At 42.6% G+C, this 208,160-nt stretch overlaps 4 protein-coding genes across 7 annotated transcripts; all 4 read left to right on the top strand.

The window, feature by feature from the left end:
- The first annotated feature begins 6,488 nt into the window (after positions 1 to 6,488).
- LOC102231473 (nck-associated protein 5-like) lies at positions 6,489 to 133,003 on the top strand. Of its 4 annotated transcripts, XM_023329190.1 has the most exons (20): positions 6,489 to 6,621; positions 14,812 to 14,902; positions 48,873 to 48,946; positions 73,823 to 73,886; positions 83,978 to 84,111; positions 97,826 to 97,919; positions 100,300 to 100,416; positions 101,578 to 101,646; positions 104,194 to 104,232; positions 105,209 to 105,328; positions 112,543 to 112,647; positions 113,809 to 113,997; positions 114,301 to 117,794; positions 118,090 to 118,195; positions 119,471 to 119,558; positions 122,461 to 122,733; positions 123,250 to 123,341; positions 123,489 to 123,582; positions 123,667 to 123,779; positions 130,806 to 133,003. In XM_023329190.1, exons 1-20 carry the CDS (start codon positions 6,500 to 6,502, stop codon positions 131,079 to 131,081), a joined length of 5,754 nt encoding a protein of 1,917 aa, XP_023184958.1. In that variant the 5' UTR covers positions 6,489 to 6,499; the 3' UTR covers positions 131,082 to 133,003. The 4 variants fall into 4 exon arrangements, with proteins under 4 accessions (XP_023184958.1, XP_023184959.1, XP_023184960.1 ...); XM_023329191.1 differs by lacking the exon at positions 14,812 to 14,902 and having other exon boundaries at positions 6,499 to 6,621; XM_023329192.1 differs by lacking the exons at positions 6,489 to 6,621; positions 14,812 to 14,902 and adding an exon at positions 26,372 to 26,473.
- Positions 133,004 to 135,347: 2,344 nt separating this feature from the next.
- On the top strand, positions 135,348 to 144,124 carry LOC102230907 (ly6/PLAUR domain-containing protein 1-like). The gene is made up of 3 exons (XM_014470074.2): positions 135,348 to 135,591; positions 138,813 to 138,944; positions 141,263 to 144,124. Exons 1-3 carry the CDS (start codon positions 135,543 to 135,545, stop codon positions 141,487 to 141,489), a joined length of 408 nt encoding a protein of 135 aa, XP_014325560.1. The 5' UTR covers positions 135,348 to 135,542; the 3' UTR covers positions 141,490 to 144,124.
- A 2,357-nt stretch (positions 144,125 to 146,481) lies between these two features.
- On the top strand, positions 146,482 to 150,132 carry LOC102223384 (actin-related protein 3). Its single transcript, XM_005802541.2, has 12 exons — positions 146,482 to 146,668; positions 147,330 to 147,385; positions 147,474 to 147,598; positions 147,669 to 147,779; positions 147,866 to 147,961; positions 148,201 to 148,308; positions 148,383 to 148,526; positions 148,614 to 148,787; positions 148,865 to 148,957; positions 149,048 to 149,173; positions 149,462 to 149,545; positions 149,620 to 150,132. The coding sequence occupies exons 1-12, from the start codon at positions 146,625 to 146,627 to the stop codon at positions 149,713 to 149,715; spliced, it is 1,257 nt and encodes a 418-aa protein (XP_005802598.1). The 5' UTR covers positions 146,482 to 146,624; the 3' UTR covers positions 149,716 to 150,132.
- An 80-nt stretch (positions 150,133 to 150,212) lies between these two features.
- Positions 150,213 to 154,018, top strand: LOC102231167 (transmembrane protein 182-like). Its single transcript, XM_005802574.2, has 5 exons — positions 150,213 to 150,511; positions 151,743 to 151,839; positions 151,934 to 152,047; positions 152,113 to 152,250; positions 153,397 to 154,018. Exons 1-5 carry the CDS (start codon positions 150,344 to 150,346, stop codon positions 153,651 to 153,653), a joined length of 774 nt encoding a protein of 257 aa, XP_005802631.1. The 5' UTR covers positions 150,213 to 150,343; the 3' UTR covers positions 153,654 to 154,018.
- Positions 154,019 to 208,160: the final 54,142 nt, after the last annotated feature.

Raw genomic sequence — 208,160 nt, 5'->3', positions numbered from 1 at the left:
GGTTGATCCCAGCTGTTTAAATGAAGCTCAATGATAAAATAGTAATATGCTTTTAAGTAAAAATGCGTGTTGGCATTACGATAGTTTTTAATTTTCCTTACATTCTGCTTGAAGTTGCAAGTTTGCTTTAAAAACAAAATCCTTGTTTTCTGAGGCCAACAGTAACTGAAACAATTTGTGGGGGGAAAAAAAAAAAAATGTGTTAATGAAATCCCTCTTTTGCATCTAAATAACATCTTGTTCAGGTGGATGAAATAAGAAATATTGCGCAATGACGTCACAATTGACACATGACGTAAGCTCAGCACTCAGGTGGAGCTGTCCCGCATTCTGGAGAATGAGGAACTTTTTCATTATAACGAGATAGATTCTTGTGTTAATCAGATATAAACCTAATAATTGTAGCAAGTTTTACGTAATGAAGAGCTTTATAACTGATTAAAATATGTTTGAGGACCTATTTAGTCAATTATGATGACCCCTGCAGTCAGTCAACCCTTCATTGTCTTCCATTGAACGGCTCTATGAGGCAGATCCCCGTTTCCCTCACCGCTGGCTAACTGTCTCCCCTCTGTGTGGCTGTCTGCAGGCTGAAAGGCCTCCACGGCGACCCACAATGCACCGGGATGGCCCGGCCCGTGTTCCCGTGGGAGAGCCGGGTTCTGCGGGCTCCTCGGTAACGCCACGGCTCCTCTCATCTGAACAGGAACTGTCATCAGGCGGGTCAGAGGCAGCCCGAGAGCCCACAAGCTTCTGTTTCAAAGACGGCGTCCACCTTCAGATGGGACCGGGCTTGAAAGAGGAGCTTAATCACCACGGTAACCTGTCTGTTGGACACACACATGCAGGACAAGGAGGCCTTTTGGATGGGAAAGGCTGTAGATGTGCTCCCCTCCCTTGTTGTTAGCCCCAAACTCAACGTTTCTCCACTGTCAGCCTCATCAAGAAAAAAAAAAAGAAGAAATTTCTATATTTACTTTGAGTTAGTCGATCTCCACCGACACACGTCTGTCAAAGTGGCTAAATCTGGCTGATCATTAACCCGTCGTGTGTGTTATATGTGACGCGGCGAAATATAAAAACGGCAACTTGTGGTTTTGGCGGAACGCCGGCTATGAAGGGAGCCACTTTCTGTGGAAGGGAAAAAGTTCACATGAAAGCTGCTGACGAGGAGAAGAAACATTTAGCTGCTTTACATCCAGAGGACTTAAATCCATCCGTCCATTTGTGTGTCATGAATGTAATTTGCTCTCTAAAAATTACCCACGATGAAACGTTGAAAACTCCCAAAAATTCTGACGTTTTTCTCTTGCTTGCGGATGATTTGTTACCCAAAACCAACTGAAGACCCCCGTTTAGCACACCCTACGTTGGGTCCAGATGGGATTTGTGAGCCAGGCTTTATTCACAGTTGGCTTCTCACACCTGTGTCTCCACGGATAAACGTCTCGGCGGCGAATCCCCGGAGAAACCGAAGGGTGCTGATGATTATTTAAAGATCTGGGCCAGCGCGGGTCAGAGCGACACGCTTTCACACCTTCGCATTTCTGAAGCCGCGAGGCGCTGCGAGGCGGCGCCGAGTTCCCCGGCGTCAAAACAGAACAACGAGGAATCAGAAGGGGGGTTTGGAAAATCAGCAATAAATAATCTCGACAAAAGCATCCACCTTTCACTGTGATCTTTTCCACTTTAAAACTCTGTTTAATATCACTAAAAATGATTGTTTGTCGTTAAAGTGGAGATTTGAGATTCTGTATTTGTGTTTGCATGAGTTTATAAGAAAATGGAGATTTAGGATCCTGTGCATTAGAGTATATCCACATACTCACTTTGACACAATTCTCAAACAACATCTAGTTTTATTAATTTTATTTCCTAATACAATGTTTAATAGTAGTTCAGCCTATATATCAAATATGATGCCGTATTAGGGCCTTTGTACTTAAGGGGGGAATAAAAGGAGCAAGTTTCTGTCCAAAAATGGAGAAAAGTTTAGATTAATTTCAGAAATCTTCTAGAAAAAAATCTGGAAATTCCTGAGCTCCAAAAGTCTAAAATTTGCAAGAAGGAAACTCAGGAAATTTCAGAATAATTTCATGTATTTTCTAAAAAAAAAAACATTGAAATTTTTTGAGTTTGTAGAGTTGAACATTTTTGACTCTCAGAAAAATAATCTCAAAATTTCTGATTGTTTTCTTCCAAATGTACAACGTTTTGAGCTCAGAGAATTCCCCAGTTCTTTGTTAAAGACAATTTCTCAGACTAATCTCAAAATTTCAGAGTTTTTGAGTGAAAACGTACTCCTCTTTTTTTTCCTACCTAAAATGGCTCTAGTACGCCGTCGCAGTAAACACAAATGAACCTCGTGTTCTTCTCGGAAACCGATCCGTTGTGTTTGATCGTATTATTTTTCCAGAGAGCGCAGTGGAAATGTTAAGTTCCCATAAAACCCAGCAAGGCCTGAGTCCGTAGAAAACTGAAACTGTGAATCAAGTTCTCCAACGAGAACAGTAACTGAAAAAAAACCAAAAACGAATTTATCTCCTGGGTGTAAAACATTCCTGACATGTCAAAGAGCTGATGTGGTCCGAGCCGGATGACGCCTCCTCCGTCTGGATCTCCTTCGCTCCGTCTCTCCGAGTCGCTGACATCAGCGTCTCTCTGATTTGTGGAAGCTGAGATCTTCTTCGTGCGATGCGTCCGCGCCTCTCTCGGGCCTCCGCTCCTATAAAGCCGCTTCCTGCGCGCTCTGAGGCGCAGAACCAGCAGCGGTACCTGCTCCCCACTCCGGCCGCAAATAACACGGTGATGGAGGAACAGAGCCACTTCCTGCACAGATCCTCCAGGGGAATCCAAACCATACGCCTCTGCCGCCGTTTCTTGTCTTGTGGCTTCGACATGTTTGTTATGCAAATTAGCATCGGGGCCACTTTGATCACGTCTGAAGATCGTACTTGTTTTCTCCGTATATATCAAATCACGTTCTGTGCTGACAGAGCCGCCGCACATCTGGACCTCTGGGAGCGCCTGGTGCTTTCATTACCACAGTTTGTAGTGGTTTCCATTTCTCAGCATTCCTGCTGATGACGAAACGTGGAGCTGAAGGGACCGCAGCAAACTGGACGGCTTAATGGTCAGTCTGGTGTTCATGGCAGGATGATCGAAACATGGCTGAAAGAAGAATATGCTTCTATGTCTGATTCAAATTATCTACAAATGTATCATTTAGTTCAAATCAGTTACATTTAGGTCCATTCAACACAAATTGTACATCAAATTTATGCTTTTTTTTAAATGACAAAATATTAGCTAGCTCTTCATGCTCCTCTTTGACCCCGGGCCTGACAGCAGCTCGTTTTGATGCCGTCTCTCTAACTGCAGACGAGTGTTTCGTCCGTCGTTCGGCCATTTTTGCAGTTTGGTAGCAGAGTTACAATTCTCCAAAATCAAATCAAAAATCAAATTTTATTTGTATAGCACATTTCAGCAGCAAGGCATTTCAAAGTGCTTTACACCATATCAAACACAAAGTCATGCAACATAGAATCAACAATCAAAACACGACATTAAGTCAGGTTCCATCAATAAATTTGTAATTGATTACGTTTCAAATACAATCCTAAACAGGTGGGTTTTCAGTCGAGATTTAAAGGAAGTCAGTGTTTCAGCTGTTTTACAGTTTTCTGGAAGTTTGTTCCAAATTTGTGGTGCATAGATGCTGAAAGCTGCTTCTCCTCGTTTGGTTCTGGTTCTGGGGATGCAGAGCAGAACCAGAACCGGAAGACCTGAGAGGTCTGGAAGGTTGATACAACAACAGCAGATCTTTAATGTATTGTGGTGCTAAGCCGTTCAGTGATTTGTAAACTAACAACAGTATTTTAAAGTCTATTCTTTGAGCTACAGGGAGCCAGTGGAGGGACTTTAAAACTGGTGTTATGTGCTCTATCCTCCATCTCCAGCTGCGCAGAAACTTTTCATTCCCAAACTGATTAAAAGACACCAACAATGGAGGATTTGTCCGTCCAGCCACGTTGGAGCCAGAAAACGCTGCGACATAAACGAACACGTCTTCAAACAAGGCCTCAACATAGTTAGTTAGCAAGTTAGCTAATGCTAGTACCAAGAACGTCACTGAGAGCATTTGGTTTACGTGTTTCCCAACACAAAACCAACAGAAATGATGCCAAACTATTCACTATGACTGAAGTAATACAGTTTTGTCCTCAAGGAGCTAACAGCTAGCCGACTGCGCCAGCTGCTAGCAAAACAACAGCCGATTAGCTAGTTAGCTGACCACGACCTTGTTTGGCAGCTCTGCAACAATTAACATGACCTATTAGTTAAAAAAATTGTTATGAGGAATAGAGAAACCTGAACGGATTGAAAAATATGATCCACACAACACTGGGAGAGACTGTATTTGAGTTTTCTGCTCTCCTAGAGACTCAAAGTACACAACAAAATAAAAAAATATAATTATTTGCAGACTAAAGAGGTGTATTTTATATGATACATCCCCTTTAGAGGTTGAAAAATAAAACAGCATTTATATGAACATTTATGCACTCTTATCTCCAACATATAACGTGTTTAAATTTAGATAGTTAGACCTAATAAGGAGCTGATAATGGTATAATTTCTGTTGAACCTTTCCTGCAGGGTTCTGACCTCTCAGAGCCTGTTGGATGGATAGGTCCGGGTCAAGATGCTTGTTCTGGACCGTTAGCCATTCCTGCCCCACTGGCACCAAACGCAGCTCACGCACAATGAGAAACTTCAGTCTGCGGCTAGATTGTGACGTAAGGATGGTAGAAATCTGGTTGTCTGGAGCTGATGAGAGTAAATGGAGGGGAGATAATTGAAACCAGGGTGTAGTTTGGGATGGAGACCGAGAATCTAAGTAATGTTTCTGATAAGAGGAGCGTATGCTCACAAGATGTGAATTATTGTCCTGCTGTTCAAAGGTAGCAAACCATGCCAAGGACCTTTAAAGCGACGGTCCCTGTGGTTACCATATGGAAGATATCAGCACCATTTATTGAGTCAATTAAAGGTCATGCATTCTTTGATTAAATTCGGGTCTTTTTCCATTCCGTCTATTGGATTAAGCGCACAAATCGCAAATCTCCAATCTCACAATCAAAGAACTGAGAGCGAGAGAGAAATTATAGGCCGTCTAATCATTTGTTATTACCCTTTTACTTCTGAATGTTTGATCCCAGTGCCGTTTTTATCCAATTAGCTGCTGACATTCATGTTCAGCTGAACCCTTGTGATGGACCCGTGGCTTTCTTTGTCTATCGGATCCTGTGGCAGATTCTCAGCTTCACTCCAACAAAAACACAATAGACAAGATGTCATTTGCAGACATAAGGAGGAATGCATTAGTGCCACGAAAATTATATGCCCCCTTACAAGATTTCTTTGGTTTTTGTTTTTTATGACCAATTTTTAAGAATTCAACCATACCCAACGGTCAAGGTGGCCCTCTCTTCTTTGCAGAATGGCTTTATGTCAGCCATATTGGAGGGTTTCTGAGCATGACCAGCCTGTTTGGGTTAATGCTACAACATCTTTTGTATCCAAAACCTTAAAAATGGTTCTGTAATCCATTCCAGACTAATAGACTTAGCTTCTCATCAGTTCAGCTTGAATGTCTTTAGCCTGCTTCATGTTGTCAGACAGGTTCTATTGTGGTGATTTTCAGTTATTTTTTACCAGGCTTTATTGTAGTGAAGACCTCCTATTGTGAGACCAAGGAGGTCTTCCTTAGCCACTAAAACATTTAGTGGACTGAAGCTAACTCCAAGATGGGATTTGGTCCCTTTCTTCCTGGATGGATGGCAGTGTGGGGTCCCTACAGAGAGGCTGATGAAAAGCAGAGCTGTTGGTGGCTCTAAAGAGAATTCAGCCTGGCAGTAAAACTGAGAGTCATGTGCCTGCATTTAAAGGGAGCAGAGCCAGAGCTTTGGAGGAAGAGCAGGCTGAGCTAGGAGGCTGGAGGACGTGCCAAGCCCCAGACGCTGCAGGAATGTCAGCTTGAGGAGCAGCAGCTCTTTAGTCCAGTCAGCAGCTCTCACTGAGATGACAGCCTAGCATGAAGCCAACCTGGAACTTCTGACTAAGACATTCTGAACAAGAGTTTTAGAAGAAACCTTCAGTGTTTGATTGTTTTGGAGCTCAGTGCGTGTCAGTCAGCTGGATGAGGCTCGTCTTGAGTGCTGCAGGCATGTGCAGCGCCTCTCAGGTCCTGGCAGTTAGCTAGTAAACACAGGCCTGTCAGCAGCTGCTGCTGATGTAATGAGGAACCTCTCCTCCCCTCCACGCCTCCCTCCCTCTCTGTTTACAAGTTTTACTGGGTGTTGCTGCAGACTTCCAGCCTTGGCAGCGCAGATAGTGGGTTAAAGTGTGTTTGCGTGTGGCTCACCTCCCACCTCATCCCCCCCCCCCCCCACCACCACCACCCGGCTGCAGCACTTCCAGGGAAATTTACAACAGCATGTTTTCAGCTGCCATGAACGGAGAGACCACATCATCATCATGCTGTCTTCCCAACCCAAACACTCCAGAGAGTCTGGGAGCTGCAGAGCTGCTGAGCGGAGCGGAACCGGCCGGCACTCAGTAAGTTTCACTCCCTACTTGTTTCTGTAGCCATGTCGTCATGGTGAATCGCTTTCTGCTGCTCATACGACGCGGGGCATGAGTAGATATGCTTGGAAAAGTTTCAAAAGTTCAACATTTAACATTTTACTCACCATAAAGATGCTGGGGTGTTTCTGTAAGACTAGAAAATCTTCCCTTAAAGCCTGAGTTGTGTTTTTTGGGGTTTTTTTATGCAATTCACTTAAATAATAGAGAAAGAAATAAAAATGTTTTCCCTGCAAAATAAGGAACTTGTTCCCCAAGTATGTGGAGTATGTTCAGATCCAATAGTTGCTTCCAATATTTCACCTATTACAGTTAACATCATACACAAAAATTCAATATGAACACATAAATAGCTGCTTAAAAATATGCACATTTAAAGAAAATATTAAAATATTGTCCTTATGGAAGTGCAGTCCATCTCACTAGATATTAAATTAGTTGAAAAAGTAATGATTCCCACTTTGCTAAATCTGTCGAGACTTTGCTGTAGGACATTTGTTGTGAATTGACACTAAATAAATAAGCTGAACTGATTTAAAGTGAATTGATTGCAAAACTGAAAAATAGATTTAAACTCCTTATTTGTGCACGTCTGCAGTGTTTTAGCTAACTTACTTAAAAGGAAGTTTAAATTATTCCCTTAGACTTAGTCATGTTTCCATTGAAAGACAGATTAAGATTTACATAAGGAATAATAGAAAAAGTTAAATAAAACAACAAGCTCATTCCATTAGTTAGGATATCTAAACGGGGTTTTAGGCAGCCATGCCATTCTTTTACCAGAATAAACAAAAACATGGGAATTTAGTGTAGAAATAGGAGAGACTTTGAGGACGTCCACTTTGTGTGACTTTTATGAAGCATGAAATGTCCTGGTCAGAAAAACTGGAGGTAAAACTACTCAAATCTTTACTCGCGTATTAGCCTTAAATTTGCTAATTAGCCAGCTAATTTACTCAGCATTGTAAAATTAGCAAAAAGTAACTGCATAAAAGAGAGAAGTTGAACTTGCAGAGTTAATCTTGTAAAGACGGGCAAACTATAATTCAAACTATCACAATTGAGCCCAGCATCAGTAAAGCTAGCTCACAAACTAGCCAAGTTTTTTTTTTAAATAATGCTCGCTAGTTAGCTGATTGTAAGAAATTAGCTAGGTAGGTCAAGTTAAGTGAAAGAAGCAAAATGTCTGTCCGTAAAATTGATCTTGACAAGTCTGCTGAATTATCTGCCCAAAAACTAAACTAGCTTCCTACACCTATCGGTGTCCCTTGCAAGCTAGTTAATTTATTAAATGTTGTAAATTGGTAAAAAAAGAAACATAATGCAATAGGTAGTAAAATAAATGTTGCTGGGTAGCTCATAAGCTAAAGGTATCCAAACTGCTTTTTATAAAAAGTTGGCAAAACTCACTCAAGCTTCCCAGAAATAATGCTACTTAGCTAAAGTTTGGTGTTAGCTTCGGCCTTCCAAAAACCGAAAACTGCTAAATTATTTTATTATATAAATAAATAAAAAAAATAAAAAACCCATTACAGAGTGGAAAGGCTTTTGAAAGCATAGTGTAACATTAACAAAAAAGTTTAAACTTATAGGTTAAATGAAAAACTATTAAAAAGATTAGCATGCTGGGTTGTCAGTGTAAACGTGTAATGACTAAATATTTAAATGAGCAGTTAGACAACTAGATATCAAAATTTCAGAAAATACAAACATATTTCATAAAACGAATTGCAATTTGTCTAAAAGACAAAATGGTCTAAAGAAATATTTACTCTTCTATTTGAATTAGGCTTGATAAAAACTACTGCATTTAAACTGTGCTCATATGAAGAAACATTGACTGTTTTGAGTAGTTTTATGTATGTGGGAAAGGCACATAAATGAGTTAAGAATGGATTTTAAAGAGTCCTTTGTGATAAATTAGAATCCAGACAAATTATATTGGTTATGTATTCCCATGTTCCTTAAAGATCAACTTTTGCCATCTAATAATGATGTATTTTTATGAAACAAGCCTGGCTTTGTGTGCATTTCTTAACGAAACAAGAAGTTGAGTGTCTCCTGGCGAAGCGGCCCTAATTTGGTGCTTACACTCTGTTGTTGTGGGTGAAAACAATGAGCCAGCGCTCGGGTTCACATCAAACCCGTGTGTACAATCGTTCTCTGTGGGGGGGCGGCGTGGGGGGGAACTCCAGTGGAAAATATTCACCCACATAAACACACTGTTGTTTCTCAAGCTGTCATCGGTCTGCTGATGAAATGCATGTGTTCGGTGTTCTGGTGAGCTGCCATCGCATGATGCTCACATACCTAGCTAACAGTGGTGGTGGAGGGGTTGTTGTATATTTTGATAATGGCTGGAAACATTCCTCTACCCTCTCTCTCTCTCTCTCGGCCTGCTGGGCATTCTCGCTTGTTTTTCTGGCGTTTTTGTCTAAATCCGGCTCTCTCATGAGAGAGTTCAGCAGAGAGTCACGCTGCCGCCCTGAGGAACACCAGCCTTGGGTGTCCCACAACAGGAAGTTAATCAGATCTGTTTTCAGGATGCATATTAAAGCATCCAGTCTCTGTTTTGTCCATATTTTCCACTCACCTTTGACCCCACCCCTCCTCCCCTCCCTGCCGTTTCACCCCCCAACAGCAGCTCTGGTGACTAAACAAGAGCTGCAGTCACTCAGACAAGTTCACGCGTGTCAGAGAAGGGCATCGTCATGCTAGCGGCTCGTTTCCTTTTGTCTTGTTTGACACAGTTGTAGGTCAAGAGGTGATTAAGGTGTTTGCTTAGCGCAACATCACAGAACCGGTCTATTCAGTCTGCCTTTAGCTGTGGTTGAGAGCAGGTTAGATGCAGGTTATAGAAACTAATAAAGGGCTTAGCTTCGCTGTTTCAACCTTAATTTTAAATGTGCAGCGGCTAACAGCTAGCAGTTCAGGCTTATTTCCATACACACAGTAAGATTTAAGGCGGTTTCTGGCAGATTTATGCCAGCAAATCTTCTCTTGATGCAAACCGGATTTTTCTTCAAACATCTGTCTTTGATTGAGACGACTGACAGACTGAGCTTTATGAATTTATTTTGTTTGCATGGCCTCAGTTTGCGATGCTCCGATAATTAACTGCCGCCTCACCAGAAACTCCTAGCCAGGCTAGAAACAGTCTTGTATACTCCATTGTTGAGCTCAGAGAACAGGTGATTGGATTAAAAGCCTCTTTTTGAAAATGCTATGTAATTTCATTTGTAGAAAAAAAAAAAAAATCAAGATAAGAAAGGATTTTATGAGGTTTTATTTTTAAGCAATAATCGCCTTTGAAAAATTAACATTGAAGTTTGTATTTAATTTTCAGCGTGAGATTATGCTTCCAGTAGAATAGGTGAATATATTTTCAGGATTTTACGCTTTTCGAATATATTTTTAAATAATTGAATTTAATATTAAATCCTATAAAAAAAAGTATTCTCTCTGCTATTATTTGTAAATTAATAATAATAATAATAATAAAAATCTTTCACATAAAACAAGTGGTTGCATAAATATTCCCACCCAGTCAGGATTCGCATCCACACTCTTCCAGCTCTGTCAGGTTGGTGGGGATCAGCTGTGAACGGGTCCGGACTTTGACTAGGCCGCTCTAGTCAATCCATGCTGTTGCCGGATGCTGCGGGTCGTTGTCTGGCTGGAAAGTCAATGATTTCATTGTCATCAATTTGTAGGAATCAGTTTTCATACTATTACTGGATATAAAGCCTTTCCTTTTATACACTATGATTGTCCCAGCGGTGCCAGCTGTACTGTTACACCTACAGAGTCAGGATCAGGATCAGGGGGTTTCCAAACATCCGGTGATTGTGAACCATCTGTGCCGCTCTGTCCGCATCATAAACCTCACGTCAAACATGTGCCTGCTTTCATTTTCTCCTCAGTGAATGGAAAGTAATGGCACCCCTCCCTCCCCTCCTCCTGTGCAACCGGGCGGGGGTGTGACCTCTTTTCACAGGGCAGGGGCACTAAATGAACTGGTTTCTGGGGCTAAAAGGGGGTGCACCAATCAATGTCCAATCTCCCCTTCCGTCCGTGTTCTGCTGCCGCCACTTCCTGGATCTTTTTAGGACGATTGATCGGAAACAATCTCTGAATCCTCCCTGTTCAGACCAGTGAGGCTCCTGCAGGATCCAGCTCCTCTGCCAGTCTCGGCCTGCAGCTGTTTGCTTTAATGCGTGTGCTGCATTATTGCTAAAAGCTTAATGTATAACCCGACTCGCAATGAAAGCTCTTCCAGGCTGCAGGTCAGAGGAGAGTCTTTCTCTGATGTTTCTGTTGCTCAGTCAAATGTTTGGTCGATATGAAGAGGGAGCAAAGTTCACGGCGTCCCCTGGCCTAGCTTTTAGTGAGTGATAATAGCAGCATTTCCATTATAAATGTGCTCAAATCTTTGACTATTTTCTGCTAATGTAAAAAAAAAAAAAAAAAAACCCACACACACAATTTCGCAATTGCTGTTTCCATTAAATAAGAAATTAAATTGAATTCACACGTGAATAATGTTGTTCATGTGGTAAGTCATTAAAAATCATGGATATAAACAGTTGCATCCATTCATAATTTATATTCATAAAATTCATAATTCAGCCATGGTGCTAGTGCTCATCCATCAGCCATCACTGGAGACGTCGGTGTATTACTGAGGCGTTGGAGCGACGAGCCCCGCCTACCTGGAAGTGTCGACGTACGCGCCGTTTTGAAGGAGTTGTAGTTTTACAGAAGAGCTACGGATTCCACACATCGGAATGACGCGTAACTTTTTACTGTCGTCTTCGCCTGCGCTTTGGTCAGTAGTAACGTCCAGCTGTCCGTCATGTGACTCGTGACGTGAAAAATGGGTTTTGATATGGCTGAAAAACCAACTCACCCCCAGCTCAAAATCTTTTTAGCGAAAAGCGCGAGTTTATTCGAAATGGTTCCGTTAAGCGAAGTTATTTTCGTAATTTCAAGTTGCGCAGTTTTATGTTTAGTGGGAACGCAGCGACTGACAGGAATCTCTCACTAAACCGTTAGAGATGTGATGAGTGTTTTAGCTCCTGCTGCTCATGTTGGAGTCCAGATAACAAAATGAAAGAATCAAAACTTCAGGTCTTATAATGAAACTGTAAACCTGTCCAGACAGAGGCAACACTTGAGAGTAGCTCAAATGGGTCAAATGTGATGGAGATGGTTAACTGGTTAGGTATTCCCACCCTGGTGTTCTTGTAATCTCCTGTTTAATCTCCACAATCTGTCCAATCTGAGCGTCACACCTTGATGCTCAGCAAGAGTACACTGGAAGAGTCGATATCTAAAACACCGAGATGTTTTAGACCAGTTCAGTCTGTTTTAATCCAACTCTGGTCCGTCTCTAAAGTGAATTCTGGTCCTACAAATGTCAGTCTGGTTCCGGTTGAAATGAACTCTGGTGCGATTTGAATGCATATGTGAACACCAGCTGGACCGCAACCCGCTCCAAAAGCAGGAAGTGGACTAGAGCGCGTGGCATTCTGGGTAAACAAACGTTCTGGTCTAGCGCTAGCAGGAGAAATGGCTTGTGGTTTTTCGCCAAAGTCAAAAGAAAAATCCTCCAACTGCTAAAATCTGATGCTACTCCATTTTTGTTTCCATCTGGTGAAGAAAGAAGTAGCGCTCAGTGTCTTTTTTTAGAGGTTAACGTGTCGTCTCCTTCGGTGGTTCTTGGTGCAGCGCCCCCACAGGCGAGGAGGGGGAGCTGCAGATTGAAGCCGGTGTGTGTCCAGCCTGCATTGGACCAGCAGCAGCTCTGGCTCATATTCATGGAGGATCTGCTGTGATTATCAGCAGTTATTTACACACTGAACCGTGATCCGTCTGTAGCTTTAAGAGTTATCATTAAGCTGTTCCCCCCTCCAGTCTGGGGCTCTGTGACCTCAGCTGGGTCCTCCCTTGTTCCTGGAGCAGATGTTACCCCCACCACCTCCACCACCCAACGTCCTGCCTGGCCTCCTCCCTGCACCCTGCCATCTAATTACGCCGCCACACAAAGACTCCCAGATGTCGGCGTGCTCTGATTCTACTGCCCCCCACCTTCTCCCCATGCTGCTGAGCCGGGCCGGGCCGGGCCGGGTGTCTCTGGTCATCACCACGGCCTCAGCCTCAGTAATGGCTTCTGTTTAAATCAGTGGAGTCTGTGGTGAAAGGACGAGGACCACCATGGTCTCATGGACCGGGTCTGATCCTCAGATCTGTCACCCCATTGGTCCAGCCAGCACTCTCAAGTGTTTCATTTGCCTTCTCATCCATCTGAACTGTCAGCCGTCTGGACCGTCAGGACCACAGCCGTGAGCAGAACCTTCATCAGACAGCCAGAGATCCAGGCGACCAGCGCTGGATCGCCGAGGGTTCTTCTGAATCAGAAACATTAGAAACATGAGACTGATTTGGAGCCAGGTTTTATTTTTAGTAGCTGTGTTTACATCAGGAAATGTCTCTGGATGAACACGACCTCCTCCTTTGGAGTGTCCCTGACCTCTGACCTCAGAACTGTTGGGTTAATCTTTATCACTCCTGATTGATCTCCAAAGATCCAGATCCATAGCCGCATTTGTTTCTGCCTCGTTAGAGACATCGCCGCGTCCCACTTCCTGTCCACTGATTGGTGTCTTCCTCCTGGACGGGAGAGAAACGGGGGCAGATCGAGGTTCAGTGGTCCAACCATCAGCGGCGGCGCCCCGGGCGTCCCGGCTCTTGCCGTTGATAAGCCCGGGACCAGCGGGCCGGCGCCGGGTAAAACACGTCGGCCTGACGTGTGCTTATGTTTGACAAGTGCAGTCATGCTGATGAAGCCTCGGCAGGGCTGTAACGGATCCAGAGACGGCTAACTTCAACAACATGAAGCAATGTGGATCAGAACACTGATCCGTTTAGAAACGGGTTCATGAGCGAAGAACTCCTTTAATTAATCAGATGTTTATCCTGTGAAACTCAATTAAACACACTTTTAGACAGGACTATGTCACAAGTCTGAATGTTAACTGAAAAACATTTAATATCAGTCCATATTGATCATTATTTATCAGTTTTTTGTCTTATTTATTTGAAATCCTGCCAAACTGGTGGAGTGACCTTTCCTGTTTCATCCATAGTTTTCTCTCCACGCCGTTAAAAAAAAAAAAAGTTTTAGCAGGCAGTCATGATGCGCGGTAGAGAAACCTGAAACTGCTGCTGCGCAACTTACTCTATAGGTTGTTTCTAGGTAACCAAAGAGTGACTAGGTTGCCACCAGCCTTGCTCAGCTGGCCATGAGATGTTGGGCAGCTGAAGCCTTTTCTTTGCCTACGTCTCCCAGAATGCTCTGCAGTTCTGGATCAGAGTTCACTGAATATTCTATCACATGTCTTATCTATTGATATTGATCATGTTCCGATATATATATTATTGATTTATTGTCCAGCCCTAATATATATAAGGAAACAAATCATCATCAAATGATCCCACAGATATAGTTCTGTACTTTGACTATAAGGAAAACAAAACGTATAACAAACTCTTTTATGTGGAGAAAAGTAACCCCACAGCATCATGCTGCTACCACCTTCTTTCCATGTCATTTTTGGAATAGCGTTCATCACATCTTCAGCTACGGTGGCTGAGAGGTCCAAACAAAAACATGAACGATGCAAACTCCAAAGCACAAAAGAGACAGAAAAACGCTGCAAACAGAAAGCGTTTTTTATGCGTTTGTTTTTTGTTTTTTTTCCATGTGTTCGTAGCGTGCTTAGCCGTTTGCTGCATGTTTGAACATGTGGGCCATGGCTAAAGGGATTAAAAGGCCTCTGCTCCTGCTTCCTGTAGGAATATCTCAGCCCCCAGTGGGTTCTGTCTGTCCCCAGTGGGTTCAGAAGCCCGGGGTCTTTGTCAAAGCGTAGTCTGCATGAAGCGAAGTGTTTGCTTTCTGCTGTGGGTCCGACTGGTTCCCAGCTCTGTTTAGAAAGGCCTAGAACAACACAGAGGGGTTTGTGTTTGGGTGGAGACGGAGACAGAGAGAGAGAAACAGAGAGAAAAGAGAGGGAGGCATTAGAAAGTGAAACTGGACTCTGCTCTGACCCGGCGGCGGACTCAGGGCGTTCCCTTTTGACTCCTCCCCTCTGTGTCCTGCAGGGCTGCCCAGGTGAGTGGATCGGTGCTGGGTAGAGGGCCGATGAGCGGACGGCTGGAGAGGAGGGAGCAGCTCAAGAGACTGTCTCTGCCGGTAAGTCAACCCGTCTTCTGCCCCTCTCTGTCTGGGTCTGTTGGACCGAACCTCCCACCATGAGCTCTTGGGTCAGCTTTCACTTCCAGCAAGTTAACTTCAGAAAGGTGGTGGAAACCTTCAACACACCTGTTGGATTACAGCTCTGGACCGGGCGGACCGCCCTCCAGGACCAGCCCAGGCACTGAGTGGCTGGTCTTAACGCCGGGTCACTCAGGACCAGCAGTCTGGAAGTTTTTACTCTGACATGCAGCAGGTGAAGAGCTGCACTTCCAGGGCTTATAATCTAGGCTGGACCTTCCTCACTGCCGGGTTCAAAGACTCCGACACAGACCCGCCCGCTTTAACAACCCGACCTGCTTTGTTTGGGCCGCCCGTCCCAGCTCTGACCCGGCGGACATCGACCTTATAACCGTATTGAACTGAGAACCAATGCTGCTCTTTTCTCAGGCTTTCAATGGAGGGTCAGGAGCGGCTTTCAGGTCTCCAGGTTCAGTAGGTGAGGAAGAAACTGTGACAAAATGCACGACTAGAAATATCAAGGAGTGAAGTATTGTTATGTTTATTCCTAACCTCCGTAGCCTGGGTCACGTCTTAACCAGTAGGGGGCAATGCAGGGAAACCTGGTGTCTAAAGTTAGCAATAGAGGAAAATAACGCAAAGCTTGCTTAGAGGTTTGAAACTGTTCAATCCACAACATTGCCATGAGACACCTTCACTCTGTTGCCGCATTGCTCCTCACCCACAATGCAACCTGATGGGAAACTTTAATTTGGAAGTTCAGATTGATCCTACATTTGTCTAGAGACAGTGAACTGAATTTAGTAAAGTATAATTAATTGTCAGTATTCACAGATTATTTATTTATTCATTTTTTCTGTGCAACATACAGTAACTCCAAATTATTCACAGATTTTTCCGATAAAGCATATGTAAACTATTCCAAAGAAAATCCAACGTGGGAGGCAGGAATACCTCACACTAATGCTAGCTGGCATGCTATTGGCTGGTGTTAGCAAAGCAGCCAATCACATAGGGCCATTCATTTTGCTTGTTGCTGATTGGCTGAAGAGATAAAAAAGATTGTAAATGTTAGCTTCTGCTTTAGCGCTAGGACCACTGTGGAGCGCTAGGATAAACTGTGGAGTTTATTAATGGATAAACTCCACTAATGGTTTATTTGGAGTTTTAAACTATTAAATTAAGCAGCTTTGAAGGTTTTAGCTGTTTCTGAACCAAGAGTTTTGCTAAATTCAAATGTTTTGTTTGCCTTTTCTGGACTAAACTCTAGGAGATACAGTCTACATTCTACACTTTCTTCCCTCACGGTTCAGTTTGTCAGACTGAATTGAATTTTTGTCTTTTCCTTTGGAAACTGGATGCATCATGTTAAATTAAAACGTGCATCCTAATCAAAAGCCCCTTATGCTCTGTACATCTAATATTGATGGAGCTTCCTCTCCGATTTGTTTTTCTGCGACTCTTGGCATCAAACAGCGAACGTGTCCATTATTTTCCAGCAGAGAGAGTCCAGAGGAGCGAGACGCATCCTGATTTATTATTAATTCCCCGCAGTTTGACTCCGTACGACGCGTCGCGGGCGACGGCACCGCGTCTGCCGGCTTCTCTTTATCAGGCTCCGCTCCACGCCGCCGCTTTAATTGCTCCAGAAGCCGGAGCTGCCGAAGCTGAAAGTGGGTCACGTTCACAGGAACGGCTTTATGATTCAGCACGCTCACATTTGGACGCTCAACTATCAGTGCACGTCATTTGCAACAAAAAAAAAAGGAAATCTACCATATTATTTTCTCTGATTTTCTCTCTCTGCTTTGATTCGGTGGAGAAGCTGAGTGTTGTGATAGGAGGACGCAGAGGAGCCTTTTGGTCAGCGTCCAGCAGGAGAAACCGAAGACCCAAACATGAAGGATTGGCTTTGAATATGCACATATTTGACACGCAGCAGAGCCGCTCTGTTGGGCTGGAATCACTGGGATTGGCTAAATGTGGATAAATCATGGAAGCCTTAAAGGGGACACACTCTGGCTCTGATAAACCCAGCTGGGCCACAAACACGGAGGACACGAGAATCAGACGTGCACTGCAAAAACACAAAATCTTACCAAGTAGTTTTGGACTAGTTTCTAGTACACTTGAAATAAGACAAACGGAGTTAAAAAGCAACTTCAGCAAGAAATTTGAGCTCATTTTAAGGCAACAATTCCTGAATTTTGATGGGGAAAATGCTAGCTCCATTGCCAGGTAATTTCACTTAATAACAAGATATTTTTCCCATGTTATAAATGAGATAATCCGCCAATAGAACAAGCACATTTTCATCAATACTAAGAAGAACTATCTTGCTGACTAATTAACTTAAGTTAGTTTTGTCTTATTTCAAGTGTACTAAAATATTTACACTAGAAACTGAACCAAAACTACTCGGCAATATTCTGTGTTTTGTGGAGGCGCTGTGGCCAGCAGCCCGAACCTTCAACCCGTTAAAATCAGAGAAACGTTGGCGTCTGAAACGCCAAATGATTTCCGTTTGAAGGAGTCTGTGGAGTGAAGGAGTGATCTGATCCTGCATTACGTTTAGGACTCCTGTAATCTGGATGCAGTGGTCCGGTGCGGCAGTAACTGGGGCAGCCGCCTTACGTAACACGCCGTGTTGCCGGGTTGATTCTGCTGGCCCTGTTTATTTTTATGGTTTGATGGGCGCCTGCAGAGGAAAGTCTCTTCGTCATGCTAGGACGTGCGCGGCGGAGCCGGCGGCCTCGTGGTAAACGCTGCCAGCCGGCTTTAAGTAGGTCAGCTCAGTCAGGGTCCGCTCTGCATGCATCACTTCAGCCGCATCAGGACGGATGCAGGGAAATCAGAGTACTAATGCTGAGATGCAGCTGGATTCTGATTTCAGCAGCTAGCGTATGGAGGATAAGTGGTTCTAAATAAAAAAAATAAACAAAACAAGCTTCAGAAACAATCGGGTCTGGTTCCTAAATCCAAGGCGCTAAATCAGCTAGCTCAGGTTTACTGAATAGAACCCGACACACAGCCTGAAGTACGAAAAAGATGACATTAGAATCAATAACATCCTGTTATGATATCCTGTAGTATATTACTAGTTTGGATCTGATAAACTTTTAGTGAATTTTCTATAAAGAAATGTCCATACCTGGGGTGCTGTGGTGGCGCAGGGACCAAATCAGCTGGTTCTGCAGCTGATTTGGATATTAAATGTATACTTTAACATCCCAGAGCCTTCATAGGTTTTACCCTCACAGTTCATTTGTCATCAGTCTGTAAAACATAGCTAATCCTTTGGGTTAATAATGAGCTGTAGTGGACACTGGGTTCTTCTTCAGTACCAGGAGATTTTAGGTCCAGATCATCATACTGAGCCAATAAAAATAAACTCCAGCAGAGGAAGAGGTGATGAAAGTGCAGAACGTTAACTGGGAGGTGGAATGATTTAGAGAAAGCTTAATGATTGCAAGTTGGAGCGGAGAAACTGAAGTCCAGACCGGTGAAGGTTGTTTCTGTGATCCGCAGCAGTTCAATCATCCTTAGTGATAATTGATAACAAACTCTGCAGGGGAGAGTTAATAATCCAGCTCCCTGAATGACTGATTAATCGCTAGCCGAACGGCTGAGAGTTGTATTGAATAATCAGCATGTGGTTGTGTTTCCTGGCTCTCCTCGTGTAAAACTGTTTCTACGTGCTGATTGGCTGTCACAGTCCTCTTGGAGCTCCTTTCATTGGCTTGTTCGCCCCAAAACAGACAAATTAGTTGGGTCCACGCTAAATTTAAGCACAAGGAACCGAAGTTGTGCGTTCCGGCGTGAAGTCTTGTTCCTTCTCGTTACAACCGGAGACATTAAAACTCAGTGGTGGGATAGCGAGGGGGGGTTGTGGCTGGGATGGGTAGGAATGCTCCCAGTCGTCTGATTGGCTCCAGCGTTGATGTTATTACTGAGCAACTCCAACTAATTGAGTGCAATTGTAGACCACGCCAGCCCCTTTGGGGCCTCCTTCTCACGCATAGCACCCCGGGGTGCCAAGCTTACGGCGCTGGAGGAAGCTGAGTGGACAGTCTGGGTGGGCCTGCGTTATGCAACCATACTGACATCGTCACACATCACTCTGAGGGGCAAATAAAGGCTCTGCTGGGGCAACTGATGGGTCTCTGTGGGCGGGAGTGGAGGGGGAATACCGCGCATACCTGGGGTGGGTACGGGTGTACAGGGCAGACTGGCTCTGAGAGACAGAAGCACTTCCTTGGCTACGCTTCCTGAGCCTCACAGCAAACCATTGGAGCCTCGCTTTTCCCTCCGCTCCCGTCTGAAAGTCGCTCGCAGTCAGCAGAACGCTGCAAGGCCGAGCCGCCGCCGTCCGCTTGTAAATTGGTTTAATAATTCTCGAAGCCGCTCGCTTGTTTTTCCACTCAGTTTCAGCTCAGCTCCTGTTTTTATTAGAGCAATTATGCAGCCATTTATGGATCATTGCATCACATCCTGTTAAATCCTGCCCTACATTTCTGCAACCCAGCACTGCAGCGATCTGAGGTCATCTGTTTATTAGTTTTATGTTTGTTGAATAATTAACTTTCGCACGGGGTTTACTTTGGCCTCAAACGTGCAAAAGGAAATAATGAATAAAGCATTTTAAAGTTTGACTTTTTGAGGCTTTCTAGAAGTTTATCTTTGGACTTGGGGTGGCTGCTCACTCATCTCCACCCTACTTTGTTTAGTAATTGATCATTCAGGCAGAAGTGGCTCCTAAACTCAGCAACGATCTCATTTTAAACTGGATCTTTAGCTTTGAAGCAGGTAATTTTCCCTGAGGAATTTTAATAATCGAGGTACTCGAATCATTCAAGGAATCGTTACAGGAAATCGTTACTGGAATCAGTGTAGAGTTGAAACTGATTTTCTTAATACCAGTATTAGACTTATTGTATTTGGTCAACTGTAGTGATTCCTTTAAAGAACCCAGAGTCTTTGTCCATCTATGTTTATGTTAGTAAAACCAGTACAATGTATTACTTCTCTGGTAATAAAAACTTAACGGGCATAGACTGGCTATGTGTATCAGGAATTTTGTATATTGCCAACTCGATGACAGCATAAAGTAGTTTACTGCTTTGGGGCTGTTAATGATTGGTAAGTAATCAAATTTATGTTGAATTTTACTGATTTCATATGCTGTCCAATTTTAGATGATCAAGAAATCTCATATTCTGGTTATAAAGTGACTGGTCTTCAACTGATAAGCATTTGGTTTGCATGACCCAGCTAAATTTTATGCTGTTTGTCCATCAAGATGGTGGTGGGTTTTTGTTTTGGTGATCTTATGGAAATAATTTGTGATACTTTGAGCATCTTTAGGTTATTTCAGTGATATATTGGTTTTATTTAAAGTAGACATAGTGAAACATTTGTCCTTTGTCCCAAGCTGTTGGTGAGATTAGCTTGAGGCTAATTGCATTTATCTTCATATTCTTGAGGTTTATTGGTCCATCAAAGCCAACAGCAATCAGTGGAAACATAAAAGCGGAATCTTTTGGGTTCGTTCCAGACTCTTACTTTGTAGTGCGTCCCCTCTCGCTCTGGGCCATCGTCCAGCTCATTTAATTGGACATCTATTTTCCTCCGTTCGATGATGCCGCTCTTTTGTCCTTGGAGACGAGGGGCCAATTATGGACTCTGCTCTTCCAATCATGAGTGAGATCAAAGTTGACGCCGCGGTGCCGCGTGCGCTCCGAGTCACATGCATTGTTTTCCTGCAGCGTTCCCTCCGGTCCTGACGGGAACACTGGGCCTTCTGTTGAACCCGCAGTCTGCTGAACGCCCGCTCTCCATCAGCAAGCCTTATCTCCACACACGATCAACTCTTACTCGCCGTCTCTTTAGATTCTCTCCAGGCTCAAGTGGAGGTTTGGTCGAGACAAGGGAGCCACACAGCTGAGGAGGAAATGGTTTGTTGGGGGGCGGACTGGAAGAGGCCTGATAAGAGAGGAGAGATTGTGACGACTTATGTTTTCAAACCACACCGAGAACCCTAATCAGATCCGGTGTTAACCCTTCTCCTGAAGGGATGCTCACGTCCCTTTCTTGTGACTGTAGTTTCTATTTTCAGCTACTTTTCTCCTCAAGGCAAACGCTCATTATGGCAATGAATGACAGATGTATAACTGAAAATCCCTCCTGTCATGAATATGCCATGTTTGACAGTTGGTGTCGTAGTGTAAGGTCTGAAAGCCTCTCCTTGACTCTTACTCTCATTCCTCTGGTCATTGTGGCCAAATAGTTCAATACCATGACGCTTAAACTAGTCTTTAAATGAACTTTATCCTACTACCAACACTACTAAAATCTACCAATACTTGAGACCCCCTCTACCATATAGCAAATCAGTGTTAAGAAAACCAAATGGAGCTCCTGGATTGGCTGCTGTACAAACACCAACCAATAGGGAGTCAAGTAGCATCGCTCCAAGGTATTTCAGTTTTCCAAGCTGCATTTTATTTTGAACATTTTGGCTAGAATAAATCTGCAAATAGGGAGGTTCCCATGGATAATTTAATCACAATCATGCAAAAAAAAAAAAGCAAAAAAAAAAAAATTGTCTTTGAACCATGAGATGGTTCCCAACAAACTATCTCATTGATCCATTATGAGATGGTTCATTGGGAATGATCTGATATACTGAACATGGAACCAGTCATTGACTCATATTTCAGTGGAAAGTGTTCTGCCTGTTTAGAATCGCCTTCAAGTCTTCTCAGCCTTCAGCAATCGATCATTTTATTCCACTCCTTGCTTGTCTTGGCAGAGGATCGGTAACCAAACTGCAGGGTGTTAACCCGTCCACCTGGCTCTGACAGGGGGAGAGGGTGTTTGGGTCCAGCACCGGCACAGCAGGGTCAAGTCTGAAGAAGATGTAACTGGCAGCCAACAGGATCGGATGTGCAGATTATCAACAGATTATCACCCCAAAGCTGAGGGGGAGGGGGCAGCACGCCCTGCGGCCGGGGAGAGGCAGAGGGTGACATATTGGGAGTGTGGGGAAGCCGGCACGGCCCGTTGGATCCATTGATCCATCGTTCTGATCGGCGCTGAGCCAGAACCCCAGCTGGGATCGCCACGCTCCGTTTCCTAAAACAAAAGATTTAAACGTCCAGTTGACAAGACCGACTGTTTGCGTTTTAAAAGCAGCAGCAGCAGCATTAAGCTTTTGTGTTTGTTTTGAAATTGTGTTTCTTTATCTTAATTAACATATTATTGATTAAATGAAAAAGTTTTAAAAGATAACTAAAAAAAACCCATTTCAATTGACTTTAACTTCTATTTTTATTTTTGATATAATTGTACTCATACTTTTTTATTTTTTAATGTATTCAATTTGTTTTTGTTATTAATTATCCCTTTTGTTCCAATTTACTATAATTATTATTATTATTTATTCATAAAAGTAGATATGAAGTTCCACTGACTGAAATAGTTTGAATAATTATAGTAATCATAGTACTGTATATTTCTATTTTTTGATGCTCTAAATAAATATTTCATTAAATTTCACCTGTTTTTTCATTACAGTCCATAAAATGAAACAATTAGATGACTTGATGATGTAACTGCAAAATTATTTTCAAAATATGCAGTGGTATAAATGAGCAAAACACAATTTGAACGTTTGCTTATTTGTTGAAATTGTTTTGTGATGCAGGTAATTTTCCTCTTCAAGTCAAAATGTTCCAATATTAAAAAATCTACAATAAACGTAAAACAACTAAATATAGAGAATACAAGCTAAAAGCAAAAACACTGGACAGAAACATTTCTGACAACATGGCTGAAATGAGTGTTAAAGTTTTTGCACTTCAGGGCTTCCGTAGTTTTAGTCATTTTTCGACTTGCCTGCGATTTTCTGTCCCGGTCTTTAGTTTCGACGCTGCAGTTTGCTTTGGTCAGAGGTCTGGAAACTTTTTAATGACGCCAGAATCAAATATTAACATGTTTCCACATTAACTCCAGTAAAAGCGTGCAGAAAGCCTGTGACTGGTTGATTTATGAGAGCTCGGGGCTGTTCTCGTTTTGGTTCATGTTGTTCTGCCCGGTGAGACTACGCTTGTGCTTTAAACACGTCGTCACAAATCTGTCTGGATTTGCATGCGAGTCTCAAAGCGAGGTCGTCTTGTGTGCGCCTGAGGACGAGGCGGGAGGCATTTCCGACGTGCCTCACCTGTTCCTCACAGGCCTGTCGGATGGCTTCCCAACAGGTGTTCAGATGCTTCCTGCCACCTGGACTTTCCTCTGTTTTAGCCCTTTCTTTTTTGCCGAGAATTTAAAGAGTTCAGATTAAAATCCATCATTTCCATTTGACATAACGGCATCACTCTGGAATCTGCCTGCCTTGCAATTTACCAACCATTTCTGCCCAGATGATGGAAAATATTCCACTCCCAGCTTTTCCAAGCCACAATTATTGCCCTTAATTTATAATATTACATTTCTGTTATTTTTCCATTAATCTTCCATTAAGCTTTGACAAGCGGCCAGTCTCATTTGCTAAAAATAATTTACCCAAACAGACCAGATTAGAGTCATCGTCTCTCTTTTCTGACAAATGAAGCATCCTTAAATTGCCAAAGGATGCATTACTAAAACATAAACTCTTATTACGCAGACATTGTTCCATATATCCAACCTAAATTGCTTGACTTGAATTGTGTAATGGTTTATAATCATAAAACCAGCGGCTTCCGTCCCTCATCGTTAAAACATTAGTCAGAATATTTGCTCGCACAATATTTCAAAACAGTTTTTTATCTCATGACTGAAGCTATGACAGTAAACAATTAGTCAGCGGCAGGAATGCGTTTGGGTTTTCACGCCATTGTCCCTTCGGCGCTCTCCAAACAGCTGATCTGTGGTGAGAAGGCGCTGCCAATGAGCTCATAAATTCCTCGAAGAGGTTGGGCCAGGTGCTTGTTGAAGGATGAGTTTGTAATCTCAGTTTGAGCAAGAACACCACCTGTCAGTCAGCGTCCATAAATTAGTTTCATAGTCATCAGCTGAAAAGCCTGTTGGGGGAGGGGAGGAACTCTCTGATAGGTTGGATGGACGTGGAAGTGTTGGAAGATCCTGATCTTTGTGTTGCTTAATGATCTATATAAATGTAGCATGAACAGGTTGTGACTGGTTAACACTGGGAATGTGCTAAACCCGTGCAGTGCCTACACCATTTGCATGATGGGGATAAGAAAACACAATTTCCTCAAAGTTTCTGGTTTTGCACAGCTAAAGGTAGCGACCTTCCTATACTTAGCAACAAATGGGAGTGTCTACTCAACATGCTGTGGTTCCAGCACACGTATAAAAGCAATATAAGAATTATTCAAGGTAGCAATCACAGATAAATACATAGTTTTAGAAATATACGTTCATTTTGAAACCCCTTTTCTACTGTTTCCCTGGGCTACTGCCCATAAAAACTTAGAACCTCCAGACAAGAAAATAGTCCACATACAACATTCTAACTTAGCAAAAAAATACAAAAAATGTGTCCTTCATAGAATGTTTTGTGCTTTTTGTATTTTGTATGTCACATGAAATATAAAATGGAGAAGGAAACGTTGAAAAATGTATATGCAAACTTTTCATTTTGTCAAATGTCCTGTAGAGATTAACTGAGCCAAGCTGTGCATACCTTCTGTACATTCATTGGAGGAAATGTTGCATTTTTGTCATACAAAACTTGTTCAAATTCAGCCAGATGTCGATCAAATAACAAGTAGTCATTTCTTTCTAATATGATCAAATTGAGTTGATGCCATAATGCCGATGTACCAACATATCTAAGGAACAGATGGCATCGGGTTGCGAGCTTTGCACCAAACCCTCGTCCTGAGTCAGCGTTTGTTCAGACCAGAAGTAAACAATGGTTTTCATGTGGCGTTTTGGGTAATTTCCATTGATTCCACTGGGAAGGCCAACTGTATGGTGTCTGTCTTTCAGAGGTCAAGTTCTCCCCGCTGCATGACTTGGCCTCTGAGGTTCCAAAGAACTTTGTCTCACGTTGTGAGAGTAATTATAAGTCTGCAGGATTGAACTTTGAGAGACATCCTCCGAGGAGAAAAATCTCCACAGTGAAAACAGGAACTTCTCCAATCAAGCAGACAGAAATAAACCCAGATTAGAGGATAGTTGTGGGAGAAACATGGCACAGTTTCCATAACAGCTTCCACGTTTTCCAGTCTGAACGAGAAAACTATCATTATCCATTGTGTTGTCTTGGACAGACCTCAGTGGGAGATAGAAACCCAGCAATCTGACATTCAGATTTAATTCATGGGGTGTTGGCGAGGAAGCTGGTGAACAGAGGTTCTGATTCGACCTGGAGTCAAAGAATCATTCAGGAACTGCTGTGACTTTTTGAAAACGTGGCACACAGAGGTTTAGGTCCTCAGGTTTATTTAAGGACATCCAAATTCCAAATTATCAACGACTAATCCAGGAGGTCAACACAACCAAGATCAACATCAAAAGCTCTTCAAGCTTGAACTGCCTCAGTTATAAAGCCAGAATAACTGCCGAACAAACACAATGACCCATTTCAGGACTTTATGAAAGATCTTCTGTGGACTGACAAAACTGTGTTCATAATGTTACATCTGGCATAGAGCTAACAGTTAAACATAGCGGTGATAGCATGATGGTCTGGTCTACACAGATTACACTTCCTCCTTCTGATTAGCCTGTTAGCTGTTGGTGTTACCAAGCTGAGGAACAGGTGGCATACATGAATCCCTTCTGACCCTGGACTTCTGCTTTGGACTCTCCATGAGAAGCTAGCAGGTGTTTTTGGGTCTTCTGTCCATGTTCCAGACTAGGAAGGACGAGGAAAGTAATAGTTGGGTGGACATGTAGAGTAAGATGCTAGTGACTAATACAAGGCATTTCCTCTAGTTTTTTTCCTTGATTGATCGAACTAAACTCTCTCCAAGCTACTAAATCCTTCCTTTCCTTGAAAAGCATCTGCTAAGAACCTGCCCTTTACTGATTGAAGACAGACAAAAGAAAAACCACCAACAAAGAGTCTACTTCTCAGACGTGTTAATGTTTTATACCTTAAAGTATATGCACAACCGCCACACTGTACACAAACACCTTAGATCTACTACACACAGATGTGGCGACATGCTGTTTGCTCCAGGTGACTTAATGCGACTTGACTCGGTGGTTAAATATTAACAGGAGCTGATGTGGCCCTCAGTCAGGAGAGACACGAATTCATGCAAGGCACTTTGCTGCACTGCTGCATCATCGTTCCAACACACACACGTGTAATGCTGTTGAATGCAAACACATACACACACACACACACACACACACACACACACACACAGCCAGTGGCAGGCAGCAGCTGAGACTCAGCAAGGCAGCTAGGGCAGAAGAGGGGAACCAAGCGGAAGAAGAGGAGGGCAACAGAGCGAAGGATAGAGCATGAGCCAGTTGGCGGAGCACGGCGTTGGTCGGATCCGAAGTGTTCCTCTACTGGAGCTTCTAGCGGTGAGTGTTGGTTTTCAGATCCATCCGTCCATCCCACAGCAACGCCAGGGAGATATCTGGGAGAGCACATCCAGGGCAGGACTCACTGGGGCAACGATGTTCTACGTTAGGACAAAAAGGGTTAGTAGGGAAGGGTTGCAATCCATCAGCTGAAGTTTGATTGATGACGGTGAGATTTCCTTAGAGGAACCAACTGTGTTTTAAACCTGTCACTGGAATCTGGATGGTCTGGTTCTGTTAGTGTGTCAGTGTTTCTCGCTGTTCTGTCACTGTGCATTTCGAGCGTTGCCATCCTATATGTAGGTCACTATCCGACAAGCTGTGGCTGCCTCTAATTAGACATGAGAAAAGATTCGCTTCGTGTTTCCGAAGCAGTTCCAGGCGGTCCGGATCAGGGGTCCAGCCCACCATCTGTACAGGTTTCCCCACCGCTGTGGACGAGACGCTTCGTGACATGTAATGCTTTATGACGAGGTTACCATGCGTGGCAACAGCCAGATCTAAAAATAAAACAGCTGTGGTTGTTGTGCTTTTTCAGCGGCTTCGGTTCAACTTTTCTCTTCGATTTGGATCTTCATTCAGTGGTGTTTTGTGTGTTTTTGCCTTTGCCATCACATGGGCGCAATTAAACAGACAAATGTCTCTGCTGGGCTCCGAAACGCCATCCTTTATGTAATTATATTAACAGGAGCTGGAAAGTGACTAATGGCTCGTGCAGGACGAGAAGGGGCGCGAAACACAACATGCATGGTTGCATTTTTCCATCCAGTTTCACCCTCTCGCTCATCCCAAAGCGCAAATCTCTCCCTCCAAACCAACACAACTTGCTTTTCCTTTTTAATTGTCTACCCAGAGAGAAATTCTGAGGTTTATAACCTTTTGTGTGTCCTAATCTGGGATCAACTGTGGCTTAAGGGTTTGCTTTGTGGCATTGTCCACATTAAACCTGCATTCAAACAGAAGAAAAGGCCTAAACAAACGTTTACTCTCACATTTGATCCACACAAGATCAAAATTATATATTCAGGCTCTACAGCATAAGAGTCTCCAACATCTTTTTATTAAGTTGACGACTCAATAGTGAGGTCGGAGGGGTTCTGGTGCCTATCTTCAGCGAACGTTTCGGGTGAGAGGCAGAATACTCCCTGGACAGGTCGCCAGTCTGTCGCAGGGCTACACAGAGACAGACAGGACAAACAACCATGCACACTAGGGAGGATTTAGAGAGACCAATCTCAACCGAACAGTTATATTTTTGGACTTTGGGAAGAAGCCGGAGTACCCAGAGAGAACTCAAATCCAGTCTGCATGGAGTTTGTATGTTCTCCCTGTGGAGAACATACAAACTCCGGACCGGGAATCGAACCCAGAACCTTCTTGCTGCAAGGCAACAATGCTACCTACTGCGCCACTATGTTCTAACAATTACACCTAAATAAATATAAGTTATTTAGATGTGTCACCACCTTCTAAATGTCTGAAAAAAAGTCAGACCTTTCTCCCTCAGGGTGCATTCCCAGCAGCCCTCTTCAGTCTGCTTTAACCCAACTCCAGTCCTTCCATTTAGAAAGTCTGTTTCATTTGGGGAGGAGTGAATCGAAACAAAAAAAAGGGAACTCCGGACCGGTTTAGTTGAATTGAACTCTGGTGTGATTCGAATGCATATGTGAATTCCACGAAGACTAGATCAAAGGGTAAATACAACCAAGGCAAATGTGTGAGTCTAGCATTGTGGGCGAAATGGCTCGTGAAAAAGAGAAATCCTCCAACCACTAAAATCTCCACTCCATTTTTTTCTCATTTGGTGAAGTAGGAAGTTGTGCTCTGTGGTCTTCAAAAGATTTTGTGTCGTTTCCTTCAGTGGTTATTGGTGCAGTGCCCCCATTGGCGAGGAGGGGAACAGGTTGCTAAAAGTGTTTGGTTGGTTTGAATGAGAATGAGAACCACAGCAGCTGGAAATGGAACAAATGTTTCAGTTTTGGTCTCCAATTAAACTGACTATATGCCATTTTATCTAAATGGCCTAAGATAAAATGAAGTAGTTCAGATACTACCAAGACTCATGAAATTTCTGACGTGGACAATGCTGGAACACCAGTGGGCTCTCACCAGGAGATGGTGGGGTCTGAATTGAAATAACTTTGTCTGTCTTCCCAGAGATGAGGTAAATGTCATTGGGGAGTGTTTATTTTTTATTTTTTGGTTAAATGACACAAAGATCAATCTGTTTCATTTCAACAACTAGAGGAATGTATGGAGGTCTCAAGATTAGGCTTTCAACCCAAAAGAACTGTACCAGCTGCCAAGCATGGCAGTGGAATAGAATAATGAAAAAACGGGACTGTCTTCAAATTCCTTAACGTCTGTTGGAGTTTGGACCCAATTGGTAGTCCAAGACCCACATCCATATTGAATTTGAATCCTATAAAGCAGGCTAACATTAGACTTCTGGAAAGTCCTATCCAAACCCAGACCTCAGCCGTCCTTAAAAGCTGTAAACTTCGCTTAAAATCAAAGACAAACCTTTGGCTTTGTCTGGACAAAAGAAGCCTTCCCTTTTGTCCAGAAGTGGTCCAACATTCAACCAGAACTATGCCAGGAAAAAAAACACATTATAAAATGCTGACTGGATAACTTGCTTTGTTGTGATTTTAAAAGTTTGAATTAAACCTCATAGGCTCACATTTTGCCTTAATTTCCACAGACTGGCATTATAATACCGGCTATGTAATAGAAATGATATGTTGTGTACAAACACAGATCCTCAAGATCTCAGAAAGTATCTCTGAGACAGAACGCCTGTGTCGAATTACTTTTCTCAATAGAGCTCAGTGTCTGAATCAGGAAGAAGGATATGAATTTGGACTGAGCCGCAGAGTTCTGGTGCCACATTGCTTTGGACTCAAAAAGAAGACGAGCGACTTGCCAGCTGCAGAACATTAAAACTAATTATGGATGGTGGCGAGACGACTGGAGGCCGAGCTTAGACAGCAAAGGAAAGCAAGAAATCTCTAGAAAAATATTTTCCTTTTTCTTTGTGAAGTCTAATTACAGTCACAGACTGATTGATGATTATAATTGGTTGTTTGCATAAAACAGAAGTGTTTTGATTTCAACTCCAAAAATGTTGTGTTGAGATATTTAAAGTCTTCTCAGCCTGAATGGTCGGATCAAGTTTTTCAATTTTCCCTTTCATTTCTGGGGAAAGATGAGTTATTATGATGGACAAATCCCAAGATATTAGAATCACTTGCCAAGATACTACAAATGAAGACACATTTATAGCAATAAGAAAACCAGAATGGGAAACATGAAGACAAACAACTACAGAAACAAAAAGACACTGAATTAATGTGACTTTCTACAAAGGTTCCTAACAAAAAAAAAACCCTAACAATGATAATGATATAATGCCTAATATGTCAAATAGACGCTCAAATATTCTGCAACAGCTCAACAGAAGGCTGTCTTTGAGTTTTTTTTGTTTTTTTTTTACCAGAACTGTCTTTAAATATTTGTGAAACTCAGTTATGTTTTTTATTCTGGCTTTCAAAAGTTATAAAGTGTAACAACAATTGGTTGAAGTAGGCAGTAGGCACTAAGACCGTTAAACAAGAAACATAATTTAAAAATATATATTATTCCTATTAAAGACGTTAAATGCCAGGGTTGACTTTCCTAGTGAGCTGTAGCAACCTGTCCTATGTAGCCAGGTCTAGCTTTCCTAGTTGTGGCTAGCTGTCATATCTAGCTAGGGATAGCTTTCCTAGCCATCAGGAGTGAGCTTTCTTAATTAGCCAGGTCTAGATTTCCTAACTAGCAAGAACAAGCTTTACTAGATAGCTAGGGTTGGTTTTTCTAGCTAGCAAGAGTGAATGTTCCTAGCTAGTCGGGACTAGTGTTCCAAGCTAGCAAGCGCAGGTGTTCCTTGCTAGCCAGGGCTTGCTTTCCTAGCTCTGGCTGTTTCATTATATTCCTTTTCTCTCTTATTGCTTATATCTATAAAAGCAATTCTTGTGGAAAATAAACTATAAGGAAAATTTTTCAATGAATTATTTCTCCCTGTCTATTCACCGTTCAGTATTTGGTGTTTGATCTATTAAAATAGTCAGCTATGTTTTTAGAGGAGGTTCCTCAGCCACAGGGGTCCATTGTAATCTTTATTCAATCAACAGTTAAATTTTTTATTAATTTTCTTAAAGTCACGCATTTTTTTATTTAATCAGAAATAGAAATCAATTACTAATCTTCATTGCTTAATGTAGAAAAAATAACAAATGGCTTCTTTGACAGGCAGCATATACGTTTCTAATGAGCCACAATTACAGCTATGAAAATGTAAATGAAGCTAATTGAGTTTCTTTCTTTTAACTGTCACTTTTCATCATTTTCTGGTCACTGAACAGGGCAGGTGTCAGTTATTTCCTGTTTGTCCCAAAGAGGCTTGCAGCAGACGTACAGGAGCTCAGTGGTCTACTGGCTCACATTACAATATGCTAATGCCCCCCCGAGCTGCAACCTGCACCACCCTCCTGCTCCTTCAAATACACACCATGCACACGCATACACACTGGCGCTCGCACATGCCCCCGGGACAGCTGCGGGTGGGGGGGCATGAAAAGGAAGCCGAGATGATTAATTAACTCTGCCCTCGTTTTGATACGGCCTTATTGGCTTTCAACACCTCGCGTTCGGCTCCGGAGCTTTGCATAGATTATCCTCCCACCGCCACAACACACACACAACAAGCGTCCACACAGATTCAGGTCAGCTTTGTTCGTCGTACTGCTTTGGACTAAATCACGTTTCATGACGTTTTGATTTTATTAAGGGAAAATTAGAATCCAGTGGACGCCTAGAATCTAGGAATCACTGAATAGAACCTGTCTGACAACATGAAGTAGGGCAGGAGATCTTAAAAGGCAAAAACAGTTGGTGAACAAAATCTTTCACACACATGGCTCTGGAAAAAGCTGTAAAGTATTTTCTAAGGAACTTCATCAAACTACAGTGGAACAATGGCGATCCTTTCTCACCAAAATTACTTAAAGCCTTCTGGGAAAAGAAGGCTTTGTCAAATGACTTAAGAGTTTCGGATTTTGCCTCGACTCAGGACTCGCATACCTTGACTACAGTCTCGACGTGAAACTTTTATGTTGTTACTTGGGACTTGTAAAGACTTGACACAGTGTGATTGGAAGCAACAATGTAGCTTTGCCATTTCAGTATCTGGACGACTTGCTGTAATTTATGTTGCAAGTGCAACTCTGGCTAAAAAAAACCCCTACAAAAATCAAATGTTTGTGTAGCCTAGTTAAAGTTTCTAGGTCAATCTGATTTGGATGCTGTGGGATGACCTTATACAGATTGTTAAGAATAGGGCTGAATTCTTTAAAGATGAGCCGATATTCTTCCGCAAAGACGTAAAGAACTCAGTTTGGGTTGTTGTATTTGACGGCAGTCATTGCCATCTTGGGATGTTTACATTTGAGTCAGCAATATGTTGTTTTTTTCTTGTTCTGGAAGTAAGCATTCATATGTTTGCACCTGATGGTTCTGGCTGATCCATAAGCAAATACAGTACACTCCTCCATGTGGGCCTTTGTTGTGGCAAGGTCTGCGTGGTTTCTGGACTCCAGGTGCTCCAGCTGGTCGTGTTCGTCCTCTGCTCCCCGGTTCTGATTTCTATTCACGGCCATAAAGTGGCTGTCAGGCGTCAGCGGCGGAGCCAGACAATACAACTGACAGCACTCCTGTATGCGTCCTAGACCTTTCATCTGCTCCCTTTCTCTGCGGGCTGATCCACGGAGCGGCAGTGAGGTTGTGTTTCATTGTCCTCTTCCTCTCTGAACAAAAGATCACCTGCCCGGCTGTGTGATGTGTCACATGGAGCCCTGAGGGGAAGCCCTCAGCATCATGTGCAACGCTGCAACTTGTGCATCATGACAAGAGCGCTGCAGAATGAGTTTTAAGTCCTGTTCTGGTTTAATCCAACGTGACATGCTCTACAGAAACCAGCCGGTGGTTATTTTCCCTTTCCTCTGCCATCTCCCGAGCCAGAACTCTATGCGCTACGCTACGCAAACACCGCAACAGAACGATGCAACAAAAGCAAAGAGATCCATGCAGCCTCAAACCACCGCTCTACAATGAGGCATTGTTTGCAGGGAACCATGATTCTCGCTGATGTGATCTGTGCTCGCCGTCAAAAGTGGAAAATCTGGCAGGGATTAATTTATTCTCTTGAGGTTCATTAGCCATCATGGTGACATTATTGTCATAAGAGTTATTACCATTATAAGAGGGGAACATTCATGTGTGATGGTGCATCATTGGAAACAGTCATCGCTATCCACCAATAAACTGTAGCCATCTTGACAGCCTTCCTCTGTAGAGGGTTACCTTTCAGCTTCTAGGCTAAATACAGACCTGAGTGGTTTCAGACTTCCGTTTGCAACAAATGGAGTTAAACACACCAGACCTGACACCAACGGGACAGTCAGTCATCTAATGCAACAGGACGGTTTTCTTGGAAAACCGTAGGTTTAAAGAGTAACAAAAGCTTTTACATCATTGGAACATAGAAAGAGATAGACATAAGACATACAGTAGCTATTATGTCAAATGACTTTTTTAAGACTGAAAATTAAAAATTAAGGACTTGGCCTTGAGGCTTGACTTGAAACTTGCATAGAAAGACGTGAGACTTTCTTGTCACTTGCTCAACAGTGAGTTCGTCCCACCTCTGAAGTAAATATTGTAAAAGAAAAGCCAAAGTTAGTAAGTGAATTACCTACCTGGATTTTATTACTCATCTTTGTAAACTTGCGTAAAACCCGGACCAAAACATCATGGGAACCTTTTGATTTTATGGTTTATGTAACTTGGACAAGGGACAATGCGCACATTGTGACAGTTGGACTAAAAGCCAGATTTCAGGTGAAACATTTGGAGGGAGGCCAAGACGAGCTGGTTGCAGAGATCAAAGATAGGAAGCAGTTGTTTTAACACCTGCACCTTTTATTACGAAACCTTCCATGCTCCCACAACTTTTATCTGCTGCTGAAAACAACCTTAGTGCAACGTGAGACGAAGTAATTTCAAGACGTTATTAAAAAGAAGGTAATTCATAGCTGAGCTGAAATCCTTGAGAGAATCGGCACCGTCTGAGTCATCTTCTGGGGTGGACATGATTGAGTCTTGGTCATTTTTTCCATAACTCATCTTTACAACGCTGCGCTGCTAGGTTAGTCCCGATTCCCCTCATCTGTTCGGCGACTGAGGGGTTTTTATGAGGCGGCTTGAAGCCTCAGGTGAACTGGACTGAAAGAGTCCACCGTGTGAACGGTCAACAGTTGACCTTTGTGTGTGGCCGGGGGGAGGCCTTTGTGCAGGGGAGCCCAGAGGGCCAATCGAACGGCCCAAACATCCATCTGGCCCCAACAGCTGGAGGAGCCGATGGGCTTCCAGGCAGGAAATTATGCAGGACAAACAAGGCCCCATGATTATTTCATTACCTTCATTTCTTTGGGATTATCATCATTTCGAAGGAAATGGCTGCGATGCGATAACAGCCCAACAAAGCAGTCTATATTTACAATTTGTTCAATATTGCAGAGAGGGGATTTTTATATTTCAGAGGCATTTCCTGACTGGATTTTCCATCTCCTCTGTCATATTCATGGCTGAACAGAAGCAGTCAGGAGTGGGGAAATTGTAGTCTCAATTCAAACCACATGAATTAGTGCATTATTGAGTTTTTTCCACCCCCTGACCCACTTCTCTCACTGCTGCGTGGCTGGGGTCCAGGATGGGCTTTATGAACAACCTGGAACGCTCTCAGGATACTCCTGGCTGGAAAATGGACCTGCTGTGTGCAGAAGAAACTGGTGGAATGAGGAAAGAGGGAAAGCTCTCCAACCATTGCGAGCGTGGTTGCGTAGAAATGGCTTCATGCTTCTGCAACGGAACGATGAAAGATTTAGCATCCCTCTATGCTTTTACAGTGTCAAAACAGAAGTAATAATATCTGTAAAATTCACCCAAATATCAATCAAGTAAGGTGGGTCTGATCGTAAATCAGACCTCTCGTGTTTATGTCTAAAGTTGAAAACTACCGAGACCAACATGGATGAGGATGGCAGCGAGACTCAAGATCCACATCAACACTATCCGTTTACATGTCAACCGATTTTGTTTTTTAAAAGTCCTGTCTCCTACCATCACAAACATAAATGAATTACCTTTAGCTCTTAACTGTAAGCTCTGAACTGATGAGACGGAGATTGAGATTCTGAGTCTGGAATGTGGAAAAATACTACAGAAACATATTTGTGTTTTCAGACTTCTTTCCTTCTTCCATTACCTAAATGGAAGAGTATCCTCCTTTTGTTTCCTTCTGTATGTCTTTTTTTCTTTCTGACCTTCTTTGCTCCCTTGCTTTCTTTATTTCATTCCTTCCTAGCATCCTTTTGGTGCTTTCTTTCCTTCCCTTCATGTGTCCTTTCCTTCATTTGATGTATCCTCTCCTCCTTACCTTCCTCTCTCATGCCATTCTGTCACTTTTATCTGGTTTCCTTCCTATCTTTACTTCCTTGTGTCCTGACTCCCTTCTTTTCATTTCTTGTCTTCTTTTTCCTTTCTTTCTTTATCGTTTCTCTTCTTTCATTGCATTCATTACATCATCATCATCATCTGCATCAACTCTTAGATCTGACCCATCTGAACAAAAAAGTGACCTTTGTTCACTTCACCCAGGTAAATGTGTAGAACACGAGCTAATTCTATATCATTAGCTTTAGCTTTAGCATTAGCTTTACCACCAGCAGTGATAGTGATGTAAAGGTTTGGTGGTTCTCTGGTTATTGTGTGGAGCTCTTTAGGCCTAGCATGCTCCACACAGTCTGACCTACTAGGGGACAAAGCAGGAAGCTTTGTTCAGCATGATGCCATGGTAAACAGTTCATGCTGAAGGTAATGCTTTCATAGTTACTGCAAGGCCTCGTCTCTTCAGTCCGGGCTTGGATGGAGGATTGGGGGTGGGTGGGGTGCCCCAGATACAGAGAGGTAGCTGAGCAAACACTCGGTGATAGAACAGGGTTGTTATTGTAAGATCAGGAGGTCCGGCCATGCCGTGGAAGTTTTCCCACAGTAGAGAACATGTCAGGAAGTAAACACAGAGAGACATGCTAGAACACAAGCTAACGCCTTCAGTCGGGTTCCTGTTAGCACAGATGTTATGGTAGCCATGAAGCTTTAATTTATTTACCATCTGGACTTTTGAACCCTACTATAGGACCCTGTGAAGCCCCTCAAATAGAGCGCTGATGTCACCTCGTCTAATGGGGACCAGCTCTGATGTCAGGGTCTTCCTCACGTCCATCTGGATGGAATAAAACATGCATGGCTGCTGAAAATCCTGATACCAAAGACTTAGAGGCTCTAACAGCCTGGATGAACTCCTACTGTATGCCTTGCCAGGAGCAGGCTCCATGATGAGGCACTTTACTCTTTAATGGATTGAGTTATTGAACCCTCGGTCCGGGTTCAGCTGCTCTGAGAGGACGTTGTTTGCATTAGCTCATAGAGCTGATGCTGCTGTGTGGATATGATCTGTCCAAGGCGAAATCACTGCTTTGACATCGAGACTCAGGGAGACAGAAGCTTTACTTTGCAACTCTGGTTAGCTAGAATGGTTTCGTTTAGTGATGCGGTATGCGTCTGGCTGGTGAAATAGGTGAAAAATGAAAGAATAGCTGATGTTTAGCAGTGAATGAAACCACATGAATTCTTGGACTAGAAGTAATTTGCATTGAATGTTTGGTTCTGCTCAGGAAGAAAGGTACTTGAGCCTCTGGACCTTTCTTAGACCAAGAGATGGATGGATGGATTGATAAATGGATATATTTATAGATAGATCTATTGATGCATGGATGGATCAATAAGTGTCTGGAGATGGGATAGACTGGCAGATGGAAGGAATCACAGATTCCTGATGGATAGTTGATGTCAGGTGGATTCTTGAGTCGGCCTTCTATCACCTGAAGAACATTTCCAGGATTAAAGGACTAATGTCTCAGCCAGATCTAGAGAAACTCATCCATGCATTTATCTTCAGATGCATTGATTACTGCAACAGCGTCTTCACAGGTCTGTCCAACAAATCAATCAAACAGCTGCAGCTGATCCAGAATGCTGCTGCTGGCGTTCTCACTAAAACCAGGAAGATAGAGAACATAACACCAGTTTTAAAGTCCCTCCACTGGCTCCCTGTAGCTCAAAGAATAGACTTTAAAATACTGTTGTTAGTTTATAAATCACTGAACAGCTTAGCACCACAATACATTAAAGATCTGCTGTTGTTGTATCAACCTTCTAGACCTCTCAGGTCTTCTGGTTCTGGGGATGCAGAACCAGAACCAGAACCAAACGAGGAGAAGCTTTCAGCATCTATGCACCACAAATTTGGAACAAACTTCCAGAAAACTGTAAAACAGCTGAAACACTGACTTCTTTTAAATCTCGACTAAAAACCCACCTGTTTAGAATTGTATTTGAAATGTAATCAATTACACATTTAATGATGGAACTTGACTTAATGTTGTGTTTTGATTATTGATTCTATGTTGCATTGTGTTTCTGTGTTTAATATGATGTAAAGCACTTTGAAATGCCTTGCTGCTGAAATGTGCTATACAAATAAAATTTGATTTGATTTGAGGGTAAACAAAAGGATGGATGAACAGATGGATGATTAAATTAAATGATGGATGAAAGATGGATGTGGTAACTGGCTAACGGATGGATGGATGGTTAAATTGAATGACAGATCGATGTGGGATGTTTGAAGGATGGATGAACAGTTGCTTAGTTTGTTGGATGGATGAACAGTTGGATAGATGTTGGTTGGATGTATTAATGATGCATGAACAGTTGGATGGATGGATGGAAAATGGAGAACAGTTGGGTAGATGGTTGTTTGGATGGATGAAGGATGGATGGTTGGTTGGATGGAGGAACAGATAGATGATTGGTTGGTAGGATGGATGAACAGTTGGATGGATGGTTTTGGGTGTCTGTGTTTCATATGATGTTTTTAGCAGCAGTGCTAACTAAAGGCTAACTAGTCACCGTATTCTGCTCTGAGGCTCCGTCAGATGACTGACTGTAACGACTCTGGTGACCTCACAGAGTCACCACTCACAGAGTGACACAGACAGACTGTGTCCTGCATGTCCCACTGTCCTACATGTCCTACATGAGACAGAGCCTGTTCTACATTTTTTATTGATCAGCCTGTTTGCTGACGATATTGTGATTTACATAAACGCCTCCAGCTTGGGGTTTTCCTGGCTCTGCTCCACCCACACCATAGCTGGTCACCTCCAGTGGGCTATACTGTAGGGAAATGCATTCAAAACCCTCACCATCCCCCCACAACCTTTCTGCTGCTTCTTCCCCGTCAACCATTCTGAGAAATAATTTATGACTATGAGAATGATCATCAGAGCCAAGCTTAAATCAAAGGTCAGAGGTCACTGAAGCCTATCTCGTTTCACATTTCCCATCGGTCCTCTGCTGTAGGATTTCCATAAGAAGTAGTAGGACTGTATCTGGGTTTTGTGATATTGGCAGTCTGGATCTGCTGAGGTTGGTGACAGGAACCAAATGGCCTCCTCTCGTCACATCACAAGTTTAGTTTCCAAGCAAGCCTTCAAGGAGACAGGCAGAAAACCGTAAGCTGATATTAATGCGTCTTCTGGCAGGAATGCAGGCGCTTACATGCACATCTGCCCGGCACCTGGCTTGGTCGGCTGGCTCCCCAGCAGACCGTCAGACCATCAGTAAATCACTTCCTGGATTAAAGAAATAGAGCTGCAGTCAGGCAGTTTGATGAAGGGTTTTTGGCTGGAGTATATGTGGAAACAAACACCTATCTGGAGGTCAGGACAAGCTGCTGCTGCAGCAGCAACGTTGAGGGGTGTTGACGTAAGGTTTCTGGTTGAACATCAGGTACTTCCTCAAGTACTTGGCCAGGGGATCAAACTCACACTAACTGGAAACCCCATACCTAGATCCCTTTGGAGTTAGACAAGTTGTTTTTATTGTTTAAAGTCACGGTGATCTTGGCGTATGAAAAAGAAAGTAACAACACAACATTTTAACTCTACTTATTCTGCCATTTAGCAACTAGAAATCATTGTGACAGATGACCTATCAGGAAAAGTGGAAGTTTGCTTTATTGTCAGACAGTGGAGAGCATCATTTGTGTCTTTTTATGTTGTGGATGTAAATAGTTGGTTTCTAATGTTCTTCAGAACAGATCTTCATCGTTCAGGACACTGGAAACAATCGCACCAGCAGACTTCTTCAGTTTCCAGCATCTATTGAGCATCTCTGATACCTTACAACAACTTTCCGTGCATCTTTGCTACCCTTCTGTAATTCCCTGATACTGCGTTAGAGATTTTGTTCTTCGTATTTGTGAAGAAATATGAATTTTCCCGCTTTTCCCCGCTTTTATGGAACGTTTCTTGGTTTTCTCTGTGAGATTTTGGTTATATTGAAGAACAGGAACTGGTTCTGTTCAAGATATTTATTCCTTTATCTTCTTTTTGTGGATCTGTCATCTTTTTTTCCACCTCAGAAATCCAAATGTTACAATTCTGCATCTACTATTGTCCGATACAACGGACTTTCCTTTCTCTGCTGCCATGTTGAGGTTTTTACCTTCAAATACGGTGAAAATCTCATCATTCTTTACTTTTACTCCAGTGAAAGATTCACCTTCATGATGACTGAGATTTATGCAGGCTCCTTATGCGCGGAGGTGATTTAAGCATTTTCCAGCTCTGGAAAGGTTTGGAGAATGAAACTGGAGAGCATTCCTCCAGTTTTGTCAACATGATAAATGCCAGCGTTTCTAAAATATGTCTCTCCATTCCTTTTATGATTTTTTTTTGTAATAACTGATGAGCAATATCTCTATTAAAAAACATTGTCTATTTGTTTTCATCCATCCAAGTTGACTGAAATCTATGGAAATGTACTAATTTACGTGACAAGTCATCAAAGCTATCAGTTTTAGTGGTATTTTGTGCAGCATGTTGATTGTTCTGGTTCTGTCTCTTTTGTCCGCCTGGTTCTCTAGTGGAGCTGCCTGGATTTCGCCTCTCCGTGTTTTTCCTGCCTCCCAGAGGGCTGTCAACTCCAGGCTTCCTCTTCACGTCTGTCATCGCCACGCTCCCTCCCAACCCGACTACACCTGGCTGAATATTGGCCCCCAGATCATAATAAAACCCAGCAACCCTTAGGCCTGTAAAATTCAGACAGTGTCACAACGGCCTGGAAACCCTCCCCCAGACTTTCATAGATTTCCATCTCGCTTGTCAGCACGTTGGATCCTGCTTTGGCGGTTATTCCTAAAGGGTGGATTTCTATCTGGTCCACCCTGGTGCGTTTAAACTGGCTTTAAACAAAAATAGGAAGCCAACTCTAAACAGATTGATATTGGGTATTAGTGCTGAGGGCTCCCAGGTTGATAAAGACCGTGACTTGACTCCGTGAACACACTCGGGTACGGCCGGTCTTCCTGCGTCGGTCCTCCCTCTGCGTAAATGATTGGTGTCAGCTCCGATGAGTTTCATTCCCCCACAAACAGCTTTGCCCTGTTCCCATCAGGCATGAATGGCCCACTCTGTCAACCCAACCTGCAGAGGAGGAGCCCAAACAGAGGGCCTATCTTAATGTTTGGAAAGATAATCTGGAGGGATCTGGATTCCTGTCGATGGCGAGGTGTTGATGTTTGGGCTGGGCCGGGCTGTAGGTGCTGGCTGGACCAGGGACATCAGATAACCCAAGCTGCTATAACTCTCCCTGGATGATGAACAGGGGGCCTTTTGTGGCCTGAACACACCTCGCTGTTGGCCAGGTAGGCAGATGAAGAATATCCTGCTCACTGGAGGCATTGGTTACATGAATGTCCTCAACTCAATGAGGCCCCTGTGTGCCGTTACAGTCAGCCACTGTAGCCCTCTGCTCCTATTCAACGTTATTGGGACACATTATTCTGTTGTCAAGAGTCTTATGTCCTTTCTATTAGAATTCTTTGTTTCAAAGAACAGTTCATCTGAACTGTCCTTAACAACAACTTCAGCGTTGTTAAGGGTTGATGAAAGTTTTTACATCTCTCCAAAGACTCCTTAACTTTGCTAACATGGAGTGAGATTGTGATCTTTTAAACCATCTAAAGTCGGTCCTCGAGGGCCGGCATCCTGCATGTTTTAGTTCTCTCCCTGGTGGTACTAACAACCTTTTCACCATGTCAGTGTTCTTCTTAGGCCTTCTAATGAGCCATCATTGGATCCAGGTGCGTTAAACCAGGGAGAGAACTAAAACACGCAGGATGCCGGCCCTCCAGGACCGACTTTGGGCACCCCTGGTCTAGATGAATGGTTCTTCAATATCGGGCTTTGGACTTTAGCACTAAAGTGCTGACAAATGCAGAGGAAAGAATCCAAATTAAACTCTTTTTGCAACCTTTCTTTTTCATTCACACACTTTTAACTTTAGTCTGCATTAGATTTATCTTAGCATTGCTCGCTTTTGATCAGTTTCTTTACTTGGCTTTGTTTTCTTTAGCTTGGAGCTTATTAAACCTGCTGTTAGCTTAGTTTTTCATGTTCTAATTTTATATTTCTAGGTTTAGTTCACTTTAGCTCAATTTAGCTTTGGTTAACTTCATTTTTAGGCTTAGTTGAACTTTTCTAACCTTTGTTTTGTTTAGTCTTGCTTATCTTACCATGGTGTCTTTTATCACATCTTTCCTTAGCTTAGTTCTTCTTAGCTTCATTTAGCTTATGTTGTTTATATTATTTCAATTTTTAGTTTACTTTACCTTGGTGTCTTTTGAACTATTTAACTTGGTTTATCTTATGTTAGTTCAGCTTACTTTAACTTAGTTTAGTTTGTGGATTTAGCTCGGTTGAAGTTTACACTATTTTGGTTTACTTTGACTTAGTCTAGCTCATATCTAGTGTGTTTCTTTATTTTTTTTATTTTACCATAGCTTAGTTCTCCTTATTTCAGTTTAGCTTACCCTACGTATTAGCGTGTCTTAACCTAGCTTATTTTACTTTAGCTTAGTGTTGTTTTTTTAAATATAATTTAGTTTATGGTGTCTTTTAACTTACTTTATGTTATCTTAGTTTAATGTAGGTTACCTGTTTTTGGTTTATCTTAGCTTACGTTTTATTCTTTTTCCTAGCATAGTTTACCTTAGCTTAGTTCTTTTCAAATACTCATCTAGCTTACCAAGAACTGTTTACTTTAGCCAAGTTTACCTTAGCTTACCTTTTATTCATCTACTTTATTATTAATTTGTTTATTTTAGCCTACCCTAAGTTAACATAAATTTGTAAAGCTTGTCTTGCTTCAGCTTAGCTTACCTAAGGTTAGCTTAGCATGTTTTACTCTATCTTAACTTATATCTTCTTAATTTAAAGGTTTGTATCAATTTCAATTTGAATGATAAATTCAGAGAAGTTTGTTCTCTTATTAAGGTGGTGAAATGAAGAATTATTTGTGTTTTGGACACTCTGGTGGAGAACTCACTGGAAGACCTTTCAGGTTCCTCCCAATGCAGCATTTGTCATTGTGGTAACCATCCCCAGCGTGTCCACTGCACATTTCTAACCAATCGCAATGTTTATTGTGCGAAGAACAAACTGGAGGAACTCCAAAATTAGACATGTGAGACCTTATCAATCTCATTTTGTGTTTACAAAGACAAAAAAAGTCCTTTACAGAAGTCCTTAACAGCGGAGGTGATTTTCCTTCAGTGAGTCCTGAAGCCATAATAGCTGAATACCTGATAAGGTAAATGATCAGCTGAAGACGGTACTATGCCATGTTTTACCTATATTTCATATCATGAAAATAATAATTATATACTGACTGTAGGTAGACAGTAACATGTTTGTTGTAAAATCGGCTTTTAGGTTTCTTTGCAAACTTACAATGTTATCGATTTCAATCATTTTTCTCTAGTAGTCAACTGGAATAGCAGTTGTTAATGTGGAAAAAAATTGTATCTTTCTGGTCAGCTCTGTATATAGATATATTGTTTGGCCTTTCTACTGTATCTAAAATGTCAAGTGCCAGATAAACACGGGTTGAGGCTGCTATCTGATGCTCTAGTGAGGATTAGGGAAGAAAACCAGCTGGGAAGTTGCTGTTTTTTCTAATGTATGCAATACGTCCAGGGATTTTGAAATGACAGATTAAAGATAAATATTATACAAATCAGCCATGTTGTGAAGATGCAGTAGCTGGTGCCTGATATAACCGTCTTGAGTCATATCTGTAATGGACGCCAACACCATGGAGATTGCGGTTTCTTCCCTTATCCAAATGAGAAATGACACGCATTAACCCCAGAGGAAGCCCTGTGCACCGATAAACGCCACATCTAGCATGAGGGGGGTGATGGGTACTATCATGGTCCGAGGATATGAAAGGCAGATCGCTGAGCTGATAGAGCGAGGCCGGGTCATCAGCATGAGAGTGAAGAATGACCAGCAGCCTCAGATAAGACTAATGAATTTAACCAAGGCTGAGCGATATGTCTTGATATGAACAGAGGCAGGAGGCGATTAGTCAGGCTGATTAGTTCATGGCCTCCCTAAAACTGGATCAGTCATGAATTACATTAACGCATGTTTTTTTTTATTATTGCAGCTGATTAAATTAGTTTGCTTCTCATCGGAGACTTGCGTGGCAGCAGCTGTGGCCTGGCAGGAGACCAAAACCAACACTGGCACATCTGCCACACCTCACGGTCCTAATGCATCTTCAAGTAGGCCATAAACATACACCGTGAGAGAAATCTTACAGTCTGTCGGCGTAACCTTTGCCCCGCAGCGGCCCATGTGGGATCTGAGCCTTCTGTCAAACCCGCAGCTCTCGGGTTTTCAATGATGCGGTCCAGGAGGTCAGAGCGCCATGTCGTCGGTCTGCAGGGGAAGCAGAGATAGGCTGGGGAGGATCAAGGTCCTGACCTTGTCTTTGGACGGGGTCTCATTCCCACAACGTGTCTTATCGGCTACCGCCTGCTTGGATCTCTGATCTGCAGACGCGTCGAGGTGGTGGAGGGTGCTCAGCTCCTCTTAAAGAGACAGGACCCGGCTGGTTCACCACCGTTTTTCACTCCAGATCCAAACCAGACGTTCTGCTAGGGTGGGATGACTTGCTCTGACTCATAAATGAATAATGCATCTGATGTTTTATGACTTATAAATCTGGATCATGATTCTTACATGGATGGAGTTCAGTCAATCTCTATGTTTGATTCTGTTCTTTCTTTCCTTAAAACAATCCTCCTGTGAATTAGAGCCAGAGGTTCATTTGGTCTGTTCATATTTCATATTTCCTGAAGGGAGAAGAAGCAGTTGGACCCCTGCAGTGACAGAAGGCAGGGAGGTGTTGACTTATCAGCATAAACATGGTAAACTTTACATTACAAACACATTAACCGTCTGGATGGAACAAGTTCAGCCTCTGAAGTCAACACTAAGCGTTTATAGACGTGAGCTAAACGCTGAATGTTCGCTTCATAGTTGTACCCCATACCTAGAACTTTAGTATCGTCTTGTGTGTTTGGACAACTCAAAGACGGGATCAGCAACGAGCTTAGAGAAGCAACTGTTGATCCTTAGACATCTCCTGAGGGTTTTGGAGGCATTTTAAACAAATCTGTTGTCATACAGTAGAAAAGATTATTCTATAAATTGATAATTTATGAGGAAACTGCCAGTAATCACTGAGGAGATCTAAGCAAGTAAAGCTCAAGGTCAGACCATCCAGTCAGATCTCTGTTAGCATGTTGGTCTCATCTCTCCTTTGGAAAACTTTCAATCATGGTGGTGGAGGACAGTCTACGTTTCACTTCGTCCAGAGGATCTGGAACCTTGGCTACTTAAAAACAATCGCTTCCTAGAGGGGTGGAATCTGTTGAAGTTTGAATCGATTGAACTTGATTTTACCCAGTCGCTAAAGTTTGGCCGTGACTTACGTAATGCTCCAGTTCAACCCAGAAGGAAGCCTAAAGAAAATTGTGTGCACCAAATTGGACAGTCCGTGTCTTAAACATTCCTCTTGCTCCAACTTTAATTGGTTGATATGTGGAAGCCTGGCCAACACGAACTGAATGGCTTCGTTCCTCCACTGCCACATCTAAAACTAAAACAACTTCGCCTTCTGTTCGCTGATCTGCCCAGTTGAAAACCTGAGAAATCGAGATCAATGGAAGAAATCCCAAACAGAGCAGTCTTCGGAGATGAGAATTGAGCAGAAGGTATGAAGGCCATGGTCAGGCTAGGTGGAGTATGGATTGTCTGTTTTTTTTTGCAGCCACAGGTCAAAGACAACAGGCAGTGAACAATAATCTCCTCTGTATCCTGGAAGATTCTAGTCAAACCTAAGGCTAGATCTTTAGCATCTAAAGCCAGTCCCAAGCTAAGTCCTGCAAGCAATAATGCAATGTTGTAAACAGGAGTGGACCTGAATCACAACTTTCTCAACTGAATTCAGGAATGCTGTTCTACATCCAGTTCAGATGACATAAAGCTGTTTTCCAACCTATTCATTAGCTGTGATTACGGTCGGCGCTCTTGGTGCCAAACTGCTTTGTTGCAGTTGTTAGAGAACCGGTCCGAAGAAATATACCTTCCATAAAGTCTCAGGTCAGTGAATTTAGCTCATTGTGGTCTGAGCAGCAGTACCTGTCCTCAGGGGAGCGGTGTGGCTTTCACTGGAGTCATAAAGCCGTCAGAAATAATGCGCGGCTGAAGATATAACGCGCAGCATTACATGCATCTAGTCCTGCCTTAAATCTCCACCTTTAAACGCCCGATGTTCTCACATGACCACAGGCGTGCGGCATTCCCTGCATTCCTCCATGTGTGCTGAGGATTATTTCAGTGCCCTGTCATTAGCAGAGGTCTGCCTGATGACAGCACAGACTTACCCGACTTTGCTGCGCTTTGATGTGGCCTGTAAATATTTCCCTAGACTCGGGGCTTTCGCCCTCAAGGTTCTCTTTCTGGAGTCGCTAAAGGATCACGCTTCCTATAAATGTTTAGGACTTATCTGTCAGAAACACTACGCTATCTATGGAAACAAACAGATTATTTAGATTCAGTTAATTAAATGAGAATAAGTTATGACAAGCTGCGGTTTAGAAAGTGTCCATAATCCAGCCAGTACTTTACTAACAGATTAAGTTCTTGCACTTTCCTGTACGTTACCAGAACTTACCAGAGGCACAAAATGCTGAAACATTTCTAAGTTTAAACCTCTGGCTTTGAGGGGAGGACTCTGTGTGGTCCATGCTAGTTTCTGATCTCTACTTCCTGTTTACCAGACATTACCAGACTGGTAATGTACTGCCTGGTTGATTTGCTCCAAACCAGTACATGGAAACACGCCTAATTTGCATTTTGTTTTTGGTAGAATTTTAAAAGTTTACTCAAAATTGACACAACATTTGATTGGAAACATAGTAGTATCTAGTAGTAGTAGTTTCCCATAGTTATCCCATAATTTTATATGAACCACCTAGATAGTTTTATGGAGCTACCAGAGTACCCTTCTAGTGCTTTCCTTGAACTTGCAAGTAAGTTAAAGGGTACTTTATTGTACTTTATGTCATGTTTGACATACTACAACTTACAGGTTGTACTTCTGAAATCTACAGAGTTTTTTTTTTAGTTTTTTTTTACCTTTGCTGCTTGTAATTGCTGAGTTGTTCATTTTCTGATTGGTTGATTTAGTCCGAATTTCACCGAACCCTTTGGCGGTCTAATAAGAGATGTGTTCATTTAGACGCCATGAGTTTTTTTACCCTGTGTGCGGCAGGGTTTCACCAACCCTGTGTGCCGTTTTACAAGTTGTTTTTTGTGGATGAGTGGTTTCAGTAACTGACGGTCTGACGGGACAACACTTGGCATCCCCACTGCCTGACCATGACATTTTCCATGCTCATTTTGAACATTGCACTAGGAGGGCTAATTTAATAGTGATTTCATTCTCATAATATGTTTTGTTTACTACATTTTCTGCACCATTGATTGTAACTCTTTTCTTATCCTTGTTAACTTAGTTGATGGTCACTGGGCTTACATATAATTTACATTTTGGCACTAAGAGACAACCAGATGGCTTTAGGCTGCTGCTCTGAACTAACATGAATGACTTTTCAGGCTAATGTGTCGCATTAGCCTGAAAAGTCATGATGGATTGCAGTTAACAGCGTTTCATTGTCATTTTTCAGAAGCTATTAGACATATATTGGCAAACTCCGCTCCACGCAGCGAGGCATTGATCTGTTGTTGTGTTTTGGTTAAAAGCCCAGCTGGGCCTTCACTCAGCAGGGGGTCCGGGTCTTTGGCATGTTCCCCTGGCACCGGCTGAAGCTGCTGGGTGATGACTGCGTTGGAGTGGCGGTCTCAGATGGAGCCCTGGAGAAGCAGACAAAACTTACTGTATTTAGAACATCTGGCCTGGTGAGAGTTTGCCTTCAGGGCCACAGGTTAAAAAACGCCCATGGAGTGACAACAGCAGTGCTTTAAGTACAGTCGGGCCTCAGAGGTCAGGATGAGCCCAAACATGACTCCAGGCAAATTATTTACCTTCCACACATCGGCTTTACCTCCCACTTGGATTTTTTATGTGAAAACGCCAGCTACATTCTTGGAGCTTTGCAAAACCCTAACACTCTGAATATTTAGCTACGATTAGGTCATGGTGCATGGGTGGGCATCGTCTTGTTTCCAAAAGGCTCAGTTAATCCAGCTGAAGGGTCACAGATCGGATCGGATAAAATAAATGCCAAGGAGGTGAGGCTGCGAGAAAAGGCTGGGGCTTTTCCCTGTTTTCCAGTAGGATGTGCTTTTTCTAGTTGGCATGATCTGTCGGAAAGCTTGACTACTTCCAACCGCTGTCTGTGGACTGATATGGTACATGTGACAAGAGCATGTGTAGTTTTATGGCTAAAAGGCTTTATTTCTTTTAACCAACTGTAACTTCTTCTGACACACAGCTTTTTCACCTCAAAAATGTTAATATTTGTTTGCTTAATGCTAGTTCTCCTGCTTTACAATACCCAGGCAGATAAGAAAGAGAAAGGGTTGGGCGGTCTTGATCTACGATAAAAGCAGCAGGTTAATGTGGAGCAACATTTTGATATATAGGACTAAATATGAATGATATGAGCTTCCAGGACCTGAAAATTGACAATATCTATAAATGTTGAAAATCTCAACTACTGTCAGTTAAAGTCAAATTCCTTTTCACCTATTTCATTAAAAGTATTTTAAGAATGCATTTAATCTCCCTTCTTCTCAATTCTTCAATTAAAATATGCTTTTCAGAGTAGCTGGAGATTTTACAGCTGATGACCCTTGAGTCCATTCAGCCTGTCAAAGTCCATTTATTTCCTGTAACAATTGGAGAAAATAACTATGTGAAAATATGTTTGCGCCACACCAAAATGGGAATAAAGACAACAGTCTGTGTCAGTATGCTCATCTGAACCCAGTAGCTTATGCACCCTGGTGCCTCTGATGAATTACAACAGGAAAACTCAATATGTGCTGTTGCCATTTGGGTTTTGTTTTCCTGCTGATTCTGTTTCAAAAAATGAGTTCACAGGGAGTTATTTTTTGCCAGTCACTAATTAGGCAGCTGACACTGAAAGCAAGGCGAAGTAGCTGAGGCGCGGGAGCTGCAGGAAATGTAAAAATAAAGGCTTTATGAGTGTTTTCTTTTTCTACTAGAGTGCGATTTCTTTACGGGACTCTCCAGTTTCTCATGAGCTGAAATCAATGGCGAGCATCTGTCCCCCCCGAGATAACCACTCACCCATGGGAGGCGTCAAGCAAACGTCTAATTAATTAGTCCCAAACCTGGGCTGGACGGCTGTGACAGCATCGAGTCACAACTGACTGGATGTGTGAAAAGCCAGATGTTTGAAGTGTGGTGGCCTTTTTCTAACGCTAACAGCCCCAGCGTCTGTTTTATACAGCCAGACCACTAAAAGGCAAATCATTAGGCCAAAGACCAGAAGTCCTCACATCTGTTTTCCCCATTTAGCTCTGAGCTGTAGCTCAGTCCTGTAACTCGGTAGCGCACGGTTTGTAAGTGTGGGCTATTCCCGAATGACATTACACAGCTGGGGTCGACTTTGGACGCTACGCCAAGCTGCTTCTGGATTCGCTCTCTCAAAGAAAGGAACCCTAATGTCACCCCCCTGTTCCAGAAGACTTTCCATTAGCAGCATGATTTAGGAGGATGAATGAAAAGTTACTAATGCGCATAAACCTCTCTCATCTCTTCCTGACAGGAGTACATGGACGCCAACAAATGCATCGACGAGCTCCTGAAGCAGCTTGAGGAGGAGCGGCGAAATGTCCGAAGGTAAGGAGATGTTTTACTGTTGGAAGATGTAATCCATCCCTGACCAGCAGGACAATGTCACCTGCTTCTGAGAGCCAGACAAGCTTTGTAGCTCCGCTTGAGAAATGTGCTTTGTTGCCGGAAGGCCCTGAAAGTGGAAGACAAAGCTGCAGTTGGGTCAAGCGGGACGCTTCTCAGGGAGGAGCTATTGGAGCAGATTTGTCCAGACAATGGGAATGAAGAGCTTATGGAGATGCCAATCCAACGGCCTTGTCCCCTCCGTGCTCCGAGCATCCAGGCTCTTCCAATGACGACAGAAGAAAGAGACGATTTTTTAAACTTCGCCCTCTTTTGTACCAACCTCTCACCATCTCAATGGAGCTGTGTCCCCCAGCTCAAAGTAATTTTCTCCCTGAGTGAGCAGAGAGGGCCGGGGGCTGGACAGAAGGGGATGTAGGTCTCAGGGTAGGTGGCTCGTTGAGGGGGTGGATGACCGCTGACCAGCCCATTTACCAGGCCAGGACAGCCCCCTGAAAAAGGAAGCGATGTGTAAAGGAATGACCCTGAAGTCATTGGTGCCCTGCTTTCTGGACCCCCTTTGTGACCTAATGGCTACTTAGAATGACCAGAATGTTTCTGCATGAGCTGACCTGCGGTTGCACTGCCAGACCAAATGCTTTCATAGCCATGAACTTGTACCAAGCCATTAGACTGAACTACAACATCGCTTGAAGTCCCAAAGACTCCCATCAATAACAACGTTTGAATTTTAAATTTATTAGGTAACGTGAGTCTTTTTAGTATAGTGAAGGACAGATCCATAAATCCCTTAACAGAAGGCAGCAAATGACCCCCAACCGAGGTGCAAATACCATCGTCTGGCACCTCTGAAATTAATTATTCCCTCACTCTAGGGCAACTGGGTGTTCTTGTTTAGTGTGCAGTAAACCCAATGGTTGACTGCAGATGACAGATGTCTACCTCCATCACAACGCCTGATGGAAACGCTCAGATCTTACCCAATGAAATCATACAAATCTCGCTCGGAACTCTTATGTTTTGCATTTTGATTTATTTTTCTCCTTATTTGGGTCTGTTTAGGCACAGGCAACACGTATATCTAAGTTTTCTGAGTTGGTCACAGACAATCCCACACTTGGGCTGCTTTTGGAGAAAAACACAGTTTGAATTAGATTTAATTCAACAGACTAGTTTTTGCCAGTGAATCCGTGTATATTGAGGGGAATGGAACAGTTCACCAGGAATATCCACTGATTCCTGGTCAGTGGAGAGTCCTATAGAGGTACAGGGTTTCCCCCAGTGTGTTAGAAGCCTGGCGGGCCACCAGGCTGTACTTGCACCCCCACCAGGCTAAACATTGTTTGTTTATTTACTGCATATTAGTATAAAACAACTGATGTGCAAATAATTGACTTTTATATTAATTGTCTTTTGATAATGTTTCCCTTTTTTTAAGACTTTATAGTTGGGGTTTAGGTATTGTTAATAAAGTCCTCCAATAACACATAATTAACAAGTGATATTTTCAAATTTTCTGTCCACTTTGAGCATTTTTTTAACTCAATAACACAATAGGCTGCTGGATGCCCTACAGCCCCTGCCACCAGGCTTGGCGGGTTTTCTGGGGGGACACCCTCAGGTAAATTGAGGTAGTAATCTTCATCTAGTTGGCCTTGGTCTTGTGGAAGTTGGCTTCATGGTCCTGTTGATCTAAGCTAACACTAAAGCCAGACTGACTTTAGGTATACAATAGTCCATGCTGCGACTGAGGTTCCTAACCTTCATGACTCTGTGTCTGAAACCTATGGTAGCCTTCACAAAGGCTGGAAAGATTGTGTTGAGGTAAGAGTCCTGCGTCTGGAGTTATTTTCTCTAATGGAAGAAGGTTTCCTCCGGGTAATGTCTGTAACTCAGGCCAAGGAGTTGAGTAGTGTTATGAAAACATTCTTCTTTAGACTAAAGTCTTCTACAACTTTCTCCGTGCCTACTTGTTGCAGACCCCAGGGGTCCAACATGATGGTGCTGTGTGACATAGCATGACTAAACTGGTTTGCCTAAAGGGAAGTGCTATCTACAAAGCTGCTTTTGTCTTTCAGAGTGCGGTGGCAGACACCTCTGTAAGGAGATTCTGCGCTCCTGAGATGCAATCACATCGGAGGTAGTAAACAAACCCACTGTCGTTGCGTTGAAAGCCACGAGTCTTTGATGCGCAGTTTTTAGAAAAAAAGCAGAACATACCAACCACGAAGGGTTTGTTCCCGTTTCTTCTCCGGCGCTGTTTGATTCAGACGGAGTGACGCTGATGAACGACTTCACAAAGGCTTTTGTTCGGCAAAAACACAACGTCGTGTGAAAAAGAAAGCCTCTTCCCTCATTAGGCGGCACTTTGCTCTACGCCGTCCATGTCTCTCTCCACCCCTAGGAATATGGGCCCCATCAATCCGTCAAGGGCTGAAAGAGAAGCCCTCGCATTCCTCCAGTACCCCGCATCCTTCTGCCACAACCTTTTGACCTGGGGCATTCATGTCACTCATTGTGCTGTGTTATTGGCCCCTTTCACACTAGTAGACAACACCTATTAGGTGATTATGACTTTACACAACTTCAGATCTGGGAGAAATCTACATTTTCACGAGAAGTTATGGAGTGAATTCATTTTTATAGTACTCTGGTTTAAGCAACTTTAAATCTAGACTGTAGATTTCTTGGAGAAACTTGAGTCTTTTATTCAGCAAAATTTTAGATGTAAAACAGTTAAAAAAAAAATGTCTGAGTTGGTTTCTTTTTCTGGGGCTTTTTTTCACAACTTCAGATCTAAAAACTCAAGATTTTGTAGAGATATTTTAGAATTGTTTCCATTTTCTGCTAAGTTTGCCTTGATCGATTTCTAGGAGAATTGTTCATTTCCCTTTAGTTTAAGTTCAAAAACATTTCTGAGTTTTTTGTGGTACTTCAGTTTAAGTAATTTTATACCTAAGGAAAACGTATATTTCCAGGAGTTATTGCAGATTAGTTGGCTTTTCTGTAACTTATATTGATGCAAGCATAGATGCTTAGTAAATATAGATTACTAGGAGAAATTGCAAACTTTTCCATGCAGTATTTTAGTATTGGCTCATTTTCTGGAACTTTTGTCCACGTAACTGTAAAACTTTGAAATATTTGGTTCCTTTTTTGTGGTACTTTACCTTGACATCTACAGGAAGTCTGGATTTCCAGGGGAAGTTGCAGTGTTTCTCCTTTTATTTGGTTTGCGCAACTATAGTTCTAGATTTCCAGGAGAGATTTCAGAGTGTGTTCCTTTTCTGGTGCCAATTGTTGATCAACTTTAGGACTAGAAAAAATCATGGAGTTGGTTTAATTTCTGGTTTTAGCAAAGAAATTCCAGATTTCCGGGGAAAGGGACGGTTTGTAGGTGTTATCCCTGTTAGTGTCCCTTCCTTTAGCTCTGACTGAGCATGGAGAACATCTGTGCCATCTCTTCTGCCGTGAAGCCCGTTCAGACGGAGTCTCTGCATCGCTGCTCGACGGAGAACAAAACCCCAGTGGGACCCATCTGGGCCTCTCCCGCCCGCTCCATTCAGTGCCATCACAACCTCATCAGACACACAAAAGCTCCACAGCGACGTGTCAACGTCAGACGGAGCAGATCCAAATTTGGCAACACCAGACAAAAACATCCAAGGAAGGTTGCGCCGGGGATTGTGGGTATTTGTCATGTGTTTGCTCCAGTTAACGGCGAAACGATGACATTTGTCTTTGTTGACTTGAGTTTCTGACGTATGATGATGGTTGGAGACTTGTGCTGAGTGACAAACGCATATGGAAGCGCCAGCATGGCTGAAAAGCATGACGGGCCGGGATGACCTCTTTCTGGCAGGCTGCTGCGTCAAGCCACCGTGACTGTGTAATCTTCAGTGGATTAAAACAATGCAGATTGGATATTTTCCTCCGCTGGTGTGTCCCTGCTTTGAGCTGGCTCCTGATTCTGACCTTGTTTTTAGTGGGTCAGAGGCTCCAGCGCTGCCGGGTCGGGCTCTTCCAGCTCTCACGTGCCCGGTTCGACCTCCTCCACACCTAGCAGAGCAGAACGGATACTTGGCGGACCGGGGCCTCAGCTGGAAATGCAACCAGCTGCAGCCCAAACAACATCTGCTGATCAATAATCTATCTATCATGGTCAGAGCTGCTTCCAACAGGGATTATAGGTAAAACTAGAGACGTTTGGCGTCAAACAGATCAATATTTCAGCTCATTCATCCTGTTCTGGTCAGAACCAGAGCTGGGGCCACTTCTGACCCAAATTTGCACAGAACCTTTAATCTCTTAATCCAGGAGTTTTCAGGCCATAATCGTTTTAATCAACACTAATTACCTCGATCCAGTCTCTACTCGTCTTACTGTGCCACACAAACACATTGAACCTCACATTTTATGTTTTTATTTGAGTGAACACAAAGGAGTGCAGAGTTGAATTTGAAAATAAAAACATGAATTTTTATTCATGTTAGAATTACAAAACATGTTCGTTACATTTTTTTTCCACAAAATCATTCTTAGATAATGAGATTTCAGTCTGCTGAGTTCTGCCCCTGTTGAGCTGTTTAAGGGCCTTCTGCCACTTTAAATCCAATCAATCTGCTCCTGGCCACGCCCCCAACTCATTGTTTACTCTTGTTTGTGAAAAAGGCTGCAAACAGAAACACAATTGTACAAGTACTCATCTTTGAAAAGCAAACGTGGAGCCTCCTGCACAACCAACCAGAATGCAACATGGCAAGTTGACAACAAAACTTGTGTCTTTTCCAGCAGCCATTGTACAGCATATGCAAAACCAGTTCACCAAACGTGTTGCTAGGTAACAGGCAGTGTTTTCTGATTTGTGATATTACACTCTTGAAATTTTTGAAATGTCTTCTTTTCCAGATACCCAAAAAGAAAACATAAACTTATTGCCAAAGATGGCTGTGCTTGGGCTGTTTTTAGAAGCAGCAGAAATCCAAATGTAGGAACATTCAAAATGTAAATTTTGCTTAATAGATCTCCTTTAATGAATAAAAGTCAGAGAATTCAGCTAGAATTTGAGTAAAACATGTATATGTGTGAGCATACAGTATGAATAATGATTCAATGAGCCAGTTTGAGTCAAATGAAAAGTCCATAACCTGGACTCCGTGGCCGGTTCTGATAAAGACCGGGTTCCCCACCAGGACTGGTGCGTTGCCGTGGCGACCGCCGGGCGTTTGCTGCTTTAGCTAGATGAGTTGTCTGATCTGGTTTGGTCCCACTGGGCTGTGAGGAGCAGCCCTGCACCCAGAGCGCCGCGGTGGCCTGGGAAGTGAGTGTAACCCGTCTGCTGGTGGTCGCTTTACGGCCCAGCCCCGGATATCTGACAGGACCAGTCACAGGAAGTCGTTTCCGCTGCTGGATGAACCTCTCTGGGTTTTTCCTAATGAAAAGCTTGATCAAAGCTTGTGGGCGCTAAATTTGAAGCATCGTTCGCCTCCTCTAATTAACACCAGCTACCGTTTAGCTGGCGTTAAACGGTAGCTTAAACGCTTAAACCCCGTTAAAGCTACCGGCAGCTAGCCGGGGGGCAGCTAGCCGGGGGTCTCCTCGCCCTCCGGCCCACTCCTCGGCGGTCCCTTAAATGCCGCCAGCCGAAGATTCATGGGCGCCGTCAGAGTGCCGCTTCGCTTTTACGGCGCTCAGGAGAGACAGAGGTTAATCGAACGGCTTAATGAAGCCTTTTACTGATGCTCCCTCAAGGTCGTCCTCAGAGGCAGGCCTGGCATTCCCATGCATGCTGCTGCTTCTCCCCAACACACAAACACACCACGCTGTTTGGTTTATTAAGGATTTGTTAAATATTCATTTAAAAACAAACAAAAAAAGAAATAAAATCATTTTTATGAACCAAATATACTCAGTCTGTTACCAATATCTACTGTTTTCTCAGTTGTCATTTATATTGGGCTTCATAACACTAATTTTAAAATCAACTCAGTTTCCATACAGTAGCAAACTAACTCAAAAATCATTCTTAAACGTATAACTCATCAAAATAAGGTTAATTTGGCAAAATGGGTTTAGAAATTCTGACTCTCCAGGATCTTATTTTAGTATAATATGACAACCATATTGATTTTTCCTTCAATAAAAGTGAATAAACATCCAGTGTGTGTGGATGTTTCTGCTGGCATTGAGTTTGCAGTCCTTTACATCCTTGTTATTTATTGATACGAACAGCCAGTCAGTGGGAACCAAAGCACTTTGAACAGCACAGTCCAGATAGTTTTTATGAAATACATTTTGAGGAAGTATAAAAGTGAATGGGTGCATTAGCTTTATTAATGATTTTTTTCCTCAGTTAATTATGGAGGCTGAGCCAGGAGTACTTTCTATGGCCCAGAAAATCAACCAGTTTTATGGAGTCTGATTCATAATTAATCGAATAAATGTTTTAGTCGGTTTCTCCAACTAATGTACAAACTTACGGGTTAATTTAGTGGAAATTACAGCAAGTTCTAGAGTAAAGGCAGGTCTGTTAAACTGCAGTCATGTAAAGATGTGTGTGCTCCGTTGTTTCCCAGACAGAAAAAACCCTCTGTGATTAGTGGTTGCGCAGCTTCTATATGTTGGGTTTGAAACAACTTGCGACATGTTTTTCTCGGATTTAGGACTCAATAGAGCATTGTCTGCATTCCTGGAAGAAATTAGCCGTGTTTAAGAGCCGTTTCTTTTCTTTTTTTTATTCCACTGGGCTCTCGTTTAATCCCTGCTGTAATTACAGTTGTTGGGTTTCCTTAAAATGAGTTATCAGCTGCTTGTTTGATGTCTTGTGGGAAGAATTTGCACTTTAATGACACACTGATGGAGAATGGCAAAGTTTTAATCTGATTCCAGCGTGTCTGGCTGAATGCAGGTTTGCCTCAACACTCTATTAACCTGAGATCCTCTGATTTGGGTTCTTGTATTTGAGGCCTATTGAAGCTGAAGCAGCTGTTTGGACCGATGGGTGTTCTGTAAAAACATCCTCAGTGTGTGATAAGCAGGATCCAGCGCGTGTGCTGTTCTTGTTGATAGTTTTGGCTGGTGGGAGTCACAGTGGCTGCATCCTCGCTATTCGGGCTCAGGGCCTCCCCAGGGCCCCCCAGGCTCTCATTGGAAACAGGAAGAGGCTGAAAATGTGTGAAATCAACAACAAAGTGGTTGGGAAAAGGTGAAGAATGAAAACAGGTTTTACTGACTCTTCTTTTGGTAGAATAACTCTAGTTTCTGAAAGTTTGTGGTTCTTGTTTGCTAATTGTTCTGTTGACTTTATTACTTTACGCTTTGAGTCCTTTAATGTACCAGATTACTGGGGGGGTTAGAGAAAGTCATTGGTTCTCTAAGGCAGGGTTTCCCAACCCTGGTCCTCAAGTTACATTGCCCAGCCTGTTTTACGTTTCCCTGCTTCAATCACACAAGCTTCCAATTGATAGCTTTTTAACAGGCTTTTATTGAACTGCAATCATCTGAATCGGGTGTCTCAAACCAGTGAAACTTCTAAAACAGGGCATGTTTGAGCTGCCCTGCATTAAGGACCAGGGTTGGAAAACACTGCTCTAAAGGGGATGACATGTCTATAAGGAAGGTAAGAATTGGCACAAAATTAAGCTGAAACTGGACATGGCTTCAAAAGTTGGGGTACAAAAAAGCCTGAACTACAAAAGTACAACCTGGTGAAGAGGTTTGTGGTATTCCCTGAAAGGTTGACTTTTTTTTTTTTACATCTGATGCTCTTGGTGTTAAATAAAGAGGGACCAATAATTGTATATTAATTGTTTGCGTAGAAATCCAACACAAATCTTTGGAGCTTTAAAAGATACAATGTTTAAGTCATATAAAGTTCAAGTGTCTAACATACTACCACTGTCAGACCTCTTCATAGTCCAGTTCAGACTGTGGTTCCTCTCACTCTCTGTTACATATAACTACAGCAGGAATTAGGAATCCTCAAGATATCTGAGTTTAATTAGAGATTAGCGGTATCCGTGTTAATCCATCTCCTCCCAGCCATTAATGACTCAAGGCATTTCCTGAGATCCAGGCAGAGGAAGACAAAGTCTCGCTGGACCTCCGTCATCCTCTGCCTCATCCCGCCCCCCCATCACCCTGCTTAATGAAACATGACCGGAGCGCATTATCGCCTTTCTCGTACCGCACACTTCATCTTGCCACAAAGAAGTTACCACACACACAAATTCAGCCGCTCATGAACACGCATGCAGTAATCTCTGGAGCGGCTCCACCAGATATCTTGTAATTTGCATCAGTCTGGATGTTTAGCGATTTTCCTTCTGTTGGGTAAACAAACATGCTGCCTCTCCAAAGTTTGGCATTTCCTCCGCTTGTCTTGACGTAGACATAACTCCCACCCCTTTCCCCCCTAAACCCCTCTCTGCCTGACAGCTCCATATCTCCTGGACGGATTGAAAGCACAGGTTACCTCTTCCTTTATCACAAATTCTTGTCAGAATCATCTTTGGGGTGCCAAACAAAGCACTCTGCTCTCCTCTTGAGTGATGAATATCTGAGTGAAAACACACACACATTTGGCAGAGATATCAAATGGGGGGATGCGGAGGGCAGGGAGAATCACTCATCTGTGATCAAGCCGCAGGAGATTAATGCCATTGAGGAAAATACGTCTCAGCCAGCAGGATGTTGGGTGAAAGTTTTACACTTTTCTTCACTTCAAGCAAAAGCAGAATATAACAAGGTTGTGTACCTGCTTAGAAGCAACATATGAACATTTTATTGACAACTCAAATCTTTGGCATAGTTTTGGACATCAACCATGACCCATTTGTCCATGCAGGGTCATGGTACCTATCTCCAGTGGTCATTGGATGAAAGATTGGGTACACTCTGGTTAGGTTGCTAGTCCATCATAGAGACATACTCTCGCCTAAGGACAATGTAGAGACCAACTAAGCTAGCAGTCATGGGAGAACATGCCAGCTACATGCAGAAAGATCGCTTTCACTGGTTCAAAGGTGCTGACACTTGCTTGTTCCCTGCCTACACACAATCACACCCCCCCATGACCAGTGTCTCATTATCTCAGACCACCCTCTGCAACATTCCAAATTCATATCAATCCTCCAGTCGCTGTCCCAGTACCGTCCTGTCTCCTTCCCTGTACCTCCTCCATGTGGAATGCTGGCCTCAGTCTGTGTGTGTGTGTGTGTGTATCTGTGTGACAGTGGTGGAGCCAGGCTGGCTGTGTGGGCGGCCGTGTGTTTCCAAACAGTGGAATATGTCACCGACACCCCTGGCAGAGCAATAAGCGGAGCCTTAATGAGCTCAGCAGATCACTCAGCACATCAGAGACGCTGCAGAATCGATGTGGACTCGTATTGTTACGCCACTTTACTGTTGACTAAACATACCCACAAACAGCACACCAATGCAGTCACTCCATGCCGAGGCTTTAACTGCGCTTATATGCACGGAGCCGTTCATTACTTTAGCATTTCCAGTATAAACCCACACACTCACTCTTAATCCCAACCCTGATCCGTGGAAGTGTCTTTGTTGCTCTGCAGACCGGAGCCATTGCTCAACAACTCTGCTCATTTTTGATCAAATTAGAGCGGAAGACCCCCTTCAATATTTCTTCATTATGATGCATTTATATATGTTAGTGCTGACTCAGTCCTCCATTTGTCTTTCTTACTCCGATGGGACAATGGTGTCAAATTGGTGACCACCTGCTCTGAAAATCACATCATGCTTGCTCTATATTCAGATTTCCCTGCACCAAACCAGCTGTGCGTATGATTTACACAATTACATGGCATCTTTGGTCACGTACGCAATAATCAGGCATCATGAATCTTTGGGTTTTATGATGATGAATGGCTTTATCTGAAAGCAAATGTGACTGAACGTTTTGATCATTTGTCGGTCATTAAAGCTGGTGTACCTTTCCATGGAGGGTTCCCTCCTCCACCCACTCCTTCTCTCATGGTTGGTGTCGTTGTTCATTGAAGACATTAGTGACAGTGAATGTGGGGCTCTAAGTCAGCCCTATCCTTTCATTCTCCCTTTTTAGCCGAGCGCTCCTGTCACCCAGACCCTTTTAATTCCCCCTTTCACCCGTCCGGTGGCCGGCCCCCTCTCTCACTGGTCCTATTGGGGTGCAGACAATGGAAGCCACCCCCTCTACTCCGTTGCCTGACTCACTTGCCTCTTCATCCCTCTCCCCTCCTGTCCCTGGGCTCTTGTAGGCGTCCTGCGTGGTAAAAACTGCTGGCTCCAGGCTGCAGTTTGTCACAGCCGTTCAGCTGAGACTGATTGTGATTGTGGCAGATGGGCCAGAGCTACTCAACCCAGGCAGACCCAAGCACTTCTGTCTGTCCTTTCTGGCCTTCGCTCCCTTGATCTCGACCTCTTCCTCGGTTGTCCCTATCTGTTCCCTCGTCACTCCTTTCTTTTTGTGTGGCGTTGCTCAGCCCAAAACTCAGTGTTTGCTTCAGAGAAGGTGCCTGTCAGATCATTTAACAGCCTGAAGCCGCCTCACCTATCTGACACTGGAATTAGTAAAGCTGGAGCTTTCCGTTGTTTGGAAATGTTCATGTTCTGTGGGCCCTCGAGGCCGCCTCATAACTGGAGACTGATTTGAAACTTGATATTTCTAAGAGCTGTCCTAAAATCATTACTATCTATTTCTTGGCCTGATCCTGTGCTTTTTCTACCAAAATGTTCCCGCGATGTGGTGATAGTTTTATTTGTTATCCCTAGAATTTTAAGGAAATACAAAAAGATCACTGTCCAACTTTGCCCAAATATGTTAGCATTGCTCGTCATAGTATGCAAAAAAAAAACCAAATTTTTCTGAACATTTCCAGTAAATTTTCTTTAACAACAGTAAAACTGTCACATTGTAAGATAGTACTAAGCTGAGACCAAACTCAGATCTAGAGTTGCATCTGACACTCGTATGTCTGCATTTGACCCAGTTAGCAATCACTGGACGTTTCAACCCAAAGTTCAATGCGATATGGTTTCATCAGAAACAGTAAAGCTTAAGAAAATACTGGACTTCTTCCAGATGTGCCGTTGTACAAATTCTTACGTTCAAATCAGCAGTGTCTCTTTGCTGTTCAAGCTATCTTCTTCTATTCCACCTTTAAGCTAATATACTTAAACCCCCAAACCTGTTCAGCCTGAACACTCCTGGAATAAACAAAGGCTTGTGAACTGTATGTTTTGAGTCTTGTCTACACTCATCCTGAGGCCATGAGGCTGGGTGGAGTAGTCAGTACTGTAAACTGTAATAGACATCTAAAGCCTCATCTGCAGTTCTGACCTTTAACCTCCAAATGCCTTTTCACATGACGGCAACACCAGCCATGTTTCCATCGACATTATCTTTATGGGCTTTTTTGAAGCATAACATCAGAAGAGGTTGATGGAAACGGCAAAATTCAAAAATAACATACTCAATTCTGCAAAAAAAAAAAAAAAGTTTTCACATCTGCTTGAGGTAGTTTTTGGTTTTTATATAAGAAGTTCATTGGAAACACATTTGTGTAAGTTCCAATGTTGCAAAGCCTCCTACCTACTGGTGGGTATGTACCTTACCAGAGGCACCAAGCGCTCAGACATTTCTACATTTAAACCTCCAGCTTAGAGCGGAGGACTCTCTCCAAGTTTTGAGATGTGTAGTTCATGCTGTTAAGCAGCCTCTGCTTTCTGTGTATTACAGCCATGTGTAGAGCCAACATCTGACGATGATGCATTTCCTTTTTTTTTTTCTTTCTGACAACATTGAGCAGGACTTCATAAACCACATCTATCTCTGGGTGGGTTAGCGATAGGGGATCTCAATAGGCTACTTGCCAAAGTGCAAAGATCTATTAGTTTCTAGCGTTCTTCTCAAGATAGTTCGGTCTATGCAGTCGATTAGGTCATGGCATACTCGTCCAGGATGGAAACTGGCTTCATCCTGCAAAACTCACAAAGGAAGGAAACCTGATGAACAAAAGAAGAAGTGAAACAATTTGAGTGGAAACAAAAAAACTGATGTACCAAAGTAAAACAGGAATCAGGCAGACTAGAAAGCAGAACAAGAGCATGATCCGAACTACCTGACAACAGGAACTCAACAGATCCCGAGGAACAACCTTCCAAGTTTATTTACACAGACTTGTAGACACATAAAGGCGTATAAAGGTTGGAATAATTAGTAAACGAGGCCAACATTGAGGCTGAGACTCTTGAGTTGAACATTGCAAGCCGGCTGCTGCTTGTCTCTTCATGTCCCCTAGCTGGAGTTTAAGCCCCCCAACCCCTTCACACTGCTGTCACCCCTAAAAAACTCCTCCCTCTGTGTTCAACCCCCACCCCGATCTGGCTTCGCCTCCCCCGAGGACAGAGCCACCTTCGGAGGGGCAGTGGAGCGGTAGCCCTCTCCCTGAACACATGTCAGGCGTCCTGTAAGCCCGGAGAGGAGGGACGCAGTCTCCGCAGTCCGAGGCAGACGCAGAATGAGAGCGGAACAAGAGATGGACTGAGGAGAGAAATATTCAGAGGAAAGATAGAGGCAGCAGGCTGGATGGGCGGGTGGAGGGAAGGCATTCGGCGTTGAAGGGGGAGTGTGTTAGCAGCAGAGAGGAGAGTCGTTTTCCACCGGCAGACTGTGGGAGACGGGGAGGGCAGAGGACATCAGAGGAGAGACGCTGCTTTGTGGATGTAAACTTTATCATCTGTGGATCGGCGGGGAGCAGCTGCAGAGCAGGAGCAGAGCGTGCTGCTGGATTACCATGCGTGTCCTCTGAATGCACCAGGATGCTGCCTCTCCAGCAGGGTAAGGAGCGCGCTGTCATCAGCACACATGGCATGACTGAACTGCGTTACGGGCAGCGCAACAGCTAGAGTATACTGTCATGTAGGTCGATGCTGCACAGTCAGAGGAGCACATGAGTCTCATTCTGCATATTTCACTCAGCATGATCGCCGTTAGCCATTTGCGTGGGGGTGCTGGTTCTGTTGCGACAGTGTGGGGTCAGGTTAAACTCCTTTGCTTCTGATTGATAGCAGAAGGAAGCAGATCTCTTTAAGAAAGACAATCAGTCATTGCAGCGGATTTTAATCTGCAGGAATGCACGTTTCCCTTCCCTCTGCTCCTTTTGTTTCCCTTCCACTCTCTCTGAGGCAGATTAAGTTTTTCAATCCGGCCCACTAATCCCACAGTGAAATGACAGCATCTGAACGGGGTGCGTGTACTGGTAAATGGCTGGGAATGTCCATGATGACGGTCCCTCTGTAATGGTCAGCTCGTGAACTTTTTCCTGAATTAATGTAGCGTGACGTGAAGTCTTCCCTCAGACTCAGCGGGATGGGATGCTCACAGCCAACACACCAAGGATAGCAGAGTAGGATCCTGGACTCCGTCTTGATATTTTTGGCCGACTGTGTTATCTCTAAAAACAGAACTGTGAGGGAGTGTAGAAATAAGGGCATGGGAGAGTATGGGAGGTATCTAGACTCCCAGGCTGGTGTTGAGAACATGCCAGACACAAATGCCATTCTGTGGTGGTTTTTTGAGATGGAGTTTGGTTGTTTTTGTTGCTTGGAACTGGTGCTTCTTTTCACAAGAGGAGCCATGTGTGGGATGCCCTTTACTTGTCGGCGATGATCCCTGTAAACTTCTAGAAAGAATAATTTCGTTTTTATTTGTGTTGAGTTTATTATGTCGAGCAACCAAAATCAAATAAAAACAAAACAAATCAGGCATCCAATAGTAGTGATTAGTGATTAGCAGTCATTGCTTATCAAACCTAACATTTGTTTATAAAGTTAGTAGTATATATAGTAGCCATTGCTAATAGTAGCTAACAAATATTGCTAATAGATGCTAATACCTCCTCAAACTTTGAGTATTTTGATGTCATTCAGAAAAAATCAGCTTAGATTAATAAAAGGTTGAAATGTCTCTCCCAGTCTGTTGGCTGATCCTTTATTGATTAAAACAGAATAAAAACTTAAACGGATGCTAACATCGTGCTAAAGTAACATCACGATCCAGGAGAACATGGTGAACTGCTCTCCATTTATGTCAACGTTTACACTCTAAGAACAGGAGCACATCGAAAGCAACGCCAGCCTCAGAGACGTGACAACAATTAAAGTTCCTCCAAATCGGCTTCCTTTTTCTCAGGTTTAGAGGAATGAATAGCTTTGTCATAGCAGCTTAACAGGACATATTCTAAAATAGTTGCAATCACCTATTGCTAATTGTAGCTATCTGCTTTTGCCAGAAGTAACACTTATAGCTAATAGTAGCTTCAGTTATTAATAATTGTGACCAACACCAACTGTAAATAGTAAGCAACAACTAGTTAGAGCTTTATTGTATAATTGCTAATAGTACCAGCCATCAAAGAATGATCACAACTATATCAGATATTTATATTATTTTGTTATGTTTCATATTATCTCTAGATTCTGACCTCAGGTTTCAACTAATCTGCAGTCTATTACACATCTTTAATGCAAATTATCATTCAAACTGGATAATTCATTCAATATATAAACAGCCACTTCACTCTCTAGTACTCTGGACATCCTGGGCTTGAGTTTGGCATTGGTGGACCAGTTAAAGCCTTTATTTGGAGCAGAGCAGCAGGCCGTCGATATCACCATGCCACCAGGGCAGATGTGTTGGAAGGATGGGCAGTTTGAGCCTGCAGCTCTCTGAAACCTACCTGGGGATTACTGGATAAGAGGATTGCCAAGTGGAGGGATTTGATTTTATAGAATTAAAACTGTAATTCTCTTCATCCCGACTACGCAGACGTGTAGCTGTTTGTCCACAGAAATATTTCCCACCACTCTGCTGATGTCATATGAAAACTGTAGCATGTGTGTAACAGTAATGGCTCCCAAAATTTGGGTCAAGACCTTATTTGACGTTGTACACCGCCAGTAGAGGAACATCTTCGTGAACCGATTATGTACCCCCAAGAATTGTTACACAAAGTGTAAAAAGTGGTCATAAAATTTAAAAAAATAAATAAAAGTGAATCTACTTATACGGGTAGCCATTTAAAACCTTGGTATTTTATGGTTCAGCAAGACCGCAACACTTTCCTTGTAAAGATATAGATGTGAAAAGTTTCAGACTGTGCCTGGAGCGCCCACTGGCAGCACTCAGGAGGTGATTGTCATCAGCCTTGAAAAGAACCCAGATTAAGGCAATCCCAACCCATCATGCGTTCTATTGTATTTACTTCCACCCCTCTAACTCCTGTCCATCACATCGCCTCTCACTCCTTCACATCCGATTTTCCCAACTTTCCCTCCTCCTCCCTCTGGCCCTCTCCCAGTGTGTGGCGCTCCATATTTGGTGGCCCTCAGCCGGCGTATTGGGTCCAGGTCAAACAGAATTATTAAGGAATGTTCCCTTGTTCAATAGCTGGCCCAGTAAGCCCCGGCATGGGAGCATTTCCCCTCCATTGACGGCCAGAGGACTCCAGCTCTGACTGAGAAGGGGAGGACACTCCTTCCAGACAACTTTCCCATATAATTCCTACTGTCTCTGCTGTGTTCACTGGCGCTGTGGAGCCGTAAGCTAGTTTAATGATGTGTACGTGTGAAGCAAATCTCAGGATCTCACCAGCCCAACCGAGCCTTGTTGAGACACTGCTTGTGTGACTGCAGGCCATCCAGCTCAATTAAGGGTGCTTTGAATGCATTCCTCCCTCTCCCCTGCTCGGCATTTATCTCTCCCAGACTAACTGCTTGTGGGATCTCCGAAGGCAGCGCAGTTCTGCTGAGCTCTCTCTTTCCGCAAATGCAGCATCTGAAGACAAAAGCTTGATGAAAAAAAAATGAAAAAAATGCCAGACTACGTTTTTATTATCACTCAGACAGAAGAAATGATCATCCGGATGAAACGTCGTGCTTTGTGTCTCCCTGAACGCTCACAAGTTGGAAAAAGCAGAAGGAAAATAAAAGGCACTACCTCATGACTGCTGTCTTTGTCTCCCGTTAGCTGAATTTAGTGTAAAATCACTCAGCAAAGATGTAAAGTTTAATGGTGCAACACAGTTTATAACCAATAAAAGGCTTTTATTTGCTAGCTATCAATGGCTTATTGCATGCACTGACTGTTTAGCCGGGAGACAAAGCATTGCCCAGGCACCCTCGCTGGATGTTGAGTCATGGCGTCATTAGAGCGTTCTTGTGGTTTCTAAACTACCCCAGTGTTTGCATAAGGTGCTCTTGGACTCATTTTTAAGCAACCTGTTTTCTTGTCAGAATCAGACTAAAATATAGTTTGTTTCACAATAGAGCGCATTCTGAGCACCTCGGCTTGCAGACTTCCAGCTTCTCTTTTTCTTGTTCTAAGGCCTTTTGTTGATGTGTCCCATGGCGTTCCAACTCTTGGAAAAAAAAGAAATAAATCCCCAAACTGGATTTGTTTTTTAGGTCATATACTCACTCGCATGCCAGCAGTTTACAAGATAATATGCTGCTGCCCTTGTTTTAGTACACACAGGCTTCCCATTGACACACTTTCACTCTAGCATGCAAGTTTTTTAGCGTTCCCTCTTGTTTCGGATTACCTCTCCTGCTGCTGTGAGGCTGTCAGCGGAGCGAGCCGTTTACGAGCTTGGAAAAGGAGTCGGCGTTGCGTTCTAGCTTCGCGCAGGGCCGGGAATGTCAACAAGCCTCACCTCTCTGCTATCTCCGCCGTAAATCATCGGATAATAGTCGGAGAAGCCCGTAGGGCCGCATCCAGTGGCTGGAGGTGTTGGCGCAGCTGGAGAGGAAATGGATAGAGGGGCTGCTGGAGAAGCTCACGTTCTGAGCTGTAAAACTCTTTTCCAAACACCTCTCATGTTGTCTTTAAGGTCTTCTGGTGACAGAGTGAATTACAGCGAGAGTACGGACTTTTAACTGCTGGATTACCAGCATGCCAGAGTGGCCAGGACTCTACGGCAACTGAAATAACACGGCAGAGAGGATTCCTTGTACTTTATCTCTCCATCAACACCGAGTTGCCTGCAGGAATGTTGACATCTTTTATCAAAGGGAAAGCAGAAGCCCTTTTATGGTACATCTAAATCAAGTGATGCTACTGAAACTGACCTTTGTGAACCAGCCTGACAAACATCCAGAGATGGCTAACAATAAACGCTAAAGACCTTTGGGCCAACTGCTTCTGTTTACTGTACCTTTGTCTGTATTGTGTGTGAAGCGGCCATTTGTCTGCCTCTGCAAATGGTTACGCTTTTGGCTTTTGTGAAATATTGTAGCTCCTGCACATCCTGCATTAGTCAGCAGATCCTTCTAGCTCTCTGTTACAGCAGTGAATGTGTCCCTGTGCCCTGGTCACCTCATTGCTACAGAAGCTGTGGAGTCGGATCTAGAAGTGTCTGGTTTAGCATTTTCTTTAATGATTTTGAACCTTTGTTTTGTTTGAGGCAGAGGATGTTGGGATGTGTCTCACTGGTAAAGACTTGCTGGTATTTGAAAGTTGGACGTTGTGGAAGTGCTTGCAGTAGTTATTGGTGAGTTTGGGTCATTTCTGAGACCAATCTGGACTTTTCCAGACGCCCAACGACTCTTCATAACGACTTATGAAGAGGTGTAAGCAATAAAGATGTTGCACAGTAGAACGCCTACTTACTGGGCAGTCACCTGCTTGATTTTACTTAAACAGTTGACGACCCATCGAGGTCGGCACACTATCTCTTTGGTGTGTCCAACCTAAATCAGCTATAAATGAAGCAATTTGGGGGACACTTTTAAACAACAGTGTGCATGAGTCTTAACTTTTGTAAATGCCTGCTTCTAGGGGCAACTGGCAAAAAGTCTTTGACAGATGTTATAATCAATTCACTCTGTGTTGTACCATACCAGAATAGCATAGTACAATGCCATGGGGCTTTTTGGGAGGTCACTGATGACATTTTCTTTTATAGGCATCACAAATCAGATTAAATCATATGACAAATGCATGACTTAACTTACTGCTGAATGAGCCAATAGAAAGGGTTTGAACACCTGAAATGATGTGCGCCTGAAAATAAGGGATTTTTACAACCTTATATTGAGGTGTTTATCAGTGCCTGCTGATAAACACCAGTGAGAGATCAGAAATGCAGAAATGCAAGGAGACAAACCATCAAGGTGTTTGTCTGTTTGCGAGAAACCACAACCAGAACCACCTTTCGTTTTTACAGAACCAGCTCTGGTCTGGCGCTCGAGCCTCTTTGAAGTGGTTGAACACTGATTAGGCGTTGGCTCCAAGACATCACTGGCTCCACTCCCACATGAAACGCACATTAATAAGTGTTTCCCACAGGTCATTATGGCGCCATTAACCTAATTCACTTCTTATGACCTGTGTGCTGGCACTCATTTCGAAAACAGTTCAATAATGAAATAAACGCTAGATCTGAATCAGAGATATTGTTGACTAATTGGGCTTCAAGTGCTTAAGAAGGAGATTACTTTGAAAAGTCAGATTATGTAAGAGCATCTAAAACCCTTTTACTCAAACTGATAAAAGTACTCATCTTCTTTATCGAGGTCTCTTCTACAGAAAGTACAACACCGCGAAAGGTGCTGAAGTGAGACATTCCCACCAGCTCGCCCTTAGCGTGGCATCTTGGCTCCTCTTCAAACATTCCTGCCTTCAGACATGACTTGGCGTCACATCTCGTGAGGAGCTTCTCCTTGCGGCGTGCAGCTGCCTTTCTGTACAAATCTGTAGCGACGGGAGCGTCTACCTCAACACAAGTTGTCATGTTTGTTTGACTTTTATTGCCCCTCTTGAAAACGCAGGTAAGCGTCTAAATCACAAGGCAATGATTATCCAACAAGATCGTCACTTAAGCTCAATTATGTGTCATTGTGGGACACGAGTTGACGACTTAGACAAACGAAACCTTGTAGGAATGTGAGTGCGTGGCTTTGAGGGCTGAGGCTGGTGGCTTCCTCCCTCTACTTTCATATCTGTGCAGCTTTAACGCTCACAGTCATCTCTCTTTAATCACTCAGACATGAAAGATTTACAGTTGTGTGCCTGCAAGTATTCGCAGGTCTTTTGCCACCGTGTTTGCACATGTGCGTTCATCCGTGTGCCCCTGGTGCGATCGGGTCTCTCCCGATCTGCTGGTAGGCAAACTGTCTGAGGCGGATCAGCCGGAGGAGGGCGTGGCGGCGCGGTGAGTAGAGGCCATGTTTAAAGCACATCTGCTCCTCCTGGACTGGAATGCATCTGAGGCGTGGAGACAATCGAGGTCAGGCCCCGCTCGGAGAAAGAGAAAACACTCAGACAGAAAGGCAAGGGGTAATCCTCGCTCGGCGCAAGCATTCCTGTGAGTCTCAGAGGGTTCCTCATGAGGGATTTCTGATGCTTCAGATATTTGTGCTGAATTAGTGTTTGACCTACTAAACGGGGCACTTTCGTCTTGCAACCATCAATCTTTGAGAATCTGCGACCAAATCTTGTGAACCAACAACAGCCAAAGTGCTCAGGCATACTCACAAGGATCCCTGACGTTATCAAACTCCAGGCACTCAGCATCTTGTTGACTTTGGAGGAAAATGTCTGTGATTGTGATGATGTCAGCTTGCACTACCGCATTCTGCAGCAAGTCCAAACATACCTCCTGGTATCAAGTTGTGTTAAGTCGGCCCTTGTTGCTGCTGTTCACAAGGATTGCAAGCATTCGAATCAAAGCAGGATCTGGCCCAGAAACTGCTTGTTCTTTTAAGCATGCGTTAAGAACATGACAGTAATTATAAGTGTTTATTTTCACGGAGTAAAGCGTTATTTTGGCACATGGCGTCCTGAGAAGACAGAGTTTCTTTGTTTGCTCACAGCAGAACCTCATCACATTTCAGCTCGTCAATAATTGATGCTCTGCCGCGGTGAGGCAAGGCTCTCTCCGCCTGGTCCTGGCTCAGTCTGTGTGTGTGTGTGTGTGGGTGGGTGTGGGCTGAAGGTGCTGACATGTGGCTTCTGTCTTGCCGCTGGCCCTGCGCTGCAGACGGAGCCCGCTGCAGGAGGCAGGAGGTCAGGAACCAGCTGTGCACTCGGGTCAGGCCGCTGCTCGGCACCTTCTGTGGTGCTCTTCGTGATTAATTGGAGCTGCCTGATGTGCTGGGCCTGACTGAATGGTCACAGATGTGTGAAGGCCCAACCTTTATATGCGTAAAGCACATGAAAGTCTTCACACTGAGGGCTAAAGCTGTTCTTTGCATCCTGAGTGTTTTAACTCTGCTTTCCTGTCAGGCTGGGTTGGATGTCCTAACACATCAAACGCCTCGCTGGACCTTTTGTCCCGTGCTGCGTTCTGGTTTTAGGGTTTGGATCTGAGCACAGCGGTTACATAACAAGGCTGCAGGACGATCAGGGACGGGAATGACTTGTCCAAGCCTAAATCGTAACCTCCGATTTGGCTGGCCTCTCTGACCGTGGGGATGGATTGTGCATCGGGGCCTCTGCAGACACTCAAACTCAACCTGAAACTCCTGCAGGGTTAGAGGCAAACTGTGGAGGTTCATCTGTTAACAGAGCAGAATGGAGCTTATAATTAGATGGTGTTGAGAAGAATCAGAAAACGCATCAGATCCAGCACTTTTCTCCTCTCTCATTATGTGCTTAGCAGCAAATAATGTTTGGATTAAAGCCTCCCTAAACGTCTGCCTCCCACAATACAGTTCCAGAAGAACACGGGTCCAACGTGTCGGCTCAGGTTGGCGAATGCCTCCCACCATGACTGATCGTCCCCCCTTAACCCTGACAGGTCGTGCCTTTGCATGTAGTGAAAGCAAACAGGAGGCAGAGGAGGAGGCAGGTGAAGGTGCTGTGAATGCTGCGAGGTCAGAGCCCTGTTGGCTGGAGTCACGGTTTGATTCAGGAAGAGAGGGACTACATTGGCGTCATTGAACAGTGGACATTGTCTTCACAAGGTGACCAGAGCACGTTCTAACGGATGACTTCCTGTTTGCTTCATGGCTCTGGGTTCACTTTCTGTTGGAACGAAAATAAGAGAACCACAACATCCATATCGTCTGAACCGCTGATACCAGGACACATCTATCCACCCACCCATCCATCCATCCATCCATCCATCCATCCATCCATCCATCCATCCATCCATCCATCCATCCATCCATCCATCCATCCATCCAGCCATCCGACCAATTTGTCTGTCCATCCATCCATTCATTGAACCAATCACTATCTGTCCAACTATCCATTTATTCATCCATCCAACCATCTGTCCATCCATCCATCCATTTATTTGTACATCCATACATCCATCTATCCATCCATGAGTACATCCAACCATCTGTTCATCCATCCGTTCGACCATCCATCCATCTATCTATCCATCTGTCCATCCATCCATCTGACCATCTGTCTGTCCATCCATCCATCCATGAGTACATCCATCCATTCATTGCACCAATCAACTATTTGTCCAACCAACCAACCATCCATCCATCCATCCATCCATCCATCCATTAAAACCATCCATCCATGCACTGGTCCATCCATCCATACATCTATGAGAACATCCAACCATCCATCCATTGAACCAACCATCTGTCCAACCATCCATGTATTTGTCCATCCATCAATCCATCTATTCATTAATCCAGCCATCCTTCCTTCTGTCCTGTCTCCCTCCCCTGCTAGTTGGGCAAACTGTTAAACTTCTAAATGTTGAATCCCAAACTTTTAAAATTTAACATTCTATTATTTCTACACTTAACCTCAACATAAGGGTGTAAACTCTGGCGAACAGAACATCTGACCCCGACGTTCACGTTTCCCTGGTCCTAAAACAAGCTGGTTTACTTGCCCTGTTTTTCATGTCACAACAGAAGCTTTCTCCACATCTGGCAGCATCAAGTGATTCCTCCCTGACGTCAGGTGACTCCAGATCCCTGGGAACTGTTGGAGGTCGGCATCCATCTGCTGGTTGGAAACATGATCACATAATCCACTGTGGGTTCAAGTAAAGCTCACGTTTTCCCAGGCGTTCAACTTTAAGATAAACAGTGTAATGTACATGTTTTTAATTTAACCCGTTGAATCAAAAGCTACACCAAAACAAATAGGACCAAAATTGTAGTATAGCAAAATTATCCCTCATAATGACTCATTTAGTTACTTTGTCCATATGTTCCAACCATTTTAGGTGACATTCGAACAAGTATGTAGTGTTTACAATTTCTCAGACCAACCCCTAACAATAACATGCCAAAGTTCAGCCTTCGACGATGGAGATGACTCAAGATAAACCCCTCCATGTAACAGCCTTGGCGTTGCTCCTTCTGGCTATTTTTGGGGCTGGTTTACACAGCTGGTAGAACTTCACAAAGTGAGTAATTAGCCAAAATGGGGGATTGAAGTTTACATGACATATTCAAAGTAGATTTGTAGTCAACAGAGGATTATTTGCTGGAATATCGCTCCCCTCTGGCGAGCTGGATGTCACTGGTTAAGCATTTTCCACCGGGGCTCTGTTTTGACTACTGCTGGTGCCAATTACTATAATTATGTTTAACACAGAATGTCAAACTGCTCTATATTTGTCGATGATTTTCTCGGCGGTGTAGCTGGCTCTCGCTCTGCTGCTTCTGAAACATGCCTGCTCATAAGTGGGCTGAAATTTAACCCCTTAGAGGGCCGACGCTCAGCCATAACACAGACTGGAGGAATGCCAGGCGGTCCGGTTCTAACAAAGCACTATCTGCTGTGAGAACTTCCAGATATGCCGTGTTTGTCTTCTCCTTTTTAAGGCGGTGTAATGATGCGTAGGGTATGGGACAACTGTGCAACTGGAGCATGAGTGGATGAGTCAATCAGGTGTGTTCACGTTTAGAAATGGTTTTAAGTAAGCAACACTTTCACACACCCAATTAGCTCCATTTCCCCCCACCTCTCCTCTCCACTGCCACTATGTGTTTTTACACAATCCGTTGGGCTCCGCAGTCAGATTTACCTCGAATCCGGGAGTACTGGGAATCTGCAGCACATTTTTCCCGTCCAGACAGTCGACTCATCCATCAACTAAACGTCTGGGGGCTGGGAGTGGGGGGTTCCCGACAGGTAGGCTGCTCCTAAACAGTGATGTCTTGTTGTTAAAGGAGGCCAAGACGTTAGTCATGAGCTATTTGGGGTTGGGGTGTTGGTGATAGTTTCTGGGTGTCTGGTCTGGTTAAAAAAAAATTTGAAAAATGTGCAGGTGAGTGTGATTACTTGTGTCTGTCTGCTAGACGGACTGTTCATTTGGCACAGTGAGTTCAGTATTTGTGGATTTTTCTGCAGAATGTGACTCTTAATTATTCGAGGTAAAACCTCTGTATTGGCTTCTTTTTGTCCCCCGTGCAGCATATCTGAAATATTCCTGATGAAATGCAGCTTGGGAAGCTGAAACACATACATCTTACTTGACAAGCTATTTGCAAAGCAGCCAATCTAGGAACACCATTTATTTTCCTTGGTGCTGATTGGCTGAACCCCTAAAGGCGGAGAAATGAAAAAGTTATGCTTCAGTGATGGGGCTAAAATTGTTTCCACTGTGTGTATTAAAGTATATAACAGTATATTTGCTCTTTGAAACATTAAAACTGACAGTTATAAGGGATTTTGGAAGTTTTGCTAATTTTAACTATTTGCAGCTTGCGTCTTCCATATTACCAATAACATGAATGCTACTTGTGTCTACATTTACAAAAACTGTTTTAATTCAACATGTTTGATGTTTTCTAAGAGTCGTGCAGATTTAATCCCGTTTTCAGTTGACTTCATGCTTTTGTTTCAAAACTATATGCATTTTCATGGTCACTTCTGGTCCGAGAGTCGGTGTCTTTGTTTAGCTCAGAAATATACACATTGAAGACACGTCTTGTCCAAATTCAGACAGAGGACTATTCAAATCCAATGGAGTCAGATGCCATATGTTTTAAATTCACTCTAAAATAAAAACACACTTTTTCTGCATAGTAATATCATTTGTAAGTTGTTAAAATATGCTGACTCAAGTCTCTTCTCATAACCAAAGCAGAGTGAAAACGTGGAGACGTCTTTTCTACGCTTTGCTTGGTGACTCAACGCTTTCAGGTGGAAACCAGATGAGGTGGAAACGTTTTCTCTATACTCCGATGCTTTTTTATTTTATCATAAAGGACGCCCTTTAAGGAATGAAACGGGGGTATTGGTTCTCTTCAGATTAAAAACTTATGTGCCAGATCCATAGCCTCTTTGTTTTGTTGTCAGCAGAATGACGAGCTGGTCTCGGAGCGCCGCTTCTCTCCGGTGATTCCTGACTTTTCTAAAGGGCTGGCTTTAAAACACGGTTCTTTATTATCCCCCGCTAGTTTGCCAAGATTTATCCCATTAAAGTCTGGAATGCCCTCACGTGGGAAAAGGTTTGAGTGTGAACACAGTCGACGTCTTTGTCCCGCCTGCTTCACGCGTAGCGGCGTGTGTATGTATGTGTAAAGTCTGGTGGAGGATGCCCTGCTTTTTGTTTCCTCTTGGGCTATTTCTGTCTGGACAGAACTGGAAGCTCTGTTCTGTGTAGCGAGTGGGACCGAATTGTCTCTGTTGTGTGTGTTTATGTATGCGTGTGTGTGTGTATGCGTGTGGGCGGGTTTATCCCCAGGAAGACGCTGTTTCAGCTGTTTGGTGGAAGAAACTTGACAAGCTATGACACAAATCAAGACGAACTGTGCAACACGATTATGATTTGTGCGACTTTGAGGAGACGTAGATTTGTGGATGTGTGTGCGTGTAAAAGCAGCTGTGTGTGCACAGAAATGATCCGATTCTCTTGTTTTGTTCAGGGAAAAGCTGGCCGTGGCTCGCCTGCAGAGGGAAGTGGCACGGAGCAAGAGTGAAGGAACAATGGTAAAGTACTTCCTCCTCATTCACACTGACATGAAGGCTTTGGGGATTTAAACCACAGAGTAATTGTCAACATTTACTGTGGATCTTTTCTAAAACACACAATGTGAAATATATGCATTTGCTCCAATATATACGAGTTTGACAACAAGTTTCACCTCAGTGACACATAAGAAACTACTGATTGGACATGTGACCAATCTTTGTGTTTTATTGAAACTGCTTGGTTTTATGGCAATAACCTATCTTTAATTGTATTTATCATGTTTCCCATAAAACTAATGTTCAGACTTTGCGTAGACCAATCCCAGCCTGCCGTAATTATTCCACCGGTTTTGGGGAACGGACCAGTTCCAAATCTGAGCGGTTTGGCCACAACCACCACGTTTCTTTGAGGTGTTTGTGCTGACAAGCTCGGTGGGGGCAGCATCATGCTGTGGGACCGTTTCCCTACCAGAATGACTATTCTGACTATAGATGAGAAGAAAACAGCTGAAAAAATGAGGCTAACATTGGAATAGTTTATCTTATCTCCATCTTAAACCTTACTGATGGTTTGAGAAAAACCAAACAATTGAATTTAAGTCAGCCAAGAAGACTTTATAATATCCAGAGGAAACGCACCAGAAGCTCTTTTACTGGTTCAAACACAAACATTAAAACCATTCATACTCATGTTGAGTGAACGTAAACGTAGATGCAGAACTCGCTGTATCAGTTTCTGTAGATCAAAACTTATATTCAGTTTCAGTCATATTATTGTCCAAATATCTGATCAAAATGCTTGTTGGCTGTTAGAGGTTCTTCGGGGTTTAAGTCCTGATTAGTTGGAGTTGAGCAGATGGAACTGTAGGAGCTCATCTTCCTCTTCCTCCCGGTCTGAGCAGCCAGTTTTTCTCTGTGGCAGGTCAGAAAGTCGCAGTATGTGATGGAGCTGCGCTCAGCTGATGCTCCCACCGCAGGCTCAGCTGTTTGGCTTCACCCCGGTGACGCCTCTCGTTCTCTTTATGGCAACAGGCCTGCAGGGCCAGCACATATGCACACACCAGGGAGGGATGATGAACTCTCAGGATGTTCAGACTTGGTGTTGGGATTCTCCCTGATGCCTGGAGCTGAATCTGCTGGTTTTCTCTTCCCGCCTCGCCCTGCTGTGGACGAGGTCAGCAGCGGAGAGGTTTCGGCCGCAGGGCAGATCGTTTCTACCGTTAATGCTCAGCGTTAGAAGCTGCGCAAATAACCACACACTATCCCAGGCACAAATCACCCACCCGCTACATGTTATTGTTTACGTTCGGGAACTTTGAGCACAACGCTGGCGGGCAAAAGGACTGTTCTTTAAGAACCGTTAACTGAATGAAACCTGGAGATGTAGTTGTTATTAATTCAGTGCAGTGCGCCACAGCAAAGGGAAAAACAACGCACAAAAACCGCTAAAGAATAACTCAGAACCACTCGTATTATTTTTTCTTGCTCTCTGTTTCAGCTACGTTATACACAGACCTGTTGCCATAGCAAAACACCAAAAAACAGGCAAACATTTCCCACACAAAGAACAAAATATTCAGTCCATTTCAGTGTTAATGTTTTAGGCTTTATATTTATTTTGCGATTATCAATAAGTGATGGTCTGAACACAGCTGTGGTTGATTAACTAATTTAAAAACCTGCTCTACTGATGATCTGTCAGACTTGGTGTTCAGGTCGCCTTTTTTTTTATTTTGCAACTGAACTGAAACACACCGAATTCCACAGCACGTCTACATGTTGAGGTTTTTATAGTCAAGCTAGCATAACTGAACTACTTCGCTCTCTCTCACTACTTTTTTCGTAACTTTTACTGGACTTTATCTACTTGTTGTAGTGTTGACAATTAGTAGCAAAGCACGGTGTCGCTTTTTCTTTCATATGTTACAAATACTTTTAAGATTTATGTTGAGAATTTAACAGCTAAAACCAATACTCACCGCCAGCCAGCAGCTTTTTTGCCCTCCAGCACTACAACGTGTCTATATACTGGATTGATGCTTCCAGATATTGTTTTGATGAGATAATATCTGGTGAAATTCTGAGTTTTTATTCCTGCCTTGTTCCTGTTTAATTTGCTGAAGCTAAGGTTGACACCTGTGAGTGTCGGCACTCTCTGATCCCGAGGAAACACTCCTCTGAAGTGGACTGGGTGACATGCTAATCACGGCAATGAGCGTCCGCTCAGGCTGAGTTATCTGTGCCAGACAGGAAGGGGGCGAGGACGGAGGGGAATATCGCTAAGCTCCATTTGAAATTAGGATTATCCCCGTTGGATTCCCCTTCGCTGTCTCTCTGCCGCTTCTGGGAGGTTTCAGAGCTTCAGCGCTGCCTGAAGGAGATAATTGCCGAAGCGCTGCTGGCGTGAAGTGGGAGCTGCTAACCAGAGGAAGACCCCCACTCTGTGCCCACCTTCTGCCCCTGCCCCCCATCTATTCACGTCCACTAAACCCTGTGTGATCAGACTGAGCAGTTCTCCTCCGTTTGAGCTAAAAATCTGTCACAGAGATGTCTTCACAGCTCAGTGCAGCAGACCTGAAGCTTAATGGTGTAAATGACAGATTTACCCAGTGAATGTGTGCTTCTACTGGATCTCCTGATGTTTATTCTACAGGAAGTATAGCTCAGTTGAACTGTTTAAGCTAGCATTAATACAATAGATACAGTTCTGAATGTTCAACTGTGTTGGTGTCACTAGAACAAGATGAAATATTGAAAATATTTCAAAGGTTTCACCAGCTAATCTGGTCAAAAAATGACTCTCATTCATAATTGTGAGTTCATTGCATATTTTCTTCAAATACAGTCAAAAACATTGGGTTGAAGTGAATGCTAACTCCTACCCACAAGTAGCAGTAGTTCTTACTTCTACTACACCGCTGATATCGCAAAAGTAATAATCACAAAACAAATCATGAAAACAATGGTGAAATCCTGGGGAACAACTGCTATACATCAATTGTTAGGGAGAACATTTATTTATTGCATTTATAAATAAAATGGAAAACATCTGGCATTACCTTGGATTGCTAATAGCAAGATTCTCACCTAGCTTAGCAGTCCAGCTCAGTTGTGACCAGTTGACGTATTTTTTGAACCCATTAGCTTCCTTGTTAGAAAGCTAAGAAATTAATGTACTAATTTACAGTTTGAGTGTTAACAGAGCAAACGCTAACATTACAGTCATTAGTGGCTAACAGTTAGCCAGTGGCGGTATTGTCTGTGCTAATAAATCGTTAATATCGTCTTTCTGCCGGATTAACCTTTGCGCTAACGTAAACAGATTTCTTTGGCTAGCCCAACAGGAAGTCCTTGTTAGCCAACTCTGTCAACAGACCAACTTGAGAACTACTTTCATACTTCAAACTCAGAGTGCTTAGCATAGATAAGTCAGTATGTTGAGCTTAAAGCACACCTTTATACCCAGGGTCCATAAGCCCAAGGTAAAGTGATACAGGAACCAACATTGTAGAAATCCCTTAAATAGTTCAAATAGTTTGTTGGGGCTCCCCACAAATCCGGCCACACAAGACATATTGTTCATGATGTGGGAAAACAGAGGATTTCGTCCTGAAACAATCCCTCTCTGTCAGTTTTCCAGTCAAGCCCTGTATTGACGGCTTCGCCACGCCGCAGGTTTCCTCTGGAATCCTCCAGGCGTGGCGCGGGGCCGGGCACCTCCCTGTCTCCTGCTCGCCTTTTGATGCCACTCCAAAGTGCAACCCCAGTCCATCGGCGGCAGGATGTAGGGGTTTCCTGAGGCACGCAGCGAGTCTGGGGGGGGGGGCATTTAAGATTACGCCCTGCTGGAAACGCCTGTCTAAACAACACGTGAAAATAAACGAGCCGGCTTTGGAGAAACACTTGGCTTCGTTTTTCCTCTGGGTTTGGTGCGGCCACGCTTGCTCTGACAGAGCCTGTTAGTTGACAGCGACTGATATTCTTCTGTTGAAAATAGCCCTGGATTCAATTGGATAGGGCTACTTTTCCAACATACTTTAGGTTTTGGATTGAAGCCAGACAGTTAACTTAATAAGACCAAATTACAGACAATTTGGCTTCAGAGTAAAGTTTTACTCTTTCTCAGAGTAAAATGGGCGGACCACAAATGCATGTTACACTTAGTTTTCTTTGCGTTGAACTATTTCTTCCCAAATATGTTAGATTTCGTGGTTGTAAGATGGCAGAATGAATAGTTTTGAACAAATATTGTTCCGATAGCGTAGGGCCACATTAAGACCTTAAAGATCTTGAGAAGTCCTGGAGAAAATAGAATTAGGACAGCTGAACTTTGTTACTGGAGACAGACATCAGAGCAGTTGTTCTTCTATGGGTCAGATAATGAGAAATCCTCTGGTGATTAACTGATGTTCTCCTCGTCCCAGTTGATGACCACACAAGAAGAGCTACTGATTAATGTCGCTTTAATGAGCTGGCAGACCCAAGGTATGAAATGTAATCTGACAGTGATTTATGAGTGTTCAAGGCGCAGCATCAGAGCGGATATCTTTTGTGCTTCCAGCAGATAAGGAAGCGTTTTGAGGGTTTGAAAGACGCGGAGGAAGGCTCCGGCCTCGGCTGGCGCTCTGGGCTGGGTTCTGACAGCTGTTTGTTAGAACGGCTGACAGCGTGGAGGTTTGGGGTCTCAGGTGTTGTCTCTGCAGATTGGCCTTATCAGACCAGGCAGGGGCCGGAGCCGAGACGGGGTCCCCGGGCTCCCAGCGCTTGGTGTATTCACCGGGGTGACAAACGCTGACAGCCGGGCCCAAATCACACCTCAACACCGGGCCTTTCTACCTCTATCTGTTGGTTTTCCCTATGAAAGGCTGTGTGGGTGTGGGGGGGGGGTGATAGATGAGCCACTCATATGGCTTAGCATATTCTGTATTATTATTATTATTGGTATTTTTTTCTACAGCGCCGGAGGCTCTCTGAGGGAGAGGTGTTACCCTCTAATGTAGACGCTCTCCGTGATAATTGAATTGATGGAGTCCTGTGGGACACAATGCGCCGACTTTTTACTGAATAAAACACTGTTTAGACTCAAATCCGTTTCAATAGAAAGTCACTTTTACGCTTTTTATTGTATCTCAAATGAAATGGGATTGGAGAGTGTGAAACTGAGCTTCAAATCCCTTCGTGCAGCATGGGTACGGAAGCCCTGAGCTGCAAAACACAAAAGTAGAAAATAAAAATAAAAAAATAAAACTGTCAGGAAATGCTTTATGTTGATTCCATTCAATTAGTATACCACATTTTAAGTATCCATATTTTTTTTATTTCTTGTATAGAATATTTGAAAGGCAAAACACCACCTAACAATAATAATAGAGATGAAGCACAAATAAAAACATATGCCTTACAATTGGAGACAAACGTTAACATAATGCACAAGCAGGGACAATAAGTAACGCTGTTTGTGGATTTTCAGACCTATATTTGGGTTCATTGTTTTCACACAGCTCTATTTATTGTGACTCAAACACGGTTCAGGCTCCATGTTGTTTCAGTGACAAGTCAGTTTTATGCATTTTACTGTGTTTGATGTTAAATGGATGAGAAAAGCATATCCCAACTTCGGATACCAAAATTTTAAACAATTTTAAACAATTGTATATAAAGCCCGAGCTGCAAAACAAACTAAAAACATGTAGGGATGTAAAACACACAATAATTATAGATAACAAAATCTAAAATACAACAGCAAAGGACAATGCTGTTGTCCTTTGCAGCATACAAATGCTGTTGTATAAAAGAATGCTTTTATTTTGTGATATAGATTTTTATAGATTCTACTTTTATTAAAAAATACTTAGGCCAAATGTCTTTTCAAGGGAAATCAAGTTTTGTTTTGCTTTTTATTGTATTTCGGAGTGAAAATGTTTGTTTTAGTACGGAAGCACAAAGCTGCCAAACACTAAAGAATAAGAAATTAGTACAGAAACTCAAAATGCACCATCATTTGTGAAGCAAACTAATATTTTGTACAACAGATCCCATAATAACTGGTTCTGTTTTGTATGTTGCTAAACTACTATTTTGTTGCCAATTGTTTTCCTCCTGTGGGTAGAAATAGGGTTGAAAAGGAACCCATGTGAAACTGGCACAAAGCAAAGATTGAATATCATCGCCTTCCTAAAATAATGGTGTATGTTATTTTTTGCCAGAAGATAATGTAGGCAAAAATAAATTACTTTTGGCAAAACATGATAAGCCATTATTTTAGGAAGGCAGTGATGTGTAGAAAAGCTCCTCATGGCCACTGTTGAGTACTTTACAAGACCTGTGATTTTGTGGGTCTGTTTCTCTCGGAAGGGTTCTGGTGAACCTTTTTAACTGGCAGTGATATAAAATATTTTATTTAAAGCATAAAAAATCTGTTTTGTTCAGCTTGTTTTAGCAGGTTCCATGTTTAAATCCCAACAATTCTAGAAACATTTCTATCTCACAGTGAACTCTTTTATTAATACTTCAACAATGGCTCAAACGTTCTCTTTAGAAATGTGAAATTTTGAAAGTGAAATGGTTAAGAAACCCTGGATATCTTGGTTGCAGGCTTAGCATCTCAAACCAGCTACATTAGCTAGTTTCAGCCAAGGACAACTACTAATTATGTTACAGTTCCTGAATGTAGCGCGCACACACACATGCACACGCCGACACAGAGTGAGTGTTGTATTTGTTTTATTTATGAATGAGGGACCTGCACGCTGCCTTGTGTCCCTGATGTTTGCTTTAGTGGCGAGCCCCTGATCTGCTCCCGGCCCTTTGATTAGGCAAAGAGCTCCAGCAGAAGGAGAAAGGGGGGAGGTTTCAGTGTAATGAAGAGATTATTGAGCCCCCCCCCTCCACAAACTGCGTCCCAAACCCATGTACAGTTACAGATGGACGTCCTCTGCCAGCAGAGACAGAGTCAAGGCTGAGCGCTACATGTACAGCCACTTAATGTGATAAAGCTGGCCTTTTACAGGAGACGGCATGGCAGGGACAAGCAGACGGGGCTCTAATTAATTTAAAGTCCTTGGTGGATCATGCAGGGGTATCATGGGGCTTTGAGTCTTTTAATGATTCAGCTTGGATGAAAGTCATTACTGTCTAATGTTGACCGAATTAAGGCAAGGTTCACTCCTGGAGGATTTCAGACGAGACTTCTTTCTACCTGTCTGATCTCAAAACAACCCCACAGATTCATGGAGATAAACTCTGGAGAAAACCCAAAAGTTTAGATCAGTTTTTTTCTTTTCAGAATAGGTAGAGTTCATTTAGACCAGGGGTGTCAAACTCCAGTCCACAAGGGCCATCTGCTTTTCAGAGCAGATGGTTCCTACTAACCTCCAACTTCTCAGTACATATTGACGTTGAGCTAGCATAACTGTGGATTATGACTATAGTGGTCTAGCATCTTCCAGTAGGAGAGAGAATTGACTTGTAGATGCTCCCTACACATCTTCAGTTTCCTTCCTTAGGAGGGGACAGTTTAGGTCATCGGTTGGGTTTTACTACTCTATCACAATCCGGACCACACACTGAAACTCGTTTTGGAGTAGATAAATCAGGCTAATGTCAGGTTTATGCTAAACCTCAACCTCTGCCCCGTTGAACATGAAAGCCTCTTTGGTGCAAAGAAACCAACCAGACCCACACTGACTCCTTCAAAACTTGTTCTTTCCTTTGGACACGGATGCTGTAAATTCAGCAGCTGCTAGTTTCTGATCTCGTCTCGGTGGTTCCAGGAGAAAGTTTTTGAGAGTCTTTGGTGGGTTGAGTGAGAGGTTGTGTTCCTAACTGTCACTCTGGTTGAATTTTTATGCAATAAAAGAAGCTGATGTTGGCTAGCACACCAGAAGCGGCTCCAAACCCTGAGGTCTTACGTCACGCTTCATCTGGCCCTGCCTGCACGGATACGTTTCTGTGTCAGGCAGAAAATGAAGCTGGTCTCCACGGTGACAGAGGTCACGTTTAATCCTGAAATCCCAGCTCGTTTCAGATATATGGCTCAGCATTCCAGTCCATTTTAAAGATTACTCTCTCTCTCTCTCTGTTCCATTTGCTTTCCCTACCAAGTGTACGGCATTGTTTAAAGGGACAAAGTGAGGTTTTATCACAGGACTGCATTGCCCTCTGCAGGGCAAACCTGGCACTACACTTGGCCATCTTGATGTCAGCCAGTTAAAAAGAGGATTATCTTCCTCAGTGGTTGGATTAAGTAAATAAATTTTCCCACGGGGAGTTTCCAGGCTGGATTTGAGCTGGTTCCCTCCTCGTGGCCACTCTGCTTCTCGCAGAATGTGCTTTCAATTAGCAGCAGCAGCAGCAGCAAACCAGTTCAACAAGAAAAACTGGCTTCATAAAGATACAGTAATGTTTGACTTAATGAGTTTTGGCCTTGTAAAGTAGCTGAAATCATCCATATTTACCACAAAAGGCAGCGGCAGGGCTTTACTGCAGACGCTGACTGTTAATCGTGAGGTTGTTGGCGAGCGACGGGTCAGCGGTTTCTGCCTCGGGCGCTCGAGAATGAAGCTTCTGTGCAGAACAATACCTCGTCTAATGAAAGCATGCTTAGCATTTTTACCTCCTATTAAACCCATTTTTCCATACCAGAACATGTTTGCACTTTATTACCAACACAAATAAAGCAAGTTTCTGGGTTGAAACAAAAAGAGGAGAGTCGCTGGTTTCTGCTGCTGGCAGAAGGAGGGAAGACTTTATGCTTCGGTTTGGCTGAATTTATGGCGGCCATTACCGCCCCCTCCCCCCTTCCATTCCCCTTTTACCCCCCCCAACAGGAGGAAACCCACTGTTGTGTAAAAACTCAGCCGCTCGTTGTAGCCATGAATTTATGAGCTGAGCGAGAAGCAGGAGAGCTTTTAAAAGGTGACTCGGGTTTAATATCCTCTCCCTGACTGCTGACAGCTGCTGCTTCTGACAAAAACACATAGAATGAAAGACAGCTCCTGATTGGCCAGTTAGCACCATCTACAACTCACGGCAATCCTTGAATATTTGTTTCATAGCAGCTGAACAGTTCAAAACCTTTGATTCTCATTGTTCAGCTGCTGTGCTTATTTCAGCCACTAGGTGTCCTCATAATTCTTTTCCTACAGCTGATTCTGCTATAACCAGAGAGCAGGCTCTCTATTCATCAGGATTATGGTCGCCCTCTGTGCAGCTCCAGCTAAACTCTCTGGGCTTTTTACCGGTTTAGTGACTTTACGAGGATTTATTTAAGATGATATTCCTGGCAGGACTTCTCCAGATAGTCAATAAATGTCCAGCTATGAAACAGGCAGCCAGCTTGCAGCAGACGAGGCCAGAGAGCCTGAAAAACATTTCTCTCTCATTTGCTCCGTCAGCTAGAATTACCTCCACCAAGATTGCGGGAAAGAGTTCAGGATTGGTCGCCAGAGGGTTTCTCTTTTCAGATCCTGTGGATAAACTCATAAATGGGGTGGAAATGAAATAAAACTGAAAACTGGACTTTCACTGGCTTTAATTTGCTCAATCTGTTTGCTTATTTTATATTCCATCAGTAGCCAGGTTCGTGTTTCTTCATAAACAGGGTTCGTTGTTGGGCCTGTCACGACACTTTTTTTTGTTCCTAAGTGATAAATTGTCTCTGAAGTTATTGTGATAAACGGTAATTGTTGTTGCGACACCATTTTCCCGTATTATAGTGGCAATGCAAAAGCACGTTCTGAAAGATCATTAAAGTGTAAATTTAACACTGGAACTGTAAGACATTTTAAATATCCAAAATAAATAAACAAAGCAACAAATTAAATGGATTATGAAGTCTCTGTAAACGAAATTGTCCTACTTGACAGGGGGAACTGTGGCTCTACGGGTAGAGTAGTCATCTTGTGATTGGAAGGTTGTAGATTGGATTCCTCCTGCCACATGTTGATGTGCCCCTGGGCAAGGCACTCAACTCCAAACTGCCTTCCGATCTGCACACCGTTGTATAAATGGGTGAATGTGACTCTAGTATAAAGAGGTCGAAATGATTGGAAAAGCGCTATATAAGTTCAATCCATTTACCATTTGGTTACCATCCTGTCTGTCCGCAGCGAGAAAAGCTGATCCACGAGCTAGAGGAAGAGCGCCGCCTGCGACTGGAGAGCGAGAAGCGCCTGCGGGAAGTGACAGAGGAGTCGGAGCTGGGCCGGGAGCAGATGGTCTCGCTGCAGCAGCAGTTCTCCAGGTACGATCCAACGGGGACCTTCAATGCTTCCTCTCTGCTCCTTCTGACTCTAAATTAGAAATAATCAAAGTTCATCAGCTAGCCTCTCGGCGGCGGTTTGTTTCATTTAGACTCCAAACTACATCACGGACAACAACACTCTAAAAGCTAAAACTAGAAACAGTTATGTGTTTTTGGATTTTCCTCTCATTTCTTTCAATTTGACCATTTTGGACAAAAGTTTAATCTCTGCCTTAAACGTTTCCATTTATGCGAGTCAAAGCCTTGCTTCAAGCTGAAGCACGGTGGCGGTAGTGTCATGATTTGGGTGCCTCAGCACCTCAAAGCAACTTTTTATTAAATGGAGTTTTAGAGCAAATGAATTACCAGCATATAAGTGGATCTGAGTCTGATTAATGATTAGAAAGTTCTGGAATAAATGAAAGCAAAGTAGTGGCAGTATTATGGTTTGGTGCAGTTTTCTTATTCTTATTGTAGATGTCACAATCATTGCATTTTCTTATTGCTGGTGTGTTTTCTCTCTTCCTAGCAGCTTTAAAACATTATTTATCCTCAGAAATGGAGAAAACATTCAGTTTTCTGTCTAAGAAATTACCCGTAAATATTCCTTCAATTCCACTTTTTCTTCTGATGCTGTAATATTCCTACCAGCCTGAAGATCTCGTCGGTTTTGCCTGGCCCCTTTAAAGCCAGGTGGTGCTCCAGCCCTCCTCCTGACCTCCACTCCGTGGCTGTCCTCTGCTGCTGGAGTGCGACGGCGAATCAGGAGTCAGACGCCATAATTAGGAGATAGGCACGCACCGCTGTACTTGCGCAGGATTTCACATCGACTGCTTATCTTCTCATTAAGTCGGCTGGGAAAATGCAGTAAATTTTAATGGTCCCGGCGTACTCTGCCAGGGGTCGGATGAAATATTTAGGAGCTATTAGAAAAGACGCGTCACGTGTTTGATGGCGCTGCGTTGGGCTGGTTGCTCCGCAGGCTCTCGTTGCTGGCGTTTCCAGTTGATTCTCCGGGGGAGCGGGCCCGTACACCATGTGATCCTTTTATGAGCTGCTCCCAGCCGCTCCAGCAATTCATTCTCAGGTGTATAAATCATCGCTGAGCTGCCGTCTCAACTTGTTTTTGTGTTTCTAACACAGCTCGCTGCACCTGTCTGCAACCTCCACTTGGGTCTAGTTGATTTCTATCAGAGGAGACTCCCTGTCTGGCCACGTGGAGTTTCTGTGGTTTCCTGCCAAGAAAATGCAATAAAAACAGATTCCCTCAACTCCAAAAGTGAGAGGTCGAATTAGCACATAAGAGATAGTGAACCGTCTCTCTGATTGGGTCTTCCTCAGGTCGTCCATGAGACAGATAAATCTAGCTAGGGTTGCCCAGGCAGATATTTCTCATTGGGTCTTGTGCGGCTCGGCAATTTTGCAGATCAGACATTTCATTATATGTCCTTAAAACCTGCGATCAGAGCGAAGGAGGGGAGCCTATACAGGTATCTATAACGGAACTTAGCCATGAAGTGTCTGGATCTTCTTCGCTTAAGCAGCGTTGACTATTTACTTGATAGTGTACTGAGTGAAAGTGGAGATTGGATATTGACATCACAGAAGTTTCTTTGGTTGGCTCCATCACCACGAACCGTTGCCCCAGCCACTTTCATTCAGTCAACCAACCAACCAATCGTCTATTTGTGTTGCACATTTCAGCAACAATGGAGTTCAAAGTGCTTTACATTATAATAACACAAAAATACAAAGTCATGAAAACAATGACCAATAAACTATTCAGTTCATTTTATTTATATATCGCCAACAAGTGGTGAGCACTGCTAACTTAAAAGCTAGTTGCGCTAACCCTAAAGCGCTAATCATAAACTATTTCCTGTTTTGTGGATCTGCAAAATGTTTGTTGTCAATTCCTAGCAACAAAAATCAGAACTTCATTGGAAAACTCTTCACGTTTTAAGCCGCGTTCAATGCCCGAGTCTGCTTTTGAGTTGAAGGCTGCTGGATGTTCTTGGCCGTACATTCTGCGGCATTAAAATGGAACAAAAGCAAAAGAGCACGGCAAATGAAAAACTATTTTGTGTTGTACCAAACATTTCCCATGAAAGAAGATATAAATACGTCGTCTGCTTTGGCTCTTATTTGCCGAAAGCCCCTGGCCGCAGACTTGAGTACGTGGGTTGGACCCATAAAAAAAAACAAATCTTCTCTTCCAATGCCAAACAGCTCATTCTGCTACTGTTTGGTGGTGACATACTGGGAATTTAACATGTAACTCATTTCACAGTACTTTCTTGCTATAAGAAGCTATACACCTTTGCAGCTATCGTTAACTTCTTGCATATTTCCTGGTTTTGCCACGGCTATTATTACATTAAAGTATTACAAGAAAGTCTTGGGCAGAAAACACAGAGGAAGGAGGGATGACTCAAGACTTCTGCACAGTACTCTCCATCCCAATATAAATCAAACAACAGTTAACTGCATCGCTCCGACATAATATATGTTCTGATCAATTCGGGGCGTGTTATTTGTTGTGCATTAGAGGGAATGGAAACGTCATTCCGTCAATGTGTCTTTGAAACATCCCCGCAAATCACGTCAGACGGACATCCAATCTCTTAAGCAGAGCGGGATCTGTTTGACCTCCGGGCAACAATTGATTTGCGTATTGCTAATTAATTGGTGGTAGTGCTTTGAATGATGAGGAATTAGGCCAGATGGTTAATGGTGAAAGCCCTTCAAGTTTTTTCCAGAGTTCCTACGCAGTCTTGAAAAGATCTTGAATGATGTCAAATTTAAGCTTTTTACGCTATGGGTGAGTCTTTTTTTGTTTCCGTACTTTATTCTCTATTCCACCTAGTAAATAGCTAAATTCCTTAATAAAAGAGTCAAGTTTAAGAGAATATGTTAAGAATTCCCACAGCTAAAAATACCTTTCCTCTGTCACAGGTCGGACCAAAACATTTTCACTCTAACCACTTTGTCTTACACATAGGTATACACTCACTACATCAAGTCCTTACACGCCCTCCCCCAACCAGTTGGGCTCTTATCCTGTTGTGGGTCACATGCCCAGCCCCTCCTGACTTTGGTCAATCCCCCTAAGGCTTTTCCCACTGCTTGCAAGTCCATGCTGTTGTTAAACTCCAATGGATTAGAGGCAGACTCAGCAGCCAGCTCGGGCCCACCCTAAACGCCCCACAACCCAGACATTCAAGAGCCAGAACTGGGCAGGGGAGACTGAAATATGGGGACAGAGCTACATCCTTCAGCGGATAATGACATTAGATGAATTTAAGAGAATTTAAAAGAAATAATTCAGCCGAGCGCACTTGGGTGTCCTTTCTTGCTATGACGGTTAATTGCCTTAATTCATCTTCCTGGACTCACTTAAAGGATGACCAATGAGAATTCAAGCACTAGCAGGCCTATGGAGGTCCTGGTTCTGGCCTGAGGATGAGAGAGGCAGCTCAGAGGTAATGGAAACTTGGACAGTCAAGAGAACTAATTGTTTTGGTCTTTCTTGATGCGTTTGCTGTATCTTCCATACTTATCCTGGTAGAAACTCTATTTTCAAGCTTTTGCTACTTGTAGCAATAATAGGGTACTTTCTAAAATGATCCTAAAGGTAAAAGTTTGATACTTTCTTAGGACATTAAATGTCTCTAAAGAAATTTTTAAAACACTGCGCAAAATTTGGAGACAAGAGCCAAAATTTGGAGACAAGAGAAATGAGATGAGAACATTAAATGGCTTAAAGAGACTTGAATAAAACATTTTTTGGTCTTTAGCATCTTCTGGGATGCTAAAACAGAATGAGCCACTAGGTATCCTGTTTCTGGCCTAATGATGAGATAAGCAACTTTAAGACAATGACAACGGACAAATCTTTCATGCCATAATTGCAGTTTTTGCAAAATGAAGAGTGAATAGATCCGTCTTGGCTCTTTGCAGTGCCTCAGGTTAGGGACATTGACAGCCAGAACACATGCTTGCACATTGTCAAAACTGCGGCCTTTACAGGCGAACCGCTCAGCTTGACGTTGAATGATTACCGTCTTGAAGGGCCCTCTTCTCGACAGGATATGGGAGACTTACGGCCAGACTAATAACAGGCGCAGACGATGACGGCCGCCTGCAGATTTATGCCCCCTGTTTTCCTTCTGTGCAATACTCGGTGTGTGTAGAACGCCGGCACAGATGAAGTAAACAGACGGGAATTGCTTTTCAAGTCTGGACGTGTTGTTTGGACAGTCATGCTCAGGTTGATCCCTCCACGGTCCGCGGCGTGTAGTTCGGGAGGCGTGTACTGTACGCATTCATGTGCTTCTCTCATCATCATCTGGTCGGACTGCGGCGCTTTCAAACGGTGAGCTTTTTGCTGATGAATGCTGCTGGAGTCCAATCACCCAACCATCCAATCAAAGCTTGTCAAAGAGTTTTAATTTGGTGTGTTGGAAATCGCCTTGGCAGCTGTGAGGATTTAGCTTGTATAAATCAGGCCCCTGTTCTAGAAGGCACATCTGGGGTCATTAACAGGAAACGGGGAGGTCTGTCTTTTGAAGTCACTTCCTCATGGAAGCAGAGCTGCTAAATAGATTATAGGTGTCTGGGCTATTTTCAGAAAACCTCATGTTTGGCCATTTTAGACTGGTTTCTACCTTGATTTTGAGCCGGGGATTATATCTTATCAACAGCTTTAACATCAATCCCTAAGTTTTACTTTGAGAGCAATCATTCACTAGGTTTGTGTTGAACTCTTTCTGACATTTAGTTGTGCCACTAATACTTGCTCAAGCGCTCCAACTTCCGCCTTGGATTAAACACACTGGATGTGATGTTTGCAAGGCTGCTGTCAGAGGTCAGATTACAAGCTTCTGTGGAAGTAGGGCAGCCAGCCACATACCAGGGCAATTTGCCTGTTTCATCAAGCTTATATAACTAACTGGTGCTCACAGATTGTTGCCTGAAGCGGAAAAAACATGTTACTGACCTAATGGTCAACATAGATTTGCTTTTCCTAACAGATGCTTAGGTTGGAACATATACAGCAGCTCTTATGAGCTATATTGTATCAACAGAGTAATACTCCACTGGCGTTGTTTGAAAGCTACAGAAAATACGGAGAGTTTGTCATTCGTAATTCAAGGGTCACTTTAACAATGAATCTCCCAAGTTTCTTCTTGTCTCTATTTTTGTCTCATGATGCAGTTTACCAAAGAAAATTGAAAGAGCTATCCTTCATTATGAAGCGTATGAAGCTGTATGCTAGATTTATATGTTTTCCAATCAATAATTATTGGATTTTTGCCTGAATTTTGCATTTACAGTTCTGGTACAAGCATTAATTTTTACAGACTGATTGTGTTTCAGACAAATGCTTTAGTTTCTGTTGGATTTTTAAATTAGTTTAGTATTAGAGCAAATGTCTTTAGCTAAATGTGATTTTTTTTTTTACCTAAAAAAGAAAATATTTAGGTCTAAATAATGTTAATGAAGATCTGTCACAAGGCGGGATAAAAAAAAATGGAGATCAGATTATATATATAAAAAAAAGGCTCCAGAAATCTTGTAAAGTCGATATTATTAATGTTCTAAGAGGTTAAAAATGGCTATATTAACAGTCAAGCTACATGAAACCATGATTAAACAAGGGGGGGTTGTGTCCTTTCTAATAATTTGTTTTGTCTATTAGGCCAGTGGTTCTCAAACTTTTTTCAGTGATGTACCCCCTTAAAAATATATTTTTAGTCAAGTACCCCCTGACACGGGCAAAACATTTTTGGAATAAAAAAGAGGTACAGTGCTGTAAATACCCTGTAAATACTGAATATAAAATTCAGTGCATGAACACACATTTATATTTTATTGAACTTTTTACAAAATAATTTTTCCCAAGACTTATTATGAGGAGCCTACTGATTTTTTAAAGATATTTTGAAAAGCGTCACGTACCCCCTGCAGTACCTCCACGTACCCCCAGGGGTACACGTACCCCCATTTGAGAACCACTGTATTAGGCCAACCTCTCTTTCCTGGACAGTAATATTTTTATTATATTTTCAATGGCATAACTTTAGCTAAGGAAGTAGGACTAGGCTAACAAACTGTTAGCATGGTAGTCAGGCTAAAGTGGTATTATCAAGAGGGGGAACTGGGGCCCAAGACCTTGTTAGCATGTTCTAACTCGCCCCTCCTGAACCAAGAGTCCAAAACTCATACAGGCATAACATGTATTTCAGAATGAATTTAAGAAAGGAAGTAGGAAACATGCTAGTAAAGTGCTAGCTTAATGGTTGGACTGCAGTGGTGTCACCAAGGGGAGGAACTGGAGAGTATTGCTTTCCCCTTAAATTATCTAGCTTTTCTCTGGCCCTTTCAGGCCAGACAGTGTGCTATGTTTATATAAATATGTATATGTATAGGAATGGAAGAGGTAAACTGACATACTACAAGCTGGACAGTCAAGCTAGAATTATGTTACCCGCTACAGACCCTCTTAACCAGGCACATTTATATGCATTCATAAAATTGAATTTAAGAAAGAAGATGAGCTTTGTGAAGCTGCTGTGTTTATACGTTTAGGTGTTTTCTATTATTCAGAGCAAAGCAGTTTGAAAGTCCATCACTTACTCACTGCCTGTCCAGCCAACCCCCTGAATATTAGAATAGTGCAAATAAAAGTTTTGTTAACACGCCTCTTTCTCATCCCAAAGATTATCAGAAGCCCAAGTCTTGGTGCCCCCTGGAGTCAAGCTGGTATATTTTCGTGAAACTGAACTAACGCTGGAAGGCCAACGCTCTTGTAACGTTAGCATCATCTTACAAATGTTGTTAGAATTTGGATGGGAAGACAGCAAAGACTACTCACTCCTGTGACTCAAGTCAGAGTGATGCATATTTTTGATCTGGATTTTGAATGTTGCTAGAAAGCTGCAGCCTTCATGGGCCGGTAGGTGATTTGATCAGACACAGTCATACTGGGTTTTATCAAGTTCCTTCTGCAATTCACAACTAATTATTTGGTTGAGAGTTGCAGATTGACTGTTGGTGTTAATGCCAAGAACCAAATACAGAAAAGAAAATGCATCACATCAAAGCTACCAGTACGTCTGAGTATCCTAATACCTCATGTTCGGGTCCAACCATAATCACCACCTCTGCTCCTCGTCTTGACCCTGCTTTGAAAACCAAGTCTTGGGCTCCTGCTGTCACCATGACTGAAGTTCCTCCCTGGGAAGTGCTGTATATCTTTCTCCCATGTGGGACGCACATGGCTGTTAGTCACTGATGGAAAACTTTACGGGATACTTCTGAGGACCAAAATGCTTCCTTGCCTCTCTAATGCCTTCCTTTAGCCAGAGGTTGAACTCTGACTACTGTAAGTCTCCCCAAATGCTGGAGTCTCTCCATAGTTATTTTGAGAGGAATGTGACATAAAAAAGGTGATTTCCTTATGTTTACTTGAAGACTTTCTGCATGGTATTGTTAAGAAATATGGCTGTCAGAGCATGCTAAATGCTCCTGATCTGTATGTGTGACTTGTTGTGAAGATTAGAGGTCTCCGGCGGGGGTCAGCGGTCACAAGGTCACGGACCTTTTGTAATGCTACTCTGCAGTAACACCCATGACTGATGTGCTTGACTTTTACAGCTCTGGAATGAAGCAAACCTTTCACCGAACGCCTCCGGTCCAGCCCCCGCTGCGTTCGTTGCTCTCATTGATTTAGGTCACGTCTGAGCAAGGGTCTCCAACATGTTTTGCTGCAAAACAGCTCTAAGAGGATAAGAGTGGCTTAGCATTGGGTTAAGCAATCAGCCGGTGGGCGTACATAAGCGATTTGCTGGAAGGGAGTCAGGATAGGAGAATGGAATATTTCTGTGCTGAAACGGACAGTTTGTTGAGTTGGGGTAAGAAGATTGCTGCGGTCATTGGAGCAGTCACGCGAGGTCCCCGGGTTGACCTCGTTTCAACTGGGGGATTGTTCTCCCTATTGCTTCCCCTGCTTAGCAGATTGCAATTGTTCACCTGTCAAATCTGATTAGAAGGTTTTGTTGAACCTGAGCCCCTGACAGAGCAGGGGAAGTGAAGCAAATTCAGGTTTCCTTCAGGAATTTGTGGGCAAAAATTCAAGAAACAGCCGCGTTCTTGGTCCTACATGAAAAATTCATGAGTGACTCCAGAATAAGATGCAGTGCAGAGGTTGCCAAGCAATGATGGGAGCAAGCTGTAAAACTCAACTCAATGCTTACATAAAACTAATTTGATGGAGATACAAAACGATAGCTTGGGCGCTTCCAAACCGACCCTATGCAAAGAAGTACATGGTAATTTAACCACATTTTTTGGATTTCTCGGGGAAATGTCATTAGCCCTACCAGGCCTGATGAGTGTCAAACTTGTGGAAACAGGAAATCAATTAAACAGAACATGTGTGACAACATGAAGTAGGCAAAAAGAATCTCAAAAACAATTGCGAAGTGATTGATGCAAACGGCTCTCTGCCAGTTGTTGCAAATGCTTGATGGCAATTGTTGTAAAGTATCACATTACAAGCCATCGGGTTTATGGAGCAGCTACTTAATCACCTGGTTGCTTTGGTTGGTGTTTTTGCCTCATTTATTGGAATCATCATTTGAAAACTTCACTTTGTGTTTGCTCAAAATAAATGCGAGAAAAGGCACTCTGCCTCTAAACGTCGCACATTTGCAAAGACGAGCCCACAGAGGCCGGCAATCTGTCCATGCTTTCCTTGCACAGAAAGTGTGGATTTCCTCAAAGCCAAAGTCTCTTTAATCACTGGCACACACGCCTGTGCGCACACACACTCCAGCTGACAAAACAAGGGTGGATCTCCTCATCCCGGGTCGTCCCTCGCCCATGCAAGGCTTTTCCATTAGGACTCTAGAGTGCTGGCTTGCCTCCTGGCAGGGGGCCTCTCTCCTTCAGAGAGGGCTTAGCGTGGGCCATGTGGGAAAGTACCTGCCTGCCAGAACGCCGTCTCTGCTCGGCTCGGCGCTGGACAATGACACGCCGAAATGCAGCAAGGAGAAAATGAGAGCAGAGGATCGGACTCGGCAACCTGGCCGTGCTGTCGATTGAGCAGGAAAGCACTCAGGCTTATATGATGACCACACTGGCCTATTTGTTTGCCAGGAGACCCACTTTTCAACAGCAGGGACTAGGTCAGCGTGAGAGCCGGCTGCCTGGCCGCCCGCATGGAGCTCAGGGATGTTTGCGCCGCACTGCTGGCTTTCTTCAAGAGGAACGGAGGATGTAAACGTGGAGGCAAAGTCAAAATGGGGTAAGGATTTTTCAACTTCCCTGGGTTACGTCCAGAACTCTTCGAAAAAAGGAGTTTACCCAAGACCTGTTGCAATTTCCTGAGCAAACTCCAGGTGCCCGGGCGTGTTCCACATTTGCGTTCACCTGCATACGAGATGAAGAGTTTCTCTGAAGATCATCATAGTCCTGCGGCTGGCGATTGATCGGGCCCTTAATTGCATTTTCTGAACTGCTGACGGATGTTTGGAATTCAGCCGGAGTGGCTCAGAGGTCAAAAGAGTGAGAATTGGCTTTCACCTCAACACGCTCTCTCCTACGTCTTTTACTTGCCCTCTTCTTCCCTCAGTGATGCACTCAGTATTTCCTTGGCTCGGTTTGTGATAAATCATCCTTCCACTCCGAGAAAGACTGTTTTAACATTAAGTGATGCTTGTGTCATCCGAGAGTTATTTCCCATCCATCATAAGCATTTAGCACGGGGTGTCGTCCATGTAAATAGGGTTAAATGGAGCTGGATTTACAGTAATGACAAATTACACAGTTTATCTTCAGGGATGTTTTACGGGAGCTCGTCCAGTGGCGGCCTTAATGAGATTTACCTCTCTGGGAACTGGAATTGATGTATTTTTGTGTTTTATAATGAATTTACATCACATTTAAGGGAGTATTTATGCAAATTCACTTGGATTTGCATCGCATCGGGTTTTTCCGAATATCAGGTCCAATTGCCGCCCAAGAACTTTATTTTTCTGACGTTCTCATCCAGCTAGGAAATCAATTTGCTAATATGCTAAGGCATTTATTTAAACTATGAAAAGGATTCCTTTTCTATGACGACGCTGAGCAGAATGCAAAGTGAGTTTTTTTTTCAGTCTCTCCAGTCCATCAACATCACATCTGCGCTTCAGAGTGCCCCTAAGTGCTCTCCCCCAGCCTTCAAATGGACACAAACCGGTCCGCCGAGATCTCGTACATCGGTCGGCAGGAAACTTTGGAGGCAGCGTGAAAGATGAAGCGGATCTTTCGGAGAACAGGAGCTCTTTCAGGGGCGCTGGAACGAAAACACCGGACCATTTCCTCGCGTTCAGCAGGGGTGGAAGTTTCTTCCCGCCCCGCCACTTAGTGACTTGAAGGTCGCCGAGGAAGTTTGTCTGCAGGTAGTCGGGCATGCGCGGGCCACACACATTCACCCACTTAATTCCACATTCATTGCTACTCTGGTGTGTGAGGTGTTTTTACTCCGCAGCATTAGACTCACTCTGACTCCATCTGTTGGCTGGTTTAATGATATTTTCTCTCATCTCGGTTTCATTGGCGCGGCCCCCTTTTTCCACATTAATCATGCACCTATCTCACATTACCCCTGTCGCCAGGTTCTACCTTAATTTCGGCAGATCAGATTATCAGAAATATTAAGCGCTGTAGAAAATGAGCTGTGAGGAAGTACCAGTCGCAACAGGTTGGACTGTTTTCACAATACAGACACAGAGAAAGGGAATTAAAAGTTGGATGGCAGCAGAAGGATCAAGCTGGAGATTTATCTGTGGGCGATCACCTTCCTGTACGCCCTCAGTTTGTCCGCGATTCCTACCCGCAATACTGATCAGGCCTGTCCTCAAAGCCTTGACCTGGGGTCAGAGTCTCAGGCCTTAAAGGCTCTGTATGTCCAGGTCTTCCTTGCGCTATAAGTTGTTCTGATTAAGGCCAGTGTTTAAAGCTCCTTGACGGTGCGGTCAGCAGCTAGAGGCCTGAATACGCCGGCTTTATCGCTCAGCCTGGACAGATGGTGGGCATATCGCTACATCCTGCCTGCCTTCGATGGTTTCGCCCACTAACTCACACCCAGCGTCCACCACCGTTAAACTAAACATTTACATCTATTTGGTATGTTTGTAATGGGGTGGAAAGGGTTAGGGTGATTTGTAAAGTCACATATAATCATTTTTTGCATTGTTTTTCAAGCTGAACAAAATCTGGCCAGTATTTTTACATGTTTCATTTTAAAATGTCTGCTAAGCATTGATAAAAGTTTCATAAACGGTTACATAAAAGCTAGATCGCATATTGCTTAAAGGAAGTGGCTAACGATCGAATTTTCTTTTTTTGTCATTACTATTTCTGTTTATCACGTATGGATTAATCACAATGTGTGTTTTTTTATTTGGTTTTCAGCACCAATGTTAATTGTTAATACGTTTGGATGTCTACTCCCCATCATCTGAAAAACTCAATATCAATAATCTAACATAATTGATAACATTTTAGGGTTTTCTTTGATATTTACCAGGTTTAATTCTAGATTAGCAATAGAGAAACCCTAATAAAATCTATCTCATCTTAAAATGTCAACTCTTGGTCCCCTTTCTTAGGCGCTACGTTTAACTTTAATCCACTTAAAACAACCAGATTGTCCGTGCCAAATGTCACTTTGTTTCAGAAATCATGAGCCTTGGTGTTGTTGAATAATTAAGAAACACCTAAAAACAGAGAAATTAAGATCCCTTTCTTCCGGTAAGGACGTTCCTTCTGCTGTAACGGCCCCCAGAGTGATCCCGTCGTCCCCGTCCGAATGTGTCCAGCTTTATCAAGCGGAGATGATCTGATGCTGCGGCGCTTGGCAGGCGAACGGCGGCGGAGCCACGCGTCTGTTTTGCATGCAGCCCGCAGCGTTAGCAGCAGAGATTGTTTTTGAGCTGATCAGGCCTTGAAGCTCAAGGTTACTCGCTTCGCGTTTGCCACTGTGATTGCCCTTAATTTGAAGCCCATCAGCAGCCACGTATGCGGTGGACTTGCACCTACAAACAATAACAAAAAAAAGGAAAAAAACAAATGGTCCAACAAGCCGTGAAGTGGAGCATATGTGCTCCTCGTGGCAAGCGAAGCGGTCCAAAAGCGGCGCCGTTCTCTGTTTCCACGCTTGCCATGTGCGAGTTGGATGTGGACGCGCTTATGAAAATATAAAAGAGAGAATCCCACCTGAGGGAAGAGCCATTTCAGACAACAAACGCCTGAGAGAGGTTCGATTCTGCTCTCATTTCAGGAGATTTCAGCCCAGAGTTTAGCCTCCACTCTGTCACGCTGGATCTGCTCACGCTTTCATCTTCACATCATATCAGACACTGGATTTCCATCGTAAAGAAAACAACGCAACCAGTTCAAACTCGTTCAAAAGACTCACTGAAAAACAATCGTCTACACAACCTCAAAGAACCTCAAAATATCAACCATAACGTCCACCTTCCTCTGGGCTGAAGTCTGAAACGTTTCAAAAGTTACGCAAGAGCATGAGGACTGAATTATTGACAGTGAAAAATATCTCTAATATGCCATGATTCTGCTTTAATTATTAGTCATGCAAAGGGGGAAAATATACTCCAGCAGTTTGTTAGGGTTAGCAGAGCTCCATATTATGTTAGCTACAGGCTAACTGCAGTGTGATATGGAACGTTTTTGTTTTTTATTCTTACCGCATGCTAATTTCTCTCTTAACACTTTAACACCTGAATTTATATCCAGTTTCACAAAAAAAAATGTACTACTTCTGGTTTTGTTCTCACTATTAAGGGGTTATCATTTTAAACTTTGCATTTCCCATTGGTGTAAATTTAGCTATGATGCTAATTTGATCCAGCAGGCAATTAAGGACTGAAACAGACTGTTCAGCTTTGGTATTCTGATTATTTTGTTGATGGTCAAGCAAGATTTTGAAGCTGAGTCAGAATAAATGGTTTTGAACATTTATTTACTTTTTCTATCTTACAGAATTTCAGCTACAGCTAAAACACTGAAAAATCCCGTTACTGCTCCGTCCTAGAAGCTTTTATCCTTTTATCGGAATTTTGAGAGCATGTTATTTATTTTATTATATCATATCTAGAAAATATTTGTCAACCTGAATATATTTTATTGCACTGCAAAGCTGAGGGTTTGGAATATTCACTTTATTCAGTCGGCCATTTGTACGCTTCATCTTCCATGAACAACGTGTAGTTCTCATCCCGACCAGTAGATGGTATCAAAGCATATATGATATCAATCTTAGTATGAGAGGCAGATGCATCAACCAACACTTTTAGTATTCAGATATATCAGAAGTTCCTGGTATGAAGCTAATTACCACCTTATAAGGGGTTAAATGAAGGAATTGTTATCTGTCTGACTTCGCTCACTTGTTTTGTGACATATCGGATAGCCATGAAGGTCATTGCTGATTGTTTGCCATTCTGACGTTGTGTTAAGTTACCTGAACGCCCCAGGGCGAGCTAGCTGCCAAAAACAAGAGCATTATTTGACATCTCCTGCTTTTCTCCTCACATTTTAAAGCAGTGAACCCCGAGTGACATGAGATATATAAAAAATATATATTTACTGTGTCTAGAAGCTCCTCAGCGAAAAAGCATCCTTTCCTGTGTGCTGTGTGCAGGATGGAAGAGACGGTGCGGTCGCTGCTGCAGAACCAGGGCGGCGTCCTGGAGCAGAGCGCTGTGGACACGGAGGACATCATGAAGGCCTACAAGGTGGGCCACGTTTCTGCTCTGGAAAACCTTCCTGGGAGCTCAAAGTTCTCCTTCAATATGGTTTGAAAACACAAACATCTTTCAAAGGATTTCATTAACAAGTTCTGCCCTGCTGGCTGCAGCATTCTGTAATCGGGCTCACGTCAGAGCCTGTGGTTCCCTGAGTGTGAATAATGTTACCACCCTTTACTTTGAAAAGGGCCAATGTTTTGTTTTGTTTTTTTCATTTTTTGTTGTATAAACCTTCACACATTAAGGTTACCGTTTGAAAAAAGTGTTATATATAAGAAAAAAATAATTAGTTTTGCTAACATTTAATCAAGCCCTCCACTTTTGTTTCGTTTGGGGTTTTTTTTTGGCAGAAATTCACGCAAAATCAACACATTCTTGCATTTTTCATGTCAATGTATAAATGCTAATTTTCCACAAAAACATTGATTTTAATGTGGATTATTTGGGGGCTCAATTTCTAGACAGAAATTGTGATTCTGATTGCAGAAAAGCACATAAACAATCGTGAACTCCTGTTTCGGGACTGTTTAAAGGTGATCAGATATTAATTTTCCATCCGTTTGTGCAGTTTGTTAACAAACTTTCCTCCTGTGATCAAACTGTCAGAGTGAATAAACATGGTCGCCGTTTGTTCTACTCCCAGCGGGTGTTTAGCGCCGGGACGTGTCCCCGCCGCTGCGGCCCTCTGTGTATCCAGCAGACTAACTCAATAAGTGGAAAGGGCAGCGCGCGGCCCCCCTCCACGCGCCGCGACTCGCTGCGGATTATTACCACAGCGTCCGCCGGCGCCGAGCGGACGTCGCCCAACTGAAGACAAATCAAAGCTGTAAAGTATGGCTGCGGATGCGAGCGGCTGATGGAATCGAACAAGATTGAAAAGCTAATGTGCGTTTGGATGAGATTGAATCAGAGCGAAAACAAAGTTCCCATTAAGAGTGAGCAGCGTTTGGATTCAGATGAGCGCAGCCATCTATCAGCGCCGCGAAGCGCGATCCGTCGGCTCTGCAGCACATTAACTAAAGATACCAGACAGCTGACTGGTGGAGCTCAGGTCGGAAGCACCGGTATGAGTCATGGCCACATACCTGCTTTACATCTGACTCAGTAAAGTTAACAAAATGAAAAAAGCTGCACAAATTCATTGTAATTATTGGTATTTGTTTTGATTAAAAAGTTTAAGGGGTGAACTACAGTTTTATTTTTCAAATATTTTATGGTCGAAGACAAGTCATATACAGTATATACACATTATGGATTGAAACGGTTAAAAATTGAAGGAAAAACAATATGTCCTTTATTTACCATATTTGATAGCCATGGGTTTATGGTCTGCTTTAATAATCTGTGACAAACCTTTGATCTCTACGGGGTTGGCTAACAATTAAACATAAAAGAGAAATAAGTGCTTTAAAGAATTAAAATGCAAATGAACACAGCTGAAAGACAGTGGAAATGTATTACTTTTGTTAAGCTCCAGGCTATGTTTTTTGTTGTTGTTGTTTGTGTTTCAACTTTAACCTAAAAATTCCTTTAGTTATAGCTCCAAAACAACAAAAACAAAAACCCTGCAGGCAAATACTTTCCTTTGAAAATGAATGGGAAGCCAAAATCTAAATATTAGACACTCATAATAATGAAGGAGTCAGAAGGAGAAGAAATTAAGCTAACATAGCAAGCATTTAAAAAAATTCCAAGCCACCCATTACGTTCACCTCAAGCCCCGCCCCTCAGACTCTGTGTCCTACCAGGAGACAGACGCGCCAAAAATATGGGGACCAGGGAGGGAGATAAAACGTGTTGTTAGCTGCACCACTAGGTGGCGTCTGCGTTGTTCATACATTGGTGCATCAAGCGACGCCTTAACGAAGCTCTCACTACCAACGTTTCCTTTACAAATGTATATAAAGCTTTTTCCATATTCTGCCAACGTCAAAAAAAAACACAATATTGTAATTGTGGTGTTTATATTAAATGAGAAAGTCACTTAATAAATCATTAAAAATCATGGCGGTGACAGAGGTAAACACATAATCCAGCCATGGCGCTAGCGCTCATCGTCTATCAGCCAATCAGAGGAGACGGCATCTTATTCCGGTGTTGGAGCGACAAGCTCCGCCCACTTGGGAGCGGCTACGTATGCAGCGTTTTGGGGACACTGAAGTCGGCCATTTTACAGAACGACTATGGATTCAGCATGTTAGAACGGCACACACAGTTTTATGAACATAGAAGTGTCTGTCTCATCTTATGTGTTGTTTTAATATTCCGTATTTTCAGATTAACCCGAGAAGAGGTTGACACTGGGGAAACTCTGATGTGTAGATGGAGGAAGTGAGGTCAAACTGCTTCCTGTGTCCCGTCTCTGCAGGACAAACTGTCAGAGGAGGAGCAGAAACGGAGCGACGACCCGGCAGAGAGCGACCCGCCTCCAGTGGACCAGGAGGACGGAACCATTCCTCTTCTGGAGCGGCTCCAGGCCCTGGAGGTGAGATTTTATTCTATGGGGGGTAAAAAAATCAATTTTAATTAAAAAATAGAATTAATTTCAATTTAAATGTAGGACTGAAATATGCTATTTTCATACCTTTCATTTTTGAGAAGGATATTACTGAAACTAAACAATAAAAGAAAAGATTGTTGATCAACAATGAACGCTGATACTGCTCTGGGTTATTTTTAAAGTTTATTTTTATTTATTAATAAGGAAAAAGTCTTTGTTTTAGTTCTGTGAAAATTGTAAAAAAAAAAAAAAAAATGCTGGTATTTCCATGCTAGGCCAGCAGGGGGGCGATAACATCCACATGAAATACATGAGAGGGCAAAAAGGCAGCTTGTGATTGGTCCAAAATACCTCTACTCAGAGTTGTGATGTCATTGTTTATGGAGAACATTTATAGCTGAGAAGCTTTTAGAGCTAACATGTGGCTAAATATCCAAACTAGTGTGACAATTAAAGAGGAAGGTGATTATTTATTTACCGCTGTTGGATATTTCAACCCGTCAACTGGTGGTTCTGGTTCTGGTTGTTCTGGTTGCTCTTTCTGGTGGCGTGTTATCGAAAAGTCGGTGGTGTGTGTGAGCAGCCTGAACAAATCCACTCTCTCTGTTGTTTTAAGATGATCCCTGTTCTAACCGTAACAATGCGGGAGATGTGAGGGGTTTCCTAATAATAGAGGCGCTAACACAACAAGGCGTTGTTTAATTACTCATCAGTCCGCCTCCAGAACCAATCCCCACGCGCCGACGGTTTAATTAGTCAGCGTTTTGGGCCCCAATTACGTTTTCCATGTTTCCGTGCAGGGCCTGGTGGGTTGTGCTGAAAGGGCAGAGGGCGAGCGGAGCGCAGCAGGCTGACAGCTCCTAATGCGCCGCCTGCCTCTGACAAATTGGAAACTCTGGAAGATCAATAGCACGCCGCCTCGCTGCTCGCCAAGCAAAGGAGATATTCTTATTAGATCCAAGCTCTCGCAGCACAAAAGTTCACCATCATAACTTCCGTCCCCTTGACCTTTCTCTCAGTTGCACTTGGTAATGCTTTTTATTGGCCGTCCCGGTTCAAAGTTGACATCTGACCTTTGTTATGGAAGCCGTCCTCTGATTGCTGCCCGCGTTGCTCCGTGTAACTAAAGCGAGCGTGTCGTTTCAGGAGGAGAACTCGACCCTGGCCCTGGAGAACGAGAGCCAGAGGGAGCAGTACGAGCGCTGTCTGGACGAGGTAAGCCACCGCCGGCTCCACCGGCCGGGTTCTGCTGCACGGAGGTCAACACGAGGCCGCCAACGAGGCCCCGCAGAGCACGGCGCTGGCCGTTTACTGCCGCCGCAGGCACCAAACGACAGCCTGAATGCTGAATCCACACGCTGAAACAGACACCGGCCTCATATTTCTCAAATATTATAACAGCAAACGACATGTTTTCAAATCACTTTGACCTTGTGCTGTGTTTAGAACGAGACAAACAGTGTGAAATCTAAATTTAATGAGCAGAATGTGCACCTACAGAATTGACCTGATTCAGTGTTAAAGATGCAGCAAGTGGAATAGACTGCCATCTGCTGCCACCTGAGGGGGAGTTGTGCCTCGATGGCCAACCAGGCGTTGCCATGGAGATTAAAGGATTCCTCAAACGAGAAGGAAAAAGTCAAAGCAACACTCCAGGCATGTTATAAAGGAATATCATTATAACATGATGATAAGCTTAAAAAAAGTTGATTTCACAAGATACTGTCCCTTTACAAGTGGAACATAGTGACATCTAGCTGTAAAACCTGCAAACTGCAACAATTTCACCGTAGTCAATCGTAAAGGACTAAGCAACCTTTATTGGCAGAGTCAATCTTTTTCAGCATGCGAGAAACGTGGCAGAATCTGCCAACGACGACAAACCAAAGAACAATTTATAACAGAGATACGAGCCAGTTTATCGTTCCGTATCTGCAGAGTTGGCAAAGAGTGGCATCTGGTGGCATAAACTGAAAACTACAACGAATCCAAACCACAACCTGGTCTCCTTGAGACTACTGTGCCTACGGAAGACAGGTGGGAACAGTCGGTTCATCTGGAAGGCGCAGCGTTTCTGATGGTGACATCTAGTGGCACAATCTATAAACTGCAGCCAGTGCTTTGATAATAGGAGGGCAGATGGAGGCCGGCATTGTGCGGGTCAAACCAAACCACTAAACTAAACTGAACTTTGCAGTTGGCTTTAAACCACCATTACTGAGAAATAAATCATTTTAAAGATTTTCAAGATTTAGAGAAATCAGAGGCGTCTGCAGGCACAAACTGATATCAGATAAACACCTTCTGTTGATTCTTATGATGTCTCTGTAAAGTTACGAAAAACTATTTCTGAAACTGATTTTAAAGGTGCAACGTACAGAATATAGTGCCATCTAGTGACCCAATCTGCATACTGCACCAAACCCGGTAGTATGCAGTACCACCGGGTCTAAACTTTAGCACCAGGGGGAAAGTAGGCAGAAAGCTCTATCCTGCAGTCAGCATTTAGTTGGACACCTGTAGTTGCCATTGTTTTCAAATACTGAAGCATAATTGTTGATATTTTTCATAGTTGTTTTCACACTGATTTTTTTTGTGTGTTTTAGTTTCAGAAAGTACATTTTAAAAATAAATGTAGGTTTTTCTGGGAACCCTTTCTGGTGCAGATTATGGCATATCGATGGCACCCTTGCTGAGATCCTCGTCCTCCTGGCCTATAAGCAAACACAGTTCAGTCAGAGTAGAGAAGAGACTTTGACTGAAATCTCTTCAGTCAAAGTCATAAGGAATATAGTGCCATCGTGTGCACGTGCGCACACACATGTTGCTTTATGCTTTTTTGCAAGCATAAAGCAACAGAAAACCTGTTCAGCAGACGTCCAACACCTAAGTTATATGTTTTTAATCTTGTGCGCCTCCCATTTCTGATGCTGCTCTGGGTAACTGCCCACACGGTTAGCATCAGAATCGGGCAGCGCCTGGCGGTAAAAACTTTGGTCTAAATTAACCGCACCAACCCTTCCTGTCGTTGTTCCTGCAGCTCATTTGTAACTTTTCGCAGCTCCGGGGAACATGGGGAAGGTTTAATATCCATAAGTGTGTGTCGGTGGAGCAGCTGGAGCCGTCGTTTACATAACAATAGCCCTTCAGAGCCTGCTGGTTATTTGAGAGTGCCTGATAAGCGCAGCTGGGGGAGCCGCAGCAGACTCTGGATCGCTGCGGGACAGCAGGTCCAGCAAGAACGAGTTGAGCGGCTCGTCCTGGAAGCCGCGCAGATTCCCCCGGAGGAAGCGAGGGACTGGGATGAAAGGACGAGGAGGAGGAGGAGGAGGGCTGGGAGTGATACCCGACTGCCTCTGCTAGCCTCTGGCTGCAGAAACGCTTAACACACTGATCTCCATGTTTACCCCGCTCTCTGCTCATTCAATAATCCGGAGTGCGGCTTCACACGCTATTAATGAGCAATCGATGATGGTAATGGGAGCTGCGTCTCCATCGGCCTTGTGGTCTGAGTTACACGAGGGCGTGAGGAACAACAGCACTTGATCCAGTCAGGCCTCTGCCTGTACATCAGCCAGCCTGTCGATACGGTCATCAGGCAGGGAGGGAACACGAAGGCACCCGCTGCACCGGAGCGACGCACCACAAACACATGAACAAAACTAAACATGACGCCTGTGTGGGTCTTACTTTAAATTTAAAGCCAGAGAGTCATTCATGCATAAAGCTAAAGCTGATCTTTCTCTATCTTCTGTCTTTAAGGTTGCCAACCAAGTTGTCCAAGCTCTTCTCACACAAAAGGTCTGTTTCAAATGTTTCTGTTCTTCGTTTCAGTGCAGCTCTCCGCACATTTCAGCTCTCGCTCCGATTTTGACTTATTAAAACGCAAGAAACACAAACCTTCTCAATGAATATTTCTATCATATTTCTAGGTTGGTCAGGCTTGAAATCACATATTCACAGACGAATCATAATACTCAGACACACGGACGTGAAACTTTGTGCACACACAGCCGGGCCTTTGTAAAAACGAATGTCTCTGCCACATTGTTTAAAAGAAGAATAAACAAAAATCAAACCTGAAACATGCAATAGGTAATAGATCCGGTGTAGTAGGATTAGGGTGTGTGTGTGTGTGTCTTTGTTGCTATTCTGTGTTGTTTACACACACAAAAAAAAAAATACAAAAAGACTTTGGTAAGATAATTTTATTCATATAACACATTTTCAGCTACAACTTGTATCAGAAAAAGAAAAATTCCAAGAAGTTTTCATTCCTATCCACCCCGAGCGGGTTTTTTTTTAAAACATGCCTAACCCATAGGGGGCAGTGCAGAGCTAAGCTAAAACCTGTCAGCCAATCAGATTCAAAACAAGTTTGACTTCCTGTTACGAATTAATCATGGCGCCAGGAGGTTCATTCTGTGTGGACACGCAGATACATCAAACTGCGCTTAAATAATGAATTAGAATATGATGTTTAAAAAAAAGTGATGTTGATTGGGAATCGCGTCAAAGACAGTAATATGTGGCTATTGGCGCTTTTATTTGTTACAGGACCTGAAATCTCTGTTTCCCCATGAACACAAATAATTTTTTTTTTTTTTTTTTTTTGTGGTACTAATTTGAGTTTCTGTGTGGATGAAAGGCTAAAACGTGTAAAAATGTCTTAGTTTTTCCATTCCCCTCTTTTTCTGAGAGAAGGTTTTTAGTCTTTGGAAGAGCAGTGATCAGAGTTATGAGCGTTAAAAAACCCGGCTGTTTGTTTGTGTGTCAGGATCTGAGGGAGGAATGTCTGAAGCTCCGGACCAGAGTCTTCGACCTGGAGCAGCAGAATCGAGCGCTGAGCGTTTTGTTCCAGCAGAGGATCAAGCCCGCCTCAGACCTGCTTCTCCAGGTAAAACCAGCTCCTCTTGGCCTGTCACCTTCCACTGCGCACTTAGGAAAATCCATTTTAATAAAACAATCTTTCTAGATTAGAGCTTTTCAGAAAAAATGTTCCCTCGTGTAAATAATCCATTCCACCGACACTTGACGAAAATACAAGTCTCAGAGGTTTTTCTACGTCATCAGATCTGAGTCAGGCCATTTCCTGCGGAACAGGAGGAAAAAAAAAAACATCTCCATGTCCTTTTAGGGAGCTTGTTTTGTTTCTAATTATTTTGTGGTGAAAAGCTCTGGATCTGACTCAGTCTTTGATTCGACACGTTAAAACCAGGACCTAGTTCTGGATGCGTCAGCGTGTTTATTACACAATGTAGGTGGACTAAACCCAGTTGGTGAAACAAGCTGTGTTTTCTGTGTGCATGTAACCCAAGGACAAACCCATGTGGGGCCCATTTTAAACTAATTTACAGCGTATATTGGCTCCTATTGTACCTGAAAACGAGCTCTTGTAACAATCTTTTCAAGAATTTGGAACTGACTATGAACACGTTAAGAAAAACAGTTTTTGGTCATCTACAGACAATCGTCCCACATCGGGCCCATTTTCAGATCATTTTCAAACTATATGGGCCCCATCTGGCTTAGCATTTAACAAAAAATCCGATCCAGCCCAAGGCAAAAGCAAAGTAAGTTGCTTTTTCAGCCCCAGGTTACCCGTCCCAGCCTTTGAATATTCTCACAAAACATCGAACTCAAAAGGTCTTAACTGTTTTAAGACCAGTTTTTAAATTAGAGCTTAAAATTTCTAATAATAAACCGAATACATCAACTTTAGGTTTAATTCACATCTAAAACCAAGTGGGCTCATTACGGATGTGTTCACACCAGACCTGTTCAGTCCACTTTAATCCAAATCCAGTACGCTGTGAGCTGCGTAATCAGACTGTGATGCGGACCAAAAAAAAAAAAAAATCTAACTATGTTCCTCCTACAAACCTCATGTCTCGGTCCGGTTGAAGTGAACTCTGGTGTGTTTTGAACGCACGTATGAACGCTAGGCGGACCGGAGACCGCTCCAAAAACAGGAAGTGAATTACAGCATAGAGCATTCTGGGTAAATACTACCAAAACAAATGCACTAGCCTAGCGCTAGCAGGAGAAATAATTCATATTCTTTAGCCAAAAACAAAAGCGAAATCCTCCAACCACTAAAATCTGATGATACTCCATTTTTGTTTCAATTTGGTGAAGAAGGAAGTTGCGCTCAGTGTCTTCTTCAGAGGCTTTCTTGTCGTTTCCTTCAGTGGTTCTTGGTGCAGCGCCCCCACAGGGAAGGAGGGGAACAGGGCGCTCAAAGGGTTTGGTTAGTTGGACACCGAGCAGCAAGAAAAAACCACAGTGGTTGGAAATGGAACAAATGTTGCTGTCTTGGTCCCAGAAGAACAGAGTCTACTGGACAATAAGGAGGAAAATAGTCAGTTTGTTTGCTTAATCCAGTGGTTATGAGGCAAACACACTGTAGGCCATAGCTGTGATTCAAATGGAACGTGCGCTTACGAAAAAAGACCTGCCACTCTCCGAAGAAAATGACACTTTCAAATGATTGTTGAAATTGCTGCAGGGCAATTTACTGATCATATTAAAAGAACAAAAAAAAGAAAAGCGATAGAAATAAGAGGAGAAAAGAGCTGTCATTCCAGTCAGACAAGAGGAGACGGAGAGAGAGGTGAGGATGGAAACAGGAAGGGAAGATAAGAGAGAGAGGACAGGGGAGTGAAAATGGAGAGAGATGAGATAGCAGAGAGGCTCCGGCTCTGACAAGAAGGTCAAATTATGAAGAGGCAGAAACAGAGTAAATGGAGTAAAGACAAGAGAGAAGAAAGAAATAAAATCTGAGTGCGTTTTAAAGGGATTTGTCAGTTCCTTGCTACCTTCTGTGACTTTATTGAGCAGAGAGGAGCAGCGCTAAGTGAAGCTGTTATATAAAACGGCTCGCAGAGGAATATTGATGATACCACCACGAAGTCCAATCTCTCTGAAAACGCGTGTAGACCCACAGAAACATGATGGAGTGCAGCTCAGACCGCAATTTGTTTTTTTCCCCTTTTCCTTGCGAAGGCAGAGATGCCATCTATAAATTAGCCACGCGTCGTCGTCAGGCAGGTAAAAAGAAAATGAATAACGTTGTTTGTTTACGTGAGTGACTGATCAAAGTTCTCGAGTTCGTGACTGTTTTCTTTTTTCTTTGAATTAGCAGCAACTTTCCCCACAACCGGCCGGGGGATTTATTGTAAGTATTAATCATAATACGGTGACGCTACAGCGGATGTTCGCTGCATTCATTATGAGTTGCGTTGTGCGTGGGAGAACTGTTAAAAACGGCTAAATCTGTCCATGTCGGCGCGGACGGGGACATCCTGCGGAGGATCTATCTGTTCTCCCTTCTATTATTTGACTGGTGTCCCAATTACAGAGCTATAGGGGAGGATGCAACGTCTTTGTTGGACGTCCGTTTAATATGAAGACACAAACAGCCAAAGAAAACAGCTCAGCTTCCAGCCTGGAGGAAGGTCTGCTCACTAAACACGTGGCTAGGCTAAAAGACATAAATATCCCCAAGATAAAATTGTGTTCATCTTTTTCTTGTTGCTGTAAAAAGATCCAAGTTATCAGTGTTTTGGTAAAGAGAATTAATTTGAGGTAAAGATAAAAAAACCAAAAAAACCTTGACATGTGATGAGCTGGCTTATTTTAGCCTAGCTATGTGTATAGTTTAGTGACTAAAATGGTCAAATTGATTAAAAAACTGAAGTGAAACTATTTAATTCCTCTGGTTTAGTATTTTTCTTTTAAAATGAATGCTAGCAGTATAGATTCTACGCTAATTACTAAATAGCTCAGCATTTAATATAAGGACAATAATTTTGTGCTCATGAGTGGTAAAATCATATTTGTGAGAAAAGAAAACCTTTTTGTTAATAGGAAATTGATGAGCTAGATTTTTTTTTTTATATATGTGACATAAAAGCAAACAGCAGATTAGCTTAGCCTTTGCGCAAAGTTTATAATTATAGTATTTCTGAAAAAGTATGCGGGTTTTGTGGTGATGGGTTAAAAAGAAAAAGCTAAAAAGATCGACACTAACATTCTGAGAAAAGTGTATTTGCTCAAAACTATTAGAATTGTTGTTTCTGAAGTGAATGCTAAAAACGAATCATTAGCTTAGCACTAACATGGAGCACAGAACACGTTAGCAACATTGAGAGACACACTACATGTATTTTATGGGGATGAGATGACAGAGTTAAAATATTCACACTATTGTGAACAAAACATATATGGGTAGTGTTCAAAAATGTCCCAAGAAAATTAACTTTCTATTTTTACTTATTACATGTTAGCTACCAGCTGGTTAGCTTAGTTATTACATGGATATTGACGTCTTTACCAACGCTGAGCAAAAAAAAAAGAAGGATTTGTGCTGGACGACATTTTTGTAGGGTATTGTACTTGCTCTCTATTTAACTTTATTTATAAATATTAAGCACATCTCTGATTATTTTTTATTTTCATCCAATGAAAGTTAGCTTATTAGCTTAGCCAAAGACTGACAGGTACGTGAGTGAAACAGGTAACAGCTACTTGATTCAACGTTATTTGGTTTTATTTCTCTGCCTTAAGAGATGTGGGTCTTTTGATTTTTATTTTATTACCACATGCAATGTTTACCCTATTTGTTAGCATTAAGCTTGAGCTAAGACTCAGGTCTGGAACATGGGAGCTGAAACTGTTTACTGTCACTCATTTGAACAAAACAATCTGTCTAATCTGACTCTTATTATTCTTGTAGTTTTAGCTTCTATTTGACAAAAAATTGAGCTTGAATTCAGACATAAGAAGCTCCCCTGTAAAGGATGATCCTTTAAAATGTATATTTTAGCTGTTAGTTTTATATATATATATATATATATATATATATATATATATATATATATATATATATATATATATATATATATATATTATCATTGTAAGTGGAGTGCAATAAAAAAGTATTTTTTCTGAGTATTAACGCTGATAACCTGAGTGAATACAAAAAGCAGCTTTTAAATAAGCTAAGTTTGATGAACTGCAATATTTAGTTGTGATTCGACGCAAAAAGAAATTAAAGTAGCGAGGTGAAAAAAAGAACAATAAAACACACTTTTTGAAACGTTCTTTCTTTCAGTGTTGTTGTCAGATCGTGTGTTTGTGCGCGGCAGCAGAATATTAAGAGAATCAGAAGGAAACCCTTGGTTTATGAGAAGCAGATAGTTGGGTGGAAACAGAGAAACGGCCCACATGAGATTCTCCTCCATTTTGTCCCCAGGAGCCACAGGGAGACCTAATCAGGCGTATGAGCGTTGGGTTTCTGGACCTTTTTGCTTATCGGTAATTAAACATCCCCGGCTCCCCACGGCCTCTCCGGTTCCTCTGATAAAGCAGCGCTAACGCTCTGGGCGGGAACCGCGGCAGAGGAGCCGAAACGCTTCCCTCTGATTCCATAAAGGTGTTTGGTTCTACATGGATGAAACAGAGGTGTGTGTGTGTGTGTGTGTGATTGCAGCGTTATCTGCGTGTCACGTTTGACAGGTGTCACATGAGTGACCCATTGCTGGGGAAAACTGGTGTTTTTTGTTGTTTTTTTCACAGATCACCACAGGGGATGTTCAGCTGAACCTCATTAGGAAGAATAAAATAATAATAATAATAATAATAATAATAAGACAGAATGTTAGCAGGCTGCTTACTTCCACAGGAGTCCTTCAATGCGGCAGCAGAGGATTTTTATGTTGAAGGCTGATTGTAGTAACCAGAACTTAAAGAAAGGCTGTGATGACTGCAACTGTTGATCACACCATGCATCATGCGCTTCCTCTCTTAATGTGTGTGTGCGTGGGCGTGTGCGCGCGTGTGTGTGTGTTGAGACTCTTCCCCCAATGTGAGTTTTTGACAGCGGTTGCCGATACTGACGGATTTGTTTGGAAGCTGCCGATTGCTGCTATTCCGGGCTGATATTCATTATCTTGAAATATGGCTCCTGTCAAAATAAAACAAAACAAAACAAAAAAAAACCCCAACAACAAAAAAAAAAAAACACACACACACACAGCTAACACACAGCAGAGAGCATTTCTTTCTTTTTCTTTTTTTTTGGTTTTGTTCGTCTCCCTCGGAGGAAACCTCTCAGGCTGCAGACGTTCAGAGACGCAACTATTTGCATGATGGATTGCGGGAACTTTGAAAAACAAAATCTGTGACTTTGAGCGTCGGCCTTGAGAAAGAGAAGAAGCGAGCGGCTTCGTCATCTTCCATTTCCTTCAGCCTCCCTGCTCCCCCCCCCCCCCCCCCCCCCCCCCCCCTCCCGGTGACCCGGTGACACTATCGACTGCATGGCTGATGAGGATGCTGAGGAGGTGAAATGGAGCACCGCGCGATAAGATCGTGGGCCTGCGACGCCGCGCCGGCCACTCCCAGCCTGCAGCAAGGCCAAACGCACACGCAGGCCGCTTAGTCCAAACTACGAGGATTTCATCAAAGTGGTGCTTTACTGTAAAGTGGAAGGAAGAAATACACAAAACGTTTCGTCTCCTTTTTATTCTCATTAGCAGAATAATTGTTAGAATAATACATTACCAGAAGAAAGTGGTGAAACGATCAGACTGAAGTTGTTTTAATGAGAGCAGAGCTGGGAGAGCGCTCTCCAGCTCAGTCCGTCCGCTTCTCTCTTCTCAACAGAATCAGTTGTTTACAGAATTATCTCATATTTCTGCTAATTATAAATAATAGTTTGATGCGGATGTGTTAATAGATGAAGCCAGTGCCGAAGCAGAACTTCACAAGATCTCATTACGTTACCGTTTCATTCTCCAAATATAAAACCTTATTCTGGTAATGCTATGAATTTATATTGGTAATATTATCACCTTATTATCACATCATTTTGACTTTTTTTCTACTATTATTTAGACTTTTTTGCCATACAAATTTATTCACATAATATCAATTAGTATGACTTCATTGTCATAATATTATGACTTTATTTTTGACTTTATTCTCTTCATATTATCACTTTATTCTGGCCCTCGTACGCCGTTGTAAACTTCAGAAATCCCTTCATGACAACAAATCCTAATTATTTATTTTATTACTAGTACACGACATCCATGACGCATAAGTTGAGTTTTAATAATTTATGTGTAATAAATGACTCGGATTAGTAATTATTGGGCAGTTCTTCCGTTTTGGTGTAACTTTGTTCTCATGTTTTCAGACAGTAGTTGTTCAGAGGCTGAATGCTCGCAATACAAAACGAGCTTTTCTTTTTAACGTTTTGCAAACACTTGAACAAAAAGAAAGGAAAAAAGAAATAATCAAAGCCCCGATGCTGTCATGCGCCGAGTGAAATAATAATGCAGGGCGTTCAGAGAGAGAAGCATTTGGTAAGGAACAAAGGAAGTCGATATAAACCGAAGCTTTTCTCGCAAATAAAATCGCCTCCCGCCGTTTGTCTGTAGTATTTATGATTTCTAGCAACAACACGAGCGTTTAGTTTTGCGAGCGGATCAGATGAGCAGCGCCGTGTCGGTACATGCGGTCCCTAAGTGAGCGCTGCTGCTGCTGCTGCTGCTGCCAGTGGAAGAGTAGCATAAGATCAAGTGTTCTGCTCCTCCTTATTTCCAGCTTAAGTTAATTTGAGCGTGGGGAATGGAGCGTAATTAAGTTCTGAGACGAATGTGTGGGAACGCATTTGGTTTTGAGTCCTTCCCTCTCATGTGCAAGAGTTAACTAACAGAAGAGAGTTGGACATAAATTTAAAGGAAGCAAATCAAATGAATCCCCAAACCCCCCAATGTAATTATTTCCTATTCACACTGGGTTTTTCTTTTTTTTCTTTTTTTTTTTTTTGGCCAGCTGATGACTGTAATGACTTTGAGAGAAGCGGAATCGGCTCCGGCAAAGGGAATCTGATTTGCAAAACGGCGCTCAACCTTGACCCGAAGTGCTCACCGTTTCATATTTGGACTGCGCTTATAATTCAGTTCGGTTTCTGACTTAAAAAAGAGCAAAGAATCGATAAAAATCCTCACATCTTTCTGCGAGGCTCACTTCAATCTCCCGGGCTCTCTGTAGCTGAAACTCACCGCTCTGTGTCCTTCGCTCTCTTTCTGCTTTGACTTACAGAAGCTGCACTCTCGGATCATGGACCTGTCGGCGGCCGACCTGCTGCTGGAGCCCGAGAGGAGCAAGGCTTTCCTGCTTTCCAGGAACTCCGACTCTCCTTCTGCTGTAAGCCCCAAAATCACATCTGCAAAAACCCAACGATCGGGGGTCGTGACCTCTCCGAGTGGAGCCTCTGGTGTCGCTTGGCACTAAGAGGCATAAATCCTCGTCGTGTTACCAGCAAAGCATCGATTCAGACTCTACGTCAGTTAAAATGACTCCACAAGACGCACTGGAACATTAGTCATCTTATATATTATGCATTAAGGCTTGAAGATGAGTTTTCTCCTCCATTTTTTTTTTTTTTACCTCAGAGAATGCCACCTGATAAACTGAAACCAGGAAAGTGAATTATGAATCCTCTAAATGTCCACATATCCTTCAGACCCAAGTGGGGCTTCTTTTTTTTTCTTTCTTTTTTTAACTGCTCTGTTTCTGAGGTTCTAATTTGATAAACATATGCCTGGGATGTGGCAGCGGTGCATGAAAATTAGATTTCTCTGCAACGACTGCAAGATATTTCTCTGGAAAGATTTGGTCGGTCGGTGACGGTCTATCCTCGCTGAAATACCATCGAGATGGTAATTAGGTATGCAACAGCAACCAGAGCTCAAAAGCGAAGCAGCTCTCTGATTTGTTGGATGTTGAAAAGGAAAACTAGAACTGGATGCTAACGTCTGACTTTCACTTACACAGAGTCTGTGTCATATCTACAATGTGTGATGAAGCTGGACAATTAGGAGGTTTACTTCCCTCATCGTCCCATCGGCACCAGCCAAACTCATGGTGATGACCAGTTTTCAGCCTTCAGTCTTAGCAACTTCAAATTTCTACAAAACTCCTGATCCGGTAAAAGTCTAGCCGTAGTTGTACCCTTTTCTTAGCAGGTTTGGTGGAGCTTCATTGAAGTTGGTTGGTTTCATGGCAGCAATCCCAACGTTGTCGTTGTTGTTGAGGTCAGGCTGTTCCAAAACCAGTTTTGTATACTTGAGGTCACTTTCCAAAGGAGCTCAAGTTTTATCCACCTGAGCAAAATGTTCACCTGAGATGATAGATTAGCTAACGTGGGTCACCAAGGTCTGGCAACTGCTAGTTTTAGCTAGTTTTAGCAAAGAGAAAATGTCAAATTAACACGATATTATAGGCCACGAGGAAAGTTTTCCTCTTGATACAGACCCGTAACGTTCCACCGGTTCTTAAAAAGATTGTCTTTTATGTTTCTTCCAGGAGGTTCAGCTATGTGGAAAGCCGGGTCTCCCTGTGGCCAAGTGTTTGAGCCAGCTGAGCCTGAGCGTGCCCCCGCCCGTCTACCCGCGCAGCAGCTGCAGCAGCAGCGAGATCTCCCTGTCGAGCGCATGCAGCGAGTTCTCCAGCGGCTCGTACACCTGGAATGACGGACACTCCTGCGGGAAAAAGGTAAACCCAAACATCGGTTCCACCAAACAATCACGAGTGGCAGCTCGTCAAAGTTCCCCGCTCATTTGAGGCCCTAATTAATCCCATATCCTCCTGGAAGAGTTTGATGACCGTGAAAAAATACTCCTTAGAAAACTCTTAAAATAGATAATACATTTAAAGTCTATGGTAGTCGGGAGATCTTAAAAAATTGTTTTGTACTTTGAGTAATCTAACAGTTACTATTAATATTATAGTAGTTTGACAAAACTGCTAAAACATGACCTATTACAAGTGTTAACTTTGTTTCTTTGTGCTTTAAAGTCTTCTCTGACATGGGAGAAGAGGCTGAGTTTGGGTTCATCGGCTCCAAGTAACATCTGCACCCCTTCGGAGGAGCAGCGGCCCACGAGATGTAAGGAGAGCCACATCCTGGAGGGACTTAGGAAGCTCCAGAGGAGGAAACACCGGAGCTCCTCCTGTTCTTCGAAGGTCTCCAGATCAGGCTATAAGGACTGTATGAACTCCAACGAGGGCATCTACTCCCTAGGGATCAAGAGCAGCAGCAAAGGGGTTTCCAAGCCCAGCCACTGTGGCAGGACTTTCACCGCTCGCGGCAAGCAGTTCTTCTACGATTCGGATGATGCAGATGATGAACTGGCACAGTCTAGCCGCAGAGATGACATCCCCACTAAGGACTGCTGGTTTCACTGCAAGAGACTTTCTCACAGCATCTCGGACAGCTTGTGCAGCTGGGACGGGACGCAGGAAGGTGACGCCCCTTCAGGGCCGATGGTTGCGAACCCTTGTTCTGGCTGTGACTCCAAAGAGCGTCCGGAGAAGCTTGTAAGTTTCATCAGTTTTCTCTCAGATGGAGAGCACAAGTCAGCTTTTAGTAAACCGACCAAGCTCCACTTCAACCCGCCTGACCCAGAAAGCACCAAGCGCCTCCGCGATGTGGACGGCCGCGAGGAAAAGTGTAGTGAAGTCCGAATGTCCTGTGACCAACCGACAGAGCAAGCAGAGAGGGAGTTCAAAAGATTGTCTAGGGACGCTGCGAAGCTCCTTAAACAAAAATACTTGGGCAGAGACCAGGGGCGCACCCAGTCTGCCGATGGGAGGCCCAAACCTTTAAGTCTGATGAAGGAACCAAAAGCCTCCACGTGTACCCAGTCTGAAGAAAGCATATTGGCTATCTTTGATGCAGAAGGGGAACCTATTGAGCTTTGTCCCCAAAGGCTTCCAGCAGATGCAGATCAAATTCAAGGGAGGAAAATTGCTGCTAACTGTGCAGAATTAGTACCACCAGAGAGACCAACAAGGCAAACATCTGCAAATGCAAGAAATTATAATGTTCTGGAATCTCCAGAGAAACCTTCAGAGTGTGAGAGTAGGACTAGTAAATCAGCCAATAGGAAGGAGGAAAGTACAGAGAGACTGTATTTGCAGCCGACTCCACAAAGAAAGCTAATAAAACCACCAGGCGTCCGAGCAAGTAAGGGTCAGTCCATCCCTCCTTTGAATGATGCTGCCTGTCCCAAGACTAGTGGTTCAAAGATTCCTGGTCGTAACAAACCGTCAGCATCCCCACTGAGGGTGTCTAAAGGTTCAACAGCTGAGCCAAGCAACAGTGGAAACTCAGGATCCTCCACTCAGGAGAAATCCCCTTCCTCTCCTACAGTTAAAATGTCCAGATTCATAAAAACGCAAACTAGCTCTCAGAGCCCAAAGGCTGTGAACTCCAAATGGAGTAGGGGTCCCTCATCCACTTCCCCCCATCTCTCAAGGAGGCTCCTGGAGTTTGGTGACACTAGTGAACAACCAACCAGAGACAAACACTGTGAACCTAGCAAAAATAAACTCAGGTCTCCCTCTCCTCCCCCTCCCCCGGGCCGCACCACCTCCCTACTGATCAGACCAAACTACGAAGGTTCCCCTCAGGCACATAAAACAGGGGTGGCGCCACCATCCACGCTAACCACTGGGAGGGGCCCTCCTCCAAGTTACTACACCTCATTGGCACCAAATATGCAAACCACTTTACCCATCAAGGATAAAGACTGTTTGGATTTGGATGCAGGCTATGGGACTGCACTTGCACCTCAGAAACTGATCGAGAAAACCAGTCAGCACCTTCAGAAGTCCCCCATTGTGACTCAGACTCCTACTAAAGGCACATCCAAACGAACAAAAGACTACCTCCCTTCTGCAAACTCAGGGTCTGTTCGAGAACCTGACCATGCACCTAGAAGCTCAAAGAACGTCCCTCCTCCCTACAGTGCCCTCAGAGGCTCCTCACTACAAAACACATTCGCAATTAAGAAAGGACCCACTCATGAAAATGTCCACCAGACAGTTCAGAAGACCTCTATAAGTTTACCCATATCCCTTCAGGATTCCCCTCAATGTCAGCCAGAGCAGCAAAATGCTAAAGCTATTGTTAGCCCTCCTGCCTCTGCTGTTATGTCACCCAGCCAAGCAGAAAAAGCTGCAAAGACTCGCATCCCAATGGGCTTTAAAGCCTTTTTGAAATCACCTCCAACAAGTAAAAGTAGTCCCACTGTTCCTGGTAAGCAAGAGAAAGACCATATCAACTCAGTCTCCAAAGAGACGGTGACTTCAAATGCCTCGACCCAGTGTGACGGCTCGTTTAGTATCGATTTACCACCCAAGATGTCTTCCACAGAGGGGAAAGGTAAAGGTGAAGTCCAGTGTTGCGTTCCAGAAGAGGACGTACATCCCGCTGTGTTGCCTGAGGAAGCTGATGTGTATGAGAAGGGGAAAAGGACCAGTCAGCTCTTTGGTCGATCCATATCCGTGACAACAAAAACCCATCTAAAGCCCGCTCTGGGAATGAACGGCGCCAAAGCTCGTAGTCAGAGTTTCAGCGCCAACTACATGGAGAAACCAAACATCAATGTGCTGGAAGGACCGGGAAAAGTTCGGACTCAAATCATCACCAATTCGGGCGAGAGGGGAAACTCTCTGTCAAGACAGAGTTCTTTAGATGTACCAGCTGTTGGCTTGGCTGAGAGTCCGCTCCATTCACCCAGGATGAGGCTTAGCCACTATGGAGGCATGACAGTTTCAACCAGTACCAACGGCCTCCCCGACAAGCCCTCAAAGTCAGCCTCTAACAGGGAAGCTGTCACCTCCCCTACACATATAGAGGTTCGCAGTCAGCCGACAGGTGAAAGGACGAGTTTCAACAACACCCGGAAACCAAAAATGGCCTCTCACCCACAGTTTCAGCCTCAGCCATCCTTCTATAGCCCTGAAAACCCTGCCAGAGAGAAGGAGAGCCTGGTAGCCAGCTCCAACGAACCGGGCAAAACCCAGCTGGACTCGCCAACCAAACCAACCGACACAGAGGACAAGAAAATCAGCCCGACAGTTTGCACAATTGAAGAGAAAGTCATGATGGGCATCGAGGAAAACTTGCAAAAATCCCAAGAACAAGAGAAGGTAGCAGCCAGCGAGGCCAAACAAAAAACCGGCCCGTCTCTCGCTAACTGGTTCGGCCTCCGAAAGAGCAAGCTTCCGGCTCTGAGCGGCAAGAAATCCGACTTCCCCAAAGGGAAGGAAGAGAAGAAGGACCTAAAGATCGGGTCTGTCCTCGGAGGGAAACAGGTCAAGCCTGACAAGAAGAAGGACAAGAAGAAGGAGGGCCCGGAAATCCAGAATCTGTCTGAGATGAACAACAAGCTGAGCTCCATCATGGACCACTGCAACAATCAGATGGGTCAGATCGCCAGTCAGATCCAGAGTACCACGGCGTTCATCGGCAAAGACCAGTTTGTGAAAGACCTCCTCGGCAGGTGGGTAGAGAAGTATGATTCTTGTACTGTCCTACAGTAAAACCAGCAGCTTCCAGTCAACTCAGAGTGTGTTTAAGCTAATAAACCCTCCACATCTCCTCTCACAGTTTGTTTTCCTCCCTGAACCCCAGCTGACAGGGTGGAAGGCCTCATGCAGGCTGTTAAACATTATATGAGATCTCTGTGTTTGAGTGTGTGTTTGCCTTCGTGAAAGAGCAGGCTATTTCAGTTTATCAGCTCTCCGGCTTGACGAAGGCACTAGCTGATATATAAACCACATGCCCTTCCCTCTCAGGACGGCGGTGAAGGTCAGCAGCGTGACCGCCTCACCGCCCGCCATGTCCACACCCAGGAAGCACGGCGAAACCAAGGGGGACCTGCAGATCTGTCCCGATACGGCGGTGAGTCGATGAACTTCCTCCAACTTCTGCTGCAGCCGAATGTTCTGGACTCCAGATTCCCTCAGGTTTCCGTTTCACACTCGAACTGAACGTCCAGCCGCCTCTGCAGCCTCTCGTCCCCTCAAGGCTCGCTATTGATTCGGTTTGTGTTCTGACTCCGGCTACTCTGCAAAAACACTGCCCGCTTATTTTCCTATCTGTTGTTATCACCAACCTCGGCTGATGAGAGGTACCTCAACGAGGACGAGAAAAGTTTCAGACTCATGTTAGGCTTCTCTAATCGTACGGAATCTAAAGACTTCCCACCCACTGAACCATTTTACGGTTTTGTCACGTTAAAGCAACAAGATCTAACAGCTTTTATTGGAATTTTATCAGACTACCAATACAAAGTGCCGTATACTAAAAGGTAATTTTATCTACATAGCACGTTTTCAGCAACAAGGCAGTTCAAAGTGCTTTACATGAATCAGAAGGAAATACAAATCAAACAACAAAACTAATAGACTGAGTTTGGCGCATCTATACACATCAGTTTTCAGTATTTAATTAAGACTCTACGTGGGGATGATTTTGACTTGGCCATTCTAATACGTTAATGATTTAAACCGTTGGGGTCATTGTGCAGCTAGAAGGTAAAAAGTTTCCTTTTGGAGGAACCTGATCAGATTAATTTTTTCCACATGCCTTGTAGCAAAACCGTCTAATGGTTATGTAACTGACCAACAGGAAGACGTCTGACGGCGGGTAGCTGCTTATTGAGGGGTGCCAGAATAAAGGGGACTGAATACAAACCTGTTGAAGATTGTAGAGAAGTTTCAGAGCCTGTTTCGACGCATTTCTGGATCCAGGGAACGACGGTGAAAAGGTGGGAGCAGAGTGAGTCAGCGGCGGTAACAAAAGGAGCGGAGTGAGCCGATGAGAGGGGCCGACGGGTCCGCGGCATAATGTGGGAAATTTAATCCAGATGATGCCGAGTCTCGATAAGGCGGAGGGAGCCATTTACCGCCGCCTCTCCGCTCCACAAAAGGGCCATTTAAAACCGTCCTATCTGCTCCCCACAGAATGCAACAAAAGAGGCGCATTTCATGACCCACAAGCGCCGCAGCAGCCCAATTAGAGCCAGGAAGAAAAAGAAAAGAAAAAAAAACTCGCTTCTCTGGCAAAGAAACAATGTGAAGAGTCAGAAACGAACGACCTCGATGAGGCTTTACAAAACTTTACGTCGTTCTGAGGGTTTCTGTGACCAACATGGAGCATTTGTTCCTTTTTCAGACCCTGATAATAAGTCAGAAGATCAGCCTGAAGGCTGAGGAGGAGGATGGACACCTGGCAGACTCCAGCTGTCAGGACCACATGATAGGTAAGATTATCATGTATCAAAAATCCCCCTCACTTCTTATTTAGGAGTTATCGATGAGCAACTATGTCTTCATTTCCTTTCTCAAAATGTTTGTCTTTTTTGCTGATTTTCTTCTAGTTCTTTTCCGTCTCCACCATTTTGTCCGTAAAAGGAAGGTTTTCTAATAAAATGTTATTTTCCATTCCTGTTTCACTCCTCCACTGGGCGCCTCTGTTCCTTTCTGACCTCTCACTCTCTTCACACTGAGACTTTTCTCTCTGAAAGCCAGAAGCTTTGTGCCTGACCTGCAGAAGCCAGGATGAGGTTTCTATGACAGAACATTGAGGTTTTGCAGGATTTCTTTACACCAATTTGGGTAACAAACCCTACAAGACAATTTCCTTAATAAATCTTCTGATTTCCAGTTTTCTTCCAATAGATTTCGATTTACAAACAGAGAAACATTTTGCTCATTTTGCCTTCTTCACTTTAATGTTTGATCTCGTTTTATTTAAGCAACGAGACGCTGACATAACATCCAAACATCTCAGGAAATTAACTCAATTCTCATCATTACTATTTGGAAAAACTAAGCAGACAAAACTGCAATAACGACTATGAATATGACAAAGAGATCCATGGATAAAAATGTTTAAAGAGGGGAAAAATACATACTTAAGCTCATAGAATAATATAAAATAATAAATAGATAACATTGAATAAAACACATAAATGATTAAAAGCATGATAAAAGATATAATCAAAAGGATGCATAAATATAGATGAATAATTGCCCTGATAAAAAAACAAAACATATGTGATTAAATAAACAAACATAATCATTAAGTGATTGAAAACGTAACAAAAAAATCTTATAAGTACTATTTTAACAAAGGGATGACTGTATAATATAAAATGATTGAAGAAACAAAAAGATAAGTAAAGAAATGCTTAAATAGTTTAGTAAATAATGGAGATTATTTAATCATAAAATATACATAGAAATTCAAATACATATTTTACTGTGAAAGATGATGTTATTGTTAAAAAAAAGAAGATGGAGCTGATTTTGTTGCAGAATGACTGAATGCTGCAGCTCCCGTTGTGTCTCAGATGGAGCAGCTAATGATGCTAACGTCTCCTCTGGTGTTTTTACTTCCTGTGGCTCATTTATATTGGAAAAGAGTTTATTTAACCTTTCAGCCCAAAGTTTCTAGTTTATTATGTAACAAAACAACCCCCAGTTTTTTGGTATTGCTCCATCTTCCTTCCGATGGTTTGTTTTGGTAGCAGAATCAGTTTGTGGCAGTTCTCCTGTCCGCCATGCTGCCGTCCTCTAACAGGTTAGCGTCTTCGCTTTCTACCTGCTCAGCCTTTCCCAGTCAGTCTGAACTAGAAGTGGCTTCTCGGCTGCGCGCGGCGCCACTTCTAACCGACGGCAGGTAAACACATCAGTCATGGAAACGGTTTGCGCTGCAGCCACCTCGTGAATCCGGGGTGCCGGGGTCGGAACTTGCTTGCTTCGGAGCCGCTCGGTAATCGTGTAGAAGAACTTTTGCTCCAGGTGGTTTTCTCTCATAAAGGGACAATAAAACAAGCCCGGCTCTTTCAAAACCCTGCCAGGTGTGGAGCGGCGAGGCTAAGTGAGCGGAGGACTTGGGCTTTAAAGCGTGACATGAGGATGGGCCGCGGCGTGCAGATGCCTGCAGCCTGCAGCCGGCCTGCTGAAGTGATAGGGAGCTCATGAAAGCTAGATTAGGTTCAGTTGTTTCTGGCCGCTGGCTGAAATTACTGTGGACCTTGTTATAGCTGGGATATAGAGGGCATTTTGAACTGCCAGACTTGGCATTCAATTACCCAGCTGGGTAATCTATGGCTCCCTGTTTCACTCTGCAGCTCATGGCTGCATTAGCTGGCTGAACTCTGCGCATTCAGAGCAGAATTCCTGCTAAACTCCACACCATGTCAAGCTGGAGGAACCGTCCTGGACATCTAGATAGACACAGAAAGACCAGGAAGCAGATAACGTCCTGCATTGTAATTGGTTGAAGGCTCCAGGGGGTCATTGATTCAAAAAGCACCACTGCTTGACGGATAGAGACTCTCTACTGAGTCTTACAAAGAGAACCGCAGTGAGCGTTGAGCGTCCACGCTAACAGGAAGTTGGTTTGCCTGGAGTTTTTCAGCCAGTCACCATAAAACTCCACCAAACCAATGACATATAAAAGAGTCAATCGTAGTGCAGAGGGCGCCCCCTGGTGGTGGCTCAGTCTTTCTGTGGAAAGTGACTTTAAAATATCTAAAGTATCCCAAAGATAATGCATCATGGGAACCTGGAAAACCTAGCCTCAATGCTAGCTGACATGCTATTGGCTGGTGTTGGTAAAGCAGCCAATATAGGAGAGGCAATTATTCTGCTTAGCACTGATTGGCTGAACCCCCTAAGACATTGGACGTTAGCTTTAGCGGTAGCACTAAGACTGTTTCCACTGTGCATATTAAAGCATACTTAGCTATATCTGGTTAAACTGTTAAAACAGTTTCTGATAGGAGGTTTCAGGTATTAGCTGGTATTAGCTATAGCGTGGGCAGCTGTGACCCTTGACCTCGGTATTGGCGGGAGTATTTTGAGGACCATCTACTGTAAGTTAAAGACTCCTCCTCATTGTAGTATGAACAGTACTGGAAGCTTCATCACTGAATGGATGAAGGTTAGCATTAGCAACTGGTCAGATGTACTCCCTCTGATATTAGCCAGTTTGGCTAACCAGCTAAACTGTACTCATGCTGTACTATTCTCTGCCCCTCTCTCCGATTCGCCCGCCACAGACTCCCTGTTCTCCCCCCCTCCTTTCCGCTGCATGTAGCTCCGAGCTGCCCCCCGTCTTGTTGTTGTGTCACACTCCTCTCCCTGTTCCTCTAGGCTCCGGTTGCCAGATGCGCACCCTGGACAGCGGCATCGGCACCTTCCCCCTCCCCGACTCGGTCTCCAGGGCCGCCGGCCGCCACGTCCCCAGGTCCCAGTCCAGCCCGGACCGGGTGACCTCCGACCCCTCGCAGCCCCATGTCAAAGTGCTTTCCCTCCCCAAAGTGCAGCCGCACCCCTCCACCAGCAGCGTGGCCCACTCCACGTCTGACCCTGGCGACAGAACAGGCCAGGACACCCAGAGCCATCTGCCCAAACCCTCGACCTCAGGTCAGTCTCTGAGCCTTCAGCCAGGAGAGACATGAGAGATGTTCTGGACAAGAACCACATTACAGAACCCTGAGTACACCCAGAAACCAGATTAGACCTGTTGATCCTGCTAGCTGAGAATCCTCTATCCATGCATTTAAAATTGAAGACTTAAAATGCCTTAAATTCATCTCTAAAATGTATTTTGGCCTTAAATCAGTTGATCACAGGTCTTAAATTTTGCCAGGATTATTTAATCTTATATATTGAGTGTACTTTACTTCATGTCAGGCAAACGTTTGAGTCACCTCACACAGCTACATTGCGTTCCGTGACTCACTGCTAACACACCGCTGCTAGCTAGCTAGCTTTTTTGCGTCTGTTGTGGTAAGTGTAGTTTTCTGGCCAGTTGACTGGACAAAGTTTGTACATTTCTTTGTAGGTTTGGGTCTTAAATTCCCTTCATGGTGTTCTTATGAAGTCTTTAGACCAGATTGTATTTGCTGGTCCGTTTCTGATGGACCGGTCTGCTTCCAGACGCCATCCGGACCAAGAGGCTGAGTCTGTTTGCCCAGCGCAGCAGCAGCAGCGACCAGGACAGGAAGAGGACAGCAGAGCAGGACTCAACGGTGAGTCTGTTTCTGCTGCATCTGGAGCAAAGCATGCTGGGATAAAAAAAAAAAACCTGCTTTAAAACCACTGGTCTGTGTGGCATTCGCCGTGGTGGCAGTATGGTGATGTGGGAATCTTTTTTTGATGTTTGGCGTCATATCCAGGACGGAGTCCAGATGGTGAGGACATTCTCAGGGAGCGACACGGAGACAGAGCCGGACAGAACCGGCGCCACGGTAACCAGGAGAACCGTCTCCGGTAATATTCCCCCCGCCCCCACCTTAACCCCCTCTGCTCTGTGTCGCCATCTAGAGGTTAACCCTGTCCTGTCCCTCCTCACAGTGGAGCAGAGCGAGGACACCCTGAAGACGTCCCTGTCCATCATGGACTACTACCAGCACGAGATGCTGTCCCAGCTGGACTCCCTGGACGGGTCGGCCCGGGACCGGATCAGCGTGAGTACAGAACCACGCCCCCACACCCTTCACTTTGTTTACACTCCAAGGTTCTGTGCTCCAGGAATTATTGGCTGATTCTCATGAAAAAAAAAAACAGCTGTCCTAATTGCTTTCGATCGCCTGGGCTGCGGGTGTCGGCCGGTATTTGCCTACCAGTATTTAACGCAGCTGAATGACAAACGAGGAGCAGGGAGCATGAAATGGCCTCCAACGCTCGGCTCCCCCACGCCGACACCAAACCTGACACAAAAATCCATACGCTGCCAGAAAAAAAGCTCCGACTCAACACAACCCCGATAGAAAAGCAGTTTGTGCTTGAGAAGCCGAGGGAACGCAGCTGGATTTATGGCCTCCAAACGCCTTTTCAAGTGAAATCTGATCCAGGGATTAAACGAAATAAAACACTAGCTCATTATGTGTTCATTTGAGAAATGTTCAGCAGATGTATGTTCTGTTAGGAAACATTAATATTCAGCAGCTCACTCCTGGGAGTCTGAGGTCTAACTGCTGACAAATAGCTGGATATTTAGAAAAATGCAATTCTTAAAACTCTTCATGCAATCAGCTTCAGCTAACCGTGTGGAGTCATTATGTTTCCTTCTGTATGCCTGTTGTTTTTCATTGAACTTGTATTAATTTCAGTTCAGAGAGAAAAACGTTGCCATCCTCATTTCTTATGAGAAGTTTGTCTTCTCTCACTTTGAAAGATATTTATCTTTTCTGAAATATTCTGTAAATTTTTGGCTTGCTTTATGAAAGCGTATTATCTATGAAAAGAGAACAGCCAACAGGAAGCTGAGAGCAGCCAACAGGAAGCTGAGAGCAGCTAACAGGAAGCTGAGAGCAGCCAACAGGAAGCTGAGAGCAGCTAACAGGAAGCGAAAAAATCTAACAGGAAGTTGAAAGAAGCTAACAGTAGGGTAAATAACAGAGTGAGTTGTGGAGTTAATTAAAGAGTATCCCGCTCTGAGCTGCTACTTTGTGGAAGTATGGATTTATCTGAGCTTAGCTCTGTTAGCTAACGTGTGAGCTAACTGGTTTAGCTGAGCTCTGTTAGCAACAGAAATGCAGAGAGCTGCTGCGTCCTCACACCAGTCTGAGCTTTAATTAGCTGTGGTGAGCTGCCAGGTTGCTCTTATTATGCTCAGCTGGTGCCTTCGAAGTTTTCTCGGAGTGAGTAAAGGAATCTCTCGTTGCAATAACAGTTTTGTTAGAAGCGGTGCGGAGCTGGTGACATTTCTGGCATTAGCCTAATTCCCAGACTGTGAATGAAGCCTGATGATGGATGACTGCTGCTGAACTCATTTACCCTACATTATTCTTTGGGAAAAGACGATCCATCCCACTGTCGCCCCGTCCTCACCCCGGCCGGCCGCCCGCCCGCCTCCCTACCTGCGGCGGCCGCCTCCCATCGCTGGGCCGCTGACTCCAGAGACGGCGGCGTGAATCGGGTCCGGGGGAAGTTGGGCGGCTGTGTCGGAGCGGCTGTGATTTAAGCGCCTTTAATAACCTTTCACAAACACTCAGGAGAGTGATGTAAAGCTCAGCGGCTCCCATCAGGGCCCTCACAGCCCACGCTGGCCTCCCATTCATCATCCTGACAACACCTGACAGCCCTGCTAACGGCGGCCCCCGCCTCCTTCTCCTCCTGGCCTCGCAGTCTCTCTTTCTCCCACATGTCTCCCCTTGTCTCACTTTCACTTTTGCCTCTCTCTATTTTGCTTCTTTAGTTTTCCTTCTTACTTGACTTCTGCTCTAAGCGGATTTGGCTTTCCCTTTAATTTTTCTCGACCAAAGTCTCCAACTCTTCTGCCGATATCCATACGTTTCGGGCCTGACAGGGACGGATGGAGCGTCAGGAGAAATGCCCAGCGTTCCTGATGCTGTGGAGATTCCTGAGCTAGCTTCCATCGTCTCGGTAAGCACGGCGTCCTCGGAGCGCCGTGGCTTGTTAGCTCCAGAATTGATTACCCGGGAAAAGGAAAAGCAACATTTTCAGTCGACAAGCAGGCGGGACGGAGTCCGAAGCCGGGACACGGGGTAAATGAAATTATACTTGTACTATATTCCAGCAGCAGAAATATTCAGAAGCCATCTGTCGCTGTCAGGAAGCCCATAACGTCCCGCTCAGTCACGCTGGCCTGTAATCAGCAGGGATGCCTGTTATTTTAGTCTTCCGCTTAATTCAGAAAGCTTAAACATGAGGTCAAATTTGTCCACGCTCCATCATAGAAGGTACAATATTTAATAAAAAAGTTTTTTTTTTTGTATTTAAGTTCAGAGGAAACGGATTGTTCCACGTCAGATTTCAGGAATGGCTTCGAGTTTTTTTTTTCTTCCGGCGCTTTTATGGTCTCACACTCGTCTTCTTGATTTACACTGATGATAGTGGCCGGCTGATAGCGGCCAGCTGCTAGCATAAATCAAGAAGATGAGTGAGACCTTTAAAGCGCCAGAGGAAAACCTGGAAGCAAGGCCTGAAATCTGACATGGAACAATCCATTTCCTCTGCCCTCCCAACTAAATAACAGGAAAACACTTTTTTTTTTTCATTAAATATTATGCTAGCGGTTAGTAGCTAGCCGCTATCGCTTAGCCACTAGCTTCTTTCTGTTAGCGGCTAGCTGCCACCATTTATTTTAACACGCCATAAACTGAGAACCAATCCTGTCATGAATGCTGTGGCTGCTTTTCAGATTTTCTCATTCCTTGTTCCTCGCTGGCCAAGTCTGAACACTTAACAGGTTTAGTAAAAGTGTGACATTTCCTTTCAAATTTCTCACTAAATTCTGACCTGACAATACAAGCCGACTCTTTCCCGTTATGATGAAAAGTGTTATTGGCGGCACTGTGATGTTGTCAGTTTTTAAAAGTCTGTGAATTATGGTCTGCGTGCGTCAAACTCTTTGGTTACTGCAGGTTTTATTATAAGAAACCACTTAGTTTAAAATGTTGCTCTTTAGACATGATAGGCTATGTTTTTGGCTAACTGAAAACTGCATTTTAATCTATATTTTAAGTCTGCTGGCACAATAAGCTACACATTGACAAACCGCAGAGATCCAATTTGTATATATCCTGTTTGCATGGAATATGTAAGTTAATACAAGAAAAAAAAGACCCTGTTATGATATAAGGTTTTCAATTTTAGCTTTTTTGGCATTTAAAGTTAGCAGGCGTTATTAAGAAAGGATGTATTTTTCACTATGTGGTTGCAGTTCTCTTTATTACCATGGTAACGTGCAGGAACGATGAATTTACTGTGTGTGGGGGGTGAAAGTTGTTTGAATTTGGCTTCGGAGATGTTGCAAATGATTGCCGGAGTAACTGCTTGGAGAAGACAGGAGCGTGTTGAAGAGCTTCGCTTAAAGAAAGCGACTGTTCTGCTGACGTGTGGGGCGATCGACGAGCATCCAGGCCCGGCAGAACCGGAGGATCGGACCTCTGAAGCAGAAAATACCGGCGCTCTAAAGGGAGGAAATGTGTTCCTCGGGTTACAATAAAAGCCTCTCGCTGAGCTTTTGTCACTGAATTCAAGTTAAGAGATCCCATTACTGACATGTGATGCAGAACCGATTGGTGGCATGTGTGTGTGTGGGTGTGTGTGTGTGTGTGTTCACCTGGCTCCAGCCGGGTTGTTACCTGCAGCTGCGGCTGCTTCACAGCTCCGCGTTTAGAGGCTTCAATCAGCTGCTAAATTACCTTCCTGTGGAATCAAATCCAATTAGAGATCGCACAAACACTTCTCTTCCTCTCGCTGTTCACCCAGAGAGCTTAAAGAGTTATTTTAGAACGAATCGATCCCATCGCATCGCCGGCTCCTTTCTCCCCCCTCGGCTGAAATGTGGAAAAGCAGAAGTCCTGCGAGGCGTGATGTGTGGGAGCTGAACTGCCTGTAATTTAAACTCCACACCTACAAAAACCTGCAGTTTAAACCCACCTCTTCTCTCCCCAAACAATCAATACGACTTAATAACGTTTAAGTTTCCTCCTTTTTAAAAAAAAAAAAAAACGCTTAACGTTAGGCGTGGAGAAACCTTCTCTGTTGTCGCTAAAAGGAGTTTTCTGAACCACCTGCAAAACACTTTTGGAGCTGCGAATTTATTCCATTTTAATGCTTAAAGTTTTGCTCCTGCCACTTCTTGGTACAAGTTAGAATAAAATAAATGTCTTAATGTAACATTTCAAAATGGCACCGCGCCTCGTTTGATGGTGATATTTCACTTTCTGGAAAGTTTCCAACGCCCGGCAGCAACCGGCTTCTTCAGTCTGACAAACCCAAAAAAAACCCCCCGGAAGAATATGAATAAAACAAACAAACAAAAAAAAAGGGATTCAACCTCTGATTATTATTATTATGAATACATCTGCCTTTTTACTGGGAATCTTGGCAAAAACCTAACAAAGACGGGTCAGTCGGAGCAAGAGCCAAAGAAAATGTTTTAAACTTCTTTTTGTGATTCAGTCAAACAAAACCGTTACAATCCCAAGCTTTTCTGTTATGAAATACAGCGAACCCCACATATTCACAGGTCAGCAGTTGTGTATTTGTTTCTTAAATATTCCTAATAGTATTCCAGAATCTAGGTATCTGAAATGCCTAGATTCAAAGCCATTCGATACACTATTGGCTACACAGTACCTTAACTCCAATTACGTGTCAAATATCAAATCTGCTGGAGTTAATTAACGCTTACTAACACTAATTCAGTGTTAAATCTTAATATTAACTCTCACCATAAGAGTTATTTATAATTAATATTAAATAGGTATTTTATTGTTTTGAACTTTAACAAATTCTATGGAAAATGAACAGTTAATAAAGAGGCATCGGTTTCCTCAAATGCATTTATTTCAAAACGTGCACCATAACCACAAAGCACAACGCGACGTGAAATAATGTGCACGTTTCACATGTCGCTTTCATTCACATGTTGCTTATCAAAAGGTCTTGACGTGTCAGCTGTGCAATACAAAATGCAGTACATGCTTAATGCGGTTTTCTTCAATACAACATGCATGAGATTGTTCAAAGTACAAGGTGGAGAAAGTGAAGCAAGCCGTTCATGCAATATGATGGAGTAAATGATCAGAAAGGTTGATAAATCTGACCAATATTCATGTAAACGTTCAACATCATGAAAAAAAAAAACATACTCCAGATTATTACGGATCTTGTTCGTTAGCCAAGAATTTGACTGAATGTTCACCGGCTCGATTTTTTTTTCCTTCTTCTAACACTTGTACTCCGCAAACATTTGGCATGCTAAGCTAAATGTGCTAACGTGATGTCTGTCATACAGCTTGATCGCTACTCAAAATAATAGTGATAAGCCATCTCAAAAAGAAATTACTTACCAAGCGCAGTGAACAACAACAGTGGCATGTGGAAAGTAAATCCTGCCGCTTCGCTCTCGGTGGGGAACCTGTGATTCTGGGACGGAGTCAGTGAATGAACTCCTTTAGTGTTACAGCCGCTGTAGGAGTTAAGAAGTCAAAGAGTCACTGATTCCATTTTAACACCTCTAGATTTGATAAGGAAACACTTTGTTTTAACGCTGGATTTTAACTACTAATCCCAGAGTTACATAAGCAGAACGTGGCTCTATTAGAGTAAAATTAACTCTGCTTTTGCATAAAGTCTACTAACACCAAAACATTTAACGCTTTTGAATTTGCTGCGTGGTATTTACAAAGCAACCAATCACTGAGAATAATTTATGTCCCTCCTCTCTGACTGGCTGAACCCTCAGGAGAGAAGATAATGAAGATGTTAGCTTCTGCGCTAAGCTCTAAGATGTTTTCCACTGTTAAAATTAAGGCATATTTGGTGTCTGAAGTGTTAAAATGTTACAAATAATTTGAGATATTTTCAAGGAACAACCAGAACAACCACTGTATTTGGGAACAATGTCAAAACCCACAGAGAAAAGCTTCAGCGGCCTGTTCGACCTGCTGACTCGCTCTCTGGAGTCCATCGAACTCATTTGGCAACTCTACCTCTCCGAGGTTCTCCAGAACCAGTCGGACCGTGACGCCATTGTCTGGACCGACGTCGGTCTTCTTCCGGTTTCTGGCCTTGTGATCGGTATGTTCTGTACAGCTTAGATGTCTCGTGTAAGGTGGAAAAGGTTCGAAATCGTCTCTTAAGGGGTTGTTTTTTTGATGAGACAGGAAGGTGTAAGGTGCACATTAAATCCTTTTGTTTTGAATTCAGACTGAAGAAAACACCTCCAGCGTCCATTAAAAACACCAGAAACGTTGAATCGCTCTCCCGGCTCGGTGAGCCTTATTACTGAAGCAGCCGACTTGGTGCCTTGACGTCTCTCCACCCTGCAGCTAAATGCTAAGTGGTCCAAGGCAGCGCCTTCCCTGGCGGCTCGTCTTGTCGCCTGCAGCTCGCCCTCTCTGCTGGAGTAGCTGCTTGGACGGCAGCTGTCGTCTCCCCGGCTGGAGGAAACGAGCCGCTCCTCTCTGGATGTTGTTTAGCTCGTCTCTAGAGAGGCGAGGCTGAGGGCTAGCTTGTTAAAGAGCCATTTGAGACGCATTAGGACAGCTGTTTTCAGGGTTTATGTGTTGTTTTGTTCCACCTCTGTCGACATGCAGGCTCTTCCTCTGTAGCTGCTGAGTCTAATCGCTACCAAGGTGCCTATAAGCACTCGCAGTGGAGAAAGCAGCGGTCCGCATTAAGAAGGGACGGATCGCCCTGACAGTAAAACACACTGACACTCGCTTATCTAATCACTAATGGCCTCCAGATAAGACTGCTGCTGCTAATTGAAGTGGAGCGCCAGTTTCTGTCTAATCTGTTGGACGGACGACATTTAACAATAAAAGCCAACGTGGGTAACTGGGAGAGCTGGGAGGCCGACACCCAAGATGTTCATCAGCTACTGGAGCTCAGTTCCAATCTCTCTGATTGCTTTGCTGGTCGAGAGGAGGAGTGAAGTCGGCGCTTGGTGTACGTTATTTCAGGATGTGTGCAGCGTGTTTGCTCCATGCCTGCTCTTTGTTCTCCTGCAGAAGGAGCTGTCAGCGGAGAAGCTGCCCGTCGGGCCGAGCCGTCCGGCCTCTCTCCACATCTCCCTGGAGTCCCTGAACAAGCTGAACCACGGCGGCGGCGGCGCTCCGGACCCCAACCTGAGAGCTGACGGCGACGCAGGCGGCAGCAGCTGCAACGGCAGTGATCCTCTACCGTCGTCTGGCTTTGGCAGCAGGCCGGGGCTGGACCACTCCCTCAGCGACTCACTGTATGACAGCTTCTCATCCTGCACCAGCCAGGCCTCCAATGGCGTCTGAGGAGCTGCTGCACCGCTGGATGTGTGGCCCTGTATTGATCTTTCACCACACCCTTTCACTCTAGTGTCAGTGGATCAATGACTTGGATGTTGAAGGGTACAGTCGGCCCATTAGACCTGTTTTTAGGTTTCCATACCTGGTGGCTACAAGACAATGAGAACTATTGTCTCTTGACTCAGTCAACACGGCGGTTTCTAGAACCCAGTGGTACGGATGATTTCAGCATCCTCAGAAATCTCTTGATCTTCATGTGATTCCAGACCATCATGTGTGGTGAGGATGTCTCCTGGTATGAGAGGACTGCCCACCTCTCATCAGGTCCAACCTAGACCTAGACCTAGATCTAAATATAAAAACACCAGGAAAAGTTAGTCCAACTAGCCTAAATTTAAAGACGATTGTCAAAAACAAATTAATTGTCGTTACATAGCAAAGCAGTGCATTCGAAAGTGTCTAGCCAGGCAGAATATTTTGGTAGTTAAGGATATTTTCATGATAATATTAAACTTATAATTTATTTTTTTTTTTCTCTCAACTGATAATTGGTTGTTTTGTGAGTCAGAGGATAAAGACTACTACTCTTTGATTTTCACAAGACACCAAAACAGAGGTTAGAAAGTAGGGGTCAGGGCGCTGCTGTAGGTCAGTCCCTTTCGTTGTGGTTTGGAGATTTTTAGGAATCTTAGAAACTAAGAGTCAGAGACTGAAACCTTTGAGATTTCCAGTTTTGGAGAATCGCAAAACGGTTTCTGCAGTGAAGAAACGTATCAGTGAAACCGCGGTGAGGCGCTAATTGCACCGTCCTTCACTGCTGGCTGGATAGAGCCAAACCTTGCTTTGGGTCTGAACCTCTTGACTAAATCTCTATTACTTTTCCAAAAGACTTTAGCAGCCTCACCCACAAAGTGACCCAATAGATTTTCCATACAACCAAAGCACTTAGAAGATCCATTAAGATAGACTCAACCCAATCCAGAACCTTGATTAGTAGAGAAACATGTTACCAAATTGTCCTGACTGACATAAACTTTATTTACACCCAGATTTATGGTTTATACTTCTGTGTTGAGGAAGATCTCTCTATAACTACCTTTGTTGAGTTCCAACAATTGGCCATAAGGACAAGGTTCTCATTTGCCAGTCTTCTGGATGTTGTTCTACTCCATCCAGTTTTAAGGAGGTGCAATCTCTTTTCATAAACCAGGTTTGGGTAAAGAGACTACTTGGTTAGATCTCGGTTGGGTCTGACTTATGTCTTGGTTGGATCTTGTTAGGGTCTTTGTTAGATCTTCATTGGGTTTTGGTTAGATCCTGGTTGGGTCTTTGTTAGATTTTGGTTGGGTTAATCTTTCATTCACCACACATCCAGAGGACCCATTTGTCCTAAGCGTTGAAGGCAAGAGATCTCTACTCTGACATGGGTTTGAATACTTCCTGATGCGAGTTTAGTTTTCGGTACATCAGTCCTCCGACTGTTTGATCTCTTTTGCTGTCGGTAACTCAGGGAACTTTCTGGACTCACAAAGATTGTAAATTAAAGCGTCTTTCCCTCATCTTTCGTCTCGATGAGTTCAGGTTTCAGAACCGGTGTCTCTCCCATGTAGCATCACTGCAAACCTTTCTACTGTCCTCAGTTTCTCCTCGTGTCTGTATATTATGTTGTACATAAAATCACTATAAGTTAATATCAGAAGGGGCATTGCTGATTGATATGTGACTAAAGCGTTTTGTAAAGAAAAGCTGTACATTTTTGCCGATCGTTCGACTAACTTTTCCAGTCGTGCTGTTTGAAAACGGCGCGGATCGTTTCTGATCTTTTATTTTGAATCAATAAATGCAAAAAAAAAACACTTCAGGTGTAACTATGCCAAATTGTTGTCTGGAATCTGACAAGCTGGTGCTAGTAATCAACAGAGTTTGGAAAAAAAAAAAATTCTATGGAACTGTAATTATTGTAAGAAGAGAGTGTGAAGGGGAGGGTTGTGTATTTTTCTAGCTGTCCAATATTTATACCCAGGTTTTGTAGTGTGACTGTCATGCTTCACCTTTTTCCTCACGTTTCTTTGTAAAGAGAACTGGTTACCAGCAGTGTTACTTCGGTAATTATTGTTATTATTATTATTAATATTATTATTATTGCTGTGTGCAATTTTTGTCTGTTACTCTAGACTTTAAGGCTATATTTTATGTAACTATTTCCTAAATAAATATGAGAAATTATTTCCTATTTCAAACGGAGCCGCCGGCTGTTTATTGACGTGACAATTGTAGGTTTGTGTTGTTGCCCCCACCACCACCACCACCACCACCCCCCCACCCCGGTGGGAGGTAGAGGGTGGGGTAATAATCACGGCGTCGCAGTCTGTTGGCGACGGTTCAACGCCGCCCTGTCCCCTGATGGGTGATTACAGGCGCAGGGCCGGACGCAGCCAGCTCACTCACGCCTGGCTGGGTCCGGCTCGGCGCTGCCATTGATCACCGAGCGGGCGGAGGGGAGGGCGGGGGGGGGGGGGGGGGGGGGCTCATTATGCTGAAAATGGAGGTTAATTTGTGCTGAGTCGATGATGTTTCTATTATTTTAGGGGACGAGGGAAGAAAAAGCGCTGAAATAACGAGGTGGAAATGCAGTTTAGACGACAGGCGGCTTTCGCGGGAGAGGTTAATTAGATAGATTAAAAAAAGTTATTAACCTCTGCGGGATCGCTTGCTGTTCAGGGTAATTATGTTTGCTCACGACGCTTTTTGATCACAATCCAAACTTTACTCATGTTTGCTCTGATTTGTTTTTTTGTTGTTGTTTTTTTTTAGTTCCTAATATTTTTAAGCTTAATCTTTACGTTTGGATAATTGGGAAGAAGAGTGTTGGACGTTCAGGTGCAACAGCAGCAAAGTGACACGGAGGTTCTCTCTTTCTGCTCTTAGTTTTCTACTTTCGCACAGCTGTTATGTGTAACCACGGCAACAAGGTTTTTTGTTGCTTTTATCTAGCTGATTAGCGTCGCAAAACTTCAAGTAATACCTGAGCTGAAGAGAGGAGGGAGTTCAAAGCATCTCCAGACAGATATTTAAAGAGAAGCAGCAAAACCAAAGGAGGTGGATTAGCAGAGCTAGCTAACTAACTAGCAGCTGATGATGTCATCGGAACGTCATGACATTGATATTCATTAACAGTCTTCAGTCAGAGGCCTCTTTAGACTCACTGCAACGCTGACTGCTACTGTAGACGCACAGCATTGCCATCACCAATGACCCTTTGAAGACACCTGGATAAGAGTCGTGTGATTTAATGTCCCTTTTGGATTTTTTTTTTTTTTTTTTAAATTGAATATGATTTTTATTCACATGAAAAGTCAGATTGTGCTCAGTTTTGTTCCCTAGTGATGATGTTTCTATTTAACACTGTGAAAGAAAATCAGTAAAGTCCGATCATGTCTGATCGTTTGATGCTAAACGTGCTAGCTTTGTTGTCGCCAGGGATGCCGCCAACTTCCTGGTTAAACAACGACGCGATCTGGTCGAGCTCGAAGGCGGCGTTTCGGAGTTTTAAAGTCCAGAAAAGTGACGGGAACGCCTCAGGAAGCTGAAAATTCCCACTTGGAAAGCTGAAGGATTCTGACTGCAAACCGATTCCCTGTTTGAGAAACGGAAGGTCGAATGTTTGTGTGTCTGCTGCACTTCCTGTAAATAAAGGAGACGTTTTTGCACTTTGCATGCGCGCTGATGTGCAATTTCTCTTTCATAAACTGTAAACAGTCAAGGACTGTAAGGTAGCCAATCTGGTTCTGTTATGTTTCATACAGGAAGTTCTCATAGATGTTCTGAATAATGGTGCGGTTCATCGGCCATATTGGGGTTTTTTTTAAAGCTGGAGCTGGTGAGTTGTAACCCTGTGGCACAATCGACTGAAAAAGTCGGAAACCTCAAGATCCCGTCTCAACATCTGTCTGCGCTCCAGTCATACTGCAGGGTAAGACACTGACTGCTCATAAACTCTCAATAGAATCCCGCTAACCGTCTGGATAGAAATGTGACACCAGATAACTTCAAATTAAAACTTTAAAGACTTTTTTTTTTTTTTTTTTTTGGTGGTCCGGTAACATTGAGAAAATTAATCACGACAGAATCGACCCTCCAGATTAAAAAAAGCTGATACTTTAGTAAAAAAAAAATAAAAATAAAACAGATTTATAACAATTAGGATAATGTGATCTTTGTGTGAAGGGAGAGAGAGGAACGTGGTCACGTGGTGCGCTGGATGCTGCGGCGCTCCAGCTTCTTCCTCTCCAGTCGCTCTGAGCGCAACAACCTGCGCGGAGCTCCGTCTCTCCCTCCCCCACCTCATCCCTCCATCATCCCTCCATCCGCCCCAGAGGAGGTGAGGATGAGCCGGCGGACCGACCCCTGCTCCTGCCGCTGATTCCCTCCCGCTCTCATGGTTCCCCTCCCGGCTGCAGGCAGAGGATGCGGCTGCTCGTTTTCGCCACTTTACTGGGACTCTTCCTGGACGCAGGTGGGTCAACTGGACGCAACAGGAGAAGACACAAACGCTAAGCTCTCTCTCTCTCACACACACACACACACACACCCACACACGCACACACACACACACACACACACACACACACAACAAGCTGCATCTGAAATGTTGGGGAAACCGTTTGATTTTAAGCGTTAAATGCACTTTAGTGGAAAAAATGCAACAAAGAAGAAGAAAAAGTGCGTTTTGAGCGCAAGATCGTGCGCACTAATCCATTCTCTGCTGATTCTGAGAAATGATTTTCTTTTTTTGTTGTTGCTTGGATTCAAAACCTTGACTTGTCTCTGGAAAAGTTGCAGAAGTGTTCTTTTTTTTCCACTGAATTTACGCATTTCTCCACATTTGCGCAGATTTGAGATTTTTCTTTTTTCTTTTTAGCGGTTCCTTCTTAGCGGACGGTTGTGGGTGAATTGAGCTGGATTTCAGCTCCTGCCGAGTTTCCACTAAGGTCTTCTGGCTCCCCGCTGCTGTGATCAAGCAGCGCTAACTGAACCCGTCAGCTGAGCTTAATGTGACATTGACTCCGTCTGCGGCGGGATTTCATCTCCAGAATTGTTGAGTTTATTTTAGTTTTTTATTTTTTCTAGATTGCGGCTGAAATGTTTTGTGTTTTTTTTTTTTTTTTCCCGAGGCGCCAGGTTTCCTCCTGCAGCCGCCTTGCCCTTTCTGCAGGTTCGGTGTGCAGAGCCGACCCCACGGGGAGGTTTCCAGGGCGATAAGAAAAACTCACCTGGTGGAGTAAAAAAGAAGAGAGCAGAAGCCACAGATGATGGTTTATTTTATTTTATATTACTCGATCCGTTTTGTTCTGTAAATGCTCCTTTTTTTCTTTATTTTATTTTTTTTATCAAACGCGTTTCCACGGAGCCGCAGCCGCCGCGGAGGCTCCAGGTGTGAATTCGTTTCCAAGCGCAGGCTGGAAAATAAAAACAGCTGCAGCTTAAAAAGTAGATGTGTTGGTAGAAACCTGGGCTCTGTGCAGAACTCCAACTAAAAACTAAGAAAAAGAGGAGGAGTGGGGGGAGGGGGGGTCTCCTTTTGATCTGAAACAGATGAACATTAAGCTGTAAAATGAGTGGAATTATCCACTGTGGAAGGAAATGATGCAGATTTTTCTTTCAGTCGATTCCGGTTACTGATTTTTTTTGTTGTTGTTGTTGAAAACTTCTTTCAAACTAATCTGATAATATTAAAATCCAGACCTGCAATTGCCACCATAACACTATATATATATTCATTTATCTGTATAGGTGGACAAAATTTAATTTATGGTTAATTTTAAACATTTGAGGGAGAAAACCTGGAGTTAAAGTGGAATCCTGAATGATTTCATTTGTATGTTTAGAATTTTATTAGAAATATTCTCATGCAATTCAAAAAAATTCTGCGTTGACCCCGAAGGGGAATTGTCTAATGGACAGGAAGGATCTCCTGTAGCAGTCTGTGTTGTGTTTGAAGAAGCCTCTGACTGAAGCCTCTGTTTTTCTAAGACAGTCTGATGGAGAGGAAGGTCAGGTTGTCCGTATTGAACCCATTTTGGTTTCTAATGATAGAAATATGAGGACCGTTCTCATATTTTCTGCCTCGTGTTTCAGATCAGTGTCATTTCTCCCAAAGGCCATGGCGGCCATTTTTAGTTTCTTCCTGCTGAATGACGTGACGACCTGGAGCTTATTGATGTGATGAAGGAGCAAAAAAAAAGCAGACGAGATGCGTTCGAGTTTCTGTTAGTGAGATTAAATAATCAATATTGCAGATTATTAATCCCAAAGGGAAATGAAAATGCTGTCGTGTCGAGGCTGACGAATCTCCTGTAGCAGTCTGTATTGCAGCGGTACTGTAGAAGCCTCTGTTGCTGTATAGCGGAATGATGGTGAGTCGTTTGTCACATTTTACGTTTGATGAAGAATCCTTTTTGTTCCTTTTGTTGAAGCTGCTGCAGGGTTTGAAATCCTAAACAGATTAATTATGCAGCTAATTATAACACATTATGAATTAGCTGACATGGTGCCTTCACTGACCAGGGGAAAAAAAACAACAAATAGTTTTAAAACTCCCTTTACAACTTTTATATATATATATATATATAAAAGTATATATATATAACATAAATTCTTCTTTTTATTGGATTTCTCATAAATACTGATCACACATTTCATTTTACGCCAACTAAACGTTTGTTTTAAAGTCATATCTATATAAATATATATACCATGTTATTATTATCTATGAGAAACACCCTGCTCTTTTCCTTCAACACCAAAAACCTTCTAAATATTGCCATAGAAACATTATATTTTAAACCTTTTCTTCATTTTTTTAAATAAATGCCATTCGCTCCCCCCCCCCTGACACAAAAACATATTTTTAATGAATTTTCTAACAATTGAATCCCTTAAGAGTCAGAATCAGAATCTGTTTGGGTTTTTTTTTATGCTCATTGTGCAGAAACCAAGTCTGAAAATATAACGTTTAAAAAAGAAAACAAAATAAGGAGGAAGGAGCGAGGCGTTTATGTATCTGCTGCTATTTTTTTTTTTTTCCCATAATGCGAAAAAAATAACAGAAGGATTGTTGTGACAGTTAAAAATGCTTATTGTATGAATTTGTTTTTGCACCGTCACTAAAATCCTCCTGAAAAGCAGATTTAGCGAGTAAAGTCTATTTTTCTGCTTAGTCATCATAAGTTTGTGAGAAAACCTTTTTTTCTTCTTCTTCTTCCATCCAATAAATATTAATTTACAAATTTGGTTGGCATATAACGCCTTTTGGCTTGGAAACGTCAAAACATGAAATTATGAGCAGATTTCAACCCCAAACAATAAAATAAATACAAATAATCTTGAATGGAACAAACAATTCTTGTTCTATTTAATTTAAAAGGCACATTTAAGATTTAAAAGTGGACAAAAAAACAAAAGAGACAATGACAAGTTTTAGCTGGAGAAGCAGAAGTCAACGCTACATCGTCAAACTATTTGGCTGTCTGCTTTTATTGAAGTTATTGGCTAGAACTTATATAAAAAGATGCATTGAATTGCATATTTCAATGTTGTTCATTCTTCTTGCTTTATTCTAGGAGCTTTTATGCTAAATTTGACATTTCGAACCTGTTAGCTACGTTACTCAGAGCTGGTACAGCTAACATTAGCATGAAGGCGAATTCAGGTCCACTTCCTGTTTGTGTGTGACAGGCGACGGCCTCCAGATCCAGTGCTACCAGTGTGAGGGTGTCAACTACGACTGCTCCACGCCCGAGTTCATCGTTAACTGCACGGTCAACGTCCAGGACATGTGCCAGAAGGAAGTGCTGGTCAAACCTGACGGTACGCCGCCGCTTGCTAACGTAAAAAAACCCCCCAAAAAACATATCTAGCGTGCTAATAGCTGCCTCCTTCCTGGAGATTTAATTTGTGTTTTCTTCTATTCAGAGCTGAGGATGTAAATGGCAAAGTGTCCAATTAGAGCTGCTAGCTTGTTCCGGCTGATCATGGGGGAACATGAGTCAGCGTAGAAACTTACACGACCTCCAAACTCGGTTTCCTCTGGAGACCCAGGGAGACATTTTCTGCTGTGATGACATTTATGTTTTTTGGGGGTTTTTTTGATTCTGCGAAACCAAACAAAGACAAACATCTCGTTACGCCTGCGTCGCATTCGCACCTTTGACTTTTTGTTTTTTTTAAAGGTAACATGAAAAGACATAAATGATTTCCCTAAAGACGCCAGCCGTCCCCTCTCTCCTTTCTTCCCGCCTCAGATACATTCCTCATGTCTGACTTACCTGGCCCCTCCAGGAGGTCAACGCAATCTCCTGTGATTTTCGCTGGAACCGACATTGTTATCTGTTATTTCTCTCCTCCGCGGAGCTTCAAAGAAAGCTGATGTGTGTCCTCGCAGCTTTACAGCAGGCAACAAATACCAGTCGGTTCAATCTTTCAACTGGATAAATACATGTATCATTTCTCGCTGTGATGTCTTTCTCAGTGCTTCAAAAGACTGTCATAAAACATCTGAAAATCAACCATTTTATCAAATGGAATAGGCTAGCATTAGCTTCCAGTGGCTCAAAGCTAAAAATCAAACCAAAGAAAATGAATAACGAGGCATTTAACACTGTAATTCAAATGCTGAGTGACTTTTAGCTAAAAAAAAAAACAAGGAGACAGTCTTACATTATGGACTCTGTTAGCCTGACTAGCTTAGCAAACTTAACCTAATTCAGCCAAATGTTGAGTTAGCATTATGAAAGCAGCTGAATTTGTTGAAACGCTAGAGGAACATACTAAAAATTAGAAGTTGTTCAATAGCATGTGTAAATAGTTGCCTTCAAACGTAATTAGCTTTATCGGATACTTACAGAGCTGCTTGGGAACCACCAACTTCCCAAGCCATTATTATCCATTTACAAAACTCTAAGTTAGCACAAAGCTGTGGAAGGCTGTGCTATGTTTTAGTGTTCAAATTTATCTTAAATGAGAATGTCGAAGTCAGCTCTAGTTAGAAAATGTAGAGATTGAAAACTGAGCTTTTCCCTGCTGGTGTTAAATGTCGAACTTTAGTTTGAACAAATGTTGAAACCTCACAATTTAATGCTCTGATGGGCTTTTAAAGTAGTTATAACTGTCTAAATGTAGCAAAGCATAAAAGAGGCTAATTTCTATCAGTCTGATTGTTGCATTTCTGAAACAAAAGCTGGTTGAGTTGTCTCAATGATTAAAGGTATAGCACTGGAAATAATTTTCTCATTACCTTAGCTTTGTTATTCTTTTGCGAGGACCACATATAGAGCTAATTTGGTAAATTAGCTTTAGCATTAGGTGTAAACAACAAGTCCTGAGGCCTCTGCTAAAAGGGGTTTATGGGAATCTGTACATTTCTTTGCAGATGATTTGCTGCTGTACATCAACATGAACGTTTAGCTTTTGGCCACATTTAACTATTTTAACCGTTTGAAAAGATGAGCTGTTAAAACATAACGAGTGAGACTACAAGTCATGTTTTTATTTAAAAGCAAATCCAAATAAATGTACTTCAGATAATAGAAGTATATGATAAAAATGTTTGGGTAAATATTTCATTTAGGTGTCAAGAAATAATTTTCCTTCCAGACATAAAACTCCCTAAAACAATCGTCTCTCCAAGACTTTCATGTATAAAACACTAGACTAAGTAAAAAAAAAAAAAGATCAGATGTGATTAAATCATAAGTTGGGCTTTGTTTAGACCGTGTTGTCTACAGGGCAACTTAGCTGGTCATTCTGTTTATTTATTGCAAAACTAAGTTGACAATTATTGCCGTGGAGGAAGGAAACTCTTCATCTCTCCATGCTGTTGGTGCGGCTAACGCAGCCCGCCTGCTGCAACATAACAGATGGTGCTAATACGGAGGAGCTGGGCCTGATAACGGCCGGGCTGTCTGCTGTTTTTCTTTAAGCAGAAATATAGAGCCCACAGATAAATATCAGTTAATAAGATCAGCCGGAGGATCGATGTCTCCATAAGTCACACAGAGCAATAAACTGCTGCGGCGCGCCACAACAAAGCATAGCTACCTGTTCGCTCTGAGTAATCTGATTACATTGGAGGAAATGTTCCTGTTGTTGGGGGAACCGGAGGCAGTAAAGTCGTCTTCCTCCCGCAGGAACCCACTACAGGAAGTCGTGCGCGTCGTCGTCGGCCTGCCTCATCACCTCCTCCGGCTACCAGCAGTTCTGCACCGGCCGGCTCAACTCGGTGTGCATCAGCTGCTGCAGCACGCCGCTCTGCAACGGCGTCAAGAAGAAGCGGCCCGTGCCGTCGGCCGCCGCCGCCGCCAGCGGGCGGGCCCTGCTCTTCCTCACGCCGCCCATGCTGCTCCACCTGACGTAGTTGGACCTCGGACTGTCGCGTAGAGCCACGCAGGGTAGACGTAGCTCTTTTTCTGGTTTGTTGCTCACGAGAGGAAAAAAAAAAGGAAAAAAAGGAGCCTAATGTATCCCCTCGGTCATTTTGTGTTAATTATTAAGCAAAGAAAATCATTGGATCAGCTCCTGTGAAGCACGGTAGTGACAGGGTGATGCTGGGGGCCTGCTGGGTCCACAATCATGTTAGTGCTACCAGCTTTTGAGTCGGATGCCTAAAGAAAAAGCGGCTAAAAGCTTTGATTCCTAAAACCCCAGTCGGCGTTTCTGCTTCAGGAGGTAAGAAGAAAAGCACGGCGGTGGCAGGGTGGTGATACGGGCTTGTTTTATATACCTGGATCTGTTATTTGTCCGTCCAGGGTGGAACGAAGTTAGCTTGTGATTGTTTTCAAACCTGAACGCTGACGTTCTGTTCCAGGTGGGTCCCAGGGGCTGACAGGTGAACGGGTTTGGATTCTGGTTCCCAGTCCCCAGTCGCCGGTGTCGCTTTTCGTGAATTGGAGTGCAATCGGCAGATCTTTGGATCATTTCAGGCTTTTATTTTATGCTCTTATGGTTTGAAATGGCCTGTGGAATTAACTTTGTATTGATATAGTCATTGTTATTTCTCAGAATTACACTTTACTTATATTTACATATATATACATATATTTACACACTGCCAGGCGGTATTTTATCCTTCTTTCATTGCAGGAAGTATAAAGGAACTAAAATGCATCTGTTTAAGTTGCTGCCTACTAATCTACCGACACATAATCGAGCTAATTCTTTCAAATAAAAAAATTTGCGGGGCATTTAGATGTATAAGACATGAATTATTATGATTATTATTTCAACGACGGCGCAGCATTACGAGTGAAAAACAATAAATACGCCTCACAGCTTCAAATTAAACCTGCGTGTTCTCTGGACTCCTTACTCTGTAAAAAAAAAAAGAAGTGTCAAATTTAAGAGGAACTCATTTTTAAAAAATAAGCACTTTCAATCTTTGTCATTATTTCCCCAACGCCTTCCATTTCCGCCTCACTCTGCAGGGTCTGAGTGTGTTTGTGCTCAACGCGCCGTGGACAATAAAGTGTCAGATGTTGTTTATTTATTCATTTATTTGAGGCCGACTCGACAGTCTGTTTTTACAGTGCTTTAGCTATAGTAGAGGAGGGACGTCCATGGCTTCTTCTGACGAGTCTTCTGTGAAGAGTAACGCTGTATTCTGCTGATATGTGGTTTCAATAAATGTTGCAGAAAAATCTGCTCTTATATTGTGTTTGTGGCAAATCCGCAGAACGTCCTGGCATTTCTTCACGCCGATTCTTTTTCAACATATTTGTTGCGTTCATCATCCTCTGTAACATTTGAGACAAGCTTGATATTTGAATGTTGTTAATGAAGAAAGTAGCTTCTTGTGCGATCAGCTTAATTCACAATATTTGAGTGAAATGGAGGCGGAGCTTTGGGTGCTTGAAGCAATTCCAAGATGGCTGATGACGTTTCTGTTTACAGCTAACATGGTTCCGACACACACAAAAAGGAAACGTATGACTAAAACTTTGGATTCATAAGAAAGTAAAACGTTGAATTAGATGGAATCTAACAGACATCAACCCGTCAAGGAGAATATAAATAGACGATGGATCCAGTGCAGTCCAGCTGTAGCGGTCTCAATCAGTAACAACTTCAACACCAATGACTGTTGTTGTGTTCAGTGTTCTAACGTTGATGAAATTCGTACCATTCCATTCGCTGGCTTTATAGTCTTATCCTGGCATTAACGCATCAGCGGACAGCGGTCTCCTGTAGACCTTTACTCTGACACTAGAAAAAGTAAAAACAATTCCAGACGTTTCATGACAGATGGAGGTTAAAAAGTCCAAAATGAGAAACTTTCCAGTATCTTCCATTTTATCTCCTGAAAGTCTTGCTCTCTCTCGCTGTCCCACAGCCTGGTACAGCTTAAAATGGTGTGCTCACTGAAACAGGGTCATGGAGTTCCAGTGAACAGGGTACCAATATTCTCTTGGTATATTTATTGTTTTTCATAAATTGTGCAGCCCTACTGAAATGTAAAAGAAAAACACAGACCGACAGAAACAGAACAACCAAACTGTTGGGAACCAAGACGTTTAATCTGTCCATCGCCGTTTCTTCCTTCCTGGTCTGTCTGGCTTCACCAGCTCTGATTCCTGTCATTTCCACATTGGAAACACCTTCCCACAGGTAACCTGTAGAATCTATGTAGATCTTCTATAAGTCTGTTGTTGAGAGCGTCATGCAGAATCAGAGCCAGTGACCTAAAAAGGCTCACCAACCTGATACAGAAGACTGGTTCTGTTTTGGGGACGGCTGTGGAACCTCTGGAAACGATCCAAAGTAGGATTCTTCATAAAATCAAAAAATAACTACGGACAACCCTGACCATTCTCTTCATGAGACCGTCTTGAGAAAACAGACTGTCTTCAGTAGGAGGCTTCTTCAGACTCACTGCAGCACAGACTGCTACAGGAGATCTTTCCTCCCAACAGCCATCACCGTCTTCACTAACTCTTTAATGAGTCACAACAACATTTAATATCTTTTCAGGGTCAATAAAGTATTTTTGAATTTGAGTTTGAAGTCACTTTGTTTCCCCAGCATGTCTCCTGGTGTTCTGGTTCAGGCTCGATGATTGACCTCTATATGTAATTACAGCCCTGATGATGGACACACAACACAACCTCCTACTGGATTAACATGTTTCGTTTTCCAACCCACTGAAGAACTTGGAGCAGCGTGAACAGCATGATGGTTTAGCTGCAGCTAAATAATGCAGGCGGTAGTTAGCGGCCGGCTGTGTGGAGGGCGTCCTGCCGACTGGGTGACTGAGCATCATTAGGCCTGAACACGAAGGGCGGCTGATGATCACAGCGGGAAAGTGCCGACTGCAGCTCTCCAGGGGCTTAGAAGCAGCAAAAACAGCAGATTATTAAAAATAATAAGACCCTCCTCTGCCTGGCTCTAATGGCCGCCGAGCCGGGCCCTGACAGCGGTCATACTTCAGCTGATGAGGGACCTCTGTATACCCAGCAGGCCCGGCTTCGGCGGAAAGAGGGCCGAATTATTTGTTTGTGTGTGGGCGAGGATCAAAAACCTCCAGGGAGTCAATTACCCCTGCATCGTCCTGCTGGAGGAAGCGCCCTCACTTCCTGTGAATCGATGGGGCCGCCGCCACCGGCCCCCGCTACAAGGCCAGCCCTGTAGGAATTAGAAACTCATTTAGCTGGATTAGGCACCAGGCTGGTATTTTTGGCTCAAACACTAACCTTACTTTGGTAAATGGAGGGAAACGTCGTTCTAGTTAAAGCAGCTCCAACACCGGCCTAGTCAAAGTAGCTCCAAGGAGGGATCATTAACAAGCACCTGACCTGCAAAAACTCTGTGAAAAACTACAAAAACCTGCTATTCATGATGTTGTTTTTTGTATTTCAGTAAATGTTTTTAGAATCCATTCTCATTTGGTTTGTTTAGTAGATTAATTGATTCAAACTCTTGGGGTTCCTCGTTTTAGACATGACGGGAGCTCTGCTGCCCTCTGGTGGACAACATGCAGAGGTTCAAAAACATTCACCTGCTCATTTCTTCTTACCCCTCCTTATCCAGACAGCCCTAAATATGATCCAGTTTTCTTCAAAAGTGAGTTAGCTGATCGAAGATGGAGATGTTTTGATGTGGACTCTCGAGAGACAGGGTGAGTTGGCGTTTAATGATGAAAACTAAATCTTGGTGGAACTGAAGTGTTTTATTCAGTTTATTCCAATCTTCAATACTTTTAATATACAATAAAAACAATGGTAACATGTAGACTAATAAAAAAAACACACACACTGACGGTACCAAAGGTCCACTGTTTATTCACTTCTTCAGCTGGTGCATTACTGCCACCTGCTGGTGCAAACAGGAGCCAGCATTAAGGCTGGGATATTAACAGGATTATTAGCTGGGAAAATGATCCCACATCATTGCAACAAAAATAATGACAAATGCGGACATGTAAGTTTACAGGCGCTGTCTTTATTTATACATAAACACTGAAAGAAACACTTTAAATCCCCTGTATTGCATTAACATTTTTATTCTCAATATTCTACTGATTCCTTTAAAAACGTTAGAGACTTTAGATTTACACAGTAGTAAGCTATTTTCAGACTTTTGCACCTTTGACGTTAGATATGTCCTGCATGGTTTGACTGAGAAAGGCACACGTGAAAAAGTTTGAATAAACTGGCTATTTGTTGAAGTCTTGTGAATCTGATCGCCACTCATACGGTTTGAAATAACGCCGTGCTCTATTCGAGCTTGGCGGAGTTTCTGAGTTTTGAGTCCAGAGAAGTAACGGGAACGGAACACCTTATGAAGTCGAAAATTCCAACTAGAAAAATCGAAGGATTCTTGCAGACGGCTACCTCAAAATCTAATATGGCTGCCGCTCATAAATCTCAATGTGATAGTTGTAATAAACACATTTTTACACTACGAGTAGTTTGTTTTTAATTGAATTAGCGGCCCACATAGTAATACATACCATTTTTCCTTTATGGTATTTTATGAGCCAGAAACACCAGCAGGTGGTGAGACAACACGTATTAGTTACAATATTTAACTTCCCTTTTGGATAATAATAATAATAATAATAATAATAATAATAATAATAATAATAATAATAATAAAGGAGTTTTGAATATGAATCTGAAGAAAGTTATCCAAATAACATAAAAAAATATATATATATTATTATTTTTTTTTTTTTTTTTACAAAATATGCTAACTTTTGTGTCAAACTATATTTTACGCGTTATCAAATGTTCCAGAATCATGTATTTGAAATACTGTAGCTATCCTAAAGCCTTAACATGCTGGTTGCAGTGCCAGCTCGGTCCTGCTGAGGGCGCTGTTTCCGCCATGGACCTGCTGACTCCGCATTAGAAGCTGCTGCCACGGAATCCGGAAGTGTTTCCGACTCGGCGGCTCTTCATTCAGGCTGCTGCGGTGGAAACTCGCCTCTCCAGCCCCTCCTAGCCTCTCTTTGGGGGTCGGTATCTTCGCGTTTGGGTCGTGAAGCGGAGCGGAACCATGGCAGGTCGGCTCCCGGCTTGTGTTGTCGACTGCGGCACCGGGTGAGTGAAGCTGCCCGCTTGCTTCAATTGAAGCCCCTGTCAAACTTCCAGCTAACGCCCTGGAAGCCGCTGTCCGGGACTCCGCCGCGTCCGTCTCCCCTGGTAAGCTCCATTCAGCCGGCCTGCATGGAGCTGGTGAACCCCCTGAAGCGGCTCGAACCGTCCAGCGGCTCGGTTCGGTCCGTTTGAGGGGCTGGAAGCGGTGATTAGCCGCTGCTAGCTGCTGGAGCTAAAGCCACTTCCTGGAGAGTCCACCCCTCAGACAGCAGTTCCTACCTGGGCTGATCACACCCAGAGCGGGCTGACCTCCAGGCTGCAACACACTTTATCATCATCATCATTATTATTATAAAGTACACATAATTACACCCTACAAATTTATGTTATACCTTTTTTAAAAATAAATTAAAATTAACTTTACAATCGGATTTTTTTTTTTACATATATGGCAATTTCATTTATCTTTAATTAGTGTTTTAAAATTAACTTACTCATTTTGTTTGTAAACATTTAGTCTTATTTGTCTCACTTTATTTTCTGATATTTTCTAATCCAAATCTATTTTTGAGTTGTCCTGTAGCGAACAGATCCATTGAGCATTTTTCCAAGCAACCAAACTTGAACTCTTATTAAAAAGTTCTGTTGTTTGGATCTTCTCCAGGTACACAAAGCTTGGATATGCAGGGAACACGGAGCCACAGTTCATCATCCCGTCATGTGAGAACCCAGGAAGCTGCATCTCTCTGCTCTGATGGTGATGATGGTGATGATCATCCTGCTGACAGTCTGCTGGTTTCTGCTGCAGGTATTGCGATCAAAGAGTCTGCTAAGGTGGGAGACCAGGCGCAGCGCAGGATGATGAAGGGCGTCGACGATCTGGACTTCTACATCGGAGACGAAGCCATCGACAAACCTTCATATGCAACAAAGGTGAGGCGACGCTGAAGCAGCAGTCAGGGTCAGGGGTCTGCTGTGGTGTTGACGCCCCTTTCTCTCGCAGTGGCCCATCCGTCACGGCATTGTGGAGGACTGGGACCTGATGGAGCGCTTCATGGAGCAGGTCATCTTCAAGTACCTGCGGGCGGAGCCGGAGGACCACTACTTCCTGCTGGTACGGACCGGAGGACGGAGGTGACTGGAGGACGGAGCGGGAACGTTCGTGTTAATGATGGATTCTGATTCTGGTTCTGTGTGCAGACAGAGCCGCCGCTCAACACTCCTGAGAACAGGGAGTACACGGCCGAGATCATGTTCGAATCCTTCAACGTCCCGGGTCTTTACATCGCCGTCCAGGTACGACCAACACCTCAGACCCGTCTGACTTTAGATCTGGTTCTCAGAGAGGAAGAGGAAGTTCCTCCAGGAAGCTCTGACTCTCAGTTCCTCTATTAGAGAGTGATTTATTTCTCTGTGTGTATTAATAACACCAGTGTGTTAGTTGGTAACCTTGTGTTGGTTAATAACCATGGTATTGGTTGTTTACCCTAATGTGTTTAGTTAGTAACCCATTATTGTTCAACCCCTTGGTGCAGGCTGTCTTGGCGCTGGCCGCCTCCTGGACGTCCCGGCAGGTTGGCGAGCGGACGCTGACGGGGACTGTGATCGACAGTGGAGACGGAGTGACGCACGTCATCCCGGTGGTAGGTGTCACTTCCTCTCTTTCTGCCGCCTCCTTCCTGTATGCCTCAACCACATTGCTGTCGCCTCCCCCCAGGCTGAAGGCTACGTGATTGGCAGCTGCATCAAGCACATTCCCATTGCCGGTCGAGACATCACCTACTTCACCCAGCAGCTGCTGAGGGAGAGGGAGGTGGGCATTCCTCCGGAGCAGTCGCTGGAGACGGCCAAAGCTGTTAAGGTCCGTACCTCGCTGTTCATCTGCTCAGCCACCAGAGGGCAGCACAGCAAGAGAGATGTGAAAACGTCTGACCTGTTCTCCCAATAGGAGCGGTTCAGCTACGTCTGCCCCGACCTGGTCAAAGAGTTCAGCAAGTACGACACGGACGGCTCCAAGTGGATCAAGCAGTACACGGGCGTCAACGCCATCACCAAGAAGGAGTTTACCATTGATGTGGGCTACGAGCGTTTCCTGGGGCCAGAGATCTTCTTCCACCCAGAGGTGCCTTCAGAACGTGTCCGGATGGAGCTCTCCGATCCGAAACGATGTGTTTTAACAGAGTTCTCTCTCTGATCCAGTTCGCTAACCCAGACTTCACTCAGCCCATCTCGGAGGTGGTGGACGAGGTCATCCAGAACTGCCCCATCGACGTTCGACGTCCTCTCTACAAGGTAGAGACAATTCAGACCCTAGTAGACAACCATAGATGCCACTAGTTGGCATCTATGTTGTTGTTGTTTCATGCGTTGTTTGTCCTCCAGAACGTGGTTCTGTCCGGAGGTTCCACCATGTTCCGGGACTTTGGCCGGCGCCTGCAGAGGGACCTGAAGAGAACAGTGGACGCCCGGCTGAAGATCAGTGAGGAGCTCAGCGGCGGCAAGCTGAAGGTAAGCGGTCAGCGTTTCATTCTCTAACTATGTACGTTTTGGGCGTGCCGTGGTGGCGTAGGGGTTAGCGCGACCCGTATTTGGAGGCCTTGAGTCCTCGACGCGGCCGTCGCGGGTTCGACTCCCGGACCTGACAACATTTGCCGCATGTCTTCCCCCCTCTCCTTCCCTGTTTCCTGTCAGCCTACTATCACATAAGGGACACTAGAGCCCACAAAACACCCCATGGAGGGGTAAAAAAAAAAAAACTATGTACGTTTTAATGACACGGGTCTGTTTGGGTCACAGCCGAAGCCCATCGACGTCCAGGTCGTCACCCACCACATGCAGAGGTACGCCGTGTGGTTCGGAGGGTCCATGCTGGCGTCCACCGTGAGTATCCCCCTCCTCTCCACATTGTTGGCATTTAACTGTCAGCAGAGCTAACCTGAGGTCTGTCTCTGCAGCCCGAGTTCTACCAGGTGTGCCACACCAAGAAGGACTATGAGGAGATCGGGCCGAGCATCTGCCGCCACAATCCCGTGTTTGGGGTCATGTCCTAGTTCAAGATGGACCAGAAGCGTTTGTACGACACAGTGACGAATTGGAACATAGCGAGACGGACCAAACAGACTCCCTGAACATCACAGGAACCAGAAGTTCTGGTTAAATGTTTTATTTCTCTTCACAGGGTGGCCATTAATCCCCCTCTCTGTGAACGGGCCATAGCTTCTCTGGGTTGTCATGGGAACACTTTGCAAAAACACCTGAAGCTTGTTTTTATTTGTCTGGTTGAAAGGTAATCTGATACTCAGCAGTGCCCATCGTGTTTGTTAGCATTGATCAGCAGGTAGAGGAGGAAGCAGCCTGATGAATAAATGAGCGACTGTTTCTTTTGCCTCTGTCTGTCATTCTGGACAGCCTGGTTCTGTACAAAATCTGGATTTATAAATGTAATAAATGCTAAGCAGGTGTTTCTAGCTGTGCCTGTGTCTGTCTATTCCTGCTCTTCTATTCCTGGAGTGTAACCGGACCTCTTCCTGCCGCGGCTGGTCCGCAGGAACCAGTTAACTGCTCTAGTCCTGTAGGACGACGCCATGCCTGGGCGTTAAACTCCTGATTCACAGTGAAGCGAAAGAAACGGAAAGACTTGAAGGTACGGAGCTGATAGAGACACCAGCAGAGGGCGCCATGTCTGCTGCAGACAGGATGAAGGTGCTCCTCTTCCTGGCCTTGTTCACCGGAGCGTCCGGAGCGCTGTTCACGCTGCTCTGCTGCGGCACGGAGTACTGGCTGCTGGCCGCCGAGTCCTGCGGCCGGACCCGAGAGGAGGACGACAGGAAGAGGAACACCTTAAAGGTAAAACTGTGAAAACACTACTGAGCCAATACGGCCAAAGGTACGTAAACTACAACAACGTAAACCCTGAACACCTGCATCACATCAAAGAATCACTGCTGTGTTCTTGGAATAAATGGCAAATAATTAGAATCAATGTGCATTTGAGAGGATGAACATAATAAACTATAACCTACAGGTGTGGCAACATAATAGTGGAAAGACATTCCTGATGAGAGCCGTAAAGAACCAACTGATTGATATGCCCCACCAGTTCTTCATGCTGGTTCTCTTGAGGTCAGGAAGAAATGTTAAAAAAAAAAATCACAAGCCTTAAAACAGCTATTTAAAAAATCACAGCGGAACGGGACTCCCAATTATTTGAGGAATATTCACGTATTTATGATTCAGCAGGTTAGGAAACGGAATGACGTAGCGCTATTTAGTTTCCTTGGCTCTGATTGGCTGAGCCCTCAGATTGTAGCTGTTAGCTTATGTGCTAATGCTAAGGCGATTTCCACTCATTATTAGTGCATATTTGGTGTTTGGGAAATTAAAATAGAGTTTTTAGAGGACACATCAAGTATTTCACCCATTCATGGTGGTCAACAGGGGCTTGCGGAGGTCGCAGGTCCTCAAAGCCCCGCAGGACGTGAGTAATATGGGCCGTCATAGCAATACCACGGTATATTCAGACCCATTCACTAAATTAGAATATTAAAAAGTCAAGTTATTACATACTTTTATTCAGATGTGTGAAAGCCTTTATTTCACTGAGTTATGATTTTTCAAATTACAGCTTCTCAAAACTCATTTAAAATTAGAATATTACATGGGACCAATAGAAAGCTATTTTTAAAAACTGAAATGGGTTTATTTCCTGCCTAAAGGTTATTTCCGAAAGGTATTTTAATCTGATAAGCTATACTCATCGAGACGTCTATTTTAATTTATCGAATGTGGAGTGAAGCCTTCATCTGAAACAGTTCTTGTTATTTAACTGAAACTGGAGAGAATCTGTATATTTGTCCTGGTTTTGACAGTTTACTCATCAAATATGGCGTCTGGTCACACCATGACTCAATATGAGACTTCCTGGTCTTATTGGTTGGGCATAGACTTTTCCTACAGAGTTTTCTGGGAAACCGAAAACTACTAAACGGCTCCTGTTGGGCAGGATTGTCCCACAGTGAAGTGATTCCGTTTGCAGCAGGAGCCAGTGTTCATCTGCTGAAGTTTCTGTCTCTGTCAGCCTGAGGACAGGGTGACGATGTTCCACCAGGGTCTGTTCTGGCGCTGCGTTTTCACTGCTGCCTCCTCTGATTTCTCCATCCTGGAGTTCTGGATCAGTGAGAACCCCCGCTATGCTTTAGTAGATTGTATTTAATTTTTTTAAAGCATCATATGTCATATCAGTTTAAAGCTGCTTTTCTCCTTCCTCAGCGGGTCGGCCTGAGTCAAAGACCTGCCAGCCTGCCTTCCTCTTCCCGTTTCCTGCACCCCACCCGGACTGGACCGGCTTCCCCTCAGAGCCGTACCAACCCGCCTCCGCCATCGGTTGGTACACTCACACAGAGCGCACCCACTCTGACAATCCCCCACTGAATCACTGGTTTGTTCAGTCTTTAGAACCTTCTGGAGCATCTTCCTCGTCTCGGGCGTGACGGCTGTCGTCATTGGTGGACTCCTGGTGCTATGTGCTGCTCCTCTGACCAATCGTAGCCTCTATAGCGCCGGCGGGGCTCTTCAGATCTGTGGAGGTAACAATCAGCGGAGTCTACCTGATACATCGTCAGAAAAGTTGTGTATTTCAAAATAGAGATATTCTTACATAAATCATTCATGGAGTGCATTCATGGAACGTTTGCTGGAAAACAGAACCAGTAGTTGCCTTTAATTCATATAGAGTTTAAAAGAAAACTTTGAAAGTTCTTCAAAAATTTGTGAAGACTTATTATTTTTTGATAAATCATTACTCTTACTCAGTAGTGGGTAAGCTGAGCTTGTTTTTTTTCTTAGCACTTTAGCTTTTTTGCTAACTTTGAAGATCCCCATATGTATTTTTAGATTCCGTGCTGTTGGATGAAATGCTTCCATTCCGCTGGTCTCCTAAAATAATCGAGCGATAACAGAAGCATGTGATCCCGTAAAACATTTTGTGTCCGGTGTTTGCTTTGAGTGAACGGCTGAAGGCGCAGACGGGCTTCAGAAACGCCTCCAGTTGAATCATCTGCAAATCTGGAAGTAAATGACAGACGGCAATTATATTTTGGGCCCAACATTTGCTGGAGAGGACGATAAAATAAGTTAAAGGAGTGAGCTTGAAGGCAGGCTTTGTATAAAAAAACCCCCGAAGCATCCGGTGAAAACGCTTCAAGGACGACTTCCCACTCCGTCATCTGCCAAAGATCAGCAAAAAATATATATATAACAAGTTCATGTCAGTCTGCGCACAAACAATTCTTTTTGTCATTTAATAGAAAAACAAACCAGCTTTGAACATGACGATTCCAACTAATAATAGTACAAACTGGCTTGTTTCTTCTTGAGACGGAGAGGAAAACATTACCCGCTGAGCCTTGGGAACAGCTGCGGGTTTCCAGCCCCGACGCGGCGAGGACAAAAGCCTCGTAAGCGACGCGGTGACAAAACGCGACAGGCGCGACACGAGACGGGGTTGAACTGAGGGACGGCTGCGAACGGGGGGGTTGGTTGTGAACACGCGGAGCTTCCTGAAACGACGACGTTGTCTGACTTCTGTCGGCTGCGAAACACAAAAGGCGCTGTCACGTCGTGACGCTTCGCTTTGCTATTGTCTCGGTTTTGTTTGGTTCTTTTGAAGTTGAGGCGGGGGGGTTAAAAGGCATTATTGACGATTGTTGTTGTCGTCTTCATTTGTCTCTGAGGCGTGTGCCTGCTGGTCGTCATGGCGATGTACCTGGTGTGGGTCCAGGTGCTGGACACCCTGGAGCAGTTCGCCGCCCATCAGCGCAGCGTCTCCGGCTGCCCGTCCTACCAGCTCAGTGTCCAGCAGGGCCCGTCCTTCCTCCTGGCGCCCGCCGCCGGCTTCCTCTGCCTGCTGGCCGGACTCCTCTTCATCCTGGTGGGGCGCGGCGTTCAGGGGGTCCAAACGATCCCCGGCCCGTCAGAAACCGAGCTGTGATGAGCGTGTCCTGTTCAACAAACTCTCTGGGACAAAAATTAAATTGTAGCATAAATTAAGAACAATTTATGCTACAGGTATTCAGTAATAACATTTTTTTAATCATCTTAAACCAAAAAAGAGAGAGACATAAATTAAAAGGTATAGACACTTTAGGTTTACTTTATATTGTACAAATTGTTTCTTTATTTTTTAGAGAGTAATTCTAGAAAAACGCTCTTGTTCTTCGAAATTATTCAGCTAAATGCCTAGAAGCTCAAAGAGAAGCCTTCTGCTTTACACCTGTTGAAGTTGTTACTTGCATATTTTGTTACAATCATATCAATCTGTCTGTTTATATTAAATAGGCTGCTGTTTGCTTTTGATTCTGGTTGACTGTCACAAACATCGCTGTGTTTAACACTTGGAGTTAAGTTCTTTTTCTCACAAACTAGCAATTCTAGTCAAAATGTAATATCAGCTTCAGTTTGCCGAACTGAATCTCTAACCTGATTTATGATTTGCTGTTGACGTCCAGTGGAACAATTAGCTGAACGTCTGATCTATAGTTTTTTTTTTTATCTGTCACTCTAACGTAGCCTGGCCTTTGCCTTCCTACGCACTTCCTCTTGATTCTCATCTCCCTTCAGTAGTCAGTCTAGGCTTTCTCCCATTGACCTGGATTCCTTTGGTAGACCTTCCTCCTGGCCAACCAGCAAACTGACTTGTGAACTTCTGCGCCGCTCTAGACCTGTAGTTTAAACGGCGAGTCTAAACTACCCAGCGGATGAAGTGAAGGAAGCCGTTCAGTCCTTTTCAACCAGAAAGTTGGCAAAAGTTTTCGCCGTGGTGGATGGTTGTTTACAGCGCACGTGTTTCCCGTAGCTTCCTTCTCGGTCAAGCTGGCACGTTGCATATGTCACATTCAAACATAAATCGGATCCAAAATTTCAGCAGTCCAGCAAGCAAACTTTTCTCGATATTCAAAACTCCAGACTGTCTGGATGAGGCGAAGTGTAGAACCAGTGGCTGTTTTCTACCAAGCTATCACTCCTGGCAGTTTCTATGGAAACCTTTCTTGGAATTGTCAAATGAATTTGTTCTTGTTCTCTTTACTTATCTGTGTTACGACTTGGTAAAGCTTCTACCTGGATAATCAGTTCTCTCGAAGCATATCTTCCTCTGTTCATAATATGGAAATAAATTAAAGCAAGTTGTTAAGCAGGACTAAGGGAACCTTAAAACTATCCTATCATTACCCCAACACCAGAATGACTCAAAATACCAAAACGGAGAACGTCGGAAATGGAGGTTGCAGTAGAACAGGAAGTTAATACAACACTGAGGATGACAGAGCAACAAAACTAAACAGGAAATTATTGCAAGACATTTCCTGTAATAACTTTAATTTTTGAAGCGAGTTCAAACAGCAATGTTGATATTTCCCTTAAACTAGTCTGATTCCTGAACAAAGGAACCATAAACAGTCTGTCCACCTTCAACCCAGCCTGCTAGTTGATGAGCTTCTTCTGCTTGGTTCTCCACTAATCTGCTCGAGAGCCCACAGAAATAGTTTCATTTTGTTCTGTTCCCATTTTGATCCAATAAAGTCACATTAAACTGATCCGATTCGGCTCGAGAAGCCGGTTCCCCTCCAGCCATCCGTCAGGATTCAGGTAAAAATCAAACGGTCAAACACAGAAGTGGAAGTCTTCATTGAGTGTTGGTGACTACGGATTATTTTTCTAATTTATTTACCACATCCCATCGTGATTAGTCCTCCAGCTCTCTCGCTCTGCTTGTATTATCCCTGATGAATCGGTTTTGACAAAAACGTGGCGAGGAGTCCTTGGTTGGCGTCGCCGCCGAACGGTTTTCAGGGGCTGAGTAGATTGACTGTGACCGCGGCTGCCTGTCATCTCCAAGTCAGGTTGAAACTCCGGTTCACAGAGATGGATATTACAATAAATTGGACTGTCATAATCCATTTTCTGACCGCAGGGCCACTTCAGAGGTGTGCAAGCCGGTGACCAGCCAGGAGAGGGCAGTGTTGGTTCAGTTTGGTCCCCACATCCCAATGATGTCCATCAATATTACTGCGAAATGCAAAGTTGCACCGCTCACATCAGATTAGGCCTGCAAAGGCTTCTACATCTCTAAGTGATAATTATTTCAGTTCCTGAAGAACAGAAAGAAAAATTCTTCTGTATTCCTGAAGTTCAGCGTGTTTAACATGATATGAGGAGAAGGGGGCTGGGGGATGTAGCAGTCACACCTTTATAATTGGAAAAGGCAAACAGAAGTGAGACCCTGAAATGATAAAGTGACAAAAGACACTTCGCATCAGTGAGTATTTCAATATTCCTTCATGTCTGACGCTCCTGTTCTTATCCGTCCCTTTGCTTCCTAATCTCCGCTGCGAACTTGGTGAGCATAATTACACCTGAGCATGTCTCGCTGGCTCGCCGCTCGTAAACGCCTCAGTCACCGCAAAAGTCCTTACCTTCTAATGAACACCAGGAGATGGAGTCAAATCGACGTTTGAGAATGTGGCAGATTCATTATTTGATCACAGAGCAGAATGCCAGGCGCTGCTGTAGCTGTCAACCGGGCATGCAACACAATCTCTGCTCCAATATCTGCTCCTCACATCCCGTCACTCTGGGCTTTTGTCCTCCGGAGATGGAGCCGTCTGTCGCAATTACAACAGGACATCGTGAGGACACGAGCGTCCCGCCTCAAAAGACGACGGGACGTCTAAATTAGCTTCAATTGATACTAAGAACTGGTTCAAAACTACAGTCACCTCTCAGTTTGATGTTCGCGTCCAGTTCCTGGAAAAACATTTGCTCCCATCAGAAGAAACATCTTCATATCCGACAGGGAAATCCTGAAAGTCTCCTATGGGATTTTATGGCAGAGTAAGACAAGCTATCTGGTCCTGAAGCAGCAAAGCAAGCCCTGACCATCACACTTTCACCACCATCATTTATTTATTTTTTTTGGGTTCGCTTTAGGCCAAATGGAACATGAGGCCTCATTTCTAGGAACTTCTGTTTGGTCTCATTAAAGAATTTGGCGAGTTTTCATCTGTTGGTTTGGAGCAAATCAACCAAGTTAGTTGGGTTTCATCAGATGTTGATGCTACTTATGCCTGGAACATAAGTAGCATGTTCCAGCTACTTAGAAGTTACCATTCTAACTTCTAATGGTAGTTATAAAGTCGGCCTTCTATCACCTGAAGAACATTTCCAGGACTAAAGGACTAATGTCTCAGCCAGATCTAGAGAAACTCATCCATGCATTTATCTTCAGATGCATTGATTACTGCAACAGCGTCTTCACAGGTCTGTCCAACAAATCAATCAAACAGCTGCAGCTGATCCAGAATGCTGCTGCTGGCGTTCTCACTAAAACCAGGAAGATAGAGCACATAACACCAGTTTTAAAGTCCCTCCACTGGCTCCCTGTAGCTCAAAGAATAGACTTTAAAATACTGTTGTTAGTTTATAAATCACTGAACAGCTTAGCACCACAATACATTAAAGATCTGCTGTTATTGTATCAACCTTCCAGACCTCTCAGGTCTTCCGGTTCTGGTTCTGCTCTGCATCCCCAGAACCAGAACCAAACGAGGAGAAGCAGCTTTCAGCATCTATGCACCACAAATTTGGAACAAACTTCCAGAAAACTGTAAAACAGCTGAAACACTGACTTCTTTTAAATCTCAACTAAAAACCCACCTGTTTAGGATTGTATTTGAAATGTAATCAATTACAAATTTATTGATGGAACTTGACTTAATGATTGGTTCTATATTGCATTGTGTTTCTGTGTTTGATATGATGTAAAGCACTTTGAAATGCCTTGCTGCTGAAATGTGCTATACAAATAAAATTTGATTGATTGATCGATTAAGTTAATAATGGAGTGCTAACTTGCTAGCTGTAGCACATTTGGAGTACAGGCAAGCAATACAGTTGAATCTCCACCTGTCGTAAACTTACCGCTCTGCTCTAGTGAATGACCCGGTTGTTGATCCGTTTCACCAAAACGGGTCAACAACTAGGAATCTCAAAGTGTGAATCCAGTGTTGCAGTTCTTGGACCACATCTGGACAAAAACTGATGGCACCAGTAAAGATTAGCAGACCATGAGGACGTTGTGTCCACCTGTCCGTCCCGTTGGACGGAGACGCAGTCTGGTCCTGGTGCTGAGTAGAGACGGTTAAAAGATGAGACGGGTCTGGTGTCGCTGCAGCAGCCGGAAGGTTCTGATGCTGACGGGTCAGGATGTTTCTGTTCTCTCAGTGGAAACAGGTGAAAACAGAGACAGTTTTTTTTTTTTGGAGAGTTCTTGAAAATGACACCCCCAAAACGAGTTCCATGTATCTCAGGAACTACAAGGTGCATTTGACTGGTTCAGGTATCAGAATAAAAGTAATATTCCAGAGAATACGTCTAAAAACCAGCATTTGTATTACTGAGTAAGAGCAAATACATATTACACTAAGTGAAATTTTTTTTCCTAATGGAATACATTGTGTAATGTGGCTTTTCCTTAAAAGCATGCAGTTGAAATCCAGAACCTCTAGCAATCCACAGTACAGGTTCTGCCCACTTACTGTGCCAAATTTCATTCCAAATAAATGAAGCATAGACATTTTTAAAAAAAGTTATTAGTTGTTGAAATTCCAGGCGAACATTCTAAATGTGCCATTTTTTGACATTTTGGCACCATGTGTGCAATTACAAATTTCTATCTCTTTTTTTTAATCTTTATTTTTCCCCCAACTTATATCTTCCCATAAATATTATTTGCAAGTAATAACAATGGTTTTTGAAACAATGTAAGAGTGAAGTGCTACTTAAAAGCACCGTCCTGGGCGCCCTGGTTACAGGAGCTTAGAGCTTTGCGTCGGAAAAATCAAACCTACAGGGCCGATTTTCCGCAGCCCATTCGTTGATTTGGGTGATTCACACACCCAATAGCCAATAGAATCAGGGTCCATTGCAAAATCCCATGGCAACATCATTCGCAATGAGCGAAAATGCATTTGCGTAAATGACCGGCGAGCTCCAGCTGCGCGCTAAAGTGAAGGAAGTCGGTCAGGAATAGATTATGGGAGTGTGGTGTGTGGTTCAGTGGCTAAAACTAGATTAAAAAAAAATGTGATGTTATTCAAGCTAGAGCATTGAGAATTTGTTTAGGGGCAGTTAAATCAACTCCAGTATGTGCTTTACAAGTAGAATCAGGAGAGATGCCATTATGTATCAGAAGACAACAGATCACGGTTTATTATTGGATACATTTAAAAGGACATGATGAAGATCATCCAGTTAAGAAAGTATTAGAAAACTGTTGGGAAAGAGGAAAGGAACAAATTAATAGTTTTGGGTGGGTTAGAGATGACATTTAATGTATATAACAAAGAATTTAGTCCAACAGTATTTGAGACCTACATAGACATGGAAATACATTAATATAGACAGATCATTATCAAACAATAAGGAAAGAAATATAACAGATATCTGCCAAGAATTTTATGATCACATACAGAATAAATATAATGATTATTTGCAAATTTGTACTGATGGTCCGAACCCCCCCCCCAAAATGAAGCGACTGGTATAGCAGTAGTGATTCCTCACTTAAAGATTAATATTTCAAAAAGTACATCTAATCATCTCCGTATATATGCAGTAGAATTATGTGCTATATTATTAGCTTTAGAATGGGTGGAGGATACTGGTATAAATAAAATAATAGTTTGTAGTGATTCGTTATCTGCACTGTTGAGTATTGGAAAAGGAAGTACAAATAATCATCAAAATATTTGATATGAGATTATGGCTGTTCATCATAGAATATGTGAAGAAAATAAAAACGTAATATTATTTTGGACTCCTGCTCATGTGGGTATTTTGGGTAATGAAAGAGCAGATAGGTTGATAAAGGAGGCAGTTAAAAAAGAAGATATTGATATGATAGTAAAGTTATCTAAATCTGAAGGCAAAAGTATAGTCTGGCGAGAAAGCAAGAAGATATGAACAATTAGGTGGGATAATGAAATAAATGGAAGGTATTTATATAGGATACAAAATACAGTTGATGTAGTAAGAATTAGAGGAATAAACAGGAGGGAGGAGATAATTATAAATAGAATAAGAACCGGTCACAGTTTTTTTAAATGGAACTCTATTTAAGAGGGGGAAACATTTTACTGGTTTATGTGGTTGGTGTGATGCTGTACATGTTTTTATTAGCTGTAGAAAATATGTCAATCAAAGAAGATTATTAAAAACAGAATTGAAATGTGAGAATGTGGTTGATCAGTTAAATAGTATTGAGGGGAAAAAGAAGATTTTTCGTTTTAAAAAAAAAATACCGGGATCATTATGAGAATTTGAGGTATAGATATTAGGATCCAATAGATGGCAGTAGTGCAACAATAATTGATGCAAAATGCCGAAGAAGAAGTTTATTTGCGGTATCCACGGAGACAGAAAAGTTGAAAATAGTGAGGAATCACGTCAGAGTGACGCAAGGACAATAGAATACAAGACAAGAGTGGAAATATTTACTCTAACATGGATTATGAGGATGACACAGCAAAGGTAGGACTGAATGTATGTTTTTAGCTTCGTGAAATTAGCTGTTTTTTGTTTGTTTGTCTTCTTTGGATATGCAGTGTATTGGTTATTGTATAATTACGCGCTTAGATTGATCTTGGGCTGCTAGTGACGTCAGAGTTGAGCTTCCGTTAAGAGCTGGACCCCCCCCCTCTCCCCCCCCCCCCCCATTTACTGCTGTGTCTCCACACAACCCCAGGGGCAAACCCAGGAGTGGGCGGGGGCAATTATTCAGTCCTTTGCTCAGCCAGGTAGCATAACTGAGACAACCGCGATGCAATGATGCATCTGGACAGCAACTCATCAGTTCAGCCATGAAGGTGAGATGGTCAACAGTTGAGGAAGATGACCAAACCGGGTCCTTTCCACCAAAAAATAAAAACTGAAAGGAAAAAAAGAAAAAGTTTATCTACATAAGTACAGATGTGGAAGAACCAGAGTGCTGGTTCTGTTGGACCTTAGTGCAGCATTTGACACCATAACATTACATTGAAACGACTGAAAGGTTGGGTAGGACTCTCCGGTCCAGCACTGGACTGATTCGAATCTTGTGTGAAAAACTGGGATTTCTTTTGACTTATCATCAGAGCGGATTTGAATTATCTTTTTTTTTTCCATCCTAAATTGCTGTTGACAAGTCAGTCCAGTTGGTGGCCATAATGCACCATCATAATTGGTCTGCCCACCACCATTAAGCACAAGAAGAAGTAATTTATCGTGATTTGTGATTGCTGCGATTATTGATCTGTAAGTTAGATTTTGCTAAATTGTTTATATTCTCCCTGATAAAGTTATTGAAGGCACTTTTGCATTTCAGCAGATAAACGGCAGCGCGGCGGACAAACGACGTTTTGTTTGGCTGCTGGACTCCCGAAGCATCTGAGGCAGAAATGGCTTCAGGAATCAGCAGCACATGGAAGCTGGACATTGAAAAGAATCGCCACAATCACGTGAGGATCTGCTGGATTCATTATTAAGGTAGGAGAAACAACAGCTGGAATGGCACCGAGAAGACTTCTCAAGGTAAGAACTGCTGTGGGTGATTGCTAAAGTTGTCGATGCTAACGGTGTTGTCGATGCTAATGGTGTTTACAGGAAATGTAAAAAAAAAAAAAATGGCTGCCAAAGCTTTGGAGAATATAATTAAAAATCAGCAGGAAGAACGTTCTCTCTTAAAGTCATTCAGAGGTTTTAGTAACCTCTGAATTATGAAGGTTTCGTAAACCTTCCCAAAATATCTCAATATTAAGTGGCTTTTCTGACAAAAGTAAAGATGAGACCAATGTATTTTAGTTACAACCAATATAGTTCATGTTCTACAACAATTTGTAAGTTAAACAATAAATATTGTTGGTCTTTTTTGTGTGTTTTTTTTTTCTTTTCTAGCACTTGCTTTAGTTAAAGAGGGACCAGACCCTAATATCCTAGGAGACTAGTTGTGGGAGTTCAATTATTTCACACTTATTTCAGTTTAGTTGTAGCACCTTCTTTCCTGTAGGGGGCATCGGCTGAGCTACTGCTGTACATACCTCCATGTTCTCCCTCTGGAGATGATCCAGAGAGCCCTGCCTTTCAGTTTTTAACCCTGTTTTTCTGGTAGACCAACCTACTGGCTGACCTTTTATTGCAACTAAAAAAATTTCCGCCCCCCGTTTCATCCTACATACTTTATAATTAGCTTAGATCTGAACTGTTCAGTCGTGTTTCTGGCCCAGATGAAAATGTTTAGCCAAGTCGAATAACAAACTGATCTTGATGCAGGGTTTGATTATTATGAATGCTTTGTTCCTTTTCTTTTTGTTGTGATATGTCTTGTGAATTTGTGTTTGAATGAACTGAATTGTGTTTGTGACGGCGTGTCACATGTTGAAAGCAAAGTGCATCACCTAAATCAGGTTCTGGAGGAAAATCCTCTGCTTTTTCTTCCCAAAAACTCCCACACCAAAATGAAGAGCGAACCCCTGATCCGCACTAAGCTAAAAATTAAAAACACCCCACTAAATTGATAACCAACTCCCCACCCTCCACACACCAAAATGAAAACACCAAACCCTTAATCCCCCCAAGAACCAGAAACACCCCCATGCCAACATGAAAACCAAACGCCAAATTAAAAAGCTCCTAACTCCTCCACAGCAAAAATAATTTTTGAAATTAAATGTATTGTAAAAAATAGTTTGAACTGTAAATGAAAATATAGCCCTATCCGCAAATGAGAACATTTCTTCAACAATAAAAAACCATGAGCTGCCCTCCACATGTGTGACAGTCACAACGATTTATTTTTTGATAAACTACCATTTTATTTTATTTTTTTGCCTCTTAATACAGCTGGGCTTGCCTCTTGTCCAAGACTCAGAGCTGCTGATCCAGGAGCTCTGAGTCTGTTTCAGGTTTTGGTCTTTGTTGTAGCCATAATCAATATTCCTGATTCACGCAGGTATGTGGTTGTGAATGGGAAGAGGGGTTTCATGGCCCTCACTGCTAGATACAGAAGTATTTTTCTTTTATATACTTTTCCATTACCGCCCATTGTATCCTTGCATCAGGCTTGTTCTTCTGTTTATTAGAGCTTGTTAAACAACTGATGGACCCTCCATCACATCCCTGTCCTCTTATTGTGACATCTGTCTCGCTCGTCTTCAGGAGGCTTAAGACACTCTTGGGCTCAATAAAGATCTACTACTCCGAACATTTAGTCATGTTAGGATATCTGTTTAAGGCTTTGTGAAAACCTTGGAGGGGAAAATGTAAGAATCTTCCTGAAGTTGCTACACTAAGAGCTAGTTCTAGCTGGGTTTCAATCAAGTATTTTCCAACTAAAAAGAATCACTTTGTTTTTTTCCTGTTCTGCAGTAAATGTGATTCTTCTGATGTCCAGCAGCAGTGTGTAGGTCACACTGCTGCTAGTTTGGGCTACACACGACTCACAATAGAAATGACTGATCATGCCACAGTTGAAGATTCATCTGTTAGCATTTAGCCTGCCCTTCAGAGAAGCTAACTGCTCTTTAGGACAACATTGGGATCCAAAGACGCGAGTTGTTTCTAGACTAGAGCCACATGTGTTGTCAGACCCTTCTAGAACTTTTCAGAACACAAGTTGACCTCGTGTTGGAGTGTTTGCTTGCAGAACTTTCAACTGGGACTAAATATCTGTCTCCGTGAAGTCAAACAGGTCCTGCAGAGTCCAGACTCTTTAGGACTTTAAAAATACTGAGTTTTCAAGTCAACACATGGCTTTGATTTGAATCAAGTCTCTGACTGGGTCTTTCTTTCCTTGATTTGCTGGTTCGGAATGACTCGGATCAATATCAGGAATAAAATGTCCTGATCGGGTTGTTGGTTCTGGACTGATCAATGTGATGTCACGTAAAACAGGCAACCTGCTTCTAGAGCAGGGAATGTAGAAATCAACATTCTAGAAATAAGACTTTGTCCACATCACAGCGATAGTGTGGTAGACTTGGTTCAATTGGGGACCAAAAATGCACCGTTTGTTCCATTTTCATCCTTCACACTGCACTCAAACCAACCAAACCCAAAATACTAAATCTCATGTGAAATTATTTGCTTAACTTATTAAATTATATTTTCCAATATATTGTCATATATTTTTGTTTCGTAAGGTTATCAGGCAATCTGATTGAAACGATCTGCTGCAGGACCTGCCTTTTTAAAATCATTTCTAATATTGTACTTGGAACCTTTCTGGAAGTTTCCAACTAAAATTCCTCCAAGGTCATATTGGTGAGTCTTCCAGAAATTCCCAGTAGAATCCACGACACCACCACCGATGGCCTCTCTGGGCTCAGGAAAGGTCAGAGTTCATAGGTCAACACTAAAAGACGAGGCAATAAATGGTTGTCGGTCCACTGTACCCTCCTCAGTGGGGCCTCTGATCCAGATGTTCCTGCCTCGCATCCCAGAGATTAAATCCAACTATCATCCATCCATCATGGCTTTCATCTAAGACAGCTTTTCCTAGCAAACAGAGGGAATCATCAGCTGACGGAGGCTTTAGGTGAGGTTGATGGGATAAGTTGGCGATCAGAGAGTGAATCACTTCCCAATGTTGCCCATGGTGGATTTCTGGCTAGACGTCTAATGAGAGCCAAGGGAGCAGCTGCTCGTCTCTTCCCACCAGTTTACCAGAGGAGTGTTTATATTGAGTTAATGTCTCAGCTGCAACCATCACAGCCTCTCCTTGACGTCTCAATCCAGGCCAAAACTAGCTGGAAGATGTGGCTAATCCGTCCAAAACCCAACCCAAAACTAAACCTGATTTCTGCCTCTGTTCCTTCAGACTTGGCTTCTGCTCTAATCTGAGAATTTTTCATTAAGTTTGTGCCAGGACTAATTTTGTGAGGAATGAATACAGATGTCAGGATGCCATCGGATCCCATCGCAGGGCCTTTCATGAGATAACAGGCTTTAGTCACAGAATTAGCACCACTGAAGGGGAAAAAATGAACCAGATTACTTCTCAGGGCTGCGAGAGTGGAAAGCACGGTGATATTAGACCTGCCCTGCCAAATCACAAATCTATTTCCAACACTCTTATTAATTATCAAACTAAAGCTGCTGTTGCATATTGATTCATCAGCGTGCCCGCTTGCATTATCTTCCATTAAGCAGGGAAAAGAATGAGATTATGTGGAGCCTTTGGGGGCGTTTGAGGAATCCTGCAAGCTTTCTAAACCCGGTTAGGGACAAGCTGGAAACACGGGGGCTCCAGCGCCACCTTAAGCTCTAAATTTGATTATTTTCGGGGAACGTTTTTCAATTAACGCAAGAGTTACAGCTGCAAATATACTCTCGTCTACATATGTTGTCTTGTGCAAATCTGTTCATTCAAATGTCAGGGCAGAGGGTGATTAGAGGCAGCCACAAGGAGTCTGGCTAATGCCGTTATTGAATTCTGTAATTTTGCGTCACATGACTGCTTCATGCATGTAACCTTGGCTTGGCCAACTCCCAATTGGCTGTGCTTGTTTGGGTGTCACAACTTTCAGATTAGCAGTTGTTTATCTGGTGTTGATATGACCCCATATCTCATGCTGCCCTGGGTATCAGCCCATCTCAAAATGCTGGATATTTCTGAAATCATTACACAGTGCAATGCTTTTATGATTCTTTAGTGTTATGAGTTAAGTTTAAATGAGTCTGCCTTCAGAAGGCGTTCATGTCATGACATTTGCCATGAAACTAAGCATTTCGTAAACAGACAATGGCCCAGAAGAAAATACCTGAATAAGATCAGCATGAGAAAACGTTTTCAGGAAATCACCAAACGGAGTAAGAACAAACTGAAATGCAAAAGTGACGCGGAACTTTCCAATCATAGCAGCACCTAAGTTCACCAGATTGAGACACCTAATTGATTGAATCATAACTCCATCCGCGCTGACCCAGGCATTTTTCGGAGAATTGTTTCACACCAAACTTGAAACGGAGTCTTCGGTACAGTATGGTGATGATCCGACGGCCCGCCTGGGAATATGAAGGAAAGTGTTCCAACCCGGTCCCTACGAGCCGAAGCGTTGGATACACACTTCAGGAATAATGAGACCTCCAACGGTGTGACACCCATTTCACACATGGATGGCATCTGTGATTGGGAAACATATGTTTGTATTGATGTATAATTATGAGCATTGAGCTTCTCCACTTCCTCGGAAGTTGGTGGGAAGGATTGCGCGGCGCGAATGATTGACTGCGGCGCAATAAAAGACAAAAGAAACACGACCGGGAAGAACATCAACACCCGCCGACTGCACTCCATCTTTCTTATTTATACAGCGTGAACACAAGTCGCTGCCTGTCCGGAACCGGTGTCACCAATTCATCTTCGGTTTCTGCATCACCTCTGCACTGCTCAGGTGAAACACAGGTTGTGGAACTGGAAGCTGCTGAATATTCAAGAGGTGTGAAGCTCAATGCTCGGCTCCAGGCTCTGAACAGAGCAAGGAGGAGAAGGTGCAAGAAAAAAAGGGCAGAGGAGGAAACCTGAAAGATTAACAAATTTAAGGGTAAAGTGGGATGGAAATGAGAAAAAAGGAGAGATTGGAGGAGGGAGGGGCAAAGCTGTTAGGAAGGAAAGTCTGAGGGGTAACGGAGGGTGGGGGCTGGCGTCGAGGACGACGAAATGAGACCAAATTTTCCTTGGCAATCTCAGTGTTCCTGCTGCAGGTGCTGGGGCCATTTCACTAACGCAGGGCCAGACGCGAATGTCATTAGTTCCTGAGCCCCAGGTGAATTTGCCACAGTTCCACATGATTAACCCAGATAATTGTGTGTTGATAGCGAGCATGGTCGATGGAATACAATTTTCGGGCCCAGATTCCTAAACAAACAGCTCAGCAGCAGCAGCGAGTCAGAGTGAGGGGATAACGGCAGGTTATCCGTATGTACTGAGGTGTACAGAAACACAGACAGGAAGGAGCACAGTGGAAGTGTTTTATCTGGTTTTTGTCATTTTAGGGATCAAAACGTCTCCGTTTGAAGTAAATCTCTTAGCGTCATGATGGTTTTTCATTGCTCAAAATAAGGATTTTATTTGTTCAATGTTTCCCAAAATGGAGAACAAAGGAAAACATTGTATTTTATCTAAAATACAAGCATATATATGTTTTATGATGTATTAAGATCTCTTTTTTTCTTCTGTTTCAAAACAAGAAGAATTATCTTAAATGCTGTTAGCAGCTGAATTCCTGTTAGCTACTGGCTAACAATAAAGAACTTGATTTTTATTTATTTTTTTAATCATACCACAATGACAAGATTGTTGAAAGTAATATTTGAAGCTAAACATTAACATTGCCAGTCTCCCATTGGCTAATGATTAACTGTAACTAGTTTCAAAATCTGGTTGTTTTTACACTGGAATTTGTCCCTATTTTAAATAAAGTATTTCACTGACTAAAAATGATTTAAAATACTCTTTCAACGCTAATTAAACTGGAATTAACACAGGATTTGAAACTAAATGTTGCTAAATAGGAAACGTGATGCATGCTAATCTTTATAGTTACTTTCTTTGACATAAATGTGTGAAATTAAGAGCAACAGCAGGAAACCAACAGCATTTCTTTAGCGCTGAATGAACAAGACTTGTCAAAAATAGCATCTCAACATGAAACTGCTGCCTTCATGTTTTTATCGCTAAGTGTTCAGCCATTCAATTTAAATATCTACCAAATGGTATAATTTAGTCCAGTTATAGTGAATTGAAACAATTCCAGTAATGTTGCTTAAAAATAATAAGCTTCATTTCTGAAACTAAACATTTCTACTGAAAGCCTGTTTTACTTCAGTATGTTTGATCTCACTGAACAAAACCTGCTGAGTGAGCAAAGGAAGATTCATTTCCTGGCTTATGTGATCTCGAATGCAGTGGATTCATCAACAGGGTGTGAGAATTAGCCAGAGGTGAGAGACGAACTCTGTGCTGAGTAAACACACTCAGGATACACACCAAGAAACCTGCAAGGTGAACAAAATACATACATGCATAGCTGATGTTAAGGCACAGTAGTTTGGATTTAGTCGGCCATATTGTCCTGCAAACCCTCTAAGTCTGTAGAAGAGCTGAAAGGATGAAGAAACGGTCAAATATTTATTTAGTTCATATTGTACATTTGAACAATATATGTAAAAAATATACATGTGTAATATTTTCAGCAACCAAGTCTCCTTTCCGTTCCCCGTCCTCAGTAGTGAAAACTGAAAAAAAAATCTGAACTTTTCAACTTGGACCAAAAAAAAAATCAAAATTGGAAAAAGAAGGAAGAAATGAAACGCCTATCAGAGAGTAATTTCAGACAACTTGATCACCAGAGAAGAAAACATTAAGGATAAAACTTATACTGTTTAAATGAAAATTTAATTGATCACAGTTGAAACCAGAGGTTTGCATACAATGAATAAAGCGACAAATTAATTTCATTGCTGTGTGAAGTTCAATCAGACCAAACTTCTCTAGTTTTATATGAGCTAAATCAAAAATTAATTTTTCTTTGCGAAATGCCACAATAATGAGCAAATACGAAATTTAGTTCTTGTCAAATATGAATGGTAGGGCTTTACATACTCATTCAATAAATTAGGATATTAATAAAACGTTCATTAAATTCATCATCTCAGTCACACATTATATACAGAACAATTAGACAAAGATTGTTTCAAGACCTTTATTTCTCTTAATTATGAGCAATTTCTGCTAAAGGCAAATGGAAATAGATTTACGGTTAGAATATTACACCAGACGCATTAAAAACAAAGAAAATACAGTCGATTAACTTTCTAACCTGTGTAAAGCCGCATAGACTTGAAAATGAACCATGTTTGTTTGTCATAGCTTTGGTTAAGCTGTACCTCCAACTTTTGTCTGTGAGGTTTGCCATAACAAATGTTGATGTCAATATCCGAACATTGAAAAATAAAATAAATAAATATGGGGGGACAAAATGGATAAAAATTTGCTTTTAATCTGACAAACGAGACCCATAGGGACGTATATTCCTATTTATTGAATACGATTGTACTGACTGGAAGAACTCCTAAAATGTTTGCTGCCTTAAACTACCAGTAAGTTAAACTTTACACTGACTCGCGCTCGGCAGTGAATCCAGTTTAAGAAAATACGTTGTGCAAAGACCGTTGGTGCTGTTTTTTTTTTCCAAGTGAAAGATGAGTGAAGAAAAAAAGTCTGAGAACAAAGCCTCCTGCTCAATCTCATCTGAGCACAAACCCGCCGTTGCATCAGGTAACAAAACAACCCAGTTTAACCAGAGGTGCGCTCCCTAATCTTGTTTTGGCACATCCGTGAAGTCCCCGGCAGACGAGGCGCTCGCCTTCAACGAGCGCCGGTAACGCTGCATCAAAGAGGAGGATGAGCAGGGAGAAACGCTGGGCTCCGTGTTCCCACCAGGAGAGATAAACCAGACAGGGAGCCAGGTGTGGAGGGGAGGAGAAGAAAAAAAAAAAAAAAAAAAGAGGAGGAGGAGGCCGCCAATCTCCCCGCTGCATGCTGGGAGTTGAACCTGGCAGGAGGAGCGAGCGGCGCTGTCGCTAAGTGAAAGGGATAATCCCTGTGTGACGAAGAGGAGAGGTGGGGGGTTCATGATCCCTCCTGTGTTCCTCCGATTCCACTCCCAGCCAGGTTTGTTTATTAAGACGATAAGCCCCCACGGCGCACGCAAACCTGGGAGGAAGTGATGCGGCGTGAGGGGAGGTTCTGCTGGCTGCAGGCCCAGGCAAAGAGCAGCGGATCAGAACCACGCAGCACCTTGAGATACAGCTGCATGTCACATACTTCCTGCTTTCAAAGACAGAAAGGCTTCTCTGAATCTTGATCAATCCGCAGCAGGATTACCGATCTGCTCTTTTAATATGTAAACATCTGAGATCGGTAAATGGAAGTGATGAGGAGAAAGAGGATTTGTAGAACCACGAGGCCAGCAGCTGCTCTGGAAATGCCAGACTGGGACAGATTTAAGAGATAAAACCTTTTCAGCCTGGGCATCCCACTTCCTTCAGATTTAACGATCCAGCACGCCAGAACGCCCACATTATTTCATACACATTCTGCTCTGTTGATGTTTTTATTCTTACCTTTAATGAAATTTTTGGATCAAAGTTATTTTTTGAATTTGAATATGGGATCCAACTGGATTAATTTGGAGACAAAATGGAGACAATTGAGTTGAACTTGAAGACCGTGTCAGCTCTACAAATATACAAGTTCTTGCTTTGGTTGCTTTGGTTTGGACGTATTAGGATGAAAAACATAATTTTTCCTCATGAACCTCTTGTGGAAACGGTTCAGTACTGGATGAAAATTTGGAAAAGGGACGATGCAGCCAAAAGCTACTATTAGTGCAGTTTGTATTGGGGGGGAAATGATTTGGACTTCTCAGTTTTTCTTTGAAAAAACCTGGAAACACAACTTTTAACTACTTCCTGTAAAGCAAAAAGCAAAACAAAATGACACACATCACCTTCAAGAAGACATCCCCAAGGTGCAACATGGCTGTGGCAGTATTATGCTGTGTAGACATTTTTCATAATGTTTTATACTGGAAAAATATAGAAATTAACTTGAGTGAGAATAAAATGTCTATTCTGACAAACTGATGTGCTTGAAATAAAACTCAAGATTAAAATTAAACATTTGTTTCTACATTAAAGTACAGCAAATGGGAACACTAATAGCTCATACTAATAAAAAGCTCAGTTAAGAACACAATGTTCCTTTATACATCTATAATAAGCAGTTTGAAAGCAGCTTTAAGACCCGACACAAAATCACTATCAATGAACTGCTCAGTTTTATTTGCTCTCTTGCGCCTCAACTAACCCATAGAAACTTATTAGCTTATAATCAGTCGATTAATAGTTATTACCTATTTAGAAGGAGAATGTTTAGTTTGTTTTTATTGAAAGTCTTTTGAAATTCAAGCAAAAGCTGAACTATTTAGCACCACTGAGTTTAACTCCATTATTTGTGGTGCATTTCAAATTCTGGAGTGTTTTTGAGTGTTTGCCTCAGTCCACAGTGGAGTTGCGTTTTGCCCCCCTTTCAGGCCAATCGCTTGTCCCTGATGAACATCCTTGGGCTAACGAGCGCCTCATCGATTCGTTAGGACATGGAAAGATAAGAGAAGAACCGTTGAGGGGGGACAAAGGGAGGAGGGGATGGTGGTAAGAAAAGGAAAGAGCAGCCATATTGTGAAGTTAAAAGGTCTTTGGGTTGTTCCACCTGCAAAGGAGATGGGATGAAACACCTTATTATGTGTTAAATGTCAGGCTTGGATTGTTAACAGGCTGCTCACTTGTATGACTGAACAATGATTCACCCAGCTGGAACTGTTGCGGGCGACAGCGAAGTGTGCTGTTCGTGTCACATTACCACTGTACCTGTGAGGAGCCGCTGCTAACTTCCTAATGATTTCATCTCCGTTTCATCTGCTGGGGTTCTGCTCGCTAACGGCGCCCAAACCAAACCTGACTAACGCAAACTTAGCTCAACAAACACTTTTAGCTTTATGGTTCTGTTTCTGCATACTATAGCATAGTAATTATATCTCAAACTTTGGCTAAAAATGCTATCGTTAAATTTACAATGAAAAGTTAAATATTATTTTGAAAAAAAACAACCCTGATTTTTAGCAGTGACTACAAACAAAATTTAGACAGAAACATCTCCAAGAACTGGAACATTTCTGAAGTTGAGTTAAATCCTCATCAGCAGAAGGAATCTGGTCCATGTGTAAACCTGCCTAGATCACAACCTGAAGACTAAAGTTTTGAATTTTGAGTAAAATCTCAATTCACAATAAAATACCAAAATGCGCAAAAAACACCAACTGTGTTTAATTGTTAAGTGAGTGAGCTTTTCAGCCTCAGTCTGGATAGCTTCTTTCAACGTTTTGGATTTCACTTCCTTAATTTCAGGTAAGAGCGAATACGGTTTCCCTTAAGGTACCAATAAGTCGGCCAGTGAAGTCAAGCTTTACTTTAATGTTTTTGCTGTAAAACATTTGAGAATTTGGTCTGGTTTAACAAAATATTAGCAATATATTCGTCTCAGCTGTAATTCTAGACCTTATATAATATTTAACGGGAAGATAAAATATGTTTAGGCAGTCAGGTTTGGATCAAGCCAAATAATCATTGCCTAGCTGCTAGTCAATTGTCTTTCAAGTGCATCTTCAAGGAGGGAATCGCACCACTAAATACAAATAGGCATAATCAAAAATCTGCCATGGATTTGTTCTGTCCTTCCTCTCATTAGGTGGATGGAAATCAAATTTTACTACAGCAGATCCCTCCATTATGCCACCCACATCCACCGAGGGGAATTAAATCCTTTGTAAATATCAAACTAAGACCTCCCAGTCACAACAAGGACTCTCCTTGATGGCTGTCTCAAAGCACCAGCTATCAGATGAGACGGCTTGCTTGTTTGGGGGCTGCTGAGAAGAGTGACTAGGATGAGAGGCAATTTTTCTTAGTGTCAGCGATAAAAATCCATCTGATTGAAATTGCGGGCCATTATGATATGAGAAGTAGAGTGCTAGAGAGACGGGCAGAAAGAGAGAGTGGCTGCACAATTGCTGAGCTGCTCCTTTCTTTTCATTTTCAGATGAAAGCTAATTACTCTGTGTGGCGAGAAGACAGGGCGGCGTGCACGGCGCAGGAAACGGGGAGCCGAGGTGGTTAATTGGGGTGTGTGATTACACAGGGCTGTAGTTAGAGGGAATTAGGCAACAACACACTCGGTAGCACAGCTCATCATGGCAAGAGTGAAAGGAGCAGGCAATAACGGGTTGATATCATCTCCACTCAGCAGACCTGCCCTCAGCAGCCACTCCATGAGCCCCACACATGGGGATTTGACTTGGAGATTGGAAAGGAAATATGAGCTTTGCAGATAATATTCACCTCCATTCTCTCCATTTATAAGAGATCTTAAGAGACAGTTGGCCGTTTTGATGGACATCAAGATGGAAACAAACTGGTGAAGGTGTTTGAAACAGAAACTGAAGCATGGAGGTTGCCAGTCATTTGGAAACGAGACAGTAAATATGTCCTTGAAATCAAATATGAATCAACTTACTAAGGACTTTAATATTGAAGCAGGATCTGGATTTAACTGTTTTGAGGCTGTTTTCCCATCTGATAGTCTGGTAGACATCAGGCCTACCAGTGGCCAAGCTGCAACATTTGTTCCATTTCCGGTTGGTGTGGTTCTCTTTCTCTCTGCTCTGAGTCAAACCAACCAAACCCTTTCACCAACCTGTTCCCCTCCTCGCCTGTGGTGGTGCTGCACCAAGAACCTCTAAAGGAAGGTATGAAAACCTCTGAAGAAGACACAGAGAGGTACTTTCTTCTTCACCAAAGGAAAATAATCTCTTCATGTTGTGAAGGCAAAAAGACCAATCTGTTTTTCTCCTCCTCTGTGGGGGCCACAAAAGCCACTGAAGGAGTGTAGCCCTAGCAGACAATGTAAACCTTTATGGAAAACATGCTGCACATACGTATGAACAGAAATCATGAGGTATAAATTTAATTTGTATGATTTCACTAAGATTCATCGTTGAGCCAACCTGTAGCTAAGCAGCTCAAGGGTTTGCTTCAAACCCCGTGGTGATGAATAATCATCCCAAAGCTTGTTCCGCACAGTTAGAGGTGGTAAAAAGTCGTCATTGATCTCCAGTTTTGCTTCATTTACCAGAAAACAAAAGCCACCCTTTCATTCAAACTCCATACACTCAGGGCATTCACAGGTGATCTGTATTGGCAAGGGATGAATGATGCCAGAAAGGGCTTGTGAGGACATGAGATAAAGTCATTGGAAGACGAATGTCCCTGCTGTAAGGGTTTGTTCTCCTCTTCCTCCATATATACGTCCGTGACAGATCTTTCATCTTAGAAGCGGTGACACACGGTCGAAACCTCCTTTCCCTTTTGTATCAGACGGGTAACTACCTTTAACTCACCCTGAATGTCTTTCAAAGCTAGTTCTTTTGTTTTTGGAAATAAAAAAGGTAGGAAGTCAACATGAAGAGGCAGGAAGACATTGAGAAACATGGTAATCAATAGAGGCAGTCCAACATGGGGAAGATTCTGAAGAGTGCAGGTTGAGTCCTCAGTGTGAAATGGTTAATGTTGACTGGTTCTGTTGTCCAACAGAGCTAAGGCAGCCCAAAGTGTTGACGGAAAGTCTAATGTCTTAACATGGCCACCACCTATACTGCCCACTTATCCTATAACAGATCCTCAATATAACAGCAGAACTTACTGCTACACCGGTTACAGTACTATTTTATCTATTTACGTTAAAGAACCCTGGTTTAATAACTTTTAAGATTAAAATATATACATTGGAAACTCACTATCTTGCGCACACAAGACCACAGTCTCAGTTTGGAGAACAATGAGGGAATATTAAAGAAGAAATCAATCTCCAACTAAACTTTCTAGAAAATATGTTGAAACAACCTGTGAAGTGTCAGATGTCCCAAATCACCCAAAATGTAAGCAAAACACTTTCTAAAAATTGTAGAACACATCTAAATTTAGATTTAATTGTCTAATAGATGTCTAATTTGAGTTGGAAGTTGGCAATAACTTTGTAGGATATATAATTCTGAGTATGTCAGTTTTGTGCATCCTTTATCTCTAACCATCTTGACAAGTGACATGGTCTATTGAGGTTCAGCACTTATAACGAATGCCTAGCAGTACAGTGGACCCCCATATATTCACAGTTCAATATTTGTCGCCTTGTCTGTTAATTTGTCTGTGGAACGTGACTCATGCAAAGTTTGCCTATTCCCAGATTTTTTGTGAAGTGCCTATGGGCATATCGAAGGGCATCGAAGGGTAAATACAACCAAAACAAATGAGCTAGCCTAGCGCTAGCGGGAGAAGTGCCTCGTCGTCTTTAGCCAAAGACAAAAGAGAAATCCTCCTCCCGCTAAAATCTGACGCCACTCCATTTTTGTTTTCATTTGAAGAAAGAAGTTGCGCTCAGTGTTTTCAGTGGTTTTTGTGTCATTTCCTTCAGTTCTTGGTTGGTTTGACTCAGTGCAGTGAGAAAGAACCAAACCCCGTGGTGATGAATAGCAGCTGGAAATGGGACAAATGTTGCAGTTTTAGTTCCAATCGGGGGAGGAAAGAGCTTTACGTAAATTCAGATGAGAACAACTGAACTCAATCTAGGGGGCTCACAATACCTGCCTTCCTCATCCTAACTCCCCATCCCCAAAACTCAAGTCACTTTCTTGTCTGGTCTTCCCCTAGACATTTTTGAGCTGATCATAAACGCTACCTTCAAAAAGTACCACTGCTCAGTGTCTTCATGTCTTTGGGTCCTGAACAGACCTTCCACCAGGAAGGTTTCCAGTTGGAGGAGACTTCATTGAATGATATGTTCAACGTTTGAAGGAAACGATGGGGTTGGTATTCTTTCTGCTTATCTTGGCCCCTTGAAGCCGAATATGAATCCCCGCCTCTCGTCTCATCATGACCTGGCCTCTCCTTTTCCCATATACCCGCTGTGGCCTCTCCAACGCCGACCTCTTGTATCAAAGCCTGCGTGTTGGGAGGAAACCGCCCACATCAAAGGCGGCGAGGCGTGTGTTGTTGCCGGACCCTGTTAGCCTTTGAACCTCCCCCTGCCGCCTGTCTCGGTGACAAAGCTTCAATTAGGCGGCATGGGAACAGACAGGAAGCGGCGGTTCTTCAGCCTCGGTCTCTCATGGCGGCCCTCTTGATTTCCAGATGCTTTGTTTTTGGTGAATTATTCCTGCTCAGTCAGCTGCTGTTATTGTTAATCAATCCTAACCGCCCACACAGTGGTGGAGGTAACACTCAGACAAGAGCAAACACGGGCAGATTAGGCTGAATCTATTAGAGGTGTAGCTTTCAACGTGAGCCTACGTTAAGCTACATTCATGCTACGCTTTTAGCTCTCCTCTCTATTTCTTCTTCTGACAGCATTCAAAACGCTGCACAGAAAATCTCTACAACTGTTTTAACGAGGAGGAAATAAAATACAATTTCTCAAATCTTCTGAGATCTAAAGAGGGAAGGATAATTCCTTTGACTCTGATTTAAACGACTCAGTCATTTAAATTGCTTGAGGCAGATGTTTCCTTCAAGAGACAAACAACCAGTGGTCAGGTTCATGGGGAGGTCAGAGGTCAAACATGGTGAGGTTGGGGTTGTATTTAAAAAAAACAAAAAAAAACCCAAAAAACCATTATTTCAAAATGTTTTTTGAAATTACATTTTCAAAAATGACTGATATTAAAGTTAGTTGATCTAAAACAAAGTGACAAAAGTTTAAAAACTAATGTGTCAGACTAGTTGGTCCTGTGGAGGACAGTGAGGGGAACTGAAAGGGTGACCATAGCTGTGTGATCTTAGAGCTGGTCACCCTCTGACTCAGACGACAGACCTGCTGTTCTAGAATCACTGGATCTATGTGATCTGGTTAGTTCATCCACTTTATCGATCTGTTGATCCTGTCTGGTTTTACCACCATGACATTAGTTTGGTTTTACCTGCCATTACTGAGCAGCCTGGAAGAAGCATAGATAGAGAAGAGTATTTGCAGTAGTAAATACCACTGTGTCAATCTTGTCCTTTTTTCCATCCTCCCTTTGTTTTTTTTTTCTTATTTCCAACAATCTTTCAGTTCTTGCTACTTGTTTTGTCCTCCCTTCTTTGCGTTCTATCTCCTAAATGTCACTTTTTTTTTCTTGTGTCTTTCTTCCCTTCATTTGATAATCTGTCTCTATTTCTTTCCATTTGTGCAATTTTTCCTTCTTTCTGGTGTTTTTCCTTTATTGTGTTGCTTGTATCTGTCCTTGTCTATCTCTCTCTTCTTAGTGCCAACATTTATTTTTGTTTAGTTCTTTCCTGTGTCGCACTTTTGTTTTGTGTTATTGCTTCATTTTATATAAATCATAGATGTTTTCCATAAAAAGTTTGATTTTCTCTGATTCTGTTGCTGCTCTGTGACTAATAGCCGAATTGAGTTACTGGATATTTTTGACAGTACCGGTATGAAGTTGAATGATTATTCATATAAACTGTATATTTGTACAGTGAGAGAGGGTGGGGCCTCACCATGAATCCACGTGTGCACAGTTAATTATTCTTCTGGGACAAGAGGGATTTATTCATATCTATGTAAACAAAAAAGATTTTGCTAAAGTTTTGTGGCTTTTTGTGTTGTATGAATGCAGATTTTGGGTAGCCCAAATACAAACATGAAGGAAGGAAAATAAAGGACTGGAAGGACACAAACAAAAAATTCAAACTTGTTTACAACTTTCAGAAAATGGAACACGACAAACCAATTTTTTCATATTTAGGCCTGTCACCATTGCAAATTTTTCTGGACGGCAAATTGTCCCAGAAGTTATTGCGATCAACGGTAACATTGTTGTTTTGGACCCATTTTCAAATAGTATAATGCTAATAATAGCATAGTAACGTAAGTACACATTCTCAAGGATCAATATACTTTAAATTCTAACAAACGTTTACCACTGGAACTGGAAGACGTTTTAAATATCCAAATAAACAAAACAAAAACGACAAATAAAAAGAATTATGAAGTGTCTGTAAACAAAATTATTCTCCAAAAATAGAACCAATGAAGATTTTTGTCATCCAGATTTTGGTAGAAAGACGGAGGGAAAAAAAAAAGATAAATCATGCAAATGGAAATTGAGTTTGTTTTAATTTATCGTGCAATTAATTGATTTCTTTGCTTATTGTGACAAGCCTATCCATATTGTTTTTGTCTTACTCAGACAGCATTCAACATGTTAAGTTTTTCTACTTTGTATCTAGTTTTAAACTAAACAACCGTTATTACTAGTCTTGAGTGCAGCTGGATGTTTGTACAGTAGTCTCTGTGTGTTGTTCTATCAGTGGCCACTAGATGTCAGTCTAAGACGAGAGAAAACTAAAGATGCCCTTGTTGAAGTAACAGTTTCCCTCAAATAATAGGAAGAACATCTCAGATATACTTGATTTAGAATTTTAGAACATGAGATGCTTATGATGTTATATTCTATAAAAGTTGCAGGAACCAAACCATGAAGTTATCAGTAATTAGCAGGTGCTAAGTCACAGTTTCGTAATAAATAAGCAAGGTTACAGATGCTCCAGTGTGGCAGCACTCAGGTATCATTTTTCACTTCTTGTTGTAAAAGCAGCTGCCTTTTATTGGCCCATTCAGGAACCTTCTCAACAGATTGCCATTGCTCCTAATTTATGCAGGCTAACCTTTTGTAAAATGTCCATATGCTGGCTGTGGCTCCCCGGCGCCGGCGCTCACTAAGCAGCTCACTGTAAACACAGATGGACCCGGCCGCCGCACAACCCCAGCCCGACATCTGGACGCGCTGCTGCCACGGCGCGGCGTCAGGCCTCGCTTTTTACTTCAAACACAGGAGACTGACGACGTATATTTTTTGCTTGCGACGATTGAGTTCAAACATGGCTCCTATGAGAGCTGACTGGAGGCGTACAAAGGGCGCTGATGAGGTGAAGCTCGCCCCTCTCCCCTGTGATCTGGGCGGGGTGGGGGGGGCTCCTTTCACACATCTCTCTGAATGAAGACCCCGTGTTGTAATTTGGCCGTCCGATAGATTGCCGGGTCCATCAGGAAGGGAACGACCAGGCCCCACCGCCGTGAATGGAAGGAATTGCATTATCCGCTCTTTTTTTTTTTTTTTTTGTTTCTTTTTCTTCTTTCTCTCAAGGAGCTGCAGGTTTCAAACTGCCAGCTAATGATTGAATTAATTCCACAAAAGCAAATGATGTTTCTTTGTGAGAAAATTCAAAGAGCAATTCTTCAGGTGCCATGTCAACTCCCAGAACGAGACGAAAAAAATCAGCAAAAAAAACCACACACTTGGTAAATAATACAGAAAGGAGCGAGGAAAGGAAGGAAGCGTTTACAATTTAAATAAGCATTAGGAAGTCACAACCCCTCGGAGCGCTGTGGTTCAGGATTCACCCAAATTTAATATAATAAATGCACTGTTTATAAATTTAGATAAACCCATGTGACATTTAAGTGTAATTCTCATTTAAATGGGACACTCTGCCTCCGAGTAAGCTAACGTGTTGGAATAATACGCATGCTATTACACTCGCCGAGCGTGTTTTACATAATTTCACTGACTGTCGGAGAAAATGAATAAACAAAGAATTATGTAAAATGTTGTGATCTGGATTGCTGGAATAATGCACATGATTAAGATGCGTGGAAAAGCGGAGAGGAGGGAGAGAGGAGGCAGATCCCACACCTAGCCGAAACTTCGAGTTAAAAAAAAAAAAAAAACACAAAACTTTTCAATTTTCCAATGATTAAATCGACTTTAAGAGAATGAAATATTACTTCATTAATTATTTCGGTTTTGAATTTCCATATTTCTAGACAAACACGGCTCTACTCTTCCTGGAAAGCAGAACCACTATCTGTCCAGGATTAGTTTGAGCAGTGAGAAAAAACAAGAAACATTAAGAAAATGTTTTAATAACAAACATCAGGGCCATAATTATTAGGAGTAATCATAACCAACATGTTAATGTGATCCCATTTTCATGACGTTTTTAAACAGTAAGACTTTCTGCTCTGCGCTATCTTTTAGCCGGTCTTCAAAATAGGAAAGACAAGAGAATGTTACTTTTCTAGAAAATAATTGTGTTGTTGATTTAAAAAAAAAAACCAAAACCTTCTCAACTACAGTCAGAGCAAAATGAAAACGTTTAGAAGAAACAAGGATGATAGTAACGGTGGCAAAAAACCCACATCTCTCCTTGGTGGAAGGGGATCGAAATTATTTGATAATTTTTATAGCTATTCCAGTTAAAAAAAAAAAAAATCATTTTTCTTTTTTTTCCAAAAATGTTTAGTAAAATGTTTCCCGATTGCAAATAATGCTAACGACAATTGGGATTATAAAACTCAGTAACAAAGCAAAATAGTTTTTTTAGTAGATATTTATAATAAAAAAGACATATATATATATATATATATATATATATATATATATATATATATATATATATATATATATATATATATATATATTTTCTTACAGTAAGGAGATTCTTGGCGTGTTTAATTTCTAAGAAAAAAAACTTTCAACAGACATTTTATTTACATGTTTATGTACAATCTTTAAACATGGTGAGAAATATTAAGTATCTTAGAATAAAATTAGAAACAATTATTGTAAAGTTTCAAGGTTATTTTTTTATACTCTGAAGGTAAAAGAACTGAATAATTAAAATGGAACCAATGATGTTACTTGTTTCTATTTTTTTTTAAGTCATGCTTTAAATTTTGTCAAAATCTGAACAAATCTAAAAGCCTCAAAACGGAATGAATCAGGAATAAATTTTCTCAGTATATCAGGAAAGCAAATTTCAGCCTCCTGTTGTTCTAAAGCTTATAATTGTTCAGTACATTATATAAAATATTGATGCTGTAGGCCGATTTATGAGTTGTTGCATCATTTCAAAAGTAATACTCATTGTCAAAATAATAATAAAAAAAATGTTTAGAAGCCAATAAATCCAAGACCTTTACGGATTTATTATCTCAAGGGGAAAAACTGTCAGAAAAAGGCAACAACCTTTAGTTGCATATTTCAGCCTCTTCTTTAAATGAAATATTTTACCAACAGGTGTGAGAAATTAGTCCTACCTAGGATTGAATGAAATTAAATGCAAAGTAGGATTATAAATTGTAGTTGTCTGAAGTACATTGAAAAGCAGTTTTTGTTCGTCTCTATATTAATGAAAAGCATCCCTTGTAACATCCTGTTATTTGCAGGTAAAACCCCAAATTCAACTGAAAAAACGGAAGCATTTGGTGTTTCTCAGATGATTATTTTTTTTACTATTGTATTTTACAGAATAAAACCCTCGCCAGCCTCACCAAGTAGACATTTTATTTTTGCATATTTCAGCTTTGACCGAGTTCTACCTGTGCAGCAGCTGGAGTCGAAGCTGAACTTTTCCGCCCTACATCAAGGCCTGTATCCAAAACAAGATGATTGACCTTTGCCACTGGCCCCCGCTGTTGTTTTTAATGGCGATGCATGGATTTTCTTTAACGTGCTGCCAAGCGGCTCGCATTAGCATGCCATTTAGGAACCCGTGATCTTGCCTGAAATAACACTCATTGCATAATATCCCCGACGAACAAGCTCCGGTAATACGCCACAATTAAGCCAGAAAGCGTTTTGCATCTGCCAAGCCTTCCACTAGCTGCCATTATTTGGCAGTAGGTACACAAAGGGGTTATGGGCAGCCGTTTGATGGACACACAGGGCTTTTGATTTTTAATTGTAATTGTAATCCTCTCCACTTGAGGACTTGGAAATCGTTTGAACCCCCCACCACCGCCTCCTCCGCCTCCTCCGCCTCCTCCCTGCTCTTCTGGTGGGGATGGAGAGTGTTCACTGGGTGCCCACTTCTCCACTGCATGTTGCTTTTAAAGGTGTAATCCCAATGAAATGTAAATCACAGTTCTTGAAAACAAATTACGCACAAAGATAACAGGGCCAGCGCTCCATCAATAAAGCATCAGAAATAGCCAGAGAAGGTTTTTCTTTTTAATATATATTTTCTTTCAGGGGCCAAATTGCGGCAGACCTGTCATCAGGGGGTAATGGTGAGCTGTCAGGCAAGCCAGGTTGATTACAAGGTGATATAGTAAACAATCCTGTCTAGCTGTGGTGGGCACACATCACATTCATCAAGCAGATTTAAAGGAACCCCGGGTTCAACCGTTCACCCATCAATGGCTGATAATTGCCTCTATTTCTGATGCTGCTCCTCTGCAAACCCTCTGTTTGCTAGCAAGCAGCACCATCAAGAAAAGCCTTCATCTGAACAAGCTGAAGAAGGTTACTGCACAGGTATCGGTGGACTCAGACTTCTGACCCTGGTTAACGCCAAAGTTTGTCAATTAAAGAGCTGGCCGAACACATTTGCTACAAGTCTAGTTCACTGACGTGTTAGGAAGCTGGGGAGGAGGTGACGATGGGGAGGAGGTCCGCCCTGATAGAAAGGACACACAAGCAGCCGGGGCAAGAGGCCCGGTTCTCCTGGGCCCTGTCCATTAGATGGGCGGTTGGAACAATCGGCTCTGTTGTTCAGGCCGGGGAAAGTGATGAGGCTGCAAATGGATTCCTGCGCAGGGAAACAAAAGATGAGGAGATCGTTTAGTGCAACCGGACTCTCCGGTAGGTGCCCCTCTTGGACACGTTAATTGATCTCATTTGTTACCTATACCTGCCCGATCAAGCTGCTATCATTGGCAGGGGGTGGCGGGGGGGCGGGCGGAACAGGGGGCAACGGAGTGTCAGCGTCCTGCAAAACAGAGAGAAACCCAAAGAATAAAACAGTGAAGCAGGAGAAACAGAAGCAAAGAGGAATGAAGAGCAGACATTAAGTTCCTGCTGCTCTAGTCTTACAGGCTTCATTTCATCGCCGCTCAGATGGGCCCGAAACTAAACACTCGCAAATATCCCAATTACACCTGCACTTCTTGTCCTTTTGTAACAGGAATTCCTGCTTCTTTCCTCTCCACTCCCTGAATCTCTGCAAACACAAAGCGGACGATTGTCCAGCGGCAGGGCTGCAGCGACCTCGCTCAAACATCCGTGTCTGTTTTTACTCCAGGCGCGCGGATCGGATGTACCTTTAATGGGCCTAATTGCACGCTGTATTGGTCTGGCATTCTGGAAAATGGGTTCTTTTCAGCTGTAGTTTGGTTTGGTGAATTTTCTACACCTTCTGTGAGATTCCAAAGAGAGAGATTCCAAAGAGAGACAATGTGTTTTCAGTTGGCACTATCTGAATAAACTGGATTGAATGGATGGGAGGCTGTATGGATGGATGACAAGATTGACCAATGGATGGACAATGTCTGGACCCGCAAACATTTTGGACCGTATCAAGCACTAGAAACTACTTGTACCCTTCTCCAGACTTTGTCGGACCCTTGAGGGATGAACGCTGGGCTTTGATAAACCAATATTCAGCTGCAGTGTTGAGTTTTCCCCTCCCACTGCTCACTGCTGATGTTTTCTCTGAAGCTGACGCAGAGACACACTTTCCTCTGGTCAAGCCAATGCTGTACTCTTCTTGTTGCCCTTGGCGACACAAAGTGCAACTTTGTCAGTTCAAGGTCCCTGGAAAGTGAGCGGCCGGTCTCTAGCTGTGCTCTTTTGTCTCAGCGTGTCTTTCGCAACTTTTGCCCCCCTCCTGCCGGCATGTCTTCTGATTCTGGCATGGTAGGGTGAGAGCTCTCCAAGCTGCCCGCAGCTTCTCATGCATCCTGCTTGGCTGTCACAAGACGACATGGGCGCCATTCAACCCAATTAGTGAGATCCACTCTGATGTTGGGAAGGAAGAAAAAAAACCGAGGAAGAAATCACGTTTTTATTTTGCCCCTGTCTGTCATCTGCCAATTTCAGTGGAAGTAAGAGAGTGGCATCAATTAATGGCGGTGGGCCGGAGGCAGCGGTGGCCCTGGCCCAGGCGCAGGGTGGCATCATGTGAGTCCTGTGTCTTTGCCGAAGCTAAAGCAAATGAGATGAGACTAATAGGGAGCTGGTTTCCAGCCACTGATTAGAGGCTGGGAGACCCGAGGCATCGCCCAGGTCCAGGTCCCGGCCTGGTGTCACGTCTTTTTGGACGTCCCAACGTCTGTCTCCCTCAGGTCATCTTTCTTTAGACTCTCTCTCTCCATTTTGCTTGTTCTGCAGCAAAGCTGGGTTAGGAAACCTACGTTCTCCTTTGGGGGTGTTAATTAAGGGAAGCATCCGAAATTAATCAACAAATTCACTAGGGCGAAGGACGATGTGTCTGAAGGCCTGGAAATGGAGTCCGTGGAGTGCCTGCGGAGAAAGAGGCCCTCGGCTATGGCCGGCCCGATAAACAGGCGCACAGACGGTGATCTGACACAAAAATTCATGTAAGTATAAAATTTTACACTCATTTTCCCTGTCAGCTTGTCACAATGAATTATAAAGGTTGATTCGATGGTGTGGCTAAGGGAGATCATCCACTCCGGTCGTCTGAACACCGTCATATGGTCAACGTCTGGTGGTGGAGGCCCGTGGTATGACCACAGTGCCGCGGTGCATCAGCAGGAAAACAGCAGGCTGCTGACCACCTAGTTTCCACTGCCGCCTAGTGAAGAGTCAACCTGTTCAGGAAACTTGGACAACTATACTCCAAGCAACTCGCTTTACTCCAACGGGTTCCTTTCTCCTTTCATTCACCTCAGCTCCACCTTCATTAGGCTTGTGCTCTTAGATAACTCTCCAGTTTTGTCTTTCAATTTATCTTTGGAGTTTTTTTTGCCACATTCTCTAATTAGCACAGTGCCTGCAGGCTATTTGTGACCTTTCCATATGTAAATAGACGGATGCTTCCCTCCCCTCTCCCTTCTTCCTCCTCTGTCTCTGGGTGGCTTGCAGTGACAGGACGAGCGCTCACGCTCTCCGCGCTCCGCACCGAGCCGGATGGATGACACCACTCAAGGCGTGTTTTGGCGGGGGCCCCGGCGATATCAGGGAAGCGAGGTGTTTTCTTCTTTTCCTGCGTGGTGAGTGACAGCTGCCAGGTGTGACACCACCAGCTTGCCGCAGTGTGCAGCAACTGTCTGCTGTCACTTCCCCTCTCCTCATGGCCAGGCGCTGTGTCACTCACGCCGTCCTTTAAGTCCTCTCGCCCGCGGTACTTCAGCAGCTGGAGAGCTCTAACTGCAGAGTGCACTTCGGAGGGCCTCGCCGCTACGCTGACAGAGCTTGCTTTATGCTGGAATCAAAACTAACTTTCATCTCTAGTAGTTAGTAATTACAACCAATTATATTATATGGGAATGTTGCTGATTGTATCCAAACCATTGACTTAAAATTGTCCAGAGTAGAGCCGATTCTTTTTGGATGACACACTACCACCACTGAGTCTCAGCTGGTCCAGTTCGGCTGGTTGAATGAGACTGAATACGTCCGAATAAACTACAAACACACAACACACAGTAGCAGTACTTTGCTTGCCCAATGGTTTACCTTCCAATGCAGTGCATCAGTAAAATATTTTAAGTTAAAGTCCCTAAAATTATACATCTTTATCTTAAACTGATCAAACTTTGGCTCGCCCCTTTAGGAAAACACAAGAAAAGGAAACCATGATTCCAAACTTTATCTTTCTGTAATCTGACAAACGTCCTGTTCACTTCAACTGGAAAACAAGAAAATCTGTTAGAAGAAACTGTAGAAAAAGAGTAAAGTTCAGCTCTCTTGACATTCACTGATTTCAAACCTAGAAGCCCCCAAAAACCAGCTCTTTGTTTAGCTGATGAAAATAGCTAATGTTCCAGTCATTTGTTTCAACATCCTTAATATGTTGAGGCTGAGATGTGATTATTTTTCTATGGTTGATTTGTGGTGAGTCATAAAACAATGTCCACAATTTAACTAAAACTTCTACAGCAGTAACTCAATCTCATACTGAAAAATTAAAACCATAAAGTCATGTGTATCATACTTACCGTATGATACACGGTAAGTAAGTTAGCTTAGTGATAACTGTTTAGTGTAATATCACCAGGTAGGAATCACTTACAAAGAGAAGCAGGCCCACAGCATCACAGATCCTCCACTGTACCTGAAGTGTGCTTGGATAACCATTTAAGAAGCTTTAGTCCTTAGTGAACAATTTCTGCTTAGCGATGTGTTTTGAGTCATTAACCTGGAAAATGTATAGATGTTTTTAGTGACAGAGGATCTCAAGTTTATATTGAAAATGGTCAAGAACTGAGTATGTATAGGAAACGACCCTAGAACATTAAATATTCTATATTCTGATCAGAGGGATGGTCCTCCAGAAAAAATCTCAAATTTGATCCCTTCAAAGATCACAATTCCTGTAGCTGACATTGCTAATAGGACCAAGTTTTGTGAAGGGAAGCTCCCCTAACAACCTGTTGGCATGGATACGCCTGCCTGATGGGAGCATCTTGTGGCGTCTTTTTTTATTTTGAAGAGTAGCCATGAGAACTAGCCTCTGTTTTGTGTTGAACCTCGATCAAAATAAAGTTCACACTTCTCATGAAGGAATTAAAGCTACTAAACAAATGTAAATATGATGATAGAACACGGCATCATATTTGATCAAAAAGCATAAACAGAAAGTCCAAACCGTTTGATTCTGCTAAAGTTTCTTAGAAAAACTTTTCTAAGTTCAGAGAATTGTTCAACCTACTTTAGAAATAAAAATGTCAAGAAGTGCCAAAACTATTTGAGTGACTTCCAGCAGCCTCCAGGCCTGAACCACTGTGAAGAGTTTCACAATAAAACGTGTTTCTGTTTAACAGGATACTGAGGATGTTGCCTGGATACTGAGCTGTTAGCACGTCATGTCATACAGCAACAGTCTTCAGTCAGAGATATGAGTAATTAGACATTTTTTTGCACATCTTTCTTCAAAATTCAAAGTTTTATCTTTAAACACAGATTAACATGAATCCAACATGTAACAAATTGATCAAATGAGGCATTAAATATTATGTTTGAGACATAAATGAATGACTTCAGAGAGCTAAAATCTGTTTATTGCGCTAAAAGTTCTCCCTTTTACGCTAAATAATGATTAGTTCACAGCATGACACTGCCACCACCATGTTTCCCAGCAGGGATGGTGAATCCAGCATTTTTACAGCCGGTGGGCTGAACTCAAAGTTTTCTGGGTTTCAAACGAAGACGAGGCCGCCGCCTTCCTGCTCCTCTGAGACGATCTGCAGTGTTTCTACTCGCATTAGCATACGTTACAGGATCGCCAAGCCGTGGCGCTTTAAAACACAAAACGCACACAGAGCATCTGAAAGTGAACCCTGTGATTATGGCATATTAATTGATGGTAATGTTGCGTGCCAGCTCACCACTTAGTACTGGGTAGAGTGCGACCTGCACTAATTATAACTACAGGAACAGATAAACATGAATGGCTCGCACATATTTACAGCTAATAACTTTGAAGAGTTGTCATCGTCTCTACTCACCAAAATAAAGCTGGAATATTGGTGACATAACGCGGCGAGGACGCTGTCGGAGGGAGGAGTATTTACGGAGGCCGGGGTCCCTGGAGGCCCCCGTCGTCTCCGCTCAGCATTATTTAATATCTCTAAAGTGCATAATTGCTGATCAGAGAGTCTCTGTTTGGTGTGTAAAGGACGTCTTTGAACGCGGGGAGGAGAAGCAACGCTACACCTCTGGTATCATGTGCTATGCTTGTTCACGGCGAGGCCAGGCGGGGCCAGACGCAGCAGCATAGGAGCGGCGGGCTCAGTGGCCGCCTGGTGTCTTTTTACCGCCAGTAGAGCAGCTCCAGTTGACCACAGAGAGCCACTTAATAAGTAAAGGCCCCCAGTGATTCTGATCTGGCACCATGACCTCCAGAAAGCCCCCCGCCCCTCCGGCTGCATCAGCACCTGCTCAACCCGCCCCCTCCGACCCCCCCAGCCCTGAGTGGTGTCCCCGACCGGGCCGCGCCGCATTCCAGCCGAACACTGATGCGAGGTGACCGAAGCGGCCGGTTCACACGGCCCCTGCAGTGGCGCTGGGGCCGCAGCCAGGCCGTGATGCAGACAGCTGGGGGCCACAGCGCAGGAGGAGGAGGAGGATGAAGGAGGGCACCAGCAGCCACCAAAGGGAACAAGTGGAGCTAAAGTTGACGGGTTCAGCAGAGCAGCTGAATGTCAGCAACCACAGCCAAGCCACCGCTCAACAACAAACAGACAAAACTGATTAAAAAGGCTCCTCCTTGATGCCTGCTCACTGTTTTATCAGCACAAAATATGCCTATCAAGTTGGTGTGGTTCAGATGAAGCCGTTTCTAATATTGCTTATTAATATTTCCCCCTGTTAAACCCAACTTCTTTCCCCTGACATTTGTAATTTGCTTTTACAAAGTGGCTAAAAAGCCACAGTGTCATCATTTTTTTCAAAATATCAGTCATGATGTAGATAAACGGTAACTTTAAAGTACAGACCAGACTGCTGCTACGTCAGAGGTGAAGCTAATGCTAGCATCATATTGTAGAGGGAAAAACCCAAAACAATCTTTAACCATTTTTTTAAGCTTAAAACCACAATTTATTTTTACTTGTATATTAATCTTTAAACAAATTCCTGGATAAATGATGGACAGTTAGCATGTGAGTCACCAAGACTGTTAGCCTAGTGCTTTTTTTGGGGAAAAAAAATAAATAAATAAACTAGCTCTATTTAGCTAAAACTATACTATAAAACTTCAGAAATGATTGAGGTCAGTGCTATACTACAATTGACAGGCTAAACTGTTACAACATCAGAGCTGAAGCTAATGTTAGCTTGGTGCTATTATTTTTTTTTAAATCAAGTAAATCGCTAAACATTTTTTCCCAACAAAATAGAGTGAGCATGTGGGGCAAAAGCTAATAGTTAGCTGGTTGTTTTTATGATGAAACTAGTTTTCCTTCATTTTTAAAAAAACTTTTTATGGAAGTTATTTGTGAGCGCTGAAACTAATATTACTAAAGTCATCACCCTAATCTTTAACTTCTCTGTCAGACTCAAGTCAGGGATCTGGATGGGTCACTAAACAAAACAGATTACGTCCAGTCAAAAGAATCATGTTGAAATTGAAAGATAGCTTTAAATCTAAAGGGGATTAATAATTTGGGATTACCCATCACATTATTTTATTTTATTTATTTTTTTGGAGGAGAGCTACTTTGTTCCTAACTTATTTTATATTTGCTTTTAGAGGCACCACTTCCAAAGGATTCATATTTTTGCCTGTTTTAAATAATTATTTATATATCTGGTACAATTCAGCGTGTTTTCAGTTATGTTGGTTTAAAATATAAAACAATCTAGCTTACAAAACTGTTTTTGTTAAACTCCTAGAAGAAATTTTAAAAAGTTGTGTAGTGACTATAACCCAGTCGGTTTTGCCACTAGAAAAATTTGTTTACAAGAAAACCGAAATATGGTAATTTGCTTCAGACATTGACAAAACTGTCAAACAATAGAAAACAAATGACAAATTATCAACTGCACATATCCAGTGACCTATATAAACAATTTATACCTAAGAAGCTATTAAATTACTCAAAACCCAGCTTGCTTTTGTTTGTTATTGCAGTCACCGTCTGTTGTTTTTTTAGAGTAAAACTAAGAAACAAACGAACCATTAAGGAAGCTGCAGCTTTATTTCCACACCAACAACAAAAGGAGCAATCTACTGTAGTTTTTGCTAACTAAACTAATGAATAATAATGCAGATATAAAAGAAATCCAGAGCTGTGTCTTAATTAAATATATCTGCTTGAAGGCAAATTTTGTCGAGCCGACAAACATTTCGCTCCTCGTTGAATGCAGAGATCAGTCGCGTCGGGAAAGTGTTAATTAACGAGAGACGAACCTTCCCGTCTTTTGTGCCGTACGCAGGCATAACTCCGGCCGCAGTCGCTCACACACCCACACACCGAGCCCCATTAGCCGCCGCCCTTATGTGGGGATCACTGTTTGTTGGTGAGCCGTTGCACCACTACTGTTTTTTTTCTTCTTTGTTTTTTTTTTCCCCCCAGTGAAGTAGAAACAGAATGAAAAGACGAGGGGGCACGAAACAATTTGCTTCATTTGGAGCAGCTCCAACTCAGCAGGTGAGAGGAAGCAGGGGGAGGAATTGTCTTTTCTGTTTTTATGTTCGCCTCTTCTCGTTGTGTGTTTGAACAGCAGGTCGAGGTCTTAATTCACTTGCCTCAGCTGCCTCCGTTTGTTGGTTTGGGTTAGGAAGACATGAGGAAATCTGCCCTCCAACCTCCCCACCCCCTTCCTTTCCGCCAGGACCCCGCCACCACAAACCAGCTCCTAATTATCTCTGAATAGCAATTTTATTGAACCCTAATTTGTGGTAATGAACTGTGATAGGTGGCAAGGCAGAGTAAAGAAAAGGGAAAACTTGAATACGGTCTCACACTCTGGCCCTCAGCTCGTGGTGATAATCACCGTTATTGTTCACGCTTGACCCTGGCTGACCAGATGAGACGTTCACGTGACATTCAGCTGGGGTTTGCTTACATAAAAACAAAAAGAAGTGGAGGCATCGGCCGTAGGACCCACAAACAGGGAAATGACATATTCCCCCAACAGTAAACAATATGCCATGTATCATTTTTGATATATTTGAAGGCATTTCAGAAACATCAGATACCTGTATCCAGTGGCAACAAATATTTTACATATTCTCTGTAAACCCCCCCCAAAATAGTAGGCTTTTTCTTTATGCACATTTTGAATTACCGCATTAGAAAGCTTGATGGAAACGGTAACATTCTAAATGACTTTCTCAATTTTGACAAAATATTTCCTGAAAAATAGAGTTATTGCTCTAAAGTAGAGACGGAAACACTTCAGTCAGATAAGTTCTGATTTAGTGAATACTCCCATCCACTGGCGGATCGGCGCCTCACCAGATCATCAAACTCTGGAAAATGTCTAAGTTTAAACCTCCAGCTCGAGAGGGAGGACAGGTTCCATTTTTCTGAGCTAGTTAGCAACGTCTACTTCCTGTTTTCTACAGCCATACGTAGCATCAACATATGAAATTACACACTGATTAGCCTCAAAACCAGTAGATGGAAACAAAAAATTTTTTTTGGGTGACATTTTAAAAGTTCACTTAAAAGTCGCATGACGGTTGGATAGAAACATAATTACAGTTTGGGCCATGCAATTGCCAACTCTTGGCTGGTACATAGCAACCATCGACCTTAATGATACAGTCTAAAGTTTGTCTAATTTTTAATAAAATAAATACATAATGATGAAGTTCACTTTGAGATGCTATGTTTTACACACACCAGGTCACAGATTTCCAACATAAAGTCAATACTGTGACTAAATGTCTCTTTTGGGAAGTCACCATTAATTCTTAACTCCACGGCATTTTTATAGCCAGGAATGTTTTATTGAGTTGGACAATCGTTTCTGTTGCATGGCTTCAGAAATAGTCATCGTTGACATTTTTTTTTAACCCAAGGATTTCAGCGCCACTTGGAAATAGATTCTGACCAACTTCTTCATCCTCATGAATAAAGCAGAAACTGTGTCTCTGGACTATTAATAAGAAATTAGCATCTCCCTCAAATATAATCAAGAGGTTATGATTATCTTAACTTAACCAAACAACGACTGAAAGCCATATTAACTAGCAATTGAACACAAAGCGTGTCTTAAAATAGAATATCTAAGTGTGAAAAAAGTGTCTAGTCCAACACACAAAAAAATATCCAAATAGAAAAAAGGAATTTGAAAAATTATTTTCTCGGAATCAACTCAAAATAATTTGGTATCCTAAGGTAACTACAGGTGTGTAAAGAGGAAGGTGACTATATGTTGACTGAAATGAAGGGAGAAGCTTAACTTTGAAACTGGGAAAAGCAATTGCTCAAAGTGAACATCGGAATCAAAAGTTCACTTCATTTCAACAAATTTGAAATGAAATGTAGGGAAAATATCCGTCATCAAAGACGGAGAAGCACTTTTTATTCACGCTAAATCTGATCAAAATGTTCAGGTGGAAGTTAATCAAGAGAACATAATTCAGATGAAAAGATGTGGACAGTTTTGTCATCTGTACTAATAAAATGGGGATGACGATCAGCATTTTACCCCAACAAGTGGCATAGGGATCTAAATGTACCAGATCTAAACTGTAAACCAAATTAACAATCTAAAGCAAGAAGTCTTTAAAGTAAAAAGAAGTAAAGTGGTGGATCCAACAGAATCCCTATCGACAAAACGTTCTACTCAATACCTGGTAAAAATAATTTTTAAGTAAGAGACGGTAACCAAAGTGCAGAAAGTGCTGATTCCAACAGAAAAATACTCGATGTCCAGGAATAAAAGGTGATCACTTACCTGAAAAGGTTACATTGGCTCTAAATCTGAATTTATGTAGCTTTATAAGGTAAGAACTGCTGTAAGTTCTGAATTGAATGGAAAAACACTTAAAATACTTTAAACATTTATTTTAAAAAGTGAGGAATTAATGCTGAGTTCAATTAAATTATTGAAGTTTCTAAATGTATGTACAAGCGTCAACCAAATGAATTACTTCTAGAATTTTAAAAAATTCAAGAAACAATCGATATTTACTTCGAAGCCATTCAATTTAGGTTTCTAAACTTGCCAAGAAGAAGGCAAAATGCTAAATCCAACAGTTCTTTTATTGGACTTCACTCATTTATCTTAACGGTCGCAAAGATTTTCACCAGGCCTACATTTTTCAGAAACCTTGAAAAACACAGGAAATGGCATTATGAATAAATCTCATAAGTTTGTAAAGTTTTTAAAATGACGCAGCCAAACTCTGGGTATTTTCATATCATTTAAAGGGACCTGAATCAGATTTTGAGCAGGAATATAAATCAGGAGTTTGACTGCAGCCAGTTACATACTGTATGTCTAAATAAAAAAGAAACCAAAAAAAAAACTTGACCTTTTAACTGGCTAAAATCATAGCAAAAAACAAAAGAGATATGTAACCAATCTCAAAGGACATCATCTTGGCTACGATTTCTGAAAGCAGAGTACAACCTGAATGCAATTGTGGCTTAACGAATGACGTATAAACGGTCAAAATAATTTCAAGTCCAGCTTTGTTTCATTTTCCAGCCACTCAGAGTGGACAAAGCCCCACACAGCCGAATGATTGGAAAGGATCTGCAGCCTGTATGTGGTCCTACTAGCACTGTTTGCTCTGGGCTTCCTGTCTGTGGGCTTACATTACAATGTGTAGATTTAGAGATTGGGGAACTAAAGTCGCCAGGCTTTCAGCTGGATAAGGTTTTCCTCCGCCGTGCCTCCCTCCCTCCCTCTTCCTCCTCTTCCTCCAGCCCCTCTGTCTGTCACACTGTCGTCCAATACCAGATGGTAGGCGTTCAACACGGAGACCTAAGCTAAAATACCTGATTACAATTCACCAATACAATTCAAATATCATGGGCAGGCTTAAGGGTAATTCCTCTGTAACAATATCATTTATTTCCCCCCCTGTTTCCTTTATCCTTGTTTTACCAGGAGAGGAGGCAGCAAAGCCCTTCCTCAAACAGATAAAAAAAGAGGATAACCTATTTTCTTCTGGATCCTTCTTCTGATCCTGGAAGTTAAAAAAAAAAAAAACACCCCCAAAAATTCTATAGCGCTCTTCTCTTCAACTCAATTTTAAAGAAATGAAACTAATTAAGACGGAAAAATATTTATAGGATGCGAACCTCGCCCTCGCTGACATTTTGGAGCCACGACAATAATGAATGAAAATTTTATTCCGACTTCATCTTTATGCGGTTAATTCATATTCGACGAATATATTCAACTCCAGAGGAGTCATACATATACATTGTAGTCTTGTAAATGCATGAAGTACCATAATAATTAAGCCTCACATTAGTCATGACACACTGAAGGAAACCCCTGGGCATTTTGCCTTTTATTGAGATAATACATTTTATTATCATGTAATAATGTTATTGAATATTCTGATAAACCCCCAGATCAACATGCCAACTAGAGGAACATTTACATTTTAAGGATGTTTTATTCAATAGTAAAAGGTTTTGTTTGTCAGGCTAAAGATCACAAAATAAGTTGTTTCATAAGCTGTCTTGAATATTAAAAATTAAGATTATATTTTTGTTTGCTCGTGTGTTTTAATTGATGGGCTACTACATTATTCAAAATCGAGCACATTAGGATTTTTTTTTTTCTTCTTACTTTGCAGCTGTACAGACCCAACATTCATTGCAGTTGCTACATTATCTGAGGAAAGAAGTGGGAAATTTGAAATTTATACAATTTCTAGATTCTTGTTGTGATTTTACAGCTTATTTAAAATGAGTGTGTCCTTGAATTCAGGTTGGCTGCGACATTATTTGTTGCATCTTCAACAAATAAGATACAACATTTTGTATCTTCTTATTCGATAATAAGATACAAAATGTATCTTTTGTTTTTGGCTCGCAATGATATTTGAATTTAATACAAGTGCAGTAAAGATGGATGTTACACAAACTTCATCAAAGTTTAATGTAAATACTTAAATATGCTTTTTTTATACCAGTTCTTAAAATGAATTATGTGCTAATAAAAAAAAAAGCTAAAATTAAACATATTTTAAGTTGTTGTGATCATATATTTTTATTAAGAACTGTCACTGTCTGGAGTTTTGCGTTTTGTAAAACATGACGTAAATAAAACGTGAACTATAATCGTTTGCGTCTTCGGTGCTAAAACTCTGTCCGACAGTCAGAGCGTCGCTGTTTTCACTTCTCCTGACCCCAAAGTGACTGTTTTCAAGTTAGTTTTGTGTTGTTTTTTTTTTTCTCCGGCTGGTTTTCGAAAATGTTTTAAGGCTCGCAGAACTCTCCCAGAGGAACGTAAACGCCTTCAACCAAACACGAAGCCCGCCCCTCCAAAACGTGGAGCTCCGCTCTCTCTTTTTCCCTCCACGGTGCGCTCCGGCTGTTTTCAGGCGAGTGTTATTCTTTCATGGCCAGAGTGTGTGTGTGTGTGTGTGTGTTTTTTTCTCTCTGAGTGTGATCTCTGGTGTGGGCAGAGGTGCGTCTTAGCCGCCCACACCGTTGGCACTCCTGCCCAAGTAGCACCCATAACACCGAACCATTAGTGGCGTGGCAGTCTACCCACATCTCAGCCACCTTCATTAGTCATTCAGCTCCTTATTTTTGTTTGGTTTCCCCTCTGGCTCCTAATTAATGCTTAATCGAAACTGCTGAACTGAGCTGGTAGAAAATTCATGAATATTAAAATCGACCCTGACGTTTTTTCTCACTTTCCTCGTTTTTTTTTTTTTCCCCTTTTTTTTTTTTCTTCCTCTTTTCGTCTTTGGGTTGTCAACGTTGGTAGCCAGGCGCCATTAATTTCTGTTGCTGTCAGAGATTTAAAGCATCACACTTATCACCACTGTAACAGTGATGAAGGATATGAGGCGGCGCAGTTGTTTGGCCAATTTAGCATGAGTGGAGTTTTTATTGTTTTTATTTATTTTATTTTTTTTTATTTTATTTGAATTTTCACACCATTTGAATCAGGTGAGGAGAAAAAATGCAGAAAGTCGAACCACTTAATCCAGTTTGGATACATTTTAAGGCAATAGATATTGCTCATTAATATCGCCGGAAAATCAATTTTTATTGATCCGTGCTGGTTGAAAGCAAACCCCAGATATGTTTTTATATGTTTGGAAGTGCCGGCTCAGCTTTCTCTTCAATCCCATCAAATGTTGTTTTCTGAGCTGATCAAGTTTCAAAAATTTTCCAAGGCCGTTTTTGCCAGAAGATTAAACAATTTCTAAGAAGCAGATATGCGATGCTATAATGGTGGAAAACGATGTTTTGTTGTTTGTTTTTTTATTTTATTTTATTTTATTTTTTTACAAAAGTTGCAATAGAGACATTGTTCTTTAGTTGCTTGAAAGTCAAATGTAGAGATTGGATTTTTGTTCAAAAATGTTAAGTCAAACGTACAAATTAAAAACACATATTGCCCAATATTAAGCAATTCCTGCGTCTTCTCGGAGATCACTTCTAAACGAGTTATCTAGTCACTCCTAATGGGATGTGATTATTAATATTTCCTCTGAGGATTCTCCGTCAACTCTCTTCAAAGTTTGTGCAGGAAACCGATTAAAGATATTCACCGACCTCGCCTTCTTACCATATTTTAGTTACAAAATCTGCATCTGGAATTAATTTTTCTGACTTTTCTATGTTGTTGTTGTTGTTTCCTTTCAAGGCCTAGCACAAGCTGTACTTATATAATAATGTGATTGTGGAGAAGGCTTCCCGCAACAGCACAATCATGTCGCTCTTTGTAAAGAAATAAACAGATGTCCGTGTTTATTCTGACTAAATTGATGGTGGCATCGCAGGCGAACCAAATTGAAATCTTCGTGACAATTTCTCTGAAGTTGCTCAAATACAATTTGACTTCTGACAAGGGGGGAATGCAATTTCTAAAAACAAGAACATGCCATCAGTGGAGGCCGGCATTTGCATAATGAGGATACTTCCATTTCTCCCGGCGACGTTTTTGACAGCCTCTAACTAAAAAGCCGTTGTTGGAGAGGAGTGAGAAACGTCGATACGAATAATCCAGAAGAGGCGGTAAGAGCGGGAGATCGGGGCAGCGGCCGGATCCATCAAACGAAACAAATGCAGTTTGGCAAATTTAAAGCAAAAACAAGTGATGCTAGGTGACCCTGGCAGGAGAGCAACTGAAGGGGGCTTGTGCCCTGAGCTACGGCCGTGACTTTGACTGCGCCGCGGTGGAGTTAGACCGCAGGAAAAACTCCGGCGCTTCTTCTGATTGGTTGACAAATATGACTGAGCTGACACTAATTCCATGTAGCTCTTTTGCTCTAATTGTTGATTCAATTTGCTAATGACTAATTTGATTTAAGTGGCAGGCACATCTCCATGTAAGCAGGACATGGAGAGAAGGAACAGGAAAAAATGGACTGGAGGTGGCGTGATGGCTTGTCACGGAAAGGCTGCTCGCCAATGAATATTCCATGAGAGTTCACACTTAATTGTTTCTGATTTGTTTATTTTTTTATCTTTTTTTTTTCAATATAGTGCTTTAGCGCGCACTCCATCAGTCCTGGTGTTGACACCCCGTGTATCACCCCACCCTTTCCCCCTCTGCACCATCCCCCCACGCTTTCACAAGTGGTGCTCAGATGTCCATCAAACGCAGCAATGAAGGATCACTATAAGTTGTTTGAGCCTGTCAACAAAAGCACTCCAACACTTTGGTCCCCTTCATGTTTTCCCTTGTTGAGCCCGCTGGAGATCTCTGATGTGAAGGACTGGATGAATTTCTAAACAGACATCCGGGGGCCCCCGTCGAGAGCCGCTACCTGTTGCCAATGCAAATCTGCTCCTAAGATCCCGAGGAAGCGCATTGTTCCACCACCGAGCGTTGGAGTCCACTTGCAAAGTTGTTTGCCTGTGGGAGAGGACGCGTTTCTCGAGAAACAAAACAAAACAAACAAAAAAAAAAAATCCCGAGCGTGACCTCTCAGTTGAGTTTGAGGGGCCGACGACGGCGGTTCAAAGTCGCTCCGGTTTTTCCGACGGCGCAGAAGGAAATGAGAGAAAAACCAGTTCAAGCTGATCTAAAATGTGCAGCAGTGGAGATTTCACCATGAGTAGAGCATGAAGGGTACTCACCCACATGAAAGCCACCAGAGACAACCTCAAACCGAGCTCTTGCTTACTGGAAGCATATTGGCGTCCATCCGTTTGTCTTTTGTAGCGGCTCCAAGCCTGTCGAGAGTATGTTTCCTTTTTCTCTTAGCCCACTTTGCCTCTCCCGTTGTGTAGGGGAACGTTTTGTTTTACCCTTGTACTGGACAGACTTGTAAAGACGCAAGTCTCAATCCTTTTATGCCTTTTATCCACTCCCTTGACGAGTCTTTCTCACTGCATGACTTGCAAATCATGCTGTGATACTGAATGGGATTGACATTCTCAGATGTAAATACATAGAATACTTCTCATTTTGTAATGGGCGATGGAAGGGAAGCCTAATTGTTGTATAATGATATTTTTTTCCCCCCTCTCATAACTGTCTGGGCCAAAAATGAGTTGCATTGGAAATTATGCATAAATACAACCATGTATTTATGTATTAATTCAACTGTGTGGATACTTGTTTAGCATTACTACGTAGACTAATTTATTCATTTATACATTGTATCAGAGTGGTATGGAGAGCTCAACCCAAATTTCGAACGGAAAAAAATGGCAATTATTTTAGTTCGAACACTAATGAAAATTTTTAGATTTACTTTTAAAAACAGTCATTTTAGTGCGTTGTGGGACAGCTTTTAGTATCAATACATAAACATGAGTCTCGCATTTCCACTAATGTTGGTGGAAACAAGTCATAGCCACATTTTAATTTTCTTCTTACTTCTATTTCTACTTTTAGATTAGATTAAGCCCAAAGCAAACTGCCAGTTTGAGATAATTTCCCTGCTTTTACAGGATAAACATGATTACCCCGTCTCTGCTTTTCGGCAGTGCTGCAGAAAAACTGGTCAAAAGCGACTGGTCAGTTTCCAGAAACACTGATGAAGAGTTTAGATTTGGTGAGTTTCTGTTTCATACTTTAGCGAGAGAGAATCTCTAGTAAAACGGACATTTTTAATTGTTTAAAGTTTGCGTTGCACATTAAAATATTACACAGACTTTTTATTTGGAGTTTCCGCAAACTGAGCAAAAACAACCAGTCGGTTTCCGGAAGCCACCATGTCAACTTTGTGTATTGGTATTTATCAGTTCCTAGAAACACAAATCCAAACTTGAATTTGAGTGATTATTGTTCCTCCTTTATGTTGCTTTTATTTGTTTTGAGAGTAAACCCAAAGAGTGTTGGGAGTTGAGGAAGGTCGTTGGAGGTCGTTGAGGTTTTCGTGGCATGCGCTGGCGCAGCCTTTGTCGTTCAGGACGTGACGTCATGCCTCTCATTTGAAAAGATTATCCAGTTTTTCGGGGATAGAGAGTGTCTGTGGGGAAAATAAATAACGCCCATCAATAAATTCGGAGTGGCTCAATGCATACTTACTTTAGCTCATCAGATTTTACCTTATGCAGTGGCGCTCATACTGATTTGTACAAGAGCAGAAAACTGGGAATTAATGCCCAGAAGCACCACTTTAAGCTTTGAACAACTTCTAGTTTGTCTTGTTTTGTTTTTTACTTCCAGAAGTAAAATTGATGAGAGTCCATTTTACTCTCATGGAAACAACCATGGAGAAGGGATTTTTTTTTTTCAGTCTGGCTCGAAAGAGACGACAAAAAGAGGTGAATAATTTTAACACAAAGATTCAAACATTTATTTTTAAGTGTTTGTTCTCTTTCTTTAAACTTTTAAAATAGCATGACTAAAGTTAAAGTCAACTTCATGTGTTGTTCATTAGGAACTCAGCAAAGTTTTATTTATTCTTTTTTTTCCCCACAAGTGTCACAAGTAACTTCAGGGAAAGAGCATGTGCCATTGGAAACCTCAACTTCCCTCAGCTTATTTAGTCTTTTTTTTTTTCTTTTGCATCATAATAACCAAAGAAAAGAGTTTGTTTTGAGGAGTTTACATTTCTGCTGCAAGTCATGAGCTCATATCAGTTTTTTTTTTTACCAGAGTCAGTCTTCCAGTTCCCTGGTTTCTGTTTTGTCTTTATAAGTTTTGGATCAGAGTGAAACCACACAGATTTCTCTGTTTGTCGCATCAGGAGCTTCACAGCCGGCAGCAGGTGAATTCTTTTGGATGAGCATAAACCTAAAGCAGAGAGACAAATAATCACTTTTCAAAGATCCAAAACCATTCCTGTTTTTACTCCTACTCATCTTTTTACATCAAGTTAACCAGAAATGGTGTAACAGTTTATATCGTAATAAAGTAGAAACATTAACTGCTCATCTCTGCTTTTTAGGAGTTACTGAAAACTGCTTCTGGACATTTGGTTCATTTGTGTCAGTAGTTTTTTTCTTTTGCGAATGTGGGTTTTTCAGTTTTTAAAAGTTTAAGAAGTTTATACTGCTTGTATTTGTGGAGTTTCACGGAGAAAGCTAACTTCTGCATCTTCCCATATGTTTTTTTTTTCTTTCTTTTCTCTGATTTTACTTGTAGCTTGGGTTAAAGCCAACACCGACGGTTTCAGGGATTATTTTCACCGTCCAAGAAGACTGCGTGGTCACCAGAGACTTGTCAAAAGTGTTAAACTTTAACAAAAACATTTAAGGAAACATACTTTTTTGTTTCCTTAACTGTTTTTACCAAGTGTGTGACTTTTTCCTAACTTTTGAATGAGATTAAATCGGAAGAGAAGCGACAAGACGTGGAAGTTTACTGGAGTTGCTGGAAACTGGGTAGAAAAAATGAACTCACGGAAGGAAACTTAACTTCAGCTTCATCTGTGTACATTTTTTTTTCTCCATCTTTTTAACTTCGGGAACTCCGAGAAGAGTGACGGGTTTGTGTTTTTTTGTTTTTTTTTTTGGCGCTTTTATATTAGTATTGATAAATAAACATTATTTAAAACATCTGTCAGGCCTGGTTAAATATCTTCGGCGTGGTTCAGTGGCTTCACCGACCCACGGCATCGAATATTTAATTATCGCACTAACTGCATAATGAAAAAGTCAATTTCCACACCGGCGCCCCCTGTGCGCAGAAGACAATTGCAATTCTAATATCTGCATCTGAAATCTTCCTGGTTCCCCCTCCGCCCCGTATCCCCCTCTCCTCCCCGCGTCCCGTCTCGATGCCTCGCAGGGCTGCGAAGTCTCCCGCATTACCATAGCCCTCTTCCTGACTTAAGTCTGCGGCTCGTACTTGCTTGTCGTGGCTAATTACGTGTTTAACCCTGTGCTGGGGAGCTTGTTTTACATTCAAATTTATGGGGACCTCGCTGATCTGTAGAATGAGCCGGGAACATGACGGCGTCGTCTTCTGGTAATTGATTATCCTCTTAGAAAAAAAGCCGCGGCTTCCAGAGGAGCGCCATATTGAAGTTATTGACCTTTGATCTGTGGCGTGTTGAAATATTAATTCTTGGGGGGGGGGTCACAGGTGGATGGCAGCTCACGCTTTTAAAACAATATCAGATTACAGTGTTGAGTTTTTTTTTGTATCGTGTCCACAGCATTAGTGTTATTAGTTGTTTATTCTCCAAGTTATTTGCATTTTTATTACGGGAAAATGGAAGTTTTTTTTTTTTTTTCCTCCCCCCCCCCGTAACGTCCCGATGCCGCAGCAATAATTTCCCGATCTGGTTGCTTGTGCGGAATAAATAATTGCGCATATGTTGTCAATATTTACATTTCCACTGTTTAATTTAATTCTAATGGAAGTCCCTGGGCGATAGCAGCAGCAGCAGCTAATAGAAGAGGAATGATTAAAGCCTTCTCCGTAATAAACCAACTTGCTCCACTGTAATCTAATGTAGCATATCAGTGTTTACAGACTACAGTGACTTTGATCGCTTTCATTGTCAAATTAATTTCTTAATGCGCTTTTTCTGCTGCAGTTTTTGAATTGAAAACAGAGTGTGTGTGCGTGTGTGTGTGTGTGTTTTGGTGTTTTGTTCCACAGCCCTGTAGTCGCCATCACGCCCTCCTCGTAGGCACAGTGGCTCATTGTTGCTGTAAGCGGCGTGTGTTTGTGTGTGTTTGGCACGCAGTACCAGGCCGGGTCAAAGCAGCTTAGTTCCGATCTGCTGGGTGACCTGCCGCGCCACGCCGGCCCCACTGACCCGCATGATTTCATTAGAGCGAGGTGAGATGTCGGGTCTCTGTCACACACACGCAAGCAAGCAAGCAGGCGCTCTTCTACCTTTTAAGAAACACACACACACAAATCAAACTGTTCCTGTCCAAAAACGAGAATTAAATGTTACAATCTAACATGGTTCCTTTGACTGGACACGTCTGGAGAGCAAAGGAAAGAGATGGAAAAAATATTTGACTTTTCCAGACTTTACTTCTCTTCTATTAAAAACAAACGCTTATTAACGCTTAACCCATGAATTAGTTTTATATTGACTTATATTACATGTACATGCTTTGTTTTGATTTACAAGGTCTTACAGTAATTTTAACATTTTGTCCAGCAGCGTTTTACTTTTTCACCTGCGGTCTCAATTTTAGTCCATTTTTGATCTATAGTCAACTTACAAATTTCAGACAAGAAATTTAACTCAAGTTTTTACCAAATAATGCATTAAAATGGCCACTTTTTAATAACTTACAAACAAAATCAAAACTAAATATGCTTTAGGAATCTGCATATCTGAGTCCGTTCCTTAATTGAATTTTAAAAGTTAGCCGGTCTAAGTTTCTTGTGAAGCTACAAAAGCAGCAACAGGCTGTCTATGTAGTTATTTGTATTTAAGTACTTACATTTATACAATCCTATTGTTTTTTTTTATTGCAGAAAAAAAAAATGGTAAGGAATATCATTAGATTTAATCTTATGTGGGAAAACAAAAATGTTCATTTAAAATGGAATTTGCCTAAAAAGTTAAAAGAAAACCCCCCGAAAACAAGATTAGTCATGTTGGAATTATTTTAATCTTAATGTGTTGGAATAAACTTTATTGTTCATTCAAGTTTTAAATGTATAAGCTGAAAAAAAGAAAATGCTGGTTGCATCTATGAAACACATGCAGTATTTCTGACCGTGGCTCCATAAACAGAAAAAAAGCATTCAAATGCAATCTGCTTAAAAAAAAATATATATATATATATATATATATAAAAAAAATCATTAGTGATTTGATTCTCATTTAACAGAACCAATGACAACATATTGATCCTACCAGCAAGTTAGCTCCTCATTACCATGCTGGAGCAGAAGCAGATTTATTCTGCTGAGCTGAACGTCGGTGAGCGGCCGCATGTGGAGGAATCTGTACGGCGAGCGGTCACTAGATGGCGATCTAGGTTAAAGCAGAGGAAATCTGCCGCTGGATGCCGAGGCTTCCTCCTCACTGCTGTCCGAACACCAACAACACGGAAAGATGCACAACGTGAAGGACTCCTTATTACATCTGAGAGCTTCTTTAATGTATCATCACGAGAGAGGCTGGGAATGTCTCATTTTCTAAAGTTGGTTTGTTTTTCCGCACTTGTTAAATATTTGTTTTTGATTCAAATGAAAAGCTGAGCAGAATAAACCCAAACTAAATGAAGGTTAATTATCAGAAATGATCTGGTGAATAGAGTTGTGTGGTTTTGGGTTAAGAGTATGTTCAGGTTGGATGCAACTGAAACAATTCAAAATATGAAGTTTAAAAAAAGCAATAAAGGTTTTTTAAAAGTTTTATTTTGAAAAATCGCTACAATTTTGTCGAGTTAAAGCTTTAAAATCTTTTTAATGAGTCACCTAGAAGAACCCCTACCCAACCTGTTGCTGAGCACTGCTGGTCATCTGGCTGAACGGAGGCTGCTGCTCTCACAAGACAGAGAAATTTGGTGATTTCTGGTCATGGAAAACATGATTACGATTGTTACAAATGTTACATTAATAAATGAGATATTAAAATGTTATGTGCTGATTAAAATGTATAAATAAATTTGTAGTTTAAGAAGGTAAAGTAACTTGAAGAATTAAGTAGTAAGTCTTAAATAAACTAAGTTGGATTATAAAATCAAACATACATTCTCAAAATTAAAAACATCAAAACAGACATAAGAGACATTCACTTTTGTAGCAGGATCATTTCTCTCCAACTTGTAAATATCACGTCTGCTTTGTCAGATTTTATTTTATTTTTCATTTATTGTTTCTGACCAAAAGCAATGAAATCAGACATCAGAGACACTAAATGTACTAAACCAGATCCGTGTCACCGCTTTATTAATCTTATATAACAACCAAGAATGGATATTTCTGTCATTAAGCACAGCAATTATTTTTCATTTTCCTTAAAGTTGCCTCATATAAATAAAAATTCACAAAACTACTTTGCATGAATAAGTTGTCCACCTAAAGCGGTGGTATGATAAATAAAACACACTTTTGTTTAACTCTTGACTTATGAGGATATAATTTGAAACATCTCTTCTTTACCTGGTTATATATTCATAAGTAAAGGTGATGGTCAGCGCGGTTAGTTGAGTTTTGGGAAGCAACTGTTGCTACAAATCAATCTGGGAAGAGTTGTACGGCCATTTCCAAACTCCTTGAATTTGGACATCCAATAGTGAAAATAATTCATGCTGCCACTGAAGAAGAATGGCTTATTTGGCCAAAGGAGAGATTTTCTTCTTTTGACATAGATTTGCTGAGTTGCATCTGAGTGAAGATTTCTACAACATGCAGCAGAAGATCTACAGCAGATAGTCTGCTGAAGATACTCAATGTTGCAGTGGTCTAGTCCAGGTCCAATCCTCAGTCTCTGTGAAAACTCTTGTCCTTACTGTTGATTTTAATTGTTTTATGTTGTAATAGTGGGCTTTATGTTGATATGTCAACATTAGCCCACTTGTTTTGACCTGTTGTTCCTGTTGTTCATCGCCTCTTGTGTTTCAGAGATTTTAAAAACATTCCCGCTTTCTCTAGGGTTGAAAATTTTATAATAAGCAGACAATAATAATATTTTTTTTAAAGTTAACATTTTGAGTATTGCTGGAGAATCTAAATGAAGAAGCATCCCCAGATTCAGAGGCAACATTTAGAGCAAATATAAAGCATGCATGGTGACCTTAAAACAAATCTAATGGTTTGAAAACAATTTCTTCAACATTTTAAAGTGTTTTTTTTCCCCCAGTCATGTAATGTAATTTGGCTTAAACCAAGCAGTTAATAAAGTGTCGTTGCCGAGTTTGGAATTGGTTTTTGCTCAAACGTTGTCCTGGTGAGATTCCAGAACAAACGGGCTGAATCAGAGGCGAAAGGAAAATAATAGGAGGAAGACTATGTTTAAGGTCGCCCATCAAAGCACTTTCATTTGCATAAACCTGCATGCAAGCTTCATTACAGTCCACACATGCATACATCCTGCCACCGGTGCCGCTCATCACTTCTGCCTCCGCCTCTTTCCAATCTCCCTCGCCTTCTTTACATCAACTTTTTTTTTTTCATCCTTTTTCTTGTATTTTGTCCTGCTCTCTGCCTATGCAAGTTGTCATTCTCTCACCATAATAGCGCTCGCGTGCCTTCATGTTGCCGGTTGTTTGCTTGAAACGTAATCTGCAGATGTAACAGAGGACGAAATTGAGTCTAACAAATGGCTTGAAAGGCTCACGCGGCATATCGAGCTCAGGCCCAACAAAGGCAGAACAAAACGCCCGTCTTTGCTTCCTCCCCTCTGCTTCTGAAGTTGATATTTTCAACAGAATGGCTCCGAGGCTGACGCTCTCCGAATAAAGGAGTCGTTGTGTTGTGGGCTGTCATTTTGACTTGAATGGAGGAAAGTTGAGGCCCGTTTGTTTGCCCTAGCTGTTGAGGAGAAATTGGTTTGTTTGATTAACATTTAGCTTGTGAATGTCAGCTTCAAGATGAAAAGTATCTATCTATCTATCTATCTATCTATCTATCTATCTATCTATCTATCTATCTATCTATCTATCTATCTATCTATCTATCTATCTATCTATCTATCTATCTATCTATCTATCTATCTATCTATCTATCTATCTATCTATCTATCTATCTATCTCAATGTCAAATCAAGCCAAGTTTGTTTAGTCTTTGTCTAATTATGCCGCCTCAAACTTGAACTTGTGACTAAACCCAGTTCCCCTGTTTCCGATTATCTGCTCCTTTACTGGACTGGTTCTGGTCCGACCTAGAGAACAGTGACTTCTCAGACAGAAGTTACATATGGGGTACCCCAAGGTTCAGTCCTGGGAACTCTGATGTTTAATATCTACATACTCTCTCTAGCTCAATTTCCAACAAGAGATAAGATTAGCTACCATATCTATGCAGATGATACACAGTTCTACGTTACAATTGCTATGTTGCCATCTAACTGCCATGCGAATGTTGAGTGAACTTTTAAAACATCCGGAAAAAGAAAATGTGAATTGGGCATGTTCCCATCTACTGTTTTGAAGTGAATTAACCAGACTGTGCAAAGCGTAATTTCATCAAATGTTGACGTTATGCACAGCTGTAAAAAATGGGATCACACATCTCAGAAAAATGGAGAGAGGTTTTTGGGACCATTGTAATTGTTCTGTCATATCAACTACTACTGGCGATGTTGCATGCTATCCAGAGACGTAGGGAAAGAAATGCAATTCTAACAGCATAAACAAATGATCGCTTATGTGGCAACATTCGCTATGTCGGAACCTGTTCAGCAAATGTTTAGCGTATTAACTCTTTCTCAGAAAAACCAAAAGCCACCTCAAGCGAATATAACATGTTTCTGAAAACTTTTTTAAATGAAATACTTCAAAATGTGCCAAAAATGTCACTAAACAGTTATTTGCAACAGATAAATGCCATAGCATTTCTCTAGCTTAACAGAAACAAAACTGAAGTTTTTATCCTTGGACTCAAAGAGGAACAATCTAGAATCAGCACACAGCTTCAGTCATTACAGTTGGAAACTAGAGATCTGGCAGAAATCTGGGAACCTTCAGAGTCACACAAAGACAGTTACAAAGTCGGCCTTCTATCACCTGAAGAACATTTCCAGGATTAGAGGACTTGTGTCTCAGCAAGACCTAGAGAAACTCATCCATGCATTTATCTTTAGTCGCATTGATTACTGCAACAGCGTCTTCACAGGTGATGTAGTATAAAACTCCCAGGCCTCTATGGTCTTCTGGTTCTGCTCTGCATCCAGAACCAGAACCAAACATGGAGAAGCAGCATTCAGCTTCTATGCACCACAAATCTGGAACAAACTCCCAGAAAACTGCAAAACAGCCGAAATACTGAGTTCCTCACCTTTTAAGTCATTAACCTTTGATTAATAACTGGAACATCACAACAGTGACATAAACTGTTGTCTGTCTTTTAACCCGTCATCGTTTTCTCTTACTTTGTCACTGCAATGTAATGGTTTTTTTTTTTTTTTTTTTTGCTGAAAATGTGAAATTCTAATAAAATCACATTTCCAACTGTGAGGTCCAAATTGCTGACAATGGCCAAGCAGCCTTCCTGAACTGATGAGCACAAAAGTTGCAGAAACAATCTAAGGTCATTGCTGATGTCTTCTTGTTTTTGGCATCATGCTGCAAAGCAGGAAATTGCCAGATCTCAATATAATGATGATTAGTGAATCAGTGCATTTGACCAACAATTGGCTGCTGATTCTTCTTAAATTGAGGCAGCATATTAGTTTTTTCCCCACATCGGCTTTGTTTTGGTGCAAATAATATTGACAGACCTCAATATGTTGTTTGTTGCTTAGGGAACAGTTCAAATAATGTTTGAGTCGAGTGAAAATAGAAAATTGGTTACGCTGTGATTTTTAAAAGCCTGGAGTTGAGAGAGGGTTCACTTTCTACAATGACTGAATGTGTGTGATGTATCTGAAAGGAGCGCTGTGATTATAGTTAATAATCCATGACCCACACATTACTAGACATTACTAGACAATGGCTGTGTGTGTGTCAGTGTTGGAGGAAGCAGCCCACCTATAGGCTCTGCTGCAGCAGGTGTGGCCTCTAATCTGCACTGGTATAATGTTGTGTTTGAAACCTCCAAATTGGCTCCCAGTTCACCAAAAATGCCATTACGCCTGCTTTAGAGAGCGGCCCCAGCAGGGCAGCAGCTAGCTTCAATCAGCTGTAATCCACAATGTGGGTGAAAAATCAATCACCTATAGACTGAAACAGATACATATTTTCATCTATGAACTCATGAAACTTTGACATTAGATACATTTTCTGGGATTTTGCCATCAGCTTGGCTAACTATTGTAGAAACAGTGAAAAAAATCATTTGAACAAAACTGAGTAGGTGGAAGGAAAACAAAAATATTATACTCAAATGGGTTAGTATAATAAAGTATACTAAAATAATAATTTAATATTAAATTCAGTGTCATGAAAATGACTGTATGAAATAAAATTTTAAAAAAATGTTCAAAATATATATTTTTTTTACCATCCCGGTTGTCGACACCGAACTGTAACCGTCAACCCAGGAGATAACTCGGCAACTCAACGTGGTAGAAAGTCTCCCAAGCTGGGATAAAAACGGAGATAAAAATTATACTCGGTTATTCTGACACATTGATTACACTTTACAACCCGTTTAATTTACAACAAAGAAACTTTGCGGGTAAAAAAAGCAAAAGCAAAATGTACACCTGATATATAGTACAGACAAATCCAGTCATATAGACATATTTCACTTGCATGCAATCTGAAATATTGCATGCAATATTTCAGATTGCTTTGATCCTATTTACAATACAAAGCTAATTGGTAAAATGTTTTCTATGTCAGGAAACGCAGCTGATTGTATTGCATCAGTCCCTCCGTCTGGGTAAGCATGTAGCACAGCATTGTTAACTATTTAGCTGACAATGTAAATATAAATATTTTCCTCCAAACTAAATATTTAATTAGCAAGCTAAATATTTTTGATAGATATTTAATGAGCAAGCTAAGTACCTAGCTGCAATTTAGCTCTAAGTTAACTAAGTTTTAACCCAGCTCAGAGCTAAATATTGGCTAAATATGAAAATTTACTTACCCATAAGTGGAAGTGAACTATCAAAATAAAAGCTGGATTTT

Source organism: Xiphophorus maculatus, chromosome 24 (assembly GCF_002775205.1).
Source record: "Xiphophorus maculatus strain JP 163 A chromosome 24, X_maculatus-5.0-male, whole genome shotgun sequence".
In the NCBI taxonomy this organism is placed as follows: domain Eukaryota; kingdom Metazoa; phylum Chordata; class Actinopteri; order Cyprinodontiformes; family Poeciliidae; genus Xiphophorus; species Xiphophorus maculatus.
The sequence above is the reverse complement of the archived record's forward strand: the minus strand, read 5'-3'. Positions and strand labels throughout refer to the sequence as shown.

Bases quoted from the DNA above. Each gene is read 5' to 3' on its own strand.
- LOC102230907 (XM_014470074.2), top strand. From the start codon at position 135,543: ATGCGGCTGCTCGTTTTCGCCACTTTACTGGGACTCTTCCTGGACGCA. The intron at 135,592-138,812 runs GTGGGTCAACTG...TGTGTGTGACAG, and splicing joins GGGACTCTTCCTGGACGCAG to GCGACGGCCTCCAGATCCAG. The intron at 138,945-141,262 runs GTACGCCGCCGC...TTCCTCCCGCAG, and splicing joins AGTGCTGGTCAAACCTGACG to GAACCCACTACAGGAAGTCG.
- LOC102223384 (XM_005802541.2), top strand. From the start codon at position 146,625: ATGGCAGGTCGGCTCCCGGCTTGTGTTGTCGACTGCGGCACCGG. The intron at 147,599-147,668 runs GTGAGGCGACGC...TTTCTCTCGCAG, and splicing joins AACCTTCATATGCAACAAAG to TGGCCCATCCGTCACGGCAT. The intron at 149,546-149,619 runs GTGAGTATCCCC...CTGTCTCTGCAG, and splicing joins GGTCCATGCTGGCGTCCACC to CCCGAGTTCTACCAGGTGTG.
- LOC102231473 (XM_023329190.1), top strand. From the start codon at position 6,500: ATGTTTTCAGCTGCCATGAACGGAGAGACCACATCATCATCATGCTGT. The intron at 6,622-14,811 runs GTAAGTTTCACT...TGTGTCCTGCAG, and splicing joins GCGGAACCGGCCGGCACTCA to GGCTGCCCAGGTGAGTGGAT. The intron at 117,795-118,089 runs GTGGGTAGAGAA...CTTCCCTCTCAG, and splicing joins GTGAAAGACCTCCTCGGCAG to GACGGCGGTGAAGGTCAGCA.
- LOC102231167 (XM_005802574.2), top strand. From the start codon at position 150,344: ATGTCTGCTGCAGACAGGATGAAGGTGCTCCTCTTCCTGGCCTTGTTC. The intron at 150,512-151,742 runs GTAAAACTGTGA...TGTCTCTGTCAG, and splicing joins GGAAGAGGAACACCTTAAAG to CCTGAGGACAGGGTGACGAT. The intron at 152,048-152,112 runs GTTGGTACACTC...TGGTTTGTTCAG, and splicing joins CCAACCCGCCTCCGCCATCG to TCTTTAGAACCTTCTGGAGC.